The sequence below is a fragment of the Sciurus vulgaris genome (genome assembly GCF_902686455.1).
Source record: "Sciurus vulgaris genome assembly, chromosome: X".
Taxonomy (NCBI): Eukaryota; Metazoa; Chordata; class Mammalia; order Rodentia; family Sciuridae; genus Sciurus; species Sciurus vulgaris.
Genome location: NC_136471.1, coordinates 15,143,386 through 15,431,743, shown reverse-complemented (window position 1 = coordinate 15,431,743; position 288,358 = coordinate 15,143,386). Strand labels below are relative to the sequence as shown.

General features: G+C 36.1%; 2 protein-coding genes across 2 annotated transcripts; both read left to right on the top strand.

The window, feature by feature from the left end:
• Nucleotides 1-54,543: 54,543 nt before the first annotated feature.
• LOC306651864 (vexin-like) lies at nucleotides 54,544-240,414 on the top strand (the record flags this gene model as incomplete). The annotated part of the gene is made up of 2 exons (XM_079124750.1): nucleotides 54,544-54,604; nucleotides 239,721-240,414. The coding sequence occupies exon 2, from the start codon at nucleotides 239,800-239,802 to the stop codon at nucleotides 240,412-240,414; it is 615 nt and encodes a 204-aa protein (XP_078980876.1). The 5' UTR covers nucleotides 54,544-54,604; nucleotides 239,721-239,799.
• Nucleotides 173,958-174,986, top strand: LOC306651181 (putative MAGE domain-containing protein MAGEA13P; the record flags this gene model as incomplete). Its single annotated transcript, XM_079123662.1, has 1 exon — nucleotides 173,958-174,986. The coding sequence occupies one exon, from the start codon at nucleotides 173,958-173,960 to the stop codon at nucleotides 174,984-174,986; it is 1,029 nt and encodes a 342-aa protein (XP_078979788.1).
• Nucleotides 240,415-288,358: the final 47,944 nt, after the last annotated feature.

Genomic DNA, 288,358 nt, shown 5'->3' with positions numbered 1-288,358 from the left:
GAAGATCTACAAGCAATCAACAAACATATGGAAAAATGCTCAACATCTCTAGTAATAAGAGAAATGCAAATCAAAACCAACCTAAGATTCAATCTCACCCCAATTAGAATGGCGAATATCAAGAATGAAAGCAACAACAGGTGTTGGAGAGGATGTGGGGAGAAAGGTACACTCATATGTTGCTGGTGGGCCTGCAAATTAGTGCAGCCACTCTGGAAAGCAGTGTGGAGATCCCTTAGAAAACTTGGAATGGAACCACCATTTGACCCAGCTGTCCCAGTCCTTGGCCTATACCCAAAGGACTTAAAATCAGCATACTACAGAGATACAGCCACATCAATGTTCATAGCTGCTCAATTCACCATAGCCAGATTGTGGAACCAACCTAGATGCCCTTCAATCGATGAATGGTATGTATATAAAATGGAATATTACTCAGGCATAAAGAATGATAAAATTATGGCATTTGCAGGCAAATGGATGAAATTGGAGAATATCATGCTAAGTGAGATAAGCCAATCTCAAAAAACCAAATGACGAATGTTATCGCTAAAAAGTGGATGATGACGCATAATGGGGAGCGGGAGGGGTTAGTATTAGGGTTAGAGTTAGGGTTAGGGAGGGGGCAAGAATGGAGGAAGGAAGGAGTGTATAGAGGGAAAAGAGGGGTGGGAGGGGTGCTGGGAAGGGAAAAATAACAGAATGAATCAAATAACATTACCCTATGTAAATTTATGATTACACAAATGGTATGCCTTTTTGCCATGTACAGAGAAACAACTTGTATCCCATTTGTTTACAATAAAAAAAAAAGAATTTCCATGAGAAAAAATAAGTAAAACTGAGCCCTTGTTTTTGGTGTAGGTATTGATGGAAAACAATGTGCTACATTTTAAAGGCAAAAACAAAGGATATTGTTCACTTAAAATTCATTGGCCTGTTTTTCTCCTTTCCCTCTCTTCCTCCCTGATATGTGCATGTATGAATATGTCACAATGTATTCCAATTTTATATATAACTATGCACCCATGAGGAAAATGTAGAAGTACTGGGATTGAAATAGAGAAAGCTATGCTATGTGCATTTATAAATATTTCAAAATGAACCCCACTATTACGTATAAGGATAATGCACTAATAAAAAAGGAATGTGAAAAGTCAATGGACTTTAGTGATTTGGAGTATTTGACCTCTTTTTCCAGTTTCTTGCTTTAAAGTAAATATAAAGAACAAGGTGAATATTTCCTTCTTTTAATTATGTATGAGTAAATGTGTCTTATACACCAGTGAGTTATCTTTCCTTCTTTAAACCTAAATATACCTAAAATACTGTTACTGCCAAATTGTCAATTCTGCAAGATTAAGGTGAATTTAAGAAAATAAGCTCTTGTCCCAGATGAATCAATCTTTTGTTATTTTGCATGTTCTCTTCCATACTTAATCCTTACATATAATTCAATTTCTATAGCTGTCATTATAGCCATTTATATAATTGCCATTAAAATAGGTGCATTAAATGGATGTCTTAATAGAAAACAAAACCACATAAATATAAACAAAGATATAAAATAGTTAAAAATAAAAATGCTGTTTTGACCCAATTATTTTCTGAATTGCCAAACTTTCCCTAAATTACAACTAAAGTAGTGCAAACTGTTAGAAGGCCATCTTACATATTACAAGCCTGAGATTTGATGTACTAAGAACATAAACTATTGATATTTTTAGGATCATTATACTCCTCATGAATAGATAAAATGGGCTTTAAGATTTGTTCCCTAATAGTTGTGATATTTATTTCTTCCAACAATAATAGTAGTTGCCTTTATTGTATGCTCACTGAATACTAGGCACCATGCAAATCAATTTACATGTATTAATTATTTCAAGAACTCCTTAAAATATCCAAATGGTATGGAGTTATTCTCATTTTAATTAATTGGTCAATTGATTGATATATTACTTTTGTACATGCTAGGCAAGTGCTCTACCACTGAGCTATACCCCCGGTGCTTTTTAATTTTATTTTGAGATAGGGTCTCTCTAAATTTTCCAGGCTGGCCTTGAACTTGTGGTCCTCCTGCCTCAGCTTCTCAGTAGCTGGGATTTCAGTCCTGCATCACCATTCCCACTATTTCCATTTTTATATGGAAGAAATACAATACAAGAAAAATCAGTGACTTCCTCAAGACCATCCAGTTAGTTGAGTAGCAGAGAGAATTTCAAATTTAGATCAACCTCATTCTTGTGTATGATACTCAAAATACTATTTAATTTTGAAGGGGAGTGGAGCTATTTTTGTTTCACTTATTTAGTGTCTCTTCCCCAATTTCCATATTATTTTTGTAGTAGTAGCAATAGCAACACTACAGAATCCTTGATGACAGTAATCAGTGGGGTATGAACAACCCTACAGTTAACATTAAATATGTGACTGCTGGTGGAAGTAAGCACATTGGGAAACTTCTGGCCAAAACTTTGGAGAATTCTACCTAGTAGAGAATTACTTCTTCCAATGATATGGACCCCAAGTTCTCAGTGGCTAGGAATCACTTATCTACCATTATTCATGTCTTCTACTACTTATGTGTTATAATATCTGATGGGGGTTAGGAGATGGGGTGTGTGGCTAATGACAGTCCTTTATTTTTTAATTTGCTGTAATTAGTTATACACGACAGTAGAATGCACTTAGACACATCATACATAAATGGAGTATAACTTCTCATTTTTCTGATTGTGTAACCATATATGTACATAGGTTAATAATGTCTGATTCATTTTATTATCCCCCATACCCCTTCCTCTCCATTCACGCCCCTCTGCCTAATTCAAAGTGCCACTATTCTTCATTAGCCCCCCCTTATTTTGAATTAGCACCCCATTTCCCTTCAACAGATGAATGAATAAAGAAAATGCATTATATATACACAATGGAATACTACTCAGCCTTAAAGAAGAATTTGAAATTATGGCATTTGAAGATAAATGGATGAAACTGGAGAGTATCATGATAAGCACAGTACTTTGACAAATAGTCATTGATGTATAGCATTACATATATGGAACCATATTTGATCAAGTTTTGTCACTTGTATTTATACAAATGTCTCTGTTTCTTTCATTGAACATTAATTTTTGTTATCTTAGTTGCTTTTTTCCTCTACTGTTTACTTAGGGAAATGAAAACTTGTCAGAATTTCTCTTTTGGGCACTCTAGGCTAGCCATATCAAACAAGGTCTAGTCGCTCTTCTAACAAAGTAGTCCTGAGAAGAAGTCTTTTGAGCTGGTACAATCAGTGCACTTGGTGAGTCAGAGATAGCTTTCCGGCATACAACCTGTGTAGTCATACAAAGCCTGGACTTAGAAGAGCCCTACACTTTGTTGAATACTCTACTGTCACTGTCTTGAAATTCTTAAAGATTTTGAACAAGGTGTCTCACATTTTCCTTTTGTACTTGGCCTCACAAATTATAAGACTGAACTTGGATGGGCCACAGCTCACTGCAGCCAGGGAATGCTGTGTTCACACAAATAATTCTTCCCATCCTCTTCTAGACCACTCCACCCATACTGAACTGAAGGGTAGTGAGAACAATTCACCTTGTTTAATGGAAGTCTTCCCTCCAATGACTAGTGTTAAACCACTTTGAGTTATCTTATATTTTGCAAATTTTTCTGCTGACAGATATATTTTAGGTATAAAATGTTAGGGTCAGAAGACATAGATTATATTGAGCTCTACCACTTACTCACAAGGTGATCTTAGTAACTCAATGTCTTTGAGCCTATTTTCTATTTATAAAAAGTATATAGTAGTGTCTGCTTTACATCCCTGAAAGGGTGTTTGTAAGACTCAAATGCGAAAATACGTGTGAAAACTGTCAAATGTGATTCAAACTTTTGGGATCACTATAAATTTGTACCCCCAAGGTCTTTGTACAATAGTTTTAAAATTTTCTAATTAACAGAATAAACAGTTGTGATTATAAGAGGCAACAAATAACTAAGAGTCAGGAAATGCACAAAGAAGTGGATTCAAAGAAGAAACACAAAACCTTTTGTAGCGAATGCATGACATTTCTTGTGTTGGAAGCTATCAAAGTGATAAACCAGTTGCCGTATTTTCAAAGTCTTGTTGCAGGTCTCACTATTTTAAATAACAATTAAGATCTGAGAAGCATTATTTCTCAGCTACAAATCTATTGTCTTTCTGTACACTAACACTTCAGTTAAACTGGAGATATTTGGGAGGAATTTGTGACTACTTGTCTAACTTCCAAATTCCTTTTACTCATATTTATCCTGTCCTATTTGTTGACAAGATATTAAATTCTTGTTGTTGTTTTTAGGAAAGAAAGAAATGTACGAAATGGTATTTCTCCTGTAAGTCAGAAGCCGCTATCAGTCTGCCACTCTCCCCTCCCTTTCCAGTCAGCAATGGGCAGTTACCCAGGCATAACTTTTATTGAAGGGTTTCTTTTTAAAAGCAGAGGAGCCTGAACTTGCCCAAACTGCCAGTCTCTTGTCCTGTTAGCTGGTATGAAGTGAGAAGCCCAGCCAGTTTTGAAGATTTTACTCTTAATTAAACTTCCTCTTCTCCTCCATGGCTGTGCTGACAGTTTTCTGGAAAGTTATCCCAACCACTGATTTGTAGAGTAGGTTCAATTTTAGGCTTATATGTCACATTTCCAGAGTAAAATATATAATGTTCACTCTTGATTTACAAGCCGGACTTTGTATCTATTTATTTCAAGTCTCGAATTTGCTTCTTGGTTAAAAACATATTTCCAAGTTATTAGACAACTAGAGGAGTCCTGTGGTATTTCAAAATTCAAGGAGGGGGGTTATGTCTCACAATTCCTACTAGAGTTATTTCATTCCTAGGTTGCTGTTTTTGGAGGTGGATAACCTTGCCTAATTTGTGCATAAAGGATTCCAGCATCTAAGCATCCCATACAATTTGACCATTAGGATGGTCAAAAACATTGATCAATCATTTGTGGTCTTATTTTCCTTATCATATACACATGGTTACACAGTGTAAAATTTTAAGTTAAAAAGCAATTTTACAGTTCCTCGTATTTCATTTCATTTTGTCATATCACCAAAAGCCATTCATAAATGAATCTTCATATTCCTATGGCTTAGCCTCTGGTCTTATCACAGATCCTGCCTTAGCTACTTTTTTTAAAAAAGGCAAAAACCTTTCTGGATTAGTGTCCTCTGAGGTGTTTCACTAGATTTGTCAAACTTGCTTTCCCCCAGATTCTCCAAGGCTGGCTGATTGAAGCACTTCAAAAGGTACATATGTGCACAGTCTTGAGCAAAATATGCCCCCATTCACAACATTAACAACAAAAGGAAAACAAAATGGAATGATTCCATTTACCTTCAAATTAGCAAAGGGACTCTATTTCTGACCTGCTGTTCTTAAGACCCTGAAGTAAAGGCTGGTAACAGCAGCTGAGCCAGAAGCACACATAAGCTCATGGAGAAGATGCCTCATCTCAGGAAGGTGGCTGCCCAAGATCAATGAAAGAGCACGGTACATGTGAACATTGGGCTCTACCAATGACTACTTGGGCCCAAGCAAGCTACTTCTGCTCTCTTGGATACCATTTCCTCATCTGTAAAGAGAAAGAGTTGGGGTCCTCTTAAAAAGTAGACTTTGATAGGGAGGTAATGGATAAGAGTCTGTATAGAATAGCAGGAAAAAATGTGTTTTATGCAGCTAGGTAGCCTGAATTAAAATTCTGGTTTGCCATATACTAGTTGGGTGGCCTTGGGGAAGTTACATTCTATGTTTCCGGTTCTACATTCACAGAAATGGGGCAATAATGGTACCAATTCCACAACATTGTAAGAGTAAAATGAACTTGCACATACAAAGACTTTTAAAGCACAGTATTGCCAGGTACAATGGCACATACCTGTTATCCCAGCAACTTGGGAGTCTGAGGCAGGAGGAGGATCACAAGTTCAAAGCCAGACTCAGAAACTTAACAAGGCCCTAAGTAACTTTGTGAGACCCTGTCTCAAAATAAAAATGGCTGAGGATGTAACTCAGTAGTAAAGTGCCTCTGGGTTCAATCCCTAGTACCAAAACAACAACAAGCATAGGACCCAGTACATTGTAAATGCTTCACTAAGTTCTAATTATTGTTATTATCAGTAATCTTTAAGCTAAGAAAGGTCCAGAATTGCTGATTCGGATGCTGTCTGCTCATGAAGTCCCAGAAAGCCCAAAATATCAGGCCCCTCTATGCCCCTCAATCATCCAACTACTGAACACTGAGACACTATTCTCTTCACCTAGCTGAGCCGCTGATGAACGAAATGTCCCTCTTCTTGCCCCCTTGCCATGGACACTACAATTACCCTACAGCTTTCATTCTTTTCAAAATGTTTTATGCAACCCCCAAAGCACATTCACAGGCACACAAACAAGCCCTCCACGTGTAACACTTTGATACATCATTCAAAGCACATCCTCCATCCCTCACAGATAAGCACATGGCCTCTGTTTTTCTCTTGCTTGTTCTAAGAGCTTTTAATGCAATAATGGCATTGACAACATATAAGTATAGAACAGCAGTCCAGGCCCACATTCTGCCCCAACAGGCCACCTCTTTGCAGCCTGGAATGACATCTTTGTGTTCCTTGTTGCTCATAATGGAAGCAATGTGCTCTGGCTGGCCTTGCATGGCCCCTGTCCAGCTGGCTGCCAAGCAAATGAGAATGCCTGGCATTAACTGACTGAGACCTTCATTACCTGAAGTTCAAAGCTCTTCACTTTCCAACACTATGTGGATGCCAAATTACAGAAAGAGTCCCTTCCTGCATCACAATCACTACAATAATTGCTGCCTCAGAGGTCAATGCCATATTATAGCATGAAACAGGAGTGATCTGTACTGCCTTGCCCGAGTCTCTCTGTTGCTTCTGTGGCTTATGTAAACTGTGAGTTGTTCTATGAAACATATCACTTTCTTCCAAAGTTTGGTCCAGGTACTAATTATTGGGTCAGAACAATATAGTGTGTTTGAAGGGCAAACTTATTTGGATACCCTGAATTCTCTGCAATACTGGCTCGGGTCTCAGACCAGTGTCTGAAAACAATGGAAAGCAGTAAAGGCTACTACTTGATAGTAATTCAATTCAAGAAAATGAATACCCCTCCCCTTTTCCAGTTGCCAGCTTATACAGTGAACACCCTTCCATATTTTTGAGACTTTATGAGGCACTCTAGTCTCAAATGTTCCCTCACTTTAAAAAAAACTCTTCCTCCTGGATGCCCTCTGAGTTGATACAAGGAACAATAACACAGATGTCAAGGAGCTGTAGGGAAAGCTCTAGCCTCCACTTGGCCATGATCCTGCTTATGAAACCTCGTGCAAGACACTTCACAGTCCTCTCTGAACTCATGTTCTCCATATTTTTTGAGGGGGTGGTACTAGGGATTGAACCCAGGAGCCACATCCCTACCCCTTTTTAATATTTTATTTAGAGACAGGGCCTTTCTGAGTTGATTAGGGCCTCACTAAGTTGCTAAGGTTGGCTTTGAACTGACAATCCTCTTGCCTCAGTCTCCCAAGCTGCTAATAATACAAGCACGTGCCACCATGCCTGGTTTCTCCATATTTTTGAACTTTCTCTTCGGTGGAATGCTCTAGATAGCAGTTATACCTGCATACTTGTAAAATAAGAAGAGTTTATGTCCTGGGTCCCAAAAATTACTGTTAACATAGGAGGAGTTGCTCTAAATGCAACAATATTGCATGGATCAGAACACTGAGTAAGAGACAGGAAGAACGAGATTTCGATTTCTTCTTCAATTGAAGACAGGACTAAAGATCCCACAGACAGCATGGTTGTGGGTGTGGAGACTGGGCTTGCAGTTGGAGGATGTAGTTTCTCAACCTGCTATGCTACCCACTTACTCTCTTGCGAGGTGACCAATTTACATATATTCTCAGGACCTTTCTTTTTCCACCTTTAAAAAAAAAGTTTGCCAGGCACAGTGGTGTACACCTGTAATCCCAGTGACTTGGAATTTTGAAGCAAGGAGTAGTGGAGGAAAGCTGTCCAGCTTATGCCAGAGAAGGGGGGGAGGGGAAGGGGGAGGGTTAGATAGAGATAGACATTGATTCATTGACTAGATGTTCTCTAAGTTTTTCTAGTTTAGATATTTTATTGTTCTCCTTTAGGGTTTCATGTAAAATATAATCCATTCTAGAATCACATACTATTTTCAGTCCTGGTCCAGTGTTTGGTTGCCAGAAGAAACAGGCAAGCAGATGTCTATGGCAATCCTTATTGCCAGTCACCAAATGCCTATCTGTCCTGCTAACAGTGTCAGCAGTGTCAATTTTGTGTCTGGAGAACAGCATATTCACATCATTGCTCTATGTGAAGAAGAGCATCATGACTATCTGACAGACAAAAAGGACGTGGGGTCCCTCATGACTGCATTATATACTCTCACTGTCAAGGAAATTGACTCTCTGATCATGTGAACTGACAGATGTGGAGGGGCTGTGTAAAATATAAAGTATGGTAGAAATGAGAACTGTTGTTAAAATAGTAAAACATTTGTCCAGTGTACTGATGAAACACTATGGTCAGGTTCTTGCCAAGGTTGTTGAAATAGATAAGTGATCATAGCATCCATGTAACTACAGGAAGATTACCCTGCATTTTTTTTTTAATTTATGACCTCCTCCCTAACTGAGTGAAAGAAAAAAAAACTAGTTATCTAGCCTTTTCATCCTGGGGCACTTAATTTGGTTTCCAAGTTTTTGACTTTCCTTAATAAGAAAATGCCAGCTTTTCTAACCTTTAATCTAGTTATCTAATACCTTGCTAAAGTGATTAAAATTGATTAAAATGAGAAGAGAATGCTCTTTTTAAAACACAAAGAAAAAGGAAAATGATTGGATTTCTATGCTTTAGGTTATTCTTCAATGGAAATTGAATTAACTTGATTTTGATTTGATAAAGGACACTCTAAACAATTCTAAACTTATTCCAAGCCTAAATGTTGTTTTCTAGAATGCCTCAGCACAAAGTGTCACTGTTACTTTTGTTTTATAAGCACAGATATCTTTTAATGCATAGATAATGTACTTTATAGGGACTTTTAAAGTATAGACACTTGCATAGATATTTATTTACAACTGTTTTTGCTAAACAAAAATAGAAAAGGGATAGTTGACTTTTAAGCACTTGCATTTTCCAATTTGAATACAGAGAATTATGACCCTGAAGTTCCTCATTTACATAACCAAGAGGTGGCAGTATTACATCCATTATGTATTCACTGTACCATGTATCATTTAACAATAAAAAAGTAAAATGTGCATATAGAAATGTGTAACAAATACTTCTGTCCTTTCTAAATGGTTGCATTAGTGATAGCCACTAAAAAGCAGTCATAAAAGTGTGATGTTTCCTTGTAAACAACAATCACAGCCCCAGAAATTCAAACCTAGGAACCACAATTTATCTCCACTAGTGAGTTTATTGCAGCTCTGGGAATTCATACACTTCTACTTTAGAAATCACTTGTTTTCTGGTAAAGTATTTATATCATTCCCAAATATATGTAAATCATTTTTAAACAGTCACATGATGCCCCAAGATATGAACCCCTGTGTCTCTATAAAAACAATTTACAAGTAAAAGTCAAAGAATTATAGAGAAACAACATCTTATTAATTGGTTGTTACCATTAAAATCTGCTTGAAATTAAGCCCTTTTGGTTACCTCCCAAGATTTTTTTTGAGCATCTGCTAAGGTATGACATATGATTTTTGACTTGGGCGATGATCCAATTAAATTTTACCTAAGCTACTTGAATCTGTTCTATTTTTGATATTCTATTTCTAACCAGTCCTGGAGATCAAAAACCAATAATAGCAGGAGCAAAACCACTTAAAAAGTTGAATCTGTTGGATCACCCACTTCCTATAAAACTACTCTTAGCAAAAATCAATACCATAAATGCATTTGAGCAGTCAGGAACTGGTATTTGGAATGGAAATTTAAAAAATAGTTAAAGTAGAATTAATCAGTCTACATTTGACCTTATGGAAAGTTAGGTACATCAAACTTTCTGTCACTAATAGGGAAAGGATGTTATTTTAAACCATGAACTGCATTATGCAAGATTTCTAAAGACCAACCATCACCAGAACTGCTACTGATTAGAATCAGTGCACAATTTAACTCTATAGAGTGTTTGTTGTACAGTTTGAGTGCTTTCAAAACATGTATAAAGCATGTGAATTTTCAGTATCTGACCAAATCAAAATATTTCCATCTCCCAATTTCCAAAAAATATTATATAGATTAATCATGAGATTGGCAGTCCCAAGTGATCGTGAGCACTGGACTATTTTAGACTTGACCTTTTTATTTCTTGTTCCATATTTCATTTTGAGTCATTTTGATTATGATAGAGAATACTGAATATTTCTTTCACATATGGCATAAACAGCAAACACTTTCACAATGTGTTTAGACCGAGTACTTAATTTGGGAGAATTTGATTTATAGACAGATTTCAAAGAGTGAATGTGAAGATTATGTAGTAGGACAATACAGAAGAGGGGTATGCTGGTAGCCACATGAGTAGATCAAATATTCCCTTCCAATAACTTCAAAGTGGGCAAAGAATTTAATTCCTGAAAAGAGCAGGAGGATTAATTTAATTATTGTAATCCCCCTTAAGAAATGTTCCAGTTTTATCACTTTGTGGAATAATTTTAAGTCTAGAATTCATTCTTAATCAAATTTGATATATTTTGGTATCATCTTCTACAATGTGAAAATAAAATTGTATCTTAATATTTCAATTGAATTTATAGTCTTACTACATATGAATTTTGTGGTTAATGTCATGACGTTTTATGCCTCATTTAACTCACATTCCTCCACATACAAACATTCCTATCACACTCTCAGATTCTCCCCCATTCCTCTATTTTCCCACAGTGATAAGAGATTTATTCCAGGAAAAAATGTGAGTTAGTCAGGAAGAGGAGGAAATAAGAAAAAAAAAAAACAGCAGTTTATTTGCTGTTTGCAACATACACAGTACTTTGCTAGGAGCATTATACTGATTATCCCATGTAATCCTCACAATTTCAGGTAGGAATTGTTATTATCCTTATGTGATGAATGAGGAAACCAAGATTCCAAGACTTGCCCAAAGTCACACTGCTGGTAAGTGCCAAAGATACAACATGATTCACACAGAGGCAGTAACACCACCAACAATAGCTCCCATTTATTGATTTGCATTATGTGTTAAGTACCAGATAAGCACTGTGCAAGCATCAGTTCATTCAATCCAACAACAAGCCTATGAAGTAGGGGCAAACCTAATCTCCATTTTGTAGGTACACAAATGGAGATGCAGAAGTTATGTAACCTATATAAGGACATATAGCTGGTAACCTGAGATTCAAATCCAGGTCTGTTATATTTTGAATCTGGAATGTTCCACAAAGGCCCATTAAAGGCTTGATTCCCAGCTTGGCATTATAGGGTGGTGGTAAGAACTTTAAAATGTGGGCTCAATGGAAGGAAATTAGGTCAATAGGGGCATGTCCTTGAAGGTGATATTGGGACCCCAATTCTTTCTTCTTCCTCTCCTTGCTTCCCCATCACCATGAGATGAGCATCAAGGAACCATGAATAGAACTGATCCATTTGAATCTTACAGATTCTTTAAAGAGCGGTGTTGGCAGGAAACCCTGGCTCTGGGTATTTGTACTCAAAGGGACAAATCATTAAAGGCCAAGATCTCAGATCCAAAGAAATGAGTCAGAAACAGTAGAATTTCATGCAGTTGGAGGGAGAGAGAAATTATTTGCAAATGTTTTTCATTTTGTTGACTATAGTACAGATGAAGGACTACATAGTATTTTTTTTTTCTCAGCAATAAAAGCTTTTTGGCACTAATGCACTGTGAAGCAGAGTTATCTACAAAAGACCCCAATTAAAACAAACTTCCTTTTACATTGTCCCAAAGATATGATTTATATCCTAGTCTCCAAAGATTAAAAAACTCATGCAAAGATAGAGACATCTATGACTTGAATTATTAAAGTTGTCAGTCCCTATTTTTAAAAAGTCAACTTAACGTGCAGTCCTGGATGTCTGAGCCTGATTTCCATTTGCAGAAGGCAGCAGCAAGGATGCCGACTTCATTTCTCTATTTCTTTAAGTAATGAACAATCTGAAGAGATGAGTTATTTGTGATCATTAGAAAAGAAAAGATGTGTCTAAGGGGAAATGCAATCATCAGTTGAAGTTTGGGTTTAGTAGCAGGCTTGTCTTTGGAAAACTAAGTATTAAATCTCATCTATTGGCATATGCATTAGAAATTGATTACTAGTTAGTCTGCTGGGCTTTGCAGTGTGTTTCTAGTATATATAATGAAAGAACTTGGTGATTTTACCTCAGAGGTTTTCTGTTCAAGCATTATGCAAGAGTATGAGTAATTTCAGCCTGAGTAAATGCCGTGGAGATACCACTTCAGTCGTAACTGTCTCTGTGATCTTGTACAAGTTACTTAACCTTTCATGCCTCAGTTTTCACTTGTGTAAAATAGGATGTTTGATTCATTCGTCCCGCAGATATTTGTGGGGTACCTATTATATGCTAAGCACTCAAATGGTCACAGTTAATGAGAAAAAAGCACTTGCCTTCATAGGGTTATAGCCTATATGGAGTGAGTCATTAAGTATGTAAATAAATAATAGAATGTATAATTTCACAGTTGCATGTTTTATGGAAAAAAACAGTGAAAGGGAATAGAAGGGATGGAGAGGATAAATGGAGTAACTTTTTAATAGAATGTTTCAGAAAGACTTCTTTGAGGAGGGGACTTTTGAATATAGACCCTAATGCAATATGGAACCCAGCCCTACATTGATTTTGAGGATGATTGCTCCAGGCAGAGGGAGATAGAAAGTACAAAGACTCTAAAGTGAATGTTAGTATGTTGGAGGTTCAGAGAGTAGAGCAGACTGAGGAAAATTAAGAGCAGTAAGAGAGATGTGGCAAGATCATGGAAAGCCTTCTAGGCCTTGGTAAGAAGTTTGGGTTTTATTCTAAATATAATAAGAAACTATTAGGGTTTAAACAAGATAGTGATTGATCTACATATTTAAAAAGGTAAATTTGTCTTCTATGCATAGAGTTTACTGTCAGGGGCTAATGGTGGAAACAGCAATTACAATCATGTTAGCGTGGCCCCAGATTGCCTTCACAGCCGTGGTAGGAAGTGATCAAATTGGCACAATCTAGTATAGCCAGACAATTGGAGGTGAAACCAACACAATTTCTTCATAGGCTGGATATGGTATGTGAGGGGACAATGAGATTCCAGGGATGATTTTGAGTTCTTAGGCTGAGCAAGCGAAAGATTTGAGTTGGCATCAATTGAGATAGGGAAGACTACTAGAGAATAGTTTGGGAGAAGGATCCTAAGTTCTCATAGACACATATTTAAGTGGAAGCAGCAGTTGACCACATGCATCTAGAAATTAAAGAAACTGTGCTTAGATATGGATAGATGGATTTGGGAATTTTTCATGTATAAGTGGCTTTTGAAGCCATGAAGATTAAAATATCAACTTTTAAAGGAAGTATAGATAGAGAAAAATTGTCCAAGATTAAACCTGGGTCCATTATATATTAAGAGGCTAAACAGATTAGGAAGAAAACTGAGAAGGATAAGCTAGTGAGATAGGAGGAAGAAGGAGAGGCAAAACAGAAATGTGTTTCAGGAGGAAGTGTTTTAAGTGTGGTGTGGAAAGTCACAAAACATACCAAACATGAGAATTGGCTAGCAGACCTAGCTCCATAGTGGTTCTTGAGAAACCTGATAAAGAGTGATTGCTGAAAAAGGCATGTTGAAACCTGTTTGAGAAGGAAATGGAAGATGAAAGAAGAGACAATGAGTATAGACAAGTATTTTTAGGAGTTTTACTGTGAATAGGAGCAGAGAAATTACAAAATAACAAGGATGATTTTACTAGATTATAATGAAAGTGGTTTGCAAATTGTTAGGTGAGGATAAAACTATTCACTTTCTAATGTCTATAACTGGAAAGCTCACTTTATGTGTTTCTACATATTTATACAACATTAAAGGTTTATTGATAATTTTGTTGACCACGTTTATCTGCATTTTAAGTTCATGACAGTCTTGAAACTCAGGGACCCCTTCATATGAAACACAAACATTTTGCCACATGCCTTTGTTTACCAATAACAGAATCAAAGAGATTATATTTTCAGATTAGCCTATATTCCCTGATACATATACTACTCAGAGGGATAATACTTTCTCTTCAGTGTTGGATAGAAGCATAAGATCTATGGGGAATATAAAATAGAATGAGTCAAAGTTCTAGAGAGTGACTTGAGGTCAGTTTCGTAGTTATGGAAAGAGGTACAGTATATTAGAGAACAAATAAATCTTGATTTCTTTTCTAATGAGACAATCAAGGAAAGGTGAAGGAAATCAAACTTGCATTAGAATGCAACTTTCAAAGAGACATTGACAGGTACACATGTATTTATTTTCATTTTAAGGTGTCTAAGGAGTTCTTTGAAACCTGACCCCATTCATTTAAAAAAAATGAGAGTGGTAGAAGAGTTTATGCCAACAAGTGACTGACAGCATTAACTACTTCTAGAGGTTGTAGTCATCACCAATATTCCATGTATTCCCCAATGACACTTAGAGTAAAAGAGAAACAGAACTTGACCTAAGTCAAAGTAAGTATTGACTATCATCTCAAGGGTTTACCTGGTAGGCTTGGTGAAAACAAAGAACCTTCTGTGTGCCAGAAAGAGGGAGAGAGAAAGGGAGGGAGAGATGAGGGATGGGGAGGAAGGGAGGGAGGGAGGGAGGGAGAGAGAGAGAGAGAAGCTCTCAACTTAGAAAACTGTGAAAGCTTACTATATGGATTTCAGCCATACATGTGTGCATACACACATACAGACACATACACACTCTCTCACACACTTTGTGCTACCTAATACCTAAGGATCAACTCTAATGTTTTCCATGGGGAAAAGTAGTTAACAGATGTATAAACTCCATTGACATATTTTCTCAGAGCTGATTGTGCCAGTGTCCCACAACTCTTGCCTTGATGGGAACTGGTGAGGGGAAGAAGAAAAAAGAAACAAACTCTATGGCGTTGTATAATTATACTCATGTTTAAAATTCCTTTTTGTTTCTCATCAAGATGTAACACTTATCATATATCACTGGGCTCTGACAGCTCTAATAGAAGAAAAATAAAGCAAACAATTAGCCTTGGGGAAAAGATATAAACTAATGCACAATTCATGAATTTGCTACTCATTCACACTTGCTGTGATTCTAACTGAGTTGATGAGATACAACAGTGAGTGGTTTTGAACAATTTTGATTTGATCTTCTGAAAAAATACTTAATGTCAAGATTATTTAAAATATGGCTTTTTCTTATGGTATATATTCAAGACAGGCTTTCTTTGTCAAATTAAATTCAATGATAGACTTTGGCACAACCTTCCTAGATAGGATTGGAATGAGAATCAGGGGATCTTCGTTATAGCCACAAAAACATGCTGCCTTGACTGAATGTTTGTATCTTCCCCCCAAATTCGTTTGTTCAAGCCTACATCTCCAATGTGACAGTATTTCAAGGTGGGACTTTTGTGTGGTGTTTAGGTCATGAGGGCATAGCCCTTATGATTGGGAATATACTGAATAGATGATCATCTCTAAACCAGGAAGCGAGCCCTTCCCAGACACCAAACTATAAGAAAGAAATTTCTGTTGTTTGAGTCACCCAGTCTCCAGCATCCTGTTAGAGCCATCTGCATGGATTAAGACACAGCCCTGATGTGTCTGTCTTGATGGGATACAGTTTCACAGATGCAAGTGTGGTCTGCAATAGTCAGAACTCTGAATAAACTCCATCTCAAGTCAGTTTGTGGAAAAAGGCAAATGTATTGATTTAGGTTACCAAATATAAAAGAAAGAGGGTTATACCAGGTGGTCTTATCTTCTGGATATACTCTCTTTTTCTCCATTGCCAGTCTACCTCCCAATATGTATAGTTTCATTCTCCCAGATTAGTTTTTTAAATACTAGGGAGATGATTTCTTTGGACCAATTGGAGTCAGGCTTCCGCTTTTATACCAATGAATGGTCCCTTGAGCACTACTTCTGACAAATATGAGGCTACCTATGGTCCCATGAAACTTTCAAATGCCCCGGAAAAGTCATTTCTAGGCATAGGTTGGCCACATAGCATTACTGGGACGAAGGTCAGGAGAAGTAGTTACTATCAGTCTATGTAGAGCTGTTCACATATCAAATAAGATTAATAGAAAGCCAAATGAAAGAAAAGGAGAAAATTCATATATCCTCAATAAAATCAATATCTAATTTTGTTGAATTCCCTTGTAGACCCACAGACACCTGTGTTGGATTTGGCAGAAGGTCATTATTTAGTCTTTTGTCATTTTTCTGAACACAGTTAAGAAAGAGACATAGGAGCCATATGGAATTCATTTGTTTATAGTCAGTGACACTGGATTGGAAAGAGTGATTTGGACTGGTTTTCAAAGTGAGGGTTTCATATTACTTCCTCAAAAGTCTTTATCAGGTGACCTATGTATGGAAAGTGTCAGTTCTATTGATCAGGCATTTACTCTTCTTGTCACATGGAATGCCCTTAATAAGCAGGAATCAGAGGAACATAAAGAAGAGAGACTTCTAGTCTTGCCTGTAGAAGGTAGACCCTGGTCCAGCTGTGCTTGCCATATATAGAAGCAAGTGGAGAGAGAAGAACAAGTGCCCTTGAACAGAGAACAAGCAAGAAACAGATGTATGCATGTACCCAGTGACACTTTTCCCTATCTTGTCAATTATATACATCATTCTCCTTCCCTAGGAGAAGAAAAAGCAAGAAATAAAAAGAAGGGCTTAAAATGTCTTTCTGATACTATTTCCTCCTGGGAATGAAGCAAAAACTCTCTCATGGAAACATGAGGATAGAAGAGTAGGCTCTATTCCCCTACAAAATATTGTTTTTTTCATGACCATGATTATACTATAGTGTTTTTCACTTTTTGTGTCATGAATACTTTGTGTCATTTACATTGTCTTCCAAATCATAATCATAATGACCATATTATATCTCATTTAGGTGATTGCTACTTTGCTAGATAATTCACCTTCATTAAATATTTAAATGATTTACTTGTTTAACCTAAATAATAATTCATTGGACATTTTATGACTATCATTTATTTTCATTCTCCTTTGGGGGATTCTGAGATTGAATTCTCCAAAGTAGAATTACTATACCAAAGGCTACATATACCTAAATCCAAAATGTTCATTACAAACTACTCTGCCACCAGTGATAGGGGCATGTGCCAATTTTGCTACAGTTTTGTGATCATCATGGCTGGTGAATAACATTTTGGTTTTGACTAATTTAATGGCTATAAAAGGAACCTCATTATTGTCCTCTTTTTTATTTCTTTGTTTGCTAGAGGGTTTAAATATTTTCCTTTATCCTTTTCTACTTTGATCATTTCAATTACCCATTTATCTATTGAATGTCATATTTTTTCTCATCAATTTGTATGAGTTTTTAGATTATATACACATTAATCCTTTGTCATTTTTCCTGTTAACTATTTTTCTTGTCTGTTGTTTGCCTTAATATTTTCAACCTTTTTTGTGTATGTAGAGATTTAATTTTTATGGAATCTACATCATTTTTTCCCTTATACATTCTTAAACAGTTTCAAAGCTAAGAATGTTATCAAATCCTTTTTCTGATGTCTTTTGGTGGATAGTTATATAAAAAATAGTCATGTCACACATCCAAAAAAGTTTCATGATAATCAAAGCAACCTTGAGCTAAAACACAATTTGTAAATGAATTAGTTAAGCTTCGGGTTGATTTTTTTCCCTTATTCATGCTGAAAAAGATTTTTCTCTTTAAGCAAGCAAATATGGATCACAGCGGGAAGTATTAACTTCTAACACTTTCCAAAGAGCACAAACCTTCTGTTATTCCATTCACATAAAATATCAGTTGACAGATGGTACTTGCCAGAAAATAGGGGAGAAAAGCATTTGAACAGAAATTTATAAATTGAAAATTCTCTCAAGAGATGTACCTGCCTATTTGGTTGGACATTTAAGAGATAATAAGCTAGGGCCAGTGTAGGAAAATGGAAAGAAAGCAGGGAGAAAAGGAATTTTGTTCCTAAGCCAGGTTCAATTTTTAACTAGCTTCGTGATTTTCATCAGCTATCTACTCTCTTAGGTCCCAAGTTTTCTCATAGTTTTAACAAGGGAATTGAGCAGGATAATTTATTAAATCCTTTTTTGTGCTAGCATTCTGATTTCCCATTCATTTATTTAATAAACATGTCTTCTGCCTATAATATGTGGCAGATATTCTGCTAGTTGCTGGGAATATAATGGCAAATAAGAAACAGTCCCTGGCTGGGGCTCTACTATAGTAATTCTGCTCACAAACTGGTCTACAACTGTTTCAGATAATATTCCAATGAAAATGGTGAGGGCTGGGGGTGGCTCAGTGGTAGAGCACTTGGCTAGCATGTGTGAGGCACCGGGTTCAATCCTCATCTTTGCATATCAATAAATCAATAAAATAAAGCACAAGCTCTTCTAAAAAGAAATGGTCCCCATCTTCACTGCCCTTTAGTAGGGCAAGGAAAGACACATGCAGAACACTGAAATTTGATGAAATCAGTTGTATGATGACAGTAAAGAGATAGGGCTGTGTACTGGGGGCTAAGCACAGCAGAGGAGCATCTTCCCTTCCACCCTTCCCCATGCTCATTTTCATGCCTTTCCACCATACAGGCTGGGTTGTCAAGGGGAAGATTTCTGGAGGAGGTGACACCAAACTGAACCTTAAAGATGAATAAGATTCAGCTAAGGGTAGAAGAGCTGTGGGTAGATAAGGAAATCTATGCAGAGAAATCAGTAGGAGCAAAGGCTGAGAAGCATAAAACAGCAGGAAGCATGTGGAAAACTACAAGTTTGAATGATACTGGAGCTTGGAGTGTGAAGCCACATAATCCAGAAACAAGGCTAGAAAATAGGGCTTAGTTCATGGGGAACCCTTGATTTAGGCTAAAGAACCTGACACTTTATAGAAAATCGAGAGCCACCACAGGGTTTTAGGCATAAGCATACCATGGCCAGATGTGCATTCTGGCGGGAGAATTCAAGGAGGATTGGAGGAGCGAAGTGCAGGCAGGATCATGTAATATGCTGAGAAGCTATTGTCATCAACTCCCTGTGATCACCAAGGCTTAAATGGGGATGGCAAGGATGATTGCATATGGTTGTTCAGGTCATTCACTGCAGAAAGATACCTGACTGAGGGGGCAAAAATAGAAGCTGAAATCCAGTTTGCACCCCAGTTGCCATATCTATGCCCTTGTGAGAGGCTTTACCCTTCTAGAGAAAGAGACACTTAGTTATAACCCACGCAAAGAAGTCACAAGGACTAGCACTGGTCCTGAGGGTGGTGCATAGATATGGACACAGATTTGAGGCAAGATGAAGGTCGAACTTTCAATGAAGTTACTTTTGGTATTGAAAATGTATTCGATATTTTCACGATCTCTATACTAAGTGACATTGATCTTTCCCTTTATTGAATTTGCACACATACTTCTAACTTTCTCAAAATTGTTAATTTATTTCAAGAAAACCCACTGGAGTTAACAGCAATTGTTATTTTAAAGATTTCCAACACTGTGTTTGGTACACCTCCTGTGATCATGGTGCTTCACAGTCTAGGCATGTTCACTTTTTGTTGCTTTTCATTTTCACACAAACCTTCTGAGGAAGGGAAAGCAAGTGGCCTCATTTCTCTTCTGTAAATGAAGAAACATAGGAAAAGAAAGATGAAGGAATTTGGCAAGGTCACTAACATAGATACAAGATGAAAACTCCATCAACTAGCTTCCATGACAACCTTGCCTATTGTAATCTCATGACATAAACTAGTCTGAGAGACATCATAACTGAAAATTCCTATATTAATTTTCAGTATTCATGGCAGCAATCACGGCATAGAAAGCATATTGATACTTAGAGTTCATTAGTAAAAACAGTTTATTCAACTAGAAAAAAATTCTGTCAGTCCCAGTAGACTAATGAAGCCATCTGAATTGGAAGAGGCTCCACTTCTCTGGCATTCATTCCAGCATCTGTGCCTTAGGTTCCAATATTAGTTGTCAAGTACTGCATAACAAATTACCCCAAACCTTAATGAAATCAATGAGGAGATTGTACAAAAAGTCCTAAATATATATATACCAAGTGCCAAACTCTATACTAGGTGGTAGGGATATTATAAGATATAATCCCTGCCCTCACAGAGCTTAGGGTTTTGTGGGAAAGCAAACATGCAAGAGCAATGGACTCTAATGCAGACTTTGTTAAGGATAAGCCCAGGGTGGCCTGTAAGTACAAAGAAAGTAAGCTCCTGCCTCAAATACTGTGACAAGAGGAGAATGAAGAAACTTATCACAGTAGACGTCACATGTGATTGAGTACAAGTGAGTATACCAATGGAAACAGGGGCAAGAAGTAACATTTCTGGTAGGCAGAAAAAAAAGAGCAATGGCCTACAACAAAGAATGTTTGGTTTGCTCTATTATGTTAGGGTTTTCCAGAGAAACATACCTAATAAGAGATTAAGATGTGCGTATATGTAGTCAGCTCTCTATATCTGCAGTTTCCACCTTGGAGGATTCAACCGACTACTGATGGAAAATATATGTTTTTTTAATTCTAGAAAGTTCCTAAAAGCAAAAGTTGAATTTGCTACGCACCAAATACTATACTGAATTGAGGCAAATGAAGTGATGTGAGGCATATCCTGCTGTAGACTCCAATCATTGTATGGATCCTGTCTCTCTCCAGCACTTACTGTTTGAGTTTTGTTCACCTTGCATCTCATTCATATACTGTGTAGTTAGGTCTACAATGGTTGTGTCTATACTGAAAGGTACAGACTTTTTCTTGTCATTCTTCCCTGAATAATACAGTATAACAACTATTTACATAGAATCTACATTGTATTAGGTATTTTAAGTGGCCTAGAGATGATTTAAAGTATATGAGAGGATGTGACAGGTTCTACGCAAACATTACATCATTTTATATGAGGGACATGAGCATTTGTGGATTTTAGTTTCTGGGGGGAGTCACCTATGAATACCAAAGAAGGACTATATAGGTAGTTTGTATTTATGTGTATGTAGAAAGAAAGAGAGAGAGAGAGAGAGAGAGAGAGAGAGAGAGAGAGAGAGAAAGAGAGAAAGAGAAAGAGGGAGAAAGTTTAAGAAATGGACACAGGAAATTACAGACTGAGAAGTCCAAATCTGCATGGTGGGCCACCAGACCGGAGACTCAGAAAAGAGTTGGTGCCTCAGTTTGAGTCTGAAGACAGTGTGCTGGCAGAATTCCTTCTTTCTCAGGAAGGGTCATTCCTTTCTATTGAAGTCTTAGATGAGGCCCATTTACCTTAGGAAGGATGATTTGCTTTATTCAAAGTCCACTGACCTAAATATTTATCCCTAAAAATTACCTTCACAGAAAAATCTATAATAATGTTTGACCACATATCTGAGTACTGTGGCCTAGTGAGGTTGACACACAAAATTAGCCATCACACTTGCTAAACATGTCGATATACGCCTAGAGAGAACACGTGTGAGAGTGGTTTTTCAAGAGATGAAACTACAGAGGTAAATGAGAGTCCCAGTCCCTAAAGATCCTGCATTTTGAACAAAGAACTGGACAGGGTCTTGAGTACAATGAAGAACTATGTAAGACCTAAATTTTCATTTTAGAGTAACTCTTGTAACTGCAAGGAGGAAACGTAATTGGGGAGGGGAAGGCATGAAACTTAATTGAAACTTAATTTGGGAGGGTCTTCACCAGAAGACCACAGAACAAAAAAATTGCTGTGGCTCAAGGAAGAAATTATTGTAACCTGGACTAGGGAGATGGAGATAAATGGTTGGAATCCAGAGAGCATTTGGTGGTAAAAGTTCCAAGAATTGGTCATGGATTTGATGTGTTAGGGAGGGAGAAATTGCATGTGAGGATACCCAGGTTGCTGGTTGGAACACTGGGTAGACAGAGATTGCATTTACTGATATAAAGAAAGAAGAGGAAGGGGAGGAATGAAGGAAAATATGAAGAGCTGTTTTTGTACATTTTGAGTTTGAAATGCTGTGAGATTCTTGCTAGAGTAGTGATGGAATACAGAGAAATATATAGCCATATCCTATCTAAAGCAGTGAAAAGTGACTTTATCCTGCTGTGATTCATCTGCTTTATCTCTTCATGAAACAAATACATTTATTGTGAAGTCCTCCTAATATTTCTATAACCTAATGACTATCTGCCCTCCTCTCTGGATTCACTGTGAATACAACATAGAATGAATGATACAATAAAGCTGCACACAGTAGTAACAAAAATTTCCTGGACCTCTTTGAGAATTATATATCAAGATAATAGAATATGGATATTTTCCCACCAGATTCTAATCCATCTTCATACTCTCTGGAATTCTAGTAAACTATCTAACTTAGGTGATATCAGATGGACTCCTAGAACACACTCCTAATTTGTCATCCTACATTTTCATCCATACAGAAGCCAGTGAGATCCCTCCCTTGCCTCCTCATTGGGTTCTGTGTATAAGCCAAAGCCTTGAGAATGACTTTCATTCTACAAGATCAATTCCCTGGCTGGATCTTTGATCTTCCACTTTCCCCTTACTCCTATCACTCCAGTCATTGTGGTCTCCTTGCTGTTTCACAAAATGAGATGCACCAGGTACCTCTCATTCTTAGAATATTTGTATTTGTTTCCCTTTTGCCTGGAATATTCTTTTGCCAAATATCAACATAAACACAAGCAGCCTTCATTCCAGTGTCACCTCTTCTAATAGGTCTTCCCTGTTCCCTCTAAATAAACCTTGGATAACTATACCAAATTCAATGTCTGTCCCTTTGCTCATGCAAGCAGATTTAGTGATTTCTCTCTGAAAAAAAATTTGGCAGAAACAAATGTTGTTTAACAAAAGATCTCCTTGGCTAAGACTGTGGTATAATCCTCCTTGGTCAGCCTCTATCTCAGGAGCCTATGTTTCATTTCCCATTTGAACCTCTGTAGCAAATGTTCTCTCATCTTGTAGAGAATATGGTAATATTTTATTATGTTTATTGTCAACAACTCATGACTTATGCTGAAGAAAGAAAAAGGGGTTTGGGTGAAGATGGGGGAGTTGAGGAGAGTAGGCCAAGGGGACAAAATATCCTGGAACATATCATTTACTGTAGGCTCTTATGACAAGAATTTATCATGTTTCCTTATGCACTGTAACCCCAACCCTTTGACTATCCCTGCAACATCAGTCTAACACACCATTATAATTAAGAAGCTTTTTAACATTGTTTGAAGGTATTAGGCGTTAGTTTAATAACTTGGCTATTATATTCAACAGAGACTATTCAAATTATAAATGAAGCTTCATCATTAGCTCTTCCATTTTAATTTCTCACACAGGTACAGTATCTCTGCTTCACAGAATGACAGCTCACTATCAGTGAGAAAACACAGGTAGAAGAAGAAAAATATCCAGCAGAGAAATTGAAACTAGCTAAGAAGTTCAGCATACATCCCTTTATGCTGAATCTGACCTTGGAAAGAAGCAGCCCATTGTCAGGGTTAGAAATTCAGGACAATGTGTCTGACATACAGAAATCCCAAATCCTATAGATAGTTTGTTGCTGCACGCTATTTAGCTACTTTGTATCTCTGAAGCTTTTCCAAGGAACTCACTGTACCTAGAAGGTCCTCTCTGGAGGGACCTCCCTCTCTTTGTCTACTTTGTCAACATTGGCATTCTTTCTAGACTCAATTCAAGCCCCACCTCCTTTGAAATTCCTCCAGTAATATTCAATGACATCTAGTAGAGTACAGGAAGGAGAACAGGGGATGGCAGGGAGGACAGGAGGGAAATGGGGGGAACATGAACTGAAATTGAATTCCATGCATGTATGAGTTTGTTGGGATGAACCCAACTACTATGTATAACTTAATAATAGATGCATGCAGTGATGCACATCTGTAATCCTGGAAGTTTGGGAGGCTGAGGCAGGAGGATCAGAAGTTCAAAGTCAGCCTCAGCAATTTAGTAAGATTCTAAGCAACTCAGTGAGAACCTGTCTCAAAATAAAAGAAAAAAAATACTAGGAATGTGACTCAGTGGTTAAGCACCCCTGAGTTCAATCCCCAGTACCAAAAATAAAATAATAAACTTTAACTAAAAAAATAATAAGAATGTTTTGAACTTTGGGAGCAATAATAAAATGAGTTTGTAACCTCAAGAAATTTAATAAAAAAGTCAATGACAGTTTTTATTTTTCATGCACCTCTAATATTTTAAAAACATTTTATTTTGAAATACTTTCACATTTATAGAAGAGTCTCAAATTGTAGAGTTTTTATAAATCTGTCACTCTGATTCCTTGAATGTTGACATCTTAACAAAATCATAGTAAGTTTATCAAAACTAAGAAATTAACATAACTAAGCTATATCCTTTATCTAGATTTCACCAGTTTTCCTACCAATATCCTTTTTCTATTCCAGGATCTAATCCAGGATCCTACATTGCATTCAGCTGTCATATCTCCTTAGTCTCTTCCAATCTGTAACAGTTTTTTGGTCTTTCCTTGTTTTTCATAACCTTGACACTTTTGTAGAGTCCTGGTCAGGTACTTTTCAGAACGTCATATTTCTTCAGTGCAAAGTTATTATTTTTTCCCTTTTTCTACTCTATTTGTTAGAAGTGAGTCACTAAATCCAGCCCACACGGAAGACGAGAGGAATGAAGTTCCACTTCCTAGATGGAGGAGTCCGAAAGAATTTGCAGATGTTTTTTAAAACCACCAGAGTAATATTTGTGTGAATACTTTGAAACTGTGTAAATATCCCATTCCTTTTTAATATCTTGCCTGTATCATTTATCACTATTTGTCACCATTTATCACTCATTGCTTCTACATATTTTAATGAGAATTCTGTAAGGAAAATTTGTCCCTTCTCCCCATATATTCACTCAACCATTTATTTATATCAATATGAGATCACAACTGTTTTTTTATATACTTGGAATTATAATCTAATATTGCTACAATTTATTTTCTTGCTCATGTTTTCAAGTATAAGATATAGGGAGCTATTTTACTTGGGTTACTGTACAACTAGACATCACCCATAATGTTTTATCATACTTTCCTGGCTATGTGTTCATATTTTCCAATTAGATTGTGAGTCCATGAAGACAGAAATATTCTTATTTATCTTTGTGTCCCCAGTCCTGGAAATAGTGCCAGACACATAGTAGGTTCTTGATAAATGCCTGAGGAACTATGGGAGTGGAAGCATTATCTCACTAATAAAAGAAGAAAGAATATACCACTTTAGACCCACACAAGCCTATGTGAGGCCACAGGAAACTTAGATCCAGAGTTTTTGGTAAGGAATTCACCATTTAAATTTTTAGTTGTAGATGAACACGATACCTTTATTTATTTATATGTGGTGCTGAGGATGGAACCCAGGGCCTCACACATGCTAGGCAAGTGCTCTACCACTGAGCCACCCCCAGCCCTCACCATTTTCATTGGAATATTATCTGAAACAGTTGTAGACCAGTTTGTGAGCAGAATTACTATAGTCACAAAGTAAGGGCTGTAGTTGAATGGGCGAGAAGAAATAGGTATATGTTAGTTAGCTTTGCATCACTGTGACCAAAATACCTGATAGGAACAATGTAGGGGAGGAGCAGTTTATTTTTGGCTCATGGATTCAGAGGTTCAGTCCATGGTGGGCTGAGTTCATTGCTCTAGGCCGAAGGTGAGGCAGAACATCATGGCAGAAGGGTATGGTAGAAGACCACTGCTCCATTCATTGCTTGCCAAGAAGCAGGGGTGGGAGTGCTGGAAAGATGTACCCTTCTAGAGTATGCCCCCCAGTGAATTACCTCCTCCTGCCATGCCCCATCTACTTACAGTTACTACCTACATAGTCTGTTTCAACTGGATGCATTGATTAGGTTACAACTGAATCCAATTGTGTCACCTCAGAATATTCCTGCCTTAACACAGGAGTTTTGGAGGAATACTTCATATCCAAACAAGGTATGTACAATACCAAGAGTATCCCCAGAATCATGATCTTGCAGGTTGGAAATGTGCTTTGTAAAGCACACTAGTAAGCAGTTGAGATAACTTTCCTGAACACAGAATCCTCACGAGGCTCCTTCTAAGTGGCAAGTTCTCACTGATAGCCCAAAAGGCCATACCCCATCCAGGATCACAAGAGTGGTATAAACTTTAGAGTAAGGCTACTTAGCCATTCTTAGTGTTTGGATAAGCAGTCTGATGCTTTAAGTTAATATATTGCATATCTCAGTGTTTCTGACATTTGTTTTCATTTTTGATTTGCATTTTTCAAAGAGTAAAAGCCAGCAAGTGACATAATTTTATAATATCTCATATTCTCATCCATTGTTATCTTTGGTAAGAATCTTCTATCCCAGTTTCTTGATATAAAGCTTATGGCTCCCAAAGGCAAAACTGACTGAAAGTTGGCCGGGATATGTTTTGTCTCTTTCCAAGTGTTGGGGGCTGTGCCATGTAGACCACATCGGCAGCGAGAAGGTTAATTGACATAAGCACACTCAGGTGATTTATCGTCCATGCACACAATGTATGCGCATGTGTTCTCGAGCACTCCTAATTGTGCTTGCTCAGACAACTAGCGTCTGGCCTGATCTTTGCGTAAGAGACGTGGCCCTGCTCTCCGCCTCCTGGAGGTGATATAAGCGTAGGTGGAGCAAGACAGCGCGACATGCAGCAGCAGCTAGCAGGAATAGGGCAAGAAGAAAGAAAGGAACACAGCGGCAGCTAGTAGAAAGAAACAGTGGAAGGCAGATCACAGAGTGGAGAACTGAGACGCATCACTAAAGCACCTTAGGTAGACATACCCTTAGTTCACAGGATGCAGGACGCACCAGTAAGAAGCAGCAGACTTTAAGGCGTAGCAGGTCTCTCTTCCTCTAAGCTCTTAACCAAAGTCTGTCCTTCTCTCAAAGCCCCTCTCTCTCTCTTAAGCAAAGTCTCCCTTTCTCTCCGATAAGCAAAGTCTCTCTCTCTCTCTCTTCTCTCAAAGCAAGTAAGCCTCATTTCCTCTATCCTCTATGAACAAACAAGAAAGCAGCGCACTAAAGAGAAAGATAGAAGTAGCTCAGTTTCCACTCCACCACCCATAAGACCCGTGCAAGTTGTTGCTGCAAGCGGTGACAAATATCCACGGATTTTGTACCGCAAAGAGCCAGCAACACCAAGTATTGAAGAGTTAGAAAAATCTAGTCTTAGGCTAACCTAAAGCTCCCATGGTTTCACTCTCAAAATGTTCAGAAGAGGAAAATAATCACTTATCTTTGAAGTAGTCTGAAACTTTTCTAGAAACACTGTAGAGTAGGCTGTGGAGTCCATCAGACTTGAGTTAGAATCTTGTCTACTTCTTGTTACATGACCTTGAACAAGTTATTTACCTCTTCAGGCCTGTTTTGACCTCTGTAAAATGGTGATTAAAGTGCCGACTTGATAGGTAGTTTTCATTTAATTACAGATGTAAAACCCCTTTAACAGAGACCTTGGCACATAGTAGGTACTCAAGAAGGGCAACCTGTTATAAAGGCTCCTAACCCTTACATTCCTCAGGCTCTTCCTCCTAGGATTTCAAATTCTAGTCTATTTTTTAGTAAATACCTGTGCTGCACTACTCCATCCCAAATGTGGAAGCAATGCACTAACTTTCTTGCATATGGTCCCCCGACCTGTAATGGTTCCTTGTGGTTTTTAATCATGTTTATAACTCTCCTCAAAATGGTTCCAAAAAAGTTTCAAAGTGTTACCAACTTCAGAAGCCTCCAAAATGAACCTCCTTCTTCTATTTTTTCCCTTTCTTCAAGCCATCCTGTGGTTTTCTTGACAATACATTGTGTTCCCACAGCATGTTCTAGTGAAATGGGATGAACTCTCTTGTGTTTGTCCCTAGGTAGTCATGTTGCTTTCTGATTAAGTGTTACAAGCTTTTTTCTTCCAATAAAAGGAGAAGAGAAATTCACTCCTTATCACCCAGAATTCCAAGAAGAAAAAAACCCCACACATGGAAATTTATCATCATTGGAAGAAACTGATTAAAATGCAATGATTTGTTCACATTGTTTCTTGACTTCTTAGTAGCTTGAATCTAAAAACACAGAGTTCTTTCAGGCATTTTGGCTTCTGATGCCTCCCATCTTCTGTCCAATCAGGCTAATAGAGATGAATCCATGAGTATAAGCCTTTAGACTCTGGCTAGCACAGCACTGAATATCCCATAAACTGACAATAAATTTAAAAAAAACATAAGCACCTATAAAAGTTACATGGCCTGACCTCATGCAGTACAAGATAAAAGTTCTATAATCAGGGCCTAATTGGCCACTTTTAGGATTCTGGCTCGTTGTCATAAATGTGCCTCCAGGGCTACAATTTGATCTGTGCATGTGAGAAGAAAGTTGGTAAATGGGCAGGATATTTGTTTCTGAATATCTGAGGAAAAACCATAAAAGGAAGAGCTGAAAATTGTGCAGTACAGTCAGTGGAGCTAGAAAGAGGTTACAGAGCTTCAGTTGTTTTTCCAGGCATCAGGCAAGCTGCATTGTTAAGAAAAACAGTATGTAACAAAAGGTGAACAGAGGGCACTCTCAAGATTCATCATTAAAATAATTTCACTACTTTATATTTGTAGGTGAGTTAGTTAGGGATAGAAGGCTACAAGGTTCCTTACAGTATGAGACTCCAGAATGGGGGGACAAGGTCAGACAGTGTCACTCTGATTGGGATAATAAGAATTGAAAATGAAATAGATGGGGTTAGCCATCTGTGGAAATCTTTTCAGAAGCAACCAACCCTGAGAGATGACTTGAAAATGTGTTGCTAATGAAATGAAGGCAAGTCCCTAAAATTTCCTTAAGAAGATGTCAATCAAAATGTCATGTATTTAGGATCTACTGTAATCTGAGAATTGTTAATTAGATTGGGAGTTATAAGAACTGAGATCCTATACTTATTTGCTGGGTGACCTTAGGGAAATTCTTTGACCTCCATGAGACTCAGTTTTTCTATCCTCTATGTAGTAAAATCTTATAGCTACCTGATAGAATTGCTGCATTATATGAAAACATTTCATAGAAATATCTTTGTAAAAAAGAGCCTGAAAATATTAGTTTGACGATCATGATGAAGTGACAAAAATGCAAATAAACTGTAGGAAATGGAGAATCATCGTGTATGTTCCTCTTTACAATAATCGTGACTAAGTCTCCCCGCCTGGTTTAGGGATATCTTGGGGTGCTTCTGACCCCTATTTACCTCCTTTAACCCTCCAAGACATAATTACCAATGATTTATCATCCAAAGTCCCTATTCATCTCAGAGTCATTCCTTTTGCCTGAAGACAAGTATCTCCACTCCTTGAGCAGCCCCACCCCTTCCTACTTTACAGCACCCCCCCCACTTCTCCTGCAATCAGTTATGTAATATAAGGGGGAGAGATTTTTCTCTTTTTTGCTACCACTTTTATTTTGCCTATTGCTCACATGCACGTAAAGTGTATCATGTCAAAAGTATGTGCCTTTGACGAGTCAGTTACCTCAGCCTTTGAGCTAAGCCCCCTTGGGGTAGGGGCCATGTTGGTTCATTTGTTTTGTTTTAGATCACCCTAAACCCATGCTGAGCATTCCTACATATTTTGGGACTATAGACCTAAGAGACTGCCAAATCTCTATCTAATGTGATATTTCATTGTGAGATTCAGCAATTGATTGCAAGCAATGCAACAGCTCTCCTCATGCTTCCAAGTCCCACCAACTCTTTTGTAATTCCTGCTCTAGAACTACTGACTGGTCAAGATTGTGTTCCTCACTGGCAATGAATTGTTGAGACAGATGATTCATTTGGATTGTTTGGAAAACAGTTGAGACAGTGTTCTGCATTGGAAAAAAGCATTACACCAAACAGTCAGGGGTACTGAGTTCAAGTTCTCAGGCTACCATTAACCAGCTATGGAATTTGGAAAATTATTTCATTGGTTGAATTTCAATTTCCTCATCTATGCAATTGGGATAATCACTGTGTCTCTACCGGTCTCACAGCCTCCGCAAGGATTTCACAGCATCCTACCCTTTTGTCTTTCATAGCATATATTACATTGTGCTTTAATTGTTTGCTTTCTTATCCATCTCCTCCACAAGAGTAGCAGTTTTCGATGACAGGATCTTCTGTATCCCCAAACCTAGCAGAAATCCAGGCATATCTTAGGTTGTTGAAAGAATATGCACATGAATGAATAAGGTAATGATTATAAAAATGCTCTGCAAATAAAAACTTATTCAAAACTATTTTGAAATGCCCTAATGAGGCAAGTATTGTATGCCTTTGCATATCCATTTTACTAATGGAGTTACAGACTAAGAGGGGTAAGGTGCATTGTAGAAAAGGGAGGTACCCAAAATCTTTTGATTTTGAATGCATCTCATTCTCCACTGTTGTATACTGCTGTCTAGTTTTGCTATCAGTACTATTAATTTTACTGGTTGCAGTTTTCAGATATCTTATCCTGGACCATGTGGAAGGAAGTTGCAATAATGCTCAATTTGGCCTGGGTCTGGACCTTTTAGAAACATTGCACATTATAAAAAATGGCTGGTAGCAAATAAATCCCATTATTTAGCCTTTTTATCAGTTTGATTCTAAAGTAGTCTAATAGACTAGTAAAAAGAGTGCAAAAGGACACAATATTTTTCACCAATGAAAATTTTCTTATTTTATTTAGCAGCGTCTAATAAGGAAATGTCCAAATGAAGAGCTATTACATTTTTCAGTCTATTATATTAGACGCTTTACCACTATTTAACTGGTTTTAAAACAAAACAACTAGTATAAAAGTTATCAACTTGAAATAATACATATTTATTTAAGAAACCTCACATAGGAATTTTTCTAAAACAAAAAGTATGATGGATACTTTTCCCTTCTTGATTCTGGGTCAGCTGTCCCAGACAGGAATTTTCTTTTTAATTTTTTTTTTAACTGGTGCATTGTGATTATACGTAATAGCAGGATTCATTATGCCATATTCATACATGCACATTACATAATTTGATCAATCTCATTCCCCAATTCTTTCCCTTTCCTTCTCCTCCTCCTCCTTCCCCTAATCCACTTGCTCTAATCTACTAATCTCCCCTTCATCATCATCATTATTTTATTAGTGTATTATAATTATATATATATATATATAAGAGTATGGAACGAATGGAGGGGAAGGGGTATGGAGGTAGGAAGGATAGTAGAGTGAAACAGACATTATTACCTCATGTACATGTACGACTGCATGACCGATGTGATCCTGCATATGTACAATCAGAAAAATGAGAGATTGCACTCCATTTATGTAGGCTCTATCAAAATGTATAATGCATTCTACTGTCATGTACAACTAATTAGAACAAATTTAAAAATTAAGAAAAAAACTAAAAATGAAATTACCATATGTGATCCAGCAGTCCCACTTCTGGGTATATATACAAAGGAGAAGAAATCAGTATGTTAAAGAGGTATCTGCAAAAAAAAAGAAAAAAAGAGTATGTATATATATTGTAGTATGTTGCCACATGGACCTAGCATAATTTGGCAGATTTTGCACCCCTGTACTTCTCAATGCCCTCCTTTCCCTCCTTCTCAGTCCACTTCTTCTACTCTATTGGTCTTCCTTCTATTTTCATGAGATTCCTTTTTTATTCAAAAAGACAATTTCTGAGAAAGGTACATCTCAGTAAGAAAATGATACCAAAGAACTGAAGTTAAAATATTTCCAGAGTTACTATAATTTGCAGATAATCAGAAAATTAACAGCAAGCCAGGCTCCTCTAAAGCACTCTAAACTACTTTCTTCTCAGGAATCTAAGTAACTTGCCTTTATTTTATTAGGAAATGGTTACCCTTAATCTTTACAGCTAGAACAAATACTAAAGGAACAATAATCACCTTTATGAAACAAGTATAGGACAGATTTCAAGAACCCTGCAATTGTAATGTGTTGTCTCAATCAATTATTTCAAAATAGCAGCAGCTGCAGAGGCGTTGTTACCATAGAAACACAATAAGTCCGATAAGCATAGTTCATAGAAGTGGACAACGGAACCCAAGCACCCCACGCACTTCTATGTGAAGATAGTTCAGAGCATAATTATGCCAACTCATGCCACACCAAATACCCATTTTTAGAGTACTATATTATACACAAGTATACCAAATAACCAAACCTAGATGGGCTCCAAGAAAACCCTGTGTTGCACTCAGTTCCATGCTGAGTTAGCCAATCCTTTCTGTCCATCATTCTACACCTACCCTAAGCAGGACCTCATCATTCCACATCTAGGGTACTACAGTATCCTGTGCCCTATTTTTGAACCACCAATAATTTTTCCTTTACTCTGCTCCCAGGAGTATTCTTTCTAAAATTCAAATATTTGTTAATGTTACTACACTACTGTCTAAAAACTCTTTCCAGTGGTTCCCCATGATCTCAGTTGTGTTTCCCAACATGTATTATAGGGTTCCGTTGTCAAATAAATTTGAAAAGGCTCTTATAACATTCATTTGCCTGTTCATTTCCCTGCATACTAAAAATTAAATTAAAGCTCTGAGAAGGGTACCATAGGAAATCTGATTTGTTTAAGCCCAGTACCTTCATACTTATTTGACTACAGAACACATTTCCCATACTTCTTCTATCAACATGTGCAAGCCATTTTTATATCAATTTATCACTCTCTCCAGTGTCTGAGCCATGTACACATGTACAACTCTCTTTTTTGTTGTTGTTGTTGTTGTTTTTTTGTTTGTTTGTTTGTTTTTTGATACCAGGAATTGAACCCAGGGGCACTTACTGAGCCACATTCCCAACACTTTTTGTTTTTTATTTTGAGACAGGATCTGGCTAAATTGCTTAGAGTCTCCCTAAGTTGCTGAGACTAGCCTTGAACTTATGATCCTCTTGCCTCAGTCTCCCAAGTCACTGGGATTACAGGCATGTGCCACCATGTCTGGCCCATACACCATTTTCTAAAAAATGGATGGATAATATAGCAGTAGCTTTGCCATTTCTTAGACCCATGTTCATTTTCAGTTCCAAGTTGCCTTAGATAACCTTAAGTTTTCTTCATTTTGTTTTCTTTTTTAGCTCATTGCCTGAGCCTTTTAAAAATTAACTAACAAACTTTATTTTAAAGAATAGTTCTAGAACTGAGTGGAAATTGAGTGGAAAATACCAGTTTCTATGTAACTCTGTCCCTAGAGGATGCACACCCACAATCTTCCCCACTATCTACATCCGTCACCACAGTGGTATATTTGTCACAATCGATGTACCTACATTGACACATAATTATCACCCTAAATCCATAGTTTATATTAGAATTCACTCTTGAGAAAACCTTAGGTTTGCAGTACAAACTAAGTTCCCTGCCAATTTCTAACCTCTTAGGATGACATTTTTGTTTAAAATAGGGGCATCAAGCAATTTACTTTTAAGGATTAGCTTTTTCCCATTCAATAAAGGTCCTTGATAATGAACTTTGCCATACAATGAACTTATTAACACATCAACACCTTAGGGAGTTGGTTGTTCTCATTAGCAACATTTCCCACAAAAGCTGTAGGCCAATCCTTTCCTACCATCAAGGGCATGATGACAGGGTTCAGTACATAAAGAGAAAAGATATGTACCGAGTTTTCAAGAGGGGACAGAAATTTGCCAAATTAAGGAATGGAGGAATGGTATCTTCAAGGACTGAATTGTATCCTCCCCCCAAATTCATATGTTGAATCCCTAACCCCCTTGTGACTATATTTAGAGAAAGGACCTTTAAGGAAATGATTAAGTTAACTGAAGTCCTAAGGATGGAACTCTGATCCAACAGGACTGGTGATATGATAAGAAGAGGAAAGCAGGTATGGTAGTACACTTCTGTAATTTCAGCTACTTGGGAGGCTGTGGGGGAGGATTGCAAATTCAAGTCCAGCCTTGGCAACTTAGCAAGACCCTGTCTCAAAAATAAAATTTTAAAAAGGATGGAGGTTGTAATTCAACGGTAAAGCACTTGCCTAGCATGTTCAAGGACACCTGGATTCAGTTGCCAGTACCCACCCCCCAAAATGGAAAAGAATGAAATATCAGAGCTCTCTCTCCATTTGTGAAGACACAGTGAGAAGCTAACCATCTATAAGACAGGAACCTAGCCATGATAGTTCTTTGACCTGGGACTCACAGCCTCCAGAACGGTTACAAAATAAACACTTGTTGTTAAACCACCTAGTTTATGGTACTTTGTTATGGCAACCTGAGCTGATTAATATGGTATCCAAGCAGAGAGAATAGCCTATGTAAGGGGAAAGTATCCTAAGAAGAGTGCTTGCAAAGAGTAGTAGGTGATGAAGCCAGATTTCAAATGCCCTTTATGTCATCCTAATGGGTTTCAAAAACAGTAGGCCAAAAGCATGAAGTCCAATGTTTGTTCTTTTCTGCAGTAGTTATAGTATTTTATGAAAAATTTATAAGAAAAGAGAAACTAGTCAGAAAGTAAGGTTGGAGCCAGTGAATGTTCCAGGAACTGAAAATAAAATTAGATGATTGATAAAGAAATATCTGATTTTCAGCAGTAGAATCTTCAGAGCCCACATCATCTCTCAACTGAATTATCACAATAGCTTCTTGACTGTTCTCCTCAAGTCTTGTTTAGTCCACTTCCAACCTCACCAACCCATTTTTTTTCTATTGTATCCAGACTCCTAGATCAATGATTCTCAAAATTATAGTACATCAGAATTGTCTAGAAGGCTCAATAAAACAGGTTGCTAGGCCTGCTCTCAGAGGTTCTGAGTTAACAGGTCTGGGGTGGGGCCTGTGAATTTGCACTTCTAGGAGCCCACAGATGAAATATTTACTCCAGCTGTTGGATCAGACTTTGATGGCCAGTGATACAAAGACAAATCTGATCAGTCTCCTGCTAAAAACTGTTCAATATTTCCTTAGTCCCTCAGGATAAAATCTTTAATCTGGAATACATGGTTCTACATTATCTGACTCTTATTCTGGTCTTTGGCCCCATATCTCACCCCTTCACTTGTTGAACTTCACAATACTACCTACATTCGTTTTCTGTTTAATGCCTTCATGACTTCATATGTATTTCTCCATCCATCTGGAACTTTCAATAGATCTCTTATTCCATCAAATATATTTCTACTAATCTTTAAAAGTTAAACATAGCTATAATTTACACAAACCCTCCTCTTAACTAATCTGAAAGAGATGCCCCTTATCTAGGTTGCTGAAGCATCTTTTACAAACACCTATTGTCTTATTTACCATGTAGTATTGCAAATATTTATTTGTATTTTGATGTTCATTTCTAAAATATGAGCATGTTGGAGAACAGAATCTTGTATTACATTTTAGTCATGTATTTGTTTTCTTGGAGCCTTTAATAACACCTGTAGGTAGGGTAACATCAATTAGAGTTGAATAAATAAAGAAATAAATGAATGCATGGGCTCCAGCTTTGAAAGTAAGTACTATTAGAACACCCATTGTACAGATGGTGAAACCGAGGCTCAGAATTTAAGCAGCCTGCCTAAATTCACACATTTAGTGAATAGTAAACCAAGAGCGGAATACATGTATTCTTACTTTGCTATTGAATTTTGGCCACCAAAGACATGAATGATCATGGACCAGTGTGGTTCAGTTGAAACAGATGCAGAAGGAACTGTTAGCTGAAAGTAGTCTGATCTCTGCACTCCCCATGCCTGGGCAAGTCCTTCCTTGAAAGGAGATTTAGGCTGAACATCTTTATGTCCACCACAGTCCACAGTTTCTGTTACTGGGACACACTATGAATTGCGAGCTGGTACCCCAAACTTTTGGTGAGTTTCTGTAACTGAGGGGAAACTGAGGCAAGTTAGTGGAGTCAACTAGAGCACTGGCCACTGCATTTAGTATTGGAGCTGCAATTGTTCATATCTGCTGGTCTTGGTGGCTTTCCCAGTGGTATGACCTTAACTCTCATCCATGAATGATACAAGCCCCTGGTCTACACCTTTTCAGGCTCGACTGTTGTACCTTGTGTATTCAGAGTTATGATGGTTCAAGGAAGGTACCAAGAGAAGCTTAAGTAGATCACCTTGTTTCTAAAAATATCTGTGTAACATCCCTACCTTCCTGATGTAAGGACACTGTCTCTAGTTTTCTATTGGCAATTGTAGTTTGTAATTCAATGTTATCCGTGATGTATCCCCTGGTAAAAGTATGCTTCCTTTGGTGACAAGGACCACTACTCTAACTCTGTTAAGACCACAGATCCAGGGACAGAAAGTATGAAGTTTCTCATTGGGTAATAGAGAGTGATGGTAAGTGGGACCACTCCTACTTTTATCTACTCATTATTGTTTATCCTTGAGAACTGTTGTTGATCTTCTTTAATTGGCATGAAAAAATTTAAAAAATTGCCGTGTCATGGTCACATACCATGTGACTCTATTAGTGTTCTTTAACATGCATATTATATCTTATTCCATAGCTGGGTGTAAGCTAGACACAATTCAGTATCTTTTCCAGTTCTGTAGGGGCCATAATGGTGGATTAAATGGAGATGTTATGGGAACTATCACCTCTGCATCCTTCAGATCTTTAATGCTAGTGACAATTTGTGCTACCCTCAGGATGTAATCCTGGTTTGAATTTATTACCATTATCTGAGTCTGGGAGTGAGGGTAGCTCTTATAGGCCAAAGATCCAGAACATGGGTTTTCCTAGGAAAGAAGTCTAACAGTTTAAAGTACATGCATCCCTGTCACTTGAGCCATGTGACAGCAGAGCATATGATTTTGGAAAAGATGCTATATGGAGTTTGCAGAAAGCCTTAGAGGGAGAATCATAACATGAAAAATAGATAAACATACTCAAGTAGGCTTTCCAAGTATTCCAATCCAATTACACATTTGAGAGAAGAGAAATGACCTCTGAGTAGGTGCATGGATCCAATAGACCACAGCAACCAAAGTTTTGGCCAGGTGTTTGTTTAACTGGCCTCCAGTATGCCTCCATCCTAACAGAGGAAGCATGACTTTTGCTTATGCTATGTTTTCCAGAGTGGATTCACAAAGCCACTCCTAGCTGCACATGAGGCTAGGAAGATGAGTGTGTTAACATTAAGGAAAGTCTGGCAAATTGCCAACTAAAACAGCCTGAGTTCTATAGGGAAGGAGTAGAAAATAGATGGTGAACAGGTGATCAGTTGTGTCTTCAACAGAAATACCCATTGAATGCGAGATGTTTATTTTCTGTTTGATGCCACCTTCTTTTATACTTGAGGTTTATATAACAAGTTGAGAAAAATTACAGCAATGTTCATTATTATTCCATTTGAGGTGCTATTTACAAAATACTATGGTATCTTGGCATCAGTGAGTCTAAATCCTCAGAATCAGTTACCATTTAATGCTGAACAATATCCGTTTCCAGTTTTCTATATTTCCAAAATCACATTTCCCCAAATTAACATGAATTGTTAAGAACATTTTGTGTTTTGTGCTGTCTATAAGGGAGAGAGAAAGCCAAATATTCATTCGTTTAGTATTATGTCTTTTTTACTTTTTTGGTGATAAAATTATCCCTTTTATCAAGTGGGAATGATAGTGCCCTACATCATAATTAATTATCTTAATACCTTTATTTGGAAAAACATTTTTTGAGACATATGTGACACTAGACCTTAATCCTTAAGAATAAAGGGATGTGGGTGCAGGCTTTGCCAAAATTGTCTTACTGTCAAGAAATATGCAAACTTCCAACTCCAGAAGAATGTGTAGTAAAGTGTTCTTTACTTTCAAAGTATTTATATGCTTTAAAAAATTTGCAGTATATGGAAATGGAGAATATCTCTTCATATCATTTAACTCATGCTATTTTTCCTAATGGACATATTGCCTTCATTCAATTCTTGCAACTTAGTCCATTTAACCAAATTTTTTCAATCAGAGAGAAATCTCTTCACCCTGTTTCATTTTCCTCTCATGTAGCCATTTAGATCCACTGATTCATCCTCTTGACTTGTGAAAAGGGCTAGCAAACGTTTTAATCTGTGGACACCAGGTGGGTTGCTTGGTATATTCATATAAGGGGAGTTTAGATTCTGAGGGATAAACAGGGAAAGTCCAAAAGAATATGTTACCTTTGTCTGCCTTCAGGGAGGAGTATCTAAAAAGTGTCAGATATTTTTCACCACCCAGATCAAACTGCCTTTAACAATGTCACTATACATTATTAAGCTAAAAGAATCTCCAATTCTTCTTCAGCATGGGGTTGTGGGTCCAGAGAACAGTATTCTGGTCTAGGTGTGCTTTTTACCTCAAAACAAAAGCAGGAGTAAAGAAAAAAATATGCATCCCATTGAACTTACATCACCCCAAATTCAAATTGATATATGACATATGATAGTTAGATTATAGCAGACTTGTACGATGTAGTTAAATTAATCTTTACATCTGAATTCCACTTTAAACCTGCTGTTGTTATCAACTACCTCATTTGATTTTTCCATAGTGTCCTGTGAAAGTACTTGAACGTGGTAATCATTAATCATGATGACAAATATTTAAACTCTGTCACCTATTGGCACATGAGAAGATTACACTTCCCTGCCCACTTAAAGTTAGGTTTTGTCATATGACTTTCTTTGACCAATAAAACATGAGCATATGTGTCATTTCCCAATGGGAGCATTAGAGCCATCCCTTTACTAACCACTCTTTTCCTTATGTGAGAGTAACCAGCAATGTCCATTTCTTAGTATTGGAGCAAAAATGATAGTTCAGAGCAAAGTCCTCTAGATTACTCAGAATGAACATGCAATATGAGTGAAAATAAACATTTGTTGTTTTATGTCACTAAGATTTTGAAGTTGTTTATTACAACCACATAACCTAGCTTATCATGGCTAATATAAAGAGGCATGGCAGAATTGAATCTTAGCAAGAGATCAAAGAAATCCATTCAAACTATATTGAGAAAAGTAGGCTATGAAGATAACAAAATCCTAAGTGTATGGGCTGGGGTTGAGGCTCAGTGGTAGAGTGCTTGCCTAGCACATGTGAGGCACTGGGTTCAATTCTCAGTATCACATCAAAATAAATAAATAAAATAAAGGTATTGTGCTCATATATAACTACAAAAAATATTTAAAAACCCAAGTGTAAGGCATGTACCTCAGTGGTAGAGTACTTGTCTAGCATGTGTGAGGTTCTGGGTTCCATCCCCAACACTGCAAAAGTAAGCAAACAAATTTTTAAAAGTGCAGGGAGATATAGTCAAGACTTCTACATCCAGACATGTATTAGACATTCTATTCTCCTTATTTATCCTCTATCCTTTCTTTCTCTCCCTGTTCCCTCTCTTTCTATCTTTGCTTGCACACACACGTTATACATGTTTCTTTCAACACCTCTGCTTAATTCTTTTCTGCTAATTTATCTATTTACATATGGCTCGGCATGCCTTCCTCCAGCAAATGACAACCTTGGGCCCCAAGTCTACATGATCAAATTTCTAAAAAGAGAAGTTGATTGTCCAAGCTAGAGATCATTCAGTCATGACCAAGGGTACAGCATCCTGTGGGAAGTAGGTTGTGCAATTTGTATTATAGGCAAGATATATATTCTCTAAGAAGAGAGAATGCACAGAGCCATTTTTATTCAATAGTCAAAACTAGTAGTCTTCAGAGACAAAAGCAAAACTCAGGTTCTTACTTCTAGTTCAGGACTTTTTGTACCATACCACCTGCTATAGCTTCAAGCTCTTGTGTTTGGAGGAAATGATGGCATCTAAACTCTATCCAAACCAACATAATGATAACACATTTTGTAACAAGACACCCTTATAAGGATTATATACAGTAACACAAAAGGAAAATGGTTGTTTCAAAAGACATTAATTTTTCATTAGACAAGTCAAAATCTCCTTGTATTTATAGCTGTAGATTATTTCTTATAAGTGCCTCATTCTCTTGCCTTTTCCCAATACTTCTGTATTAAATAATCTTTGTCCCAAATCCACCTAAAAAATTCAAAACAAAACAAAACAAAAAAAAAAACCCTGTTTTGTATTCTCTTCTCCAAATTTCAGAGTCAAGTGTATTTTTTCCATCCAGATATTTTGGTTCCATTTGTTTTAACTAAGATAATATTCTTTAACTCTTAATGTTCCTTAAAGTACTAACAGCAACTTGAAGATCAACTTAGTAACTTGTATTTCTCCCAAGTAAACAAATATATTATGTGTCCTATAATGTTACTTCACTACATGTGTAGAATTTCTAAGGTCAACAGGCAAAACTCAATATCCTCTGAAGAATTTTTGCACATACATTTTTGTACTTTCCATATATTAAATGAGTGGTGACAACTTACTCTTGGTTCTGTGACTAGAATAGTTATCTCCTAGGACCATTTCCACCATAAGAGAGATGATAATTATTTTATCCTCTGTAAAAAATCTTCTTTATCTTCTTTCATTATTTCCTACCTTATCTATCATAAGCATTTCTGTACTTGATTATGGAGTAAAATATTTTTATGTTCTAAGCAATGAGTATGTGTGCTATGTTTCTAGAGGTCAAAGCTATCCACACAACTCCTTGCCCTAAAGTTTCTTTTGGAGGCAGGATGGTGTAATAGAAAGAGCTCAATCTGGAGTTGATTCACTTGGCTTCTATTCCTAATTCTATTTTTTTTTTATTGTAAACAAATGGGATACATGTTGTTTCTCTGTTTGTACATGGAGTAGAGGCATACCATTTGTGTAATAATAAATTTATATACGGTAATGTTGTTTGATTCATTCTGTTATTTTTTCCCTTCCCCCCACCCCTCCCACCCCTCTTTACCCTCTATACAGTACTTCCTTCCTCCATACTTGCCCCCCTCCCTAACCCTAACTCTAACCCTAACACCCTTCCCTCCCCCCCATTATGTGTCATCCTCCAATTATTAACGATATCATTCGTCCGTTGGCTTTTTGAGATTGGCTTATCTCACTTAGCATGATATTCTCCAATTTCATCCATTTGCCTGCAAATGCCATAATTTTATCATTCTTTATGGCTGAGTAATATTCCATTGTATATATATATATATATATATATATATATATATATATATATATATATATATACCACAGTTTCTTTATCCACTCATCAATTGAAAGGCATCTAGGTTGGTTCCACAGTCTGGCTATATTGAGCAGCTATGAACATTGATGTAGGTGTATCTCTGTAGTATGCTGATTTTAAGTCCTTTGGGTATAGGCCAAGGAGTGGGATAGCTGGGTCAAATGGAGGGTCCATTCCAAGTTTTCTAAGGAATCTCCACACTGCTTTCCAGAGTGGCTGCACTAATTTGCAGCCCCACCAGCAATGTATGAGTGTACCTTTCTCCCCACATCCTCGCCAACACCTGTTGTTGCTCGTATTCTTGATAATCGCCATTCTAATTGGGGTGAGATGGAATCTTAGGGTGGTATTGATTTGCATTTCTCTTATTACTAGAGATGTTGAACATTTTCCATATGTTTGTTGATTGCTTGTAGATCTTCTTCTGTGAAGTGTCTATTCATTTCCTTAGCCCATTTATCGACTGGATTATTTGAATTCTTGGAGTAGAGTTTTTTGAGTTCTTTATAGATTCTGGAGATTAGTGCTCTATCTGAAGTATGATTGGCAAAGATATTCTCCCACTCTGTAGGCTCTTTCTTCGCATTGCTGATAGTTTCCTTTGCTGAGAGAAAGCCTTTTAGTTTGAATCTATCCCAGTGGTTGATTCTAGCTTTTATTTCTTGTGCTATGGGAGTCCTGTTAAGGAAGTCTGATCCTAGACCAACAAGGTGAAGATTTGGACCTCCTTTTTCTTCTATAATGTGCAGGGTCTCTGGTCTGATTCCAAGGTCCTTAATCCATTTTGAGTTTAGTTTCGTGCATGGTGAGAGATATGGGTTTAGTTTCATTCTGTTGCATATGGATTTCCATTTCTCCCAGCACCATTTGTTGAAGAGGCTATCTTTTCTCCATTGCATATTTTTGGCCCCTTTGTCTAGTATGAGAAAATTGTATTCATTTGGGTTTGTGTCCGTGTCCTCTATTCTGTACCATTGAACTACCTTTCTATTTTGATACCAATACCATGCCGTTTTTGCTACTATTGCTTTGTAGTAGAGTTGAAGATCTGGTATTGCAATACCCCCTGTTTCACTCTTCCTGCTAAGGATTGCTTTAGCTATTCTGGGTTTCTTATTCTTCCAGATGAATTTCATAATTGCTTGCTCTATTTCTGTAAGGTACGTCATTGGGATTTTAATTGGAATTGCATTGAATTTGTATAGCACTTTAGGTAGTATGGCCATTTTGACAATATTAATTCTTCCTGTCCAAGAACATGGAAGATCTTTCCATCTTCTAAGGTGTTCTTTAATTTCTTTCTTTAGTGTTGTACAGTTCTCATTGTAGAGGTCTTTCACCTCTTTTGTGAGATTGATTCCCAAGTATTTTATTTTTTTCGAGGCTATTGTGAATGGGGTAGTTTTCCTAATTTCTCTTTCTGAAGATTCATCACTTATGTATAAAAATGCGTTGGATTTATGAGCATTGATCTCATAACCTGCTACTTTACTGAATTCACTTATGAGTTCTAAGAGTTTTCTGGTGGAATTTCCAGGTTCCTCTAAATATATAATCATGTCATCAGCGAACAGGGATAGTTTGAGTTCTTCTTTTCCAATTCGTATCCCTTTAATTTCTTTGGTTTGTCTAATTGCTCTGGCTAGAGTCTCAAGAACGATGTTGAATAGAAGTGGTGAAAGAGGGCATCCCTGCCTTGTTCCCGTTTTTAGGGGGAATGCTTTCAGTTTTTCACCATTTAGAATGATATTAGCCATGGGCTTAGCATAAATGGCCTTTACAATGTTAAGGATTGTTCCCACTATCCCTATTTTTTCTAGTGTTTTGAGCATGAAGGGGTGCTGTATTTTATCAAATGCTTTTTCTGCATCTATTGAAATAATCATGTGATTCTTGACGTTAAGTCTATTAATATGGTGAATTACGTTTATTGATTTCCTGATGTTGAACCAACCTTGCATCTCTGGGATGAAACCCACTTGATCATGGTGCACTATCTTTTTGATATGTTTCTGTATGCGTTTTGCTAAAATTTTGTTGAGAATTATTGCGTCGATGTTCATTAAGGATATTGGTCTGAAATTTTCTTTCCTCGATGTGTCTCTGTCTGGTTTAGGTATCAGGGTGATATTGGCTTCATAGAATGAGATTGGGAGGGTTCCCTCCTCTTCTATTTTATGGAATACTTTGAGAAGTATTGGAATGAGCTCTTCTTTAAAGGTTTTGTAGAACTCGGCTGAGAACCCATCTGGTCCCGGACTTTTCTTTGTTGGTAGGCTTTTGATGACTTCTTCTATTTCATTACTTGAAATTGGTCTATTTAAATTGTGTATGTCCTCCTCGTTCAGTTTAGGCAATTCATATATCTCTAGAAACCTGTTGATGTCTTCGAAATTTTCTATTTTGTTGGAGTATAGATTTTCAAAATAGCTTCTAATTATGTTTTGTATTTCAATCCTGTCTGTTGTAATATTTCCTTGTTCATTCTGAATTTTAGTGATTTGGGTTTTCTCTCGTCTTCTCTTTGTTAGTGTGGCTAAAGGTTTATCAATTTTGTTTATTTTTTCGAAGAACCAACTATTTATTTTGTCAATTTTTTGTATTGTTTCTTTTGTTTCAATTTCATTGATTTCAGCTCTGAGTTTAACTATTTCCTGTCTTCTACTATTTTTGGTGCTGGTCTGTTCTTCTTTTTCTAAGGCTTTGAGCTGTAGTGTTAGGTCGTTTATTTGTTGAGTTTTACTTCTTTTATTAAATGCGCTCCATGAAATAAATTTCCCTCTAAGTACTGCTTTCATAGTGTCCCAGAGATTTTGATATGATGTTTCTTTGTTCTCATTTACCTCTAAGAATTTTTTAATTTCCTTCCTCATATCTTCTGTTATCCATTCATCATATAATAGCATATTGTTTAATCTCCAGTTGTTGGAATAGTTTCTGTGTTTTACTCTTTCATTTATTTCTAACTTCAATCCATTATGATCTGATAGAATACATGGTAGTGTCTCTATCTTCTTGTATTTGCTAACATTAGCTTTGTGGCATAATATATGGTCTATTTTAGAGAAGGATCCATGTGCTGCTGAGAAGAAAGTGTATTCGCTCTTGGTTGGATGGTATATTCTATAAATGTCCGTTAAGTCTAAATTATTGATTGTGTTTTTGAGATCCATGGTTTCTTTGTTCAATTTTTGTCTGGAAGATCTGTCCAGTGGTGAGAGAGGCGTGTTAAAATCACCTAGTATTATTGTGTTATGGTCTACTTGGTTTCTGAAATTGAGAAGGATTTGTTTGACATACATGGATGAGCCACTGTTTGGGGCATAGATGTTTATGATTGTTATATCTTGCTGATTTATGCTTCCCTTAAGAAGTATGAAATGTCCTTCTTTATCCCTTCTGACTAACTTTGGCTTGAAGTCCACATTATCGGAAATGAGGATGGATACTCCAGCTTTTTTGCTGAGTCCATGTGCATGGTATTTTTTTCCCCATCCTTTCACCTTTAGTCTATGGATATCTTTTTCTATGAGGTGAGTCTCTTGCAAACAACATATTGTTGGATCTTTCTTTTTAATCCAGTCTGCCAGTCTATGTCTTTTGATTGATGAATTCAGGCCATTAACATTCAGGGTTATTATAGAGAAATGATTTGGTTTCCTAGTCATTTGGTTCATTTTTAAAATTTTGTTTATTTATTTGTTTGACACAACTTGGTTCCTCCTTTATTTGACAATTCCTTTAGGATAATTCCTCCCTTTGATGATTTGCTTCTTTGTTTTTCATCTCTTCCTCATGGAATATTTTGCTGAGAATGTTCTGTAATGCTGGCTTTCTTTTTGTAAATTCTTTTAGCTTTTGTTTATCATGGAAGGATTTTATTTCATCGTCAAATTTGAAGGTAAGTTTTGCTGGGTATAAGATTCTTGGTTGGCATCTATTTTCTTTCAGGGCTTGAAAAATGCTGTTCCAGGCCCTTCTAGCTTTTAGGGTCTGGATTGAAAAATCTGCTGATATGCGTATTGGTTTCCCCCTGAATGTAATTTGGTTCTTTTCTCTCACAGCCTTTAAAATTCTGTCTTTATTTTGTATGTTAGGTATTTTCATTATAATGTGCCTTGGTGTGGGTCTGTTGTAATTTTGTGTATTTGGAGTCCTATAAGCCTCTTGAACTTGATTTTCCATTTCATTCTTCAGATTTGGGAAATTTTCTGATATTATTTCATTAAATAAATTGTTCATTCCTTTGGCTTGTTTCTCTAGACCTTCCTCAATCCCGATAATTCTTAAATTTGGCCTTTTCATGATATCCCATAGTTCTTGTAGATTCTGTTCATGATTTCTTACCATCTTCTCTGTTTGTTCAACTTTGTTTTCAAGGTTAAATATTTTGTCTTCAATCTGAGCTTCTGTCTTCCAGGTGTTCTATCCTATTGGATATGCTTTCTATGGAGTTCTTAATTTGGTTTATCGTTTCCTTCATGTCAAGGATTTCTGTTTGGTTTTTTTTCAATATCTCTAACTCTTTATTGAAATGATCTTTTGCTTCCTGTATTTGCTCTTTTAACTGTCGATTGGTGCAATCATTCAATGCTTGCATTTGCTCTTTCATCGCATCGTTTGCTTCTCTGATCATTTTAATTATGTACATTCTGAACTCCTTTTCTGTCATTTCTTCTGCCATGCTGTCATTGGGTTTTATTGATGTAACATCTAGATTTGTTTGTAGCATTTTCTTTCCTTGTTTTCTCATATTGTTCAGGTATCAGTGGACCGCTGAGATATTGTAGATTTCCTCTATTGACTTACAATGTCCCTGAAGATTTCTATATATATCCCCCCTTAGCCTTCAGTAGCCTCAAGTCTTGGCGGAAGTTGATAATGCAGTGCTCCACAAGGAAGCTGCCTCTCTAGGAGTGGTGTCCTTCAGGTGGGGTATAATCCCTGCTAGTGGGCAGAGGTGCCTCCACTTGTTGATCAGTGGTCATCCAAAGGGGACCTAGGCTGCGGGCTCAGGCAAGGCCTGTTTGGGCCTGAGTCTCTGGTTTTACCGTCCTTGTGGGGAAACCTCACCCAGCAGGGAAGACTCACCTGGTGGGGAGGTCTCGCTGGTCAGTTCCCTCCTAGAGGTTCCCCTCAATTTACAGCTACCGCCTGGGCTGGGCTGCCTTCCTCTGCAAAGTTCCCAGGGGCCCGACCCTGCCTCCTGGGCCTGGGAGCCTCACCCTTCGCAGATGAATCTCCTTAGGCTGCCCCTCCTCAGAGAATCTGCCCGCAGGCCTGGAACCTTCGCTCCGCCCTAAGCCTGTCTCTGTGCGGCTCTTCCACCCAGAAGCCTCCTAGATCCTGGGACCCTGCTCTGCACCTAATCACCTGGCTCTGCGGCCCCTCCTCTGAGCAGCCACCTGGGGCCCCGAACAATCGCTCCGATTCCCAGAGACCCGGCATATGCCTCTTCCTCCAGACAGCCGCCCAGTATTCTGGTGTGGTCACTAGGAGTCCAAGAAACTCACTTCGTGCCTCCTCCTCCCACCAACCACCCGTAGCCCAGGGCAATCAATCACTCCGAGTCGAAGTGACCCTCCCCATTCCTCCTCCTTCTCCAGATCACCCTCCGGGTGTTCAGGAGCGGTCGCTCTGAGTGGCTCTGAATCCACGTGACCCGCTGCACGGGTCCTCTGGGCAACCGCCCGGAGCTCTGGTGCGACCACTCAAGACCAAGCGACCCACCACGCTTCTCCTCCAGGCAGCCCCCCTGTGTTCAGGCGCTGTCACTTTAAGTCCAAACAACTCACCACTCGCCTTCTCCTCTGAGCAGCCGCCAGGAGCGCTAATGCAGTCACTGCGAGTCCAAACGACCCGCCGCGCTCCTCCTCCTCCTCCTCCTACTCCTCCGGGCAGGTCCCGGGGTTCAGAAGTGGTCTGAGTCCAAACAGCTCGCCTCGCAGCCCCTTCTCTGGCAACCGCCTGTAGCTCTGGTGTAGTCACCCCGAATCCAAGCGGCCGCGCTCCTCTTCCTCCTCCTCGTCCTCAGGGCAGGCCCTGGTGTTCAGAAGCGGTCGCTTAGAGTCCAAACAGCTCGCCGCGCAGCTTCTCCTCTGGCAACCGCCTGTAGCTCTGGTGCAGTCACTCCGAATCCAAGTGGCCACGTTCCTCCTCCTCCTCCTCAGGGCAGGCCCCGGTGTTCTGAGTCCACACCTCCCCTGGGCTCTCCTCGCCACTCCTCCCCTGGGCAGCCGCCAGAGCCCCAGTGGTTGCTCCGAGTCCCAGCGCTGTGCCAAGCGGCCTCCTTTACGGCGCTCCCAGTTGTCCGCGTTCACTGCTCCAGCGGGGGGAGGGGTGTCTCGCCGGCAGCTCTACTTCACAAAGTTCCCTGCGTTCCGGGACCACCGTCCCATCCGGGACGCCTTCCCAACGGGTGAGAGTCACCCGGCTGCTTTGAGTTGGTCCCAAGTGTCTCACTACCTCCTCTTTTGAATCCTGAGTCCTGGAGCAACATGAAATGCAGCCACCCTCTAGGCCGCCATCTTGAAACCTCTCTAATTCTATTTTTTTATTAAGAGTGACCAAGAGCTGTGCATGGTATCACATACCTGTAATCCCAGTGACTTGGGAGGCTGAGGCAGGAGGATTACAAGTTCAAAGCTAGCCTCACTAGTGAGACATGGTCTCTAAATGAAATATAAAAAAGGGCTGGGGATATGGCTCAGTGGTTAAGCACCCCCAGGTTCAATCGCCAGTATCAAGAGAAGGGGAGGGAGATGAACTTTCTGAAAGTCATGGAAACTATGAGCTTCCATTTCCTCATCTGGGAAAGACATGTTATAGTGCTGTTTTATCTACCTCTCAGGCTCACTGGAGGCTCATATGACATACTCAGAATATTTTTTTAAAACTGAGAAACAACACACAAATATAATACACCATTAAAAATTTCTATAAGAGTATTTCTCTTAAACTTCAAAATCAACACTCAAAAAGAAAAATTGAGAATAATCTTCAGGCTGGAGGTGCAGCTCAGTTGTAGAGTATCTAGCATGTGTGAGGCCCTGGGTCAATACTCAGTACAGAGAGAAAAAGAGAAGGAAAGAAAAAAAGAGAAGAGAGCAAATAATCTTAAATAGAGAATGAGCAATCCCTGACTTTGCAGCATCTAAATCATAAATGATTTATATATGCAATTTGCCATAGTTAGTCCAACTGTTGCTTGTCAATGTAAAAACAACTGGAACTTTCAGAGAAGCTGTAGGTTCACAAATGGAAGGAAAGAAGAAACTAATAAATAAATCACTTTGAGGACATATCCAAGGACAGATCCATAGTCACACCCTGTCGTGGATACCCACATCCCAAATTTCACATGCCCCTTTGAATTTTTCACTGCATGAAATCCTACCAACTACAGACTCCATAGATTTATATACATCTTCATTGAAGATGTAAAAACCTCCTCTTAATCTGTGCTCTGTAAGGATCGTGGTTTTAGGTTGAGACAAGGAGTTATTTATTTTTATAGGAATAAAACTTACAGCATGAAAGAGCAGAAAATACATTTCCTGAGGGCAAATTGCCTTCCAAAAAGAGAAATAAGGAACTTAAGGACATGAGTTGTCAGATGTCCTATAATGAATAATGACAATGACAACAAATTCATCTGTACATGATAATAAAATATGAGAACAAAAACTTAGAAGATGCCAGAAGTTTCAAAATAAAAAAAAACAACAACAAAGTACTATTGAAAAAGAGCAAGAATCAAATTGGTATGAGACTGCTCACTAATAATTTGTGGCTTTCTGCATCTCTGCCTCAACTTTCATTCTTGAGTGTCCTATTACATGAAAAACAAAAATCTTTGCCAGCTACTCCCCTGACAGGGGATTAATATCCAGAACACTCAAACATCAAAAAAATATAACCCAATTGATAAATGAGTAAAAGAACTAAGCATAAACTTCTCCAAAGAAGAAAAAGAAATGGCCAACACATATAGGAAAAAATGTTCAACATCTCTACCAATCAGGGAAATGCAAATCAAATTTCCAGTAAGATTTTATCTTACTGCAGTTAGAATGGTAATGACTATGAATACAAACAACAAATGCTGATGAGGATGTTGGGAAAAGTTGCACTTGTACATTGTTGGTGGGACTACAATTAGTACAACCCCTCTGGAAAGCAGTATGAAGATTGCTCAAAAAACTAGGAAAGGAACCACCATATGACCCAGCTATCCCATTCCCTGGTATTTTCCCAAAAGAACTAAAATCAGCATCCTATAGTGATACATCCACTTAAATGTTTATAGCAGCACAATTCACAAGAGTTAAATTAGAGAATCAACCCAAATGTACACCAACAGATGAATGGATTAAGAAATTGTGGTAAGGGCTGGGATATAGCTCAGTTGGTAGAGTGCTTGCCTTAAGGCCCTGGGTTTAATCCCCAGCACCGCAAAAAAAAAAAAAAAAAAAAAAAAAAAAAAGAAAGAAAGAAAGAAAGAAATTGTAAGAAATTGTAGTGTACACACACACACACAATGGAGTTATACCCAACCATAAAGAAGAATGAAGTTAAAGCATTTATTGGTAAATGTATGGAAATGGATTACATCATGCTAAATGAAATAAACCAGACTCAGAAAATTAAAGGTCGCTCTTATGTGGAAGCTAGAGTTAAATAAAGGAAAGGAGGAGTGAAAGATAGGATTATAAAGATATAGGGACCATCAGTAGTGTAGAAAAAGGAGATCAAGAGGCAGAGTAGATAGATGGGAAAGGGAGGCAATGTAGAAAGAATTCTTTAAAAAATCATGTTATGAGCATATATAAATAATATCACAGGGAATAAGTACAGAGTAAAAAGAACCTTATGCATAAGTAAAAAGAAACAATCGAATATAAGTAGATGAGCAAAAGGAAGTCTAAAAGAGTGGAGGAAGGATAACGGGGAAGAAGAGGGAGGATGGGTGCAAAATGGGGGATAATGGGGGTGGAATCATGAATTGAAACCGAATTCCATGCATTTTGTCAGGATGAACCCAAATATTATGTACAACTCTAATGCTCTAATTAAAATGGTTAAAAAATGAGGTTGAGGACATTTGGGTCTTGGTTAGGTATGCTTTTCCTTTTCAAAAAAAATTATTTTTAATTGAAAAACAATTATAAATTTTATAAGGTACAATGTGGTGCTTTGAAATATGTTTACAATGTGGAATGATTAAATCAGACTAACAAATTCATCATAAGTCAGTCACAGAAAGACAAGTACCACATGATCTCACTTATGTGTGAAATCTAAAAACACTGAACTCAGAAGCAGAGAGTAGAATGATAATTATCAGACGGGAGGGTGGGGGAAGGGACATTAATCAAAGAATACAAAGTTTCATGTGGTTTGACTTTTGATATATTTTGATCATTTTATTGGATGTTTGATAGGTACTTTTTATTTTTTTATAGAACTCCTTCTGATAATACATACAATATATATTTAATGGGTACCAGATAAGCAACACAGTTATATTGTTATCAAGCAGTGAAAAAGAATCCCTTTGTTGTGTTTGAATACATATTAGTGGTTATACAAAAACAACAAAGAATATACCTAGGAATATCTAATAAGAATGTGCATTACCTGTAAGTAGAAAATCACAAAACTTTGTATTAGAGAACATTAAATATTATCTAGAGAAATACAGAGATATATCTTATTTATGGGTATAAGAGTCAATATCACAAAAACATGAATCCTTTCAAACTCATCTACAGATTCTATCCAAAGTCAAGAAAAAGAGGTTTATTCTGCGTGATAGAGATATTTATTGTAAAACTACAGTTACACTGTGAAGTACTGGTGCAGGGATACACAAATGAGACCATGAAACAAAATAGAGGTGATTTCCAGATCTATATATATGAAAACTTGGTGTATGATGAAGATGGCACAGCATACTAGTGTGTTAAACACAAAGCATTTAACAAACAATGCAGTAAAATTGGTTTTCCAATGTCACACAAAATCAATTCCAGTTCATTTAAGGAGGTAAATGTAAAAGGCAAGGATTTAAAAAAAAACCTCAGAAGCTGGGCTCAGTGACACATGCCTATAATCCCAGAGACTCAGGAGGCTAAGACAGGAGAATCTCAAGTTTGAGTTCAGCCTGGGCAACTTATCAAGACCCCAAGCAACTTAGCAAGACCCTGTCTCTAGGTAAAAGACAAAAGAGGGCTGGAGATGTGGCTCAGTGGTTAAGCACCCTTGGGTTCGATACCTGGTACCAAAAAAAAAAAGAAAGAAAAGAAAATCCTTAGAAGATAACGTAAAAGAAACAACTTGACCTGGTAGTAGGTAAGGATTTCATAATCAAGACATAAAAATCCCAAACCACAAAGGTATTAGTCCATTTATATTAAGGTTAAAAAATACTCAAAACTATGTACTACACCATTATGATATTCTATAAGAAAAACAAGAGAGTGGCTTAAACAAAATTCAGAAAAGCAATTTTATAGGGAGATAAAGCATTAATCAAAGAGTACAAAGTTTCATTTAGACATGTGGTTTGCTTTTTGATATATTTTGATCATTTTTTTGGGTGTTTGATAGGTACTTTTATTTTTTTATAGAACTTCTGATAATACATACAATATATATTTAATATATATAATTTAATATATATTTAATTTTATATATATGTCATGGAGGAGAAGCACAATGGGGACATTTAAGATACTAGTGATGTCCTTTATTCATTTTATTAATAGTCTTTGTTTCTTTTATTTTTAGTTAACAAATAATAATTATATATACTATGGGGTAGGATGTGATGTTTTGATACATTTATACATTGGGGAATGATCAATAAACTTTTTATATAACCTTTTGTGTATATGATATATTTCATAATTTTAAAATGCAAAGGAACAAATTTATTTAGCAAATATGCAGCGAGTACCTCCTAGATGTTTGGTACAGAAGATACGGCAGTGGACAAAAAGACAAGACTCTCTGTTCTCATGGTACTTGCAATTTTGTGGAAGAAGAAAGACAATAAACAAGACTAATCAGTAATACAGGTTGTACTTTAGACAGTGATAAGTGCTAAGGAATAAAAATCAGAATGGGAGTTATGAAGTGTTGTGGAGGAAGGGTGGCAGGGAAGCCCTTAGCAAAATACTAGGGAGTAGAAAATGATGTCTCAGAACTGGTGAGATTGGATCTAAGTAACATGGGAAGCCATTGGAGGGTGTTGAGCACACAAGTGGATATGATCTGATCTACATCATAACAAGACCACTGATAATGAATGTCACATCACTTGAACAAAAAATAAAATGAGTGTCATAATTGTTCCCCTGTTAAGTTACCATGAGGTTCAGAAATGAAGTATTAAATATACCAAAGCCTAAACCCCCCAAAATATAACTTATTATTTTCAAAACTTTTTGAAGATAACAATAGTATAAGAGAATCAATTAAACATTTAAGAAAGACATACTGGTGAGAGGGCTAAAATCAAAGGTACCAGGTTGGCAGCTATTATAATGTAGTGCATTCTAGACCCTGTGATCCATGTCATAGCAAGAATTCAGGGCATTTGCATCTGAGACTGTCTTCATGTATGTCTAAGATTTTGTAGTCCCCCTTTCCTAAAAAGCTTTCCTTTCACCTTGAAATGATTCCAAAAAGAAACGATTGTTAGGAATCCAGGTAGGAGCTACATATTGTCATGTAGAGATCACAGTTTCTAAAGTGATGTTATCTGACAAACCACACAGCTACTCATTGCTCAGAGCCTGGAATCCATTCTGTAGCTGAGAAGCTAAAAAAAGGAATGTACCTGAAATGTATGCACCAACAAAGATGTCCTCGCAGAGAAGTTTGAAAAATAAGTGCAAAAATAATGGTACAGTTTTCTGCTTCATATTTCAGTCATTGTGTCTTGTCACTTTCACAGGCGCATTAAGGAAGCAAGTCCACCAGCAGATACTGAGATTTACATGCAGAACTACTTGGTAACTTCCTGTTTTAGAAAGTATGAGTATGTGAAATGTTCTATGTGAGAGGTTTTGGGAAAATTAAAATGTTAAAATTGTGAGTTCATAACATATAATAAATCATATTAATAAGTACACTTTGCTAGGCATAATACCAGTCACCCAATTTATTTTCCCTTGGAAAGTTTCATAAACTAGATCATTAGACATAGACAACAGTGAATTAGCATTTTTAAAGTCTAGTCTGATTCACATAAATGATAAGAGGTTAAAAAATGACACATGGGAAATGTCGGATATGTAGAGGGAAATTTAAAAAGAATCATTTTCATTGATTTATTTTCTTCATACCTAAAATCAGATAGTGAACATGGAAAACATGAAAAAAGATACTGATATTAATTTGACACTGAGATATTAGGACAAAACAAACACAAATGAAACATCTATTCTTGCTACAGGAATAGCTACTGACACAAAGGGATCTTTTGTCTCTGAACCATTGGTTAAAAACAAGTTTGTGCTGGTCAATGCTGTTACAGTAACCTCTAAAACACTGGCCACATTCTTTTGTACAAGAATTTGATTTTGGCAATCATCATTGCACAGAGGATTTTTAAAGGCATATGTTGGGGAGTAAAGAGTAAAATCTATTCTATGTCTAATTTGGTGTATAGATAAATTGGGTCGAATGTATGTATGCATATACAAGGAGAGGAGTGGGGGAGGGAGGGATGGGGAGGGAAACTGTTTTCAGTTTTCAAAAAAGGATAATTGACTCAGAAGTCAATCAGTGAGAAGAACCATCAATATATAAAAGAAACAAAAGGGACCAGAAGAAAACAATGGACTGGTGTTGGGACTACTCAAGAGCCAGTGTGGGACTACAACCAGTGACCTGAAGCCATAGTTCTCCTAATGATAAGAAAGTATCAAGCAAAAGAAATTCAGCAAAAAGAGCCTCTTTGTAAACGAATGAGTAACAAAATAAAGCAAGCCTGACACTGAACCCTGCTGAGATCTAGCGTGCTTAAGTTGACCCAGGAATCTGCTGAAGAGTGGAGTCAAAGCCACCGTCTGCCAAGTAAGTTAGAAAAGAAATCGCCATTCCTTTATTTTGTTTTTATGTTTGTTCTTGAATTGGCTACTTTATTATTGTCAACATACAGAACTGTGCTGAGAATTTAACTTGTTCATTCTATAAATATTTATTAAGCAATTCTAATGGGGAAAGATACTTTGCTTGGTGCAGGTATAAAATGATAAACGAAATCAATATGGTCTCTGTACTCATCAATGTAACAGTCTAGTAAGATAGGTAAATATTAAGCAAATTAATCTATATATGAATATATACATACAAATCAAGATAAGTGCTCTAAAAGAAAAAAAATATTGTACAATAAGGAAAAATAGCAGGGACACTTACAGTTGATTGTGTTAAAGAAGGCTTCCCAGAGAATATTGATTTTATTTAAAACTCAAAATAATTGGACTGGAGGTATATCTCAGTCATAGAGCACTTGCCTAGCATGCACAAGAAACCATGTTTGATCCCCAGCATTGCAGAAAATAAAAAAATGCAACTAAAAATAACTTAAGTGAAATGTGCTATTATTATCCCCATTTCACAAACAAGAAAAAGGAGATTTAAAGTAATTAAGTGCCAGCAGTTAACTCAGCTAGTAATGGGAAGAAAGTGGAATCAAACCAGGCCTGCCTGATTCTGTATGCCATGCTTTTAACTACTGGCCTCTCCTGAGCATCAGGTTGAGGAACAAGTATCTATGAATTTCCCTGAACTAACTTGTTCAGGTTCATCTGTGCTAAGCCAGGACACTGTCTATGCCTGCCTAACACCTAGCACTGCTTTACCTTTGGACAGTGAATAGGGGACATGATATGGTTCCAATAAATGAAGAGATAACAAAACCTAACCAGAAAATAATTTGATTGGTGTGACAAGAAATACTTCATATTTTGACTTAAGCTGCCTTTAAAAAAACTATAAATCTGTTTTTAAATTGAAATTCAGCTACAGTTGTTAAACTCTTTTCACTTTTTCCAGAAATGTTTAAAGTACAGTGTTAGGCTAGGCAATTGTTAGAACTGTACTCATTAATTAAGGTACCCATTTGTATACAGATCAAATATTTGACCCCAATAGTAAAAAGAAAAAGAAAATACAATTAGAAAAATATAATACAAGGATAAGAGCAAAAATTATTAAACTGGCACAAAGACCATAGATAATATTAACAAAGGCAAAAGCTGATTCTTTGGAGAAAATAGATAAATAACTAGCAAAAGGTAGTGTTAGATCCAGAAAACTTTTTTTATATTCTTTATGTCAAATGTACTGTCTTGGAATAATTTCATTTCGCCCTCACATACAAAAAAGTAGCACATCCAGCTAAATGCGGTAGGGCACATCTGTAATCCTGGTGGCCCAGGAGGCAGAAGCAGGAGGATCACAAGTACAAGATCAGCCTCAGCAACTTAGAGAGGCCCTAAGCAACTTAGCCAGACCCTGTCTCTAAATGAAAAAGGCGGGGGATGTGGCTCAGTGGTTAAGCATCACTAGGTTCAATCCCTGATACTAAAAAAAGGTAACACCATTATTTAACACAATGCCCTAGCACATACACATACATACATATGCCTACTCTCCCAGAGGGGGGAAATATATGTGTGTGTGTGTGTGTGCGCGCGTGCACGTACATACACACACACCCTCTCTATTTTCCTAATAGAATTTACTTTGTGCTGGTTGCATCATTACTCTGGACCCTGACCTATGGTTGAGAACTCTTTGTGGCCAGATGGAGTGGTGGGACTTGATAGATAAGTTGAGGCTCCAAGTCTCTGGCACACGTCCCATTGTCTTATGTGTCTTCACTTGCAAGACACAGTTTCAAGAACATATTATTAAGAGTTTCAAGATTGAGAATGCAGTGCCTTGACTCCCATGCATAGAGCCCTTTTGGGTACAGGGCCCTGTGTGATTATACTGACAACATGCCCACAAAACCAGCCATGTGGTAGATCAAGTAGTTGTTCATCACATAGAGACTTTTGCCAATTAAGTTCTTACTGTTTTCATAGGCAAATACAGCAAACTACTATGGCCACAATACTGAACCAATATTCCACCAGATGGCCTATTTTTGAGACTATATCAGTAGAATAGTTCTTCCAAATAAAGGTTACTTGTTTCACTTTAAAAATTGGAGTCCTGAGCAATTAAATCAACAAATATTTGCATACCCATTGTGCTGTGGGAGAAATCAACAGAGAGACCAGATTCCTCTTCTCCAAGGGTTCACAATCTTATTGGAGAAGGAGTAACAAGGGATAATCATTAGATGTATATCTAGCTTCTTATTGGTCATAGCTATATGATTTCCCATAATGTGATACTATTTATTCAAATATTCTACTGATGGGCAATCACATTGTCGGTTACATCATTTAACTTAAGAAAGTCAGTTAGCTTTTACTGTGTAACTAACCACCCCTAAATTTAATGACTTAAACAATAATTGTTTATTAACTTTCATCATTCTATGGGCTGGCTGAAAAGCTATTCTCATCTAGGTCAACACAGCTAATTTCTGCTGGGATCACTCTTTTGTCTATGATATTCTGGCAAATGGACAGAGGATGAATGTTCAGGATAGCCTCACTCATATTTCTGATGGTCAGCAAGCCAGAGTGAGAGGACTAACAGGTATAAATGTCTCTGGTCATCCAGCACTCTGGCTAAGTTCATTCATGTGGTGGTCTTTCACATTTGATACCTCTATTTGGATCACATTTTCTAATGTCCTATTGACCAAACAGATCACACAGCCAACCCAGATTAAAGGGATAGAAAAATAAAATTCATATTTTCTTTTCTTTCTTTTGGTACAAAAGATTGAACCCAGTGGCACTTAACTACTGAACTACAAACCCTAAGCAACAGCCTCAACCCTTTATATATTTTTATTTTGAGACAGTGTCTGGCCAAGTTTCTTAGGGTCTTGCTAAATTGCTGAAGCTGACTTTGAACTTGTGATCTTCCTGCCTCAGTCTCCCAAGCCATAGAATTCACATCTTAATGGGATAAAATTTGGAGTATTTTTACAATCTATCACACCAGTTTTTCTGACACTATATAATTTGCTACAATAAATATATTAATACAAGTTTGGGAACTTTATTTACATAAGATAGATTTCCTAGCTGCACCCAGTGGCAAGCACCTATAATTCCAGTCACTTAGGAGGCTGAAGCAGGAGGACTGTTTGTGTCCAAGGGTCTGAGGCCAGCCTGAGTACCATAGCGAGACCAATCTCAAGAACAAACAAACAACAGCAAAAAAAAAAAAAAAAAGATTTCCTGAAATGGTATTGTTAGGCTAAAGGGTATGTGAATTTATTTTAATAACTATTCCAAAACTGTTTCCAAAACTGCTATAATAACATATTTTAACAGAAACATATTGGTCTTTTTTCCTTGCATTTGTACCATAAAATGATGTTATAATTATCTTCTTATGATAATCCAATGAGCAAAAATGGTATCTCTGCTATTTCAACTTGTTATCTTGACTGCTAATGTGTAACAAACTTCATAGTACATTTGTACTGATTAATTTGTTGGAAGGTCATTTATAAGGGGACAAGTAAGAAAGAATACACAAGTGATTTAGATAATCTGCTTATAATAAGTTTTCATGTAAGATATGTATATGTCCAATGGTTGAACTTTTAGTAAAATGTCAAAACTGAGGTATACATAAAGTGCATATAATAGAAGTACAGAGAGTTTTGCCTGACTAGGGAAATCAGGAACTGTTCCTGAATGATGTATGAAGTGACATTTCTTCAACAATGGGCATGTTTTAGGACATGTTTTACGTAGCAGTATTACCTTCATAGCTCTATTTTGAATAGGTAAATAGAGCTTGGAATGAGAGAATTCAATATATGCCTGACAGAGTAGACAAAACTAGATGTGATGTCAATTTCATCAGCAAAAATAACCCAAATTATGGAGATGATGAGATGTGAGGTGAGGACCAATCAGAATTGGTCCTTTTGAATGGGTCTCAGAAAAGAAAACAATTCCATCACTTCTTATTTTACACAAAACACTGAGTTCTTTCTGGTGGAGGTGGTGAAGTGATTAATTGATCATGAGTTTCTTATTCTTAAATTTGTGATTGAGATTTTAGTATTAAGTTTTGTCATAGTCTCAGGGCACCAAATTATGAATGACTAGCATCATTAAATTCATAATCCTAGATACTGAAATATTGGACAAACCAAAGTCTAAAAATTTAAAAAAGTTGAAGTTGTCCATGTCTGAGTATAAGCGCATATATTACCAAAGCTTATAATGAATGAGTTGACATTTGACATTTCTTCCTGTAAAACTTAGTTGCAGTTAAATTCTTTGACTAGCCAAAATCATGATTCATTAATGTGCCAAAAATCACTTACTGTTTAATTTATACTCTTAATGTTTTAAAACTACAAAAGTCTCTTTATTATAGAATCAACTAAAAAGCATTCAATTTATCCAGAAATAATTTTCACATGATGAAAGAAATGAAAAATGGCAATAGCTTTATCTCCCTTCCTCCAGTAAATTGAATATAACATTTTAATCTTTAAAAAGACATATATGTTAATCACCTGATTTAACCAAATACTCCATCGTGTACATGTACTTCAAAACAGTCACACTGTGCACAATAAATACATGCAATTTAATATGTCAAATTAAAAATAAAGATTAAAAGTTTACTTTTAAAACACACATAGATTAAAAACTTTGAAAGAAGTCAATGATAGCCTTGGATAGAGGTGGACTCTAGCCCAAATCAACCACTAGAAATTCACAAGAATTCTCTCTTCCTCCATCTTTATTATTTGATCATACTATAAAATCTTAGGATCACCAAAATTTTTTGAGTTCTGAGGAACAAGGTGGATGCTGTCAATGTTAGAAATGTTTGGCTTAAGAAATTAACCAGAGAAAAATCCAATTCACAAATATATTCTGAGCAATTATATGCAATAAAGGAAGGAGGTACAGAGAACCGATACATAGCTATTTTCTTAAGTTGGTAACAATCTAGTTTTGCAGATGAGATATGAATGCACATGGGGGATGTCATGATTAATGATATCCCATAGGATGTAAGTGGTGAATGTGTAGAATGGACAATATATAGTGAAATGGAAAAACCAAGACTCCTAGAATATAATCCTATAATTCCTCAAAAAACTACTTGATATTGAGAAAGTCACTTCAACTTTCTAGTTGGCAATGTTCTTCTGTAAAAAAAAAAAAAAAAAAGAGAGTTCCATTCCAACTCTGGTTGCTCATTATAATTATCTTGAAATATTTTCATAACCCCAATGCCTCTGTCCCAGAGATTCTGTTTAATTGTTCAGAAGTGAATCCTGGTATTGGTATTTTGAAATTGGTCTTCTAATCTTGAGAACTGTGAGACCAAATGGTCTTTGAGGTTCTTTCTTCTTGAATAATCTAATCATTGAACCTGAATGATTATCCAAAAAATGTAGAGGTCACTTTCATGTAGGGGTGATGAGAATGTCTAAATTTGTGTAGATTTAATAGATAACTGTAATCTTAATAACTAAACTTAAGAAGAAAATGGACATCAGAATACATACAAGAAGAAAAATGCAACATGGGTTCAGGTAATAGTGTATAGATAATATTTGTCTTGAATAGTGTAATAATGTTTGGAAAAGTGAGTTTAAGATCAATCTAAGGATTTTTGCCCCTTACGGTAAAAGTAATGGGGAACTGTAGAAGGTCCTTGACCAGGGGAGACACATGATCTGTTTATTTTGTTTTTTAAAGAAAAGTATGGCAGGCCAAGCCAAGTATATAATTTGTGGGTCCCCTTGTTCAAAATGAAAGAAAATGCATAATTAAAGTTACATGTAAAAACTTTCCTTTCTTCTGCAGTCTGTCTTTTAACTTGTCATGGTGTTTTATATTTTCTACATAGTACCACTCTAAGTAAAGACAAATTAAAAATTTGAATTATTAGCAGGAATTTTATCATTCACATTTATATTGTGCAGTGCCAGTTTTGAATGTGAATATCAAACCCTTTAACTTGTATGCAAAATCACTAAAGTAACACAATTGGTACTTTGTGGCTTATCTCTGGAGGCTGCTGAGAGCTGGCCAAAAGAGAAAAACACAAGCCAGTCTCAGGAAGATTGGAAGGAATAAGAGAGAATAACCCAGGCCTGGAATTTGCAGGGGAATACTCCTGGGCAGTGGGATACTAGCAAGGTAATTGTGTACTCAAAAGCCTTGTGCCATTGCCCTCTCAAGCCTGACTACTGCTGTCATTCCTCCTCCAACCACTGGGCCTTTGCACTGCAAAGAAGGAGGGATCTGAGGATGTTCACTTAGGCATCTTAGAAACTCAGGGCAAACAAACAACTCCTAAATATGTTTAAGTTTCTTCATTGAGATGTGCTTGACAATTGGATTGGGAGTGGGTGGGCAAAAGATTTGCCTTCACCAAGATATAGACCCAGGGCTGGCCACCTACTGTTCTGTGGTGCTATTAACCTTGGGTAGAGATGGCTGCCACCATGTCCCACCCTGAGTTGTGCACGCACATCCAACTTCAACCCACTTTACCCTTGAACTTTTCTTGGGAAGGTGGCAGAAGGTGAGACTGCATGTGAGCCAAGATTCCAAACTTCTAGTGCAGGCACAATTGTCCTGATGGCTTAATTTAAAAAGTAAAACTAATGATCAAATTATTTTTAAAATTTAAGACAGCAACTGCAGAGCATCAATCCTCAAATGCATCATATCTGATCTTCTGTGACTGCATTGATCACATGACTGGGAAACTGGTCCTCATGGCAGGATAGGGGAAAGTAGATGCAAAGGGTAGGTGAGATTAAGAAATGAATCCAGTTATGAGACTATTGAGATTGCTGGAACTTGAGTAGTGTTGATGTAGATAGAGAGGGAGAGAGCCATTGGTGAGCTGTCTATGGAAATAAGTTTGGAGATGCAAAGATAAATATGCGTTAGTATGTATGATGGACAAAAGGAAATAAATTGGAAGGTAAATGTCTCAGAAAAGTCAAAGGCAGTGTTTTCTTAGAGCAAGAAATGTGACCTGGGAGTTTGTTCTGGATAACACAGTGACACAGCTCAGCAATGTCATGTCAAAAGGCCAAAATGAAGTGGAAATGAGAGTAGAAAACAGAAGCACAAAGGGAATCTTTCCCCATGACATTCAGTCTCTCACCTCCTAGCTTATCTTAGAAGCTTCCTTTTCTCTATATCATTATAGCTACAATCCCTGTGTGCACATTGCCAGGAGTTTTTAGGTGGTGCCATGATTTGGTCTGTCATTTTGTATTGAGCCAGGGAAGATAGCCAAGCTACCTACTTCTTCTTGCACGTCATCCTTGGACTTTTTTGCACACATGTTCAAACAACTATTATCTATATAGCGAACCTTTCAAGGACTCACTTTATAGGAGAGTCTTTCCTTCCACTTTTGTTTTTCCTTTCTTTTATCCATGTGTCCAAGTTTCTGTTTTATATTCCCTTTCTGTGACCCTAAATGTAGTGAAAAAAGAAATCACAGTAGAATTACCAAGGTTCTTTCCCTTTTACATATTCCCTTTCCTTCCCTATAATCAATCACTGCTGTTCAGAAACTTTTCTGTGAAAGTTGTTGATGAATAGTTTATATGTAATTATAAATGTATAGTTTGATAAGTTTTGACAAATGTGTGCACCATGTAATATCACAAAAAAACTAGATACAGAGCATTTCCATTAAACAGAAACTTCCATCATGTACTTTGTTGTCAAGCCCCCACCCCTCCTTTTTATGCAACTGTGAACCTCTATTACCTATATGTTGCCAGTTATGAATTTCATAAAATAGAATCACATAGTACATACCATTGCATCTGACTTTTTTCACTTAAGTATTTTGAGAGTTATTCATGTTGCTTCTTATCACCAAATAGTATTCCATTGTAAGAATATACAACTAATTTATTCATTCAATCACTGATGGGCATTTGGGTTGTTTCCAAGTTTTTGACTATGAGGCATAAAGTTGCCATGAACATTCATTTAAAATATTTATGTGAACATATATATATTTTATTTTGGATAAATATCTAGGAGTGAAGTAGCTAAATCATAGTAACTGTATATTTAAAGTCATATGAAAATGTCAAACTTTTCTAAGTTGATTGTACTAGTTCACACTCTAATCAGCATATACGAATGATCCAGTTGTTTCGCATCCTTAGCTAGTAAAATTTGGTGGTGTCAGTGCTTTCCATTTTAGCCAATTTACTGGGTGTGTCTTTTAAAATTTGTTTCTTCTGGATAATCGATAGTGTTGAGAATATTTTCATGTGCTAATTGGTCCTTAATATGCTCAAATACTTTGTCCATTGCCAATTGAATTATTCATCTTACTTTAGAGTACAAAAGTGTGTGTTACAGATAGAAGTCTATTACCAGACATATATATATATATATATATATATAGAGAGAGAGAGAGAGAGAGAGAGAGAGAGAGAGAGAATTTTTTCTCCTTATATGTGACTTGCCTGTTCATTTCCTTAATTGTGTCTTTTGAGAAGCAGAAATTTTACATTTTGATGAAAACAGACTTATTATTTTTTCATGATTGCTCTAGGAATAATAAAATGTATCCTTAACTTATGAAAGTTTATTTGTAGTTGATAATGTACCTCTTTATATCTTCATCGTCCTACTTCTCATTGAACATGTGACATTTCTCATTTCCCTCTTCACATATCACAGATATAATATTCTTCCAATGTTTAATTACATTTACTAATATCTTATCATTTGTGTTATTAGCATATTTGTTACTTCTACACACATTGTAAAACCCATCTCACAATGCTATTATTTTAATTAGTTGTCTTTTAATCACATTTGGATAAATAAAACCTAGTTTTGTATATTTACCTACTTACTTATTTTTTATGAAATCCCTCTTTCCTTTTTGTAGATCCTATTGTCTGTTTGGTATCATTTCTGTCTAGCTTGATGAAATTCTTTTAGCATGTATTTTATTACATGTCTGCTTATGACAAATTGTATCAATTTTATTTATTTGAAAATGTATTTTGCCTTCCTTCGTGAAAAATATCTTTTGTTGGGTATGGACAGGTTGACGGGTTTCCTTTTTTCCTTCAAGGTACATTAAAGATGCTGTTTCATGGTCTTCTGGTCTACACTGTAATGGAAAGCCAGCATCCACTCTTAACAACTGTTCCCTGTGTATAATGGTGTTTTATACTATAGGTCCCTTCAAGATTTTCTCTTTATTTTTAGTTCAGTAATTTGATTGTGATGTGACCCATTATGATTTATTTCTAGTCGTTTGCTTGGTTTTTTTTTTAATAAATGGAACCATAAGTCAATATTTTCTATTATTTTGGGGAACTTTTTGATCATAACTTTACAAATTTATTCTACCCTTCCTGTTGGCCTCTTCTGTTTCTGGGACTCCAATTACAAATATAGGTGTATCTTTCAATATTACCCCACAGTTCTCTAAGGCTCTGCTCCCTTTTATCAAACCTTTATCTCCATCTTTCAGATTAGGTAACATTGGGCTGGGAGTGTGGCTCCAAAGTAGAGCACCTGCCCAGTGTGCACAAGACCATGGGTGGGATCCCCAGCACTGCCAAAATTTAAACACTCCCCTAAAAAACACATATGGATAGCATCTATTGTTCTTTCAGATCACTGGCTCATTATTCTGTCATCTTCAATTCACATTCTTATGTTAAACCCATGTAGTGAATTATTTATTTCAGTTATTGTACTCTTCAGTTTGAGAAATTTCGTTTTTATATTGTCGCTTTCTCTGCTAAGATTCGTTATCTGTTCACTCACTAAAATCATTTTTCGTTTAATTAACACATTTTCTTTTAGTTCTTTATACATTTTTTTAAGAGCTGCTTTAAAGTCTTTATTTGCTAAATCCAAAATCTGGATCATCAGATGAGCAGTTTCTATTGCCTTTCTTTTACGCTTGGCTAATTGTCACATTTTTTCTTTTTCCTTGTATGTTTATTAACTTTTTAATCTTGTACTTGATATTGTTGATGACACATTTTAAACACTTAAGATTTTGTTACATCTGAAAAGTGCTTACTTTTAATTACCCAGATAATCATCTTGTGTTTGCTTAAGTTTGCTTAAGTTTACACTTTCATATGTAAGTTCCATGGAACTTCCACAGTATTTCCAAAGCTTCTACTTAGTGAAAGTCTATATCCAAACTTTTTCTGCTGAACATTTTGTCAGAGACTGGTTTCCTTCATTAAGGTAGATCTAGAGTCAGCCATGGTATAGTTCTTAGTCTTGAAGCACAGTATTTCTGGTGTCTCAGCTGGATATTCAGGATGTTATCCAAGTGTTAAAGAGGACTTTATATTCTGGTTAGGCCGGACTTCCAAAGGTTTCCAGTGCTGATTGACTTCTAGTGTCTCTGTTCCTTCTCAACCACATAGCAGCTACTCTCTAGTGAGCCTCATGCAGGGGCCACTCAAGAAATCATGCAGCACCCTTCCTCAGATTCCTGGGTGTCCACTCTCTCTGCAGCTCCTTTTTCTTCAGTAATGTACTCTGCGGATTCTAGCCATTTCAGCTTTGCTGAACTTTCATTTCAGTTCCGTAAGATTTTTATCTTCTACTTAGATTCCTGTCCTCTGCATTGAACTGAGGACATTGTCCTCAAGTAGAAATCTTTCCATTGTCTGAGAACTCTTGCTTTATGTGTTTTGTCTGGTTTTATGGTTACTTATGATGTGGAGGCAAATCTGGTACCATTTACTCTATCATGAGCAGAAACTACTAATTTTTTCAAGTCCTTTCTTACTGGTGGTCGCTTGTACTCACCATTCCCCTGACTAGAGGTGTGGGGTGTAATTCTGTACCTTTAATTCATCATCTTTTAAGATACTCATTGCCATTTCAAAAAATTGCCTTTATAAGTCCAGAATGAGTAAGTTGATAGAAAGAGACAATGTTAGTTATACTAAATATAGCACTATGAATGGGTTCATCATTTGCATTGGTGTCTAATACTTCATTTAACAGTCATTTTGAAGATTGGTTGTTATTCAGTATGCCTCCCATTTCTCTTCATATTAATGAGCTTTCTAGTTTTTCATAGAATTGATATTCATTAAGCTTTTGGTATAATACACACAAAAACTCTGTAGTGTATATCCTGGATACAGAGATCAAATATACTCCCTCATTACCAGTGAGGGAAGCAAATAAATAAATTATTAGCACAATGCCCAAGTTGTTGAACTATTTAGTCCAATATATGGGAAACTTACAAATAGGAAAATATCATTACCATTTTTTTTACTAATCTGTTGTAAATTATGTTTTAACTTGATTATTCCTTGGCGTTTTATTTAACCATCAACCCATGCTCACACTTTGGCCTAATTCAATAACTATCCCTGCTATTTGTTTACCGTCTACAAATTTACTTTCTTTAATTTTTACTACATTGAGTAACAACCTATAAACTTTTTTAGATGCAGTGGTTTAGGCACAAATATAAGTCAACTGAATATTCAATAAATGCTTTGATCACACATTATCAATATGCAATTACATTAGTGGGGAAAATAAAATACAATTTTATTGTTCCTTTGCCTAGGTAGGAAAATGAGTCATTCAATGACTCAATAGGCAGTATTTAGATGATTGATCCACAATTGAGTAAGTTAAGTTGGCTTCTTGAAACTATTGTGAGACAGAAAGGATGGGGGAGAAGCACATAACACACCTAGCCCCTCTTCCTTGAAAGGCTAAGGGTTGGAATAATTCTATTTGATGGGTTAAGTATTGACCTATAAAAGTAGAGAAAATAGGCCAGGGAAGAACGGGTAAGCCTGGTAGAAAGAAGTTGAAGTGTGGTTGCTTCAGAGTTATAAAACTCCTAGACCTGCTCAAAGAGAGGAAGGCCAAAGGGGTCCTTTCATGTGCCAGAAAAGGAAGTTTCAGAGCATTCTCATGAAATATAAGCAATGATCTTGCTTAACTGCTAACTGGGTTTCCTGGAGGCTTTTTCTGTCTTTTTATTCCAACATCAGCAGTTTAATCAGTTTTATGAAGAGAAAGAAGAGCTTGTTAAAACTCCTGCTTCGAATTTTCTCTTTTTTCCTCTTTCTTGCACACTGTTCAAATTAACCAATAAATGAAAAACCTACACGATAATGTGTCAGCTCATTAATGTGAAGGGAAATGGGAGGCATACTGAATAACAAATAAGTAACCAATCTTTAATATAACTGCTAATTGATGAAGTATTAAACAGCAGTACAAATGATGGACCTTTCATGGTGCTATATTTGGTATGATTGAGATTCATCCATAAAAACTTTATATTAGAGGAGATGGAAAAATTGGGCTTTAGATGAATGAAAACCAGGTTTTTAAAAATGAAGAGAAAATGTGTGCAAATGCATAGGATAATGATAGGGCTAAAATCTCAGCTCTGATCTATTTGTTTTCCTTGTTTCTCTGAATTTTCAGTTCAACATGCTGAACAGAATAATTGCATTAGATTAGTAGCAAATATTTAGCATCAGTGAAAGACAAAAAATGATTGATTATTTCTTGGTCTTTATGGCATGGGGTAATAGAAGGAAGAAAATGAATGTCCTCTCTATTTTCATTGCTAAATTTCACTGTAAACAAGACCAGTAAGTGTGTTTAAGGGCAGTATTTTTAGAAATCCTCTGAATGACTGTTTTTCAAAAGACCAAACACTATTTTAGGTATAAATCTCTGTATTGCCTTTTGTTTTAAGGTTGATTCTATGTGAAAAAAAATGTGATCTGTGGAAACAAACTTCTTGGGTTCATATCACAACTCTGATTTATCAACTTCATCTCTTGCTGCCTCAGTTTATTTATTTTTTGAAGTGGGAAGGGAATCATATCTTCTTTTCACTGTCATAAGGATTTAAAGAGCGGTTAGGTTATTCACCAAAATGGAAACTCCATGAGGACATAAACTGTGCAGTATTTATAATTGCATGCCCACTTGTACCTGGTGCCAGACCCATGATAAATACGTGATAAATAAATGTTGAATGAACGAGCCCCAGTCTACCTCATTTAAAATTATATGAAATAATGCACGTCAAAGATAGTACAGGCTGTTGGTGAATTCTTATAGAAAGCAACCAATATAATCAAAGTCCCACGTAGATTCTGGCTCTGCATCTATGTAATACAAACAATTGAATGACAACACATAACCACTAGAGGGCAGAGAGACAGCAACCTGGCTCTGACAGCATACCAGTTGGAATCAATGGAGGACATATGGTTTTAGTTTTAATCTTTTGATGTTCCTTCTTTAAATTATTCCATCATATCAGTGATACATAGTAACATCTCCAAAAGGTAACATGTCTCTAGAAAGATTATTTCAGGATACTGTGAGTTAATCTGTTTCTTCAAGACTACTGGATAGAGAATTCTTCACTGAAGGTATTAAATTTACTCTTTTATTTTTTAAATAATGCAATAGCAGGTAACTTTGATCCTCACTAATTTAATTAAAACATTCCCATAAATATATTTATACCAGCCGAGACCCTTATAGTTTTGGATCTCTTTCTTAGTTGAAATAAATCCTCTGGAGGGATACAAATATAAATAAAAGATTCATAGTTCACCAGTACTCAAAGAAACAACTAAATAAAGGGAGAAAGAGTGAGTGTGAGATGGTAGTAAATTCTCATTGTATAAAATTATTTAGCAAAGTCCTTATCTGAAAGGGAGCTGAGATATTCAGCATCTTCCAGTTTCTGCACATTGGATAGGCAAGAGAACTCTCCTGTATATAGTAAGGAGAGTCAGTCAGCTCTTAGCCTTTGAAGATTACTATGGTGATAACATGTGAATTTTCTCTCTTCTAAGCAGAGTTATTGGAGGGTTTCCTTTTAGTATGCTTTTAATCTCTGTGACAAAATAGTTCAGTCTTTCTATTATATTCCTCTATCTGTAATTTATTAACAAAGGGTGGTTCATTTTCTTATTATGAAATTAACCTCATTTAATTGAGAAGCTAAATATCACAGTGGATAAAAAGACAGGTGTTAGAGTCAGGAAAATCTAGAAACAGAATCTATGTTGGTCACAGGACCTTTGACAAATTCCTGTGTCATTGTGTACCTCAGTTTCTACATCTGAAAACTAAGAAAGGATAATACCTAGATATTACAACTTTAAAGTGTTAAGTATCAATTCCTCCTCCTTATTTATTTTAAACTTATTAAGGTAAGAGTCAGAGATGAAGATTTCAGATAGATTTGAGCTTTGGAAATGTGGATTTTTAGATCCTTTTATTAGTTGCTAGTCAATACAATTAATCATATTTCACTACATTCTTGAGACTTTTACAAAATAGTAAAGAAAGCACTGAGCATTATTATTGGATTTCAAAAAAGACCAATGCTCTTACTATAAAAAGACATTTGCCAAGATGATGAAATGTTCTTTTTGAGTGCAATATAAGTAATATGCTCAAGTAGCTTTCAGTGAGTAGAAAATCAAGCTGCGTCACTTGGTTTAAAGAATTACAGCCATTTTATTTAAGATTAGAAGTGTGATGGCTAGAACTTTTTTCCTATCTTTCAAAGCTATGAAGTCTAATAGGAATAGGAATGACTAAGCTCATTTAGATAGGCACACAGATGCCTGCCTATCAGTGACCCAAGCCTTCCTGTAGAACCAATACAAATGGAGAAACTGACCTCTTTCACTTTTGGCTGCCTCAAGTACCAGAGGCAAATATGAAAGTATTAAATGTACAAGTCAGATTAGGCCCAAATGGGAAAAAGACAAAAGCTAAAGTTTAAAAAGCATGACTAGAAAAATCACTATCCCCATATCAAAGCAGGGCTAATGTAAATAAATTAATTTTAATGGTTTCATTGAGACATAATTCTCATACCAAAAATTCACCAATATAAAGCGGAGAATTCAATAGACTTAGTATAATCACAGTATTATGTAACCATCACCATTATCCAATTTTAGAAATTTTTGCCATCCCAAAGAGAAAACCTGTACTCATTAAGCAGTCAAATATTCTCCCATTTCCCCAGTCCTTAGATATCACATATCTGCTTTCTGTCTCTATGGATTGGTCAATTCTGGACATTCCATATACATAGAATCATGCAATATGTGGTCTTTTATATATGGCTTCATTTACTTAGTGATGTATTTTCAGGGTTCATTCAGGTCAAAGCATGTATCAGTATATTATTCCATTTTATGTCCAAGTAATATTCAATTGAACTGACATATCAAGTTTTATTTATTCATTTGTGTTTTATAGACATTTAGATTGTTTCTACTTTTAAGATGTTATGAATAATGCTGTCATAAGCATTTGTGTACAGATTTTTGCATGGCTATATTTTTTCATTTCCTTCTGATATTTACCCAGAAGTGAAATTCCTGGGTTATAAAATAATTATTGAATTGTGAGAGTTCTTAATATATTCTGAAAAGAAGCATCATAAAATTGTGTGATTTGCAACTATTTTGACCTTTTCTGTGAGTTATTTTTTCACTTTCTAGGTAATATCTTTTGAAATATAATTTAAAACATTTTGATGAAGTCCAGTTATCTTTTTTTTTTTTTAATGACCTGAGCTTTGGTGTCACATCCAAAGTGATTGCATATGATGTACTCCTATGGTCGGTCTTTCTTTCTTTCTTTCTTTCTTTCTTTCTTTCTTTCTTTCTTTCTTTCTTTCTTTCTTTCTTTCTTTCTTTCTCTCTCTCTCTCTCTCTCTCTCTCTTTCTTTCTTTCTTTCTTTCTTTCTTTCTTTCTTTCTTTCTTTCTTTCTTTCTTTCTTTCTTTCTTTTTTTTCTGGTACCAGGGATCACTTAACCACTGAGCCACATCCACAGCCCTTTTTAAAAACATTTTACTTAGTGTCAAGGTCTTGCTAAGTTGCTTAGGGCCTCACTGATTTGCTGAGTCTGGTTTTGAACTCTTAATTCTCCTGCCTCAGCCTCCCAAGCCGCTGGGATTACAGGTGTGCACCACCACGCCTGGCCTATGTTTTTTTTTTTTTTTTCCTAATAACTATGCAGTTTTAGCTGTTATAGTTTGGATATATGAAGTGTCCCCCAAGGAGTCATGTGTTGAAGGCTTGATCCCTAACACAATGATGTTCAAAAGTGAGACTTTTGTTAAATATTTGTATGAAAGCTGTGACTTCATCAGTGGATTAATTTATTTATAGCTTAACAATTTGAATGGACTACTGGGAGGTGGTGGAAACCACAGTCAGGTGTGACATGTTTAGAGGAAGTAGATCACTGGGGGACATGCCCCCAGGGATTATATCTTGTCCTCAGCCCCTTTTTCTCTTTCTCTCTCCTTGCTTCTTGGCTGACATGAGCTGAGAAACTTTCCTCCATTACACCCTTTCATCATAATATTGTACCTTGTCTCAGGCCCCAAGCAATGGAATCCACTAACCATGAACTGAATCCTCTAAAATCATGAGCTAAAATATCGCCTCCTTTAAGTCGTTTATGTCTGGTATTTAGGTCACAGTGATGAGAAGCTGACTAACACAGTATTATGTTTAGGTACTTGATCTATTTTGAATTAATTTTTGTATATGGTGTAATGTAGGTGTCGAACTTCATTCTTCTACATGTGGGTATTCAGTTGTCCCAGTACAAATTGTTGAAAAGACTATTTTTTCCCATTGACTGGTCTTGATACCTTTATCAAATCCAACTTTTCATAAATATGTGGATTTATTTCTAGAGTATCAATTCTGTTCTGTTGATGTATATGTGTACAATTAGGCAAGCACAGCACTATCTTGATTACTATGCCTCTGTGGTTTTTCAAGATTACTTTGCCTATTCTGGGTATCTTGAATTTCCACAGGAATTTTAGGTTCTCTTATGATTTGGATGTGAGGTATCTCCCAAAAGCTCACGTGTAAGACAACACAGGAAGGTTTAGAGGAAAAATGATTGGGTTGCAAGAGCTTTAATCTAATCAGTGATTTAATCCCCCAATAGGGATTAACTGAGTAGTAACTGAGGTGGTAGGGTGTAGCTGGACAAGATGGGAATTGGGACATGGCATTGGGTATATATTTGTATCTAGAGAGTACAGTCTCTGCTTTCTGATCACCATGTGAGCTGCTTCCCTCTGCCACACTCTCCTGCCATGACGTTCAGCCTTACCTGGAGCCCCAAGGAATGGAGTTGGCCTTTTATGGACTAAGACCTCTGAAATTGTGAGCCCTCAAATAAACTTTCCTCCTCTACAGATGTTCTGGTTGGGTCCTTTTAGTCACAGCAGCGAGAAAGCTGCCTAAAACAGGTTCAGTATGTTCATCTTTGCAAAAAATAAAAATAAAAACAAAAACAAAACCCCAGCTTGGATTGCATTGAATCTGAAGATAAATTTGTGAAGTATTTCTACCTTAATAATATTAAAATTTCTAATATTTGCTTATCCCTCTTTAATTTCTTTTGACAAGTAACTTTGTCGAAGAAAAATTTTGTGGGATTTTTTTTGGCAGTCATCCATCTCCTTTCACACTGTGACACCTCTTCCCGGCATTCGTAATATCTCATTCCTTGAACTATACATGGATAATATAATAGACTTGGTGTTCAAACAGATCTGGGTTTAATACCAGCTGTGTTGTTTAAGGTCTGTGGGATCATTTGAAAATCAATTCATTTTTCTGTACCCCAATGCCCTCTTCTTTAAAATGGACAAAATGTCTGCTTCAGGATTACGGTAAGGAATCAATAAGTACTGGAAAGTGTCTGCCTGGTTTCTGGTATATGGTGGTCATTCAATAATAGCTACTCACCTTCTCACCCTTTGTTCATATCAAAATAAATCTTTCCTTAAGATGAGTGTCAATAGCTCATGGAAAAACCAATACTAGTACTGTATATTACCTTTCTTAAAATAATAGTCATTTCAAGAATAATTTAGGGGAGATTTTTAGGACATGTACCTTTATACACTCTAGGCCACCCACAATTGTATTAAACATTTACTACATGTATGATCATGTGAGGATCTATAGACTATGTAAGGTATAAATAACTTTTTGCCTAAAGATATTGATATTATAGGTAGGGAAACAAAAATAGAAAGCAAATAATGAATAATTGTCATAAAGGTAATACCTGTCATTATTTTCTCAAAAGGATTATATGAAATAACTGGCATGAAGTTACCGAGGTAGAAAAGTTCAAATGTGGATCAGTGTCATACAAGTGGCTTTAGTCAGCTTTTTCATCATTGTGACCAAAATACTTGACAAGAGCAATGTAGAGGAGTAAAAGTTTATTTGTTGCTCATGGTTTCAGAGGACTCGGTTCATTGATGACTGACTGCCTTGCTCTGGGCCCAAGGTGAGGCAGAACATCAGGGCAGAAAGGGCTGATGGAGGAAAGCAGCTCAGCACATGGCACACAGAAAGCATAGAGAATTCTACTCACCAGGAACAAAACATAAACACAAAGGCACACCCCAGTGACCTAGCTCCTTTATCCCCAATACAATGTTTGTATATTCTTACTACAAATTGAATATTTAACTTAAATTTTTAAATGTTCTTTAGACTCAAAACCTTCTTGGTAGACTTATTTCCATAAAAAATATAAGAACTTCACCAGGCCCAGTGGTGCATGCCTGTAATTCCAGCAGCTCGGGAGGTTGAGGCCAGATGATGGCAAGTTCAAAGCTAGTTCAGCAACTTAGGGAGGCCCTGAACAACTCAGTGAGACCCTGTCTCTATAGAATACAAAAAGGGCTGGGGACGTGGCTCAGTAGTTGAGTACCCCTAAATTCAATCCCTGGTACCCACCCCTAAAAATATATAAGAATTTCATGTTTTCCTTTATCTTTTTTGTTGTTGTTGTTGAGATTCACTGTGGTATATTCATCTAGATACATAGGAAAGTTATGTTGGATTCATTCTTCTGTCTTTTCTTAGATTTTGGCTTGAGCCAAAAGCTACTCCAATACAGTTCAGCAATCGCTCCAACCTCAGTTGAGCTTCTGACGGTTTGCACAAATGAACAACTTGTTCTGGCTAAATATGCAAAAGAGAAACTTTCTTGGAAAGATATGATAAAGCACAGAGAATTGATGGAAAAGTGGAAGAACGAAATATCAGAAAGGACAGAGCACAGAGAATTCTAGGGAGTCAGATCTAGTTAATATTTTACAGATCATTTTCTGGATGAATCAGGTCCAACTCCTATGTTTAGTACTTATTTACCTTGATTCTGAATTAAAATTCTAGACAAAGGGAATTCAGCTCAATTAAAACCATATATTAATTTTGGGTACTTTATTCAATGACCCACAAAGATGTATGCAATGGGAGTTGGGTAGGTTCTCCCAAACAATATTTGCTACTAGAAGAGTATGAATGAATTCTGGTGGGGAAAAAGGACAGGGGTACCGTAGAGAACCATAAGTTGTATTTCAGAAACAGTGCCAATTCCAGTTTCCTAGGAATATGAAGTTCATGTAAACCATTAGGGAGTAGAAGGGAAATATCAGAGACTGACTCCATGTGCATTTTAAAATTCAGACTAAGGAGTTTGTTCTTTATCCTGTAACCACAGGAATCCATGAAAATATCTTGTCAGTGACGTAACTTCATAAAGGTGTAATTTTAGGAAGATTGTCCTGATAACATAGGGAGGAGTTGGAAAGAAAACGGGAGCAAGGTAGGAGGTTACTATAAGAGTATAAGCAAGAGATTAGCTACCTGACAGAGATCAAGTGGAGAGATATTGCTAGATTGCAAAGTTAGATTTGCATAGCTGAATAGTTAGATAAGTGATGGGGGAGTCAAAGATGAAGCCTGATCAAGGACAGATTGGAAAGTGAAGAAGAACATGCTGCCCTTGGGGAGAAGAGGAAATCAATTTCTCTATCTATAAAATGAAGAGGTTAGATTAGATTTTTAAGGTGACTTCTAGCTCTCATTTCTTCTGATTATGGGAGGGGGTTTTGCCATTCTTTTTAAAATATTTTAAATGTTGATTGACACATAACTTTTGTACATTTGTAAGTAAAAATGTGATCTTTTGATTCATGTATACATTGAGTAGTGATCATCTTAGGGTAACTAACATTTAGCTTTATTAGGAATAATTGACATACATAAAATAACACATACTTAACAGACAAAATTGGGTTGTATAGACTTATGCACACACCCATGAATCCATCAGTATAATTAAGCTAAATAAAACCTATCACTCCCCTAAATCCTCATTTTACAAATTTAATTTTTTAATTTAATTTTTCTTATTAAAATTTTGTCATACAAACATGTACTAATGAGCTCTACAACTCTCTTAAAAATTTTTAGATACATACAACAGTATTGCTAACTACAGGCATTATGTTGTAGAGCAGATCTGTAGAATTTACTCATCTTGCATACTGAAATTCCATACTCATTGTGCAAAAACTCCCCATTTCCCCAGGCCCTGGAAACCATCTGTGCTCTCTGATTCTGAATTCAACTGTTAAGGTACCTCATACATGGGAAATCATGTAGTATTTGTCCTTTTATGACTGTTTCAGTTTACTTAAAAATGTTCCCAAGGTTCAGCCATGTTGTTATGTAAGGCAAGATTAGTTTTTAAGACTGAATAATATTGTTCCATGGTGAGTACACGCCATTGTTTCTGTATGCATCCATTTGTCAATGGACATTTGGATTCTTTCCATATCTTAGTATTGTAAATAGTACTACAATGAATATGGAGTGAAGATATCCCTTCAAGAACCTGATTTCATTCTTTTTGATATGTGCTTAGATATGGAATTTCTAGATCACAAAATAATATATTTTTGAGAAGCCTTCATTCTGTTTTCCATAGAGGCCACACTATTTTCAATTCCCACAAATAGTGCACATGGGTTGCAATTTCTCCACATCCTTGCCAACACTTTTTGTTATTTTGATAGTAGTTATTGTAATAGATGTAAGGTGATATCTCATTGTGGTTTTGATTTGCATTTTGGATGATGAGTGAGGTTAACCACGTTTTGACATCACTGTTGGTCCTTTTGGTTTTTCTCCTATAAATGTCTATGCATGCTCTTTGCTCATTTTGAGTTGAGTTATTTGCTTTTGCTATTGAGTTGTATCTTCTACCTTATAGTTGTACCTTACATATTTTAGATGTTAATACCTTATCTGATCTAGACAGTTTGCAAGTATTTTCTACTGTTCTGTAAGTGGCCTTGTCAAATTGTTGATTATTTCCTTTGTGTGGCAGAAGTTATTTAGTTGAATTCATTCTCACTCATCTGTTTTTCTTTTGGCTGCCTGTGCTTTCGATATTATATCTAAGAAATCTGGTTTACTGTTGTTGCCACAGCTCTAAGAAATTTGGAGAAGTTGCATAACCCTGAGACTTCTCTCAAGAGGGAGGAATAGTAGTGGAGCATGGATTCGCCATTCGGGTCTTTTGGTATACTGTTCTGAATAAAAGGTCTGGATGGCTTGCTGCAGCCAGAATGACTCTCAAGATTGGGAGAATGAGCATAACTCTCTCAAAGGGGAAAGAAAAAAGAGTAGAATGTGCACTCTACAGGAAAGATGCAAAAGTCTCCCAGAATATGTAGCAGGCTGAATGGTGAAAGTCTTTCCCTATCAAAGTCAGTATATAAAGACTGGGAAAGGTGGCTATTTCCTTAAATATGCAGATACTAACTCTAGGCTACAAGGGAAAAAAGAGTCAGAAAAATATAATACAACCAAAGAAACAAAATAATTTTTAAAATTATTTTATTTATTTTTTCATGTGGTGCTGAGGATTGAACTGAGTGCCTCACACATGCTAAGTAAGTGCTCCACCACTGAGCTACAGCCCCAGCCCAACAAAATAAATTTTTAATGACTGAACCTAAAGATATGGAGGTCTATGAAATTTCTGGCAAAGATTCAAAATAATGGTCTTAAGCTCAGTGAGCTACAAGAGAACCCAGATAGATGACTAAATGAAATCAGGAAAATGATTCATAAACAAAATCAGACTATCTACAAAGAGATAATAAAAAATCAAACAAATTCTGGAACTGAAGAATAAAATAACTAAACAGAAAATTTACTAGAGGGGTTTAACAGCAGTCTAGTCACAGAGAGGAATTAGCGAATTTGAAGACAGGTCATTTAAAAGTATTCAGTCAAAGGAAGAGAATGGAAAAAGAACAAGAGTGAAGAAAACCTAAGGGATTATGGGACACCTATAAGTAAACCAAGAAAGAAATATGGAAGTTCCAGAAGAAGAAAAAAGGAAGGCAGAGGAAAACTTTTCAAAAGAAATATTGGCCCAAATCCCCAAATATGGAGAGAGAAATAGGGGTCCATATTCATAAATTCCTAAGAACTCCAAACAGGATGGACCTAAAGAGGTCTCAAGACATATCATGTGCATCAAGACACATCATGATCAAATTGTCAAAAGTCAAAAACAAAAATAATGTTGTAAAAGAGCAAAAGTGTTCACCACATGCAAAGGATCTTCCATAAAACTGTCAGTAGATTTCTAAGCAGAAACAATTCAGGCCAGAAGGAAGTGGGATGATGTGTCAAAGAGCTGAAAGGAAAAAATTGCAGCCAATACTATACCCATTAAAAATTGTCCTTCAAAAATGAAAAGAGATAAAAAGACTTTCTGAGAAAAAGTTCAGGAATTTCATCTTGTAAAACAGGACTGCCTTACAGGAAATATTAAATGGAATTCTTCACAGTGAAACGAAAAAAGTGGTAAATAGCATCATGAAAACCTGTAGAAGAATAAAACTCTCTGGTAAAAGTAAATGCACAAATCCAGAATGCTGTAATACTGTGATGCTTAATTTTAGTGTAAAAGTTACAAACAAAAGTATTTAGAGGGCTAGAGTTGTGGCTCAGTGGTAGAGCGCTTGCCTAGCACATGTGAAGCACTGGGTTCGATTCTCAGCACCACATAAAATAACTAACTAACTAAATAAAATAAAGGTCCACTGACAACTAAAAGATGTTTTAAAAAAGTATCGAGAATAACTATATCTATGAAAATTTGCTATCATTAACAATATAAATGCAATATAACAGCACATAGATCACATAAACTATGGCATCAATAACATGAAGTATGGGAGGGAGTGAAGTTAAAGTGTAGCATTTTGAATGTGATTGAAACTAAGTTGTTGTCAGCTTCAAAGAGACTGTTATAACTATAAAATATGTTATAAGCTTCAATGTAACCATAAAGAAAGTACCTCTGAAAACACAGGAAAGAAAAAGAGAAAGGAATCCTAATATTGCTACAAAAAATCTGCAAAACATAAAGGAAGCCTGCCTGAGTGAAAAAGAAAATCAAACAAACAAACAAACAAAAACCTACAATGTGGACTGGAAACAACGAATAAAATGGCAATAGGTAGTCCTTTCCTATCAGTAATTAAGTTAAACATAAATAAATTAATCCTTCCCCAATCAAAAGACAGAATGGCTGAAGTTAATAAAGCAATACACAAGTCTGTGCTATGAGAATCTCACTTTAGATTTATGACTTTTAGTTTACTATCAGTATTGGTATGTATGCTAGGTTTGTACGTGCATTGTTTAAATGTGTAAGTCCATACTTTGAGTCTAGTGCTGAAGCTGTTATGAAACCACTCATTTTGCTTTGAGTTCCTATACCTTTCTTAGTCAGGAGATGGTTGTTGCTGTTCCCTACCATCCTATAAGTATAGACACAGAATTCTTTATATTTGCATAGCTCTTTATGAAGTGTTCTTCATATTCATTATTTACTATGCATTTAACCCTGTGAAGTAGGCAGTGAAAATAATATATCCCTTTTGTTAATGAGGGAACCTGTTATGGTTTGGATGTAAGGTGTCCCCCAAAAGCTCACATGTGAGACAATGAAGGAAGGTTCAGAGGAGATATGATTGGGTTATAAGAATCTTAACCCAATCAGTAATTACTCTCTGATGAGATTAACTGAAGTGGTAGGATGTGGCTGGAGGAGGTGGGAACTGCCATCTCTTCCACCATGAGGTTCAGCCTCAGCTCAAGCCCCAAGGAATGGAGCCAGCCTTCTATGGACTAAGAACTCTAAAACGTGAGCCCTCAAACAAATGTTTCCTCCTCTATAATTGTGCAGGTCAGATCATTTAGCCACAGCAGCAAAAAAGCTGACTGAAACAGAATAAGACTAACAAGATGAAGTGATTTGCCCAAGGCCACATAGATAAATAGTGGAGCTAAGACTAAGACTCGGTTGTTCTGATTTTTAGTCCAGGACAATTATTTTAGACTAGATTGTGAAAAGGATTCATGGCCTATGAAGATATTTGAAATTGCATGTGAATGACCTATGTAAGTGAATGCTATAGCAGATGAGTGTACTATAAGCATTTGGGTCCTTGAAAATCAGATATTCTAGGTTTCTTTCAAAAAGACACACTATGAATTAATATGAATTAAGTGGAAGAAGAAGAAAAGGAGGAGGAGACAAAGGAGGAAGAGGAGAAAGAAGAGGAGAAAGAATATGTGTACATTGTAGAATGATTTGGGGGAGCTACTTTCAATAATTTACTCTTTCACTTCTTCCTAAGACAATCACATGGCTGAAAACTGAGCATTTTTTAAAAAGGAGCTTATTGGTTGAAGAATTGATTTAATAATGTAAAGATAGAAATGGGACCAATCACACATTATTTCTACTTTTCCTTCCCATTACTTGGGAACACTTTCATGGGTTGGGCATGAAGGTTGCTTATGGTGGACACTGTTAATACCTCAACTAGGCCACTGGATTATATTCAATGAGTACCACTATAGCCCCCCTCCTTTTTTCCCTGGGAGAACTATGGGAGAGAGTTGGGTTTCAGGACATCCTTCACCCATCAGCATTGAACCAACTTCCTATGGGTCCTTCTCTGCCAAGACTGGAACATCAGAAGCAGAGAGAGGGAATTATGATTCATTGCTACCTATAATAGAAACAAAAGAGAGGGAAGTCAACTACATCATCTTTAAGGAGAAAAAACTAAAATCTTAAAAACATCCCTCTGACTTGGTCATGCTGACAGGTGTAAAGTTATCTGTTGAGCCTTGATATATTTTGAAAGGAAACAAAAGAATTAAAAAATACTAGTGAAAATATGAATACCAATTTGGCTTTTGGGTTTATTTGTTACAAAAAAATGAGAACTCACAGAGTCTAAAAACTGTTCCACTCTTCTTTAGACCAACCCCTAAGATCAGATAATCACAAATAGCACTTTCAGAAACATTCTCTACTATCCATCATTCCACCTATCACATAGAAGCAGAGGCATAGCAATCATCCTTTTAGACCACTGCTTTAATCTTCGAAACTGCATCAATTCTGGCTAAGAAAAGGGCCATCATAACAAAACATTTTTCATGGTTATTGATCACACATGTGCTTAACACTGAATCGTAGAATGTTTGTTTTGTGGGTAGAGTGGTATTAAGTCAATAGATATTATTTTTTTAATTTTAATTATTTCCTCATAAATATATTCTTAAATAACATTAGTTGCAACATGTCTACTAGTGAGTACTCTTAGATAGCAAAAAGAATCAGCAAAAGGAGAATAGATAAAGAAAAAAGCTGGGTACCAGAAAGAAACTAGTAAAAATCATATCCATCCCCATCAATTTAGAGTAGCTTTACAGTATTTGGGGAAAATATTTAAGTTCATTTTTCAGGCATGATTTTCCCCAAAATATGCATTTATAATCACTTTATGTGAACTCTTTTAGAGAATCTTTTCACTTAAATCAGTGTATATCTTCTGCTGAAGCTCTTCCTGAAAAGTAGTATTTGTCCCAAATATTAGCGGTTTGAATCCAATGAACAATTTGAAGAGTACAAAGGAAACTTTAGTGATATTAGGATTCAGCATTTCTTTTTACATTACATACCCAGAATTCAAATTCAAATTAACCCATACAAAGTTTGAGTCACTTTGGTGGAGGGTAAAAACCCAGATAAAGGCCCTCATAAGCTGGGTACAGGGGCACATGCTTATGAGCTCAATGACTCAGGGAACTGAGGAAGAAGGATCACAAGTTTGAGGCCAGCCTCTACAATTTGGTGAGATCCTGTCTCAAAATAAAAATAGTAAAGGACTGGGATGTAGGTCAGTGGAAGAGCGCTTAGTTAGCATGTGTGAGATACTGGGTTCACTCCCCAATATTGAAAAAAAATTTAAAAAAGGAAAGGTTCTTACATTTAAGACCCTTGGAGTCTAATGGGAGATACAGAAATAGAAGCAAATAATTCTACCACCATGTGGTATGATAGCTACTACAATCAAGATAGGTTCTAAGTACTGTGTGTACCAGAGGGAGGTATAAATCTCCTTAGGTAAGGGCAAGGAGAGCTTTCCTGAGGTGGAGATATTTACTCTGGGTCTTGAAATATGATTAGGAGTGCTTCAGACAAAGGAAGATGGGAAGGGAAATATGAGAAGAGTAAAAATTGATATAAAGCTAAGATGATGGCTATATCCAAATATATGGAACAAAGTAAAAAATTCAGAAAAGCCCAATGGCTTTTTCTATTGATTTACAGCTTAATCATATGAGCACAATGAATATTTAGAGACTGTATGATATAAAAAGAACAATCAGAATAAGCTATTATGTCTTCCTGAATCTCATTTAAAACCTAATTAGGTCTGGTTGGAAGCTGGCAGAGTCCTGTCTGGGTGGAAGGAGATAGATCTGTCACTGAAAAAAAAAAAATACCAAAAAGTCAGCTTATTTCTTCACAAGCCTAGCATTTATCTTTTAACTCCACTTTGCAATGCTGGAAGAGTAGATACTTGCATTAAAAAAAGACATTTTGGTTTATAAAGTGTTTTTCAGATTTTTTTTTCATTTGATCATTGAATCACCCTTTGAGATATGGGCAAATAGGACATGTATTACTGTCTTTACCCATATATAAAAAAGCTCAGGGAAGTAAAGTAACTTATCCAAAGACTCAAAGCTTGTCCATTTGCAGGGCTAAGATGCAAACTATACCTTCTGAAAACTAAATTCCTTATTCTCTACTATACCACACACTATTTACCAAAATCTGCAACATGTTTACAAAGCAAAGTATGCCATGAAAATATAATTGTTCTTATGGTAATCTTCACTGCAATTGAATTGAATTAATTCACTTCTTCAAAATAAACCTACTTACATAATTATATCCACTTGGAGATGTAGGCATGTGATCACTTTCTCCAGAAAAGCTTACAGTAGAAAATTCTGCATTCTTCACCTTTCTCATTGCCCCAGGAGGCTGACTCCTGTAGGCTTACACCATCGAGCACCCTAGTCTTCAGTTTCCTGTCCATAGGGAGGTGCTGTCAGGTTGGAGAACAAGAATGAAACAAGGCTCTATATGTATTTCCTGAAATCCTCTCTGTTGCCCTATGGTGGGATAGCAATGTTCCTCTATTGAAGGTTATGGTTCCTGTCACATGTCCCTTCCCATATACTTGGCCTGTCTGGGTTCTAACAATCATTTCCTCTTTTGTCCCTTCAAGTTAAGAGGTAGTAACAGAACTCTATGTTGTAAGCCATAAGATACTTCAGCATTCTCCATGATTTTTTTCCTAAATCCTATCAACACTTTTCCATGTGTTAAATTTTCTTCAAATTATCCAAGATGAGTGTGACATCTGTTTCTTGCTTGGACCTACTAATAAAGCCCCTGGTCTTCCTCTGTTTCCCTGCATCCATTTCCTGATAATAATTTCATATAAACATCTTATTTTCCAATGGCCATTATATATTGACTGGAACATTCTCATTCTCACTGTCCCTATTATCCTCATGCTCTAGTACTATTTTTTGTTTTTATTTTGTTTTGTTTGTGTGTATTCCTTTTTCTCTTCTTTTTTTCCTTTTTAGTACTGGGACTTGAACTCAGGGGGGTGCTCTGATACTGAACTGCATCCCCAGAATTTTTTTTATTTTTCACAGTGAAACAGGGTCTTACTAAGTTGCCCAAGCTGGTCTCAAATTGTGATCCTCCTGTCTCAGCCTCCCAAGTTGCTGGGATTACATGTGTACATCACTGTGCCTGGCAGCAGTGCTAGTTCTTGGTCATGAAATCATTCATTTGACTGTCTGTGTTACATATGTTTAGTGTTTAGGGATGTTACCCTGTAGACATTGAGGAGCTATGGAGATTTTGGTGATGAACATGTAATGTATTAATTTGATGGCAGAGCTTATCACAAATATGGAATATATACACACATACACAGCACAACTTGATGATATGGGCCTCCATTTGTTTAAAAATTTCAAGTCTGTGCAGTCATTGTTGCATTAGTAAATCCAAACTATCCTCTTAAATTATGATGACCAAGAGTCTTAGAAACTGATTTTGTCATTTTGATGCAGTGCCTTTCTCAACATTGCTTATTTTGCTGAAAGCAGAAAGAAAAACCAGCCCAGAATTCTTACACAAAGAGTATTTTTAATATCCTAAGACCTGTTATTTCATGTACTAACATTGCTGTGGATCGTCAACATGTATCAACTTCTCCATGACTGTGATTTTGTACATTGAAAATGGGAACCCTTTGAGAATGAGTCACTGTATGGCAGGTTAGCTCCTGCAGCTCAGGCAAAAAGGTCTCTACAAATACCAGACAGCTACTGGAAGCAGCAATCTATATGTTAGAGCAAAGCCTGTATATGTACACGCCCATCAAAGAACTCAAACAAACATAACCATTTAAAGAGCAAGATTTTGTCACCTTATACTAAGAAGTATTTCTGATATCTTACCTCAGAATCCTATAACACAGAGAAAGCATGAATAAATAAGTAAAGACCGAACATGCTTATTTGGTATGAGAAAACAGTATTCAGCTCTCTTTGATAGATTTGCCAATCAGTTCAAAGAAGCACATTCTCAGCTGACTCAAATGACTTGTGTACTTTGCTGTTATTGCCCATTAAATGTATGCATTTGTCCAAATTCCTTATTGCGGTGGTTTCCTGTATCAGAGGCTAACTTCTGACAAACCCTAGCAAATTGATGAAAGCAAGGTAGTTAACTTTCTCAACTGATCATCAGGGGGAAAAAATCTAGTATGTGATGTCAAAAATATTCTTAAGTCATCACCACAAACTTATATTTTGAAATTTGCACAACAATGCAAGCAATTTGGTGGTAACATCTAAAATTATATGAGAACTGGGACAACTTCCACAAACAGCAACAAGAAGAATTTATTGCCAGGATGTTTTTAGTGTCTGTGGGTTTTAAAATAAGTCCCAGTTTTACTCTTGATCTGGAACACCTCATTATCATCATCAAAAGGAATTTTTCATTCTGATGTCTTACATATTTACTATCTTTAAAATATAGCCAGGGGATTGCAGTCCTTGACATTTACATTTATCTAATTTATTGTCCACAGGCTTTGAATTGCTTATTTAATTTAAATTAATGGGCCATGTTCAAATCAAAGAAAGCTAAACTAATTAAGGCAGAAAAGTCTAATCTGGCACTTTAAACTCTAAGATTTATTGCAGACATTCAAGATTTGAATTTGATTGTATTTATTGAATTAAGCCAGGAAGCTTTTTTACTCTTAATATTTGGACTAGGTTAATCTATTATAAATTCCAACCTAAGATTAAAGGTAGAGATTCAATTCAGTTCAACATTTCAGTGTCATGTGTTATATAAATAGATGCTAGATACTGGGGAAAGAGTAATGACTAGGCTTCTGATCCTACCTTTAAGAGGCCCCAGTCTTCTGAAAGTGAAGGAAAAGAAGATGTTAACTCAACAGATGTATCATCCTATTTTCTGTCGGTATGGAGTCTACTCTGAACAGGGTCTAACCTCCAAAGATCCACATGGTTCAAAAATCTTTGACTGAGCACCTACTACTATGTACTGAGAACTGGTACTCATTTCAGGGACTGGGAATGCATAGGCTTATCTGTCATTGAGTTTTACCTGGAGGAGACAGGAAAAAGAAAGAAATGTTCACAACAGAGTGGGAAGAGCAAGATGTATGAGCACTGTAAAGAGAAATACAACTTGTTCTGGAGGAGTGAGAGATATGAGCTGTTGTCAACTGATGCATTAAGTAAACATTTAATAAGAGCCCACTGTGCATCATGCCATGGGGTTAAAAAGATGAACAGGACATGGTACCTCACAATTCAGTGAAGCTATGTTTTTCAAAGTGCTAAAAGTATTATTAGCATCAGATGGGTGTTTTATAGCAAAAAGTAAAAAAAAAATATTTTAAGTACTCAACTTTCTGAAAGATATATCTCTGGCTTAAAGGTAAAAACCAAACAGAAAATTCCAAGGACAGAAATAACAAATGTTGTACATTTAAAGACTCAGACTGTCAGCTAGATAAAGGTGAATAAATTATTTATTTTACTTAATTGTGTTGTGTTTAAAAATAATTTAAATTCTAAATGCTAAAATTCAATGCAATTATGATTTCTATAAATCAAATTATGCTAAGTTGTCTCAAATATTTTCCTCAGATTAAATTCTAATCGATGACATTAGACTCTGTTTATACAGTATCAAAATTGCTGATGGAACAGTTCAAGATTTGGTCAGTTTAGTAGTTTTGATCTACTTTATGTTAAATCATTTGCATATAGCAATAATGATTTCTATAAATATAACAATGTTCAAACATGACTCACAAAATTGTTGCCATAATACATTTGTGTACAACTGGGAGTTGTTGAATTGGTTAGGAACAAAAATTCTTACATTTTCATAGGACAGTTTGCATTTAAACCAGACATAATCTTTTCAAATTCTGAAACTCAAAAAATATTAATGTATATAATTATCTCCCTATGACTCTGGTCTATAGTTAAGAACCATTCCTTTTTTGAATTTTCTACCTGCGTCACCACAGTTGACTTCATTATGGGGACTCTTCTTCCCCACAAAATTTTTTTATCACTTAGAATTATGTGAGGTTGACTGGAGAACAATCATGCCACTTACGGAGAAAAATGAATTCCAGTCCTCTGGCCTCACCTACTGGCTTCATCCAAACAGTACTGATGGTTGCTATTGGTATGAGAAAGAAACAAACCATAACATCATCACCCAAAGGACCATGTGAAAGTAATTTAAACTTTCAATATGAAATCCAAGTTTTCGTTCTGTACTATAATCATTGTTCTATAATATTTTTAACTTATATGCCTGGCAACATCTTGAATCCCGTGCCAATCAATATGAGAATCTTAGAAATAATTCCGATCACCCCTACTGTCTTCCATGTTATTTTTGCCTACTATTATAGTCCCAGTATCTTTCTGAACATGTCATGCCCAAATTGATCATTAATATGATTGTTTATGCCAGAGGTTAGCAAACTTGTTCTGTTAAGATTAAATAGTAGATATTTTTGGTTTTGCAGGTCATATGATATTCATCACAACTAAACTCTGCCAAGGGAGTGTGAACATGGTCGTAGACAATAGATAAATGAATGGAAGTGGCTGTGTCCTAATAAATTTGTACTTACAAAAACAGGTCATAGGCTGCATTTGATCTGCAGGCCATAGTTTGACAGCTCCTGGTTTGTATAGTCAGAGCTTTGTTCTGTTTTACTTTCATAAACCCGCTCCTGCCTTTTTCTTAAATTTTTGTATCCTATTCTTTGTATTCAGTTTCCTTCTTCCCAAAATTCATCCTTTTGTGGAACTTTCAAACATAGCCTCTAAAGCACAAATATTTTTTTGGCAGCAAAGAATTCCTGAAGCCTATAGCTTCTAATCTAATTTGGTAATAATTCCAAGCTTTACTTAAAAATGGTAAGTTCTGATTATACATACTTGCATCTACCCTCTATTTAAATCTACTTAATCAGGGTATAAATATGAACAAGGACTGGGAAATAATCTGGAGGAATAAAAATATTTAATTTGTTCAAATGGTAGGATTGAAGGTGATTCTGTTTTTCCACTTACGTTTGTTCAACAAATAAAACTTTAAAGGGTCTTTTAAAAACTGATCCAACTTTCTTTTCCATAGAGAAAAAGGTATCTCCATCTTTCAAGTAAATTGGTATACTATCAATATCTAGATAAAATGACATTGTTTCCCCTTTGTAAAATCCCAGTTTATCAAAGAATATCATAGGGACAGTTCTTGACAATGCTCTGTAGTTATGCTGTCTGGTTAGCACAAATGAGTCAAACAATGATTCCCAGCAGTATACTCTGGTTCCTTCCCAAGAGGCCTATGTGCCTATCTCATATGCTGAAAATTGGTGGCCTCTTGGCATGGGAGCTCTACTGCATAGTCTCTGCTCATGTTCCATAAGTATAATTTGTGCTACTGATTTAATCTCAGATGTACATCAATCTTAATGTCCTTGGCAATAACTGTTTGAAAAAAAATGTGTTAGTAGACAATCACTAGAAAGACCTTAATCTTACACTTGACATGACTTTCAGTGACTGCCATAATGGAATATTCTTTTATAAAATGTAATATTCTTCATTAGTTATCTATTGTGTATAACTGTCTCAAAACTTAATGGCTTAAATAAGCAACTGTATCTTATCTCTCCAAATTTTATGAATCCCTTAGTATGCATTTCTGGTGTAGGCTGGTTTTATTGATGTCTTCTCTGCTCACTGATGTCTCTGTTCAGGTAGTGGGTTGGATGGTACCTGGATAGCCTCATTCAGGTGTCTGGCACTTGCCACACTAATTGAGTGGGACCTTAGTTCTCGGTAGTAGATGCTGTTGAATGCAATTTATATGCTCCTCTTCAGGGCCAAGATATTTTTTTTTCTCACAATACCTTGAATTATTTCCTGCTGACAACATACTGCTGAATCCCCACCCTGAAAATTACTAAATGTAGCAGCTTAGCCCAAGATCATACTTCCTCATCGTGGACATCTCTCCTCCAATGATTGACTGGTTAATGGGGAAATAAAAATGCCTAGTCCCTTTGCCTCACTTTGGAGCCACTTTGAGGAACCATGTGAGCTCCACAGTTTTCCAAGGAATCAGCTGAGATTTGTTTTAACTGTGTTGTAGCCTATGACAAATTCTATATTTATTACTATCTCAGAGTACTCCTCAAAACTTCCTGATTGGAAATTTCCATCCCAGAAGCTGTCAACCAAGGAATGTGGCCTCTCATCCTCCAGTGGGCTTTCTTGGGTTCATTCACCCAATGGTAGTTACAGGTTTCCCAAGTACGTAAAAGTAAGTTATGTCTTCTTCTGAGACCTGGTCTCAGAATTTAGCCAATTTTTGGTCTGTCACATTATTTTGCTTAAATGTATCAATTATTACTTTGTGCCAGTTCTAAGCACTATATGTATGATAACTTCTTTACTACCACAGCTTTGTGAGGTAGATACTTCTTGTTATTCTTTTCTACCAATGAAGAAACCACTGAGTTTCATCATATATTTTGCCCAATAAGCTAAATCTATCACATGAAAGACCTCGAGTACTAATAAGGAGATGAGTGACACAGTTCTGTGAAGTACAGAGAAATCGATTGACTGATTTTTGTTTTGGGGATCTCAGTTGTCAAAAGCTGCTAAACCTAGTAAGAAATTTCATTGATTTGAGAATTTTGTCAGGTGATTGAGACTTAGGTAAAGCACACATAGTGAGAGGCCTCACTTATTGTGGTCTTTGCTTAGAGTCCACCAATATTGTACTCTCCAGTATGCTTGTGTTCATGGACCTTTACCATATTCTATTCACTAAAATGCTGAAAGAATTTCACTTGAAAGATTAGTCTGGTGTAGACAAACCTCCTGTTGTGTGTCAGAACAGACATTTGAAACATTAAGCCTGCTCATATTTGAATAGAGGTAGATTTATTTCTGATCCCATGCATTTATGCTGTCTTTTATTTTAATGATTGCTTTTACCCAACCTCCCTTGATAATCAGAAACTATTTTTATGTCTATTCAAATACTACATAGGGAGCATGGATTTAGCATAAAACTTTGTACAGCTAAGAATTAACCATTCCTTCACTCCTATAACATAAAAGTACATTTTTAAGGGAATGTGAGAGCAATATTGCAACACTTTTACCCACTGAGTGAGAGGTTGGATGTTTGGTCTGTCTGGCTGGGTAAATTTCCTTTCTTCCTCACTGTTGGACATGTACTTCACAAAGAGGCTGATATTCCCATGTGGTAAAGATTACTACTTGGTCCTGGGAATGCAAGATGTTATCCCCTCATGCTATAGTTTTCAAACAAGCTTCTAGAATACATAAACGGCAGCTTAAATACTCTACAATTATAGAATATGCATTTTTTTATGATTAGGACAGCTTAAGTGTCTTTGCAGATTCTGAACCTGGAGCTATAACACTTCCCTGTCACTTGTATTGGAGGTAGAACACTAAATATATGATTTTAATGTAAATCTTTTTTTCCTTCATAAGATCAAATAAAAAGTCATCTTCCAAAATAGAGCACTCTTCAGATGTATTCTTGAAAAATTGGTATACAAGACATAAACAGAAAACTTTGGCTGAGAAAAGATGATGTATTCTAAACACTTCCTCTAAAATGTTGCCATTGACTTAAAAATAATCATAATGGTACTCCTGGGAGAGTTAGTAAAATTGTTAATGAAAGGTGATTGAACACTAATAAAATTAGAAAGCTTCTACAGTGAATAACAGCTAGTCCAATCAGAATATTCATTTTTATTTTTTCATATTTATCAGTTACTGAGTTCATTAAATTAACAGAGTTCATGTTAGTCTTCCTGATCTTAGTGTTATTATTGATGTTTCTCATAAAGTATGATTTTCACCAAGGGAAATCACTTTGTTTAATTTCTCAGTGGACTAAGGAAAGATTCTATCTCATTTCCAACTCCCTAGAGTTGATACTTCATTCACTCCATTCACTGTTTGGCGTTTATACTGGAGTTTGTCTATTTAAGTAGGACAGGAACAAAACGATGACAGAGTTCCTAGGGTGTCTGGCTACTTCTCTTTACAGCCTACTTTGTGTTTTGTCTGCCTAACTCAAAGAAAGTTCTCCCTCACTTAATAGGGGCGCAAATTTCCAAACTGAGAGAACATCACCATTTTCATCAGTGGAGCAATATGCTAAAAATTCCTTCAGCAAATGATTCATTATAACTGAGCTAAAATTCTACAGAACTCCCCATTATTTTGAATTGGACCCCTATTTGTTTTTACCTTATGCAACTAAGATGTCAAATTAGAGATAGAGAAATTGAAATGATTTCTAATTCCCCAAAATAAAAGCAAATAAAAGCCTTTAAGTAGTTTGTTTTCTCTAAAATCTCCAACTCCACAGATAATATCCTGTTCCAAGAGAATTAAAATCAAGTCATCAGATAATTATACCTATAGAAAAAGTTATTTTCTCCACTGTTCAGATCCCTTTGAAATTGTCTTCCCTTTAGCTCTTAATTTCTGATTAAGTGTATTTTAGTACAAGCTTGAAATCATTAAATTACCACTGATGGTTCGGCCTTGATCACATTTTTCCTCAGTCAGTGTTTCCCTTGATGTAGCTAGGAGCTAGTTTTCCACTTTGATTTGACTTAGATTTTGAAAACTAGAAATGCAAATATCATTTTACATCATAAACTGCACTAAATATTTTTCCTTCTCATCCTTAGAGAATCTTTGTTAATATTGATTTAAGATATATGGCTATTCCTAGTCATGAGGCATATGGATTATTTTTCTGAAATGTGTTTGAATTGATTTGGTTTTTATAATCAAATAAAGGCATTTATTGAAATCATTAAAATAAACACATTTTTCACTTCAGAGCACTAATCTGCCAGGATTTACAAAGAATTCAAAAAACTTACCACCAAATAAAAAAGGAAAAAAAAATCCTAATCAATAAACGGGGAAAGGAACTAAATAGACACTTCTCAAAAGAAAAAGTACCATGGACAACAAATATATGAAAAAAGGTTCAACATCTCTGGCAACTAGAGAAATGCAAATTAAAACTACACTGAGATTTCATCTCACTCCAGTCAGAATGGCGATTATCAAGAACACAAGCAACAATAGGTGTTGGAGAGGATGTGGGGAAAAAGGTACACTCATACATTGCTGGTGGGTGTGAAAATTGGTGCACCACTCTGGAAAGCAGTGTGGAGATTCCTTAGAAAACTTGGAATGGAACCACCATTTGACCCAGCTATCCCACTCCTTGGCCTATACCCAAAGGACTTAAAATCAGCATACTACAGTGATGCAGCCACATCAATGTTCATAGCTGCTCACTTCACAAGAGCTAAATTATGGAACCAACCTAGGTGCCCTTCAAAAGATGAATGGATAAAGAAAATGTGGCATATATACACAATGAAATACTACTCATATATAAAGAAGAATGACTTTATGATATTTGCCGTAAATGGAAGGATCTGGAGACTATCATGCTAAGTGAAATAAACCAGTTTCTCAAAACCAAAGGGTGAATGTTTTCTCTGACATGAGAATGCTAACTCACAATAAGGAGATGGGGGAAGAAGAGAAGTTCAGTGGATTCAACATAGGGAAAATGAAGGGAAGGGAGGGAGTTTAGGAGTAGGAAAGATAGTGTGCAATGATTCTGACAACTTTCCTATGTACACGGATGAATATAGCACAGTGAATCTCACCATTGTGTACATCCACAAGACTGGAATGCTTGTATCATTTTATAAAAAGTGGACTCTACTGTTGTGTATCACTAAAAAGAACCAATAAAAGATTTAAAAAAAAATTTTAAATCCATTTTTTATCCATTCATCCATCTAGATTTTCCAGATTGATGTGTTTTAGGATTGACCTTTCAAGTCACTTTCCCCAGTTTTTCATTCTGCCGTGCTGCTATAAACCTGAGTGCCAACAGTGTCTACTAATCACCATAGGTGTGCACACACACACCAGAAAAAGAATTTTCAAATGCCAAAGCTAAAGTTTGTGACTATTTTTTTTCAATCCATGTTCAAAACTTTTTATGCTGGATGCCTAGTGGAATTTCCTCCCAGATGTCTGTAGACGGAGAGCTACCTCTTGATTTAAGCTGTGAATTTTAAAGATGGAAACCTCATTAACCTTGATTATGGACTCTTGAGATCCAGCTGAGTGCTATGGGCTTTTAGTATATTCTTGGTGAATTACAGACTGAAAAACACACTGTGAAGAGACTGTTAATTAGGAATTAAATTATGTAATTGATTAAAATTTAATAAGTTTTATAAAATTATATTCAGTCAAATATACAGTAGTGTCATTTAAAAATGACCAACATGATATTCTCCAACTCCATCCATTTACCTGGAAATGTCATAGTTTTATTCTTCTTTATTGCTGAATAATAATATTCCATGCTAAGTGAGATAATCCAACCCCCCCAAAAACAAACACCAAATGTTTTCCTGATAAGTGGATGACGATATATAATGGGGATGGAGGAGGGGGTAAGGGAAGAATGGAGGAACTTTGGATTGTGTAGAGGGAAGTGAGGGGTGTGGAGGGGGTTGGGGAGAGAATAATAATGTAATGAGACAAACATCATTACCCTATGTACATGTAGGATTACACAAACGATGTGACTCTACTTTGTGTACAACCAGAGAAATAAAAAGTTGTATCCCATTTGTGTATGATGAATGACAAAATAAATAAATTTTAAAAAGTGACCAACACTGTAGAAACTATATCGGGGGTGCATAAGAATACAATTTAGAAAAACTGTGGCATAATATTGTGGCCAATGAAAAATTTGGGTTTCCAATACCTATCATGTTTCCTTACTTCTTTCTTGTTTCTCTGAGAAATTAGAATTCAGTTAAAGAAAAGAAACCACATAGGAAGTTATGCTGTGCTTACTATTCTTCTTCACTTATTGTCTTCATTATTCTTGTTTACTTCTGTTTTTACCTTGTTTGTTGTAAGTACCTGCATTTGTGTATATGAGAAGTAAACACTAGGCAACAGCATTGAACTTACAACTTGAAAAACTTGACTCAGTTTCTGCTCATCACTGTGACTCCAAAGAACTGCAGAAAAGGAATGGGACTGATTAGTGTTCAAGTTAAATCTCCTCCTGAATATCCAACGTGGATGATATAAAGAAGATATGTTATGCACATTAACTTTATTTTTTATTTTTACAGAATGCATTTTGATTAATTGTATACAAATGGGATACAACTTTTCATTTCTGTGGTTGTACATGCTATAGATAAGTGGATGCTGGCACATTAACTTTATCTCATCTCTTTAGCAATTCATGTGAGTCAAGAAATAATATCCAATGACAATGCATATTTTTGTACCATCCTTCCTTACAAGCCACATCTGGGCTAGGATTGCAAAAAACTGCCTTTTGAGCCTTAACCACAGTCTGTGCTCCAGATGTATGTGCTCCTTTGCACCCCCCATTTACTAAATCTTTCATGAAATATTTAATCCATTTTGGAGAAATGGTATGGAACATTAGCAACAGACTTCATTCTGCAAATGAGGAAACCAAAGGAGATAAAATGAGTTGCCCAGCTGGGCACACTGGTGCACACCTGTAATCCCAATGGCTTGGGAGATCGAAGCAGGAGGATCGCGAGTTTAAAGCCAGCCTCAGCAACTTAGCAAGGACCTAAGCAACTCAGTGAGACCCCGTCTCTAAATAAAAGACAAAATAGGGCTGGGAATGTGGCTCAGTGTTCAAGTGCCCCCGGGTTCATTCCCTGGCACCCACCCCCTCAAAAAAGAATAGGAAGTTCAGCCCCAAGAATGGGAACTTATACTCAATGCATGTATAATATGTCAAAATACATTCTACTGGGGCTGGGGTTGTGGCTCTGTGGTAGAGAGCTTGCCTGGCATGTGTGAGGCACTGGGTTCAATCCTCAGCACCACATAAAAATAGATAAATAAACAAAAAAATTAAAATAAAAGTCCATCAAAAACTAAAAAATATTTTAAAAATGCATTCTACTGTTAAAGAATAAATAAAAAATTATCTGAGCATGGTGGCACACACCTATAATCCCAGCAGCTCAGGAGGCTTAGGTAGGAGGATCACAAGTTCAAAGCCAACCTCAGCAATTTAGTGAGGCCCTAAGCAACTCAGCCAGACCCTGTCTCTAAATAAAATACAAAATATGACTGGGGACTAGGGATGTGACTCAATAAAAAAGTGCCCTGAATTCAATCCCTGCTACCAAAAAAAAAAAATGATTTTCTCAATAATACCCAGCTAGTTTGTTACACTAAATGCAAATTGAATAGGCCATGATTTAGAACCTCAAAAAATGTTGTACACTACTTTTAACTGCATCGATTGATAAGAAGCAGACATGAGCAGTAGGAACCTGTAAAGAGATAGTGTACTGACCTCCACCAACAATGCTGCCTCTCACCACATACACTTTCTTTGAAAAAACAAAAAAGACTTAAGGCCTCTCCGGCCTACCCTGGCTTAAGCAAATAGGACATACTACATTCCTCACCAAACAACCTGTTTTCTGCAGAGCTATTGTCATCAGCCTCCCTGCTGATGAGAAAAATACAAGTCACCCTGAAGGGGGTACTTTTATGACCTTTACACAGATCAAAGATTCCAGAACTCAAGAAGACAGGATAATTGAAAGCAAAGACCATGGACCATAAAATAACAGTAGGAATCTCCACACTGCTTTCCAGAGTGGCTGCACTAATTTGCAGCCCCACCAGCAATGTATGAGTGTACCTTTCTCCCCACATCCTCGCCAACACCTGTTGTTGCTCGTATTCTTGATAATCGCCATTCTAATTGGGGTGAGATGGAATCTTAGGGTGGTTTTGATTTGCATTTCTCTTATTACTAGAGATGTTGAACATTTTTCCATATGTTTGTTGATTGCTTGTAGATCTTCTTCTGTGAAGTGTCTATTCATTTCCTTAGCCCATTTATCGACTGGATTATTTGAATTCTTGGAGTAGAGTTTTTTGAGTTCTTTATAGATTCTGGAGATTAGTGCTCTATCTGAAGTATGATTGGCAAAGATATTCTCCCACTCTGTAGGCTCTTTCTTCACATTGCTGATAGTTTCCTTTGCTGAGAGAAAGCTTTTTAGTTTGAATCTATCCCAGTGGTTGATTCTAGCTTTTATTTCTTGTGCTATGGGAGTCCTGTTAAGGAAGTCTGATCCTAGACCAACAAGGTGAAGATGTGGACCTACTTTTTCTTCTATAATCTGCAGGGTCTCTGGTCTGATTCCAAGGTCCTTAATCCATTTTGAGTTTAGTTTCGTGCATGGTGAGAGATATGGGTTTAGTTTCATTCTGTTGCATATGAATTTCCAATTCTCCCAGCACCATTTGTTGAAGAGGCTATCTTTTCTCCATTGCATATTTTGGGCACCTTTGTCTAGTATGAGAAAATTGTATTTATTTGGGTTTGTGTCCGTGTCCTCTATTCTGTACCTTTGATCTACCTTTCTATTTTGGTACCAATACCATGCCGTTTTTGTTACTATTGCTTTGTAGTAGAGTTGAAGATCTGGTATTGCAATACCCCCTGTTTTACTCTTCCTGCTAAGGATTGCTTTAGCTATTCTGGGTTTCTTATTCTTCCAGATGAATTTCATAATTGCTTGCTCTATTTCTGTAAGGTACGTCATTGGGATTTTAATTGGAATTGCATTGAATTTGTATAGCACTTTAGGTAGTATGGCCATTTTGACAATATTAATTCTTCCTATCCAAGAACATGGAAGATCTTTCCATCTTCTAAGGTGTTCTTTAATTTCTTTCTTTAGTGTTGTATAGTTCTCAGTGTAGAGGTCTGTCACCTCTTTTGTGAGATTGATTCCCAAGTATTTTATTTTTTTCGAGGCTATTGTGAATGGGGTAGTTTTCCTAATTTCTCTTTCTGAAGATTCATCACTTATGTATAAAAATGTGTTGGATTTATGAGCATTGATCTTGTAACCTGCTACTTTACTGAATTCACTTATGAGTTCTAAGAGTTTTCTGGGATAGTTTGAGTTCTTCTTTTCCAATTCGTATCCCTTTAATTTCTTTGGTTTGTCTAATTGCTCTGCCCAGAGTCTCAAGAACGATGTTGAATAGAAGTGGTGAAAGAGGGCATCCCTGCCTTGTTCCAGTTTTTAGGGGGAATGCTTTCAGTTTTTCCCCATTTAGAATGATATTAGCCATGGGCTTAGCATAAATGGCCTTTACAATGTTAAGGAATGTTCCCACTATCCCTATTTTTTCTAGTGTTTTGAGCATGAAGGGGTGCTGTATTTTATCAAATGCTTTTTCTGCATCTATTGAAATAATCATGTGATTCTTGACTTTAAGTCTATTAATATGGTGAATTACGTTTATTGATTTCCTGATGTTGAACCAACCTTGCATCCCTGGGATGAAACCCACTTGATCATGGTGCACTATCTTTTTAATACGTTTTTGTATGCGATTTGCGAAAACTTGGAATGGACCCTCCATTTGACCCAGCTATCCCACTCCTTGGCCTATACCCAAAGGACTTAAAATCAGCATACTACAGAGATACAGCCACATCAATGTTCATAGCTGCTGAATTCACCATAGCCAGACTGTGGAACCAACCTAGATGCCCTTCAATTGATGAGTGGATAAAGAAACTGTGGTATATATATACAATGGAATATTACTCAGCCATAAAGAATGATTAAAATTATGGCATTTGCAGGCAAATGGATGAAATTGGAGAATATCATGCTAAGTGAGATAAGCCAATCTCAAAAAGCCAAAGGACAAATGATATCGCTAATAAGTGGATGATGACACATAATGGGGGGAGGGAAGGGTTAGTGTTAGGGTTAGGAAGGGGGGCAAGTATGGAGGAAGGAAGTACTGTATAGAGGGTAAAGAGGGGTGGGAGGGGTGGGGGGAAGGGAAAAAATAACAGAATGAATCAAACAACATTACTCTATGTAAATTTATGATTACACAAATGGTATGCCTTTACGCCATGTACAAACAGAGAAACAACATGTATCCCATTTGTTTACAATTAAAAAAAAAAGAAAAAAAATAAATAACAGTAGGGCTACTGCAATCCTATTGTCAGTCAAAAGTTGAGAAGGGGTTCCTGGGCAAGAATCTCTAAAAACTTCTCTAAGACCCCCAACAAAATTGGAAAACAAAGAGTGCACATTCTCAAACTCTTCTCTGAAAGGACCCACTTCCTCCCTTGAGAGTGTCTGTTTTTTTCTCTTTTTTCCCTTCTAATAAATTTTGCTAGACTTTTACCAAGTCTTGTGTCTTGCCCTAAATTTTCTCATGCAAGATCACAAAAGCTGAGAACACAACACAATCTCCTATAACATTAATACTCTTCCAGAAGAACCATTTGTAATACGGGCTTTGATGTAATGAGTTTTGTTAGAATGGAGGATGGAGGTAAACAGTACATGGAGTGAATAACTCTGTTCCCTTTTTTAATGTCATAAATGTGTAGAATGACATAGTATCATAAATAGAGAAAGTATTTAGGTTATGATTTTAGCAACTGGGAGACAATAATTATTATACCACCAATAAAAATATTTTCTACTATTTATTTTTACTTTTATTTTTCATCAGAAAGAGAGAGAAAGGAATTGGCTCACATGTTATTGAGGCTGAGAAGTCCCACAATCTGTTGAATTCAAGCTGGGATAGAGGGAAGTCCGTGGTATAAATTCCACTCTAAATCTGAAGATCTGAGTATCAGGAGTCTCATAAAGTAACTCCCAGTCCAAGGGCAGAAGATCAATGTCTCAGATTACACAAAAAGGAAGAAAGAGAAAGAATACTACCCTCCTCCATCTTTTTTGTTCTATTTAGGCAATCAATTGTTTACATAATGGCTCACATTGGGGAAGTCATTTTGTTTTACTCAATCCATCAATTCTATGCTAATATCTTCTGGAAACACCCTCACAAACACAACAGAAATATTTAACCAGCTATCTGGACATCACATTGCCCAATCAATTTGACACATATAATTAACCATCACATAGATAGTGGTTTTAATGTCTGGTCTAATGAATCTTCTTCACTTACCATTAAGACTGCAAGTATATTATCCTATCTGTTCTAGAAACTATACAGTTTTAGCTTTTCATTTCTATGATCAATAGTAAGTTAATTTTGTAAAACATGCATTAGGGATCAGGTTTCAGTTTTTTTATTTTACATTTATCAAATTCTTGTACCACTGTAAGTTGGAAATGTAATTTTCTCATTCGATTCTTTGTTGTTTGCCTGAGATTTCTTGTGTCTTTTAAAATTTATTTCTGAACCCTCTGCTGCATTCCGTAAGTGTACGTTCATGTCGATAGTATACTCTTCTTTGATTATCATACCTTAAGATTAAGAATTAAAATCAGATACTATGAGTTCTCCATAATCCTTAATAATGATCAAGTGGGTGTGAGAAATAGAATGTTCAGTGGTCAGTTTCCAGAATATAGTACTTTTACTTAATTGGGATGTAAGATCCAATTGTAGCCATTTTAAGTATAGCCCTTGGCTCTCCCCAAGTTTAATTAGCTCATGGTATAGATTGTAACACTGAGCTCCTCCTATCAGAGCAAGGGGCAGTGCTGTGTTAGGAATAAAAGCAGGCAGACTGCCCATGTACTTGCTTGCTGACTGTTCCTTGGTAGTACACCATTCTGTAGAAGTAATTTGCCTTGCAGAGCGACTTTCAAGCTTGTGTTTGATTCCTTGTGACACCTGGTATTTCTAACATGAGTATCATTCCCAGGGATGCAAGATTAGTTCAACATATGCAACTTAGTAAATGAAATTCACATAAACAGAGTTAATGACAAGAAGCACATGATCACCTCTATAGACACAGAAAAAGCATTTAAAAAATCCAGCACCCATTCCCGTTAAAAACGCTGGAGAAACTAGAGATAGAAGGAACTTTCCTCAACATTGTGAAGAATATATATGAGTTTTCCAAATTAATTCTTCTTTTTCAAAATTGTTTTTAATCTGTCATATTCTCCATTTCCATAATAATTTTACAATTAACTTATAAATTATTCAAAAAGTTTCTTAAAATAGGGTTTTAATTAGGATTGTATTAAATCTCAAAATGAATTTAGAGAGGATGAATATCTTGAATTAGGTCTTTTGTACCATTTATTTAGGCCTTCTTTATTGTATCTGAGCTATATTTTATAGTTTCCAGTATAGAAATCTTGTGTATCTTTTAAAATATTTCAATCTTAAGTATTTTTGATGCTACCACAAGTGGCATTATTTTTTTTTTTTTGTACAAAAGGAAAAGTTTATTTGAGGGCTAACAGTTTCAGAGGTTTTAGTCCATAGAATCCTGGCTCCATTCCTCGGGGCTTGAGGTGAGGCAAAAAATCATGGCGGAAGAGTTGTTATGGGGTGCAACTTAAGAATAGACCGATCACCACTGAGAAGTCCAAATTTGAGAGTCTTTCTTAAGCCAGCTGGTTGACTGTCTCACACAATACCCCCAAAAATGGCTATTGAGAGAACCGCCCCAACCACAGAGTTGTGGGGGTTCTTATACCAAAAATCACATCAATCATAAGTGTCTGTTGCTATGATTCCAAATTACAAACTAAAATCATGAGATCATCAACAGTGGGGGAAGTGGGTCAAAATGACCCTTACCTAGGTACAAACTAAAGAATGGTTACTAACATCCCCACAATCACTGTTAACATGGTACATTGTTTAAGAGCAATAGGAATCAAAAGAGAGAAATTCTTTACTACATAGGAGTTGCCATTGTATATTATTAAACATGTCACACTGATGATGGGTACAGAGGTGGGGTGTTCCCATGGGAGAAGCTTATTTCCTACAAAACATGGAGTCTCAGAGCAAAATGGAGTCTGTTTAGTCATTTCCCTTAGAGTCTGGCCTATAACATTCTCATGGAGTCAGATTTGTCAGCCCATCACAGAGTGTGGCAGAGGGAAACAGTTCACAAGAAGATCAGAAAGCAGAGAGACTCCACTTGTTAGATACAATGTAACCCAAAGCCACACCCTAATTCCCACCTCCTCCAGTCACACCCTACCACTTCAGTTACCACTCAGTTAATCCTTATCAGGGTATAATTCACCAATTGGGTTAAGGCTCTCATGACCCAATCATTCTCCTCTGAACCTTCTTGAATTGTCTCACATGTGAGCTTTTGGGGGATACCTCACATCCAAACCATAACAGACTAGAACTAAACCATCAACTCTCTTGTGTTTCCACTTTGCTGACTCACTGTGCAGATCTTTGGATCTCACCAGGCTTCAGAGTTGTATGAGCCAATTTCCCATAATAAGTCATATATTTCTTTTTTTCTTTTTTTTTTAATTGTAAACAAATGGGATACATGTTGTTTCTCTGTTTGTACATGGCGTAAAGGCATACCATTTGTGTAATCATAAATTTACATAGAGTAATGTTGTTTGATTCATTCTGTTATTTTTTCCCTTCCCCCCACCCCTCCCACCCCTCTTTACCCTCTATACAGTACTTCCTTCCTCCATACTTGCCCCCCTCCCTAACCCTAACTCTAACCCTAACACTAACCCTTCCCTCCCCCCCCCATTATGTGTCATCCTCCACTTATTAGTGATATCATTCGTCCTTTGGCTTTTTGAGATTGGCTTATCTCACTTAGCATGATATTCTCCAATTTCATCCATTTGCCTGCAAATGCCATAATTTTATCATTCTTTATGGCTGAGTAATATTCCATTGTGTATATATATACCACAGTTTCTTTATCCACTCATCAATTGAAGGGCATCTAGGTTGGTTCCACAGTCTGGCTATGGTGAATTCAGCAGCTATGAACATTGATGTGGCTGTATCTCTGTAGTATGCTGATTTTAAGTCCTTTGGGTATAGGCCAAGGAGTGGGATAGCTGGGTCAAATGGAGGGTCCATTCCAAGTTTTCTAAGGAATCTCCACACTGCTTTCCAGAGTGGCTGCACTAATTTGCAGCCCCACCAGCAGTGTATGAGTGTACCTTTCTCCCCACATCCTCGCCAACACCTGTTGTTGCTCGTATTCTTGATAATCACCGTTCTAATTGGGGTGAGATGGAATCTTAGGGTGGTTTTGATTTGCATTTCTCTTATTACTAGAGATGTTGAACATTTTTCCATATGTTTGTTGATTGCTTGTAGATCTTCTTCTGTGAAGTGTCTATTCATTTCCTTAGCCCATTTGTCGACTGGATTATTTGAATTCTTGGAGTAGAGTTTTTTGAGTTCTTTATAGATTCTGGAGATTAGTGCTCTATCTGAAGTATGATTGGCAAAGATATTCTCCCACTCTGTAGGCTCTCTCTTCACATTGCTGATAGTTTCCTTTGCTGAGAGAAAGCTTTTTAGTTTGAATCTATCCCAGTGGTTGATTCTAGCTTTTATTTCTTGTGCTATGGGAGTCCTGTTAAGGAAGTCTGGTCCTAGACCAACAAGGTGAAGATTTGGACCTACTTTTTCTTCTATAATCTGCAGGGTCTCTGGTCTGATTCCGAGGTCCTTAATCCATTTTGAGTTTAGTTTCGTGCATGGTGAGAGATATGGGTTTAGTTTCATTCTGTTGCATATGAATTTCCAATTCTCCCAGCACCATTTGTTGAAGAGGCTATCTTTTCTCCATTGCATATTTTTGGCCCCTTTGTCTAGTATGAGAAAATTGTATTTATTTGGGTTTGTGTCCGTGTCCTCTATTCTGTACCATTGATCTACCTTTCTAGAGGTGAAAGACCTCTACAATGAGAACTATACAACAGTAAAGAAAGAAATTAAAGAACACCTTAGAAGATGGAAAGATCTTCCATGTTCTTGGATAGGAAGAATTAATATTGTCAAAATGGCCATACTACCTAAAGTGCTATACAAATTCAATGCAATTCCAATTAAAATCCCAATGACATACCTTACAGAAATAGAGCAAGCAATTATGAAATTCATCTGGAAGAATAAGAAACCCAGAATAGCTAAAGCAATCCTTAGCAGGAAGAGTGAAACAGGGGGTATCGCAATACCAGGTCTTCAACTCTATTATTTTTAAATTTTATTTTCTAAGTGTTTGGGATAGTATATAAAACATAATTGATTTTTATAAATTGAGCCGTGTATTCTTTAAATTTACTTGCTAGTTGCAATACATTTTTGAAGATTCAGATTTTCACATAAATAATCAAGTGGTCTAGTCTATGAATAAAGTAATTTAACTTATTTGAGGAGAAAACAACACCTTTTTTTTTCTTCTTCACCTCACTGCATGGCTTAACTCCTCTAGAGCACTGGCAAATAGCACCACTCAGAGTGAATATCCTTGCCTGGTTCTTGATCTTAAGGGGAAATCATTCTATATTTCATTGTTAAGTATAGTGTTACTAATACTACTTTTTAAAAATGCATAATTGAGTGGCTAAAATCACACTGATAAATTATTTTTCAGAAATCTGTGGTTGAGTTTTGGGCTTCCTTAGCTACTTTTTGCTAGAATAACTCATGGCTGCAGAATCTTAGAGCCTTTCTCTCCTTGTGGTCTCTCATTTCTCAATGGTCTAGGCGAGGTTATCTTACATGGCTACGTAAGCCTTTCAAGAAAACAAAAATGGACATTTTTTTCATATATCTATTGTAGTCTTGTATATCTTCTTCTGTGAAGTGTCTACTCAGTTCCTTAGTCCATTTATTGACAGGGTTCTTTGTATTTTGGGTGTAAAATTTTTTGAATTCTTTATAAATTCAGGAGATTAGCTATCTGACATGCATGTGGTAAAGAATTTCTCCCACTCTGTAGGCTTTCTCTTCACATTTTTGATTTTTTCTTTTGCTGAGAAAAAGTTTTTTAGTTTGAATCCTTCCTATTTATTGATTCTTGCTTTGATTTCTTGTGCCTTGGGAGTCATGTTAAGGAAGTCTGGTCCTAAGCTGACATGATGAAGATTCAGGCCTATTTTTTCTTCTCTTTGGTGCAGGGTCTCTGGTCTAATTCCCAGGTCCTTGATCCATTTCGAATTGAGTTTTGTGCAGAGCGAGAGATAGGGGTTTAATTTCATTTTGCTACATATGGATTTCAAGTTTTCCCAGCACCATTTGTTGAAGAAGCTATCTTTTCTCCATTGTATGTTTTTGGCCCCTTTGTCTAGTATGAGATAACTGTATTTATGTGGGTTTGTCCCTGTGTCTTCTATTCTGTACCATTGGTCTACCTGTCTATTCAACATCTCTAGTAATCAGAGAAATGCAAATCAAAAGTACCCTAAGATTTCATCTCACTCCAATTAGAAAGGCTGTTATCAAGAATATAAGCAACAATGGGTGTTGGCAAGGATGTGGGGGAGAAGGTACACTCATACATTGCTGGTGGAGTTGCAAATTGGTGCAGCACTCTGGAAAGCAGTATGGAAATTTCTCAGAAAATCTGGAATGGAACCGCCATTTGATCCAGTTATCCCACTCCTTGGCATATACCCAAAGAACTTAAAATCAGCCTTCTACAGTGATGTAGCCACATCAATGTTTATAGCAGCTCATTTCACAATAGATAAGCTGTGGAACCAACCTAGGTGACTTTCAACAGATGAATGGATAAAGAAAATGTGGTACATATACACAATGGAATATTATTTGACCTTAAAGAAGGATGAAATTATGGCACTTGCAGGTAAATGACTGGAACTGGAGAATATCATGCTAAGCAAAATAAGCCAAACTCAAAAAACCGAAGGCTGAATGTTTTCTCTGATAAGTGGATGCTAATCCATAATGGGGGTGGGGTGTGGGGAGAGAATGAAGGTACTTTGGATTGTGCAGAGGGGAGTGATGAGAGGGAGGGGGTGTGGGGATGTGAGGGACAGTGGAATGAGACAGATATTATTATCTTATATACATGTATGATTACACTACCTATATGACTCTACCCATGTTTAGCCAGAGAAAGAAGTTGTGCTCCATTTGTGTACAATATGTCAAAAATGCATTCTACTATTTTGGATAACTAATTAGAACACATTTTAAAAATTAAAAATAAAATTAAAAATTTTAAAACCAGAATTTATCCATGCTAAAAGATATAAAACGTTTTGATAAGTCATGATATTAAAAAAATTGGGTCTCTATTTCCATGTTCACCTATGTTTGTAAATAACAGACCCATAAATGTAAGCATTTATCATAAATCATACTTAGAAACATTATTCATATACCTGAAACTGGTGTCCAATATCCTTTTAACGCACTAGAACTGTGTTTTTTGGTTCTTTTGAGTTATGCATAACAGAATCCACTTTGATGCAATTATATAAGCATGGACTGTATCATACTCTAGTTAGGATCCCATTCTTATGGATGTACATGGTGGTGGGATTCACTGTGCTATTTTCATATATATACATGGGAAAATTATATCAGAGTCATTCCAGTGTCTTTCCTTTTCTTACTCCCCTCCATTCCCATTTTCTAATCTACTGTACTTTAATTCTCCTCACCCAACCCTTATTGTGGGTTAGCTTCCACATATTGGAGAAAATATTCTATCTTTAGCTTTTGGGGACTGTCTTATTTTACTTAGTATGATAAACTCCAGATCCATTCATTTGCTTGGAAATATCATAGAGTCGTTCTTCATAGCTGAGTAATATTCCATTGTGTATATCTACCACAACTTCTTTATCCATTCATCTGTTGATGGGCATTTAGGTTGTTTCTATAGTTTAGCTATTGTGAATTGAGCTGCTACAATCATTGATGTGGCTATGTCACTATAGTATACTGATTTTAACTCCTTTGGATATAAACCAGGGAGTGGGATACATGAGTCAAATTGTGGTTCCATTCCTAGTTTTCTGAGGAATCTCCAGAATGGTTGTACCAATTTGCAGTCCGTCCAGCAACATATAAGTGAACCTTTTCCCCCACATCCTTGCCAACATTTATTGTTACTTCTTTTCTTGATAACAGCCATTTTGACTGGAGTGAGATGGAATACCAGTGTAGTTTTAATTGCATTTCTGTAATTGCTAGAGATGTTGAACATCTTTTCATATATTTGTTGATCATTTGTATTTCTTCTGTGAAGTGTTTGTTCAGTTCTTTGCTTATTTATTGATTGGGTTATTTGTTTATTGGTGTTAATTTTTTTTTTACTTCTTTATACATCCTGGAGATTAATGTTCTACCTAAGGTGCAGGTGGCAAAGGTTTTCTCCCATTCTGTGGGCTCTCTCTTCATGGTCTTGTTTTTTTGCTGTGAAGATTTTTTAGGTTTATGCCATCCCGCTTACTGATTATTGATTTTACTTCTTGTGCTTTAGGTGTCTTATTAAGGAAGTCATTTCCTGAGCCCATATGTTAGAGTATTGGGGATATTTTTTCTTCTAGTATGTGTAGGGTCTCTGGTCGAATGCCAAGGTCTTTGATCCACTTTGAGTTGAGTTTTGTGCAGGGTGAGATAGGGGTTTAGTTTCATTTTGCTGCATATGGATTTCCAGTTTTCCCAGCACCATCTGTTGAAGAGGCTATCTTTTCTCCAATGCATATTTTTGGCACCTTTGTCTAATATTAGACAACTATACTTACATGGGCTTTTTGCTCTGTCTTCTATTCTGTTCCATTGATCTTTATGCCTGTTTTGGTGCCAATATCATGCTGTTTATCTTACCATAGCTCTGTGGTATAATCTAAGGACTAGTATTGCTGCACAAGAACTGTTAAAATATTTACAAAAGTATTTCTAAAATGCTGTGAAAATATTTGCATAGATTGTATCTTATAGTGTTCTGAATTTTTAGTTCCAAGGAAAGAAATTGGGCCAATAGCAAGAAGTAGCTTTGTATAACATAGACATCCATGTTGTTATGATGTATGGAATCCAAGACATGTTCTTCTGCCAGAACCATTTTTGCTACACATTTCCTCACTGCCTTTTATCTACTTGGATTAGCAATTTAAAAAATGTAAACAACCTAAGGAGCAACAAATTAATTCAATGATAAACCAAAATAATGATATCTAAAACATGCACATCATACTATATTTTTTTAATTATAATTATTCTTTGGGAAATTATTTTAACCTTCCTTAACTTACTTGAGCTTTATCAGAACCATATGACTTAGGTGGTTATAGTAGTAGTACCAGTAATAATAGAACCCTTATATAGCCTACACTATGTACCAGACACAGTACAGATGCTTAGTGCTTCCTTAGCATGTGTGAGGCCCTGGGGTTCAATCCCCAGCAACCCGCCACACACACAAAAGACAAATCATCAAGTTGTATACCTTAATGGTACACAATTTTTAATTGTCAGTATACTTCAAAATAACTGAGGAAAAACAAATAACTAGCTCTTCCCTAATCGCTGTCTTTCCCACAGTATTTTTTACTTTAGCTAACATTATGAACTGAAATTTCCTATATGTGTTTATGTATACTTAAATATATCCACACACACATACAAATAGTGCTGTATGTGTTTTGACCACTATAGTATATTAACTCATTTGATCATAACAGCAACACTATGAACTAGGTCTTATTTATAGTACCACTTTTAAACCTATTAAAATCAAGTCATAGCATAGTTGCACACATTGCCCCAGGGTACAGGACAGGCAAATTAGTGAGTCGGGATTCAAATCCTGGGAGTCTTATTCTTAGGGGCTATACTCTTAAATGCTTGACCAAGATTTTTTATTTGGTTATTTACTCAGGAATTACTTATTGAGTCCACATGCCAGATGATCCTCAAGACTTTGGAGACTGAACAATGATCAAAAAGTTTTGGTCTATCCTTACAAGGATCTTCCATTACCAAAAGGGGAGACATTGTGAATGGAAAGGAAAATCTAGAGTTAATGTTACATAAGGAAAGTAAAAGAAAGAAATCAGGGAAGAGTTACTTTTTATTTTTCCCCAGCTGTATTAAGGTATAATTTACAATTGAAAATTGTGTATAGTTAAGTTATACAACTTGCTGGTTTGTGTTATGTATGTGTGCACGTGTGTGTGTGTACACACGCACGTGCATGTGCATGCACATGTGCGAATGGAACCAAGGACTTTGTGCATGCTAAGTAAGCACTCTATCACTCAGCTACAGCCTCAGCCCTTGATGATTTTATATATGTATACACTGCAGACTAATCATCACAATGAAACTAATTAACATATCCATCACATCAGATCACATAGATCCCCTCACCTTTGTGTGGTAAGAACACATAAGATCTACCCTTTTAGACAATTTGAAATATATAATAAAGGATGCTTAACTATAGTAACATTGCTGTGCATTCTTTCTCCAGAATTTATTCATCTTGTATAACTGCAATTTTATACCCCTTGAGCAAAATCTCTTCATTTTCTCTCATTGCTCCCACCATTATTCACAATATCCAAGACATTAAAACAACCCAAAATGTCCTTCGCTAGAGGAACAGATAAAGAAAATGTAGTATTCTATTGTATTTGACTATATAAAGAAGGAAACCCTGCCATTTGTGACAGCATGAATGAAACTAAAGGACATCATGCTAATTGAAACAAATCAGGCCCAGAAAAGACAAATACTGCATGATCTCACTTATATAGGATGGAGCTACTTTTGATTGGGATCTAGGAAGGGAAATTTGTGGTGAAAACATTGGCGCTGAGAAAAGAGTAAGAGGGAAAAAATAACCATGTTGAAGATTTTAGAACAGTGTTCATTGTGAAAGGACAGCAAAGTTCTAAGTTGGAATGAATGAAACAATAGAGGAAAAGGGAGGAAGTGAGTGTGGATAAAATGTGGAGAATGAGGGCACAGGTAGCAGACCCTGATGGCAGAGGTGTCAGAGGGGCTTGATTTGGTGGAAGAATTCTGCATTTTGCTCTGAGAGGAAAGGGAAGTCATGGGAGGCCTTTGAGGAAGAGAGTAATCATAGTCTGATGTAAATTTTATATAACTATTTTGGGCTGTTTTGTGGAGAAAGAACTTTATGGGGTTAAAAGTGAAAGCAGAAAGACCCATTAGAGAGAAGTAAATGGATTGGGAACATATTTTGGACATGCAGCAGGAAAGGAGAAAGAGAACCTGTATGAGAATTCAGGCTGTCTCAAAAACTAGTTTCAATTCTAACACCAAGGAAATGGATATTTCATTTGCCAGGCAGAGAGAGGCAAGGAATGTGCAGGAGAGCCTAGGGGACAGGGAGAGGTGGGGAACAGGAAAGGAGAAGAAAGAAATTGTGGACTATGGATATCTTAAGATATCATTTAAGTGAATTGCCACAGATGGACGTTTTTAGGCAGGTATTTAGTGTTGCAGAATAGCAGGAGGCCAATTTAGCCTAGAGAACTTGCCCATTTCAGACAAAGGAAAGACAGACTCTAGGTGGCTTCCAAGACGAGAAGCAGAATATCAGGGTTCATGCTCATAAAGTGGCTTACCCTTTATCCCTACAACTAACACCTCTCCCCCAAATTGACAAGCTTAACAGAATTTAGTGAACTGAACATATTTTTTCTTAGCTTATTTAATAGTTATTTAGCAAACTTCTGCCATTTTCCTTTCAAATAGGGATATATATAAGCACAGTATATAGCTGATGAATGTTCAATCACTAATGACCTAAAACTTCTTCCTGGATGACCTTAGGCTTTTCTCTGGGGTATAAAGTCTACATAATTCTTGGAAATAGTTACAGTAATGGTTCAGTCAATTAGTGTAAGTATTAGCTGTGACTAGGTTCAAATGATGAAATTATACTTTAAGCACTCTGCATATAAAACACAATACATCTAAAACCTCTCTCATAGATTAAATCAAGTGACAGCCAATATTTCATCAAACCCCATTTAACAAAGCTTCCTAAAACTTAAAGGATCACTCCCTATCAATATTCTTTCTCCTTCACTTCCCTTCTCTTGTCAAAATCTACTCTAAGGCAAAGATTTAAAAGTCATTTGCAGAAGTATAAATGTCTAATAACTCTTTAGGTATTTATTTACTCCTATAGGAAGATTTTCATTCTAATAGGAAAATAAGAAATACCAAGCAGAACAGTGAAATTACAATTGTAAAAATACTATAAGGACTTTGATCATGCTATTACAGAGGATGGCAATTCCAGATTTACAGTGTGGACCATTAGGCTGGAGACCAAGGAAAGTCAGTAGTAGAGTTCTAAGTCCAAAGGCAGTTTGCTGAAGAACTCCTTCTTGCTCAGGGATGCCGTCCTTCTTGTTTTGTTCAAGTCTTCAACTGATGTGATGAAAACTACCCATATCATGGAGTGCAATCTGCTTTCAGCAAAGTTCACCAACTTAAATATTAATCTCATTCAACCACATTCTTCAAGTTGACACACAAAATTAAACCATCACAGCCACCTTTGACAACAATAATCAATAATATAGTTCCATTTATTCACTAATTATATGATTTGTGTTCTCCTATTATATTTATTCTTATTTATTTATTTGTTTCTTTTGAGACAGGGTCTCACCGTGTTGCTCTGACTGGAGTCAAACTCCTGGGCTCAAGTGGTTCTCCCACCTCAGCTTCCCAAGTAGCTAAGTCTACAGGCATGTGCCACCATGCTCAGTTTCCCTATTTTATTTCATTCTCTTTTGTTTGTAGTTTTGTACAAACTAAAGTTAACTATATACATATCCCATATTTGAAATGTTTTGTTATCTTCTATCTGCGTATTAATATGATGAAGAATTTGCTGTGGATGATCGACCATGTCCAATTTGACAAATGTATATATCCAACCTTTATTACAAAAATTATTGCATTAGAAATTAAGAAAAAAAGACGTAGACCTTACTCTCATATACTTTTTATGTGAGGAACAATGAAAGCTTACAAATGACCATAAAATAAGGGAGAATAATAACACTATCAAAAAAGAAGTATTAGCTTGATGTTTGGGGGTTCAGAAAAAGGAGATACTATATTCCATCCAAACAATTCATCCATTTTCTTCCTTCTTTCCTTCAACAAATATTTATGAAGTTCTACTAAAACCAAGTATCATTTTAGATTTTATAAATACAACAGGAATAAAAAGGTCCATGCTCTAATGGAACTTATCTCCTCGTGGGAAAGACAAACAACAAACATTAAAATAAATAAGTGGAGTGGTTTTAGGTTCTGATAATATTTCAAATAGTGTAAATGAAATTAAAAAATAAAGTAGGATAAATGAAGTTCTAAAGTAAGTGAGGTTACTATTGAAGTTGGAAAGGTCAAGCATTTCTAAAGAGTGGCATTTGAGCAGACACCTGAACAAAGGGAGTTATCCATACCAGTGTCTAAGGGAAGAAAATGGCAGTAAGCGGGAGTAGCAAAGTAAGACCTCGAAGGGAGAAATTAGTTTGGGATGTTTAGGAAAATCTTCCTTTTGTGTGGCATTTGTAATGGAGCTTAAAAAGGAATTAATATTTTTGTAAGTAAAAACTGGGGAGACAGAAAAAGCACTGAATTAGAATCATAGAATCTTCTATGGAGAGTATTAGTTACAGTTGGCTCCTGACTTGCTGTGGTTCAACTTAGGATTTTTCAGCTATGATGGTGCAAATGTGATACACGTCCAGTTGAAATCACATTTCAAAATTTGAATTTTGATTTTTTTCCTGAGTAGCAACATTTAGTCCAATCCTCTCTCATACTGGGCCTTGGCAGGGAGCCACAGCTCCCAGTCCAACAGGTGATCACTGGGGGAAACAACTGGCATTCTACAGTGTGCTCTGTGGCTAAGTGAGGGTGATTGGTAGGTTAGGTGAATAAAAAATACTTTTTGACTTAGAATATATTCAATTCAATTTGTGACATGTCCATCAGTTGCAACCCCATTATGTTTGAGGAACAATTGTATATGTATTTCCCTGGCCTTTTGAGATTAATTTGAGGGGCTGGAGCCCCTCAGTGGTAGAGCACTTTCCTGGTACATGTAAGGTACTGGGCTTGATCCTCAGCACCACATAAAGAATAAATAAATTAAATAAAGGTGTTGTGTCCATCTACAACTAAAAAATATTTTACAAAAAGATTAATTTGAGTCCAAATATAGTGCAATATTTTATTTTACTTCTAAGTATTTTTATTTCTCCTCTGCTTTGCACGATGAGTAATTTGAGACATTAATACATATTTGAGGATTAGCCTTGTCCATATGAAACAGTGAAGAAAGGGAGGAAGTGGGCAGGGGGACTATCCAGAGTATGTACAAGGTAATGGAAAGTGCTCTTCTTTCCTCAATCACCTTTATCTCTAATTTCACAATGAAATTCATATAAAGTGCATAGCTGTTTTATATGCCACAAGTGAGGGTTAAGCCAATTCATCATTCACACTGAAGTGAGAATAATTCTGATCACATAATTGAATACTTTCTTTGTATACTTCATCCACCTTCAGGTGATCAGAAAATTTTATAGCTATCTCATCCAAACAATTCCTAATGCTTTCTTCTAATGGTTTTGTCCTATTGAGTGATTAATTATCTTATAGAACACAACTAATGATTTTTACAAGCCATCCCATTCCATCATCAGTCATGTTTGTTTGAATCAACTTCTCCTTGTAGTTCCTAGTCATTTTTTGTCCAAGATTATACCTGGATAAATCAGAGTTTCTAGTCATAGATTACAGAATCTAGATACCTAACCATAAAGGGACTCATCACAGGTTTCTAGGTTACTTAAAGAATATCCAGGAATGTGAGGACCTCAGTTTGGGTGTTATGCTGCCAGTAATATGAAGCTCCTAACCAAACTATGGGGCCACTCTAAAAGGTATTCCACTCAACACCTATGATTTTGGACAACAAAGAAAGAAACCTCTGTCATAGTTTCTCTAGAAGATTCTCTTTATTCATAGCAATACTTCCCTCTCAAATTTAATAGGAAAATGTACCTGCTTTGGTGAAGCCTAGATCATGTGCAGAAGTATAGATGCAAGGAAACCTGGGAAATATGATTTATGATTACAAGACTGTTAGTACAGGACAGTATGGCAGAAAAGTATTAAAAGGAGTATTAAATGAGCCAATCTGCCATATTTGTGATATTTCCTCTCTGAGCTTTCTTGAGGCTAAACATCTCTAGTTCCTGCAAATATTGGAGGATGTTGAGGTTTCAAGTTCATTCATCATCCTCCTACTCCTCTGATTGCATCCCAGTGTGTATAGGTCCTCCAAATGTCACAGCAAGAACAGAATAAATTTTTAAATTATCTTTTGACCTGTGTGAAATGGAGCAGGCCTATCACCTCTTCTAGATATTGAACATTTGTCACTATAGCTTCATAATGCTGTTGACTCATAGGATCTGTTGTGTAAGACAGCAAATCTTTTTCACATGCTTCACAATTTTTTTAAGACAAATCATTCCAAAACTGTGCTGCTGCAATTGTAAGCTGGTTTTCAAACAAAGTAGGAGGGTGAAATATATTACTTTTAAATTTTATCCTGTTAAAATCAGATCCCAAAACACAATATCAAGAGGCTAGAGAGATATCTTTAGGTATACCTCAGAAATATTGCAAGTTTGGTTCCATACCATTAAAATAAAGCACTGGTTTCCCAGTGTATAAAAAGGTATAGTCATACTCTACATGTAGTCTATTAAGTGTGCAATAGCATTTTGTCTAAAAGTATATACCTTAATTAAGCAATATTTTATTGCTAAAAATGCTAACAATAATCTGAGTCATCTGAGAATTGCAATGTTTTGCTAGTGGAGGGTCTTGCCTCCATGCCAATGGTTGCAGACTGATCATGGCTCTGGCAGTATCTCAAAATAAGACAACAGGTGAAGTCTGCCACATTGATTGACTCTTCTTTCATGAAAGATTTCTCTGTAGCATGTTATCATTTTACCCATACAAAATTTCTTTCAGGATTGGTGTCAGTTCTCTCAGATTCTGCTGTTGCTTTATCAACAAAGTTTATGGCATATTCTACATCCTTTGTTGCCATTTCAACAATATCCAATGCATCTCCACCAATAGTATATTCCTTCTCAAGAAATTACTTTCCTTGCCTACCCATAGGAAACAACTCTTCTTTTTTTCATTATAATAATTTATCATTTTTGAGCATTAAACATTTTCATATGCCTTCCTTTTTTAAATACAAAAATCACCTGGAATCCCAAGTGGACTACTCTAATAAAATTAGAGTCTATCAACTTTCAATTTTTAGTAAATAATAATTGAATTTTATCCATATAATTTTTTTTGCATTTTTTATTAAAAATCATAAATTTATATAGGGTAATGTTGCTTGATTCATTCTGTTATTTTTCCCTCCCCCCACCCCTCCCACCCCTCTTTTCCCTCTGTACAGTCCTTCCTTCTTCCATTTTTACCACCCTCCTTATCCCTAACCCTAAACCTAACCCTAACCCTAACGCTAAACCCTCCTACCCCCATTATATGTCCTTATCCGCTTATCAGCGAGATCATTCGTCCTTTAGTTTTTTGAGATTGGCTTATCTCACTTAGCACGATATTCTCCAATTTCATCCATTTGATGCAAATGCAATAATTTTATCATTCTTCATGGCGGAGTAATATTCCATTGAATATATATGCCACAGTTTCTTTATCCATTCATCAACTGAAGGGCATCTAGGTTGGTTCCACAATCTGGCTATGGTGAATTGAGCAGCTATGAACATTGATGTGGCTGTATCTCTGTAGTATGCTGATTTTAAGTCCTTTGGGTATAGGCCGAGGAGTGGGATAGCTGGGTCAAATGGTGGTTCCATTCCAAGTTTTCTGAGGAATCTCCATACTGCTTTCCAGAGTGGCTGCACTAATTTGCAACCCCACCAGCAATGTATGAGTGTACCTTTTTCCCCACATCCTCGCCAACACCTATTGTTGCTTGTGTTCTTGATAATCGCCATTCTAATTGAGGTGAGATGAAATCTTAGGGTAGTTTTGATTTGAATTTCTCTTATTACTAGAGATATTGAACATTTTTTCATCTATCTGTTGATTGCTTGTACATCTTCTTCTGTGAAGTGTCTGTTCATTTCCTTAGCCCATTTGTTGATTGGATTATTTGTATTCTTGGTGTAGAGTTTTTTGAGTTCCTTATATATTCTAGAAATTAGCGCTCTATCTGAAGTATGAGTGGCAAAGATATTCACCCACTCTGTAGGCTCTCTCTTCACATTACTGATAGTTTCCTTTGCTGAGAGAAAGCTTTTGAGTTTGAATCTATCCCAGTTGTTGATTCTTGCTTTTGTTTCTTGGGCTATGGGAATCCTGTTAAGGTAGTCTGATCCTAAGCTAATAAGTTGAAGGTTTGGACCTACCTTTTCTTCTATAAGATGCAGGGTCTCTGGTCTGATTCCGAGGTCCTTGATCCATTTTGAGTTCAGTTTTGTGCAGGGTGAGAGATAGGGTTTTAATTTCATTCTGTTGCATATGGTTTTCCAGTTTTCCCAGCACCATTTGTTGAAGAGGCTATCTTTTCTCCATTGCATATTTTTGGCACCTTTGTCTAGTATGAGAAAATTGTATTTATTTGGTTTGTGTCTGTGTCCTCTATTCTGTACCATTGATCTACCTGTCTATTTTGGTACCAATACCAAGGAAACAACTCTTAATCCATTGAAGTTTTAGTATGAGATTGCAACAATTCAGTCACATCCAGACACCACTTCTGATTCTAATTCTTTCTTTTTTAATTTCCATTACATTTGCAGTTACTTTCTCCATTAATGTCTCAAACCCCTCAAAGTCATCCACAAGGGTTAGAATCAACCTCTTCCAAATTCCTGTAAATGACTCATGAATGCTCTTAATGGCATCTTGTATGCCATTCCAGGTTTTCAATTGACTTTGCCCAGCTCCATCAGAGAAATCACTGTCTATGATCTTATAAAATGTATTTCTAAGGCTATAGCTTTTTGAAATGCATTTCCTAAATAATAAGACTTGAAAGTTGAACTTAACTCCTTGATCCCTGGGCTGCAGAATGGATGTTGTGTTAAAAGGCATTAATCTCATTGCACATCTTTATCAGAACTCTTGGGTGACCAGGTACATTGAGCAGTAATTCTGGAAAGAATCCTTTTTTCTGAGCAGTAGGTGCTAACAGAGGGCTTAAAATATTCAGTAAACGTGCCGTCAACAGAGGTGCTGTCAGTCACCCAGGCTTGTTGTTCTATTTAAACGCGGCAGAGTAGATGTCCTACGATCCTGAAGGGCCCTAGGATTTTGAAAATGAAAATGAACATTGTCTTCAACTCAGTCGCCAGCCGCATTAGCCCTGCAGGCAGGAGAGTCGGCCTGTCCTTTGAAGCGCTGGAGTCAGGCGTGGACTTCTGCTCTCCAGCTATGAAAGTCCCACGCGGCATCTTCTTGCAGCAGAGGCTGAGTCATCTCAATGGAAGACGTGCCTTTTCATTTGTCGCCTTCCCTTCACCGATGATCCCAACTGGGTCTTCTGGGGAACCTGCTGCCGCCCCTCCATCAGCACTTGCTGCTGCCCCTGCCTCTCTGACTCCAGAGATGACCTCTTTCCTTAAACCTCACGAACCAACCTCCACTAGCTTCCAACTTTGCTTCTGCAGCTTCCTCCCCTCTCTCGGCCTCCAGAGAAGTGAAGAGAGTTAGGACTTGCTCTGGATCAGGGTTTAGGTGAAGGGGATGTTGTGTCTGGTTTGCTTCTCTGTCCTGGTCACTAAAAGCTTCTGGATCAGCAGTTTGGCTGTTGTACTTTCTTATCTTTCGTGTGTTCACTGGAATAATACTTTTACTTTCCTACAAGAACTTTTTCCTTGCCTTTACAATTTGGCTGTTTGGTGTCAGATGCATAAATTTCATCTTATCTCAGTTTTTGAAATGCCTTCCTTACTAAGCTTAATCATTTGTAACTTTTGATTTAAAGTAAGAGGTACGTGGCACCTCATTTCACTTGAACACTTAAAGACACTGTAAGGGTATTAATTTTAATTGATTTAATTTCTTTTTTTCTAAATATTTTTTAATTTTAGTTGGCAATTGGCCTTTATTTTACTTACTTTTTTATATGTGGTGCTGAGAATTGAAACTAATGCCTCACGCATGCTAGGCAAGCTCTCTACCACTGAGATACAACCCCATCCCAATTGATCTAATTTCAATGTGGTTGTTTATAGGGAATAGGGAGGCCTAAGGGGAGAGGGGGATGGGAATTACCACAGAAATTTTGTGGCACAGTCAGAACACACATAATGTTTATCAATTTTTGCCATCTTACATGGGTTTGGTTTATGGTGCTCAAAAACAATCACAATAGTAACATCAAAGATCACTGAACTCTTCTTGGGACTGGCTTATTTCACTTAGCATAATAGTCTCCAGTTACATCCATTTACCAGGAAATGCCATAAAGTCATTCTTCATTATGGCTGAGTAACACTCCAGTAGGTATCTATACCACAGTTTCTTTATCCATTCATCTGTTAAAGGGCATCTAGTTTAGCTCCATAGTTTTACTAGTGTGAATTGTGCTGCTATAAATGTTGATGTGGCTGTGTCACTGTAGTATGCTGATTTTAAATCTTTTGGACATATATTGAAGAGTGGGATAACTGGGTCAAAGGAATATTTTCTCTGATATGTGGATGCTAATCCAAAATAAGGGGAGGGAAGGATTTAAAAAAGAGAATATCGAGGAGTAGATGAAGGGGGATGAAGTGAAGGGAGGAGGGAGGATGGGAAAAACAGTGGAATGAATCTGACCTAACTTCCCTATGTAGATATATGAATATATCACAGTGAATCTGTGATGTACATTACAAGACATTAATTATAAAAAAAACTATATGTCAATAGAAGAAAGATCTATAGAGTAGAGGGAAGGGAACAGGGGAAGGGAGGAGATGAGAGAAAGGGGAACTGTTGGGGACTGAATTAGAACAAATTATATTCCATGATTTTATAATTATGTCAAATGAATCCTAATGTTATATATAACTAAAAAGAATCAATAAAAAGATCATTGATCACAGATCATCATAACAGATATAACAAAAACCTTAAAATATTGTGATAATTGCCAAAATGTGACTCAGAAACATGAACTGAGCACGTGCTTTTGGACACATGGCACTGATAGACCTACCTGCTTGAAATAGGGTTGCCACATTCTTTAATTTATAAAAATGGCAATATCTGTGAAGTTCAATAAAACAAGGTGTGCCTATACTAATGGATAAGCATATCAATTATGTTCTCTCTCCATTCATTCATATAAATGATTAAAATGACATGGTAGATGATAGAGAGCTAGAAGAGATGGGTTAACATTGATGTATTAATTAGGACAAAAATTATTTAGCTAGATACATATCAGCACAATTATCTGGTTCTAATTTATTCATATTATTAGTAGGTTACTAGAAAAATTTTATAAAATGCCACATAGAAATTCAGTTTCAAAATGTTTGCAGAGTACCATTATCTATCAGTATCTGATATAATTTAACACGATTAATCTCATCAGCTTTCTCTTATAATAGAGCTATCTCCTGATTTCCCTGTGTCTGACAAGGAGGCCCTTTCTCCTCAGGTTGCCCAGGATAGAATGTTAAATCATCTTTGATACCACCAAATTCCTCTTCCCATGATCAAGCAATCACTAAGATGATTGATTATTCTTCAATTACAATATTGTGGCACTCTTATATCTCCAATTTTCTACTTTCACTACCATAAGCCAGGCCCTTATCACTTCAGATATGGACCACTGCAAAATCTATTCTTCCCATTTTTTTATACAATGGCAGTGTAAACAACGGCTTTCCTTTGTTCCTATCACTCCCATCGAAAATGGACTCATCCATCTCCTCAGTGCACATTTATTAGACATTGATGAGAATTGTTTCTTGTCTCTTTCAACCTGTTTGTAAACAACATTAAGGCAAATACTATAGTATCAAGCCCCTAAATCAGTGTAGACACAAATTCTGTATGCTTTCTAGTAGCTTAACTAGAGTTTGAATCCATTGAATCAATTCATTTATTTAGGTAAGTTCATAATCTCATGGTAGACCTGTAGTAAAGATGAATATATATACTTTTTGAAGCTAGAACACTAAAGCACATTGAATTGTCTAGGTGGTCATGTGGTGAAGCATTAAGAATGTTATCTGATACTCTTCCAAGGGTATAGGGTGCTACTCCAAAACGAAAGCTATTGGCAGACAAAATGCCCTGAGTTCAGTGCTTCACTTGCAGTGTTGGACTAAACCATATTTGTCAGTAAAATGCATCTAGAGACATCCAGAGATTCATTAAAACCAGATAATGCAGAAGCATAGCAAAATACTTTTCATTTGGACAATGGTGCCAACTTAATGGATATATGAAAAATAAAATGATTAAGTAGTTTTTGCTAAGGACATACATCTAACCAGGCAGTTCCTAAAACAGGCAATATGTGTACATTTATTAGGCCAGTATATTTGACCTAACTTCTTTGAACCATATGACCTAAAACAAAAGGGCCAAGAGGAAAATGGCCCTAATACTGCAGCATATATGTACCATAATAGTGAAAATAATTACATAATTTTAAAGTCAATGTATATGTTCCATTTGTATGACATAACAAATGAGAATAGTTACTCTATGAGAGAACAAATTACTGATGGGGGCATGGTTCATTGATTCCCAATCCTGTATGTGAAACATGTTTATTTCAAGTCTCAAAGCAATTAAAAATGTTTTGCTTGTCACTAGAATAATTAATTGTCATTATAGAGCACTTGGAAAATGCAAAAAGAAAATGAAATTCACCTGAAATCCTATCACTCAGATATTAATCATTCCTGTTACCATTTGGAAACCTATATATGTAATTTTAATCATATATATGCTATATGATTCATATACATATAGTGTGTGTATGTGTGTATATTATATATACATATATATATATATAAACCATGCATATATTTGAAAGAAATATTTTCTACAGTAAAAATTTGTTCTTCATTTTATTGCATTATTGATGCTTCCTAATTAATATCCAATGTCTGTTCTTATCAATTTTAATATTTTGTTGATCTGCTCTCAGAGCGAAAGTCACAAACATATGCATTGCCAAAATCCCTGTCTGAGACTTATTTTAGCAATTTTCCTAGCTCTATTGAAGCTGTTTTCTGAAAGGCCTCATTGGAGACATGATAATGTCCAGTGAAATGTGAAGCACTTTGATTGATGTCAACAAGTGTCAAATAGGCTCCTTGCAGGGAAAACTGAGTGTCTTACTTACTTCTTAGGAGTCTTTCTGGTAGGAAACATTGGCCATTGTGAAGACCAGGAATTGAAGGTCTAAGTTCTTATTCTGACATTGCCACTAAATTGCCATTAACTTCCATTTCTTATCTATTTATGGAATTGGGGGGAGGGTAGGAGAAGCAAAATATTTTAAATGATCTTAAAACTCACCAGGGACCTATTCCAGTCTAAACAGAAGGTACAAGTGATCAATGTATGATACATTGGATGTTGAATGATTGAACAGGCTCTCTAGCTCAGAAAGGTTAGACAGTTATAGCTATAGCACTAAATTAACTAGAAACCTGGGAAAAGGTGAAGGAAAAAATGTTGCATCAACTCTCCTAAAAGTGCTTTTCAGTGAAAAGCACAATAAATAGGTCTCCTTTACAACCATAAGTAATTGAAAATAGTCATTAAATAATGCTAAGTCACTCATTTGCTGAGGTCGAAATCTTGATCCCCTGCTGGCTCCTTCCTACCACAACATTCTTTTTTCTTTGCCCATTTTTTATTCATTCCATTCTTCTAGCAGTGGAATGACATAGGTTCAAGGTAAACACTAACAGAAGTCTCAAGCTGGGTAATTCATTATACTAAGGTCTTGAAATATATTATCATGTGCCCTATTTAAATCCTTATTAAAGTCGTTAGGGTTAATCATTCCTGAACTTCATCTGCTGTTAATTCCTCCTAAAATTGACTAGGAGAACAATTGTATGTGCGTATTCACAAGTTTTACTAATGAGTTTTTATGTTTTGGCTCAATTTTAGTGACTTGGGGTTGGTGATTCACATTAACTATGTGGCTTTTCAAGACCTTACAGCTGACAGAGTAGATTATGAATGATACAGAGGAGCAGAGCTCTGACAAGGTCTCACAGTGATGAAGTGCTATGTCCCAAGACAGACAAAAAGCAATGAATCTCAAGACAGACAAAAAGCAACGAATCTCAAATCTGTCATGAAATCTCTATGTTTTCAACACTGATAACAGCCATACACAGGAATAAGGGGAAGAAATCGCACTTTCCTAGCCACCTACTGCTTTCTTTTGCATTACCCCCATGTTTGCCTTCGTTAGATCTGGTTTCTTGTCTGCATTCAAATTGTTCCTCTGTTTGCTTCAACCATTTTGAGGACAAAGTCAGCCAGAAAACTTTCAGGGGAGAGACAAGAAAAGTCTGGGAAAGCTAGAGATTTTGCCTGTACATCCATTGCGCTGTCATTTCCTATTGGTAGCTTGGAAACGAAACCTTCCAAGTCTTTCAGAGGAAGGGAGGAATGAAGTATAAGAAGCATCACGTGTCCTTTTCTTTTCTTCTCAAGGATCTATGGGGGCCTATTTTTGAAAGACATGGGAAAATTTAGGAGAAATAGCAAAGCACTGTGACATGCACTTTGAAATTTGAAAGCAGTACTGCCTGGCAACAAAAGAACAAACTTGATGATAGATAAACCTTCCTCAATGATAGTTGGATCAACATGCCACTAGTTGCCAGTAGCATAGCCATAATCACCAGCTGAGGACTTTATAGAAAGAAGGGAGCAACAAGAACTTTGCATCTATGCAGTGTCCAGTTTATATCATCTCTAGAGAATAAGAAAGTGCCCAGCACTAAAAATCAAAGGAAGTTGGGTGCCATGGCTATCATGTTGATTATTAAGTTGCATTAAAAGATCAAATGGATCAGGGCTGGGGTTGTGACTTAGTGGTGGAGTGCATGCCTAGCATGTGTGAGGCACTGGGTTTAATCCTCAGCACCACATATAAATAAATAAATATGATAAAGGTCTATCAACATATAAAATATTTTTTAAAGAAAAGATCAAATGAATATCCAGGCACAGTGGCACATGCCTATAATCCCAGTAACTTGGGAGGCTGAGGTAGGAAGATTGAGAGTTCAAAGCCAGCCTTGGTAAGCCCCTAGCAACTTAGTGAGACCCTGTCTCTAAATAGAAAAAGGGCTAGGGATGTAGCTCAGTGGTTAGATGCCCCTCGGTTAATGCCAAAAGAGGGGGGGGGACAAGGAAGAAAGGCACTTATAGAAATAACCATAAAAATTCCATCTTTTTTGTGAAGATTTCTACTCACAGCCATGAAGGATTCTCAAAAAAAATCTCTTGGCAAAGGCTTGAGGAAAATGAAAGTTTAAATTTCCACCTAATAGTAGAAAGCAAAGGGTTCACTAGACAACTCCTAAATCATGTCTCCAATCTTCCTTATTAACACATCCCTGTGGGTAGCATAATAATAATAACTACCAACATGGCTGACATTCATCTATAGTGCTCCTGTACTACCTACCTTCTGTTTGTAGGCATTCTAATTGGGCAGTGCCTGATTAACTTATAGTACTTCAAAAGGGAATTTTGGAAACATATAATTTTCTTCCTGATTTTGCCTGGTGTATTTCATGGTTATGAAGGCCTCTGTCAGAGAATTACTAGGGAGGTCAGGAAGTTTTACATGAAGCTGACTTCCTCATTCTTACATTTGACAGCCTAATGCTGCCAGCTATTTAAGGGCCAACAAAGTCAATAATCCAGGGAAGATTTGGTTAAAGGATACACAGAAGTTAAAGAACTAATAGCATATGGTGTGGGAGTCCCAGGAGGAGCCTATTAAGTGTCCCCTCATCATCTCTGTCTTCTCCTATTTCTGCTTGCAGGGAATTCTCATGGCTGCTCATATCCACCCAAACTGGGAGACCTAAGGAGCTCTAGCTACTCCAAAAGCCTACAGCCCAAAATAGTCTAGTAAACATCAAGTAGCAGTAGGGACACTCTGGGTGTGGATTCCCAAAACAGATCTAAAAGAGGTGGAGAAGCCAAAATAACAGTAGTAGAAAGTGATTAAAATGGTGTCTCTAAGTTTGACAATTTCCAGGGTAAACCCAGACCTTAACTGGTCCTAGAGATTTGGAAGTATTTACAATTTTTGGTCACATGTTATAGCTAGTTTCCTGCTACCTTTTCAGTCCAGCTCATGGATATTGGGTGAGGAGGAGTACCACAGATTACTGACATCATTTCATTCTTAAGGGGGAATGTGGGAGAGGCTGAGAGTGTGCAAAAAGTAACATTGGTATGTAAACATTCTGATTTTAATATAAGATAATAAATCCATTAATATAAGCAGGTATAGGATAATCTTGGAATTGGATTAATGTTTATGACTCCTACATGTCATCTCATAGTGTAGCTACAGCTCTACCAAAAGGCCAAAGAATGGAATATAATAGCTGAACATTTTTTATGATTTGATATAGTATCATGGGCATTGTCCAGCCATAAAATCTAGGGCAAATGAACAGGAAACTCAGAGAGATGTGTGCTTTACAAAGTGGGAGGTATCATAGTATGATAAAAGTATATAGATTTGGGGGCAGATAAATCAAAGTTCAGATACAAGATGTGCCAATGAATATATATTTTGTGAATTTAATCAACTTGGCTTCATTCTTCCCATTTGTTAAATGCAACTAATAATACCTATTTAGTAAGGTTTAATAAGGATTTACTAAAATACTATCTTAAAAGCCCAGAGCATAACCATTGGCACACAATAGGCACTCAGTAAATGGTTATTCAATTTCTCTTCACTTTTCCCTTCTTTTTACTTAGCCTCTTGGAGTACAAGAACTTAAGACATGGACACAGTTATGGGTCCAGGAAAGCCAGAAAGTGAAGGGTAACTAGGCACAACACTTCTTTTCTCCAGACTATAGCTAAAGATGAACCAGTCTTTTTTGAGATTGTAGGGAGACCACAAAAGAAATATTTTTGCTAGGAAGGAAGAATGCAAGCGATGATGCAAGTAAGCTGCCCTACTTACCTTGCCTAGGATCAGTCATAAAAGTTTCTCCTTATCAGACCTTATGGAGTAGTGGCTAAAAGCCCAGAATTATAAAGAATCCAATTCAGAAAATAGCTGAAAAATACAAAAGCTTATTAGTGTCAAATTGTCTCCCTAACCATACTCTGCAGGTGCTCTAATTATGGCTAAGAAAAATCAAACATGTTACAGATATACCATATAAAATTACTTCATATAAAATGTGGTGTATCTGTGACATGTTTGAATTTCCTATGTTAATTTTGCTTGAAGATAAGTTAGAAGTCATTTCTTTATAAATAGGTCCACTCCACACCAGGATTTCTTTCAATAGCACATATGTAACTATTCATGAATGTGCCTACTGGGAAAAGGTAGAGTTCTGTATACGAAAGGAAAGAGGTGATGATTTACAGAGAAGTAAGGAAGGCAAGCATGAACTGGACACACATCTTGCCATTTGTTCAACTGCCTTCTTATTGGTCATAGTGTACTACCAACTAATCAGCAGAAACAGCCAAAAAACAGTTAACCACATGGCTGAAAATGTAAGTGTGGCTTCTGAAGTGTTAATTTGGAATCAAATGTTGCTGAAAAGTTGCTATATGCACAAGCATCTCTTTTAATACATATTATATCCTGTACTATATATTATTGTTAAAACCTATTATCACTAATTTGAGGCACCCAGGGAGCTCATGTGTGTCAGCTATAGCTCTTTTGGTGATGAAGGAGATATCATAATTTAGAAAGGCAAGAAGGAAATAAAATTAGTTTCTATTAAAATTAAAGGAAAGCATTAGCTAACTTCATTAAGACAAGTCAGAGCCATTAGGAAATGAAATTACATATCCAAAATCATGAAGCCTGAAGATAGAGAAATAAGTATGGAATCTATTTCCCTTCTAAATTTATCTAATGTTACTTCAAACCCTGCCAGAAACATAATTCATTTTCTCATGCCCCTTTCCTAGAGTTATAGAACTTTACGTAAGAGGTTAAAATTACCCTGTTATTGTAAGACACAGGTTGTTATATTCATGTTTTTAGTACTGGAGTTGCATTCGGTCCTAAGCAGTCTATGATATCAAGTGGAATTTCCAAAGAAGCCAAGTCTTAATTTACATTTCTTAAACACTGCTGTAACACATCAGAGTCCTTGTAGGACAAAGATGGCATGCTCAAGGGGTATTATTGAAGATATTTTAATACAGGGGGCATTTTTACAAAGGTGTAAGCAGAGTAGAGGAAACAAATCAAGACGGCAAAGTACCTGGGGACAAGCAACTGAGGGAAGCTGCTACCATGCTTAGTGTTAGAAGAACCTGGGGACGAAGTGATGTTTTCAGAACTCAGCAGGAATTTTAACCTTTGGGAAAGGATGACAACCACTGGAAAAAGCATAGTGTGGGTAGTTGTGGGGTGGGGACTCAATGCGCTAACTAATATCTCTCTCTTCTCATACTTTGATATGATGTTAGTTCTTCTTATGGATTGAATCTGACCAGAAATTACAGCTAGGGACCCAAGAGATGCAGTAACTAGACCCTGTAGGTAAACAAAACAGAGCAGAAAATCATGGAGAATTATTATGGTTTGGATTTAAGAATGTCCCCTGAAAAGTTCATGTGTTAAGCAACACAGCAATATTCAGAGGTGAAAAGATGGGATTGTGAGATTGTAACCTCATCAGTGCATTAAATTACCCATCAAATAGATTAATGATTTGAATGGACTATTGGATGATAACCACAGGCAGGTGAATATGGCTGGAGGAGGTAGGTCACGGGGGGCATATCCTTGGGGACTATATCTTGTCTCTAGCTCCTCTCCTATTGAGGAAGAGCCCATGATTTAATGACTTCACACTTAAGTTCTACCACACTTTTGAAGAAGAACTAATATGAGGCCTTTTCAAACAGTTCCAAAATTAAAGTGGAGAAAATATTTCCAAACACAGTCAGCATTGCCCTTTAACAAAGCCAGATAAAGACATTATGAGGAAAGAAAATTACAGGGAAATATCCATGATGAACATAGATGTAAAAATCTTCAACAAAATACTAGCAAACAGAATGCAACTACACATTAAAAGGTTTAGCCATGATCAAATGGGATTTATCTCAGGGATATAAGAATAATTCAACACATGGAAAACAATAAATGTGATATAGCACATAACTAGAATGAATGATAAAAGATATATGATCATCTCAATAGATGCATAAAATAATTTGAAAAAATTCATCATTCTTTTATGATAAATTCTTTCAATAGATTAGGAATAAAAGGAATGTACATGAACACAACAAACATCAAATGTGACAAGTCCACCACTAACATCTTACTTAATGATGAAAAGTTGAAAGGTTTTTCTGTAAAATCAACTATGAAACAAAGGTACCTACTTTCCCCACTTCTTTTCAACATACTACTGGAAGACCTAGTTAGAGCAATTAGGCAAAGAAATAAATAAAAGGATTTCTAATAGGAAAGGAATAAGTAAAATGGTCTCTGCTTGTTGATGATTATGTAGAAAACCCTAAAGCCAAACAAAAAACTACTATAATTGATAAATTCAGTAAAGTTGCTGTATACAAAATCAACACATAAAAATTAGTAGCATTTCTATACACTAATAATGAACTATCCAAAAATAGAAATAAGGAAAATAATCGTATTTAGAATAGTAACAAAAATAAAAATAAATGGGTATAAACTTACCAAGAAAGTAAAAAACTATACAAAAAGCATAAAACATTAATGAAAGGAATTAAGCATAAATAAATGAAAAGATATCACATGTTCTTGGATTGTAAATATTAATAATAATAAAATATCCATGCTGCCCCAAGTGACATACAGAATCAATTGCAATCCTTTTTCAAATTTCAATGTCATTTTTTACATAAATCTCGCTGATAAGTGGATGATGATACATAATGGGGGGTGGGAGGGAGGCAAGAGTGGAGGAAGGAGGGACTGTATAGAGGGAAAAGAGGATGGGAGGGGTGGGGGGAAGGAAAGAATAACAGAATGAATCAAACCCCATTACCCTATGTAAATGTATGATTACACAAATGGTACGCCTTTACTTCATGTACAAACAGAGAAACAACATGTATCCCATTTGTTTACAATAAAAATAAATAAATAAAAGAAAAAAAGAAAAGTACTTCTAAAATTCATTTGGAACTGCATAAGTCTCTGAATGGTCAAAGATTCATGAACACAAAGAACAAAACTGGCGGTGTCACAATACCTGACTTCAAAATATAGCACAAAGTTACTGTAATCCAAACAGCATGATATGTCATTAAAAAAGGGGGCACATTGACTAATGGAACACAATATAAACCCACATATTTGTGAACAATTGATTTTCAGTAACAGTGCCAAAGAACGTGCACTGGGAAAGAATAGTCTCTTCAACAAATGTGTCTGGGAAAACTGGATATCTACATTCAGAAGGATGAAATTGGATCCTAATCTCACATAATATACAATAAACAAATCAAAATAGATTAAAGATTTAACAGTAAGACCTGAAGATGTAAAACTTCTACAAGAAAACATAGGGTAAGAGGTCCACATCATTGGTCTGAGCATGGATTATTTTTTGGATATGAACCCAAAAGCACAGATAAAACATGAAAAAATGGCCAAATGAGATTACATCAAAGTTTCTTCACAGCAAAGGAAGCTATTAATAGAGTAAAGAAACAGCCCACAGAGTGGAAAAAATTATTTATAAACCATTCATACATCTGATAAGGGTTTAATATTTGAAATATATAAGGAACTCAATTCAATAGCAAGAAAGCAAATAATTATATTCAAATATGGGCAAAAAGATCTAAATGGACATTTCTCTAAAAAAGACATAAAAATGATGACAGTTTCATGAAAAATAAATGCTCAAAATCAGTGTGTTAGTCAGTTTTTTGTCACTGTGGCTAAAACACCTGACAAGAACAACTTAGAGGTGGAAAAATTTATTTGGGACTCATGATTTCAGCACTCTCAGTTCATGGTCTCAGTCACTCCTACTACTCTGGGCCTGAGGTGAGGCAGAACATCATGGTAGAAGGGAATAGTGAAGGAAATCTACTCACCTCCAGGTAGCAGGGAAACAGAGAGCAAAGCAAAACAGACCAAACATAAACCCCAAAGACATGCTCCCCAGTGACCTACTTCCTCCAGGCACACCCAACTTGCCTTCAATTATCACCCATTTTGTCCACTCAAATTATTATTATTACTGTTGTTGTTGTTGTTATTTTGGTGCTGGGGATTAAACCCAGGGTCACTTAACCACTGAGCCATAGCCCCAGTCCTTTTTTCTATTTTATTTAGAGACAGGGTCTCACTGAGTTGCTTAGGGCCTTGCTAAGTTGCTGAGGCTGGTTTTGAACTCATGGTTATCCTGCCTCAACTTCCCACCATTCAAATTATTAATCCATCAAATGAATTAATCCACTGATAAGGTTACAATTCTCAATTCTCTAATCATTTCATGTTTCAACATTCCTGCATTATCTCATGAACTTTTGGGAGGCATCTCATATTTAAACTATAACAATCAGTAATCACTAGGGGAATATAAGTTAAAAATGAGATATCACCTCATGCTTGTTATAATAGATATTCTGATTTATTTTCATTTGGTATTGGGAATTGAACCCAGAGACTTTTAACACCAAGCCACATTCACAGTCCTTTTTAGTTTTTTTTTTTTTTTTTTTTTTTTTTTACAGAGTCTCACTTAGTTTCTGAGGCTGGCCTTGATCTTGCAATCCTCCTGCCTCAGCCTCCCAAGTCAATGGGATTATATGCATGCACCAGCTTGATCATAACAGTTATCTTTAAAAAAGATGAAAGATAACAAGGCTGGCAAAGAGGCGAAGTAAAGGGAAGTCTTATATATTGCTGGTGGGAATTAGTGAAATAACCATTGTGGAAAACATTATGGAGTTTCCTACAAAAAACAAAAATAGCACTTTGTGTTATCCTACAGTCTCCTTACTTGATACATATCCAAAAAAATAAATGAATTCAGTTTGTGGAAGAAACATCTGCACTTTCATGTTCATTGCAGCATTATTGTGGTAATTAAGATATTAAATTAACCCATATCCATCAGTGGATGAATTGATAAAATAAGGTATATGTGCACACTGTAATACCATTCATCCTCTAAAAAGAAGGAAATTATGTCATTTGAAACAAAATGAACAAACTGGAAGACATTATACTAGGTGAAATAAGCCAGGAACAGAAAAACAAGTACTATATAATCTTATTTATATGTGGAATCTAAAAAAAATCAAACTCATAGAGGTGGAGAGTAGAATCATCAATATCAGAGGCTATGGTGGTGGGGTGAATTTGGGAAATGTGGGTCAAAGGGTGCAAATTTTCAGTCAGGAGGAATAAGTTTTGAAATCTTGCACAGCATGGTAAATACCATTAATAATAATATGTGTTTCAAATTTGATTAGATAGTAAATTTCAAATATCTCAACACAAAAAAGCAACTCAGGATATGATGATCAGGAAAGAGAGAGAGAGAGAGAGAGAGAGAGAGAGAGAGAGAGAGAGCGCTCTGCTCAATAAGACAAAATATATACCTCAAAGGCCCATCCCCAGTGACCCACCTCTTCCAGCCACACCATATTGTTTCAGTGACCACTCAGTTAATCCCTATCAGGGGATTAGTTCACTGATTGGGTTAAGGCTCTCATAACATAATCATGATTTTCACCTCTAAACTTTCTTGTATTGTCTCATGCATGAGCTTTGCAGGGACAGCTCACATCCAAACCATAACAGATCCTATGTCCAAAATAAAAATAATTAAAAGGGGCTGGGGACATAACTCAATAGTACAACATTCCTCGATTCAATCCCCAGTACCACAAATAAAATAAAACAAATTAGTAAATTAAAAAGCTCCAATTGGAAATTCTAGAGGTGAAAATCTCTAACTGAAATGAAGAAATCAATATGGGAGATAACAGTATATTCAAAGTGGCAGAAGAAAGAATTTGTGTACTTGAAGGTAGATCAGAACAGACAGAAGAAATAAGGGAATTGAACAGAGCCTTAGGGAATTGTGAGATAGCTTTAAGTGCATATGCATAATGTTGAAGACAGAAGGAAAGAAAGATGGAAGAAGAAAAAACATTTGAAAAAATAATGACTCAAAACTTCCCAATATCTTGAAAACCATTGATCTATAACCAAGAGTCCAACAAACTCCACATAGAATTAGAGATCCAAAACCAGTCACATCATAGTAAAAATCCTGACAGGCAAAGAAATGGGGAAAAAAAATTAAAAGCAAGAGAAAATGATGCATCATTTAAAAGGGAGCTTCAACAAGATTAATAACTGACTTCCCATAAGAAATATTAGAGGACAGAAAGCCGTTTGATAACATATTCAAAGTGCTCAAAGGAAAAAAAAATGTCAACCAAGGATTCAACATTCAGCAAAACTATATCATAAAATGAAGAAAAGTAAAGACATTCCCAAATAAACAAAAGATGAGAGAATTCATTGCTAGCAGAGCTTCCTCACAAAAAATATTTATGGAAATTCTCCAGGCTGAAAGAATCTCAGATGGTAATTCAAGTCCACACAAAAGAAAATGAAAGAACACTGGCTAAGGTCATTATGTAATTATGAAAGATAATATAACTGAGTCACATCAAGATAAATGGTGGAGTAGGCAGTTCCAAAACATCCTACCACCACCACCCCATTCCAAAGAAACATCATAAAACAAGCAGAAGCTGTCAGAATCAACTTTATCAGAACTCTGAAAGATATTCAAAAGTTTACAGCAGGCAAAGGAAGAGTTAATAAAGAAAAAGGCAACTTAAAAATGGTAGGAAAGTTTTGTGGTGCTTTTATCTGCCCTTCCTCCAACCAACCCTCTCTTGTGAGAATGGTCTTGGTCTCTTAGCAGTGGCAACCTATCTATTCCCAGTATGGGACCATCCTTATTGTGTGTGTGTGCTAGCCTGTCTAGAGTCTACCTGAAAAACAAATACAGGGCACTCAAATCTATTTTGCCTAACTTGGAACTCAGGCTGAAAAATGTAAATTTTGCTTAAAAACACTGTAAGCTGAACTAACAAACCTCAAATGCCAGGGGTAAAAATTTATAATTGAAACATTCAGTTTACTACTGCTATGGTTTAGATGTAGTTTCTTCCCTCCCAAACTCATGTTGAAATTTGATCCTCAATGTAATGGTGTTGACAAGCAGTGAGACTTTTAAAGTGTTCGGTTCATGGGGGCTCTGCCTTCATGAAAAGATTAATGTGGATCTTGCAGGACTGGATTAGGTACCCTGAGAATGGGTTATTATCAAAACAAGTTGGTCTTCCTCAGTTTTCTTCCTAAGGCATGAGAAGGAAATCTGCAGAAAACTTCTTTGTGAAGGTAAGACTATTCAGAAGCAACAGTATATACATGGTCATTTAGAAAGCATATGCACATCTGTGCATATTATATGCTAAGAAAAGACCCAAGAAGAACAAAAGCTTTCACCTTGTGCAGAATCCTAGGCTCAGTGCAAAGCTACATGCTGAAGGAATGCACTGGCACAGAGCTAATCTGCAAAGACTGGGAGAGGTGTTGTTTGTTTCCTTGGTTGTTTCCGGAAATGAAAAAAATTCTCTGTCAAAACACTAACAACACAATCTACTTTAGAGACAACAGATATTTGCTATACATAATGAGTATATTCTTTGCAAAAATAATTTGGGATAGTCACTAAACAATGGTTTACTGAAACCTTCAACAATTTAAAAAGTCTAGCAAACCCTGGGGAAGGGAAAGAATTTCATAGAGAAGATAGTGTTTGAGGTAGATTGTAAAGAATAGGGATTCAGGACAGGAAAGCTTTCAACATGGAGGAAAGCAGGGACTATAGAAAACAACAATATTTAGCATGATTTAGAAAAAAATCAGCCTGCAAGGGGAAGAAGGGCAAAGGGAAAAATGTACCACTCAGTATTTCCTGATGAAGCTTCAGGAAAATAAGTTACTTTCTCCATTAAGAAGGTTATTATTTCTATTAGATTGTCAAAAGTTGAAATCAAGCCAATAGCTCTTATTGAAATGAATTAGAAAGTACTGGACTTTGAGAGCTAGTTACTATTCAGTGGTAGAAATAAGAGGATCCACCAGGTGCAGTGGTGCATGCCCATAATCCCAGCAGCTCAGGAGACTGAGACAGGAGGATCAAATTGGAAGTTCAAAGCCAGCCTCAGCAACTTTAGAGGCCCTAAGCAACTTAGGGAGCCCCTGTCTCTAAATAAAGTTAAAAAAGGGCTAGGGATTGTTGTGGGGTCCGGTTATCGACATGTAGTGAGACCACCAGAGACTAAAGTAGGAAAAAACTTTATTCTGGGAAGAGAGAAAGAAAAAACAGACTGACACGTCAGGACCACTGCTCCAAGTGGGACAGTCGTAGGGAGTGACTTTAGCAAGCTGGTTTTTAAAGTGAAAACCATAAAAACATCCTGGCAGGCTTACAATAGGGGCCTTTTTCCTTTTTTTCCCAAGGAATGCAAGCAGCCAGCTACAGCTTATCTATTTCAGGCTGCACCTGGCGGGCTAGCAGGGGGGGCTAGGTAGGGGAGCTAAACTATCCATATCTGAAACCAGCAGCTTCTGGGGCCTCCAAAGGGATGGGTTGCTTCACAGAAATGGTCACAATGTCCTTAACTCATGGCCACATTATTTTATCTCGGGTACTGTCCTTGTATTTACCACAGTCAGCACAACTCAAAGATTTTATTCACACTCCTTTTGGTTTGGTCAATCTTAACTAGATACATTTGTTTTATTCAGAGGGTCTCTACCTTTTTCTTTTTATAAGGGGGTCTCTTTCTCAAGGATGTGGCTCAGTAATTAAGCATCCCTGGGTTAAATCCTTAGTACACATAATTCCAATATTCTAGTTTTACAGATGAGGAAAAAAAGGCCAATGGATAAGATGTGACTTCATGACCAACATATTTAGGAACTATAATTTGAAATATGTCTTAAGGAATGGTTTGCAGTCTAGCTTTTTCCCCCATTTCCCCATACTCTTCTACCATCTTTCTTGGCAGTAAAGGAAACAAGTTTTATAATACTGAAAATACTTTATCAATATCTCCTCTTAATGTTTTATCAATGTTTCATTGCTCCACACATAGCAAGGAAAAGTGATAAAAGATATCATTAGTTAGGTTTTTTTTTTTTTTTAACATGGATCTAGAAACATCTGTGAGTATCCCTGGAGATATAGCATTTTTAAATTTTACTTTTAAAAGGTAAATCATGTAACTTACCTTATGTGGTAGATATTATCTGCAATTTTGAAAAAGGCAAAACAAATCCAAAGGCCATTTAAATAAATTTCCAGGTGCCCTAAATCATATAATTATAAAGTGAATAAAATTCAAACTTAAGATTCATGATTTGAAGTTTAACTCTAGGAATTATCCTTGACATTATATTCTAATGCTGCTACATTCTACCAATCAAACCCTATGTATTTTGCTTCCTATACAGGTCTTAAATCTGTCCTCTCTTCTCTGTGCCCATGACCACTGACCTAATAAAGTTTTTTTTTTTTTTTTTTTTTTTGGAGTCTCCTCTAGTAGTATTATCTCAATTTTTCTCATGCATGTCCATTATAGTTTCCTTTAAAATTTTTCTCTTTTTAAAAGACAGCACAAGCAATAGCCAATGTGCTATATAAATGCAAATTTGAACATGTGATTTTGAATGCTGCAAATGAAAATAGAAGAAAAAGTTAAAATCAGCAATATTTTAGTCCAAATGAATTAGCATATTGTTATGGGGAACGTCAACCACACAGTGCTATATAGTGTCTCTCTGCTCATATGCCCTTGGTAGTTTCATAACTTTGCTGTGGAAAAAGGAATCACATTTTCAACACCAATACTCCAAAAGAAAACAGGTATATAATAAAGCACTAGACTGCATATAATTAAGACTCATATTGCATGATAAAAAGTACCATAGGGTTATTCTCTTGGTTTCAGAAAATACTTTGAAAATTTTTTTTTTCTCAAAATTAAATATTTAGTATACCTTTAAAGTATCCATATTCCTTTGTTTTAACTTTAATCCTTAAAGCACATGCATACATTCAAGCACATATAGTGCTGTACAATTTCATTAAGATCTCAAGTTCATTAATGAGGATACCTCTAATGGAAACCACGATTACTTTCCACCAACACTTTCACACTGATTGGCACCATCTCTATTCTTCTTAGCTCAAATGGCTTTTCAAGTTGCTATAGGGAGTTTTTTTTCATCATCACAGTGTAATGCCAGGCTTATAATAACCACTGCCTGGAGACAGGAGCTAACAATCTATTACACCAAACTCTGAGAATCAATTAAACTACTTTATTGAATCAATGAGTCAAACTTTCATCAAGCATCCTCTCTAAGGCTCTAAAGCATAGCCATCCTTTCCTTAGATATCCATCATCTCAGTGTTTTCCCTTCTTTTCAATTCTCCTATACACCTGTCCATTTTCTATTTTGGCAAAAGATTCATGCTGTATTGGGGGGGGCAGGCAGGGAAGTGGACTTTATTATGACATCACTAAATAAAAATGATAGAGAAGAAAATGGTTAAGAGTAGGAAGGGAAATAAATAAAGTACTAGGTTATGTAGTCTCTTAATAATAAGTTAGTTTTACAAAATTTAAAACACCATCAAATTTTACTTAAAGAAACAAAACTACGTGAGAATAAGAAACCATGCCATGTTACTGAATATGAAGATTTCATACTTTAAAAATGTTCATTATTTCTAAATTATTCTTTGAAAACACACACACACACAATGAAATTAATTGTGGACTTTAAGTTTAATGTTCTTTCATCAGAAAAATAAATGTATATGACCCATCAAGAAAATTGTATAAAAGAAAAACGAGGGTTTGTTGTATTATGAAATAATTTTTACAGTATAATATGATCATAGAATAAGTCAGCACAATGAAACAGAATAGAAAATCCTGCTGGATATTGCATATATATTAGATACAGATATATTATTAAAATGTCACTTCTATTTAGTGTGAAAAGGAAAGGTGCCATACATGATGTAACAAAACCCAGCAAACCAACAAAACTTTATATGAGCAAAAATTACTATGAAGAAAACTGAACTCAAATGACAAAGCAGAAAAAAACTCTTCTACCTGAAGCTCTATTATACATGCTAAAAAATGAGTCACATTCCCCCCTAGTTTTCAATTATTGTGTGAATTCAAGAAAGAAAAATGCCAAACACAAAAATGAGATAAAACATGAAAAAATTCAATCTCACAAATAATAAAAGTGGTATTATACACAACATTTCACCTACTAAACTGGCAAACCACGCAAAATTATAGTAACTCATGTTGCCAATGGAATGTGGGAATGTTGACAGGCTGATATTGAGAGAGTAATCCAAGGAGTTTCTGGAAGCAATCTGGGAGCATGAACCAAAACCTCTAAATACATATGTCAGCTGGGTCCCAGCTATTCTACTTCTAGGAATTTATCTGAAGGATATGGTAATGGAAACTGATATAGATTTAGATGCAAGAATGCTGACTCTCATGTTATATTTGATACCCAAAAATATTTCTTTTATCTTCTTTGTGATCACCTTTTCCCCTAAATTTCTACACTGAGCAATACTTTTATAATAGGAGAACAAAAATTGTATGCTTATGAGCAGAGTTAAATAAACAAGAAGGTAGCCATTTGATTTAATGAAAAAATATTGGAAATTGGATTGCAAATGCAGATGCATCTCAGAATCACTGGAGTAATTCTTTTCCAAGACTGATCTTTACTGGAGAATATGTCAGCTCTGACTTGTGTCTCTATTGCTTTATTATCCACTACCCTATGACTATTAACAAGCCAAGCTGTATGAAGAACTTTGCTGCTATTATCCCTGGCTTGCAAAAGAAAATCACCAATGTACTTCTTACTAATGGTAGTATCACTCTCATTAGCACATTCTTGAAGGCCTTGGTGAATGATGAGTCTTTTGAGTTCCCCTATGGAACATAATTCTTATTGGATTTTACAGTCTCATATATACCCATTCGGGAATTCCCACTTCCTTGGGCTTATTTTCCACTTCCTATACCATCTGCCGGGGCAACTTTAGTATTTCCACTTCCCACAGCTTGAGACATCACTTTCTCCAGACATCTAAGAGACACATTAGCAGTAAGCTTGTCCCATCCAGGGGATCCTTGCTAGGTATTAAATCCTGTGCCCTAAGGATGTGCCCTAAGTCAAGATGTTCTTTATAATCAAGTATTAGATTCCAGTTGCCTTGTAGAATCATGCTCAGAATTCAATCCCAAGGAGTACTAAGGCTTCTACAGTACATTCTAGAAAAATATTGAAATTCCTTTAGTATGTAATGTCTCTCTTCCTTGTCAGACCCATCACATCCTAAAACAGGTTATGCTGAGATTTAACCCTAGTTAATTACAGGCCTGGTAACCAGAAAAGGTGATAGGACATCTCTGTGGGGTGGGCCGTACAAGTTGGCTTGCATGGGGAAGTCCTCTGCAGTTTCTTTCCTCATAGGAGAACTGCTGACTCCTAACTCTAGAACAGTGGGCCACTTATTCAATCTCTGAAGGGTTTAGTAAAAATATACAGAATCAAAATCCTCAAGACTCTGATTCTCTCAGAGGTTCCCTTCTCATGTTTCATCATCTCTCCCAACAACAGACTTGATTATATATCACAGTTGACCTTCTTTGTCTGATAATTTAAACATCTCTAGGACCCTAACTAGCAGATTCTGCATTTACTCCTCTGCTGTGTCCGTTCTACTACTGGATGCTTTCTGTTACATTACCAAGATAACACTCTGACTTTCATGTTTGGCCATTCTCAATATCTCTCTGCAGCTCACAGTGCATCTTAGTAACCACCAGCAAGATTTTAGATTTTTTCTTTTCCAAAGATCCTGTGCAGCCAGGTGCAGTGGTACACACCTGTAATCCCATCAACACTGGAGCCTGAAGCAGGAAGAGCACAAGGTCCAGGCCAGCCACAGCAACTCAGTGAGATCCCCTCTCAAAATAAAAATAAAAAACAATAGGGATGTATCTCAATAGTAAAATACCCCTGGATTCAATTCCCAGTACCACACACACACACACACACACACACACACACACACACACACACACAAAGACATCCTACAGGAAAGTACACAGCTGACACAAAAATCAAACATATTCTGGATCACAAAATAAATCTTAATATTTAAAATAGTTAAAACTACACCAGTTATGTTTTCTGACTGTAGTAGAATTGAACTAGCAAAAAAGAATTAGCTGGGTGGTGGTGCACACTTATAATCCCTATGGCTCTGGAGGCTGAGGCAGCAGGATCACAAGTTCAAGGTCAGCCTCAGCAACTTAGTGAGGCACAAAGGAACTTATTGAGACCATGTCTCAAAATAAAAAATAAAAAGGGCTGAGGATGTTGCTCAGTAGTTAAGTGCCCCTGGGTTCAATGCCCAATGCCAAAATAGTAAATTAAAGTAGAAAAGGATCAAAGTGGAAATCACAAGGGAAATAAAATAATTCTGGTAGAATTATAACAGAGACATAAGTTCCCAGAATGTGTGGGATGCAACTAAAGAAGTGCTGAGAGAAAAAAGACAACATTTAATGCTTATACTATAAAACTAGAAAGATCTCATATTAGTGGTACAAGATTTTGCCAAAAGATGGGTCTGTATGTTAGTGTAGCCACTCTGGAAAGCTTTATGGGTATTCATTCAAAAGCTAAGAATGGAACCACCATTTGACCCAACTATCCTACTCCTTGGTTTATTAAAAATCAACATAGTACAGTGCATTAAAAGAATTTAAATTCAACATCCTTTTATGTTATAGCCACATCAATGTTTATAGCAGCTCAATTCACAATAAATAAGCTCTGGAACCAAACTAGATGGCCTTCAATATGAATGGATAAAGAAAATGTGGTAAATATACACAATGGAATATTACTCAGCCATAAAGAAGAATGAAATTATGGCTTTCACAAGTAAATGGATGGATCTGGAGACTGTCATGCTAACTGAAATAAGCCACACCTCAACAAAATCAAAAGTAGAATGTTTTTGCTATGTGGACACTCAGTCACAATAAGAGAGGAGAGGGGAGGAATAGATATTCAGTAGATTAGACAAAGGGGAATGAAGGGAAGAGACGGGGAATCGGAAAGGAAAGACAGTGAAATGAATCTGAAATAATTTTCCTGTGTCCTTATATGAATACATCATAGTGAATCCTATCATCATGTACACCCAGAAGAATGGAATCCTAAATAGAATAAGATATATTCCATGTTTGTATAATTATATTAACATGAATTCTGTCATATTTAACTAAAAAGAACCAATTTAAAAATCCTTAAAAAAGATTTCACCTAAAGAAACTAGGTAAAGAAGAACAGCTTGAATCAAAAACAAATAGAAAGAAAAATATAAAGATAATAGTAGTGAAATTGAGAAACAATCAACAAAAACAGTAGAAAGAGTCAAGAAAATAAAGAGTATTTTCCTTGAATAAGGCAGTAAATTTTATCAACTTCTAACCAGACTGACCAAGAAAATAAAAGAATACATCTATTATAAGTAAGTATCAATAATAAAAGAGGGGAAATTACTATAGAAAATACTGATACTAAAAGGATAATAAGGAGATATTTAAAATGGCAGTTTGGCAATAAATTCTATAAGTTAGATAAAAGAGATGAATTCTTTAAGTGGTACAAGCTTCCAGAACTCACTGATGGAGACACAGATAACCCGAATAGTTCTATGTAAGTAAGTAGGTGTATTTGTAGTTTAACAAACTTACAAGGAAAAAAATCCTGTTCCAGGTGGCTTCCCTGGAATATTTTATCTAATGCTTATGGAAGAAATAATGACAATTACCCAGAAACTCCTCTAGAATAAATAACAAGAAGGAACCTTTCCTAACTCAATTTATGAGGCCATCATCATGCTGATAAGCAAAACAAAGATGTTACATGAAAGAAAATTGCACAATATTCATCATAAATGTCAATGCAAAATTCCTCAACAACATATAACCAAATAGAATCCAACAATATATAAAAAGAATGGCCAGGTAGGGCTTATCTTGGAAATACAAGGTTATTTCAGCATTCAAATAGCAATCAAAGAAGTTCACTTTATCAGCAGACAAAAGAAGAAATACATATGACCATTTCAATATATATGGAAGAAGCCTTTGACAAAATTTAACATTGATTCATGATAGAATTTTGTTAAAAAACAAACTTCTTAGCTGGGTGTAGTGGCACACTCCAGCAATTCCAGTGACTCCAAAGACTGAGGCAGGAAATGGCAAGTTCAAGGTCAGCCCCAGCAACTTAGTGAAACCCTGTCTCAAAATAAAAAATAAATAAGTGCTGGGTATGTGGGTCAGTGGGAGAGTACCCCTAGGTTCAGTCTCCAGTACCCCCCTCAAAAATCTCCTAGAAGTCAAGTAGTGAAATGAACTTGCTCAGCCTGTTAAAGCCTTCCTCCAAATATTTTACATTGTCCGCTGATGATCTATTTTCACGATTTCTTTAGTAACTGAAAATGTTTACTTTTCAGTTAATACTGAATAGTGGCTTTTATTCACATCTGAACAATTCGCCGCTTGTAAGACATTGGATTAGTTGGGGAATATTCTAAGTTTACCATTGAGTAAAAAATCCACCAGGCAGGCAAGAACCTTTCAACTATTGTTTCTCCAGAAAATAAACCTCACATTTCTTTTTTGAGAGTTAGAAAATGTGGCTACAAGAGTTCCTGTTGAGGACCAGGATGTCTAATAGCATTTTAAATAGATTTTTAAACTATTCTTATCCTTTCATATGACCTCAGTTTCACCCATGCTTTCTGTGGGCATGTGTGAATTGGGCCTCTAATTCCAGACCTTGCTCAGTTTTCTTGATGAAAAATTTGGTCCCTACTTATTATTCCTTCCTGTAACTACTTAGGCTTCAGCTCTCTGTTCTGAGAAGTCATTTACTATTCTTCTAGTCACTATTTATCTTTCAAAATTTGTACATATTTTTCTCTTGTGCTGTAGCCTTGTCTCCTGTGCTCTTCGTAGTTATGGTCTTATATGTGTCTTAGTTCTTTGTGCTCTTTTAATGGGATTTATGGTAGCAGCACAGATAAGGACATTTTCATGTGTCGCTTTATAGTGTATTTACTACTCTAATCATACATATCAATGACTTTTAATAATTTTTTGGGGTTGTTTAACTGCCCCACAGTCAAGTTTTAGAATATTTCCATCACCCCCCAAATTTCTCTCATGCCCATGTCTTGTCAATACCCATTCCCAGACCCATACTCAAGCAACCAGTGATCTGTTTTTTCTGTGGATTTATTTTTCTGGATATTGCATATAAACAGAATAAATTCAGTCATTTTCTGCTCACTTTTTTCACTTATCATTACCAAATTTCACTGCATAATAGTTATCAGCACATTAACAGATATTGACAAGTATTCCATTCATCCCAATCTTGCACGAAAGACAGTTTAGAAAGAAATTATTTTTAAGTAATAGAGGCATAATTTTTAAAATAGTGGCTTCACATATGGTTGTACCCCACCACTGTTTTTGCAAAACAATTTGATCTAAATCTGTGATGATTATGTGGTAAAATACCACGTTTTTGAAGTTTGTTCATGTGTAGAATATATCAGTAGTCTTTGTCTGTAATGATGAATGATATTCCACTATGTGTACAAATTACTTTGTGTTCATCTTTTTAACAGTTGATGGACATTTGACTTGATTCCAACTTGTAGCTGTTACTTAAAAAAAAACACTTCTAAGGATTTTCCATCACAAGTTTATTTGGGAACATGTTTGTATATCTCTTGGATTGATATCTAAGAGAATTTTCTTGTGTGGTATGTTTGTGATTACATACTTAAGAAATTGTCCAACTATTTTTTAAAGTACCTATAGCATTTTACATTCCCACCCATGATGTTTATGAGTCCTAATTTTTAGACATTCTTGTCAACATTTCTTATTGTTTGCCTTCTGGCTATAGCCTTTCTAGTCATTGTATGCTGTTATATCCTTGTGTTTTAATTAGCATTTTATAATGCCTAGTCATGTTAAGCATTTTTGCATGTGTTTCTTTACTATCCCTCCAACTTTTCTACTGAAATTTCTATTCAAATCTCATGTCAATTTATTTTTTGTGTGTGTGTTTTTTATTTGTTCTTTTTAGATATACATGACAGTAGAGTATACTTTGACATATTATGCATACATGGAGTATAAGTATGTCTTATTCTAATTTGGATTCCATTCTTGTGGTTGTTCATGATGTGGTTTCACTGGTGGTAAATTCATATATGAACATAGGAAAGTTATGTACAATTTATTCAAGTGTCTTTCCTATTCCTATTCCACTCCCTTCCATTCATTCCCCTTTGTCTAATCCGATGAACTTCTATTCATCCCCCTTTCTTGTGTGATAGCATCTACATATCAGAGAGCATACCACCTTTGGTTTTAGGGGATTGGCTTATTTCACTTAGCATCATAGTTTCCAGATCCATACATTTACTGGCAAAAGTCATAAAGTCATTTTTTATGGCTAATATTCCATTGTGTATATAAACCACATTTTTTAATCCATTCATCTGATGTAGGGCACCTAGATTCCATAGCTTAGCTATTTTGAATTGAGCTGCTATAAACATTGATGTGGCTGCATCCCTGTAGGATACTGACTTTAAGTCCTTTAGATATATACTGAGGAGCAGGATAACTAGGTCAAATGATGGTTACTTTCCAAGTTTTCTGAGGAATCTCCATACTGCTTTCCAAAGTGGTTGCATCAATTTGTAGTACCACCAGCAATGTATGAGTGTACCATTTCCCCCACATCCTCACCAACATTTATTGTTATTTGTATTCTGGATAATTGCCATTCTGACTGGAGTGAGATAGATGCTCAGTATAGTTTTAATTTGCATTTCTCTAATTGCTAGAGATGTTGAACATTTCTATTTGTTGACTTTCATGTATTTGTTGACATTTGTATATGTATTCATATTTCTTCTGTAAAGTGTTTGTTCAGTTCCTTAGCCCATTTATTGATTGGGTTATTTGGTTTTTTGGTGATAAGTTTTTTTGAATTCTTTATATATCCTGGAGATTAATGCTCTATCTGAGGTGCACGTGGCAAAGATTTTCTCCCATTCTGTAGGCTCTCTATTCATGCTCTTGATTGTTTCCTTTGCTGTGAAGAAGTTTTTTAGTATGATACCATCTCATTTATTGATTCCAGATTTTACTTCTTGCTCTTTAGGAATCTCATTGATGAAGACAGTTTCTAAGCCAAAATTGTGAAGATTTGGGCCTACCTTTTCTTCTAGTAGGCACAGGGTCTCTGGTCTAATGCCTAGGTCCTTGATCTACTTTGAGTTGAATTTTGTGCAGGGCGAGAGATAGGGGTTACATTTCATTCTGCTACATATGGATTTCCAGTTTTCCCAGAACCATTTGTTGAAGAGGCTATCTTTTCTCCAGTGAATGTTTATAGCACTTTTGTCTAATATGAGATAACTGTATTTATGTGGGTTTCTTCTATATTCTTTTCTGTTCCATTGGTCTTCATGTCTGTTTTGGTGCCAATACCATGCTCTTTTTCTTACTATAGCTCTGTAGTATAATCTAAGGTCAGGTATTGTAATGCCTCCTGCTTCACTTTTCTCACTAAGGATTGCTTTGTCAATTCTGGTCCTTTTATTTTTCCAAAAGAATTTCGTGATTGCTTTTTCTATGAAGAACATCATTAAAATTTTAATAGGATTTGTATGAAATCTATATAGAGCTTCTGGTTTTATAGCCATGTGACAATATTTATTCTGCCTAGAACATTTGAGATCTTTCTATCTTCTAAGGCCTTCTTCAATTGCTTTCTTTAGTGTTCTGTACTTTTCATTGTTAGATTGATTCCCACAAATTGTTTTTGAGGCTATTGTGAGTGGAATAGTTTTCCCAATTTCTTTTTCAGCTGATCTATCATTAATGTACAGGAATATAATTGATTTATGGATGTTAATTTTATATCTAGATGCTTTGCTGATGCTGTTTATGAGTTATTAGTTTTATCATGGAGTTGATTGGGTCTTCCTAATATACAATCATGTCATCAGAAAATAGGGAGAATTTGAGCTCTTTTCTTATTCATATCCCTTAATTTCTTTCTTTTGCCTAATCACTCTGGCAAGTGTCAAGAACTTTGTTGAATAGAAGTGGTGAATGAGGGCATCTGTTGTCTTGTTCTAGTTTTTAGAGAGAATGCATTCGATTTCAACAATTTGAGGAGGATTAGTGTTAGTTCTTCTTTGAGGGTCTGGTAGAACTCAGTTAACAGTCATTCTGGTCCAGGGCTTTTCTTTGTTGGTAGGTTTTGATGGTGTCTTCAATTTCATTGCTTGAAATTGATCTGTTTAAATTTTCTGTGGGGTAGCTCATATGTCTCTAGAAATTCGTCAATATTTTCAAGATTTTCTATTTTGTTAGAGTATCAATTTTCAAAATAATTTCTGATTATCATCTGTATTTCATTAGCGTCCATTGTGATAACTGCTTTTCATCACAAGTTTTAGTAATTTGAGGTTTTTTCCTCTTTCTCTTGATTAGTATGGCTAAGGGTTTATCTGATGCAGCAGAGTTTCTACCCTGTGAACTTATAGTGTCCCTGAAGATTTCCAGTACCTTACAGTTTGGGGAAGACAAATAATAACAACAACCAATAAAAACAATATACAGCATTCCTGTATAGTTTCTTCTATGACATCTACATTATTAATTGAGACATTAAACAGAAAGGATTGACTTAAAAACAGTAAGTTTGCAAAAGTGTTTACAATTTCAAATGGTGGACAGGAAGAGAACAGTAGTGATGTAGGATGTGATGATTATGAGGGAGAAGGAGAGAAAATAGATGTTGTTGTGGGGTCCGGTTATCGACACGTAGTGAGACCACCAGAGACTAGAGTAGAAAAAGAAATTTATTTAAGGGAAAGAGAAGAAGCTGGCTAGTGCACTAGGACTACAGTTCCAAAAGTAAGGGGAAGCGGTAGTAGCGAGTGACTCCAGCAGGCTGGTTTTAAAAGTAGTGAAAAACCATAAAAATTTTGGCAGGTTTACAATAGGGGTCATTATGCCTCTTCCAAGAAATGCAAACAGCAAGCTTCAGTTTATCTATTTCAGGCTGCATCTGGCGGGTTAGCAGGGCAGTTAGCAGGGCAGGCTAGGTGGGGGAGCTAAACTATCCATATCTGAAACCAGCAGCTTCTGGGGCCTCCAAAGGGATGGGTTGCTTCACAGAAATGGTCACAATGTCCTTAACTCATGGCCACATTATTTTATCTCGGGTACTGTCCTTGTATTTACCACAGTCAGCACAACTCAAAGATTTTATTCACACTCCTTTTGGTTTGGTCAATCTTAACTAGATACATTTGTTTTATTCAGAGGGTCTCTACCTTTTTCTTTTAATAAGGGGGTCTCTACTCTTTCACAACGTACAGAATTAAAGAGTAAAAGGAAGAACAATAGAGTTTGGCTGTTAGCAGAAGTAAACTGAGAAAGAGAATCAAGGTAAATAGACGAGAGAAAAATGTATAAAGAAATTTTTTTAAATTAAAAATAAAATAATTAAAAACAAAACCAAAATATACTAATCAAATGTCATAGCCCTCAAAGGACTGAGCCATGAAAAATAACTGCATTCAAAATTGCTAGAAATGAGAAAAAAGAGACAAATATTTATAAGTGTCCATGAACCACTCAGCTCACAATTAATCAGAAAAAATAAAAATGTGTTCTTGATGAAAAGTTAAAAATTGTTTCCACTGGAATTCAAGAACGTTTCACCTTCCCTTCTCAGCAGTCCTAGGTGGGGCTGGCTGGAGTGTGATGTCTTCTCCCCCCTCAAGGTGGGGTCACTGGAGTGTGAGAGGAGACCCCATAGGTGGGGCTCCTGCAGGCAGGGTTTAGGCCTACATAGGCTCCAGGTTCTTTGATGAATGATGATTGGTCTGAAGACTTTAAATCAGCACACCTTCAGGGCCCAGTGTTGGTCCCTGCTGGAGACTGCACCCCAGGAATCTCCCTTGGGTTCCATTCATGTGGCAGTGGACTCAATCCTTTGTCCCCTCCATCACTAGCAGACCCCATATTTTCTGGACTGTCCCGCTCGGTCTCCAAACTCATTCACTTTTGCCCCTCTCCCCTTTGAATTCCTGGCTGGGTGCATCTTCCCCACCTGGTCATGCAAGTGACCAGACTCAAGAAGGAGGGAGGAGCTAGGTGGTTTCTATGATCTATTATATTCCCCTGTGTAAATCCTTCTCCACATATGATTTTATCCTGGTCACTTAGGCACTCTCTATGTTGTACAGTATGGGTTTGCAAGGCCAATATTTTGGGCACAGCTCAGGATTGTCAGGTTTGCTTCCCCAGCAGCCTCTGAGGGTCTGGGTGGCTGAGCACGTTGAGAAAACTTCCTAGGCCCCCTGGTCTTTTCTTGAGATAATTTTCACCTTACTCCCTGGAGCTTGAGATGGGTGTGGTCTTGCCAGCTCCTGAGATGCCCTCAAGGCATCTTTCTTATTGTCTCTTGGCAAAGTCTTTAGCATTTCTTTAGCGTCAGGAATGTCACTAAAAACTGCAACTTCCCTAGCCCTAGTTTTACTATAGTTTTTCAAATTCATGTTTTTCAAATCTTTCTGCTCTGCTTTCTCCTCCTGATTATCACAATAAATTTGGCTAAATGCCACCAGCAGTATCCATGCCACTGCTAAATGCTATGCTGCTTAGAAATTTCTTCCACCAGATTAAGAAATCCATAGCTTTTAAAATCAGCCTCACAGAAAATCTCAGGACACAGACAAAAATGCAGACAACCTCTCAGCCAGAACATGACATGAATGGTCAAAACGAAGAGTGTCTTCCTTTTCCTCTAAACCCTCTGTAGCCCTGTCTTCACTTTCCATGGTCCAAATGGCATTCTGGTAGTCTGGGTTCCCACCAGAATTGGCCAATAAGCTTCATTTACAACAACTTAAAGCATTTCCAGGCATTTTTACTGCTAAACATCTCAAAATTCCTCCCACCATTCCAAAAAGCTCAGAAAGCTTCAGAACCACATGATCAGGTTAATTATAGCAATGACCCTGCTTCTTGGTACCAATTTCTGTACCAATTTTTTCAATGCTGTGACTAAAAGATCTGACCAGAACAATTTTAGGGGAGGTAAAGTTTATTTGAGGGCTCATGGTTTCAGAGGTCTTAGTCCATAGAAGGCTGACGCTATTCCTTAAGACTAGAGGTGAGACTGAACCTCATGGCAGGAGAGGGTGGCAGAGAAAAGAAGCTCACATGACGATCAGAAAGGAGAAAGAGAGACTGCGCTTGCCGGATAAAAATATATACCCTAAAGCCACACCCCAATTCCAAACTCCTCCAGGCACCCCTACCACTTTAGTTACCACTCAGTTAATCCCTATCAGGGAATCAAACCACTGATTGTGTTAAGACTGTCACAACCCAATCATTTCTCCTCTAAACCTTCTTGCATTGTCTCATACATGAGCTTTTGAGGGACACCTCACATCCAAACTATAACAGTATTATGAACAAAATTGTTTATTTTCAGATTATTTATTGACTTAGAAGAAATTCCCTATGATGGTCGTTCTCAGCCTTTCAATGTAAAATACTAATTTCATAATACTGTATGAAAAGCTAACTAAATATGGTTTCCAGAGACATTCGTGGTAACTCCGTACACCCTCTTGTTTAGAAATTCAATATCTGATGTTTAAGAATTACTTCCATGTAAATAGAAACATTTGGGTACCTAAAAGTGTGATTTAAAAATAATACAGCAAACCTTGCTTTGTAAATTTAAAAGGAAGGACTTAAGATAAAATTTCAGACGGACAATTATACTAATTCAAAGATTATCTTAGTTGGTTTAATTCCTGACAATTAGCTTTTATTAGAGAGTATAGTTAGATTTTTAGACTTGTAATAAGTAGAGAGGGTGTGAGATTCTTCTTATAGCATAATATTACCTTTATACATGTTGTATACACAATTTACCAGGTAACTGTAGTCACAATAACACTATGTGATGACCACAAAATCTCAGTGGCATAAATGGTGAGCATTTGTATAGCTCACAAGTCAGTGGGTGAACTAATCTAGATATACTCTGCTGAATGGCTCTGCTAATTTCACATTTGCTTGCTCACACATCTAGTGTGGTTGGCTGATCTAAGCTGGGCACTGCTGTGATATCAGCTGGACTCCTTATTCTCTCATTCTTCTTTGGAGTTCCAGTAGGCTAACCTGAGTCATGTTCTTTTTCTATTGATAGCAGAGGCCAAGAGCAAATGGAAACATACAAGCCTCTTGAGACCTAAGGTTAAAACTGGTTCACTGTTATTTCCATCTCACTCTACTCTAAAAAGCAAACCACATAGTCATATCCAAATTTGAATTAGGGAGGACACTGCTGCAATATGGCTTTAGGAAGGGATAGGGAATATGAAGCAGCACAATATATAACAAAACCTTTAAAACAACTGATTTCTAAAATCATAAAATCAGCATGAGTTCACTTATGATTATTCAAACTCATATTTGAGAGTCTCACCCTTAGACTCTCTCAAAATGATCTTTGAGAATGTCTATTCAGTGCCAGAATCAGGGACTACTGAAAATGTGTTATCTGGGCCTTTGTTCTGCTTTCTGCAATTTAAGTAAATCACTTCTAATACAGGGCTCTATTGATGTATTGACCTACACAGTATGCCCCAAATTATAAACATTTATCTAATAATGCTTTGCAATGTCACAATATATTTAATTTGATAAGAAAAACAGATGGCTTTGTGCTTTTGACTGTGCTCTGAGCATTTGCTTGCCCTTTGTGCATTGCTCCCTCTGATTGTTATCCAGCTCTAATGACTCTATGTTTCAACACTCCCCCAGCCCCTTGTGCTAAGGAGACTCTGAGTGGGATGTTCAGCAATTGGTCCATGATTCCTAGTTGGCCAGATTCCACATAATCACTAAATGCTAGAAATACCTCAGTGTATTACAAAAAGAAGAGAAATATTTGACATGTAATTAGACTGTACTTATTTAGTAAATTATATTGGGACCAGAGGAAAATTGCATTTTGAACAAATATATCAAGACGCTACTATTTTATCCTAATTTGTAGTTTCACTATGGGTTTCCATTCAACTGTGACTAGGAAATTATTTTACTTGCTGAATTTTAAATATAGAAAAAAGTTAAAAGGAGAACAAATTTATTTAATGTCTAAGTTTTCTACAAATCTTCCAGTAATAAAAGTCCTAACAATGTATCATAGTCTAATCCCACAAAAATTCAATGACACCCAGATAATACCATATCTAAAGAACACTATGAAACCTACATGAATAATGTTTGAATTTAGTTAGGTATGTATTTGGATCAAATCATTGGTTCAGTACAAATCCTCATCTATTCACAAGTCTATTGATCTAAAAGGAAACTAGCCATAGCTCCTTTGGAATCAGTTCAAGAGGAATTACTGGGTCCTCATTATTTACAAGGCCCATGAAAGTACAGTATGCATCCAGACATGGTTCTGGAAGCCACAAGTCTAAGAAAGGAGAGAGATACCCAGAATAATACTAATTATACTTATTATGAGATCTAATATTTTTTGAGTGCTTGCTATGTGCCACACAGTATGTTAAGTGTGTTATAGTCAGTATGTAATTTAATACTCACAAAATTCTAAGACATAGTAGTTATCATTATTCTCATTTTATAGATGAGGAAACAAAGGCTTAGAATGGTTAAGTAACTGGTGCAGCTAATAAAAGGGCACAGTTTGAATATGAACACCATTGTATTGGATTCAATATTGATCACCATTGTTCAATAGAAGCTCTCCAATTAGAACTAAAGGTGAAATAGGATCAAGAGAAGGAACTCAGTAGATATTAAGGAAGAAAGTCATAAATTGGTAGGGTGCAGTGAGAAATGGAATAGTCAGGCAGAGGGATATATGAGAAAAGGTAAAGCTCTACAGAGCATATGCAGGCAAAGGCAAGCAATTGGAATGACTAATGTATTTGCAGTGGGAAAGGAAGGGCAAATGTAGGAATGTGAACCTGGAATTATAGTTTGACATGAGTTTGTCCTATGATTTGAATGTTTTTCATAGAAAATTGTGTTTTAGCTTTGAAGGCTGCAATCTATCAGAGAAGGCATTTTGCAATGGGGGGGTGATGAATTTAAAATTATGAGATTGATAGACCTACCTAACGGGCACTGCCATTTGGTATTATTCAAAAAGTTGCAAGCTTCCATTATTATGGCATGCTGCAGTTCATCTTGGAAATACAAGGCTAATTCATCATTCAAATATTAATAAGATAAACTTACTATATCCACAGACAGACAAAAGGAAAAACACATGATCATTTTAATAGATGTAGAGTAAACCTTTGACAAAATTCAACATGTATCCATGATACAACAATACAAAACAAAAAACCTTCCCCAAAGTATAATTATAGAAAGAATTCTGTGTGGGTGGATCAGAGAGTCAGTTTGAAAAACTCAGGTTTGAGCCAATGTCATTACTAAATGTCTAGGGAAGCTACCACATGAACACTATATGAAATAATATTCATATGCAGACATTTGCAAAACCTGAACTATTTGAAATTTAATTCTCAAATGGGTAAAATTGATGGCAAGCATCTAGGAGCTTCAAGATTCTTTGGGAAAATGTATGATTTATAAACTGAATGAAACAACATCCATGTAACGGTGACTTCAAAAATGAATTGTTTAGTGAGGTAATATGGTATAACTTAAGATTGTCATTGAATTTTCCTATCCTATCAAAGTTCTTATTTGTTTTGTTTCTTTCAGAATTCCCATCCTCTCTTAGTCTTACCTCAATGACTTTGTAGCAAGCAGTTCCTCTACCTGGAATGTCCTTCCCTGTCACTGCTTGATTTATTCCTAGTGGCCATTTCAGACTTGGCATGGGCATCACCACCTTCTCCAGTAATCTACCTTAGCACATTTTCCCACCCACATATTAATTATGTGCACATTTTGTGTGTAATCTGTCTCTGATTCTTGCCTCTAGCTACTCTTATACTTCATCTTATACTAGATTGAATTATTCTAATTACTTTTCCATATAATGGTGACTGTGAGGTCTGTGAGTTCAGGGACAGTCATATTCACTTTTAGGTCCACAATTATCATTTATCTATATAATTACATGTGCAATAAAACATTTGCTAAATGTATGAATGCATATGTAACTGTTCAGCTAATAATTCTGGACAAGCAATTTGACTCCTTAAGAGCCATGATTTTAATTGTAAATGCTATAAAATGAGATGAGATAGCCTTTCTTTATAATGAATGTTTACTTTTACTTAATGGTTATATATTTACAAGGGACAACAAATGTTGGAGCTAAAAATTGGATGGAACCAATCTAATAACCCTTACTCTGAGATTGAATATGATGTTACTCAGTATACTGGAAATAATTAACTCCATGACCAAATTGAAGCATTATACTCTCATTACATCAAACTCAAGGCAAAGTTGACTCTATTTCTGGGTCTTTTGCAGTTTTTCCTGCAAAAGTTGATTCCAATTTTATTTATTAATAAATTGTGGACATAGGATTCATTTTCTACTTTCATCTTATTGACAGAAATGTTTTGATAAACATTTGAGCTACTGGCTTCATATTTATATCAAAATATTATAACATCAGGAATGGCATAAGTATGGTGAGTTGGTAACCAGCCATTTCTCTAGTTTGATCACTTAGATCTGCTGAATTTGAGTATTATGAAATTCAAATAGATCTCAACTCTTTCTCCTCTTATAGTATTCACAAGGATAAAAGCAGTTTCAAGTTGTTTTCCTGAATTTCATATAAATATCCAGAAACTGACTAGTTTTACCATTGGCATTTGGGCCTACTCTGCTAAATCACACCTTCAGTATAGAACTTTAGAATGTGGCATGTATTTATTTTCTGTAACATAGTATTTCTTATTACATAATATTTCACAAGAATTTTCTTCCTCATGGAGGAATTTAGGACTTAACACTCTTGTCCTGGAAAGGGTGATGCTCTTATCTGCAACGATGAGCTTAGGTCATGTTTGGAATGTATAGACCCTAGATGCCATTCTCTGCTGCTAGTCATACCATGAGTTTGCCAGGCTAGTGGGTGAGCTGAGATTAATCAACCTTAAGCATAGCACCTTGCAGTGTAGAAACTGTGGAGCAGGCCCAGCATGGTCTCTTCCTCTTAAAATATAGTAAGGATATATATATATATATATATATATATATATATATACATATTATATTATTACATATAATATAATATTATATATTACATATGTGTATATATATATTCGAAGGTGCTTCTGCCATACAATTATTTTTAAAGATTCATTTGGTTCTTTCATATCCAGTGGTACCATCTTTAAATGATTAGTTTGATACTCCTACTTAGATTGCATTTTATTTTCCAACTATATTTTTATAACATTCCTTCACTTGGAAACCAGACTTTAGATGGTCACTCATATTTTATTGCAATCATTTGCTCCCATCAAATCAGCTCTCAGTTACAACAGTCTGGAAATGTCATTAATGAACATGATTTTGGAATCTGCACTTACATATTTATCCCCTATCCACACATCTGGATTTGATTATACATTCCTTAAGGGAGAAAATTCTAACTGGAATAACTATAGGTATTCCCTGTGCTGTTAAACTCATCACTCCAAAATTGTACCAAGATGCAACAGGGGACTTTTCAATGTTTCAAAAAACTGAACTCCTACTCATCACAGGATAGAAGAACTCAGTTATCTGAAAGTTAAATTATTAATATGTAACAACAAATTCCATAATTATATATGACTATAATGCACCAACAAAAATATGGAAAGAGACAAAATGTAAGAGTTTATATGTAAAAGTTTAAAAAGAAAGTTAAATTATTTTTAAAATTCATGGTTTAAAACCTCATACACTAACCAAAATACACCTTTGTTATATAAGACAACATGATGAATAAAGAAAAACTGAACACTCTTTCCTACCAACAGGAAAACTAAGAAATGAGAAACTAAATTTTCATATAGTATACTGAATTGATTTAATTTATTAAGTTTCTTGCATTAGAATTCTCTTCAGGATTGCACTATCACCACAGCTTCATTTCTCATTATATTAGTGATTTCTTAAAAGCCAAGCATTTCCTTTTAAGACATCCTCAAGGAAGAACATGGTTTAATGACAAGGAGAGAAGCCAACAGAAATACTTTTGGCACAGAAAGTTCGCACTCTGCCAAAGTCGAATTTATCCCTGCACGTACATACATAAGAATAGAGAAAGAAGGAAGAGTGCATATCCTTTCAGAACACATCACTACTACGTCCTCATCAAGGTGAAGGAGGAACAGGTTGCATGACACATAAAGCCCATGATTTTCCCACTCAGCAGCAAAAATAAGATGAACATTCTTTCGTTCATTCAACTAAACTTTATCTAAATACCATAATTGTGGGTTTGATTCCCAAGAAGCCAGTTCTGAGATGGACTTTGCTATGCAGCATATTTACTAAGGAGTCAACTGGAGATAGAAACCTATGGAAGGAAGCAGGAGGGAAGCAAAAGTGAAGAGCTGAACTAGCCAATCTGTGATGCAGTTCAATAACCAACATATCCAACCCCATAAGAATCTCTTAAAATATTAATTCCCTTCAGAGTTTCCAGATCTACTCCTAAATTAATTACTCGTTATGTCTAGGCTATCATGAGAAGCCATCTGACCATGAATCAGGCACCTCTCTCAGAAGCTGAAATGATCCCTAAACTAATTACTCTAGGGTGTCTACTGTCAGTGTTCTCAACATTCCTGGAGCAATAAGTCGTTCACTGAAGGGGATTTTGAATAGCCTATCACTATATTCTCCACAATGCCAGGACCTAGATTGGCATAAGCCCACTTATGCCAATCTTTGCTATAACTTACAAATGCAGAAGTGGCCATAATGTTTGCCCTTGGGAATTTCAAAGTCTTATAAGGCACATTGTCTCATAAACACTCAAACAAACATAATATTGACATTTCTCTTGTGTTACTTGTGCTATTTGTTTTATATATTAAGGACACTGTCACAAGTATTTTACATACATTATCTCTTTTAACCATCACAAAGACCTAATGTGTATGATGCTATTCATATTTCTTTTAACAGAAAGGGCAAAAATCAATTGTAAAGTGACTTGCCCAAGGTCCAATAAGTGACTGATTGATCCAGGATTCAAACCCTTTCTTTCTGACTCCAGTAGAATAAGTGATAAAATAGTAGTTACTATAGAAGCACACAAAAAGCATGGTCAACTATGATTGTAGAACTATTTGCGGATTTCAAAGAGCAGGATCTTTTCTAAAACACAACATAGATCATGTCACTTTCCTGTTCTAAATCTTTTAATGACTACTCATTGCCTTCTAGGACAAGGCCAAACTCATCAGCATGAAGTTTTCTAAAGTACTTTATGATCTAGTCATTCTTTATTAACTGTTTAAGGTCTCTCTCATCTCTCCCCTCCTCACTCATACATAGTCAAGTTGAACAGTTTGAAGCTTCATTACCAAAATAAGGTTATTTTGTTTTAAATTTATCTGTCTTTGCATACCAAACCCCCTCTTCCAAGAATGATTTTACCAGAATGATCCATTACCATCCAAACAAATCTTATATATTTTAAAGCCATCCTCAAATTTCCCAGGTAGGATAAATCACCTCCTCCTCTTAACTCTTCACTATAATTTGTACATAATTTTACTTTAGTTCTATCATACTATCTTATAAATATTTTTCTGCATTTCTAATTCTTTTACCTAAAGACAAGGATTGTGTTCTATTTATCTTGAGATTTGTAGGCTCTAGTGATTTGTGACACAAAGCAGGGAATTAATGTATTTTTAAAGGAATGAATGAATAAATCATTCTGGACTCCTATCTCTACTTCATCTCCCACACCCAATCAATCACCAACCTTTGCAGCTTCTGCCTCTTCAAAAAGATTCTGAATCGCTGTTGCCCTCCATATACCTGCAAGGAGTAACTAATTTAATTTGTCATTTTATACCTAGACTATATCAGTAGCGTCCTAAATTGGTTTCTTGCCTTCAATTGTGCTCCTTCCTCTCCCTGATAAGGTTATCTTATGCATGGATAGCAAAGTGATTTGCCTAAAATGTAAATGGAATTATGCCAATCGCATACCTAAATCCTTCCCATGGATGCTAATAATACACAAGATAAATTTCATATTTTACATTGCATATAAGATCTACTAGTTATTTGCCCCTGATGATCTCTGTTGCCTTATCTCTCATTACTCCCCCATATTCAGAGCCAGAGTAGTAAAATGTACTCTCAGGATGGCTATAGTTTGGCACCAAATCTAGTAAAAAAAAATTTAAATACTTCTTCAGCCACTTTCAAGTGAGGGTAGGAAGAAACCTATTTCCTAATGTTAAAGTCTTATTCCTTTTTATATTTAAGGTAAAGGATTTATGACATTAATTTATTCTATACGATTTTCAAATTCTGACAACTTCTTGAGAAGCAGAGTGAACCACTTAAAATATAACTACTAGATAAATTTCTAATTCCAAATGCCCTATACTTTGCTGCTGAATTTGGTTGACTGTTCTCTGCCTGATGTTGGGTTTAGTTGTGCCAACTGCATTTAGAACATGCAACTTGCATGTATATGTTACAAAAAAACACTCACAAGGAGAGGATAGCACACTAGGAATATTTTTTAAATTTCTCTTTGGAGATACTAAGAATTTTAGTCAAAGAAGGTCTGATTACTATTTCCCCAATTGTATGAATGACTTATAGATAGAAATGTGAAAATTGGTGTCATTTACTATTTAACATTTTAATGTTAATAAAATAATAGGTTGACATCCTGTGCCACTACCTGCCTGGCATCCACTGAATCTGGGTCTGCCCCTAACTACCTTGTCTGAGTATACCATATATCTGCAAGCCTTCTACATGCCACAGTTTCCTAAACACATGCTTTTTGGATATACTGTCATCTCTTCCTTCAACACTCTTCACTTTATTTTTTCCCAGTAGGATTTTTCTTTTTTCTTTTCAAAACTATTTTAACTTATCGAAAAATTATACTCATATATAATTATGAGCTACACAATGATGCTATGTGTGTATAGTGTAGAATGATTGAATTGAGATAATTAACATATTCATCAACTTAAATACTTAACATTTATGCTAAATGTAACTTTCTACACTTTGACCAACATCTTTCCATTCCCTGACCCCTTGCCTCTGATAACCATCATTTTCTACTCTCTGAATCTATGACTTTGTTTTAGATCCTACATGAAAGTGTGAACATGTTGTGCTTGTCTTTCTGTGTCTGGATTATTTTTTTAGCACTAATGTCTTCCAGGTTCATCCATGTTGTTGGAAATGATGGAATTTCCTTTGTTTTAAGGTTTAATAGTATTCCATTTGTGTGTGTGTGTGTGTGTGTGTGTGTGTGTTACATTCTTTGTCCATCCATTGATGAATGCTTAGGTTGCTTCTATAACTTGGTCCCCCCAACTAAAGTGGGAGTAGATATATATCTCTTTGACAAACTGATTCCAAGTTTTTTTAGAGTCATCTCCTCCATGAATCTTTCTGTAGAGCTTTCTCTAATGCTCACCTTCAAGCCACCAGATGCAGAGTTAGGATATTCCCTCTTCTTCATTTGTATAGGGCTATCGACATGACTCCTAGGTTTGTCTGCATACATTGTATAGGAGATATCCATTACCAGGAAAGATTATGGAGATGTTAGTGAGGAAAATAGAGTTCAATTTTGAATATATCTAATTTGGAATTACTTTTAGGACACCTAAGTAAAAGTGTCCAGTATTCTGTTGAACATGCATTAGTTTACACTTCAGATAAGAAGTACTTAGAAACGACTCTTCATGGTCTCTCACATTTTTATATGACTTGAGAGCAGAGAATTCTAAGTTCTAGATAGAGAGGAATTTATTTACCATGAAATGAGCATTCACAAAGGTACAATGGAATAGGCCATTACAGAAGTCTGCAGTGAAAGGATGATTTAATGCAGATTGGTAAGAGATGAGAGCAATGATACCCTTGACTTAATAAATAATCTGCACTGAATGATGCTTGTATGCCTAGTAAACTCCTGTTCATCCTTTTATTTTCAACTTAAGAAGTCTAAATTCTATATTTTCCAAACTTTCCAGAAGTCCTAATTTTCCCTTTCCTATCCTTATACCATTATCTGTTTTAGTCTGTTACTTTTGCATAGTATTATTTTTGCTGTTCTACAAGTTTTTCCCTTTTCTAGAGCAAGAAAAATATGAACAAAATACAAATTATGCAGTCATTTTCTTAGTGTTTATTTGAGTTAATGTTATGTTTTGGATATGAGGTGTCCTCCAAAAACTCCTGTGTTAATGCAGAAATATTTGGAGGTGAAATGATTGAATTGTGAGAACTGTAACATAATTAGTTCTTCCTCTTTAGAATGGGCCCTCTAGGTGGTAGTTATAGGCAGTTGAGGCATTGGTGGAGGAGTTGGGTCACTGGGGGTCATATATTTGGGAATTGTATTTTGTACTGTACCTCCTCCAGTACTCTCACTGCCATGAGGAAAGCAGCATTCCTCCACCAAGACCCCTTCCTTCGTGATGTTCTGCTTCACCTCAGGTCCAGATGGAGTCACCCAACTATGGACTGAACCTCTGAAACTGTGAGCCCCAAATCAACTTTTCCTCCACTAAGTTGTTCTTTCTGGGCATTTTGGTCACAGCAAAGAAAACCTCACTAACACATTTAATATTTATTCTGAGTGATAATCATGAAAAAGGAGAAGAGAGGTGTCTAAGAGTGCTGAGAAAGGACAGCTGTAAGAAGACCTATACCTAGAATAATCTTATACAGGGAAGAAATATGATCAGGCTGTGGGATGGCAAAAGACACAAAGGACGGTTGTTATATAGTCAGTGATCCAACATCTGGATCTGACCATGAGAAAAGAATATTTGATTGTGAAAGAGATACACAGGTGATGATAAAAAGCAGGACACAATGATAATGAGAAAAGTAATGATAGGTAAGGGCTACATTGTCTGAGCATCTGTACTAGACATTTTTTGTACATTGTTTCATTTAATGTTCAAAACACCACTGTAAGGTAGTGATTATGGTAATTTGGAGACTTAGAGATATTACCTAACAGACTCAAATTTGCAAAGGTGATAGAAAGGAAAGGATATAATACTAACCAAGGCTTGTCTAGTTTTAAATGTTTTTTCTAGTATACCAGTTTTTCCCAATCTATGTTTAACATAACATTAATATGTGCATAACTAACCAGAAGATGTTAAATTAATATGCCACAATAGAGTGTTCTGAGGTCAAATAAGTTGAAAATAGTGAAACAAGCAAGTTGATTAGATACATTAACTACAGAATTCCTTTTTTCTTTACAAGTACACCTTTTTATTCTTTGAATATAATTTTTTTATTTATTCATTTTAGATACACATGACAGGAGATGGAATTTTGGCAAAAATACAGAGTATGATTTATCCTAATTAGGATTCCATTCTTGTGGTTGTAATGTGGAGTTTCACTGGTTGTGTATTCATACATATGAACCTAAGAAAGTCATGTACAATTAATTTTGCTGTCTTTCCTATACCCACCCCCCACCCTTCCCTTGATTCCCCTTTGCTCCAAAGAACTTCTATTCTCCCCACCCCTTGTTGTGTATTAGCATCCACATATCAGAGACAACATTCAGCTTTGCTTATGAAGTCTGGCTTATTTCACTTAGCATGATAGTCACCACTTCCATTCATTTACCAGCAAATGCTATAATTTCATCCTTCTTTAATGCTGAGTAATATTCCATTGTGTATATATACCACTATTCTTTATCCATTTACCTGTTATTGAACCCCTATGTTGGTTCCAAAGCTTGGTTATTATGAATTGAGCTGCTGTAAACATTAATGTGACTGCATCACTGTAGTATGCTGATTTTAAGTCCTTTGGGTATATGCTGAGGAGTGGAATAACTAGGCCAAATGGTGGTTCCACTCCAAGTTTTCTGAGGAATCTCCATACTGCTTTCCAGAGTGGTTCTTCCAGTTTTCAGTCCTACCAGCAATATATGAATGAACCTTTTTCCTCACATCCTCACCAACATTTGTTATTATTGTATTCTTGAAAATTTCCATTCTCACTGGAGTGAGATGGAATCTCAGTATAGTTTTAATTTGCATTTCTCTAATTACTAGAGATGTTGAACATTTTTTGATATATTTATTGAGTATTCATATTTCTTCTGTAAAGTGTTTGTTCAGTTCCTTAGCCCATTTATTGATTGGGTTATTTGGTTTATTAGTGATAAGTTTTTTTAGCATTCTTTGGATATTCTGGAGATTAGTACTCTACCTGAGGTTCAGGTGGCAAAGATTCTCTCTCATTCAGTATTCTCTCTGTTCATGTTCTTGGCTGTCTCCCTTGCTGTGAAGAAACTTATTAGTTTGATGCCATCCCATTTATTCATTCTTGATGTTACTTCTTATGCTTTAGGAGTCTTGTTGAGGAGGGCTGTTCCTGAGGTAATATGATGGAGAGTTGGTCCTACATTTTCTTCTAGTATGTGCAGCATCTCAGATCCAATTCCTAGGCCCTTGATCCACTTTGATTTGGCTTTTGTGCAGGGTGAAAGATAGGGGTTCAATTTCAATCTACTACATATAGATTTCCAGTTTTCCCAGCACCATTTGTTGAAGAGGCTATCTTTTCTCTAATGTATATTTATGGTGCCTTTGTCTAGTATGAAATAGCTATATTTATGTGGATTTGTTTCTGCATCTTCTCTTCTGTTACATTGGTCTTCAATTCTATTTTTGTGCCAATACCATGCCATTTTTGTTACTATAGCTCTATAATATAATTTAAGTTCTGGTATTATGTTGTCTCCTGCTTTACTTTTCTCACTCAAGAGTTCTTTGACTATTCTTGTCCTCATATTTTCCCAAATAATTTCATGACCACTTTTTCCATTTCCATGAAGAATGTCATTAGAACTGTAATGGGAATTGCATTAAATCTGCATAGTGCTTTTGGTAGCATGATAATTTAACAATATTAATTCTGCCTATCCAAGAACATGGGAGATCTTTCCATTTTCTAAGGTCTTCTTCAATTTCTTTCCTTAGTGTTCTACAGTTTTCATTGTAGCGTTCCTTAGTGTTCCAGTTATAGAAGGAATGCTTTCAAATTTTCTCCATTTAGAATGATGTTGGCCTTGGGTTTAGCATATATAGCATTTACAATGTTCAGTTAGGTTCCTACTATCCCTAGTTTTTCTAGTGTTTTGAACATGAATGGATGCTGTATTTTGTCAAATGCTTTTACTACATCTATTGAGATAATCATGTGGTTCTTGTCTTTAAGTCTGTTGATGTGATGAATTATGTTAATTGATTTCTGTATGTTGAAACAACCTTGCATCCCTGGGATGAACCCCATTCGATCATGGTAAACTATCAATTTCATGTTTTTGTATGCTATTTTCTAGGATTTTATTAAGAATAGTTGCATCTATGTTCATGAGGGATATTTGTCTGAAATTTTCTTTCCTTGATGTGTCTTTGTCTCGTTTTGGTATCAGGGTGAAACTAGCTTCACAGGATGAATTTGGATGGGTTCCCTCCTTTTCTATGGAATAATAATAATTGATGTAAGTTTTTCTTTGAAGGTCTGGTAGAAGTTGGCTGAGAATCATATGTCTCTAGAAATTTGTCAATGTCATCTTGACTATACTTTAATGGAGTACAGATTTTCAAAATAGTTTATGATTGTTGTGTGTATTACAAAAGTGCTGTAGGGATATTTCCTTTTTCATTGTGACTTTTAGTGATTTGGGTTTTCTCGCTTTTTCTTTGTTTGCTTGGGTAAGGTCTACTGATTTTATTTATTTATTCAAAGAACCAACTTTTTGTTTCATGTATTTTTTGAATTTTTTGTTTGAATTTGATTGATTTCTGCTGAGACTTTGTTTCTGTCTTCTGCTTTTAGTGTTGATTTGTTGTTCTTTTTCTAGAACTTTGTGATGCAATGTTAGGTTATTTATTTGGTGACTTTTGAATCTTTTATAGAATGCACTCAATGCAATGAACTTGCCTCTTAGAATCACCTTCATAGTTTCCCAGAGATTTTAATAAGTTGGGTCACAATTCTCATTTACCTCTAAGTATTTTTTATTTCATCCCTGATTTCTACTATCCATTGGTCATTCAATAGCATATTGTTTAGTGTCCAAGTGTAAGAGTTGCTTCTATTTTTTTTATTGTTGATTTCTAGTTTCATTCCATCATCATCTGGTAGAATGCAAGGTATTATCCCTATTTTTTCATAGTTGCTAAGAGTTGCTTTGTGGCCTAAGACATGGTCTATTTTAGAGAAGGATCTGTGTGCTGCCAATAAGAAAGTGTATTCAGACCTTGGTGGATGAAACCTTCTATATGTGTCTATTAAGTCTAAATTAATAATTGTATTCATTAGTTCTATAGCTTCTTTATTTAGTTTTTATTTGGAAGATCTATCTAGTGATGATAGTGGTATGATAAAGTCACCCAGTATTATTAATATCATGCTGTGGTCTATTTGATTCTTGAAATTGAGAAGGGTTTGTTTGATGTATATAGGTACTCCACTGTTTGGGGCATAAATATTTACAACTGTTATGTATTGATATATAATTCTCTTAAGTAGTATGAAATGACTGTCATTGTCCCTTCTGATTAACTTTGGCTTTAAGTACATTTTATCTGATATGAGGAAGGAAACCCCTGCTTGTTTATGTGAATGATATGGTTTTCCCCATCCTTTCACCTTCAGTCTATGGATGTCTTTGCCTATGAGGTGAGTATCTTGGAGACAACAGATTGTGAGACTTGTTTTTTAATCTAATCTGCCAGTCTATGTCTTTTGATTGATGAGTTTAGGCCATTGATATTCAATGTTATTATTGAGATATGATTTTTATTCCCTATCATTTTGATTTATTTCTTATTTTTAATTTGAATTAGTTTCTCCTTTGATTGATCATTCTTCCAGTGTTGCTGCTCCCTTTGCTTATTTTCACTTTTGTTTCTCATTTCTTCTTCATTAAATATTTTATAAAGTATGTTTTGCACAGACTTCCTAGTTGTGAATTCTTTTAACTTTTGTTTCATCATGGAAGGTTTTTATTTCATTGTCAATTCTGAAGCTTAATTTTGTTGGGTATAGTATTCTTGGCTGGCATCCATTTTATTTCAGAGCTTGGTATATATAATTCCAGGATCTCCTAGCTTTGAGGGTCTGGGTCAAGAAATTAGCTGAGATCCAGAATAGTTTCCCTCAAAATGTCACCTGTCCCTCTTCTCTGAAAGTCTTTAAATTCTATTCTTATTCTGTATGTTAGGCATTTTCATAATAATATGACTTATTGTGGGCCTGCTGTAATTTTGTATATTTTGGGTCCTGTAATCCTCCTGTATTTGGTTTTCCATTTTGTTTTTAAGGTTTGGGAATTTTTCAGATATTATTTCATTGAAAAGATTGTATATTCCTAAGACAAAATAGCCTACATATCAAAATTAGTGCACCATTTCAATAATTTATAATGCTTCCTTTGTATAAAATATCTTATGAGCATTAGAAACCACATGAAAATAGTTAAGATGCAGCTAAAATTTTGAAAACATTAAGAGTGAACTCAATTGTACTTGTCCACTGATCTGCCTATTTTATGTAATTTTCTCCTTATTTTAATTAGAGTACTGTGTAAGTTTTAATACTTGGCTATGTAAATAAGTATCCTTTCATTAATCTTTTCTTCAGAATTTTAGTGGCTACCATCATAGGTTTATTCTTTTTTTGTGTGTGTGTGCTGGGGATCAAACCCAGGGCCTTGCACTTACAAGGCAAGCACTCTACCGACTGAGCTATCTCCTCAGCCCCCACAGGTTTATTCTTGAAAATGAACTTTCAAATTGTTTTGTCAAGTTTGGTATAAAGCAAATTTTGAAAATGTATGGTAATTAATTATTGATTAATTTTGGGAGACTTTACATTGATTCAGTTTTAAACCTGTCACAATATCTTCTTTAGCCTGCTGTAGTATTCTTCTCTGGTCCACAGAAATTTCTTACTGAAGTTTAAATTCAGAGAGACACCTGTTCTTACTTTATCTGTCTACAGCATTTGCCAATGTTAAGCAACTCCTGAAACTTGAGAACACACAAAAAAAATGGGTTTTAAAAACTGCCTATTAAAAAGAGATTTTTTCATTCCTTTGGTTTGTATTTCCAAGCCTTCATCTCTCCTGATAAATCTTAAGTTTGGTCTTTTCATGTTATCCCTTATTTCTTCTGTTCATGGTCTCTTTACATCTTTTCCCCATGGTCAACTTTGTTTTCTAGATCATATATTTTGTCTTAATTGCCTGAAATTCTGTCTTTGAGTGGTCTGGTCTATTGGTGATGCTATCAATTGAATTTTTAATTTGGTTTATAGATTCCTTCATTTCAAGAATTTCTGACTGATTCTTCTTCAGGATCTTTATCTCCTGGTTGAAATGATTTTTTCACTTTTTTGTATTTTGTCTCTGATTTCATTTCTTATGTCTTCTTTTACCTTGTATCTCTGTCTAACGATGAAATTTCTTAATTCTATCTCTGACATTTCCTCCACTATAGTGTCAATGGAGTCTACTGTTGAGGTAGTATGGGTTATTTGGGATGGTTTGTCCCCTTTCTTTTTTATATTGTTTCTGTGTCTGTCTACCCATCTATCTGGATGGATCTGATGCTGTAGATTTTCTACCTTATGAGTTTATAGTGTCCCTCTATGTTACTAGTACCTCACAAGTTGGGGTGGGGAGCTCAATGATAGCAACATTGTATGCAAAAAAATATATAGCAATAGACTAGGTCCTTCGTTCCTATTTCGATATCTAGTGTTAATCGGTACCATATGTAGGGATAGTGGGAGCAGTAATTTCCATCAGTAAAAACAGTACATAATCATGTATTATGTCTGGTTTAAAATCAAACAATAGGTGTTGTCTACGCCTTCTGCTGTACTAATGATTGATGTGACATTGGTGGTAGGGGTAGACATTATATACCTCAATTAGTATTAAGAATTGTTAAGGATAAAGTTTAGTATGTGTAAAGAATGAGAGCTAGAAGGGTAGAAGAGTGTTTGCAATTTCAAAGGGTAAATAAGGCACATGCAGTGGTAACTTAGGATAAGTTGTTAGTTTGAAAATGAATGAAAAAATTAGAATATAAAGCAGAAGAGACAGAATGGAATTTGTGTGTTGGGAATAGAGAAATGAGAGAGGGAGACAAGGGAGATAGAGTAGTGATAAAAGTGATACAAAACAAAATCAAAATAAGCTAATCATAAGCCCTAACCCTCAAAATACAGAGCAAGGGAAAATAACACTTTCAGAGAAAAAGACCAAACAACCAAAAAAACCACAACAACAACAAAAGAGAAAGAAAGAAAAAAGAAAAGAAAGAAGAAAAAAGAAAAACAAGGATAGAAAGGACAAGAGAGAAACAAATGTGAATATGTGTAGGGAACCTTGATTCAATCAGTATACATTCAAATAAAACAAGAATCCAATATGGAAACCCCAAATCAAAAAGCAAAACAGAACTACTGCCACAACAACAACAACAAAAAAAAGTTTTGATGAAATGTTAAGAAATTAGGAGTTGTATCCAAATTGGTGGACAAAATAGTGAGTGCATGTGTTCATTGACGGCCCACCTGGTTTTCTTTTCATTTCTTCTTGAGGTATGATCTAAACTTGTGTGCATGGGCCATGGGTTGTGTGTCCTTCCTTTTTATTGTGATGCTCACATGTTGAAGGTTGGGGTTTAAAATTTCCTAATTTCCCTTCTTGGGAGATTAGTGTGGGTAGGCTGGCCTGCCAACCTGGAGGCAAAGTGACATGCCTGGGAAGCTGGGTTTTGGGCAGTGGCAAAGCAGCTGGCCATGTCCAAGTGGCAGGTGGATTGGGCCTGATGCTGGATCCTGGGAGCTGATGGGGAGACTGTGTACTAAACCCAGCAGTTCTGGCAGCAAAGCAGCAATCTGGGCAGCCAGATTGTGGGCCCAGCTGGTCTGCACTGGATAGATCATGGCCAGGTGCTGGGACCTGCAGGCCAGTTGTGAAGTTGTGTGCTGGACTTGGCAGGTCTGGCAGCTAAGTGGCACATGGGGCAAGTTGGGGCCCTGCCACATAAGGGACCCATTTGTTCTGCACCCAGTGGATCAAGGCCACATGCTAGGACTTACAGGCTGGCCATGAAGCTGTGAGTGATAGGCCAGATCTGGGGCCAGGTCAGGGACCAGGGAGGAGACTGAGGAGCCAGAGGGCCCTGTTTTATAGTGTAGGCTTTCCAATTGTGAATTCTTTAACTTTTGTTTATCATGGGAGGTTTTCATTTAATCATTAATTCTGAAGCTTAATTTTTCTGGGTATAGTATTCTTGGCTGGCATCCATTTTCTTTCAGAACATGGTATATATTACTCTAAGACCTCCTATCTTTTATGGTATGAGTTGAGAAATCAGCTGATATCCATATTGATTTCCCTCTAAATGTGACCAATTGTTTTTCTCTGGCAGCCTTTAAAATTCTATCCTTATTCTGTATGTTAGGCATTTTCATAATAATGTGCCTTGGTGTGCGGCTGTTGTAATTTTGTATATTCCAGGTCCTATAAGCCTCCTGTATTTGGTTTTCCATTTCATTTTTAAGGTTTGGAAAATTTTCAGATACTACTAATTTGAAAAGATTGTTCATTCCTTTGGTTTATATCTCCGAGCCTTCATCTATCCCTATAAGTGTTAAGTTTGGTCTTTTCATTCATTTGGTTCATTGTCTCCTAACATATTTTATCTGTGGTCAACTTTATTTTCAAGGTTATATATTGCCTTCATTGCCTGAAACTCTTTCAAGTGGTCTAATCTGCTGGTGATGCTTTCCAATGAGTTTCTAATTTAGTTTACTGATTCCTTTATTTTAGGGATTTCTGACTGATTGTTCTTCTAGATCTCTATCTCCTTATTGAAGTGGTCTTTATTTCTTGTATTTTCTCACTGATTTCAATTCTTACACCATCTTTTACCTTGTAGATCAGTTTAACTATGAACTTTCTGAATTCCATCATTGAAATTTCCTCCATTGTGGTGTCAATGGAATCTTTTGTTCAGGTATTCTGTGTTGTTTGGGATGGTTTGTTTCCCTTGCTTTTTCATTCATTTGTGTTTCTACCCATCTATCTGGATTGATCTGAAGCTGTAGAGTCTCTACCTTACGAATTTCTAGTGTCCCTTATGTTATTAGTACCACAGATTAGGGTGGGGAGCCCAATGATAGATACACTCAATGAAAACACTGTACAGCAGTAGAATAGGTACTTAGTTCCTACTTTGATATCTACAGTGTTAATTAGTACAATATTCAGAAATAGTAGGATCAGTAATTTCCATCAGTAAAAATGGTAAATAATCATGAATTATGTCTGGCTTAAAATCAAACAATAGGTGTTGTCCATGACTTCCACCATATAGGAACAGTTGTTATTTACATCATTAGTATTAAGAGAAGTTAAGGATAGATTTGATTCTGAGGAAAGTAGAGAGAGAGGATGGTAGAAAGGTGTTTGAAATTTCAAAGGGTGAATAGGGCAGATGTAGTGGTAACTTATGATTGGTTAATGAGAAAGAGGAAGAAAAAATAAAAGAATATAAAGCAGGAAAGAGAGAATGGAATTTGGCTGCCAGAAATAGAAAAAAAGAGAGAGGGAAACAAGGAGATAGAGTAGAGGCAAAGTCTATACAAAACAAAATCAAAATATTCTTTTTTCAAGCCACAGATATTTTTATTTCATTTTATTTTTGCATTTGAATTTTTTAATTTAATTTTTTTCATTCCATTATCTTTCCTTCCCCCACCCTTCAATTCCTTCTACACAATCCAACATTCCTCCATTTTTCCCTTACCCCACTATAAAGAAGAATAAAATATTCTAATCACAAGCCCTAATCCTCAAAATACAAAGCATAGGAAAATAACTCCTTCAAGATACAAAGGCAAGAAATGAGGAGAGAGAAACAAATATGTACAGTAGTCCTTGAATCAATCACTACACATGCAAATAAGACAAAAACCCAACCTAGAAAACCAAACCAAACCAAAACAAGAGCAAAAAAAAAATCTTGTTGAAATGTTTAGAAATTAAGAAGTCATTTCTACTATGGTGGACTAAATTTGTCAGTGAGGATATGAGTTTGCTGTGCCCAGCTGACTTTCATTTCTTTTTGAGGTATGAACTAATCTTGGGAGCATGGGCTGTTCCCAACTTCCCTTGGAATATTAGTGTGGGTGGGCCAGGCTGCAGGTCAGGTGATGAAGCCGTTGGCTGGGGCAGGTGGGCCTGGCAGTGAATTGGCATATTGGGCAAACTGGGCTGCAGCCAGGCAATGAAGAGGCAGGCTGAGCTATGAGCTTGGGGCAAGGTTGCAGGCCTAGTATGTAGAGTGGTGAACTGGGTTAGGACAATGGGGACTGGAGGGCCCAGGGGCCCTAGCAAGTGCCACAGTGGTGCTGGATATGATGGGCACCAGGGAACCGGGTGGATGCTGGAATGGACAGGCAGTGAGGGACTGGGCTGGTGCCGAGACCTGGAAGTTCTGGCCTAGGTAAATGCAGGTGCCAGACCTGCTGGCTAAGAAAGCTGAGTGCCAAGTGCCCTCACACTCACCCTTCCAACCTCCCAAACTGTTGCAGTCGGCCCCATCAATCCTGCGAACCCAAGGACTCACAGGTCTGGAGGACTGGAGAGAGTCAGGCTCTCTCCAACCTTTCCACGGGTTTGCTATGCCCAGCCAAGTACTTGCTAGGCTCAGACAGGCCCATATGAACTTGCATATCTGGGATTCTAGTTCCTGTTGGTGCTGGGGTGCTGCAGTCCCAAGATGGTCCCTGATCTGCTTTCTGCAGATCATGGATAAACACAGGGGAAAAAAGTTTTTAGATCCATTTAGGTAGACTGCCCCTCCAGTTTCAGGATTTTTTACTCTAAGCAGTAATTCTGCTGCTTGAGTTCTGGGTAACTGAGCTAGGAGAGATACTGCCTCATGCTAATCTGCCATCTTGCCCCCTCCATCTACAGAATTCTTGAGATCTCCTGATAGGTTAAAGTTTACCATGAATCAATAAGAATGAGAACATAGGATCAGCATTTTCACAACTAATTTTATTACTTTATTCATAGATCACTCTTTGCCATCTCTAATAACACTAGCATCAGGTCAGAGTTTAGGAAATACTACACACTACTGTGATAACAAATATCATATATATGATATATATACACACATACAAAATTTTCTTTACAGATTAAATGTAACCACCAAAACAAAATATGCACAACTTGCACCCATTCACTTAAAAGTTTTTTTAAAAAATGAATTATATTGCTCAAAGGTTCTATGAGCTAGTTCACATTGCTCATTGTCAACCTGTCATTCCACTATCAAAGTATCAAAAAGGATTTATTCCAGTGTTTGGCTTTCTTTGGCTCTAGATGGCAAATGTTCCCCTCTGCTTTAGAAACACTACACAATTATAGAAAACCAAAATGGTCTGCCAGTGATCTTATGTCAATTTTGGAAACACCACTGTGGGTATTCTTAAACTAAAAAGACTGTGTATGTAAAAGTACTGATTAAAAACTCTTTAGGGAAAAATACACTTTAGTATTATAGACAGTTAAGCAATACATTGTTCCTCATTGATGATTGCTCAACATTATATGGTCATTTGTTTTTTTGTGTGTTTTGGGGGGGGGGGTTTGAGAGAAATGAAGTTTTATTGCTTTTCTAGCAAGGGGGAAACACAGGTGACTTCTGTCCCAGAGGCTGTGATTCTGGCTATCAAGAGGAGCAGGGGGCTTTTTTTTTTTTTTCTTTTGTGGTATTGGGGATTGAACTCAGGAATACTTAACAACTGAGATGCATCCCCAGCCCTCTTTTATCTTGCTAAGTTGCTTAGGGCCTTGCCACTTTGCCTAGGCTGGCTTTGATCCTCCTGCTTAGGCTTCCTGAGCCACTGGGATTACAGGTGTGTGTCACCACACCCTGCCAAACTTTCCTTTTTCTGACTTGAGAATGCCTCCCCTAAACCAAGGCCTCCAAATCTCAGAGATGCCAGATAAGGAAGTAAAGGGAGTAGAGGGGGAAACCTTTCTCTGCCTTACAACCACACCTCAGGCTCTTAGAAGAGTGCCTTTCTATGGCTCTCTCCCAATCTGTGCTGGTAAGCGCTCTCAGCTATATTCTACCAAAGGGTATTTGTCTTCACACCTGGGAGAGCTTGCATCTCCCCTGATGAGCAGAGGCTCAGCCCTTCAGATCAAAGCACTCATCACCCCGGAAACCCCTATCTGGATAGGATGCAAGGGAAGGAGGAGGCTCAGCTGGCCAGCATTTCCTGGGGTCCCCAATGCTGACAGCAGGGATTGGAGTGAATTTCTTATTTTATTATTTTGGTACTGGGGATTGAAACCAGGGGCACTTAACCACTGAGCCACCTCCCCAGCCCTTTTTATTTCTTATGTAGATACAGGGTCTCGATGAGTGGCTTGGGGCCTCATTCAGTTTCTGAGGCTGGCTTTGAACTCATAATCCTCCTGCCTCAACCTCCCCAGCTGCTGGGATTACAGGCAGGCACCACTGCACCCAGCAGCAGGGGGCTTTTAAAGAGGTGACTCAAAGGCTAAATTCTGTGTGTTCTCTTGTAATTCACTTGTTAATTTGGGAGATAGTCATTTCTGAGATCTTCTGGTGCCATCCCCAAAGTCTGGATGACTTCATTTCTATGATGGGTGTGTGCTCTAGGACTGTCTCGGATGGGGAAAGGCAATCCTGTTTTCCCTGAGATTGGAGAGGGGGAGAGGTTAGGGAGGAGCAAGGAGAGAGATAGAGAAAGAAACATGTCTGTTTTATAAATAAGTCACAGTGGCAGAGCAGCAAGGGCAATATTCTAAGTATAAAGTGGACCACTGTTACATTTCCCCACTGTCAATTTCTACATTCAGTTTCTATGGGAAAATGGGCAACAACATCTGCAAACTGTTTCCTGATGAAAGAGGGCGACGTTGGGGCAAGAAACCAACAGTCCTTGTTATCAGGTGGGACATGAACGGTTAAGGTTTTTCAGCATAAGAGAAATTCAGAGGTTCACAGTGGCAGACTGGGGCGTGACTGGACAAGGCACACATAGGGCAGGGATCATGCTAAGATAATGATAAACAAGACAGCAAAGCATTACTGTTTTGTAAACAATTAGCACAAAAGCAATTCATAATTGAGGCAGTCTCTGAAAACCATGAAGACAGTAATTCATAATACTTATCAGTTAAAAACAGGAGTTTACCTATGTAGGAAGTTAGGAATATTTGTGGATTTACAAGATTAGGTTTAAATTGACTCATTTGGTTTTTAATTGCTTGCCTAATTGGAAAACCAGCCCATGTTGTCTGTAGGTGATTCTGTAGGCAAATGAAGAGAGAGACATTAACAAGCTAGTGGTGTCCTTTGTATGTGGGGGGGGGTAGACAGAAAGAGAGAGATTGGGTATTGAACCCAGGAGCACTGTACAACTGAACTGCATTCCAAGTTCTTTTATTTCCAAACAGGGTCTCACTAAATCACTTGAGCTGGCCTTGAACTTGCAATCCCAGTAGAGGCTTCTTAGGTTTCCACGTAAGTTTGATTTCAGATGGATTGCATTTCCCTCAAAGCCTCAAAACAAATGTAAACTATGATAATCGATACTGGTGTTTTATTGTAATCAAATGACATTAAAGTTCCGTCTGTTATTTAAGGTAAAGACATTAGAATGAAATTGTAATTCAATTCGACATAGTAGTTAGAAGTATAGACTTTTGAAATGCACTGTGTGGACTCTGCCCCTTACTTGCCAAGTGATACAGAAAAAGTAACTCTCTGGGCCTGAGTGTCCTCTACTGTAAAGGTAATACTAATCCCCGCTTCACAGAATTTTGGGTGAATCTAATGAACAAATAAAGCCCTCAGGGGAAAAAAAAGAAATGCAGACTGTAAAGTCACATTAAAATAGCAACTCAATTTCCTAGTATATTTGCCTTATATTATTTATAAAATAGGGTCAATAGTGATACCTACTTCATTAAAAATCATTGATAGTAATTGCTCAAAAACACTTGTATTGCTAGTATTAAAAAATAAATCCCTTAGACTATTACCTGTAACATTGATGCTTTATAATTGGTAGCAGATTTATTAACTTCAGAGCTTATCAAACCTTTAATGTTTACGTTCATGAATCTATATGAGCTTAAGCTTAACTGTCAAGAAATGAGTTAGCCTCCTACCTATTTGGTACTGTACTAGAATTTCTAGCTAACTAGTACTCTAAGACAAGAAAAAGAAAACATTTTAGGTTTGGAAAGAAAGAAAAACAGGACTGAAGAAAAAATGGCAGATCAGAGGAACCCACAATATCATTGCAGCTCCCAAGCGTGAATTAGAACAGCAGTTCTGCAGCGGCAAACTGAGGTAGGAAGACTGGGGAAACACCTGTAAGGCAATCCAGAGAGCTAGCAACCAGGTGAAAACCAAAATCATCACTTTCTGTAATAAAGAAAATTAATGAAATCAACAGACGGTGGCAGTATCTTGTGGCTCAATGGGATTTGTGGGGGAAGCACCCCTCCAATCAGATTGAAATTCTCTGGTAGGGTGTAAGAAAAAGAGACACTGCCATCCAGCTGCTGGTTCAACAAATTTGCGATTTGAGTAGAAAATAAGCTCAGAAACAGCAAGCGGAACCACGTGTGAAAGCCCTGGAACGCTCCAGAATCACCTTGACACTAACACTAGATAGAGACAAATCAAGGGAAAAAAACTGGAGGCCAATAACTCTAATAAACAGATGCAAATCCTTAATTAATATTAACAATATTAGACTGTGGCTCCGTGGTAGAGTGCTTGCCTGGCCATGTGTGCGGCCCTGGGTTTGATTCTCAGCACTGCATATAAAAAAATAAAATTATAAAAAGATCCTTGACAACTAAAAAAATGTATTTTAAAAATATTAACAATGTTTGTTGTTAGCCTTCGGGAAGTGGGGAACAGTTACCACCAACAAATACCTTCTACAGTTCTGTGGAGGATTGTCTCAGAGAACTAGAGCACCTTGTGAAGGCAGGCAGTACAGGACCTGTTAGGAGAAAGTGCAAAAACTTTGAGGTGGACTGAAGGCAACCTCCAACACAGAACACAAGAAATCCCATAGAAACCTCCCGGCTCTTGTAAGTTCATAAAAGTTTGTCAGGTAAGGCCGCACCTCACGCCCATAGTGGTGGTCTCAGTGTTGTAAGGCCATTGGAGTATGGCCTCACACTGACCAACTGACAGAGGAGACCCAGCGGGTATCAGAAATCAGAGCGGGACACAGCGGCGACTGAGGGGTTTTTCCATCTCAACCAGAAGAGAACCTGTGCAATCCGCCCCTGCTATCAGCCCTGATAAATCCCAGGTGGAGTAGCCGGATGTGGCGTATACTGACTTCCGTTTTCCGCTTTGAAAATCTGAAGAAGGTGAGGCATCCTTTGAGGGGGCTGGAGTCCGGTTGGCAGATTGACGTAGTTCTACACACTGTCAGACTTCAAGGCACCGTCGTTGGACTTCAAGGTGAGAACCCAGAAAGAAGAGTAAGGTCTTTCTCACCCCTCTCTCCCCACAAGTAGTAGCTACCCCCCACTTTCATCTAAGCCATTGTTGCGTCATCCCCTGACGACTCGAGGCAGGGTCCCCGGATGTGGTGTATCCAACTTCCATCTTGGACGTTAGGTAACGGTTGTTGTGAGCTGGCCAGACTCCGGTCCGCAGAGGGAAACTTCTCAGGCAGTGGTAGGCATCAAGGTGAGGATTATTATGGTGGGCTGAGGGAACCTTTACCAAAGAATTTAGCTCATAGAAATGTACCCCTGTGCTCAGCTGTGCGAGTTCGGACAGGGCAGTCAAACAGAGACACCTCCCCCAATCTTCGGCACTTCTATGTTGGCATTCCTATGTCTTGGCTCAGTTCAGCAAAGGGAGGGCGGTGCATAAATATGACCTTGGAGGTTACCCCACCCCAGAACCCAGAGGAAATTCACCTTGGACCAGAGGAGTAGCACACACCTGTAATCCCAGCGGCTCGGGAAGCTGAGGCGGGAGGATCATGAGTTCGAGGCAAGGCTCAAACTAACTGAGGCCCCAAGCCACTCGAGACCCTGTATCTAAATAAGAAATAAAAAGGGCTGGGGAGGTGGCTCAGTGGTTAAGTGCCCCTGGTTTCAATCCCCAGTACCAAAATAATAAAATAAGAAATTCACTCCAATCCCTGCTGTCAGCATTGGGGACCCCAGGAAATGCTGGCCAGCTGAGCCTCCTCCTTCCCTTGCATCCTATCCAGATAGGGGTTTCCGGGGTGATGAGTGCTTTGATCTGAAGGGCTGAGCCTCTGCTCATCAGGGGAGATGCAAGCTCTCCCAGGTGTGAAGACAAATACCCTTTGGTAGAATATAGCTGAGAGCGCTTACCAGCACAGATTGGGAGAGAGCCATAGAAAGGCACTCTTCTAAGAGCCTGAGGTGTGGTTGTAAGGCAGAGAAAGGTTTCCCCCTCTACTCCCTTTACTTCCTTATCTGGCATCTCTGAGATTTGGAGGCCTTGGTTTAGGGGAGGCATTCTCAAGTCAGAAAAAGGAAAGTTTGGCAGGGTGTGGTGACACACACCTGTAATCCCAGTGGCTCAGGAAGCCTAAGCAGGAGGATCAAAGCCAGCCTAGGCAAAGTAGCAAGGCCCTCCGCAAGGTAGTGAGGCCCTGTCTCAAAATTTAAAATAAAGGGGATTGGAGATGTGACTGAGTGGTTGAGCACCCCTGAGTACTGAAAAAAAAAACATGAAAGGTTGTAGACCTTGTTAAGAACAAATATGCCCCCAACCCAGCACTCAGAGGGATCCACACAGACACTGCCCTGCTTTTTGTGAGCCCTGGTAGACCTTGTCGATCTCGGGCTCAACCTCGCTTCCTTTCTGATAACCTTAGTCAATGAGGGCCTCTGTCCAAAGGATGTGGCCTCAGATCAACAGAGAGGAACCTCACCTATACCAGGAATCAAAATGACTCTGAAAATGGCCTGAGAGGCCCTCCAACTGCAAATAGAGGAGATCCAGCTCTGTTTTCCTGCTGTCGGTTCTGGAAGACCCTGGGTAGGGCTGTTTGGCACAGGCAGCACCCTACAACCCCTTCCATCTCTCTGTTCCCTTTTTGGCATCTGGAAGATGGAGGCCTTGGCCTGAGGGATATATCCTCAGGATATCAAAAGGAAAGGAATGCAGGTCCTGTCAAGAGTAAATATGAATACCTTCAGGAGGACTAAGAGTAACTCTTATTCCAAGGGGGTCCTCGGAGAAACCTGCTTCATCCCTGTTAACCATGGTAGGCCCCAGGCAGGTCTATCTGAATCACCCCTCATTTACAGATGACCTGGTTGTGTAAGGGTGGTGACGATTGGTTGTTGTTTTTGTTTGTCCGAGAAGACTAGGTCACCAGAGGGAGAAGTCCCAGGTTCTGCCTGGCATAGAGGTGTGGCCCCTAAGGAAGTACTGCCTTTTGCCACCAGTAAAGGACATACTGGGTTAAGCCCCTGCTGTCTGCCCTAGGAGATCCTGGCAAGAAGTGACTGTGTGACACCTCACTTTTTTTCATTGGTCTGAGGGAGGTGAAGGCCTTGGCCTAAAGGAGCAACTTCACATCAACAGGGAGCTACATGTGGTCAGCCCATTGAGATGACCCAAGCCCTGCTAGGAGTCGGGATGAAGAATCTGAATATGGATTGAGAAGACCACCCCCATGCCCTTGAACAGTTGGGGGATCCTATTCTGAAAGACTCAGGGCATTAGGTTTCCAGATGTGTTGTGCCCTTACTCCTACCTGATAGTCTCAGTGGGCTGAACTCAGTTCAGCTGAGGGAGGAGTCGTAGGCCTTTCAATAAGTCAGTATGAGGGTAGAGGGCCTCTGTGCACAAGAGCAGATGGAGCCTAGCTCTATATCCCTTTTAGTCTATTGTTGAGAGGACCCATCCACTTTATAACTATAGGGACCTTACAGAATCCAATCAGTTCTGTCTACCTGAAGTTCGCAACCTGAGGTACTCCCTCAGTTTCTCTTGCAGAGGAGGCCTTGAAATGAGTCTCATGTCCCCAGATCAGAGTGGAAAAGTCAGGCCATGTTCAGAGCCATGGTGAGGTGCACACTCAATGTATATCTGGAACCTTACCTCTAAAACAGAGGAAACCCCATAGCTCCTGACCCTACCTCCCCTACTGTCAACCTCTCACTGTGCTGGCTGAGTGTACCATGAAGAGCATTCTCACATCCTCCTACAGGTTCCTAGGAGATAGGCTGACGAGAAGGACAGAAGACTTGTGAGGCCCTAGAGCAGTATCTGAGGGAAGACCTATGAAGACAGCTTCTGTCAATGTTGACAAGGTTAAGTTTCTCACACTCTTCCTCTCTCCCTCAGGCCAGTTGTCTTCACCACCCTTCTGCCCACACTTGTGACAGTCCTTGTTACAAGTTATGATTCCTTACAAGCAGAAGAATCAGCACCACCCTGACCCCCAAGCTCAAGGAGAGCCACAGAACCCACTTGTTCCTCAGTTTTCTGCAGCTGAGGAGGTGGATGCCATAGTAGATGTCCCTACTTCAACCCTGGACACCCCAGAAGAATGGCCTTCTATTGGAACTCCATTTCTTTGCCAGAGTCTTCAGGAAGCTGCCTTCTCCACTAACATTGAAGCCAATCCAATAGGCCAGTATGAAGGTTCCAGTGGCCAAGATGATGATACAAGTATCTCAGAGGCCAGCCCAGACCCTGAGCTGTCACTAATTAACACACTAGAGAAGATGGTGGCTGAATTGGTGAAGTTCCTGATTGCCAAGTATAAAACAAAGGAGCCCATCACAGAGGCAGAAATGCTGGAGAGTATCATTAAAGAGCACAAGGACTACTTCCCTGTGGTCTTCAGGAATGCCTGTGAGTGCATGGAGGTAATCTTCGGCATAGAAGTGAAGGAAGTGGATCCCATTAGCCACTCCTACATGCTTGTCGAAATGCTAAACCTCACCTATTATGGGAAGCTGAGTGAAGACCAGGGCATACCCAAGACCGGTCTCCTGATACTAATCCTGGGTGTGATCTTTATGGAGGGCAACCATGCATCTGAGGAGAAGATTTGGGAGATGTTGAGTATGATCGAGGTGTTTGGAAAGAAGAAATTCATCTCTGGGGATCCCAAGAAGCTCATAACCAGAGAATTGGTGCAGGAGCAATACCTAGTATACCAGCAGGTGCCCAGTAGCAATCCTCCTCGTTACGAGTTTCTCTGGGGCCCAAAATCATACGCAGAAACCAGCAAGATGAAAGTCCTAGAGTTTTTCTCTAAAGTCAGTGGGAATTACCCCACTTCTTTCTCATCCTTGTATAGGGAAGCTTTGAGAGATGAGGAAGAGAGAGCCCAGTCTTTGATTACCAGCGTGGGTGGTAGTACTGGTGTGGCCAGTGCACATTCCAAAGCCAAGTCCAGGAGCTTCTCCTTCCCTGAATAAAGTTCCTTAAAGATTCCTCACACTGCTCAGAGCAATCAAAGTTCTAAGTAGTAAAGAGATTTTTGGAAACATCTTCTTGGTATTTTTCAAGTTTTGTTTCTTAATAGGTTTATTAACTTCAGAATTTAGATCTACTAATTACATTGGTCACACATTCATTAGGTTTAACAATGAGTTTTGCTATTTTGAAAAATAAATTTAGAAACTTTGTTTTGTCATCTGCAACAATATAGCATGGTGTTGGAACAAAAATTTCCTTAGAAATGTGAAAACAGTAAATGCAGGGGGAAAAAAAGATGATTAATCTTAGTATTCCTTTTTGTTTGGTCATTGTGTGCAATTAAAGGAAAATACCTCATTTGCTTGGTTTACTTAGGAATGTACAAGAAATTAAATGTTAATAAATGTAGCCCTTGCTCGCTGGCTCATGTATTCTTTGAGCATTAATTGAGCATCTTTTTATTGGAGAAAACAATGTTAGCAGTACAGATTATAAGATAAGGAAGATGGTAAGATGTCCTCTAAAATAAAATAAAGAACAAGTTAAAGATGTGAGGATGTGGATTTTGAGATGCCAGCAGTCAAGTGTAAATGCCCTAAGCCAAGGGATTTTGGGGATTGGAAAGCTGTCAATTCTTCCATAGGGGTTTAGGTTAAGCTGAGTGGTGACAGGGGCCAGACTCTAGTGTGTGTTACTGGTGAGAGGAAAGCCTGTAATGGAAAACTGATCTGAGAAATCTTTCTGGATTATGGCTAAACCAAAATGGAATCTCCACCTGGGCCAGGTGTTGAAAGTGTCCTATACACTTGTCCAGGTATAGATGAACACAGTGCATGAACTAAGTGTCATATACACAACACCTGCAAGGGTTTCCTGGAAAATGATATTCCCTTGATGCAGTGTCCAGAAGCCTCTGGGTTGGCATTCTTTTTCCTGGTCTGGGACAACTAGAGTCTACTTCATTGAAAATATATAATTGAGTTATCTTGATTGTAATTAGGAGTTAGATTTTTGGTTGGAGTGAAATGGATGAGAATGGTTTGGATGAAAAGGAAACTGGGAAGGATGATGAATTAGTCTAAATTTCTAGGAGCTTTGAGCTATATACAGTTGGGGAAAATTCAGCCACATCCAAATTAAATGTCTTCTAATAGAGAAAAATTGCTGAGTTTTATTTACAAAGTAGCATTTCTGGCCCATTTAGTGAGTCATGTCCTGTGTATTATCCAAGATGCCCTTAATCTTGCACAAACACACACTCCCAGAGAAGATGGTAGGTAGGTAGAATCTTCTCTGGGGTCAAACTCATTAGAAAATACTGCCTTTAAAAAAAAAAAAACTCCAGTATACATCCAGTAGTATGTAAAGTGCTTTACATCTATAATATATAGAAGTTCTATAAAACAGGACTTAATGAACTCATTTAAGAGATGAGGAACCGTAGACTCAGCACTTGGCAAATTTTCCAAAATCACATGGCTAGTAAAGGACAGGGCTAGGACTTGACTCCTGGTCTAAATTCATCTAGGCCTATATTGTCCCCACTCCTATCAGTTTAAGGCAGACTTGTCTCTCTTGCTTAGTCTTTCAGGCAACAAAAAAGAGAACCTTGAGGCAACAATACTAAAAACAGACCTAAAGAGGGAAAGTGATACGAGAAACAATCTGGGATTGTCTTATGGGGTTTACTAACCTGGGGTCCTCCAACCTGAGTCCCAGGATTCTGGAGTGCTACCTTTGCCCAGGTGATGGCAATTTTGCCCTACCCCAACACTTTCCCAATTTTCAGCACCCTTTCCCTAGTGACTCCCTGTGCCCCCCTGTCCAACTCTAGAACCCAGCCCGATGACCTTGATGACCTGTCAGTGCAGCTTCCTATGAAGGCTGTGTTCCTCTCCCATTGGGATAACACAGAACCATCTATTTTCTCCCTGATGTGCCATCCCTCATTCTGAAACCTCTTCCATAGCAATAGCCTGTTCAATTTAACAGTGCATTTTGGAGAATGTTTTGATGCCTGGTCATCCCCACTAATCCTCTCCAACACACAAATTATTTTTCAATTGAGTTGTGAGTGGAGTCTGATTTGCAAATAATGTACTGATCCTTGGAATATAACCCTAAAGTTAGAGGAGAGGTTTTGAAATCACCGATATTTGCAGTAGGACTTTTTAAGTTGTATTATTTGAAACAGGCCACTGAACACATACACAGCTGAATGGACTTAGATGCTTGAGAACTAAAGCCTGTCACATAAGTGGTAGATGAAGAAAGACCATAGAACATTCACAAGAGGTTAAATTCCTAAAACCCTGGAATTCCTTTAGGAGGTGAGCAGTGGTTCCTAGATCACCTCCTAGTGCTGATGAAAATAAAACAATGTTTAATAGTCCCACTGCCTCTTTTCTGTGTTTCTGTCTCCACAGGAAAATATTTGTTTGCAGTTTACCTGATGGCACCTGTACAGGTGTTCAGGAATGTTTGTTCACATGGAAGGTAGCAGAGACTTGTAAGTTGAGATTTTTACCATGCCTTAAATCGAAGGAGAAAAATCTCAACTAAGATTGTATAGCTTATTGCAAAGAGCAGAGCAGAACTCCCTGTTAACGTTTACAGGATCCGTTTGAAACTAGATGCAATCCTTTATTAGAAAATATTTGAAAAAGTTTGTGAATATCAAGACAGACTTTGTTTTCTCAGAAATTCCTCTAATAAATGAAGATGGCTTTTGTCAAAATATAATAGTTGCTAGTAATTGGGCACCTACTATATAAAAGTTTATGGAAAAAACTGTAAGTAGTCATCCACATCCTATCTTCCTCTCCTTCCTGGGCCATTCTCTTGTAGTTAGGCAGGAACCAGTGTGACATTTCCATGCTTCCACTTCCATTCAACAACAAAAATGGCAGCCCTGGGTCAAGAAGATGAAGCTAAATATGGAAGCAGCCTGGATCCCTGGGTGTACAAAGAGGAGAAGTCCCTGCCAACCCATATCAGAATTAATGTTCTCATTAATTCTGTGTTAAGCTGGTCAAATTTCAGGTTTTTTTCTGTTGTATAAGCTAATAGTGACTTAGCTGATTAATAGAGTTCCTATTTTATTTACATTTATAGTAAATTATATTTTTGTAAATATTAAATTTACATTAGTAAATATATTTTATATTTATACTAATTTATATACTTATTTAAATAAACAAATATGTAAATGACTCTAGGAGCTCCTTGACTACACATAGTTCACTAAATATTTACATTACAAAGGTAATTGTGTGGGACTGGGGTTGTGGCTCAGTGGTAGAGCTTGCCTACCACATGTGAGCACTATATTTAATGGTCAGCACCACATAAATTTAAATGAATAAAATAAAGGCATTGTGTACACCTACAACTAAAAATATTTTTTAAAAAGGTAATTGTGCAAATATACCTATTGCAAAAAATGTGACCGTACACATTTATCACAATTCTTATATTTACAAAGTTCCTCAAAAATTCATCTCCCTCCTTAGAATTAACCAATGTTAATAATATGATATGCAGTATTTTAAAGCCAAATTCAGGCTTTTCATGGATGCATAGATTATAATATTTTTTAGCATGCATGGTGATGAAATACATATTCATCTGATACTTGCATTTGCCACTAAAATGTATGAAGATCTTTCCATGACAGCACATAAAGACCTACTTCACTTTGTGTAGACTACTCCAAGAATTCTAAAAAATATATATGCTATAATTAGTTAGCATGCTTCCCCCTGATGGACACATAAGTTCTCATCTTTTTATATGATCAATAGAACTTACATCAGCATCTTTGAACATATGTTCTTGGGCAAACATGCATATTTTCTCATAAGCAATACATTTTAATGTGGAAATTTTTATTAAAGTGAGAAAGGTGTGAATATTTTCAATTTTTATAAATATTGCTGAAGTTTTTTTGCCAAAATTCCCTCACCATTTTTTCGTGAATTAGTGTAGGTTAACACCCTACATGCTCAGAACCATTTTACATTATTGAGCTTTTAAATTATGGCAAGATTATGGAGTGAAAAATATCTTGCTATTGCTTTAATTTGCATTTTCTCATTACCTAATTAGGTTAAGCAAAAAATATATATAAAACAATCCATCTATACAAAGGTAGATTTATGCAATGATGTCCAGTCTCCTCTGGGCATGATTTAAAATTCTGTAATATCAACCAAACATTTCCCCTTTATAAGAGGAAAAGGAAGGATTTGATCAGAAGGTTCAAGAACAAGGGTATATGACCAGAATAAACATCCTCACCTAGTGTGAGACTTCGGAAGGATCCGGAGGAGAGCAATTGTCATAGTATGTAAGTTAAACCCCACACAATGCCAGTGCAGAGAGCCCAAGTCCAGCTGTCACTCAAGCTCTGAATCCAGTGGTTAGTATAGGATGGAGAAGGGTTCAGGAGAGGTGGGGAATCTAGGTGGGGAGGGTGGTGGCACAGGACAACTTACACAGTTGGTTTGGGGACTCCCTCAGTCATCAATACCAGCTGAAGCTTCAGTGTGGTCTGAGTAGGCAGGTCACCTGAAGGTGCGGACCAGTAGCATGCCAGACACTGCACCCTGCCTTAGAGTCACCCCATGTCCTGTCAGAGCATGGCGGGGTCTCCCACACCATTGTGTGAGCCACCTCTCTTGACCATGCGAGTAGTCCAGGGCACAGTGATCAGTGTCCCAGGACTGGAGCTGTCTTGATGCCTGCTGGAGGCTCTATGTTCTCCTCTCCTCCATGGTGAACCTCCACCCTAGAGGCTGGGGCTGTGTGAGTAAGTGGCGTGAGTGACTCGACGGCTGGCGGTGGAGACAGGCAGGAGCACCAGTGAGCGGTGGGAGGGAGCGTGCAGCTCAAGGAAAGGGATTGGTGTGGGAATGGACTGGGGCTAATCACCTCTAATTATGCAGTAAAGGACTGAGGGTGCACATGCCTTGAAAAATGATCCGGAGAGTGTCCCCAGCCCAGACCATCTCCCTTGGATTCTGGGCCATGGGCACTCTAGAGTGCATTTGTCCTGTGGCTGTGACTGCTGGCCTATGTTGCCACCAGATACTATCTGGGATAGAGGATTGAACCAAGGTTCAGACATTTGCAGTGTGGGTGGAATACTCGTGAAGATGGCACTCTTCCTAGTTAAATTAACAGGGATGTTTGGGGCGCAAAAGAGGAAGCATTGTGTATCATGCTGTGGAAGCATACCCACAACCAAGAGGGCATTTGGGCCCGGAACAGAGTCCATGTTGAAAATTTCAGAGGTAGTTTTCCATGGGAATTCTGAAGTTACATGAGCAGTTGCAGCACTTTATGTTTTATCTATAGAGGCAGAAGGCCCAGGCATGGAGCAGGCTCCTTGTTTTTGTCTGTGAATGTGATCCTTTGTTACTTTGATTCATTCATTTATTCACTCATTTATTTATTTATCCAGCAAACATTTATTGAGCACGTGTTGAGGAAAAATGGAAAAAAAAAGAACATTAATTCAGCCTGGAGATTAGGTTGGGTTACATAGATAGAGGGTGTCCTCAGATACAGGCTTAGGAAAAATTGTAGTTTGTATATATAACATCCATCCCCTCTCCTGAAAACACAGTCAGTAACTGAAATCACACAAAACAATAAATCTAGGGAACCATTTAGAAAGAGAAAGTACTCGCCAAGAAAAATCTACCAATCAGAGAAAATTTTCCTATTTTCACACACACACACAACACACGTGCCTATGCCTTTTAAATCTCTAGTCTTATACCTAAGCATCCCTCCAAAATAATGTGGCTGCTTTAGGCAGCTAGTAGCTCTGCAACAACCAAAGTTTCTTGTAGCAAACAGACCAAGTGGCTAGAGGCAATTTGGGGCATAGGTAGCTGGTGGCCAAAATTCCATTATCTATCTTAACTGTTCAACAGTAGTTGTCAAAATTTTACATGAGAGTTGCTTGGAAGGCTAAGGCAGGAGGATCTCAAGTTCAAAGCCAGCTTTGAAAACTTAACAAGACCCTGAGTTACTTAGAGAGACCCTGTCTCAAAATAAAACATAAGAAAGGACTGGGTATGTAACTCTGGTTAAGCACCAAGGGGTTCAATCCCTTGTACCAAAACAAAACAAAACAAAAACGAAAACATTACTTGAGAGATCCGTCATCCAAAATGAAACCTTCCACAGAAATCCAGCCCATGAACATGAGGAAACTGGAGCAATATGATTATTGTGAGGACTAGAAGACCCAAGTCCTGCCCATTCAATACCTTTTCTTAAACCATAGAACTCCAGGCTTCCCCAGAACACAGCTAGGAAAGCTCTGCATTAGAAGACCCCCTCCTCAGAGATGGAGCTCATCATATACTTGCACAGGCATCTATGTGGACTCCATTCTGCCCAGTACACTGAATCACTATTTTGCTTCCTTAATTTGTGGTACTATCAACAACTTTTGACCCACCAACTTCTGGATCTCCAGCATACCTTGCCATTCTACTTCTTGTTTCTCCAACACCACATTGCCCTCAAAGTTAGACACCCATAGGCACACACAGCTCTCCTAGCTAATCATCAAGACTCCATTATCAGGCTGGGGATATAGCTCAGTTGGTAAAGTGCTTGCTTTGCAAGCACAAGGCTGTGGGTTTGATTCCCAGCACCAAAAAACAAAAAAGATTCCATTCTCAGTACAAGACTGACTGAGAATACTCTAATTCCCTGTAATGCACCACATGCCTTCAGATTTTGCATAATTTCATTTTTCCTGCTGACTCCATTCCTAGTCTCTACCTTCCTTTATAACTCTACTTTAAATTATCCTCTAGGATTAAGGCCCTTGCTACTGCCTTCACTTAGTAGTCTGTTGGCACCAAATAACACAGAGAGCCTTCTTTGACTTTTCAAGATTTTTTCTTCAAACCTATTAATCAGGTCATATTCCAGCTACCTCAAAAAGAGCAGAAAACTTATATTATTTTACTTTCATTTGTAAACATGACTCACAATTCCCTTGACTGATTTGCAAATTGCCTAATCTTTGCCATACATACTCTGTGAAAGATATGTAGCTTCATTCCTGTTAAGAACACAAGGGGAAATTATTCTTCTAAAATTCCTTACATAGGACAGAGAAGAGTAATTTGGGGTTCACAGCACACATTCTAATAACCTCGTGTTCACCATTTAAATGACAAGTGTTTTTAAAATCCCAGTTATATGTGAGCTCACCTGGTCACTGTGCCAGGGTCTTAGGTATAACAGGCTAATAGCTGGTTCTACCCACTGGACCTCAGAATAGTCAACAACATAAAAACCAACAATTTTCATCCACTTCTCCCTTCTTGACCTTTGGTGAATTGTTAGCATACATTTTACACCTACACATGTTTAAACACCTTTGTATATTGTTATTCTTTTTATTTTAAATTGTTGGTTATTATTTTTTAGATTAAACAACACAAATTTACTTTCTCACAGGCCAGAGGTTCAAAACTGAAGGTATCATCTGCCTATGGGTGAGATCATTCGTCCTTTAGTTTTTTGAGATTTGGGGGGTGGGAGGGGGGGCAAGAATGGAGGAAGGAGGAACTGTATAGAGGGAAAAAAGAGGTGGGGGGGGAAGGAAAAAATAACAGAATGAATCAAACACCATTACCCTATGTAAATGTACGATTACACGAATGGTATACCTCTACTTCATGTACAGAGAAACAAGATGTATCCCATTAGTTTACAATAAAAATAAATTAAAAAAATAAATTTTAAAAAACTGAAGGTATCAGCAAGTTTGGTTCTCCTGAGTTTTTTTTAATTTTTTTTTATTCTTTTTAGTTATACACAGCAGTAGAATGTATTTTGACATATCATACACACATGGAGTATAACTTCCCATTTTTGTGGTTGTACGTGATGTGGAGTTCAATGGTCATATATTCATATATGAACACGGGAAAGTGATGTCCCATTCATTCTACTCTCTTTCCTATTCCCATTCCCCTCCCTTCCCCGCAACTCCACCCTGTCCAGTCTGGTGAACCTCCCCTTCTTCTCCCCACCTTTGTTGATTATCTTTTAAAAGCATATACATAATAAGGAAAACACATTTTATATTTACCCATGTAGTTGCAATTTCTAGTGCTCTCCATTATTTTTTTTTTTTTGTAGGATCCAGATTTCTATCTCTCATTGTTTTCCATTGACAGAAGGACTTCAACATTTCTTATAGTTCACAACCATAGTTGACAAATTATGTTAGATTTTGTATTTCTGAAAAAGGCTTTGTTTCACTTTTGTAAAACATATTTTTCCTTATGTAGAAAATTAGATTGACTTTCCCTCTTTTCAGTGTTTTGCTCTGGCTTTCATTGCTTTGATCGGAAATCTTCTGCCATCCTTTATCATTGTTCTTTTGTAGGTAGTGTCTTTATTTTTCTTCTAGCTTCTCTAAAGATTTTCTTTTTATCACTAAGTTTAAACCATTTGTAATGTTATGATGTCCCTTGTTATGTTTTTCTTCACGTTTATTCTTGTTGTATCTATTATTTGCAGTTTATATCAAATTTGGGAGCTTTAATTCATTATTTCTTTAAATACATTGTTTTTTAATCTATCTTTGAGCCTCTTTCTCGAGGCCTCGTGTAAGTTGGGCTACACAAAGTTGTCCCGTAGATTAATGATGCTCTACTTAGTTTTGGTCCTTTTTTCTTTTCTGTTTTAATTTGGAAAGCATCTGTTGCTATAACTTCAAGTACACTAATCTTTTCTTTTGCCATGTTTAATCTGCCATTAATCCAGACTAGTGTAATTTTTTACTTAGATATTGAAATTTTCTACTCTCAAAGTTCGTTTGGGACTTTCCTTATATCTTTAATATCTGTTTTTTAACATGTTTACTGTTCCTTCTTATTTCTTGAACATATTAAATACAGTTATAATAACTGTTTTCATATCCTTGCCTACTAACTCATTATCTGTGTCAGTTTCAATTAACTGATTTTCTTCCTCAGTATCAATCCAAATTTCATGCTGCTTGGTATGCCTGATAATTTTGATTGGATGTTAGACATAGTGAATTTTACCTTGTTGCATGCTGGATATTTTTAAAAATTCTATAAATAAATATCCTTGAGCTTTCTTCTGTGACATAGTTAAGCTACTTGAAAACAGTATGATCCTCTCAGGTCTTGATTTTAAATTTTGTTGTGTAAGATTACAGCAGGGTTTAGTCTATAGCTAATATTGCCTCATTACTAAGGCAAAACATTTCAGAGTACTCTACCTATTGTCCCAGGAATTATAAGGATTTTCACTCTGGCTCATAGGAAAAGGAACTATTCTCAGCACTGTGTGAGCTCTAGAGTTTCTCCCTGTATATCTATCTCCTCTCAGATATTCTGTACTGCAAATTCTAGCTACATTGGTCTCCCTAGATTCCAGCTCTAAATCCTCAATTGAAGGAGAATGTCAGTTCCTCCTCTGTACCCTGTGGCCTGCATTTATTATCTCCCCAGGTAGTAGGCTGAGGCAATCATAGGGTTCACTTCATTTGTTTCACCTTTCTGAGAAATCACTCTTCATCATTGCCTGATGACCAATAAATTGAAAATTGTCGTTTTGTAGGTTTCATCTGGATCTTTAAGTATATCAGGTAGAACTGAAAATTCAGTGCTTGTTGCAACATTGTAGTCAGAAGTAGAAGTCCTGTAGTTCAAATGTAAAACTTAAATTACCTAGGAAAGACAAATGTCTCCAAATTTCAATGTTATTCAAATTAACATCAGGATTAAAGGACTTTGTAGCACACATTTATATTCATATGGGCATATTTACATATAACTGGCAGAACATAGACCAAAATACCAACAATGTTTTTCTTTACGTGTTGAAATTTAAGTAGTTTCTTCATTTATTTATTTATGTTTTTAAAATTCTCTAACACTTACAAAACACATGAAATTATCTTTATAAGTATAAAATAACATAATATTTAAAAATATGATTTAGACTACCAAAAATAAACACATGTTCTCTAGGTTGTTTGTTTGCAATATTGATCAACCTCTTGCTGGATTCTAGTCAGCCTTTGGCATGCTTACCACTTGTTTAACTAGAAAGAAAAAAAAATGCAATCCAATTAGTAGGCTGTGGTTAGTCATCCAGCTTCCCCCACATCTTCAAATAAAATGCTGCAGAGTTAAGAAACTATCTTCATTTTAATGTCCTCACTTTAGAAAAAGTATTTAACTTATATTTTAAAAGGGAATTATACGTATACCTAAACTATATTCTCTATGACATGATTGCAGTCAATATTTAGATGAAGGACAATCTACAGGCAATATTGGGAGAAGAGATTATAATGATCACTCTATTATTAGAGTTGTTTTATATGTCTTTTGTGAATACTAACAAAAATTATGTTATAAAAATATGTTCTTTAGTCATTACTGCCATTATTTCCAAATTGTGCTTGAAAATGCCCTTGTACTTAAATATTCCTTGATTTTCCTGTGAATGATGCAACATTTTCAGAAGAGCAATTAGCATTTTCTTTCATCGACTTTTACTCAATACATGGTTTCTAAACATGTGTGTTATGGTTTGGATGTGAGGTGTCCACCAAAGGCTCACATGTGAGACAGTGCAAGAAGGTCAGAAGAGAAATGATTGGGTGGTAAGAATCTTAACCCAATCAGTGATTTAATCCCCTGATAGAGACTGAGTGGTAACTAAAGTGGCAGGGTGTGGCTGGAGGAGGTGGGAATTGGGGTGTGGCTTTGCATATATATTTATATTTGGCAAGTGAACTCTCTCCGCTTCCTAATCAACATGTGAGCTGTTTCCCTTTGCCACACTCTCTACCATGATGTTTTGCCTCACCTAGAGCCCCAAGGATTGGAGCCAGCCTTCTATGGACTAAGACCATTGAAACCACGAGCCCCTAATAAACTTTTTCTCCTCTACAGTTGTTCTGGTTGGGTCTTTTAGTTGCAGCAGTGAAAAAGCTTACTAAAACAATGTGATTATTTTTAACAAAGTAAATATCATGTTAAAAGTGCTGTGATTCCTGATTTTAATGTTTCTCTACTGTATGTATTATGTACTTTGTTGTTAGCTATATGTCACACATTCATTTTTTTGCACTTATCAACTTCACCATTTTAACATTTTCATTCACACACTGTCCTAACAATGTCAATAATGGTTCCTGGAAAATTCCATATTGTTTTTATGGTTTAAGCTTTTCTCATCACTGTATTATTTTTTATTTTTATTTTTTCAGTAGATGGACACAATATCTTTATTTTATGTTTATTTTTATGTGGTGCTGAGGATCAAATGCTGTGCCCCACATGTGCCAGGCAAGCACTCCACCACTGAGCCACAACCCCAGCTCTCATCACTATATTATTTATTCTTCTTTTCTTTCCTTTTCATAAGATAACACTGTCTCCTTCCCCATGTGAACTTTTTTCTTTATTTGTCGGATTATGGACCTCTTTCTGAATCCACCAATTTCTAAGTTCTACCAAATGATTTGATCCAAATCTGTCTCTATAGGTATTAAATTGTAAATCATGTATATATTACTTGCAAAGGAATTAACTTATAATACTTTTTTCATTTTTGAAATATAGGTTCATATTCTCCAAAAGAAAGATATAAATGAATTAATGAGTACCAATATATTTGACAATATCATTATTACCAACACCATAAATACATATTATATATATATATTTTAAAAATATATATTTATATATATTTTTTTGCAATGCTGGGGATTGAACCCAGTGCCTTGTGTTTGCAAGGCAAGTACTCTACCAATTGAGCTATATCCCCAGCCCACCACTCAATATTTAATCAGCATTTTCCCCTTGCAAAAATAAATCTCTTAGTTTTCCATGTTATTACCATTCTTTATATTGATTCCCTATCGAGTTAAATAATTTGATGACTCTCCCACACTGGGAATATAGCTCAGTGGTAGAGCACTTGCCCAGCATGCTTAAGAACCTGGGCTCAATCCTCACCACTGCATTAAAAAAAAAAAAAAAAAAACCAAGTAAACAATTACCAACTAATTATGTGACATTTATTCATTTATGTGATTACAACAAATGTCTTGTCATTTTGCCCTTTAGCCAACTCCTGTATTATATATCCTTTCTATATGTAAATGTAGTTCCCTTTACTTTATGCTGTGTTCAAAGCCATTGCTTTTCAATTTCTTTTTAAAATTTTTCTTGAATACTTCAGTTTTACTGACTTTTTCAGAGTTTTTGTTGCATTGATATTATTTATTGTATTTCTAATTACCATTACATTAGTTTCTACTCATCTATATTATTACTATCTTTCTACTTATCTTGTGTTTAATTTACTTATTTTTATAATTTCTTAAGGGGGAAACTGATAAAATTGAATTGAGATTTGTTTCTTTCCTAAAATGATCATTTAATGACATAAATTTCCCATTATACCTTGCTTTAACTGAATCCCATAAATTCTGATATGTGAAGGTTAGAATTTCATTCAATTCAAAATATTTTATAATTTCCCTCAGATGTTGCTTTGAAGTATGGGTTAGTAAAACAGTATCATTACACTTCCAAATATCTGTGGACCTTGAAGATATAACAAAAAATAATATTGGGCCTTTAAAATGCCAGAGCAAAGTGTTTACACCTAATATGTTGAATAGTGGGAGTCATTAATGATTTCTGAGAAATATACTGATTAGAGCTATGTTTGAGAAAAATTAGTTTTGATGGGTAGAACAAATTGGAGGTAAGAAGCAGGTAGGTAGGTAGGAGTCACTTACACATTCTAGCCAACTGTGTCATACCCTGCATTTACATGCATTAAATTTCTAAGAAAGAAGATATTTCTCTAGATATTCAGGTCACTTTAAATTTAAATCCCAATTTGAATATGCTAGCAAATTCCCTAATTATAGTATCATCTGCAATCTTAATTAACACATTTTAACTACCTATATTCTAAATGACTGTTACACTGGCTAAATCAGTTAAATCATTCAAATTGGGATAAAACTGTTGTTAGTGGAAAAAGATATTTGCATTTAATATATATTTTCAAACTATGAGTAATTGCTATTTAGTTACATATAACCTAAAATGTAATTGGCATGAGACATAATTAGTATGAAATTAGAATCTTATATATCTCTGCCTAATTATTTTGATTCATAATCCTAGAAGTCTAATTGCTATGTACATTTAAAAGGTTTTATGATTTTTAAAATGAAACATTTATTTAAACAAATCTCTTGGAACTTACAAATGCTATGGAAGTAAGTCAATTGTCACCTAATGTGACATAAAATGTAAGAAAGTTACATTGTGCTGGGTTCACAAAATAACATTACATTCTGTTCTGTAAGGATTCTTCAATTTTAAAGATTTTTGGCACTTTTTCAAAAGAGCAAAGTATCACAACAGCATATTATGTAGTCAGGGAGTTAGAATATTCTCTTGATTTGGTACTTAAGGACATAGAGATAATTTCTTCCTGTGAATGGGAGAAGGGACAAGCAATAGCCCCTACAGTTAAAACAATCTGGTTCTTTTCATTGAAGAGATTCTTGAATCATGGCTTGGTATATGACACTCTCATCTCAAACTTAGAGGCAGTTTTCAAAGAACACTTGAGGACTTTATCAGTGGCTCCTGTCTTAATAATTTTCAAAGGGGATTCCTTTCAGAATCTGATGAAAGTTAAGGAAATGGCAACTTTTGCCAATAAAATTCTCTTGTATGTTCAGAGAATACATAATTTTGTTCATAATTCCAAGGAGGTGATAAATTTCTTCCTATTATGGATTGAATTACATCCCTCAAAAAAGAGATATTAAAGTCCTAACCCTTAGTACCTCTAGCTGTGATCTTTACCAATATAATAAAGACATTTGGGTGAACCCTAATTCAATATAAGTGGTGTCCTTACAATAAGAGGGAAAACAATGTGAGACAGAAATAGGAATAGAATGTCACATAAAGATGGAGGCAGATTGGAGTAATGCACTCAAGCCATGGAACACTAAAGACACCTAATGATGTGGATTCCCTTGAAACCCACAGAAGACCAAAAGGGTCTTCTAGGACAAAATTCTTCTCCATTTATAGGACTGTGAAATCTACAAAAGAAATTATTTGCTTCTAAGTACAATGGTGAAACAGACCTAAGATAGATATTCTATTCCAAAAGGAAGAAATCATAAGGAAAAACAAGAGCCATTGGTTCAAAACAAGTTTGCCACACAACAGGGAAAATTCTATGAGTTTCCAAGACCTGTGAAAGTGACCTTATTTGGAAATAGGTTCTTTGCAGATATAATAACATCTTTAGGGTAGGCTCTAATCCAATATGACTGGTGTCCTTGTAAAAATAGGAAGTATGGTAAGATGTGAAGATGCAGACACAAGGGAAATGTCATGTGCAGATGGAGTCAGAGGTTGGAGTGATTTACAAAGGTGAGGAATTTATAAGCTAAGGAATTTACAAATTTTCAAGCTAAGGAATGCCAAAGATTTCTGCCCATCACCAGGAGAGAGAGAGAGAAATTCTCCCTCAGAAACCTTGTATGAGACCAACACTGATGACACCATGATTTTGATCTGCTAGCACCCAGAATTGTAGGACAATAAATTTAAATTGTTTTATGCCACCCAATTTGTGGTACTTTGTTTCAGTAGTCCTAGCAAACTAATAAACTTAACCTCAAATCTCATCCATGACTTTTTTTAGCAGTCTATGAATTCCAGAATTCTTCCATTGGCAGGTATTTGTTAAGCAGCCAAAGCTAATGGCGAAGTGCCTTAAATACAATATAAAGCACATTTTGCTCCAACTTCTGTGACTAGGACTAGGTAATATTATACCTTTTAAGATCTTTGCATAATTTAATGAGCAACTGAAGAGTGTGCATTGAAAATGGGAAAGACTAGACACAGAAATTTCTTTCCAGGATTCTGATTCTCCCTCTGACTAAACTTTTCTTGCTTATTGATTAATGTGTTTACTGTTCTCCATGAGTACAAGGTTGAATATCAGATTTGCAGTGACTCACTATTAAATAGACATTCAAATAAGCTCTTTTTCAAGTGTTAGGTAAAACCTTTTTTCTTGGTAAAATAAAATGTAGTCAATGGGCAAATAACTTTTACCTACTGAACTATTAGGGCTAGTAACTTCTTAGGTTGTTAACTGCTGTTTATATCAGTCTCCCATTCCCATAAATCTTTGAAATATGGAAAATACAAGAGTTTAAAGATATACTGGTACAAAAGTCAAAAATCAAACTATGTGGGTCAGTACATCATGTTGCTTTGAGGCTGAAGCAGTTGCTGAAAATTCATGAAATAGAGCAGGTTTCACAGTGTTTAAAAAAAAAACAGAAAAAGAAACAATTGCTTCCATTAAATTTACTTTTAAGTTTTTGCCATCTAGGGTAAAATACACTATTCTATCTATTGAGTTTGGGGATCTATTTTAGGAATGATTTTCTTATAACTTTCCTTTGTACAATAGTAAAATTTTTCTATAAAAAGAAAATATTAATATTATACATATAAATATAAATTTTAGTATCAGGAAATCATTCACTCATCAGTGCCTATAATGAGTAGGGCACCATGCTGAACAATGAGAATACAGAGACAAATTAGATATGGTTTCTACCCTTAGGGAATTTTGCTGATAGGGAAAAACAACATATTTACAAATATGTCAGAACAAACTCCATTATCATGTATAACTAACTATAAGGCACTAATAAAAAAAAGTTGACACGTGAAGTCCAGGGAGATGTGACAGCATTAACTAAAACTAAGACAAGAAACAGTATGCTATATGCAACATGCATATACTAAAAATGTATTCATTATTTATATGAAATAAAAATGTAAGTTAAACCTCCTAAATTTATATTTTCCAAATATGGAAACTCCATACGTAATTAAATGAGAGCATTTCTGTGTCATTGGAGTATCAAGTATGAGGCAGGAATTGTGAGATTATGCTGGAAATGTAGATAGATGTCAGATAATGAAAAACTAGGTTTCCCAAGTCAGATACTTGCACTTACTTTTGAGGAAAGTAGTGGACCATTGACAAATTTTTAGTAGAGTACTACTTCAGTCATATTTCTTTTTAATATGTTATTTCAATAACATATGGAGACTACATTGATGTTAATAAAACTAGGAACAGGGAAGTTATTAAATAACTAAAGCTTTGGTTAATCCAGGGGAAATCATTGTAGCTTGAGTAGTGCAGTGTGTGGTAGAGGTGAAGATAAGGGATTTGCAGAAAACTTACAAGTAAAACCTGAAAATTCAAGTGATTGACTAAATGGGGAAATAAGAAAGAGTAAGTCTGGGATGACCCTAAAGATCCTATTACAGTGACTAGAAGGATGGCATGTGTTATGGTTTAGATATGAGGTGTCTCCCCCAAGGGCTCATGTGTGAGATGATGAAAGAAGGTTTAGAGGTGAAATTATTGGGTTATGAGAGTAATAACATAATCTGTGCATTCATCCTCTGATAGGGATTAACTGGGTGGTGACTATAGTCAGGTAGGGTGTGTTTGGAGGAGATGGGTCCTGGGTGTGTGCCTTTGGAACCCATATTTTGTTCTTGTTGACCAGAGCTGCTCGTTGGCGCTCTCTCTCTCTCTCTCTCTCTCTCTCTCTCTCTCTCTCTCTCTCTCTCTCTCTCTCTCTCTCTCTCTCTCTCTCTCTCTCCTTCCTGGTGCAATGTTCTGAGCCACTTTCCTCTGCCACACCCTTCCACCATGATGTTCTGCCTCACCTTGAGCCCCAAAGAATGTAGTTGGACATCTATGAAATAAGAACTCTGAAACTGTGAGTCCCTCCAAAAAAATTTTCTCCACTAAAATTGTTCTTCTCAGTTCTTCTTTTGGTCACAGCAATAAACAAAAACTGACTGAAAAACATGGAAAATGTAGGAAAAAGGGGAAGGAGTATTTTTAGGGAAAATTATAAGTTATGTTTTGGAATGTTGACCTGGTGGTACTTGTGGGCCAGCCAAATGGAATCGACCAGCAGGCATGAAGGGATATATATTGACTATACTATGTTGACTACACATATTGAGGAGTCACTAGGATAGAGTTAAAATTATAAAAGCCAGAGAACCAATTAGGAGCACTCATACTTACAGTCAGAATTGAAATATTCTTGAAGAAAAATTTCCATTCAGTGTAATTCTAGACTTAGAAATAATACACTATAAAAAGATTCAATACAATGGATGTACAATTATGGCTAAAGATTGTGCTTGTTGCAAGCCATGTGGTAAAGTTCCTGTTTATGTTATTTGTGGAATTACTTCATATTTAATAGACCTGAACATATTATGGGAATCAAATATAGGAATAGACCCACTTGCAGAAAAGCTAACAATCAATATTTATTATGGCAGGAATACATTATTCTCATCACAAGCCATGACCTAACATAACAACAAAATGATTGATGTGTTCCAATGTGGACATTTGTAAAAGGGAATTCTAGCTTTTAATCCAGTTTTAAACTTCTATTCTTTAATATTGAATGTACATTTAGACAGGAAAGGAGCTTGTTCAATTAAATCTCAATGAATAGAGTGATGTGGGTGAGAAGGTGACATTCAGATGAAGAGCATTTTAACTTTCAGAGGTAAGACATTTACACATTTTAGAAAAACTGAGTCTTTCATGGCCTATCAAGGCTTTAATGCATGTACATCAATAATAAGTATATTGGTGGATTACTGAAAGGCTAGTGTGCCAGGCATGCAAGTAAACATTTATACGTTATCTCATATACCTTTCAAAGAAATCCCATGAACTAGGTTAATAGAAATTCCCATTTTATCCTTGAGAAAATTGAGACACAGAGAAGTTAGTTAACATTTATAGGGAGATGGCAATTTCTTGAGTATATGTTCAGAAATATTATAGTATGTATATTATAATATTTTATTAATGAATGTTAGGTATATATGGAAATAATAAAAAATAGATGTTTCTGTAAATATCTCTGTAAGGATACATATATGAAAACGCATAGTCTAATGTATAGTCTAATAACATTTTACCATTGTCAGAGTAACCATTCCTAATTTTATTGCTTGTTTCATGATGAATATCATAAAATCTTCATCAAAGGAAATAATATAACATAATTTCTCCCTCTCTGAATAGCTATGCTATTAAATAGCCAACATTTTGTTTTGACATGTCAATTTACCTTCTTAAATTTGAACCATAGAATCTCAGAGTTAAAAACTTTTTTCTTATTAGAGTATTATTGTTAGACATAATATTGGGGTCCATTTTGACATAATCATATAAGCCTGGAATATAATTAGCTCCAATTAACTCCCAAGTACTTCATCTTTCCCTCACCTAAGCCCTCCCCCTTTTCCCTTCCTCTACTCTACTGGTCTTCCTTCTATTTACTTATATGGTATTTCTATTTATTTATAGGCTAGCTATCTGCTTTATAGATATACATAAAGGTGAAATTCACTGTGGTATATTAATATATACACATAGCAGAGTTTTGTCAACTTCATTCTGCCATTCCTTACTTTTCCCATCCCTCCTTCTCCCCATCTCCTTTCTATTTTCACAGAATCTCCCCCTTTCCCCTTATTTTGGTCTAGTTTCCATGTATGTGAGAAAACTTTCATATCTAAAAGATAATCACAAATTTATAGACACATATGACCTACCCAAATTGAACCATGAGGATGAAGAAAAATTAAATAGATCAACACCACCTAATGAAATTGAAGCAGCAATTAAAATCTATACAACAAAGAAAAGCCCAGAACCAGATAGATTCTCAGCCCAGTCTACAGGTCCCTTAAAGAAGAATTAATGTCATTAATGTCACTCCTCCTCAAATTATTTTACGAAATATAAAAGAAGGAGGCACTGCCAAATTCATACTATGAAGCCAATATCACATTTGTATCAAAACCAAAGACATAACAGGGAAGGAAAATTTCAGACCAATATCCCTGATAAATACAGATGCAAAAATCCTTAATAAAATATTGGCAAACCACATACAAAAACACATTAAGAATAAAGTACACCATGATTAAATGCATTTCATCCCAGGTTATGCAAGGTGAGTTCAACATATACAAGTCAATAAATGTAATTCAACACACATACAGAGTTAAGAACAAGAATCACATGGTCATTTCTTTCCTTTTTACCAACTTTTTATTGCTTCTTCTTAGTTATACATGACAGCAGAATCCATTTTGATATAATTATCTAAGCATGAAATATATCTTATTTGAGTTAGAGTCCCATTCTTATGGATGCACATGATGATGGATTCACTGTGTTGTTTTCATATGTGTATATGGGAAAATTATATCAGATTCATTCCATGGCCTTTCCTTTTCCTATCCCTCTCCCTTCTCACCATTCCCCATTGTTTAATCTACTGCACTTCTATTCTTCCCCTCACCCCCACCCCACTATTGTGGCTTAGTTTTCACATATCAGAGAAAACATTTGACTTTTGTTTTGGGGGGACCCAAAACATGCTTTACTTAGCATGATTGTCTCCAGATCCATCCATTTGCTGGCATATGTCATAAAGTCATTCTTTATGGCAGAGTGATACTCCATTTTTATTTATACCACAGTTTCTTTATCCATTCATCTATTTAAAGGCACCTAAGTTAGTTCCATAGTTTACCTATTGTGAATTGAGTTGCTATAAACATTGATGTGGCTGCATTACTGTAGTATGCCAATTTTAAGTCCATTGGGTATAAACCGAGGAGTGGGCTAGCTGGGTCAAATGGTGGTTCCATTCCAAGTTTTCTAAGAAATCTCCATACTGCTTTCCAGAGTGGCTGCACCAGTTTGCAGTCCCATCAGCAATGTATGAGTGTGCCTTTTCCCCACATCCTTGCCAGTGTTTATTGTTGCTTGTATTCTCGATAATTGCCATTCTGACTAGAGTAAGATGAAATCTCAGAGTAGTTTTAATTTTCATTTTTCTAATAGTTGGAGTTGTTGAACTTGTTTTCATATATTTGTTGACCATTTGTATTTCTTCTTCTGTGAAGTGTCTATTCAGTTCCTTTCCCCATTTATTGATTGGGATATTTGTGGGCTTTTTGTTTGTTTGGTGTTAAGTTTTTGCATTCTTTGTATATTCTGGAGATTAATGCTCTGAGGTGTGGGTGGAAAAGATTTTCTTCCATTCTGTAGGCTCTCTCTTCATGCCCTTGAGTTTCCTTTGCTGTGAAGAAGGTTTTTGGTTTGATGCCATCCCATTTATTGATTATTGATTTTACTTCTTGCCCTTTAAGGGTCTTTTTAAGGAAGTTGGTTGAGTGTTGGGCCTACATTTTCTTCTAGAAGACTCAGGGTTTCTCATCTAATATGTAGGTCCTTGGTCCACTTTGAGCTGAGTTTTGCACAAGGCGAGAGATAGGGCTTAAATTTCATTCTACTACATATGGATTTTCAGTTTTCTCAGCACCATTTGTTGAAGAGGTTATCTTTTCTCCAGTGCATGTTATTGGCATGTTTGACATGATCATTTGTATTAGATGCCAGTGAAGCATTTGACAAACTCCAGCACCTGTTCATGGAACTTTGGAGAAACTAGGGATACAAGGAACTTATCTCAACCTTGTAAAGTCTATATACACAAACCCAAGGCCAACATCATTCTGAACACAAAACTTTAAAGTTAATCAAGTCCAACTTCCCTTTCTATGTAACAATCCCTCTCTGACATCCCTGATATATGTTTTTGTTAGTCTCTGATGAAATATATGTAGTGACTAGGAGGACAAAGGACATCTACCCTATTCTTGGGCAGCTAGAGTAGGTATATACTGAACCACATTCTAAGTAACACTCTACTTTTTAAAGAAATTTTGTAGGTTTTTTCTAATTCTTCAGGCATCTCCTACTCATGAAATTTCTTTCAGAAATTTGTGTCGTGGCTTTAAAATTATCTACATACCTTTGATACTAGTCCTTACAAAAATAGTGCATAATTGCCCCCCTTTTGATTATAAGCTGGATTAATAAATAGAGAATGGCAAAAATTATCATGGCATAATTTCAGAACACTAAAGTTTATTCTTTGTTTTCCTTCTTAGATCACTTGCCCTAGGGAAAGCCAGATGCCATGCTTTAAAGACATTCAGTCAGCCCCATGGAAAGATCTACATGGTGAGGCACTAGAGTCTTATACCAAAATCCATCAAGGAACTGAAGCTTTATGCCAAAATCCATGTGAGTGAGCCATGTTGGAAATGGGTTCTCCCTGCCCCTGTTGATCCTTTATATGATTGCCACCCTGGTTGGCATCTTAACTGCAACTTTATAAGAGACACTAAGGCAAAATTGATAAGCTAAGCTTCTCACAAGTTATTGACCCATAGAAACTGAGATGAAAATGTTTATTTATCCTGGTAAATCTGGAGTTCATCTGTTATACAACAAGAAATAACTAATATGACTAGGTCTTTTCACATACAGATCTATTCTGGAAACACTGAAGTTTGTTGGTGTCTGTCATAATATGTAACACAATAATTGATCAAAATTGTTCTGATTCTTGCCACTCTACTTAGTGTGAGATACACTGAACTATTTTAAAACTTGAAAAATAATAGATTGTGAACTTGCAGTGAACTGAATCCTTAGATTTTTTTTTTAGATGAGCTTTGGCAAGCCTTACTTCTATTCTGTGGTTATACAACTGAATTTGAAAAACTTAAATCACAAATTTGACATTTATGCATATTAAATATTATTTTAGTGGAGATCAAATGCTTCCACCATGCTGAATATTTTGTTTTACTCTGTCTTAAATGAACTGTAGATTCACATTAAATCACAATTAATAATACTGTGAGGTCTTATATATCTCACCTGCAGTTTCTTCCAATGGTAACATTCTGTATAAGTGTAGTACATCGCAACAAGAAAATTGATAAGTATACTATCAATCAACCTTGTTAAGACTTCCTGAGTTTTAGATATACGTGTGTGTATGTGTAAGTTTTTACAATTTTATCAAATGTGTATTTTGTACATCTACCATGACATTCATGTACTGAATGATATAAAGCCAGAAGAATTCCTTGCATTGCTCCTTTTTAACCACACCATCTTAGATTCCTCCTCCCCTCCTAATCCTGACCCCTTGGTAACCACTGATCCACTCCCCAGTGAAAATGGCGGAGTAGGTAACCAAAAGAGGTCATGCTTGTACAGAAATATTTTTAAAAATTGAAGAACTGTCAGAATCAACTATGTCTCAACTCTAAAAACAGTCAAATGTTTACAGAAATCAAATGAACCAAGAAATCAGGGGAAAAGCAACTTTAAATTGATTCGGTTTCTGGTGTTTTTACTTGCTCTTATTCTTGACAACTATCTTGAAAATGGAAGCTCACATTCTCAGTGTGGGAGCCTACCTGGTCTCTCATTCTGAAGGGAGCAAAGCATATCTAATTTTCAAAGCATTTGTTTTTGTCTGTTTTTACTTCTCAGGGGGTTATCCGAAGGACTGATGCAAGGTCTTTGCCTTTGTTTTATTTAATGCGGAACTCTTTATTATTGATGCAATATAATTACACATAATATTGGGATTCGTTATGCCATAGTTGTTCATGCACATAACAACATAATCAATTTCATTTCCCAGTACCTTCCTATTCTCTCCCATCCTCCCTTTTCCATCCTGCTTGCTCTACTCTACTAATACCCCTTCTATTTTTATTATTATTTTGATTAGTACATTATAATTATATATAAAGGCAGGATTCATTGTTGTGTATTTATATATGGACATAGCAAGATTCCGTAGATTTTGTTCCCCAGTATTTCCCTATTCCTCCTCTCCCCTCTTCCCTCCCTCTTGCATTCCTTCCTCTGCTCTGTTGGTTTCCCTTCTATTTTCATGAAATACCTTTCTATTCCCTTTTTGTGTGTGTGGTGTTGGGGATTGAACCCAGGGTCTTGTGCATGTTAGGGAAGCAGTCTACCAACTGAGCTATATCTCCAGCCCTCTATTCCCTTTTTTAAAAAACATTCTAAGACAAGTGAACCACCTATCTCCATTGTGGCAAGAAAGCATAGATGAGGCAAACAATGGCTATATTGCTGGAAGAGAGCTTCATGGGGAATTAGGGTATTGAAAATCACCAGCATATACAAGGGAATTATAAAAGCCATGGACATGGCCAGGACATGCTCAGAAAAGGCCTGAGAACACCGAATGTTCACCTCTGGCTTATCTCTAGTCTCATTCTAATCAGTAAATAAAAATTAAATCCAAGATAACCTGGCTAAGACTCAACACTGAAGCAATATGCAAAGATAGCATACAGATTCTTCAACTCCTTCATCAAAATTATTCCTAAACCTTTTGTTCTTTTCAAGGTTACTATAAATGGGATTTTATTCTTTCTTCATTTCTTTCTTCTTTCTCTTGGCTAATTTCTTGTTAGTGTATAAAAACTTAACTGCTTAAGCACTACAGTGCGAGCAAAAAATGCACACACACAAAGACCAATAGAAAGAGAATAATGAGCCCAGAAATAAACCCAGACATATATGGTTAACTCATCTTTAACAAGGGTGTCAATAGGACACAATAAGGAAAGGATAGTCTCCTCAATAAATGGTAAAACTGAGTAACCACAGGAAAACATATAAAATTGGAAAATTATCTTACAACATATACAAAATTAAAATCAAAGTAGATTAAAGACTTAAATGTAGGATCTGAAACTATAAAACTCCTAGAAGAAAACCTAAGGAAAAACCCATGAACATTGATCATGGTGCAAAAAGCACTGGGAACAAAAGAAAAATAAACAAGTGTGACCACATTAAACTTCTTTACAGCAAGGGAAATGATCAACAGAGTGAATAGACAACCCATGGAAAAATATTTTCAAACCATAAAACTAAGGGGGTAATATCTAAAATATATAAGGAACTCATAACTCAGTAGCAAAAATATAAATAAGTTAATTAAATAACCTGATTTAAAAATGGGCATAGGACTTGGTATTTTTCCAAAGAATATTTGTTAATGGCCAATGATATAAAAAAGGCGCTCAGATTATTGATCATTAAGGAAATGCAAATTAACACTATAATGAGCTATTACTTCATACCTGTTGGAATGGTTATTTTTAAAAAGACAAGAAATAATGGTGCTCAACATCAATCATCAGAGAAATGCAAATTAACACTACAGTGAGATATTACCTCACACCTGCTGTGGTAGTTGTTACACAAAATACAAGAGATAACAAGAACTCATGAGGATATTGAGAAAAGGGAACCCTTGCACACTGTGGGAATGTAAATTGGTATAGTCATTATGGAAAACAGTACGGAAGTTCCTGAAAAAAGTAAAAATAAAACTACCATATGCTATAGCAATCCCAATACTGAGTATCAAAAGGAAATAAAATTGGTATCTTGAAGAGATAACTGCTCTCACATGTTCACTGCAGCATTAGTCACAATAACCGTCATATGAAAATGGCCTGTGTCCATTGACAGATGGTTGGAAAAAGGAAATGTGTCATATATATACATGTACTCAAATGTATATGTGCATATAATTGAATATTAATTAGCTATAGAAAAGGAAATCCTTCCATTTGTGGCAGCATGGATGAACCCAGAAGAAATTATTCTAGGTTAAATAAGCCAGAAATAGAGAGAATACTGTACGATCTCATTTAAATGTGGAACATAAAAAAGTTGAGCACATAGGGGCTGGGAATGTAGCCCAGTGTTGGAGCGTTTGCATAGCACATGTGAGGCACTGGTTTTGGTCCTAAGCACCACATAAAAATGTGCAAATCAAATAAAGGTATTGTGTCCATCTACAACTAAAAAATATTTTTTTAAAAGTTGAGCACATAGAAGTGGAGAGTACAATAGTGGTGGCCAGAGGCCCAGAGGTAAATGAAAAGATGTTAGTTAAATGATACAAACCTTCAGTTATAAAATAAATAGGTTATGGGTATCTAATGTATAGCATTGTGACTATAATTAATAATTCTGTATGTTTTCTTGCAATTTGATAAGTGAGCAGATTTTAAGAGGCCTAACCACATACACACAAATACAAAATTGGTAAGTTTAGGTTGTGATGGATGTGTTAATTTGTAATAATCAGCACATGATATATATATATATACATATATGTGTATAGATATATAAAATCATGTTGTACACTTGAATATGTATATATAAATATAATTCTAACTTGCTGATTAATTTTTAAACAACAAAGCAGATATTTGCAGAATGAAATTTAAAAATATATGATGCAACTATATGTTCTCAATTTAAATCCAGAAAAAACTAGGTGGAAAATTAAAGGATGGAAAAAAGACGTGTCAAGAAATTACAGAGAGCTGGAGTGGTTATACTAATATCAGACAAATATATACTTTAGGTACATGTTATTACAAGAGAAAAAGGTACATCATATATGAATTAAGAGGTCAATTTATCAAGAATATATAATGATTATATTATATATGTATATAATGTATACATATAATGCATGTATATATGTGTGTGTACATATATATACATATATATGTAAAGTCTGAAATATAATTAGCAAAATCCACAGAATTGGAAGAAGTAGTTCAACAATAATTGGAAATTTTATATCCAACTTTTAATAATGGACAGAACAATTTGAAGATCAGTAAGGAAACAGAATGCTAGACCAGAACATTAAATCAAGTAGCTCTAATAGCATATGTAGAACACATGTTTTAGAGACAAACTCTTTTAGTCCACTAAACAAGCCTCAAAAACTTTAATGATATTTCCATCATCCCATTTATCTTATACAACAATGATGAAATGAAACTAGACCAAACAATGAGGACAATTGGAAAAAATCATAAATATGAAGAAAGTAAACAATGTACAAAATTCTTAAGCAATCAATGGGTCAACAAAATTACAAGGGAAAATAAATATTTTGAAACAAACAAAAATACAACACACTATGACACACATTTATGACAGTGGATAACTGTGTCAAAATGTGGGTTCATTCCAAGTTTTCTGAGGAATCTCCACATTGCTTTCCAGAGTGGCTGCACCAATTTGCAATTCCACCAGCAATGTATGAGTGTACCTTTTTCCCCACGTCTTCGCCAACACCTATTATTGTTTGTGTTCCTGATAATCACCATTCTAATTGGAGTGAGATGAAATCTTAGGGTAGTTTTAATTTTCATTTCTCTAATTACTAGAGATGTTGAACACTTTTTCTTATATTTGTTGATGACCTATATATCTTCTTCTGTGAAGTGTTTGCCCAGTTCCTTAGCCCATTTATTGATTGGGTTCTTTGTATTTTTGGTATAAAGTTTTGTAAGTTCTTTATAGATTTTGGAGATTAGTGCTGTATCTGAAGTGCGTGTGGAAAAGATTTTCTCCCTCTCAGTAGGCTCTCTTTTCACATTATTGATTGTATCCTTTGCTGAGAAAAAGCTTTTTGGTTTGAGTCCATCCCATTTATTGATTCTTGCTTTAATTTCTTGTGCTTTGGGAGTCTTATTAAGGATGTCTGATCCTAAGCCAACATGTTGAAGATTCAGGCCTACTTTGTCTTCTGTTTGGTGCATGGTCTCTGGTCTAATTTCTAAGTCCTTGATCCATTTTGAGTTGAGTTTTGTGCAGGGTTATCCCACTCCTGGGCTTATACCCAAAGGACTTAAAATTAGCATACTACAGTAATGCAGCTACATCAGTGTTTATAGCAGCTCAATTCACAGTAGCTGGATTGTGGAACCAAACTAGATGACCTTCAACAGATGAATGAATAAAGAAACTGTGGTATATATACACAATGGAGTATTATTCAGCCATAAAGAATAATAAATTATGGCATTTGCAGGTAAATGGATGGAGTTGGAGAATATCATGCTAAGTGAAATAAGCCGGTCTCAAAAAACCAAAGACCGAATGTTTTCCCTGATAAGTGGGTGATGATATGTAATGGAGGTGGGGGGCTGGGGAGTGAGAGAAGAATGGAGGAACTTTAGATTATGTAGAAGGAAATGAGAGGGAGTGGGGTATGAAAGATGGTGGAATGAGACAGACATTAATACCCATGTACATGTATGATTACACAAATGGTATGAGTCTACCACGTGTACAACCATAGAAACAAAAAGATGTACCTGATTTGTGTACAATGAATCAAAATGTGGTCTGTAAAAAGTTTAAAAATTAAAAAAAAAAAGATTTATGGCATGCAGTCAAAACCAAACTGAGAAGGAAATATATAGCTGCAAATATCTAATATTAAACAGAAAAACAATTTCAGACATTAATAATCTAAGTTTACACCTTGTGGAAATAGAAAAAGATGAGCCAACTCAACCCAAAGCCAAGAGAACTAAGAAAACAATAAAGACTAGAGGGTATGTACATTAAATAAGAGAAGAGAAAGATAATAGGGAACTTCAATCAAATCAAAAGTTGGTTGTTTAAAAAAATCAACAAAATTGACAAACCTTTTTCTAGATTGATTAAGAAAAAAAGACTCAAATTACTAAAATCAGAAATGAAAGTGGCGACCTTACCACAGACCTTACAGAAATAAAAATGATTACAAGTACATGAGCATATTAGAAAACCATGATGAAATGAGCAAATTCTTAGAAAGGTACAACCAACCAAAACATACTCAAGAAAAAATAATGAGTAGCAAATAACGAAATTGAATTAGTAATCCAAAACCTTTCATTCAGAAAAAAACCAGACTATATAGCTTCCCTGTTAAATTCTTCTTTCTCCTTCTCCTCCTCCCTCCTCCTCTTCCTCCTTTATCTTCCCCCTCCCCTTCTCCCTCTTTACTTTCTCCTTCCTCTTCCAATTTTTCCCTTCTCCTTAACCTTCTCCCTTCTGTTTTTTTTTTTTTAATTTGGATTGAACCTAGAGGTGCTTAACCATTGAGTCACATTCCCATACTTTTTATTTTCTATTTTGAGACAGGTCTCACTAAATTGCTTAGGGCCTTGTTAAATTGCTGAGGCTGGCTTCAAACTTATGATCCTCCTGCCTCAGCCTCCCAGGTTGCTGGGATTACAGGAGTGAGTCACCACCACTCAGCTTCACTGTTAAATTCTATTCTACCTCATCTTGTATGAAAATTTTTATGCAAAATGGATCAATAATCCAAACAAAGGAGCTAAAAGTGTAAAAATCTTAGAAGAAAACAGGTGTAACTTTTCATAACCTTGGGTTTGATGTTATACAAAAAGCATAGCCAAACAACAAGAATATGAGATAACACTTGATCAAAATATGTCATAGCTTTTGTTCATCAAAGGATATTATCACAACAGGGAAATGACAATCTCCACAATAGGAAAAATATTTGCAAACTGTATCAGATAAGGTTCTAGTGTCCAGCATATATGAAAAACTCTACAATTAAAAACAACTAAACATGGTCAGAGATCTTGAAAATTCATTTCTCCACAGAAGATAACTAAATGACAATATATGAAAAGTTGCACAATATCATTAGTAACTATGAAAAGTTGAATCAAAACCTCAATGAGATATCATTTCATGTCCACTAGGATGGCCATAATTTAAAACACAAAATAACAAGCATTAGAAAGGATGTTGAGAAATTGTTTAGAATATAAAATTGTGTAGCTGCCCTGGAAAATGAATTGGTGATTCCTTAAGTTAAGCATATAATTACCATATGATAGAGTTATTCTACTTCTGGGTGTACCCAAGAGACTTGAAAACAGACATCTGAACAAAATTTTGTGTACAAATATTCATAATGACCCTATTCACAATAGGTAAAAAGTGGGGGAAAACTCTAATGTTCATCAATGGCCAAATGGAAAACCAAAATATGGTCTATCCATACAATGGATATTCAGTCATAATATGAAATGAAGTAACTGATACATGCTACAATGTGAATGAACCCAGAAAATAGTATGCCATATTGTTGTCTGATTTCATTTATATAGAATATCCAGAATTGGTAAATCCATAGAGGTATAACACATACTGGTGATTTCCAGGAAATGGAGGAAGGTTTTAATGGGGAATGAGTACTTATCGAATGTCATGTTTTCTTTTGGGGTCATGAAAATGATTTGGAACTTGATATATACAGTGTTTTCACAATATTGTGAATGTCCTAAGTGCCACTGAAATATACACTTTATAATGATTAGTTTTATGTGTATTTCACCTCAATAAAATAAAAATGGTATATAAATGTAATCTACAGCATATAACCTTTTCTGTTGTAACAGTACTGGGGATTGAACACAGGGGTGCTCTACCGCTCAGCCAGATCCCCAGCCCTTTTTATTTTTTATTTTATGACAGGGTCTCTCTAAGTTGCTTAGGGTCTCACTAAACTGCTGAGGCTGGCCTCAAACTTGCAATCCTCTTGCCTCAGCCTCTCGAGCTGCTAGGATTATAGGCGTGAGCCACTGTGCCTGGCCAATATGTAACCTTTTCATATTAACTGTTTTATTCATCATATTTCACTTGAGATTCATCTAAGCTCTGTGTTTTCTATGTTTTCAGAGAAACTGAAAAAAGGGTCGAGGCCAAGCTAGAGTGATAGTGGCATTCTCTACCCACATTAAATTGCCCCATTCATATTTTGTGTACATTTCTACTGGATGTAATGCCACTTACCTGTCTTATCATCTGGTCTACTTTTCTTCCTCTTGCTCCTAATGTTGTAGCGAAATTCTTTGCTGAATTTAATGAATATCATCATTAGTTACTATTGTTTAATAAATTAACTACCCATTTTGAAGCTTAAAACAATAGGGATTTATTCTGCATTTCTGGGGGTGGGAGAACAGTGAAGTGGGCTTCATTTGCCTCAAATGATATGTCAATAGGACTGAATTCTTCTTGTATACTCCAGGGAAGAATATATTTTCTTACCTTTTCCAGCTCTTAGAGACTGCCAGCAAGCTTGCCTGGTGTTACCTCCATCTTCAAATCCTATCACTCCAACCACCTTCCATTATGACAGTCCCTCTCTCTGCCACTCATTTCCCTACCAGAAGACTTATTACCTTGGAATCACCTGGAAATTTCAAGATACTATCCCCATCTCAAGGTCCTTAATTTAATCACATCTGCAAAGTCCCTTTTGCCATGTAAATTAACACTGAAATATTATGGGTATTAGGACTCGAATGTATTTGATGAACCATTATTCAACTTACCAAGGTACTTTTTCCCTGAAATCCAGACATATTGGTTCAACAGTATCCCTTGACTTTCCAGCCTAGTCAGCCTTTCAAGGATTATCAACCAAATCCATTGATTTAGCTGCAATACACTGAATGAAGTAAGTGAAAAGAACCACAGAAAATTGTATATGCCAATTATGCTGCACAAATTGACTTTCTCTAGTGCTACCACTTTTATTAAAGCATAATGCTTACTTATGGTTATTCATATCCTCTGTTTGAAGGAAATGCTTGGGATATTTGCAGATTCAATATGCATTGTTAATGAATCTTCCCTACATCACTTCGTTGAGATTTTGTTTTGGTGGTTGTAGTATTGATTTGCATTTTCTCACAGTAGAAGTAATGGTATATATTGGTAGGAAGAATAAGTTAATACTTAAGTATTCATTTGACCAACATTGCTATCATCTTTTGAAGAAGCAGAAGAAAATAGACACAATATAATTTCAGAAAAGCTAGGCAGTCCTTCTAAATATACTTAAAATACAAAATATAACAATGCATTTATGTATCTAGTGCATATTTATGACATGTAAAATACAAAGGAAAGCAATGTATATTTATACACATATTTCATATATAAAATATTAAAATATACAACATAGTATATATAATATGTCCCTCCTTAAAAAATGTGAAAGCATATCCAAATAAGAGCATTTTTAACTGGGTCTTCAAAAGAAGTTTTGCATTACAAAAGTAAAATTGGTTCTCATTATATAAAAGGAAACCCCCCTTTCAGGAGTTGAGACCCAATATTCCATTAGTACTTGTGGTAATTACCAGCTGAAAATGTAAAAAATATAGAAAATGCCATCATAGCTTTCAAGTCGGTTGGTGATAATGAGAATACTGGGACATTTATTCCATTAGTCTGTGACTCCAAAGGGCCTTTAGGAGTCTTCTGGCTTAACTGTTATCTATTAAGTTTGTGGCATCTGCTCGTTTAGTAAACCTACCTTCTGGTGTATTCACTGAGTGGGGTAAAATATGGGGACCAAAACAGGAAGGACCCTTTAGGGCATTCTTGGCAATGATTTTTTGGACACTTCCTAAGACTGGTGAGGGGTTTCCAAGTTAACTGGAGCCCTCCCCCTCTCTCTCAGCCCTTGCAGCCTGTTTTGATATTCATGTTCTTTGCTTGAATTTGCACATATATCTCACTGGACTGTTTGGAAATAAGGAAGTTTCTAAGGATCTCCTGTTAAGCTTCAGTTTTATTCTATGTCACTAAGTCCAAAGGACAGAAATCTGTTTTCATAGACTGTGGACTCTGCTAATATTTCTATAATATCTTTACTCCAGCGGTAGTCTGTAACAACTGGGAATTTGCCTTACTTTACCTTTTCCCTATTCAGCAGGTCACATTTATTTTTTAATCAAATGGTATATATTGATATGTCATTGTTTCCATGTTTTTCTTTGTTTCCATTTGTCTCTCTAAGCTGTGAGCATAGAAGGTTCAGAGCCAGACTTTGAAATGAGTCAGCTGTGTAGAGCCCAGATACCAAAAGAGGTTTCCGTAGCAACGGGAGCTGTGTGGGAAAGCCTCATGCACACTATAGCTTAGGAAGCAGGATTTACTGGCTGAGGCACAAAGCTTCCCCTTGGTACTGGAGTTCTTTTCTAAGTATTGGAATAGTTTGTATTCGTTTTAACTAACAAACATGGTAAAATTTCTTCTCAAGGCAAACTTTGCATTATGTGCAAATAAATCAGATACTGGTATTGAACACATATTGCTTCAAAAATAACCATAAAATCAAATAGAGCATTATTAACCAAAGGAGCCAAGCTTTAGTCGTCAGTGATAAATAACAAAGGTATCTGGCTGATTTCAAAACAAACACATTCTCTATAATAGTGAATTCAATCTGGCAAATGTCTTGCCTCCATCCTTATCTATAAAGTAGTATGTATATGTGTGTGTGTGTATATACACATCTGACACCTCACAGGTTTCCTAGAAGGGACTTCCTCTCTCAGAACAATCTGTAGTTGATCTGTGGTCAGTTGACTTAACTAGTTAAAAATGATATGAAGTAAGCCAAGGTTTCTCGTCTGAATCCTACATAGATGCATTGTGATGCAGGCATTGGGCAAAAGAATTAGTACATTTCCACATCCACTACTAGAGAGGCAACTCCTGAGCATTCTGGGAAATGCATTCTTCTAAAATAAAGAGATTATATATTTCTTGAGATTTTGAAAACCAATAACAGATATCCATGTGATCTAAGAAATACCACCATTAGACCATAAGGGTACTTATAAGCAAATTCTGCAATATAAACATTTTGTGAAGTATTCTATCTCAATTTAGAGCTAAACTTAGAGCTAATGGTAATTTTTGAGGTTAGAATTATCTGCCCATAATCTTAGGGTCCATGGTGAGAACCTGGTTTATAAAGAACCATTCCTTTCTCTTTATTTCTCTCTTCTGTACCAGTCTGTCCTCTACACTCTTGTTGCCATTCTGCTGCAAACCCACAATGAGCTTTATCTCCCTTAGAGAATTGTTTTGTTGACATCTAAAGGGACCCCATCATTTTTAAACTAAAACCTGCATCAAATTTGTGGTCATGATAAATAAAATATTAGATGGTCTTTATGCAGGGGTGCATACAACCTACCAGCAGTGTTTTGTAACTTCAACATATGGAGCTGATTTTAGACTGATTTTAGCTCTGTATTTATAGAATGTCAGAACAAGCATTGCTTTAATTAAGTAGTCTAATCTCATTTTATAGATGGTAAAACTAGGCCTTTTATTGGCAGCAGGTTATTCCTGCTTTAGTTTAATAAAGGGAAGTTTAGTGATGCTTTTAATTTTAAATATATTTTTCAATTCCATGCTAATATGTATTTCAAAGCAAAATTACATGTGGTTAACATGACTATTTTTCTTTGATGATCTTACAGGACATGAGGGCACTGCCCTCATGAACAGGATTCAGGCCCCTATAAAGGAAGCACTTCCTAGCCTACAGAACTGTGAACAATTAATTTCTGTTATTTACAAATTGCACAGAATAAGACAATCAGTAAGGTATTTAATGACATTGAAAATAAAATGTAATTTTCTGTGCCTAGGTTCTACAAATGCAGTGGTCTTCCCTCTTTGTTTATGATAAGGACAAAAATGTTGAAAATGCCTACTATCATTCAGAGGAATATTTATAAACACTAAGTATCTAAGTGACATGCTTTTATTTCTGCATTAATATAAAAATATTAAAGACATAGCTAAAGCCTCAGCAAGTGATTTCATTAATGACAAATACTGTCTTATAGCTATAATGAGAGAATTTCTCTATTGGTTTATCTTTTATTAGATAGTCTGTACATAGAAAAAAAATGCCTATTAAAATCTCTCTCAAATAAACATGCCAAACATATTATTTTGCCTGCTTTACATCTTGGTATTACTGAGGTAGTAAAAATTAGACCAAAAGTCAATTATTTGTCTGTTGAATAATAGGTTTTTTTTAAAAAAATTATAGTTGTAGATGAACAGAATGCCTTTATTTTGTTTATTTTTATGTGGTGCTAAGGCTCAAACCCAGTCCCTCACACATACTAGGCAAACGCTATGCTACTGAGCTACAGCCACATCCCAATTAATAGGTTTTAACAAGTATATGGCACATAGTTTACAAAAATGCTTATTGAATGAAGGGGTGAATGAATGAAGGAATGAATAACTAGCATTCCTAATTTGTTTTTGTCAAGCTCTCTTAGAGACTCCTTATCTTCCATCTAATCCCCACAATTGGTATTAACCAATACACTATTTCAAATGTCACATTCCAAATTTGACCCTTTGATTTCAATCCTGGTTCTAATAGCTCTGCCTGGATATTAGACATGTCTTCTTGAATTGTATATTCTTTCCCCCAAATCAATTAGGTCCATGAGCAAACTCGCTTCCCACAGCTACCATCCCCAAATTCATTTCTATTCCAAATAACTTTGTCCCTGCTAATAACACTTTTAATTTCTTAATCTATTTGAGCTTGAAACTTTGGATTGTCTCTGGCAATTTCTACTCCCATAGCTCTCATTCCAATTAGTATTCATTTCCTTTCAAAAATGATTGCCATTTCCACCCATAATATTTCCCTTTTCTCCATGCCCATTCTCAAGTATTTACCTTTTCATCCTTAGATTACTATGGGAGCCTCCTTGCCAAGACCCCAGGTTGCAAGTTATCCCTTACCTCAAATTACCTCCATTGCTTTCCCACTCTGCTCTCTACTACAGCATTATAATGTGTCCATCAGGTCAGTCTTGAACTATGTAGTTTCACACCTGTCCTTACTGCTACATGTAAAACTTATTTTCCCCCAAATATTATAAATTCCTCAAAGACCTGGATACTATCTTATACTCCTCTGTATTACTTACAGCACTAAGCAGAGTAGCCACTAAAAATATTAATAAAGCATGTGAATAAAAGTAAATAGAAAGTATGATAAATAAAACAGAAGAGGAGAAAATAATCCTTAGAATTCTGTGGAGCATATTAGTAGTTTATTGGAGAAATGTAGTACCAACCACCCAAAGAGGATATGGTGACTCTGCAAAGGCCATAAATTTGACTATTGCAGAGGTGGAATTAGAAATCAGGATTTTTTTTAATATCAGAAGAAATGAAAGGCATTTTCTATGAAAAATACCCTTAGAGGAACGATATCTCCCAATTCTGTCCCACCATGCCCCTGACCCACTCACCCTAGCGGAACAGTAAAGAGGCCTCTGTTTCTTACCTTTTCTGTCATCCATTTGGTTGGTCTGAATATCCTGAAAGTCAGGTAGCTATGGAAGAGATGAGCTCTTAGCTTTAACATCAAAACATGGTTCATGGTAGAGCTGATGTCTTCGCCAGAGTATTGAATTTTGACTTGATGTGGAGAGACATTAGGGAATAAAGAACTTTGCTCAAGAAATAAAGTCTGTAATTACTCTTGTAGGGATCACCACCAAAATTTAGAGTTCCACATTTCTAGTTTTCTGCTAACTTCCACAAAATATTTCAAATACTAATAATGGCTTATGTTTCTGCTATGGTCTGAATGTTCGTGTTCCCTCCAAATTGTTATATTATCCCTAATTACGTATAATTATTATAAGCCATCTGCTATTGTGTGAATATCTGTGTATCTCCAAAATTTATATGTTGAAATTTGAAATAGTAATGCAAGGTGATGATATTAGGATGTGGGGTTTTAGGGAGATGATTGGGTCATGAAGGCAGAGCACTAATGGATTAGTGCTCTTACAGAAAAGGTTCTAGGGACCTTGTTTCCCTTTCTGTCATGTGAGGGCACACAGAAGGCACCATTTATGAGGAAAGGCTCTCACCAGACACCACATCTTACTGGCACATTGTTTTGGGACTTACCAACCTCCAGAGCAATAAATTACTGTTGTTCATAAATTATCATGTCTAAAATATTTTGTTATAGCAGCCAAGACAGCCTAAGACAGTTTGTAGCAATGAATTAGAAGAGGTTTTGGTATGTTTCAGTAACATACAACCTCAAAATCAGAGAGGCTTAAGACACAAAAATGTGTTTCTCACTGTCACAGTTTGAATGTGAGGTGTTCCCCAAAAGCTCATGTGTGAGACAATGCAAAGTTTGGAGGTGAACTTGTTGGGTTATGAGAGTCTTAATCAGTGCATTAATCTACTGATAGAGATAAACTGGTTGGTAACTATAGGCAAGTAGGGTGTGACTAGAGGAGGTGGGGTGAGCTTTTGGGGCTTATATTTTGTCTTTGTTGAGTAGAGTTCTCTCTCTGCATTCTGATGTGATGTCCTGAGTCACTTCCCTACACCACACTCTTCTGCCATGATGTTTTGCCTCACCTTGAGTCCCTAGGAGTTAGCTGTCTATGGACTGAAGCTTCTGAAAGTGAGTACCCAAGCAAAGTTTTCCTTCTCTCAATTGTTCTTATCAGGTCTTTTAGTCACAGCAGCAGAAAAGCTGACTAAAACACTACACTCACACAGTCAATTGAGAATCATTTGAGGATGGGGATTTTCTCCATTTAATAGCTCAGTGATTGTTGCTGCTTCTCTTATGATACTACCATTTCAGTATATCATCTCATTGGTTACTAAAGAGAAATACAGAGCTTGGAGAGAGCACACTAACTCTTCATGCTTTGACTTAGTTGTTAACACATGCCATACTTACTCATAGGCTACTCACATGGTCTCAAGATAACTAAAAACATTTTAGGCTACATGTGGCAATGCATGGAAAATAGGAAAAGAACTACTGTGTTCCACAAGCACCTTTATATTATCCAACTAATTTTACATCTATTTCTCACTTGATTCAAACAACAATCCTATGAAGTCTCTAGAGCATATAGCAGCACCTTTGTAGAAATGTACCACCCACCACACAGAGGGTATGACTCTTCTAAGTTCATAAATTTGACTGTTGCAGAAGTGGAATTGGACCCAAGGATATCTGTTTTCATTCTAGAGTTCTTTGTGCTTTAAAATATTTCCTCCTAGAAGAAAAAAATAATCAGAGAAATTGGCCCAGAGAAATCCAAGAAGATATAGTCAACTTAGTGCATGCTTAGCTATTTTCACCCACTTCCAGATTTCAAATAAATTCTCCCTCTTTAGAATATACTACTAAAAATTAAATGCATTTTTTTCAGAATCTTTTAAAAATAAATTATCAGATGTTTGTACATTTTTAGATAGATCAATGAGTTCTTTTTGCAAAAAAAAATCTCTATTGACCCAACAGCAGTTAGCACCACAAAGCAGCCTAAAAAACATAGTAGAGAAAAAAATCTTAATACACAGAATGGATACTTTAAAAAAAGTCAATCAGAGGAAACTTAATATTACATATATGGTCTTATGTCATGGTCATTTGTACACATATACACCTAAATATTACATATATGGTCTTATATCATGATCATTTGATTATACTACACCAGAGAGATAATTTGTCCACTAGTCTTCAAAATAATAAATGTTCCCAATTTGTTACTATGCCTTTCCTTTATGCTTTTCTCCCACACTTTCAGACCCCAGGAATAACATGTGCCACATTGTACTATAATCACTAATGTTGGTATCTCTCTCTCCTCCCCACAATTTTTAAGACAAGGACCATGTCTTATTGATCATTACAGTCACAACACATAGTGAAGTGCTCCTATCTCTCTTATTCCTTCTTTGAAAGTGGTTCAACTCTTGTCCTAGGTCCTCTTCTCCACCTATACTCTCCTCTTGGGAGATTTCATCTATTCCCATGGGTTTAATTATCAACATTGTGATGATCCCTGGTCTATCTCTGATTGAGCTTTAGACTTATAACTCTGTCTCCAAGACCACTCCACTGGTCCTAAAATTCAACACAGTTCTAGATAACTCAATTATCTCCTTCCCCATACCTGAACTGCTACTGCTCCTATATTTCCTAGATTTTTGAATGACACCCTCTTCCAACCAGTCATCCAGTTCAGATATTTGAGAGTCATCTTTCCTCCTCCTTATCACCTTCCATGATGAATCAGCCACCAAATTCTGCTCATTCTACATCATTAACTTCTCTCAAATCCATAAAATATCTCATTTCTATTTCTATCACTATATTAATCATGACACTACTACCACTCAATTGAAATACTCCAATCTTTTTTTTTTTTTTTTTTTTTTTTTTTGGTGCTGGGGATTGAACCCAGGGTCTTGTGCATGCGAGGCAAGTACTCTATCAACTGAACTATATCCCCAGCCCTCCAACCTTTTTTTTATCTACCCTTTTTTATAATTTAGAGAGTAACCTATCTAAAATATCAATATGATCTTACAATGGTCATAGTAAAAAATAAATCAACATGCAAATTATATGGAGGAAAAGTACATGATTTATACTTTTAAGGAGCTTGAGTACAGAAAGAAAAATAGCATTTAATTACTTAAGATTTTTGAACCACAAACAACACAACTAACTCTGAATATTTAAGCAAAAATAAAAACTATATTGAAAGATTAGTGAATAGTTCACAAAACCAACATGAAACCTGGAAAAGTAGGTTCAGAAAACTGTCAAGAACCAAAGATAACTAGGAAGCAAAAAATACAGTTAATGTCACTTCACAAGAAGAGCTGATGCTGGCAGAACTGTTTCTGGTTACTTAACTATCTTGTCAATGAATAATCTCTAACTGTTCATGTTTCTTTGTATCACTTCCTCAAAATTCAAATCCCAGTGATTGGGAGTGTAATCTAGTGGTAGAGTGTTTACCTAGAAAGTAGAAGACCATGGGTTCCATTGGCAGCACAGCAAAAAATTCAAATTCTAGAATGTACCATTCAATTGGTGAAGTCTAGTTCATATATTCATGATCAGGTGCCAGAAAGAAGAAGTAAGGGTACCTAGCTACTTCAAAATCTATGACAGAATCCGACTAGAACTCACATGATGGCAGATTCTCAGAATAGAATGGTTATTTAGATATTAGGCAACCCAAAATAATGACAACTCTATATAAATATAATCAATTCCTTATTCCCCAAACCTTATAAATAGCTTATTTCTGATTTCATAAATTTTCAAAGTTAGAAGAGTAATAAAATCTATATACCATATATTAAATAATACACTGAGTAGGACTGGAGGCAGTATACTTTAATCAATCACATTTATGTTTCTGAGCTGAAATATATGATTATTAACATTAAATTGGGATAAATAATGGCTAGAGGGAGCCTCACATCACTTTTGGTTAAGTATTACCACCAAAAATTTCAGGTCAGATGAGGTGTTTTGATGAATTATGAGAAGTTTTCTATTTTCATAGCTTTGAGGATTTCAGAACTACAAGGAAGACATGGTTAGCCAATTTGTGCTAAGCACCATATATACTAATCAAGTTTCTCTGATAAAGGAGAGGTGATTATTCTGAAGGAATCAGGGAAAACTTACTGAAGAAGGTAACATTTGAATCCACCCTACATTAAAAGATGGCTAGGATTTGAATGGTGCTGAGTGTGAAGGGCATATATACTAGAAGGCACAGCATGAGGAAAATATCCTGGATACAATACCAAGGAAACATGTGAAGAGTAGCTTGGGTTAAATTTTAGAGTCTGAGAACAGGAAGAGCAGAATATAATCTTTTTTTTTTATTGTAAACAAATGGGATGTATGTTGTTTCTCTGTTTGTACATGGCGTTGGAGAGCCAGATCAGGAGATAAATTTTACTCTCCAGCCAATGGGGAGCTATTGAAGGTTTTTGAGCATGGTATTATAATATCAGCAGTACGCTTTGGGAAGATTAATCTTGCTGGACTGTGTCACTTTCAAACAATCTATATAGAAAAATTATATCTGATGTCACAGGAGGTGTTTAATTTATACAATTGAAATCCATTTTCTCTTGTCCTTGTCTCAGTGAAGATAAACTGCTGCTCGACACAAACAAGTCAATATTCCTATACTTGCAGAACATTCCTACTCAATTGGCTACTAGAAATTATTGAAGAATTGTCAGAAGAGTTGTGAAGAACTAGGTTATTTGTGTAAGATAAACCACAAACACACAATGTAATGCAGAATACTGGAATTAAATGTTAATATTTAGCCATGTTTTCAGTTGTTGCTTGTTTAATTATCTAGTATCAGTATGCCAGATGTTGGTCAGAATGAGTTATTTACAATTATTCCATAGTGAGGGAAATAGTTAAAGGGAAGATCAGCTCCAAAAATATTTATTGAGCATTCAGTCAGTGGAGCCAGACATTATCCTAGGCAATTTCTGTATGTGATATTCATGTCAGGAGAGAACTACTTCTTGGCCATACACCAGGAAACAAATTTCTCTCCCTTTTCTCCTCACCCCAGATTACACTCTCCTTTCTTGGATGCAAAACAAAACTTCCATATTTGGCACTTCTTTGTCTTCAGGAATAGGAACTGATAGTTTTCTTCATTTCAAAGTATCTCTAGGCTCAACTACTACAGGGAAGAGTAGCTGTATATCAATGATCATTGGCTGCCCCAGCTGATTAGCAGCCAAATGTATCAAAGAAATGCAGTCTCAGCATACTTGATAATAGAAGACCATTAGTGGCCACTAAGTATGAACTGTGAAAATATTCTTCTTTGCTACCACCCTCACTACTGCATTTGGCTAGGTAGTACTACCCTTCCTGTTAGCTCTTATCTGCAGACTCTACCGTGGCATAGACTGGCCAGTTATGTTTGATATCAAACTGCATAATATTTTTGCTCTGTGGAATAAAACATTTATAGGAATTAAGGGTCTTCAGAATGAATTGTTTTAAAATCAATTATTTTTCATGCATTTCACCAATATCATTAAAAACAATATATAGTCCAGTTCTTCAAATCTCATAGTTGCTCCCTGCAAAAATTAATCGTGAAAAATGACTTTTATTTAATTTGGAAAAACATTTTACATCAATATTTTAAAAGTCAGATGACTATGTTAAAATATTTTTAAGGACTTTATATTTAGTTGGCTATTGTAACTGGAAAGATAGCATGTCCTAATGGCAGCAATTCTCAGCTCAACTTTCCCATGGCACACGGAATGGAAAATTTGAATATTTTCCCCACTCCTCTGAGAAAATCCTAATGCACTATTAATAACTACATCCTTCTCCCTTTCATTCAAGAAAGCAAATCAGGAAGTATGAGAGTAAGAATAATCACATATTCTCTTGTTTTTTCTTTTATGCCACTAAGCGTTCTTCGTTAGACCTTCTTCCTCATCTTGACTTCAAAATAGAGAAGTTCTTTGGTATTCAATCCTGGGGACATCTCTTTTTATTCTATACTCTTTTGTTAGAGAAATCCATGGATATCTATAGATTGATTTGATATCTAGATTACAATGATTCTAAAAATGTATATTTCCAATAAAAATCTCTTTCTCAGTCTCTGGAAACACTTCTGTTCCTCTGTTGACTTGATAGCTCATCTTTGATATTTAAAGGCATTTCTAACTCAACTTTTCTGCGTAATCTTTCCCCAGGTCATTTTCCAATATGTAAGTCAGAATTCCAGGATTTAAATATACGACATCCTTATCCCTCGACATCTATAGCTAATCTATCCTCAAGTTTTATCAGTATCCCCAGCTAAATATGCCTATTTTTGTCTGCATGTCTCCCTTTCTACAGCTATCACCCTAGTCTAAGCCATCTTCCTATTTTTTTTAATTTTAAAATTTGTTCTAATTAGTTATACACAATAGTAGAATGCATTTCTGCATTTTGATAAATCATACATAAATGGAGTGTAATCTCTCATTTTTCTGATTGTACATATTGTAGGATCACTTCGGTCATGCAGTCATATATGTACATGAGGTAATAATGTCTGTTTCACTCTACCATCCTTCCTACCCCGACACCTGTAAGTTCATGGCCCACAAATGACGGAAGCAGGTGATGGGAAACAAACCTCAGATCAGTAAGCTTTTCTTTGTTCTAGAGCAAAGTCCATCATTCAGGCATGGGAGGGCCCATTTTCTGGATATGGAACTGGCCCCTGAGTTACAGGAGTCTGGGTTTTATAGTCTCATTGGAAATTATGAATGTGCAGTTTATATAGTAAGGGACTTGTTGTACAGGTTAAAACTTTAACTTAGGAAAGTAGTTGTAAAAAGGTTGAAACTCATTATCTGGGGAGAGAAGAGTCCAGATCCTGAGGGATGAATACTAAAATCTTGCCCATTGCTTTTCTTTCTCTGGGATCCATTGTTTCCCAGAGTTTCAATATTTGCTGTGCCTCCATTTAGGACTGATTTGTGATGGGGTAAAGTCAAAGTTTAGGGTCCAGCATTCAGTAATTGCCCCTTTCCTTTAGGGTCCATTGTTATTAGGAAAGGGTGCACTGGGAGAGGTTTAATGTTTGACCAATTTCCCCTACCTCCTCCAGAGTCACACTGTCCCTTAGCTTTTCATGGGGAGCTGTCTTGTAGGAATATTATTTTCCATAATCCTTCAATATCTCCTCCCCTCCCTTCATGCCCCTCTACCATATCTAAAATAACTCTATTCTTCCCTAGTATTCTCCTGGCACTTATTGTGAATTAGCATCCACATATCAGAGAAAACATTTGGCCTTTGGTTTTTTGGGTTTGGCTTATTTTGCTTCAATCAGAAAGGCAATTATCAAGAGTAGAAGCAACAATAGGTGTTGGAGAGGATGTGGGGAAAAAGGTACACTCATACATTGCTGGTGGGGTTGCAAATTAGTGCAACTACTCTGGAAAGCAGTATGGAGATTCTGCAGAAAACTGGGAATGGAGACAGCATTTGACCCAGCTAGCCCACTCCTAGGTTTATACCCAAAGGACTTAAAATCAGCATACTACAGTGAAACAGCCACATCCTCCTATTTTACCTGGATTATTATATTACTTCCACAAAACAGACAGAATAGAAGGTGAATAGTACCTTAGAAGTTAGGAGTTGCTCAACTCAGCAGTTATTGTGGCACTGGAGAATAGTAAAAATATGTGATCACGACCAGAAACCAGTTTGTACAATTGTAGATTCTCAACTGTTAGTAGACTAATGTTAAAGGCATACATTTTTCTGTGGACCAATCTAGGGTCACAGGTAATAAGAAAATATTAATAGAGACTAAGAATTAGGATCCAGGAATTGAAAACTCTAGATTCATTTTTGTGGAGAAGTTAGCTTGTCCTTATGACTCTTCTGATGATCCAGAAATTTCCACTGATGATGAAACTTGACTATCATAAAAGCTCAGTACACTGAGATGGCCCCTATCATATAATTTGCTTTCCATAAAGGTCTACTCTAGCTCCCAGACAGATTCAGCTCTGTCTGCTAAATCCAATTCTCTGGGAGAAGAAAGAAAAGGATGAACAGGGAGATATAGATGGAGACAGAGATAAAGGGAACAGAGATGCTACATTAGAAAAGAAAAATAACAAGTAAGATGGTCTTAAACAATGAGGAGGGACTGAGGCTGTTGCTCAGTGGGAGAGTGCTTGCCTAGCATGTGTGAGGCACTGCGTTTGATCCTCAGCACCACATAAAAATAAATAAAATAAAATAAAGTATAAAAATACAATAACATAATAAAAATGAATAAGTTATTTTAAAACAATAAGGAAATGTTTCACCTACAGCTACCTCTGTCCTCTTGCAAAATCACAAAATTAATTTCATCATCCATTTCTAATTAGACATGAGCCCATAGCAATGAGAGTATGCCTCATCTTTTGCCACTCTCTCCTCTATATTACCTTCTAATCAGGAATTCTCCTTGCTATTATAGGAACCTACCACAGCTTGCCTTAGGGATTTATACTTGCTGTTGTCTTTGCTTGGGCCCTTCTTCTCCCAGAATATTCTCATGGCCTTCTCTCTCACTTCCTTCAGGTCACGTCTCAGATAGTATTTCATCATAAATCTTCCTTGGGTTCTTCCACCCAGGCCTACCCACCCATTATTGTATATATTCCCACAATAAAATGTTAGCTCCACCAGAATATGTTCTATTTTTGATTCCCTGTGGCATCCAAAGCATTTCAGAGCAATGCCAGATTTATAGTAAGTGCTCAATAAATACTGGTTATATAAAAAAATGAACAAATAATCTGATGCAATCTAATGATGAAAAACTCTAGTGAAAATTCTTCCTATTAATTACTAGCAAATGCTAACAAAGAAAGCCCTATTTACCTAAGCAGCATCAATCTGGTTGGAGAGACTCCAGGAACTATGACAATCTCTGCTAACACCCACTCAGAACCCCCTTTGCCCCATCCATCTGCTTAGTGTTTCTATTCATGTATTTGCCTTGTGGCTTTGTTTTCAGTTCCATTTAAACCTTTTCTTGCCCAAAGGAAGAAGGATAATCTCAGTGTCTAGTACATATTTAGCCTTTTCCTGTTCAAGAATTGATGTTATTTCTTTTCCCAGGCTTCTGAGCTACAGCCCCAACTCCTCAGTGGTTATCCTCCAGCCAGGCTACCCACCCTGCTTACCACATTGCTGATCTACAACAGATTCATATTTTCTAGACTGAGTTAAGTACCTGCCTCATACTGGGAAAGCATGGACAAGCTGACTAAGTTGTGTGTGGGAAGTATAACTGTGAAAACTAGTTTTCAAGCTGCTTTTAGGAGTTGCCTGAGTACTTATGCTTATGACAATAAGCAGCACAAGAATGTATTCATGCTCACAGAACTGTAGGAAATGCTAAGAACTGAGTTTTTCAGAAATTAAAATTATTAGTATATGCTTATTTATACAAAACCAAAATAAAACTAATTATTCTACTGAATTTATATTGAACCTTTTTCCTATGAAGGTTTTGTATGGAGCATTTTATAAATGTAACTAAATCAATCTTGCAGGGAGAATAACAGTAAATGCAACTCTCATGCAATAGTTAGGTGGCTGTGGAAGGTCCATAAAATTTATAGTACAGTCATACTCAAAACTCACACCTCTTAACTTTTTCATGGTGATTTGTTTCCAACAGATGATATTAACTTAGGAAACAAAAATAAAAATATCTTCTAGTTTAATTTACATTTGAGTTATAGTTGGATCATTTTCATAACCAGAGAATGGAAACAAGAACTGGGGTTTAGTTATAGGTCTGTAAAAGGAAATTGTTGTTCGCCTTATGTAAATTACCTACACTATCTGAACCTCAGTTCTTCCATCTGGTCAATAAGGGGATTGAGTAACAATGGTTCTCAACTAATGGCTATAAAATAACCTGGGTGGGGGAAGGATTTTGTAAACCTTTGGTGGCATTTTTGGCAGTTAACAGGCAAGCAACAGTGATATTATGAGTCCTACAATGTACATGCCAGTTCTATATAATCATACATGCCAGTTCTACACAATTCATACATTTATTCAAAATGCTAATAGTGTTCCTCTGTGGAAATCTGGGCTGGATGATTTTAAAGATCTCTCCAGCTCTGACATTCTTCAATCTTATCATACTGCCTCTCTTAGAATCACTACACTAATGTGTAAATACTAACATTTGGAATCAATATGAACATTTTTTGAAAGATTTCTTTTGAATGTAATGTGTAATATCAGGGCTAGGGAGATAGCTCAGTTGGTAGAGTGCTTGCCTTGCAAGCCCAAGGCCCTGTGTTCGATCCCCAGCACTGCACACACACACAAAAAAAAGTGTGTGTGATATCAACTTTTCTTATGGCCAATAAATTGTATGGTGTGGAAATATACACTGAATATGACCAAGAACACATGAAGGATGAGGAAAAGAAAATGTACTTGTATAATTACAAGGTTTGTATGTTTTTTGAAATGGCAAAATATTAAATCAACAAAGAAAATTGAAATTTAAAGAAGTATAATATCTAGAATACATTCTAAAATAAAAGCAGGAAAGATAAATAGTTACAGAGTCAAAAGGAAAACAAAAATGAATTTTCAGAAACATTTGATTAATTCAGCAGGGGTATATAAAAAAGCATTAATAGAATAAACAACAGGATGATGAACAGAAAATAAATAGTAAATTTTAGACCTAAATCTAACTATTATCAGCCATTATAGTAAATGGTGACTTCAAGTAAGTTCTTTAACTAAAATGTAAAATATTAGAATGGATAAAATTCAAGACCCATGGGTATACTATCTACTAGATATACACCTTAAAAATAAAGACACAAACTGGAAGCAAAAATATGAATGGCCAAAAAGATGAATAATGCAAACTGTACACATGGGAAAGCAAGGGTCACTATATTAATATCATATAAAAACAGATTTCAGTAAGAGTATAGCAAATGCAGTAGGGAATTTCACAACAAAAAGGGTGGGTAAATTCATCAGGAAGACAACCATGTTTATGTTTCTAGTAAAGAGCTTCAAAATAATAAAACAAATCTGACAATGTCAAAATTAAAAATAAACACTTCTACAATCAGAAATATGAACATCCCTCTCTCAGAAATTAAAGAAAAAGACAAAAAGTCAGCAAAGATATAGAAAATCTGAACAACTTTTATCAATCCCTTTGAGCTAGTTATTTATAGAGCCCTGCACCTTACAAGTGCAAAGTGCGCATCCCTCTCAAGTGTAGCTAGACCACTGTCTGGACTCAAAGCAAAAGACATCCAGTACATTTAATAGGACTAAAATCACAAGGGAGTTAAAAAATAACATGACATATGTAGAAAATAAACAAATATTTGGAATTAAACTTCTAAATGACCAAGAGAAGAAAGAATAAATCAAAAGGAGAATTAGAACTTTTTTAAAAATGTTATCAGGGATTGAACCCAGAGGCTCTTAACCACTGATCAACATCCACAGTCCTTTTAAAAAATTTGTTTATTTTGAAACAAAGTCTCACTAAGTTGCTTAGGGCCTCACTAAATTGCTGAGAATGACCTCGAACTTGTAATTCTCCTGCCTCAGCCTCCTGAGCTGAGGATTATAGGCAAGCACCAATGTGCCAAGTGAATTAGATTATTTTTAAGTTGAATTATAATCATGATGACAATGAAACTATATGACATGCATAAATTGTGAAATGTAGATAAAGCAGTACTTATAGGAAAATTGATAGTTATAAGTGCTTACATTAGGAAAAAACAAACTGCCCCAAAGGCCACAGGAAAAAAGTGCAAAAATAACTTTTAAATTTATTACACAATTTTTATGTTTTTAGGTGTCAGTAAAAATTAAATATAATAAAAAATTATGGTAATTTATTATAGCAGCAAAAGGACAAAAGATAAAATCAGGGGACCTTCATTCAATCCCCAACATCAGAGAAAAAAGAGGAGAAGGAGAAAGAATAATTAGAGAACACGAAGAAAGACAAAATTTGTTTCTTTGAGGAGTTGATAAACCTCTAAGTAGACTGATGAAGGAATTATGGAGTATGGAAATTAGCAATATCAATAATTAAGGAGGGCTTATCAATAGAAAAAGATTAAAAGTATTACAAGGGAATATTATGAATAACTTTCTAACAAAGTAGACAGTTTAGACGCACTAATTCACTGAGAAATACAATCAATCAAAACTGATCAAAATTAGAAAATCAAACTTATATAATAAATCATTTTATTTTAGAGTAGAAAGTAAGCTTTATTAAAGAAAAGTAAAAGCAGACTTCTCCTGGGTGGAAGAAGGGGACCCAAAAGTGGAATCCCTATAATAAATCTTAAGAAAATTGAATTTAGTATTTTTAAAATACTGTCCAAAAAGACAGCTTTGGGTCCCTTATAATCTCAGTGGTGACGTTTGCCAAATATTTAAGGAGAAAATAAAATGAATCCTAAAGAAAGTCATTAGGAAAACAGAGAGGAAGGATCAATTCACAATACATTTTGTAATGCAAAGCATAAACCTAATTATAATACTTCAGGAATTTATTAGAGAAACTAAGAGATCAATATTCCTCATAAGTAAAACCACAAAACCCTTAACAATTTGAGCAAATAAAATTCAGAAACATAAAAACATATCATAATTATGTATCATTTATCTCAGGAGCATAGGATTGGATTAATTAAAAAATAATTGGGGGGTAGGGCTAAGAGTGCAACTCAATGGAGTAGTGATTGCCTAGCATGCATGTAACCCTGGATTCAATCCCCAGCAACACAATAGTAACAATAATAAATAAATAATGTAATTTATTTATTGAATAAAGAGAAACATAACTTTGCAGAATTAAAAATCCATTTATGATAGGAACCTTTTGCAAATTGGTTATATAAGGTAACTTTTTAAGTCAGATGAAAGGCATTAACAAAAAAATACCTAGACCCAACATGACATTTAATGGTGAAACATTGGATGTTTCTCACATTCCCCTTCAAACAAGGGAAGAATGGTCACTTCCACCGTCTTTGCTGGAGGTAAATAAGGAAAGAAAAAGAATTGAAAGGTGTAAAGATCAGCTAGGAAGAAGCAACAGTCTTTTATTTCTAGATCTCATGGAAGTATATATAGAAAATCACAAGGAATTTTTAAGTAAAATTTAGCAATGTAACAGAATACAAAATTAATATATAAGATCAACTGTATTTTCATATAAAACAGCCTCAACTGGAAAATGAAATTAAAGCAATACAATTTACAATAGCAACAAAAACAGTATATTCCTAGAAATAAATCTAGCAACAGATGTGCAAGACCTCTACACTGAAAATTACAAACCATTGCTGAGAGCAATTAAGACCTAAATTAAATAGAAACATATGCCATGTTTATGAATTGGAAAACTTAATATTTTAAGATGTCAGTTATACTCAAATTTATCTATCAATTCAATGCAATCTTAAATATAATCTTACCATGTTTTTTGTAAAAATTGACATTCTGATTCTCTAAATGCATGCGAAATTCAAAGGACCTGGAAAAGTGAAAGCAGAAAAATAACAAATTTGGAGAAATGAACAACCTTATATCAAGGATTACCATAAAATTACATTAGTAAAGATAGTATGGTACTGGCATGAGAATTAATAGAACAGAGTCCACAATAAGACCTGCATGCTTACAACATTTATTCAATTTTTGAAAATGTGACTAAAGCAATCCAATGTTCAATGAAACAATTTTCAACAAATGACAATAGAACAATTGGTTATCCACAAGAAAAATAATAAATCTCAATTCCTACTTTACATTATAAACAAAAATAAAGATGAATCATTAACTAAATGTACAATAAGGCACATTATGTATGTTTAATTAAATATAACTTAGTAATAGAAAGGTACTACTGTTGTAGGAAACAATTTGGAAAATCTCAAAAATGCTGAATGAAGAAATCTTCCACAAGTGAGCATATATGGAATGATTCCACTTAAATTAAGTTCTATAAGGCAAAACTAATCTACTCTGGAAAACATCAGAACATTGCATCTGGTGAGAATGTGGGCAGGATGTGACTAGGCATGATGCATTAGGGAACTTTCTGGAGTCATGGAAATGTTCCATATTTTTTATATACATTTGAGTTACATGGTATATTCATTAGTCAACACTCATTGAAAGTTACATTAAATTTTTTACATTTCATGTTACATAAATTTCACCTAAGAAAATAACTGTAAACAAACATTGAATTCTAGTTAATAATGTGCATGCCCATGTCTTTCCTGAAAAAGTCTTTCATTTATTTTGAAGTACATTAAAGAAAAATTGGATGAAAGTATAGATATTGTGATAATGCAGGAATTATAACAGGTAATTCTAAAATCTGCATAGTATGTATATTGATGCTCTTTGTACTATCTTTGAGCTTTTTTTCTGTGCATCAAAGATTTTATTACAGAATGTTAGCCAAATAAACAGACAGAAGGAGTAAATGGATACATTTATAATGGTAAGGAATTGTCTTCAAGATAATATTAAGTGAAAAAAAATCAAGGCACAAATCAGTATGTATATTGTGCTTCGGTAATGCAAAGATGTATGTATCTATAATATAGACACATGTTATATTGTATTATGATATGATATATAACATTATATATCATGTATAGAATATTACACACTCATGTATAATGTGTATACACATACACACCTATGCATATAAAATATGCATGTATATGTTTTATATATAGTTTCTTATATCTTTGCATAAAATATTTTTGGAAGAGTAGGCAAAAGATTGCTAATGGTGGTTGCTTTGTGGGTGCCTCAGCAGGTAGTGATTAGAGGAAGACATACTATTCATTCTATACCATTCTATATTGTATGAAATTTTATCATATTAATGCATTGCTTTATCAAAAAGATGACATGTAAAAAAACTAAAAATAAGCATAATAATAAAATAGAAATTAATCTAGGCATCTCCTTCTCCTCTTTATTTAATAAACTTGCAATATATAAGTCTAGATTTTACAATCCAACTGGGTAAGCAAGATTAGTATACAGATATCCTTACACTTGTATCGACTTCAGACAAGTTACTAAAAGTCTCTGAAACTTTGTTGCTCATTTTAGGATAGATAATAATATGAGACTGCAACTTTTAATTATATTTCAAGTGCAAACATATATATAAAACAAGGTCTCCTCAGAAGTCATAACCCCCATGACAATAACCCCCCCAAAAAAGTGGAAAAAGAAATAGATTGAAGATCATTTGACTTGCTGAATTTGGATAAAACAAGATACCTTTCTTCAAAAGAGCCACCACAGGAGCCCAAATGCTCAGGAAACCATTGATAAACTACCAGAATAAATTAATGAGGATGAAGGGCTACTGAATCTTAAACATGTTGATAAATGGGTTCAGTTACTCCTTAGTGAGCCCCTGATGTCTGAATACCTGGAATCTTTGCTCAGGTGAACCCAAGTCTTAATATACTTATCTAAGAAGTACCTAATAAATAATAAAGATAATTCCATTAGATTATTAATATTAACTTAAGGGCTAGGGTTTAGGAAAAATTGTTTATCCAAACAATTGCTTTTCTATCTATTTCGGTTTTATGAAGATTATTCAAGTGTTAGACAGTTGTAGGGAAATGGCACCACTAAGGGGCACATTCAAAGTGCACTTATATATCTGGTTCAGATTGAGCTTTATATGTTTCCACATTTAGCTTTGTACAAAAGGGAAAGGAAGGTCATTAATAGGAGAAAGCCAACAGTGTCTCTATGTTTTCATTGACCTAATACACGGAGGTGGTTCTAGAAATCTGGGTGTTGCCATTAGATAAATGTTTGATTAATCCAGCAAATATTTATTGAGAACATAGCTATTGAATGCCAAGCACTTGTGCAGTGACAGTAAAGGCAATGCTGTAAAAGAAAGATCAGGCTCTAACTTTTGTGGGGTTTTCATTCTCATTGAGAAAGACAGCCAATAGAAAAGTAAACATATGCACAATAACATTACTTCCAGATGGTGTTAACTGTGAAGAATTAAGAGAGGATGATGCAATAATGACTGTATGGTTTGGATGTGAGGTGTCCCCCCAAAACACATATATGAGACAATGCAAAAAGGTTCAGAGGACGAATGATTGGGTTGTGAGAGCCTTAACCCAATCAGTGAATTAATCCTCTGACAGGGATTAACTGGGTGGTAACTTTAGGAAGGTAGGGTGTAGCTGGAAGAGGTGGGTCCCTGGGGGAATGCCTTTGGGGTTTATATTTTGTCCCTGATGAGTGAAGCTATCTTCCTGCTTTCTGGCTATCATGTCCTGAGTTGCTCTTCTCCTACATACCCTTCCACCATAATGTTCTGACCCATCTCTAGCCGAGAGCCAATGGAGTAGGACATCTATGAACTACAAGCCTCTGAGACCGTGAGTCCCCAAATAAACTTTTCCTTCTCTAATTATTCTTGTCAAGTCTTTTAGTCACAATGATGGAAAAGCTGATTAAAGCAGTGACTTAAAGTGGGCCGGGGGCTGGGGTTGTGACTCAATGGTAGAGTGCTTGCCTGGCATGTGTGAGGTACAGGGTTTGATTCTCAGCACCACATACAAATAAATAAATAAAATAAAGGTTTATTGAGACCTAAAGAAATAATTTTTAAAAAGTGGAGGCAGCATATCTTCTAGATTGGCTGGGAAATCCTCCCCAATGTGGAAGGAGACACAAGTCAAGTAATAAAAAGGGGTTATGACTTGGATGTGAGGTGTCCCCAAAAAGCTCATGTGTGAGACAATGCAAGAAGGATCAGAGAAGAAATGATTAGGTTATGAGAACCTTAACCTAGTCAGTGAATTAAGCCCTGATGGGATTAGCTGAGTGGTAACTGGAGGCAGGTGGGGTGTGGCTGGAAGAAGTGGTTCATTAGGGGCGTGGCTATGGGGTATATATTTATACCTGGAGAGTGGAGACTCTCTCTCTGCTTCCTTCCTGATCACCATATGAGTCGTTTCCCTCTGCCACACTCTTCTGCCATGATGTTCAGCCTCACCTCCAGCCCCAAGGAATGCAGCTGACCTTTTATGGACAAAGACCTCTGAAACTGTGAGCCCTCAAAAAACTTTCCTTCTCTGAAATTTTTCTGGTCAGATCCTTTAGTCACTGCAGCAAAAAAACAATCTAAAACACACGGACATGCAACAACAAAGAGTGATTCTTAAATATTCATGTACTGATTTAAATGACAATTTCTGGCCTCCAATTCAACTATTCTTATTCAGTAGGTTGTAGTAGAGCTCCCACATCTGCATTTGAGCCAGTTTCATGACCACCCCAAGATATTTCTGATTCTGATAATTTATTAACCATATTGTGAGAAGCACAGATCTAGGTCCTTAGTCTTCTCTAAGTGAGATGTATTTTTATACACTGAGGCCCAATATTGATTCGGAAATCTGGAGTTTTTGACCTCAAGAAAGGACCCCCTAGAATTTTGTAAGCCTAGAGGCATGGATGACATTGAAATAGGCAGGCCAATTGGAACCATGCAGACTTATCAATCAAGGCTGGAAAGAAGGTGGAAATAAGAAGATCAGCTGAGTTAAGGTGGTATAGGCCCCATATCTAGTCAGATGATTTTCCAATTAGCAGAAATCAGTGAGATCTGTAAGAACTGATGGCTGTTCCAAAACAGGCTGCTATCTGCCTTGTTCATATTTCCTGCTGTGCGTGGGTAGACCTGAGCTCATGGGTGTTGATTGGCAAAGAAGGACTTCAAAATCCTGCAGACATACTGTCTCTAAGGGGAAAAAAAGGTTGAGATATTAAGTTTTGCCTTTCTCATTGATTCATCTCACCAGTAGAAGTATTTCACTCAAGGTTGTTGACTGAGAGAAATGGGGAAGGAAGAGCTACATTCCACTTTTTATTTCCAACCCAGATGATAATGAGCTTCACCACATTCTAATTACTGATTTCTGCCTGGAGGAACATCTTGGCTTTTCCAATTAACAATAATTTAATATGTTATTACTTATCCTTTGTTCTTTTTCTTTGAGTTCATCCAATTATTGCATACTGCTTTTGTTTTCGTGGGCCGAAACCCTAGTTTTATTATTTTTTTCTTGCAAGATTTTTTTCTTAGATCTTGTCCTAATTATGAAGTATTGCCAGTTGTATTTAAAACCCTATTTAAATGCTTTGTATTTTTGGCAAGTATTAAAAGAGTGGATAAAGTATCGTACATTTGTCATTTAGGCAATAATGGAAGTTACAAAATATTATTTTGAATTTTTAAAACAAATCATTTTCATCTCTTTAAACTATTATCAGTACAAGGTATATGAAATTTAAACTAAATTGCATCTTCTTTGCAAACCAATAGTTTCAGAAATAATCTCCTTTGTCAATTGAATAATCAATCCAGGAGCCATTCTGTATGTTTTGCAAAAGTATGCAAATAAAACCATCCAAAAACACAGTGGTTTAACTGTCTTTGAAATATTTTAGAAAGAAAACAATCATTGGCATAAAATTTCCCAAGATATCACTGTTTTTTATTATGTAATAACTATCTGGTAGGTATTGTAATTAGTTTCTTCCAAACAGCACTTGCAGTCTATACTTCATAATTTACTGCATTACAAAGTCTTATGTTTCCCAAAAGTAATATCACCTTATATATGGCAGAAAACTTTTATTGTGCCTTTGTATGCCCCTATAATGTCAAGCCAAAAGCTAGGACCAGAGTGGGATTCCAAAGTAAACTGGCTGGCTCCCCAGCACAAAAAGAAAGAAAGAAACTGCTGGCATATTTTAGTGTCATTTTTCCCTTAATGCACTACCTACGTTTGTGCTATATGAGTGTCCCTGAGTATAGAATTCAATGAAATTAATGCTTCTAACTCAATTGTTCATCTACAACTTCGCTGAGATCATGCTTTTACCCCTCTGTAGGCTGTCAGACAGGCAGACTGACTGATCTGCCATTGGGAAGAAAAAAGTGTAGAATAGACACATTTCTAACAGTTTTTCTGGTCTTCATTAGAAAATTCTATAGCCTGAAGGCCAAAGCACAATTTTCAAGACTACTCTACTAACAGAACTCATCAACTTTATTTCATTGATTTCATTTATAGAAATTCCAATCTAATAGAAGAAACGTAACCTCTGACTCATTTATTACAAAAGAACAACAGTTTTAATCAGGTTGTATACTTTGCAAAAGGTTATATTTGTTGGAATATCTCAATTACTTACCAACCCACCCTCCTGAAGAGATTGGACAGTTTAATCCACTATAATAAATCATTGCCTTGTACAAATTATTATCAATGTGTTGTAAGCACCCTCATTCATTGCAAATTTTCTAAAAAGCTCTTCAGTTGATTTGTGCTTATGTAAGAGATATATTCTTAATGCTGACCTAACTTCAGCTGTAAAAATGTGGAATAGCCTGCTGGGTAATAGAATGAATTCTGAACATAAAATTGGAAAAACTGGCTCTAGGCTTGATCATATCGCTTATCAGCCAGGTAATGTTGAACAGTCAGGGTCCTTCTCTAAAACATTGACTGTTCCTTGTAATGATGCCTACTCTCCCTCTTTTCAGATTTACATGCTTTGTAAGTGGTCAAGTACAGTGCAAATTTAAGAGGTGATGACTGCATGTTGACCAAACAAATTCTTACCTTGGACTGTACTTTTATGGATTAAGCATAAATTTTTCCAGGGACAGGGAGATTCTAGTATCTAAATGAAAAAAATTTCAAGCCCTATTGGCTACAGATTGCTTTTTGCATGCAAGTATTTCCCAGGTCTCTCTAGAAAGGTATGTCTGCCCCTTCTCTCCAACTTAGCTACCTTGTTTCCAACTACAGTTTTCCTTACACAATTCCTAATTCTTGCATGCTGTTTAAACTCTAGTTCCTCAGCAAATGTATCCACACTACATTGTTTTCCTTCCCTGAATTCCCAGAAATTTTACGATGGTCTAAACAGTTTGGTAAAAGCCAGCTCTTCAAGCAATTCTTCCTTGAAACCCCTGCCACGTCTGACATATGGACCCCTTATCTGTGTTCCCAGAGGCCCCTGGGCAGGGCATACCTCTCTTAAAGCACCTGTCACACTTCATATTTTAAAGAGTATTATGAACTCTGATATAAAACTGAATGAAATAATAATTTATTCACAATGCAACTTAAGAAATAATGACCTTGTCAAAATATTGAAGCCATCTAATTCCCCTGCTTTAGCTCCATCCTTTTTTGCTCTAAGAGGTAGTTCTTCTGCATTGATATGCATTATTCCATGAAATTCCATATCACTTGACTATACATCATGTAGAACTCTACAACATATAGCATTATTTGGAATAGTTTAAAAACAGCATATGGAATTACACTGGAAGTATTTTCCTGTGATGTATGCTTCTGCTCAATGCTTTTTTGTGAAATTCCTTCATGTTGTGTTCTTGCATGTTCTGCAGTTCTTAGCCTTGAGTGTACTACAGGCTGAGCATCCCTAATCCAAAAATCTGAAATCTAAAATGCTTTGAAATCTGGAACTTCTTGAGTGCCCATGTGTTTCTCAAAAAGCTTTTGATTTTAGAACACTTTAGATTTCATATTTGTATATTAGGGATGCTCAACTGATAAAGTCCATGCAAATATTCCAAAGTCACGAACTTCCAAAAGCTGGAACAGTTCTGGTCCCAAGCATTTTGGATGAGGGATACTCAACCTGTACAATGTACTAATTGATTGTTTCATTGATGTTTTATTTTTTTCAACAAATATTTTAAGATAACTAGGCTATGAACATTCTTATACTTGTCTTTTGCTGTACTTGTATTTTTCTGCAAAGTATATACATAGAAGTGGAATTGTTGAGTCATAATGTATGTGTTAAGATTTAGTAGATATTGCCAAATAGCTCTCTAAAGTGAAAAATTTACACTCCCATCAGCATTGTATGGGATTTTCCTTTGCACTACGTTCTCTCCAACACTTGGTATGGTTAGAGTTTTAAAATTAGATGGATCTTCTGCCATTCCAGATCTACTCTTCATTCCTTTCTACCCTTGTAGGTGACCTAGGAGATTGAACTATATGGATGAGAACAAAGGGTTCCCTTGTCTTTGGCTTCCATTTGAGTTCACAGGAAGAACCAAAGAAGAAAACTTAAAGGAAGGAAGAGTACTTTTATTCCTTCTGTTCCCTCTGTGAAGTAATCATAACATGGTCTAGAGTTCTTTTTTTCATTATTTCTTTTGGAGTAATCTTTTCTGATTTATTGAAATTCTTTATATATTTTGGCTACTAATGCTTTGGTGGTGGGGGTGGGGTATATAAATTGTAATTGTTTTCTCCCAGTGTGTGGCATGGCATTTTATTTAGTTGACACTATTTTTGTATCAAGAGTTTTAAAAAATTTTAGAGTGGTTCTATGTATCAAGTCATTCCTTTTTATAGTGTATGCTTTCTTTGTCTTCTTAAAGAAATATTTCTTTAAAGTCAAAGTTTTTTCCTAAATTTTATTCTAGAACATTAATGAAAGAATTGTTTTTCATGTTAGACTTTTAATTCACCTGGACCTGATTTTTGTATGTAGTGTAAAATGAAAATTCACCTTTAATTAATTTTCAATGCCACACTTCCTCTGAAGGGTCTGGGAGAGAATGCTCTCTTTCTCTTTTATGGCTTATAGAGGCCACCTATATTCCTTGCATTTCCTGACTCGTGACTCCTTCCACCATGCTCAAAGTCCACAGCATAGTAACTTCAAATCTCTAAGGTTGTCACATCTTCAATCTTCTGTAGTAAAATATCCTTCTTTTACATGAGTATTTGTAATTACTCTCAGGGAGATTTTCCTGGATTATCCAGGTAGAACCTATTTCTTAATGCTTAACTTAATCATATCTGTAAAACCCCTATTACCATATAGGTAACATTTATAGGTTCTAAAAATTAGGGCCTGGATATATTTGGGGGCTATTTTTCAGTCTATTGCATGCTCCATGTGACTGGTAAGCTTCTTGAAGGTCTATAATCTTGTTAGCCTTTATATCTCTAGTGTATCATACATAGCACATGTTCCCTGAATGAATGCAATTTTTCTTCATTTACATGCTATTATTGTAAACTCCTTCAAAGATGATTTTGTGCTATACCTTCCAATTAATCTAAAATAGCATAGTAAATCCAGTACACTTAAGGCAATATGGCAGAGTAGAAAAAGAACCTAGAATCCAGTCCTGGTTTATTGCTTTATGGACAATGAATTTTAAGGCAAACACATTTTTGTTTCTCTGGAATTCTCTTTCTTCACTGACAAAATGGAGAGGAGAGAATAAGCCTAGCTAGTAAGATCCTAAATTCCCTACTCCTGATCATCCAGGGCATTTCTGCTTTTATTTTTTTAATGTAACTAATGAACATTTTTGTACAAAATTTCATTTGTAAAAAAGGATTCTGCTTCTTGATCATGTTATGTGCATGTACAAATATACCACAATAGAAATCACTATTCTATATAACTATTATGCACCAATAAAAAAAAACCTTTATTAATGTTTTTATTGCAGTCCACCACAGGTGATGCTGAAACTCAGCAAGTAGCACTACTTTAAACCACTGTCTTGAAGCCATCATGTTGAAAGGGCCACTAAGCCCATTTCTGTCCTTATCCTGTGGATGGTTAACATTCTCTCTTGCTTCACTGAAAGGTCAATTGTGTAAGATCTAAGATACCATATAGCTATATCATCATGGCATATTTCCTATCAGCAGACCAAGATCCCAGTCTGCAGCACAGTTTCATAAATGCAAAACCATAGCAATCAACGGAAAGAAAGGAGGAGTAGCACTAACCCATCAGTAAGCCAGGCAACTGATTGTATTTCATGTGGCGGGGTGCACAAAATGCTCATTGAAAGCAGGAATGGTATCTTATTCATATTCATACACACACTTATGTTGTATACATGGAACGATATCTTCCCAAAAGGGACTTATATCTTAGTATGTTACATCATATATATGACTTCCATTTATCTTCATCAGTAAGGCTGCCACGCTGATTAGATTGACTCTGGGTCAATACTTGCAGTCACTCAGATATGACTTGCATTTTCTCTAAGCTCTATGATACAACTGCTAGAGCTCACTGTCGTACATCCAGAAATGGTCAATAAAATGACTGATGAGTAATATCTTAGCTTTTCTTTTATATATTTCCATAGCTTTCCTGAAGATTTAAGTAAAATCACGAGCTCATTTTATAATGAGAATCACATTTATATATTCTGATCACTTAACATCTGTGTGACTTTAAGCAACCCCCTCCTAATTCACTGTGTCATTTTTCATATATGTAAAATGAGAAGACTCAGGCTAAATGATCCCCGAGTTCCTCTTCAAGTCGAGGGTTTATGATCTTTTATGTGCATAAATATATCACTTTAACCCAGTGAATCAGTTTTTTTAAATGTTTTCACTTTTCAATAACTATTTTTTAATACTTACTAGGTTCAAAAATTTTACTCAGAAAGATAAAAAAAAGAAGCAGGAAGAGAGCATTGATTCTGTTAGTGATAGATAATATTATTCATTGGCAAAAATTGTGACATCTGGGTATTTTTTCAAGCCAACCAAGAGTAACCATGGTAACATAGGTTAAATTGACTATTGCCCTATGGTAAAGTGTCAAAGTTTTAACAAATTCCTCCTCCGCAACAATGATAGCAAAGCAAGAAACCAGACACTCATTTCAGAAGCTCAATTAGTTGAAATAAATGCAGTAAGCTGAGTAATTTGAAAGGACTTCTCAAAAATTCTGTGACAGATATTTGAAGGGTTGAAGAGGAATTTAACTGCCACTGATAAAATAAGATTACCATTTTTCTAATGTCCCATTCTGTTCATACAATGTGAACTCAGTAGTCTGAGTTCTTGAGAAATGCAATAATTAGGAATGGATTCATATTGTAAGTATGTTAGTGAAATCTGGTCAATTTTCTCAGTGATTAAAATCAAGAAATAATTTTAAAAATTGCATCATTAATATTATAAGAAATGATGGATGAAGAACCTACAGTGTGTGGAAAAAGATGAGAAATAGCCAGTACATCTTGAAAAAGAATTTTTAAAGGGTAGAATAATTCAGAATCGCCACTTTTAGAAATCATTTGGGATACAAATGAAATGAATTACATTTGCACTGGTTATTTAACTGATTATTTTGTCTTAAATTATGGTTGTGTTATAGCAACTTGTTTTTTTACTGGGAGATATAGCAACAATATTTGTTAAAACATTGGATTGCTTCTCAAAGGTAGGGTTGAATATTTCTGATTAATTCTTTAGTATGACATGTTAGGAGTGATGCCCAAACATGTCAAGTCCCTAATCTTTCCTAATCTATTCTCACTTTCAACTCCAATTTTACTAAGAAGACACAAGAAAATGAAAACTATCTTTGTTGAGTTCTTTCAAAGTTTTTCCATTCCACTTATGTTCACTCATTCCCTCATTTTCTTTTATTATTTTAGAGAAAATAAATTCTCTCCATGATTTTAAATCTAATTCACCCCATTGCTCTCCTGTGATTCTTTCCCCCAAACTTACTCGTCTCAATTTTTTTATTCACTTCCTGTATTTATATCTCAAGTACTCACCTTTCATGTAGGATCCAAATTAATCCTTACCAACTACCAGGCAGATATTTTTAGGTAAATGTTCCATGGACTCAAACTCAATTTTTAAATGATATTCACTTTTGACTTGTAAACTCCTATCCAAAATGTTGCAGCTCCTGATTTCCTCATTTTGTTTAATATTACTACCCAGTTACTCTGTATTATCTTGAACCAGGTTTTGAACCATTCCTCCCACTATACTTTGAATTGTTCCCTCACTACATCCAGATAATCATCAAGTCCTATTGATTTTTTAAGACGGTTATATTGGTGACATGAGCCCTCTGTTTTATGGTCAAGTTAACCTAATTCAAACCTTCATTCTTTCCTAATATACTGTGAAAACCTCCTAATTAATCTTTTTCTCTTCTCATGCTCTTCATTTCATCATTCATATTACACTAAAGCAATCTCTTAATATTCAGCTGTAATCATGCCATGCGCCAGCTTAAACACCTTTGCTGAATCCAGACAGTAAAACAAACTAGTTAGTAGCTAATTATATTTCCTCAAGTAACATGGGCTGATCTTTCCATAAATCTCGCTTCTTAGATCTACTTAACAAACCTTTGTTCCAAAGATCACCCTAGTGCATTTCATCTTTGCAGACATGGCCCCCTGTATCTGCAGCCTTGCTCTCATGTCTACCAAAATTCAAGTCCAGCTGACCTTTCAAATCCTCTATGAAGGCTTTTTATCACTTCGTTTGATATCACTCTTTCCTTACCTGTGTTCCCTTCATTCTCTACTTGTTCTCAACAGGTTTTAATTATAGATGCTATGTTCTCAAAGATTCTGACACAGTACAGGTACTTGTAGTTTTTAAAAAATTTTTAATTGTAGATGGACACAATACCTTTATTTTGTTTATTGATGTGGTGCTGAGAATCAAACCCAGTACCCTCCACATGTGAGGCAAGTGCTCTACCATGAGCCACAACCCCAGCCCTAGACACTTATATGTGGAAGTGAATTGAATCAGTACATAATTGGGACAATAAATTGATCTGTGGTTTTGGTGATATTTTTATGTTGTAGTACATGAAATCACTGTTTCTATTGGTAAAAGAAATGGTTGAATATAGGCAATTTTACATAGTTTAACCTAACATAGACTTATAATTGGATGTTCAATTTTTTTTCTGGAAATGAATTTTCACAGTATAGCTGGGCCATAATTTAGCTTGTTTCAGTGCCGTGGTTCTCCTTGTTAAAATAGAAAGTGTTAGGTTGACATTTTTATATTTGCATTCCCACCTTTTTAGCAGTCACATTTTATTCCCTAGATCACATCACCTAAATCGCAGCACTAAGGTCATATATGATCAGAGCTAATAGACAAGCATAAGTGCATTCCTGAGGAAGTGTGGCATACATACTTCATGGAAAATAGTCATTTGAACCCAAAATAGTATGAGTGGACATCATGATTCAATGGAAGGATTTCATTTTGGTTTAGTTGACCTGGCTCTACTGAAAGAATATTGCCACATTCCTAGAGTACTTTACATATCAACTGAATCTAATTTTCTTCTTTAAATTCATGATGGCCTGTCCATGGGAATTACCAAAGAATTTTCACATATGTAAATGTAATGCATTCATAATCTCTCTATAATGCATTTTACTTCACTGAGCCCTCTCAGGGGTAAATGATTTCCTAGAAATGACTGGGATATCAGGATGATAGTCAGTACATTTGAGTTATGCCTTGCATTTTCTCAACTATCCAATCTGTTCTTTGGAAGCAAAAAATACTCTGCAAAGTATATGTGGATGCTGATTCACAAAAAGTGGGGGTGCTAGGGAAGAACATAGGTACTTTGGATTAGGCAGAGTGTAGTGAAGGGAGCAGGGCATGGGGATAGGAAGGATAATAGAAATGAATTGGACATTAACACCCTATTTGTTTATATCACTATATGACCAGTATGATCCTATATCATGTACAACCAAAAGAATGAGGAGTTATGCTCCATTTATGTATGATGTATCAGAATGCACTCTATTCTCATGTATCACTAATTAAAACAGATTTTAAAAATGGGCAAAAGATCTGACAAAAGGAAAAAAAGAGCTTCTTAGGAATATCAGTTTTGATATTTTGGAGGAACAACTAGTTAAAATATTTTTTAAGCAGAAAGAAGTTGTTCGGCCAAGTTACTGGAATTTATTTTCACCTATTAATCCAAGAAACATCCTCAAACTATAATTACATAACTTGGTATAATTATTCTGGTTGTTTTATGAATTTGAGTTCAAAACTGTTAGTCAAATAAAATAATATGCAGAGCCCAAATACATACCTGAATCCCATTGAATATGAACTTATACATTTGAACAAAAATATTTACAAAACTGCCTTTAAAACAGCTGCGATTTAAGGTTCTGTGTTCAATTCTCATCACCTTAAAAGAAAAATAAAATAAATGTATCCCCCCAATAAAAGTTAGGAATCAGGACAAATGCATTTTGATAGATGGTGTTTAAAAAGAAGCAGAGGGGTGCAGAGAAAGAAGCAATTCAACTAAGTAATTTAGAGTCAAGGGGTATACAGTTTGAGGCCCTGCTTAGCCACATACTAGCTAATGACACTGAGTCAGTTACCTAATTCCTATGGATGTTTACTCATGGATAGCACTTTTTCTGAAAATTTATTAGGGCTGTTTTAAGAACTAGAGACAATAGAAATTAGAGGACTTTTAAGGCAAAAAAAATCATTTATGGAAACTACAAAGATAAATAAGTAAATTTTAAAAGAAATGAAATATTTCATACTTTATGAAACTGCTAACAAATCCTATTTTCCTGCAGCTCCCAGAATCTCCTAAATAGAGTTAATTGTTCATGCTAACTGGCTATTGCCATTTTTACTTACAATTTTGTCCATTAAACCATCACTCCAATTTCTTATATGCAGAGATTGCTGCCTTAATATTTCATGTCTTCCTTCCAATATCAAGAAGAATACTGTGCAATGACATGAATAATAGCCAATCTGTCATAGCATGTGCTATATCTCCTAACATGATGCATTGAGGCAGTTTTGGTAATGCAGTGTTCCTTGATTTGAAGTTCTGGAGGTCTATGGTTTCTCTATATTAACTTTGACCATATTCTGTCTGAGGCTTTGGACTGAAGAATGTTCCATTTTGAGGGACAAGTACTCTACTGTTGAATATAGAACTATGGTTTGCAGATAGGTTTGATCCTTTTCTTAGTTCTCATTGCCTTATTTATATAAGAAATAACTGTCACACTATAATTTACATGATTTATTTCACAACATATTTCATTGCTTTTCCCTCATTCCATTTTTGTAAAGAGCCCTTCTGAGTCAGTAAAGCCACCACCAAAAACCTTTTAATTGAAAGAGGAGTCTATAAGGTAATCAATGGCTATGTTGAGGGCAATCCCATCCATGGCTTATTTGCCTGCTTGTGATTTAAAAAAAAAAGTCCCCCAGTACTTTCTAGTAGATTCTTTCTTCAAAACTGTGAGATACTCTTTGTTCTGGGATATCAGCTCTTTTCATATCCCTATACCTATAAAGTCATGTATCTGTACAAGAGTCAATTCTCTATTTTTAGCTGTGCTAATGGCCAATTTTCACACAATAGAGCGACCTGACCAAACACTGACCTGAAACAGCATGTTAAGACAGATGACACATAGACCTGCCGCTACAATTCAAAATGCTGGTTGTTAAAAGCTATATGTGGTAACAGCTAAATCCAGGGCTGCTTAAAGATGGTACCCATAGCCCAACTTTGGAAAGTTATTTTCAACTCCATTTCAGATAGATGCTGAGTTCATGTTCTGGGACAATGGAGTAAGCCCTTTTATGGGCTGAGGTTGACATTTCAACTGATTGATACATGTTTCTTGAATCCTTGTCACGTGTCTAAGGCTGGCAAAGTGACTGAATTGATTGTGTTGAAAGGCAGGAATCAAATTTATGAAGTGAGATACTAAAAACTAAATTGAAAATGCCTGTACCAGGGCCTGGGCTATGAAACCTTAAAAATCATTCAAATAAGACATCTGAAGAGCAGGCTGGGGCACAGCCACAGCAAAGGACAGCAAGAACCATGGCACATAGGGTCACAGAATGGATCTTGGAAAATGAATGGAGACCGCCAGTATCCTGTCTGTTTTCTCCAATGGCCTCAAGCTCCCTTTGGAGGTAACACTGGATCCCTGTGTTCTTTTTGATATGTAAGTCAATTAGTCAGTTGGTAAATAATTACTTCCTGTGTGTACATTCTTCTCTTGACAATACAGAGATGAAATATGAATGGGCTCCAGACTCTAGTTGTTCATAGTTTACTTAGGGAGTGACCAATCCTACATTAGAACTTTGATCTTTGTTCCACGTACAAACAAGAGACATGGCTTATAAAGGTTATGAGAATTCGTAGTTTTTCATTACTTTGTACCAGTTTCCACCTTTCTTCCCCAACTTCACAAACAGCAACATGTTCTTTCATTATAGGTTTTCCTGGAACTTCCACTTTTCTTTATAGTCTTTTTTTAGGGTTCTGGGACTGATTATTTTATTTCTAGTCCCCTTTCCATATAACCCACAATCAACATGAAAGACCAAGGTCATTTTTCTGTTTACCATTATAGCTCCAGTGCCCTAGCCCAGTGCTTAGCTTTATTTGTATGTATTCATTTTAATATATTTTCCAACACTTATTTTTAATTAGCTTTAATTAGATTTGATTTACATGCAATTAACTGTAGTCATTTAAAATGTTCTAGTATCCAGGAAACCTTACGACTAGGAGTCCAGAGACAGACTGTCGGTTCCCAGACACTAGGGGGAGAGAAGGCTGAAAAGATGCATCAGATTTACAGCTGCAGCGATGAAAATATACAAGTTTTCACCACGGTGATTCCTTCCAAGGCATCCAGTCCAGCCAGGATAAGAGTCAAAAGCTCTCAACACCTCTTGACCAAGAATATGGTGATTGAGTCAGACCTCTACACACCCCGGCCCCTGGAGCTGCTGCCACACCATATAGACCATTTGGATGCAAGCGAAGGCCACAGGTTTGTCCGGCTGCAGAATGCTCGGCCTCCCAGGGCGCATCCCGCCAAAACCCCTGCCAGACCTGTGGGGATTTCTGAACCCAAAGCATCAAATCTGTGTGGGAATCAAGCATATGGAAAATCACTGATTCCTCCAGTGGCCCGGATCTCAGTGAAATCTCCAGCTGCAGCAGAGGTGGTAGCCACAGGCTCAGAGAATGAAGCTGTTCTGGGGAGAGGATCCAGACATCTCAAGAAGATGACGGAGGAGTATCCAACTCTCCCCCCGAGTGCAGAGGCTTCCCTGCCACTGACAGGCAGTGCTTCCAGCGGTGTCCGTGGCATCCTCCGAAAAATGTTTACCAGGAACAAGAAAAAGTCTGAATACATGGGAGCCACCAACAGCGCCTTTGAGGCTGACTAAAGGTGACCTTTCCCAGGTGCCTTGCATTGGCTGAGGTTCACAGGACAAGGGAAGAAAACTTGAGGATTGGGACTGAGCCACACTCACTCACTAGCTGATCACCCGCTTTCAGCATGGAAAAGGAATGTCCCTTCAAGGCAAAATAGAACTGTTGATCTGAAAGTTACTTTGAGTGGTCATAACGTTTATTTTCTATCTTTAGGCATAGCTATACCAAAATCAAACTTTGGCAATCCACTTTAAAGACCTACAAGGGAGAATAATGTATCTTCCTTGTGGGTTTTTCCAAATGTATGATTTCTGACATGAATATAAAAGCTTGACAGTTGAGGGGTTTGTAAACCCCACGGTTCTCACTATTCCCATTTCATGTTTATTTCACTTTAATGAGGTACAGATTTTAAGGACAAAGCACTATGTATTTACTTAATAGTTCTAATATCAACTTGACAGTGTCATCAAGATCAGTTCTGATGGTCATTTGGCATGATTGCATGAATTCTGTTCTTTTATGTACAGTTTTTCTATAGAAAAAGATTAAAATTAAATGTTAATGTTTTCTTAAGTGGCATAATCTGGTAGAATTAACAATACCTTGGTTTGGTACAATGATTTTAACTTTTGAAAGTGCTTTCCCGTCCATTACTCTTTTTATTACAAAGCACCAGTTGGAAAAAAAAAAAAAAGCACACTTATTCCTTATATACATATGGGAAAATCAAGGCCTCCAGAGGTCATGTGAATAGACACAACGTAGTAGGACTAGTCACCATGTCCTCAACTTCCCTCAGCAATTCCTTGCTGTGCTTACTCTAGCAACTGATTTGGGGAACATTTTATATGGTGGGCATTTGTCTCTGGGACAACCATGAAGCAGAAAGTTTGATAAAGTTAGAACATGTAAGTGGTTTGAATGAATTAGGCCGTGGCATTTTGGACTGAACTGCCATTTCTACAGGTCAAAAACAATTGAATATCCATTGCATATGGTTCAACCTAATATATAATATTATGTTGTCTTCCATCAATGGAAATGTCATCAATTCCGTTTTCAACATCAGTAGCCTTAAAATGATCACATAATAATGTTAATAATTATCATTTATTAAATGCCTACTATGTTCCAGGCATGATACTAAGCACTTTACATAAATTATTCTTATCTTTCTAATGACTGAGTTAAGTGGCTTTATCCATTTCATATATGGACACCAGTTCAAAAAGGCTAAATGATCAGTCTAAAGGCACCTAACATACATGGGTACCCAGCTTCAATGCCTGTGTTATAAATACTCCTTCACATGAAAGAGTTCAGAACATGGAGAAGGACTAGGGTTAGTAATGAAATTTTGTCTCAAGCGTTAAAACTAATGAATTGGTAGAGGCTGCCTGGAGTGCTGTGTGGAGAAGGGATCTGAGCTAAAAGAGTACAGTGATCGATGAGTAATGCCTTGCTTGTGGAGGGGATTAGTGACCGGCTTTGAATAGTCCTCATCTGTGACCGGAACTCTGCCTCCAGAAGGCTTGTTTTCTAATTAAGAGGTTTAAATTAATTCAACCTATTTAATGAAATCAGAAATTCTGTGGTAAAATTTAGCCTATGACCATGTTGGAAATTGCCATTTCTTGGTACAAAGTAGAGTTTGACCATTGTACATCTTAGACTCAACTGATCTTTTTGACTACTTCATTGTGGTAATGTCTTGCTTTGTGCTCTTTGAATTTCCTGTTTCTGTATCTCTGGGTAAATTCCAAGAAGGTATGATGTTGGGTAAGAGACCTCGGCTTCTGGGTTTTCACCTTGCTGATCTCTGCTTTCAACCACTGTGCTAGACTCTGAGCACCTGATCCCAGCATCCAAACATGATTTGGAAACTTGTGCTCAAAGGCTTTTTCACTGAGGGGCTAATCCCAATGAACTGTCCAATGTCGTTCACAGTGTAGAAATTGGGATCCAGAACAAAGGGAACAGACAGGTGATCTTGCTGGACCACACAGTCTCCTGCAACTATTTTAACTTAATTTATAACATGTCTTTTATTTGTATTGGCAGCTGAAGAGCTATGTAGGATAGATTGAACTTGTTTTTAATTTAAGTATTTCATGAAGTGTTTGCCTTGTATAGAACATTTGGCGAGTTCAAATAAAAATAAAGTGTGCTTTGTGACATTAATAAACCCAAAATAAATAAATAAATAAAAATAAAATGTTCAAGTTTTGATATGTTGCATAAGTTGTGGAATCACTGCCACAATCAAGTTACAGAACATTTCCGTCACCCCTAAAGTTCTCTTGAACCCCTTTACAATCCTTTCCTACAGTCCAGGCAACTGCTGATGATTTGGTTACTATAACTTTATCTCAGTTTTATAGAATTTTACATATATGGAAATATACAGCGTATATCCTTGTGTCTAACTTCTTCCACTAAACATAATGATTCTGAGATTCCTTCATGTTATTGTGGTGCCACAATAAGTTTTTTGCACACCAACAGTATTTTCTGACAGCCATTTCCATTATATATTTCAGGCATTTTTCCCATGACAAATGGACAAGTGTGTTACAAGTGGCGTGATATTTTATAAATCTGCTAGTAAGAATATTCAGAAGAGACTTCAAAACTTGTGTCATTGTTAAGTGAACTTGCATCAGGTATTGGAATGAGTAATACATGATTTTAATCACTTAAAACTCTGGAGTTCATTTTCTTTTTCTTTTTGCGAACTCCTTTTAAGAAACATGTCAAACCTTTATTTACCAGTCATTAATTTGTGCTCTCATCATTTGCATTAGCCTCAAAACTAAATGTCTTTGAAGGAACATTTTTAAGTTGCCTGTCACTTTTGTAAAGGTTTATTTCAATCTATATTTTTCAGAACCCACAAATCAACCTAACTGGTTTCATAAAAACCATAATTCATCATAATCAGTGGAAAGTGAAGGGATAAGCAAGGGCTCTCCTGTGTGTGGAACCCTCCTCTGTGTGGTGGAACCCTGACTCTTAGAACACCTTACCTAACTTATGCTATATGTGGTCCTATAAACACCAGGTGAGGCATCGGCATATATCTGCATGTTCACTATTAGTAGAGCCTACTTCTCTTACTTGCTTTCAAGTTCAACTATATAAATAGAACATACCTCACTTTGGAAATCATTGTAGGCAGTGGAGAGTTAATGAGTGTCAGTGAGAAGAGAAGTGACCTGATAAAAAAGGCGCTTTAATTATATTACCCTTTTAATATCATACTGAATGCTTTGCAGAGAGTGGAAAATGGAGACAGAAAGAGCAGTTAGAGGTTGTTTGGTTTTATTTCCATTTGATTTTAATTAGTATATTTAATTAGAGAATCTTTGTAAACAACCCTCCACAAAGAATGTGTGCATTTCTGACGGATCTTTCCAACTATAAGAATATTGTAATATTTGGGATACTATAGAGCAATAATATAAAAATGATGTAAGATATATTGTAAAAGAAGAGCCAAGAAAACTTGTTAACTGATTAGCTATGAAATGATAGGCAAGAATTTTAAAAATTTCAATGTTCAAAATTGGGTCTCATTGCCCAAGTTTGGAATTTTGTACTAGAGGAAACTATTCTTTTCTTACCCCTTATAATGCTCAGATGCTCTCTGCAAACATATTCCTAAGATCCTTAATCACCTCTAATAATAACATCATCTTTCCCTACTGTAGTCCTTTCCATTTTGGGGGGAGTTCAGCTACATGAGTCTCCTTAATCAAAAACTGCTTCCTAGAAATTTTAATTCCTTAGTCCTCTCTACAACATAAAATACAAAGAATCATTCCGTTCTTCCTTTGCCATAAAGTATTCAACAACTGAAAGCCAATTACCATGTTCTTCCTCAGTCCTTTCTTCTCTAGATTTAACATCCCCAGGTCCTTCATCTGTTCCCCATTTCATATCTCTTTCAGAATATTTATATTCTCTATGGAAAGCTGTATATGGATATTTCCTGCTTTCCAACATTTCTTTCTCTCAAAAAATATGGAGTCTCACAAAATATAATGGAATACAGTATATAATGATGAGGATGGTCTGACTAGTATAGAGCAAAGCTGAACCATTAACTCTTTTCCTTGGTAATTTGATTTTTATTAACATAAACCAAGACTACGCTAGCTTTGTCTGGAAGCTGCATTTTGTATTTTACCTATTTCTATTTTTGAATAAATGAACAATCAAAATAATAATTGAACAACCTATTTTTTTTAAATATGCTCATTTTGACACTGTGCCAGGAGAGCCTTGAAAAGTCCTGAACTTCCAAGCCAAGAACTTTTTGGGAATCGACATGTGACAATCCTTCATCTATTCAAAAATTGGGCTTAATAAACTTTTTCATCTTACTAGAAAGTAGTATCACAAACACTGGGCCATTCTATTCCCAAATGATAATTTATGCATTACATGTTTTACAAAGAAAGAGAATGAAACATGAGATGCTCTGGAAAAATGTATTTTGCTTATGTCCTGACACAATATGGATGTTGGTTACCTTGTGATTATTTATTTATTTATTCTATTTTTGTGGTTCTGGAGATTGAACCCAGGGTCTTGTGTGTTCTACCACTCAGTTACATCCCCAGCCCCATTTTCTTTTAAGTACAGAAAAAGTCCACTTTTTATTGTACCAGATGAGAAGGAAAAGTTGTAATTAGGCATTAAGATTGTCATATCAATAGAATAATATTAAAATGTGATAATAAAGAAGAGTAAGATGGGCTGGGTTGTGGCTCAGTGGTGGAGCACTTGCCTACCATGTGTGAGGCACAGGGTTCGATCCTCAGCACCACATAAAAATGAATAAATAAAATAAAGGTATTGTATCCAACTACAACTAAAAATATTTTTAGAAAAAGAAGAGGCAAGTATACTTTCACATAAGTAAGAAGTTTCACTCTCCTGAGAAGGTGGAAATAGATGGGATTTCTACTTTTTAGATATTTAAAACAAAAGAAAGAAATGTTATTGGCATAGAATTGAAAAACCATTACTTGTAAAAATAATTGTATCTTAATTCTGTCTTTAATAAAAACAGGTCTTTGTTTTGACTTTCTTTTTGAGTCCAAAATATATTAACAATCTGATCAATTAATTGACTAATAATCAATCAACTTATGATTTAAAAGGGAACTATGTCCCCTGATCTTTGGCTAAGAGTTCCCCTAACACAAGGCGGCATTTCTCTAAACTGTATCTGAACTGACTTTTTTCCCACAAAATTGCATTTTTTTAATATCAATCAAGATTCATCATCTAGATTCAAACCAAGAGTCTAACTTGGAGAAATCTCTAAGGCTCCTGATTATGTCTTAACAATAGTTTCACTGTGCCTACCAAGTTCTTATCAAAAGCAGATGTTATGTGCATGTTATGAATGCCATCACTCAAGTCATTAAAAAATTATTAAAGAGGACAAGCCCAAATTTCGAGCTCTGCAGTATGGCACTAGAAAATTCCCTCTGGTATTGCAGGGAACCATACTCAGCACCTTCTTGGCTATAGAGAAATGACAGGGGCTGAGTCCACCAAGGTCTACTCGGCATCTAGCCCATTCTTCTCTAATTCATCCAAAAGGACACCATGAGAAACACTAATATCTGCTTTCTAGATGCCTGCTGTTGTTTTCCTTCCTGAATTCCTAGTTTTTAACTCAACTAGTTTTAAGGTTTTTCCTTGTATTGGTGTTTGTTTAAGCTTCATAAGGAAAGGCATTTGTAATGCAAGTATATTTTTTAATGTCCGTAAACATTCTTTATTTTGAAAATGCCAAATTAATCCATACAACAAATAAAATGAAATAGCCCAAAGCACACTATTCTTAGCACAATCTGTCAGAGCAAATTTGCATAATATCACAATGTACTGATGTCAGCTGTTTGTAATATCAGTACCAGACGGAGCAAGGCCAGGAAACAGTGGAAGTGGCTATAGATGCTACAGTACTACTTTTCATTAATGAGGAGCTTAAAGAATGGCGTCCAAAAAATAATGCTTGTCAGAGGCTAAAATGGGTGCTGTCGAAGGAGTATTGATTGATCTCAACTAGCCAGGAAATTAGAAAGAGGACAGTCATGGTGCAACAATTCATCTTTGTCAATAAAAAGAATCTGTTTCTACTGGAAACCATCTCTCCTGGCCTTTAGGATGCTGTCTTTCAGAAATGTATGTTTCTTTAGCAATTTTCATGTGTTATCTTGGAAAGTTATCCAACTGCAGTATTTATTTGTGCTTACACTTGTCACCTTAAACCACTTTTAATCACACTCTCCTACAAAAGTAAAGTGCCACAGGAATGTAATGTACCCTACCGTTGCCAAGGAATTTCTCAGTATCATATCATTGAAAATGATCTCAAGTCAATGAAAATTCAAAGTTACAATCAATTTTGCTATCTGGATAGGAATGTTTTCATTCGAATATAAGCAGCATGAGAGTAGGAATGTTCATTTGCTATCCACCATGTCCCCAGCGGTGAGATGAGTGCCTGGCATATGGCAATACATAACATTTGTGAGATAGCTAAATTTATGGATAACTACTTAAATACATACCTATATAATTTCTATAATAGGCAAGGAATCAGATGCTGTTAAGAAGAGCCAGTTATTTATTTAACAACTATTGAGTCCCTTCTATGTCTCAGGCATTGAACAAGGTTCTAGGGGTACAACTTTGCAGAAGATGGTGTTTGCCCTCCTAACAGCGTATAGAACAGTAAGAAGGAGTCAGAAATAAAAGAGAAGATTCTCTACTCTTGAGAATTAGCTATTTGAAAATCAAGTTAGGAAGACAAGACATAAACACAAAAGAAGTTAAATAATGAGACTAACATATTCAATAAACCTGACATTTTTTTGTTATGTGTTGTTCATAAAGCATAGAGACTCCACCTGCAGTTAAGTTTATGTCCAGTTTTTAATTTTGTTTCATAAGGATTTAGTTGCCCTTACCTTAAACACAAACTTATCCTTTCCTTTCCCCGTATAGCTACTTTATTTTCACTTATGATTTTTTCTTTCCTGTATACTGTAAACCCCCAACCAAATAGGAAACAAAATACAGTGTGATACATCTTGTTTATTTTAAAACGTCTCAACCTTTCTGCCTACACCACCAAAGCAATCATACTTCAAAGTCTGTTGGCTGTATCATCTCAGCACTTTTAATTTAGATGTAGTTACATTTGCATAACAGTTTAGCTGTGAATTTGGCAGGAAATTTCTGAAGAGTTATTTTGGTTCCACAGAGAGTGTGCCCAATGTCTAATAAGCAGATCTCCTGTGCAGTGTTGCATTTTTATCTTTACGAAAAAAGGACCCTGGAGGCTCATACCTTGGCAAAAGCTTTTTTCCTAACAAATAATATGATTAGCAGCATTGCCCTTCCTAAGAGTGAGAAGTGGTAAAGCCTGTTGAATCTCTGAAACCATAGTAACAATACAGGAGAAACTCAATGAAAATGGTATTTAACATTTTTGTATGGTTTACTTTTTAATGTAAAAGAAATGAATATTCATGATTGTATATTTGGAAGAAGCAGAAAAATATAGACAGGGTAAAAAAAAATTACCCATAATCCTACTACCTGAAGCTAGCCACTTGTAATGTGTTAGAGTAAGTCATACTCTGTATGTGCGTGTGTGTGTGTGTGTGTGTGTGTGTGTGTGTGCGCACGCATACAAAGTCCAGAGTATACAAGGCCAGTATAGGAAGTAAGCATTATCTCATGTGTCCCTTTGATCGATTATTAGAGATTGTTAATGTATTAAAGGCAATTCTTGCTGGGCACAGTGGTGAATGCCTGTAATCAGTGACTTGGGAGACCGGGGAGGCAGGATGGTCACAAGTATAGGGCCACCCTCAGCAACTTAGAAAAGCCTTGCGCGATCCTGCCCCAAAATTAAAAATAAAAATGGCTGGGGATGTGGCTCAATGATTAAGTGCCCCTGGGTTCAATCCTCAGTACCAAAAAGAAAAAAGACAATTTTTACACAAAGACACTGTGAAGGAATAATAATGACTGCCCTCTTTTATTCTTTTTGCTTTTGATTACAGATAATTTCAAACATAAAATTAAAAAAAAAAATGGAAAGCCATTTACTCATTCACCCAGCTTCGATAACTATCAATGTTCTGTCATTCTTATTTCATCTATATCACCCCCACTCCCCAAGTTACTCAATTATTATATTTGTATATTTTTAAGGTAAAATGTGCACACTTAAAAATTCACACATTTTAACTACACAAATTTTTTTAAAAAGATAATATTCATATCCAGAAAATTTCCCTTTTATAGTCAATCCTGCTCTCTTTCACTTTGGAGGCAAACATAATTTTGCCTCTCCTAGGATTTAATGTACTTATACAAGTAAATGTAGATGTTTTGTGTATGGCCTCTTTGATCAGCCTATTACCTATGAAATTAATCCGTATTATTATGAATACCACACTTTATTCATTTTTTCCATTGATGGCCACTTGAGCTATTTCCAGTTTGGGCTATTATGAATAAATATGCTATAAAAATTCTGGTGCATATTTCTTACACGTATGGATTAAGATATTTTATTTTTATTCAGTAAATACCTAGAAGAAGAATGGTTGGATCACAGGATAGGTGTGTGTTTACTTTTATAAGAAATTGCCAGGAACCACCCACCATTTGACCCAGCTGTCCCACTCCTTGGCATATACTCAAAGGACTTAAAAGTAATACTACAGAGATACAGCCACATGAATGTTCATAGCTGCATACTACAGAGATACAGCCACATGAATGTTCATAGCTGCTCAATTCACAATAGCCAGATTGTGGAACCAACCTAGATGCCCTTCAATTGATGAATGGATAAAGAAACTGTGATACATATATACAATGGAATATTACTCAGCTATAAATAATAATAAAATTATGGCATTTGCAGGCAAATGGATGGAACTGTAGAATATCACGCTAAGTGAAATAAGCCAATCCCAAAAAACCAAAGGTTGAATGACTTCTCTGATAAGTGGATGATGATACATAATAGGAATGGGGAGGTAAGGAAAGAATGGAAGAAGAATGGATTATGTAGATGGAAATGAGGGGTGGGGAAGGGGTGGGGGGAAGGAAAGATAATAGAATGAGACAAACATCATTACCCTATGTACATGTATGATTATGCAAATGGTATGACTCTACTTCGTGTAAAACCAGAGAAATGATAGTTGTACCCCATTTGTGTACAATGAATCAAAATTTAAAAAAAAAGAAATTGCCAGAATTTTTCAAAGTGGTTAAACCATTTTCTGCTCCATCAACAATTTAAGAGATTTCTTGTTACTCTCTATCCTCATCCACATTAGTTATTCCTGGCCATTCTGGGGTTATATTGCTGTTACCTTTTGCTCCAGTCATTAGGAAAACCAACTTCCTAACCTGTACATTTCTAGGCCAAACTTGATCAGGGACCAAAAGACACCATTGGCACCCTAATGTCTGAGGTGTCACAAAAGCTGATTAATATGGAGCTAGAACACTAGGATATAGTGTGCAGGAATAAGCACTAGTGACTGGTGTTTCAGGATGCTCAGGACAGCAGAATAATCAAGTAGGACCAACCAGACCAAAACCCAGTAATCTCATTCTCACCATGTCCAGGAAAATAAAGTACAGGAGCTCCTGTAGGTGTAAGGTGACTTTCTCCTTCTTCCTAAGAACTGAGCAGCAGTTTCCAGGGAGTTGTGTGGATTGCCTTAGGCAGGAGAAATGCACTGTCTACTCTCTGGGATTGTTCACCTGATTTTCCTTACTGCCACTCTTCCATACTTGGTGACTGACATCCTGGAGCTGATGGTAATGAGGCCCACAACTGCAGAATGTGCATCACCACAGGATACAAGAAGAGGGTGGTGGATAACAACCTACCACTTTGAGAGTGACATCAACCCTAAAGATGATGAACTGTTTTGATCCAGAATGAACTGCTGATACTTGGGTCCTAGACTCTGAAGGGAGTCCACATAGCCTTGTCAAGATACCAAGCTATCTTTAGTCTCAGGAGCTCAGGTTATTGTCATCCAAACATGAAAGTAAAGACTTCACATCAATGGATGTACTTCCCACTACTATGTGTAATCATAAAGCACCAATAAAAATCTGAAAGTATGGTCTGTGTAGGGTGTTCAAATCATGATTTTGGATAGGGCAGTTTCTAATGGTGACAGTGCAGAACTCATTAGCTCTGATGAAAGCCTTATCAGATCAGGAAGTTGACTTGGGGCCTTCTAGGTATGTTGAATTCCTAAATGATGGTGACAGGGTGGAATTGAAGATCATGACTGTGGTACAGAAGGCTTCTTTTGTGATGGATCATGCCGGAAGACCAGAAGGTGATAATGAGGGTAGGGTAGTTGCAGTTGGCATGAGATTCATGGGGCTTTTAAATGAATGTTGAGGCACAAAAACACTAAAAATATATAAAAGGGAAATATACTCAAGTTGATTTAATTATTATTATACCCTACTTTGTGCAGGGATTATTACTGGATTATTAGCTACATAGTGCTGTGGTTCTCCCTATAGAATATGTTTTTTTCTCCTCTTTTATGGACACTGGTAAACAGTAATATTATGTTGTTAATATCTGTCCTAAAATATACAATTCAAGGAGTTCTTGATGGCTATTAAATATTAATGAATGGGTTTATTAATACATTTCATTGTAAACACAATTATCAATTGCATTATCAAATTAAGTAATGAATAATGATCATGTGTTTGATAGAGTATTATAGAGTTATGAGTGGTTGGATAAATGTTTTAAGAGGTGTAGTATATTCTATGTAAATTCCATCCCAATTGATGGACTCAAAGAAAATATAATTCTTATAAACACTTATTTGCACTGTATTAACTTAAAAAGAGGTGTCACAATGTGTGTTGTAAGATAAGAGATTAAGTTTAATGAATAGTAACTATACACCTGCTCTTGTGAATGTCAACATTTGATGTTTTCACTTGTTCATTGGATATTCAAGGATTACTTTTTGCTGCCTATTGACTTTTTCATAAAGAGCTGGTAAAAGCCTACACAGATGACTTGCACAATGGAATCAGAAGACCTGGGAGAGATCACAGTTCACCACTTCCCAGCCTTGTGATCCTCTATATATTCCAGATATTTTAGGCATGCCTCCTCAAGGTCAAATAGATGTGGCCCTCACATGATTGCTGGAAACTTAGGTCACTTGATATGGCTGAACCTTTTGGAGAGACAAAGGAGTACAATGAAGGAGACATCATAGTTACAACAGAGAACTAGATAAGCCATATGCTAGTTTCTTCTTGGTTGTCCAGTATGTGGTGACTCATTCTGTCTATGTTTCTTTCCACCATCTATCACAGCAGAAGGACCCAGTTTGGCCTTTGCCTGCCTCACAGGAGTCGCCTGAGAATGAAATTTATAGTATTGGAATTGGGTTTACAGCTTTGTGAGAACACATGTGTATATAGATTCCAAGAAACCTTTCTTGCCTCAAAATGCTTATCAAAGTTCATATTTGAAGTCAATTGTCAAAATGCTCATGTTACAAATTTGTGATTTGTCATAGAGAGGCATTAAGCTCTCTTATCATTAGCTAAGCTTAATTTTCACTCTTTTCAGGCCTCTCTCCAACAACTAACAGTGGAGATTCAGCCCCAAGTGATAACACTGCAACACACATATTGCCAACCCTAAAATGAAGTATGGTTGTCCAAAACATTGATTTCTCATATTACAGTGCTCTTCAGTCTGCAGTGAATGCCTCTCTGATGGATAATGCCAGAAAATTAATCATTACGCATTATGGTTTGAATATGAGGTGTACCCCAAAAGCTCCTGTGTTAATGCAGGTATGGTCAGATGTGAAATGGTTGGATTATAAGAGCTTTAAGCTAATCAGTCCATCCTAGCTTGCATAGACAGAGTAGGTGGTAAATGTAGGCAGGTGTGGGGTGGTGTGGCTAGAGGAGGTGGGTTGCTGGAAGCATGCCCTGGGAGAATTTGTCTTCCCTGCAGAATCCCCACATCCCCCAGACCCCGGTTTCCTAGCAGTTGTGAGCTGAGCACCTTTCCTCAGTCTCACACTTCCACCATGATGTTCTGCCTCACCTAGGGTCCAGAGCAATAGAAATCAGCCCATGGTGGACTAAGCTTCTGAAACCATGAGCAAAAATAAACTTTTCCTCCTCTAAGCTCTCCTCTATTTTGGTCACAGTGATGAAAAGCTGACTAACACATTATACTAAGATATGACATGTTGATAAAATAGTTATCTGATTTTTAAAAATTGCTTACTTGGTTTTAGAGTTGTTACTTATAGCACAAAACAAAGTCTCCCGGATACTTCACTCGCACAGCAGAGGAATTCATTATAGGAATCAAGAAGTCACAGTAGATAGGATAAACAATATCAAGGTTAGCATTTTTGTATAACTAGACACAGACCTTACAATCCATGCAGCAGTCAATAAAAAATGGCCACTTATGACTCTTGCAAGGAGGCAGGCTTCCAGGGCACTTCAGATACTCTGTTTAACATCTGAAGTAAAATCTGAGCATTTATGAGCCATGTTGTCAAGTCCTTTGCAGCATTAGGAGAATCAGGCAGAAGAATATTACTATGGCTTTAAAGAATTGCATTTCATCTATCCTTACAGTTGTTACAGGAAACACAGTGGCCACAACAAATATAACATGTAGTCTGCAGCTTGCCTGCCTATTCATTTCCATTTATTGGTGCCTTATGAGGATGAATTGCAAATTTTTATGAAGTATATTTGTTCAGGATTAAATTATTCTTTTTTATGATGAATTACATGGAATTATTTCACCAAACATTGCTAGAATAGTTCCACTCCATCATAATGTATTTTCTACTTTATGTATTACTACATACAGTTTGCTAATATTTGACAATAATTTTGGATTTGTGTTTTGAGGAACAAGTCTATGTTTTCTCTTCTTTGAATGACTTTTTGGAATGTTTTGGCATTAGGGTTACACTAGCCTCTGGTGTAACCATAATTTAGGAAATGTTTCTCCTTCTGTTTTCTAAGTTTGTATAAAATTGTTATTTCTTTCTGAAATGTCTTATAGAGCTCAGCAATAAAATTATCTGAGGTGCAAGTTTTGTTTGTTTAGGTGTTTTTAATAACAATTTCAATTACTTTGATAGATATAAAATTATTTAAATTTGTTTCATCTTTGAACATTTTGATGAGGTTTGTTTTTCAAACAAATTAATATTTTTTATCTTTTTGTTAATTTATCGGCATAATAAATTCCTTTGATATCTGTAAAATCTCTACAGACATCTGCTCATTCACTCCTGAGACTATTTATTTGGGTTTTTCCCACTCTTTTTTTCTTAGTCAGTCTTTCTAGGCTTTCATAAATTTTATTAACCTATGCAGAAAACAATATTTGCTTAGTTTTTTTCCTATGTTGTTTGTATGTTTTCTGATTCACTATTTGCTCTTTATCATTTCTTTTCACTCTACTTACTTTAAGTTCAAGTTGGTATTTTTCTAGTGCCATAGGGTAGAAAATGAATGATGATGTTTTTACTCTTTTCTGTAATAAAAACATTTTAGATGCTATAGCTGCACATCAAAAAGTTGCTATGTTGTATTTTCACTTTCTTTTATTTGAAATATTTTCTATCTTCATTTTTCCTTTTTTTTACCATGAGTTATATAGAAACACATTGATTTATTTTCAAATAATTTGAACTTTTAAAAGCTGTATTATTGTAGTTGATATCTGACATAAGTCCACTGTTAATCAGAAAGATTTTCTGTATTATTTTAAATTTTTGAAATTTATTGGTATTTGATTTATATCTCTACATGCATTCTGTCTTGGTGTACATCTCATATGAAGGTGAAAAAACACATATTATACAATATCTTGTAATGTGTAAATGCCAATTAGGTCAAGGTCGTTCATAGTGTTATTCAGATCTTCTATATGCTTTTTTTTATTGTAAGCTAATGGGTAACAACTTGTTTCTCTGTTTGTACATGAAGTAGAGGCATACCATTTGTGTAATCATACATTTATGTAGGGTAATGGTGTTTGATTCATTGTTATTTTTTCCTTCCCCCCACTCCTCCCACCCCTCTTTTCCCTCTATACAGTCCCTCCTTCCTCCATTCTTGCCACCCTCCAACTCCCCATTACGTATCATCATCCGCTTATCAGTGAGATCATTCGTCCTTTGGTTTTTTGAGATAGGCTCTTCTCACTTAGCATGATATTCTCCAATTTCATCCATATGCCTGCAAGTGCTGTAATTTTATTATTCTTTATGGCTGAGTAATATTCCTGTGTGTGTGTGTGTGTGTGTGTGTGTGTGTGTGTGTGTGTGTGTATCATAATTTCTTTATCCATTCATCAACTGAGGGGCATCTAGGTTGGTTCCACAGTCTGGTTATTGTGAATTGAGAAGCTATGAACATTGATGTGCCTGCATCACTGTAGTATGCTGATTTTAAGTCCTTTGGGTACAGGCCAAGGAGTGGGATAACTGAATCAAATGGTGGTTTCTGTATGCTTTTTTAATTTTCTGCTACTTGTTATATCAGTTACTGAGGCAGGGATATTAAAAACACCTCATTATATTTGTGAGTTTACCTTTTTCACTCTAATATATTTAAACTTTCTTCATTGCTTTTTTGGCTGTGTTCTAGGTATATACATAGTTAGAATTCTTATGTCCTCCAGATATACTGATGTTTATTATCATTAAGAAATGTCCCTATCTCTTTCCAACGATGATATTTGTCTTGGATTGCATTTTATCTATTTAATTTGTATAGTCACTCTAGTTTTTTTTATGCTTATTGTATTTATAATGTATTCCAATTTTTACATTCAAATCATATGTGAATGTTCCTATAAAGTTCATCTTTTGTGGAAAGCATGAAGGTACATTTATTATTTCATTATTTCATTTGTTTGTTTTTACCTTGTTTGGCAATCTCTGTCATTTATTTTGTGGTTTCATACATTTATATTTAACACTGATATAGGCATGATTGCATACAGAACTGACAAATTTCTCAGTCTTAGTTTTTGTTCCTTATTTTCTTTCTTGTCTTACCTTGATTTAATAAACTATTTTTAAAAATTAATTTGAAAACTGAGACAGGAAGATCACAAGTTCAAAGCCAGCCTCAGAAAAAGTGAGATGCTAAGCAAATCAATGAGACCCTGTCTCTAAATAAAATACAAAATAGGGCTGCGGATGTGGCTCAGTGGTCAAGTTCCCCTGAGTTCAATCCCTGGTACTCCACATAATAATAATACTTTGACTTTCTCAATTAACTATTTATTGTGCAATTATTTCTAATAGTTTGAAAGAACATCAAACATGTTTAAGCATAATTTTAAAACATTTTTTCATGATATAATTGAAAGAAGTTTGGTGACATGATGCTATATTACTCCCAAATATTTTAGTGTACATCTACCAGTAAGTACATTCCCCCAAAATAAGCACATTAAACCATTAAATTCAGAAATTTGACATTTAAATGATCCTCTGAACAAAATGCATTACATTTAATTACATCAAAGTCCTACCCAAATAGTAAAATATCCAATTCAAAATCTTGTGCTGAGATTAGCTGTCATGTTTTTTAGTGTAGTTCAGTCTATGAAATTTTCTCCAACTTGATGTTTATTTTGTGAATTGGCATCCTTTGAAAATGGTAGAGCAATTATTTTCAAATAGGAAATACCAGATATTTCTCTCTGTTTAGATCCATGGCACACATCTTTTACAGTTATGTCACAGAATTGATGACATGTTCTCATTGTGTTCTGTCTATAGCTCACAGTGTTGGTTTGTCCCATTACAAATTATTTCATCACTTTGATCACTTGATAAATTTGTCAGGCACACTTGAAATTCCTGATGTTCCAAATCTCATTTTGGCACCACACCTAATTCTTCCAACTCAAATCCAAGACAACAGAGTTCATCCATGTTTTCTTCCTTTCCATGTTGTAACTTCTTTCTATGAAATCAAGAAACTAATCCATATACTTAATCATAAGAAGGCTGGAATGGAGGTAAAAGCCAGTCATCTCAATATAGTCTTAAAGAGGTCCTATGATCAAATTCAGCAGATTCATATGATATAAAGAAAAAATAGAGACTATTAAAAGCAATGTGAATTGAAGATCACTATTTTCATCTAAAATATAAACAAAGGCCATATCTGATTAAAAACTGAAACAAAAGCAGCTTTCCAAAGTAAAAGACGAAATTAAGCAAAACAACTCTGAAGGACACTTATGTTTCAGGGAACAGAAAATAAATTTAAAGAAAATAAAATAGGTGTGGCGCTGGGTGGGTGGTAATGGCTCCTTCTGTGATTTCAGTGCTGCTTGAGTGGCTGCAGGGTTTCAGTGTTCAAGTGGACAGAGTGATTTTGTTGGGTTTCAGGGCAACAGGCCTGCTGTAGGGCAGCTGAACTTGCACCAAAGAGCTCTTCCTGGACAGGATTGAGAAGAACATAGCAAAGATGAACTTAATGAAATCAATCCATCTGTGAGACCCATGGAAAATTTCTTCACTGAAGAGAGTATGCATGGTTCTGTTTGCCATTGTCAATTCCCATTGTCTTTATTGGGAACAGAGGTCTGTAAAGTATATTTACTCTCTTACAAAGAATGAGGTTGCTGACTGACCACTTGGTGAAAGAAGAAAAATCACAGGATTGAAGATGCTGTGACTTTGAAGGAGTTATTTCAAGGAAACCTGACGATACATTTAGCATTCAACAGTCCAAATAACAGGAGAGACACTGCCCTGATCGAAAGCAGGGAGCTTTGAGCAGAAATCTTCCAGAGGGCCTTGAAATGGACAAACAACATCTAGGAGACTTGTTCACAAAAATAGATTTTACTTTCAAGGTTACTGGGTAGGGCATGGAAAGGAAGCAAGGAGAAGGTGTGCTTCTCACTCCCAGTTCCATAGCAAGAAACATACCAGGAATTTTATGTGAACTTGGGATCTTCCTGCATCAGCCTCCTCAGCCACTGGAATTTCAGGGCTTCTCGGATCCTGTTCTGAGAATAGAAACCAGTGGAATGTGACAAAAAGGAGGCATCTGACAAATGCCTGTTGAAGGAAAGAGTGTTCTTTCATTACTCCAAAGAACTCAGGCCAGAAAATGGACCAATAAAATGACTTGGTGAAGTATAATGATGCTCAGCAAAAGACAAGAGGAGAGAAAAAGAGAACTGACTTAAGATCATGAATGTTGTTAAAATGCCATGCACTGTATATTACTTCTGTATTAAGTGTTGAGAATGGACAATTGATTCAGACAAAGCTTCATGATTTCTGGAGCTAGAGAAGAGTTATAAATGGGAATGACCACAAATGTGTACATTGTTTTCTTTCAGAGTAAAGGAAAGTTTCTGATTGGCAGTGGTGTGGGTGCACAAACTGGAACTGGACACTTCACAAATGAATTTCATGGTGGGTAGATTACACCTCAATAAAGTTTTATTTTTTTAATACAAGAATACATGAAATGAACTGCTGTGAGGCAGCTATAATCCACTTCACTACACTACAAACCCTAAAGAGTGATGCCTTTTTATTGATCTTTAGAGCCTAAAACAGAGGTGAGACTTACAGACTGAATAAAGACTACTGGATACTAGGGACCATCTTTCAAGCAAATACTCAAGTCATTAGCCCTAGCTAGGCTTTGGTCACTCTGATTATAGCAAAGCATGAGCCTTCATGAGAAATGATTTAACAGGTATGAAATGTGGTAATTAAAAAAAAATACGGCTTCTTTCCAGTATGAATTCTCTAACGGCAAATAAGGTATGATTTTTTCATCAAAACTTTTGTCATATGCTATACTTTTGTAGGGCTTCTCTCCAGTATAAATTATCTGCTGGTGAATAAGGCCTGATTTTTGATAATATGATTTGTGATATTCACTCTCAACTTTTCCATATTGTCCTGTGTTGTAAATAGTCAAGGTCACAATTTCCATGTTTTCCATTAATCACTTTTTGAAATATATGACTTATGCCATGATCTGGTGAAAATTCTTAGGCATTATGAGAAGTCATTGCTGAAATGAATGAAAATAAAAAATATTACTTGGTACACTGGGATAAATATGTATTCCATGCATAGCATAGGAAATTATAGTAATGTTAACAATCTCAGGACCTCATCCATGTAGTAGATTAGTAAATCCAAGGCCATCATTACTACAGAAACTTATCTTATATAAAAATGTACAGACACAATTATATTGTAAAAATTACCCAAATTATTGTAGAGAGTACAGTATCCAAGATAAGTACATTACTAGGGAGAGCAATGTAGTAGAGGAAAATAATGTATCATACTTTTATCAACCACAGCCTTTCCTTCTCCCTAATGCAGCATTGTACAATTAGGAAAACTAAATCTACAGGCTACCTTCACTCTCAGTAGAATAAAGGAAATATTAAACATACATAAACATTTCTGGTTTTTGAAGATTGTGTGAAAACTGGTTTCTGTCTCCCAAGACACAGAGATCTGGAACTAACAGGTAGGTTTTGAATGCTAATACAATGGATATTCAAGAAGTTTAAAAAGGGTAGGGAATCTTAAGAACAAATATGAACAAAATTTTAGTGAGAAAAATATACACAAATTCAGAGCTGAAATCAATGAACTTGAAACAAAAGAAACTATTCAAAAATTGGCAAAACAAAAAGTTGGTTCTTTGAGAAAGTAAACAAAATAGACAAACCCTTAGCCACACTAACAAAGAGGAGAGAGAAGACTCTAATTACTAAAATACATGATGCAAAAGGAAATATCACGACAGACACCACTGAGATACAGAACATAATGAGAAGCTACTTTGAAAATCTGTATTCCAACAAAATAGAAACTACCGAAGACATTGACAAATTTCTAGAGACATATGCTCCTCCCAAACTGAACCAGGAGGACATACACAATTTAAACAGATCAATATCAAGCAATGAAATAGAAGAAGCCATTAAAAATCTACCATCCAAGAAAAGCCCAGGACCAGATGGATTCTCAGCCGAGTTCTACAAGACCTTCAAAGAAGAACTCATTCCAATACTTCTCAAAGTATTCCAGGAAATAGAAAAGGAGGGTACCGTACCAAACTCATTCTATGAAGCGAATATCACCCTCATACCCAAACCAGGAAAAGACACATAAAGGAAAGAAAAATTTAGTCTAATATCCTTGATAAATATAGATGCAAAGATCCTTAACAAAATATTGGCAAACCATATCCAAAAACATATTAAGAAAATTGTGCACCATGTTCAAGTGTGGTTCATCCCTGGAATGCAAGGATGGTTCAACATTCATAAATCAATAAACATAATCCATCATGTCAATAGACTTAAGGATAAGAATCATGTGGTTATTTCAATTGACGCAAAAAAAGCGTTCGACAAAATACAACACCCCTTCATGCTCAAAACACTAGAAAAAATAGGGATAGTAGGAATATACCTGAACATTGTAAAGGCTATTTATGCTAAGCCCATGGCCAACATCATTGTTAATGGAGAAAAACTGAAACCATTCCCTTTAAAAACAGGAACAAGACAGGGATGTCGTCTTTCACCACTTCTATTCAACATTGTCCTCGAAACTCTAGCCAGAGCAATTAGGCAGACTACAGAAATTAAAGGGATATGAATAGGAAAAGAGGAACTTAAGCTGTCACTATTTGCGGATGACATGATTCTATATTTAGAGGATCCAAAAACCTCCTCCAAAAAACTTCTAGACCTCATCAATGAATTCAGCAAAATAGCAGGCTATAAAATCAACATGCATAAATCTACAGCATTTTTATACGCAAGCGAGGAAATAGCTGAAAGGGAAATGAGGAAAACAACTCCATTTGCAATAGCCTCCAAAAAAATAAAATACATGGGCATCAATCTAACCAAAGAGGTAAAAGATCTCTACAATGAAAACTACAAACATTGAAGAAAGAAATTAAGGAAGACCTTAGAAGATGGAAAGATATCCTATGTTCTTGAATAGGCAGAATTAATATTGTCAAAATGGCCATACTACCAAAAGAGCTATACAGATTCAATGCAATTCCAATTAAAATCCCAATGACATACCTTACAGAAATAGAGCAAGCAATCAGGAAATTCATCTGGAAGAATAAGAAACCCAGAATAGCTAAAGCAATCCTTAGCAGGAAGAATGAAACAGGGGGTATCGCAATACCAGAACTTCAACTATACTACAAAGCAATAGTAACAAAAACAGCATGGTATTGGCACCAAAATAGACAGGTAGATCAATGGTATGGAATAGAGGACACGGACACAAACCCAAATAAATACAATTTTCTCATACTAGACAAAGGGGCCAAAAATATGCAATGGAGAAAAGATAGCCTCTTCAACAAATGGTGCTGGGAAAACTGGAAATCCATATGAGACAGAATGAAAATAACCCCTATCTCTCACCCTGCACAAAACTCAACTCACAATGGATCAAGGACCTCGGAATCAGACCAGAGACCCTGCATCTTATAGAAGAAAAAGTAGGTCCAAATCTTCACCTTGTTGGCTTAGGTTCAGACTTCCTTAACAGGACTCCCATAGCACAAGAAATAAAAGCAAGAATCAATAACTGGGATAGATTCAAACTAAATAGCTTTCTCTCAGCAAAGGAAACTATCAGCAATGTGAAGAGAGAGCCTACAGAGTGGGAGAATATCTTTGCCACTCATACTTCAGATAGAGCACTAATTTCCAGAATCTATAAAGAACTCAAAAAACTCTACACCAAGAATACAAATAAGCCAATCAACAAATGGGTTAAGGATATGAACAGACACTTCACAGAAGAAGATCCACAAGCAATCAACAAACATATGAAAAAATGTTCACAATCTTTAGTAATAAGAGAAATGCAAATCAAAACTACACTAAGATTCCATCTCACCCCAATTCGAATGGCGATTAGCAAGAATACAAGCAACAATAGGTGTTGGAGAGGATGTGGGGAAAAAGGTACACTCATACATTGCTGGTGGGGCTGTAAATTAGTGCAGCCACTTTGGAAAGCAGTGTGGAGATTCCTTAGAAAACTTGGAATGGACCTACCATTTGACCCAGCTATCCCACTCCTCGGCCTATACCCAAAGGACTTAAAATCAGCATACTACAGAGATACAGCCACATCAATGTTCATAGCTGCTCAATTCACCATTGCCAGACTGTGGAACCAACCTAGATGTCCTTCAATTGATGAATGGATAAAGAAACTGTGGTATGTATATACAATGGAATATTACTCAGCTACAAAGAATAATATAATTATGGCATTTGCAGGCAAATGGATGAAATTGGAGCATATCATGTTAAGTGAGATAAGCCAATCTTGAAAATCCAAAAGACAAATGATCTCACTGATAAGTGGATAATGACACGTAATGGGGGATGGGAGGGGGGCAAGAATGGAGGAAGGAGGGACTGTATAGAGGGAAAAGAGGGGTGGGAGGGGTGGGAGGGGTGGGGGGGAAGGAAGAAAATAACGGAATGAAACATCATTACTCTATGTAAATGTATGAATATGCAAATGGTATGGTGTTACTCTATGTACAAATAGAAACAACATATATCCCATTTGTTTACAATAAAAATAAATTTAAAAAAAAGAAAAATATACACATATGTATAGAATGCATCCAAACAAGTTTGAGAGGCAATAAAACCCTTGCAGAGCCTATGTCAGTATTACATGGATTAAGCCAATGCATGGAAATCGAAACTAATAAATTGCTTTAAAAAAAAGAGAAGAAAATATTTTAACATTAATATCCTTTAAAATTAATGAAATTAAATTAAAAGAAATATTTAATTTTAAATTTGAGAAAATTGTATCTTCAATTAAAATTATGAAAAATAATCAAGGAATAATTAATAGCTATTAGAATGTAAAAATAAGATTACTTAAAGAAAAGAAATGCAAAAGAAGAGATGGAAGAAAAAGTTGAGGAAATTTCCTAGAATATGGGGAAAAATTTGTAGCATAGAAGATTAATTGATGGGGGTCATCATCTGATTAAGAAGAGTTCCAAACAATAGATGAAGTTGAGGGCAATAAATTATCAAAGAAATGAAAAAGTAAAATTTCTTGTGGAAGCAGCAATACATGAATTGTCATATCAAAAGGATCTATAGAGAATGACTAAAATGAATTTAAAGTCTTATATTCAGATTTATCTTCAAAAATTTTAGGAAATGGAGTATGAAGAAAAGATTCTAAAAGCGTCAATGGAGAGGGAAGAGAGTTCATGTACAAATTAACTCATATCAGAGCAGCATCAGATTTCTTATGAGTAAAACTGGGTGCTAGAAATCAATGAAAGAATGACTTCAACCAGGCATGGTGGCACACCCTGTAATCCCAGCAATCTGGAAGGCTGAGGCAGGAGTATCACAAATTCAAGGCCAGCCTCAGCAATTTAGGAAGACTCTGCTCAAAACAAAAAAATTAAAAGGGCTGGGGATGTGCCTCAGTGGTAAAGCACCCCTGGGTTCAATTCACAGTACCAAGAGGAGGAGGAGGGCTTCAGAATTCTGAAGGAATGGGGTTTTGACACTAGAAGTCAGTTCTGATTGGTTTCATTGTGCTAGGTAGCTGATGTGATTTCTCTGTTGTGTAGATGAGGCCTTTACCCTGCTTGTTTTCTCCCTTGAAACAGAGGATGATGGAGATCTTCATAACACAGATTTTTAAAGCATAAAATGTTTCCTGTGTTTTTGGCATAGATAGATATTATGTTTTTATCAGTATTAAAAATTGATGCTACTCTTGGACAACTCTACCCTATGCCTTGTGTTATTAAGGTTTTCCACTCAGGATGGTAGGAACTCAAAATATTCTCAGCCTTGTGGGAACGCTGGGAATTTTTTAGAGTAGTGCTTTACAGTGATTCTATTTCCTGTGCCTGATAGTTTCCTCTCACACATGCACAGGAACAATAATCCAAACACTCAAGGGAACATCTCTGCAGATCTCTGGAGCATTTTTCTTTCTGGTGCTGTGTCCTACAATTGACCAGCTCTCTTGGCTTTCATAAACTTTGGTTATTGGTCCCTTAACTCAGCAACACCATCAGATTCTATTTACTTGCCACCTCCTTCCAAACTGAAGCTTGGAAAAACCTCCAGGGAATACATTGGGGTAATTGGAGAGGCCAACTCCTTACTCTTTGTGATAATAGTTCTGTGCTGCCTGTTGTCCAATCTGAAAACCATTCATTCATGTATTTTATCCAGCTTTCTGCTTGCTTCAGCAAGGAGAGTAAATCCAATCCCTATTATTCCTTTTAATCTTTTCAACCTTAGGGATGGATGATCAACAAATAAAAGTGTATATATTCATAGAATATGTGTACACATAGTGTACAATGTGATTTGTTGATATATATATACATCATGAAATCCCAATTACTCTAGCATGGATGAATACAGAAGCCTGTGACAAATTTCACAATTTATTATCGCCCAGTGACATTTTATAGCTTGTCTTTTATTTTCTGAAGCACAGTAAGCATGTCCATTCTGTAGTTGACTACAGATAGTTCCAATTTCTCTAGCCTTTATTGGTTTTTAATTTTTATGGTTGCATATCAAATTACCACAAATTTAGTCACTTAAATCAGCAACAGATTATTCACAGTTTTGCCTGTTGGAAGCTCATGTGGAATTCTCTGTTTGGTGTTTCATAAGGTTTTTGCCAAACTGCATTTCATCTGAAACAGAGTCCTCTTCCTAGTTCATGTTGTGGCAGAAGTAAATTTCTTGCAGTTATAGGACTGTGTTCCCTGCTTCCTCAACTGGCAGCTGCGGTGTAGTCCTAGTTGTCAGATGCCTGCATTCCTTTACACATGAACTACCATTTTCAAAGCCTGAGGGCCATCTCCCTATCTCAGTCAACTGATTTGGGACCTTAATTACATCTTCAAAACCTTTCTACAGCATCACCTTAAAATTTCACAAAATAACTGGAGAAGGGATTGTGAGGAAGGCTGTAAGGGACTGTGTCTGAGAGTTTTGTCTACCACATTTGGTTTGTTTCTGTTGATTGTTGTTTCTGTTGATTCCTGCTCATGGTGCCCTATTTCCTTATGCATCTAAATACAGTTACCTGTTTACTAAATATTGTATTTGAAAGTACCAATAAGAATTATATGAGACCTATAATGATAGTTCCCTTCTTCAGAGAGGATATTTTCTTTATTTATATCAGATGCTAATGTGCATTACAATTCCAGGAACACCTTAATAGAAATTTGAGGTTTGCATTGGTCTAGACCATCCAAGACTCTTTGTGCTTTGTTTACTTCTCATTACTTTCATGTTGAGGATTTATTCCTTTGGTGTTCTAGTATAGAGTGCTGGCCAATTTATTCAGTCTCTGCCCTGGGAAGAACCTCAGGTTTGACCATTGTTCTTATTACCCCAGGAAATTGCCCAAAATACAGGTCATTTTTGCCAGGTTTTTTATTTTCAGTTTAGAAAATTTCCTTCATAGCCAAAATGTCTTTGAGTGTTGAGTTTCCCTGTTTTGTCTTCATCTTCTGTCAGATTTCAGTTATTTCTTTGGTTCTTTCATGCTTTAGAATGTGAATATAATATTGCATCCAACTTGTGTTAGATGTGTTCTGCAGAAGATTATTCTAATTATTTAGCTGCCAATTTCAGAAATAGATGTCATCTTCATTGTCTTCTGGTTTAATGTTATTTTTAAGGAAACTGATGCCATTTTGAGTCCTGTTTCCTTGTATATGACCACTTTTCTTTTTAAAATAATGGTTAGTTGTAGATGTACACAATACCTTTATTTTATTTATTTATATTTATGTGGTGCTGAGGATTGAACCCAGTGCCTCACATGTGCTAGGCAAGCGCTCTACTACTGAGCCACAACCCCAGCCCAACCACTTTTCTTTTCTCCATACAATATTTTACAATTCATTCTTTATCTCTGACTTCCTGTCATTTCATGGTGATGTGTTTTGTATAATTTTTCCTACTTATTGTCCTGGGAACTTAGTATGTTTTTTCTTTGACATAGAAATATATATCCTTCAGTTTTAGGAAGTTAACTCATATACTTAATAATTTCCATCTCTATTATTTCACTGTTCTCTTTCTAGAATATCAGTAGGATCCTATAATCATCTTCTAAATTCTATCTTTGTTTCCATTATTTCTTCCCTTCTTTTTTCTTTTTTCCCTGTTTCACAGAGATTTACTCAAGTTATCTCCCAATACTTCATTAAATTTTCAAATCGGTAATTACATAATTTCTGTGGAGTGGCTTCATCTGAGAAGATTCTTCCTCTCTTAGATTTCTCTCTTCTATATCAATGACTTCCATGAGGATGTAGAAAATCATGGAATCAATTGTGGGCCAGCACATCCTATTATATTCTATTTCAAGTGCTTTCCCCAATAATGTGACACAATGTCTCAATGTTTCAAATTCAAATTCTTAAGAAAACAAATCAACCCAACACTGTTGATAAGTTTTTTTGTAAATTGTGTAACTTTTCTTGAAGTCTTGGTACTTGGGTGAATGAGGAAATGAGTGTGCTGTATTCTTAGGTAATAGGTGGAATTGGTCACAGGAAGTCAGGGGCACAGAAGCTCTTGAGGCTACAGAAGAAGTCAATGGTACTTTAGAAAATCTATAAACAATAAGCTAATTTGAGTGGAGTATGAGTAGAATCACAGAGTTAAAGGAAGACATGGAAGTTAAAAAGAAGCCAGGCATGATGGTGCACTCCTGTAATCTCAGCTGCTGAAAAGGCTGAGGCAGGAGGGACACAAGTTTGAGAAGGGGAGGAGGAGGAGAAGCAGGAGAGGGAGAGGGAAAGGGAGAGGGAACTTGAAAATTTAGAATTGGGATGGAGATAAAGCATGGTGGCAGATGACTGCTTAATGATACCTTATCAAATTGATTTTCATTATCCATCTCAAGAAGAAAAACAGTGTCAGAAGAAACAAAAGTTTCCAAGAAGAAACTGGCACCTTAGAATTCATAGCGGAATCATTTAAGCAGGTGTTAACAGATTTGAAGGTCAGTTACATGCAAAAATTAAAAACAACATAAAACTCGAAGCTTATAAAAGTTAGACATGCTATAATACTTACAATTTTGTTTAATAAGTTTGTATATTGTTTAAAATGAAGAATGAGTATTTGTTTTGATCTGACAATTCTACTTCTAAAAGCATTATCCTAAGAAAATAAACCTAAAGAGACTAGTTAAAATATGTATGGCACATGCATGCAATGAGGTAATGGAATATCTATATTTATATGTATAAAAACATGTGTATATATATATATACAAATATTCATGTTCTAAACATATTTGATGACATGAGTTTTGCCATTTTAATTTTTAAAATAAATTATGAATTTTTATATATAACTTCTATTTTCATAAAAATAGAATAATGCATAAAAAGAAAGGATGTATGTTCTCATTAATAGCGGGCATGACTTTATTTTTTCTTTGTAGTTTTCTAAACTTTCAAAATTTTTATAGTGAACATATATTTTTTTAAAAACAAAAATTACATAAATGTTATGTTACTTGTTAAATAAAAATATCTGGTATTTTTAGAGACACTGTGTCTTCTTGTCTTTTTGCACATTGATAGGGAACTGGTCAGTTTTTTTTTTTTCGGGTCTCAATTGCTAGAAATTATTCCCAAGAATCTGTCAGTAGGTTGTCTGTCTTTTCACTGCCTCTTTGAGATTTTACCTTTTTCCGTGCATTCATTGGTGTTTCAGGGAAGATATTACGTGAGGCTTAATTAAATATATTAGTGTGAAGTCCTTTTAAAACAGAACATAGAGGAAATTATTTCTGTTGCTCTACAATTCAGTTATCAACAATATATGTGCAATATATGAGGTGGTAGATTTTTGTTTGTTTGTTTGGCAGTGCTGGGGATTGACCCCAGGGCCTCAAGTGTACTAGGTAAGCAATCTACCACTGAGCCACATCCCCAGTCCAAGGCCATATCTTAAGTAGGCTTTTTTTTCCTTTTATATTTTTTTTCACAGAGACCAGTAATGCCTTCTACTTTGTGGCCACTATAGTAAGTTAGGCATGGCTTCCTGGCATATTAGGGAAATATGTTTTGTTTTGTTTGTATTTATCCCAGATCACTGAACCGGAGTGCATGTAACCTGTCCCCAGGTGCAAAAGGAAGGAATGTGACAGGCAATGATGATGCTCTGTGAGCAACGAGATTTGTTTCCAAAGATCATTCTGGAGACAGTGGCTTCTTTGATACAGTTTTCTGAAAGGGGAAATCGATTAGGAGCCCAAACAGGAGGTTCTGTAATCAGTGCTGTCACCCAGGTCTTCAGGAACTCCAAACACCTTGTAGTTAATATGCTTGGGGCAAAATCACCCTGAAAATTCAATTACACTAACATTGATATTAAGGTCATTAGAAGAAAGAAAATGTCATAGATCCCACTTCTAATATGTGTGGGTTTTCTGAGGGTTTGGTTTATTTTTATTTGCTTTTGTGACAAATTCCAATGATCAGAAATTGACCCTTATGTTTTTCCTTTGAGCCCCACAGAATTAACCAACATAGGATGAGTCCTAAACTTCTTGTTTCCAGATTTCCATGGGTTCCCAAGGCTTTTCTTCTCCAGGTTTCATGTGCTCAGTTCTGTTTCAATCTTGACACTTTATTCTTAGTTCCAGCTCCCTTTGGGCATAGTACAAATCTTCCAGGCCTTCTCTTTTCTGGTCCCCATTTTTGCAACTTATTCACCATGATATCTCAGGAGCCCATCAAGTTATTTGCTGCAGATACCTTATTTCAACAGCCTTTGTCTGACCAAGTCAAATGATCAAAAAAGATGCGTTTTGTCTGGAGTTTTCCCTTTGTGGAACAATGTTTGAGCAAATTTTATATGAAGTATTTCTGTCTCCTCCACCTGAAAGTATCATTGAGATGGGTTTTACATCTGAATGGGGAAGGCTTCCCAGACTTAGTATTGTGAAACCCAAAGTGTGTAAGTTTGCCCTTTGGTCATGTGTTTTTAAGACTGCTCTTTAAAGTTTTCTGCAAAGTGGTTTTGAAGTGAACAAATGGATACAAGATGCATGTAGCTTTTATGAAGAATGGGAAGTGAGCTATCTTTGAAGGTCACTGCAATTTTCTCCTAATAGAATTTTCTATGACTTCTCAAAATAAAACTTTTAAATTGCTACTTGTTTTTAATACCTTAAGTGAATTACCCTGCACACACATTATTTATTTTGTTTTATGTTCTACATAGAAAATATTTTAAAATATGAAACTTGTCATTCAAAAATAATGATGGAGCTGTAGAGATGGGTCATAATTCAGTTTTGTGTGATCCTTAAGATAGTTCGATTAGTAATAGTCTTTGAATTATTCTCACCAAAATTAGCAAACCTGAGAAATCCAGAAAACTAGAGTCATATATTTAAGCTTGAAGAAAACTTGGAAATCATCCAAACCTAATTCCTTATTTTAAAGAAGAAAAAATGATACTTTATCCCAAATGTAAGAGCAAGTATTGTACACCAACAGAAAAAATAATAAATATATAACTTGTGATCATACACCAGAGTTTTAAAACTACTCTTTCCTGTGCTTTTATGAGACAGTCAACTGCAAAATACACATGCTGTAGAGGATTCCAAAGCGGATGTCCTATATAAACAAAATCCTGAACTTGTTTGTTGAACACTTGTTTCCTTTTTATAAGAGAAGGGAATCAGAACATTTATTTCTCCTGCCATTTCTTTTGCTACTTATATTTAGTTCAGATTTTTTTCCAAAGGCTTAGTTGGCAATCACATAAAATCACAACCATTAAGGATGAGTCACTCTACGCTCAAGCAAATTTTTATTGAGATTAATTTATGCTAATCAGGGATAATGGGCTGACCATGAAAAATGATATTGGCTAAAGTAAATACACGAGCTAGTTATTAAAGTGGTGGTGCTCTGAGGAATAAGCCAATTTGTAATGAAACAGACCTCTTCCATGTCTAGGCTATAGCTAGAGACCTGTCAATCTGTCAAACTCCCTAAGGCCTATACTTCCTAAGCTTTGACAGTAGCTACCAGGAACTAAAAACGAATTCGTATTTCTTTCACAAAAATCCTCCTGGCATTTAGTGTCTTGTTAGGCACCTAAGCAGCAGATAAATCTGTGTTTCATGAAATCTGACTGTTTGGCTCTGCCTCTTAGGGAGACGAAACTAAGAAAAAAAAAAAAAACATCCATTTCTGACACCATCATGATTTCTTAAAAAAATTGTGTACATGTATAATTGCCATTTAGGTGTGGACCCCTCCAGCTGTTTCTTTGTGAGCATTTGGAAAATAGTTACTAATAACTTTCCCTGGGAATGTGATGGTTGCTTAATGATTCAGTTTCCTCTGCTTTTCAGAATGTGGTTAGTTCCCCCCAAATTTACAAGCACCACCAACCCCATCTCTTCCCCAATCTCTCCCATAGGAAGTGATCACGACCTAACAGTGCAATAGTAATTTCAGACCCACATGTAGTTCCATTTGATCTCTTCTTGAATTTAGGTGTGCATACTTTTTTAGTTAAGAGGCAAGTTTGGATTAATAAAAATTTGATATGTCTGAATGTTCTAGATAAAGAGTGATAAAACATTTTGGGTATTGAGAGTCTTTATGTGTACTAAAGGATTTCAAATTCACTGTTTCATTTGATCCTCAAAACAGCATTGTGACATTCATAGCATGGGTGTTAGCACCTTCATTTCCCCATTTACTCATGAAGTCAGTCTTGTTATAGGAGATCTATATGACTTGACTCCTCCCAAATGACTTTTCCTCAACACACAACTGAGATATTACACTTTTTTAGCTGTCATTATTGGTATTCTTTTTTAAAAATATTTTTAAATTGTAGATAAACAAAATACTTTTATTTCATTTATTTTTATGTGGTGCTGAGGATTGAACCCAGTCATACATGCTAGGCAACTGCTCTACCACGGAGCTACATCCCTAGTCCTGGTATTCTTATTAGGACGTTGCATTAATAGATTTAACAATATTATGCAAATTAATTTTATCATTACATAAGTAAATGAGCATTACTTAAGTATTTGAAAAGAGTTAATGAAAATGTGTTATTACAAAATTATTACTGAATACTATAGGGATGCAGCTACATCAATATTTATAGCAACACAATTCATGATAACCAAGCTATGGAACCAGCATAGGTGCCCATCAACAGATGAATGCATAAAGAAAATGTAGTTTATATATGGAGTTTCACTCAGACATAAAGAAGAATGACTTCGTGACTTTAGCCAGTAAACGGAGGGGACTGGAGATTTTCATGCTAAGAAAAATAAGTCAGATCCAGAAGACCAAAGGTCAAATGTTTTCTCTGATATGCAGAAGATAATCCAAAATAAGTGGGAAATGGAAAAGAAAAGCAGGGAGGATTCCACTAAAATAGAAGAAAGATTGATGGAGGACAGGAAGGGGATTGAGGGGAGTGAGGAGGGATGGACAAGGGAAGGACAGTGGAATGCATCTGACCTAACTTTCCTGTGTACAGATAAGAATATACCACAGTGACTCTTAATATTATATATATCCACAAGGCACTAATTAAAAATAAATTGTAAGTAAATAGCAGAAATATTAATAAAGAGGGATGGGAACGGGAGCAGGGAGACCAGGAGGAGGAAGGGAAATACTGGGGACTGAATTAAAGCAAATTATATTCCAAGCTTTTATGTCAAAATGAATTCTAAATGCTATATATAACTAAAAAGAACCAATTAAAAAGAAAAATATTGCTGGTACATTTGGAATTCTTCACAGAAGAAGCAAGAATTCAGAGAACTCTGGGTAGTATAATAAATGTTACAAATTAGTCCATCATTTACTGATCAGTTAACCCTTCAAAATTGACACAGTGACATTAACAAGGTGCTATTGTTTGAATATGGTTTGTCCTCCACAGATATGTGTGCTGAAAGCATGGTCCCCAGTTGGTGGTACTATGAGGTGGTAGAACTTTTAATAGGCGGGGCCTAGTGGAAGAACATTAGGTCTTTGGGATTAATTTGGAAGGGATTAATGCCCATCTCATGGTCTTGTGGGATTGGATGGTTTACAGCAAGAGAGAGTTTTATAAAGGAACTTCAGTTTTCTTGTCTTGCTTTCTTCTCACTTCCTCTCTTGTGATATCTTTCTTGCGTGCATTCTTGCCATGTGGTGCCATCAACCATGAGTACCTCACCAGAATCCAATGCAACTGTCATACTCTTGGACTTCTACAACTGTGATTGAAATAAATTTCTTTTCTCTATAAAGTACTAAGCTTCAGATATTTTGTCATGGCTACATGAAATATACTAAGACACAAGGTTACCATTCCAACTTAGTACATTCAAGCTGGTGTTTTAGTTGTGAGGACCAACTCAATGAAAGTTGAAGAATAAGGCTTTCTCATTCTTTTGCAAGCCATCATATGTCCTCTCTTTGCCTCTACTTCACTTAATTGAAAGTCTTGTACTAGTAAGTTGGCTTTTTCAGGAAGCTTTTCTTTCCTCATATTGAACTCCATGGAAACGCATCTGAACTTGTAACCTCCTATTGCCTTATGTATTAAGCAGGTCTCTCACTTTTCCCATTTATCACACTATCTTTCAATGTGAGAGCAATATAACATACTTGCTTAAAACATGGATTTAGAAGTCAAATTGAGTGAAGTCTGGTATTGTCATGTACTGTCCTGCCACCTCTTAGCCAAGTGACCTTGGACTGTTTATGCATTAATCTATAGGGGGTTGGATAGCAATTGTATATAGCAAGTATATAGCTGAGACAATGCAGGGACTGACAATCATTATAGCTCGACTGGTTTTTAAATCACATTATTTGGTTTAAGGAAGCCTTCTGTCACTTAACTTGGTTGTTACAGTTATTGAATTATGATGAGATAGATGGACAGGCTGACATAGTTATTGATAGATCGCATCCACATTTCTCCAGGGATATTTAATTATGTGATCACTCAAATATAGAAGTATCTCCTATATGGATGTATTTGCCACATAGTTTCTGCAATTCATTCAACCTGAGTTGTTCTTCTGGGATCCTGTTTGTTAGGATATTGAAGTACTCAGGAACAGAATAACCAACTAGAAAGTGATTCACAACAATAGAGATTTATTACCTGATTTTTTAAAAATGGAATATTATTATTATTATTTTATTGTAAACAAATGGGATACATTTTGATTCTCTGTACATGGAGTAAAGGCATACCATTCGTGTAATCATAAATTTACACAGAGCAATGTTGTTTGATTCATTCTGCCATTTTTTCCCCTTCCCCCATCCCACCCACCCCTCTTTTCCCTCTATACAGTCCTTCCTTCCTCCATTCTTTCCCCCCTCCCTAACCCTAACCCTAAACCTAACCCTAACCCTAATGCTAACCCCTCCCACCCCCCATTATATGTCCTCATCCGCTTATCAGTGAGATCATTCGTCCTTTAGTTTTTTGAGATTGGCTTATCTCACTTAGCATGATATTCTCCAATTTCATCCATTTGCCTGCAAATGCCATAATATTATTACCTGATTTGATAAAAATAGACCTACCATATGATCCAGCTATACCACTCTTTGGCATATACCCAAAGGAATTAGTCAGCACACTACAGAAATACCTGCATACCCATGTTTATCACAGCACAATTCACAATAGCCAAGCTATGAAATCAGACTTGGTGCCTGTTAACGGATGAATAGATAAAGGAAAATGGTATGAAATTCACAATGGAATATATTCAGTCATGAAGAAGAATGAAATCTTGTCATTTGCAGGAAAATGAATGAACTGGAGATTATCATCTTAAGCAGAATAAGCCAGATGCAGATTATCACAAGTTTTCCCTCATATGTGGAATCTAGAGAAGAAAGATGACTTGAAAGTAGAAGGGACACTATTAAAGGAAAGGAGTGAGGGAGGGGAGCGTAAGAATTGATCAAGTATGTCGTACACACAAATGAATATGCCACAATAAAAAAGAACACTATAACTAGACTTTCCTGGGATCTATCTCCGCAGGACTCTTGAGTTTGGTGTCTTCACAGTTATTTTGGCTTCCCCCTCATGATTGTCAGAGCACACTGTCAGAAAACCTGGCAAAGAGTTCTCCTACTATTCATCCTCTGCTATTCCTCAGGAAGGAAACCTTACTCAGAAGCTCACCCCTGCCCTCTTGGAAGAATTCCCTTCATGTCTTTTTTTTTTAATTATTATTTTGATACCAGTGATTGATTTCAGGGGCACTTACCACTGAACCACATCCCAAAACTTTTTATTTATTTTTTAAATTTGAGACAGCATCTTTCTAGGTTGCTTAGGGCCTTGCTAATTGCTTAGGGACTCACTAAGTTGCCTTGAGGTTGGCCTTGAACTTGCAATCCTTCTGCCTCAGCCTCCCAAATTCCTGGGATTACAGGCATGTTCCACAGCTCCCAGCCCCCTCTTATCTCTTTTTATACAAAACTGGATCACATAATCATCCCTAAATAGATCACTGTTATGTTAGTTAACTTTCTGTGGCTTTTACCAAAATACCTGACAAGAATAACTTAGATGAGGAAGTTTAGTTTGGCTTACAGTTTCAGAGGTTCGGTCCGTGGTTGCCTGACTCCATTGCTCTGGGCCAGAGTGAGGAGAAACATCATGGCAGAAGAGTACAGCGGAGGGGAATCTGCTTACATCATAGTCAGAAAGGAGAGACAGTGGGAGGAGCCAGGAATAAAATATATAATCCCAAGTCATGCCCCAAATGAACCACTTCCTCCAGCCATGCCCCACCTGCCTACAGTTATCACCCATTAATCCATTCAAATGCAATCCATCAAATGGATTAATCCAATTAGGTTAGTACTTTCATAGTCTATAATCATTTCACCTCTTGCATTAATGCAGGAGCATTTGGGGGACACCCCATATCCAAAACACAACAACTGTCAAGAGTTCAATGAGGTTAACATGTTTGGTTTAGACTGGAGAGATACATATCTTCTGTGAGCTTATAACTACGTCCTGAACAAAAGTAGGGTTCTGTTAGTAAGGTAATGGGGGAGTGGGGCGCTCACAACTTTTAAGTTAGGTAATACCAGCAGTGCTTGACATGGGGACACAAAGACTCTTGTCAGGTAATAAGTTTATATCTGATATAACCTGACACAAAGATCAAACCTCCCCTTGACCTAAAACTGAAGAAAGAAAATACAGCCCTAGAGACGATTTAGAAAGTGATAGTAATTTTCTTTTTTGGTATATTTGTTGTTGTTTGAACAGTACACATTTGTTTTCTTATGGTTCTGGAGACTAAGAGTCCAAGACCTGGCACCAGCATGGCCAGTTCTGGTAAAGCCTCCCTTCCTGCTTTATGGGCAATCCTCTCTCACTGTGTTCACATGAACTCATTTAACCTTAATGACTTCTGTATAGACAATATCTCCAAATACAATTGCTTTGGAGATTAGGATCTCAACACATGAATTTGCAGGATGTGGGGGCACAATTCAGTACATAGCAAAATGTGAGAAGGCAGCCAAAGCAGAGAGAATGTAAGACTGAAGGGGAATTCTGTGAGTCTCATCACAAAGGAAGTAATAACTTAGTAAGAGATTGTTCAAGAAAACCAATGCAAATGAAAGTTGCAGATGGCCCCAGTAGATTTAGAAGTGAAATCTGATACACCAAACCATATAAGGTATAATTTTAAAATTAGAGGATCATTTTCTGAGTCATCCAGAAATCGCAGTGTTGTGTTAATAAAAAGTAGTTCTCTCAGGTTCAGATGCCTTCTCAAGTATTTATATAGGTTGGATGCAAATTACAAATGACTTACATTTATTTATGTAAAGATATAATGCATTGTCCACCCTTACAAAACTGTTAACATATTTGTATGTTTTCTTTATAGTATCCCATGTCTTTCTCTTGCCCTTCCCCTTATGATTTTAATCATTTTCATATTAAACCATTTTGATATTAAGCTAAAACATTTCAGGTGAACATGAATATGTAATTTCTAATGAAGTAATGCAACATACTTCCTTCCCCCATCTCCCCCTCATTAGGCATTTAGGATGGTTGTTTTAAGTAATGCTGCACTGTACACTTTCAACCATATAACATTTACTATATCTTGAATAATTTCCTTAGCTTAAGTCCCAGAAGTGGAATTAATTAGTAAAAGGACATAAATATTTTATTGAATATTTTAAATTTCTTTCCAAGAGTTCTAGAAAATTTGCAATGAAATTTTTTACATATGAACATACTGGTTCTGTCATACTGTTACCAGATTTAGGGCATATCACTTATCTAATTTTTTGCAACTTAATAGACAAAATGACCTTATGTAGCTTTCTGTAAAATGCATTTCCTTGACTATCAGCAGGGTTAAAGGTGTTCCTACTTTCAAATATTTTCCCAATCTGCCATTTTTCATTTATTTATTTATTTAGAAGTAAGGATGTAGGATGGGGAGAATAATAATATTTTTTAAAGTGGCCATGAATAGTCTGATGATAACATGGTTCATCTGAAGATTCTTATCACACAGTTTTCTGTACATAAGACTTTATATCTGAAAAGTAAAAACAACGACAGCCTCTGAATACTTACCTGGGTCAAAGGAAACCAGATCTATGGCAGCAAAAAGACCTGGCTACCTTGGGGTAGGAGTGAGGAAGAGATGGGAGGAAAGGTAAGAGGAGCAGGGAATTATCTTTCATTCTGTTATTTTGAAAATATAGGCAATATTAAAAGAAATATGACAATCAGTTTTGCACAAGTTATACTTTACTGCACAGCAAAAGATACCTGGAAACAATATAAATTCTAGGAAGGTGCTTTGGTCTAGTTTTTGTGAATCTTTTCAATCTAACTTCCAGACATTTAAATATCCACCATAATATATAATTTGTGCTTTACACTTAGAAAAATAGTATTTGCTATAAATTTTGTTCTTTTAAATATCCCATCCTTTGCATATCCCTCACTTTATTTATACACTTCTCTATTTGCAAATATTTAGGTTGCTCTCAATACTTTACTAACACTGCTGTAATGAGCACACTCCTATATATCTTTGTGTGCCTGAGCAGGAATTTTTCTAGGCCCTATATTCAGAAGTAGATTCTCTGGGTCTTGAAAATTTGCACATTTCTGTTTTTGCTGAAATCTTGCAAATGACTTTTTGTAATGGCCACACCAGTTTACAGTCCTACAAACATACCTGAGGATTCCAAATTATGCACAATATTTATAGCACCAGTTATTATCCAGGTATTAAAGTTGTCTGACAAGTACAAAGCAACACTTTACTGCTGTTTCACCCTGTATATTTTTGTTTAAGTTTATTTTGATTCATTGTACACAAATGGGGTACAACTGTTGTTTCTCTGGTTGTACATGAAGTAGAGTCACACCATCTGTGTAATCATACATGTACATAAGGTAATAATATTTGTCTCATTCTATTATTTTTCTCCCCCCCCCCACCCCTCTTTTTCTTCTATACAATCCATCCTTCCTCCATTCTTGCCTTCCTCCCACCCCCTGTTATTTATCACCATCTGCTTATCAGAGAGATCATTCAGTCTTTGGTTTTTTGGGATTGGCTCATCTCACTTAGCATCCGATTACCTGCAAATGCCATAATTTTATTCTTCTTTATGACTGAGTAATATTCCATTGTGTATAAACACCACAGTTTCTTTATTCATTCATCAATTGAAAGACATCTAGGTTGGTTCCACAATCTAGCTATTGTGAATTGAGCATCTATGAACACCGATGTGGATGCATCACTGTAGTATGCTGATTTTAAGTCCTTGGGTATAGGCCAAGGAGTGGGATAACTGGGTCAAATGGTCGGTCCATTCCATATTTTCTAAGGAATCTCCACACTGCTTTCCAGAGTGGCTGCACTAATTTGCAACCCCACCAGCAATGTATGAGTGTACCTTTTTCCCCACATCCTCGCCAACACCTGTTGTTGCTCGTATTCTTGCTAATCGCCATTCGAATTGGGGTGAGATGGAATCTTAGGGTGGTTTTGATTTTCATTTCTCTTATTACTAGAGATGTTGAACATTTTTTCATATATCTGTTGATTGCTTGTAGATCTTCTTCTGTGAAGTGTCTGTTCATTTCCTTAGCCCATTTGTTGATTGGTTTATTTGTATTCTTGGTGTAGAGTTTTTTGAGTTCTTTTATAGATTCTGGAGATTAGTACTCTATCTGAAGTGTGTGTGGCAAGTATTTTCTCCCACTCTGTGGGCTCTCTCTTCACATTGTTGAGTTTCCTTTGCTGAGAAAAAGCTTAGGTTGATCATATCATTCTCCATTATTACCCATTCATGTTGTCCTTCTCTGAACTTTTTCCCATAATTTTTTCAATTTTTCCATTATGAACATCCTATTTTTATCATACTGATCTGCATGAGTTTTTTGTACACCTAAACTTTATTCTCAATGAGGGTAGCACTCCTCCCTAAGGGCATTTTGGAGTTTAGTTGTCTCAATGATCGAAGGGCATTATTAGGCTTTAGTAAGGGCCAGGAATGTTAAACATCCTACACATAAAAAAAATATTATTTTTTCCCTATCAACTTTCAAATGTCTTCTCTGATATTCATGTGGATGATGAACATTTCTACATAAAATATATTAGATTTAGAGTTCAGATAATTTAAGCACAAAGTAGTCCTAATATTTGTTCAAGAATCCATCTCATATCATCAAGCACTTCACCTCGGTTTGTTTAGAAAAGCAGATCATTGATGGCCACAAGGCTCAAGAATCTGTGACTTCAATAAAACATGCCTACATTAGATTACATTTATAGCTGTCCCATTCCTAGTGATTCTAAGTATAGATTCAAGCATCTCTCTACTCCCTATGTCTTGTGGTAGTCATCCTTGACATTTACATTTAGAGCACATGTATTATTATTATTATTATTATGACACTAGTTTCCTTTCACTCCTTCTGATGTAACAATTAAGGCATTATAATGAATACTCTAAATCATGCATATTGTTAGATTATAGTATCTGTAAATTTTATTTCAGAATGATATAGGATGGTTACAAAACAATAATGAGAGAACGTTGGCTGTAATAGAACATACATTAATCTGTTTTTGACATTGCAAATGATTGTTCCCTTTTTTTTTTTTTTTTTTTTTTTTGGGTGCTGGGAATCGAACCCAGGGCCTTGTGCTTGCAAGGCAAGCACTCACTCTACCAAGTGAGCTATCTCCCCAGCCCCGATTGTTCCCTAATAAGACCCTTTGTCTATGGTGGCTTCTGTAAAGTGAGCCTTGGATTTTAAAATGTAATGCAATTTTTGCATTATATTTTGTGTTTGTTGCAACTTTCTTTAAAAAAATCTTCTTGATATCCAACAATAAATAAAATCTTTTTATATTTCCTTATAATAAAATTATAGATTTACTTGGAGTTTATTTTTTGTACATGATGAAAGGTAAAGATCTTATTTCACTTTCTTAATATGGTAAATCAGTTTTTCCAACTTCATTTATTAAATATTTGATACAACTTTGTAGTATGTTTTTGTTTTTTTCAGTACTAGGGATTGACCAGGGCATTGCACATGCTAGAAAAGCATTTTACCACTGGTTTATATCTCCAGCCCTTTTTTGAATTTTATTTTTGAGATAGGGCCTAGCTAATTTCCCCATGCTGGCCTCGAACTTGCTATTCTTCTGCTTCAGCCCCCCAAGTAACTAGGATTAAAGGAATGTGCCACCTTTTAAAACCTAGTAGACTCAGCAGCTTGGTAGGCTGAAGCAGGAGGATTACAAGTTCAAAGCCAGGCTCAGCAACTTAGTGAGGCACTAACCAACTTAGCAAGACCCTGTCTCAAAATAAAAAACACAAAGGGCTTGGTTGAGTGCCTCTAGGTTCAATCCTTGGTGCCAAAAAAATAAGTAGTAGAATAAAATGCTTTATCCATCTTTTTTAGAATTGTCTTAACTATTTGTTAACATTCACTTTTTCCTATAAATATTTGAGTCTGTTTGCCTAATTACTCCTAAACTAATGCTGAATTCTTTGTTATAATTTCATTAAATCTGTAAATTATCTTGATGTTTTAATCAGCTTTTTCATCACTGTGACCAAAATACCTGAAAAAAAAAAAAAAACAATTAGAAGACAAAAAATTTATTTGGGAGCTCACAGTTTCAGGGATCTCAGTTCATAGACAGCCAGCTCCTCTGCCGTGGGCCCTAGATGAGTTAGAACACCATGGCAGAAAGTTGTGGAGGAGGAAAGCAGCTCAGGACATGAAACCAGGAAGCAGATAAAGACATGTCCACTCTCCAGGAACAAAATATACACCCCAAAGGCATGCCCCTAATGACCCACCTCCTCCAGCCACACCCTACCTACTTACAGTAACCACCCAGGTAATCCCTATCAGTGGATTAATGCATAGATTAAGTTAAAGCTCTCATAACTCAATCATTTGAACTTTGAGTTATCTTGCTTTGCTTAACAGGAGTTTTTTGTGGAACACCTCATATCTAAACCATAACATTTGGGTAGAAATGCATGCAAGAATAGGGTATATATTTCTATTTATTCAGCTATTCTTTAAGGTTGTTTATAAATATTTACATTTTCTTCATTAGGTTTTGTGCTTTTGAGTTAAATTAGGTTTTGGGTAATTTATAATGTTGTCTACTATTGTAAATTGTATCTTATTTTCTATTATATTTTCTAATTGGTTATTATTGAGCTAGAGAAATGCTATTGATTTTTTATGTTTACTTGTGTTAGGCAACTTTTTAAACTCTTCAGTTAGTTCTAATGGTCTGGGGATTCTTTTCTGCTTTCGATGTAAATTATTATATTGCAAAACTGCATTTTCAAAATTAACATTATATAAAAATCAATGTATTATAGTAAAAAGTAGTGGTGACAGTGAACATTACTGTCTGTTTTCCAACTTTATAGGAAATATGTGTAAGCTTTCTCCATTAGAAAGTGCTGGAGCTAGCAAGGTATCTCAGTGGTACAATGATTGCCTATCATGCACTGAGATCCTAGATTCCTTTCCCTGCACCACAAACAAACAACAGTGATTGCTATAGACTTTTTTGGCAGATAAACTTATGAAGGCAAATAAGTTTCATTCTATTCTTAGCTTTGTAAGCACTTTTGCCTTAAAGAGCTCCTCTCTTTGGTCCATTTATTTGGAAATTATATTAAAATATTTTTTCTGTCACTAAATTATTATATCCCTGAGATAGACCTTATTTGATCATGATATGTTATTTTCCCCTTGAGTTTCCCTTCACTGGAATTCAGCTAGCTAATATTGAGTGATAAATTTTATATCAATAGTGTTTGAAATTTTCATTGTTTTATCCTTGTAATATACTTAACTGGTCTTGGTATTAAGGCTTTGGAAGCCCTATAACATGAATATCTCTCCAAAATTTGTATAAGAGAATGAAATATTCTTTGAAAGTTGGTAAAACTCAGTTATAAAAACATTTGGGCCTCATACTCATTTGAAGGGAAACTGTTTATCATTTCATTTCTTTAATATGAATAGCTTAATCCAGTTTTCTAATATTCATGGCAGTTTATGTATTTTTATTTGTGTATGTTTAATTTTTTATTGGTGAAGATTTCTCCTTGTATATGTCCAATGGCTATATCCCATTTTTGTTTTGTGATGGGCTGACAGATCTGGCTCCATGAGAATGTTATAGGCCAAACTCTGAGGGAAATGACTAAACAGACTCCATTTTGCTCTGAGACTCCATGTTATGTAGGAAATAAGCTTCTCCCATGGGAACGCCCTGACTCTGTGCCCATCATCAGTTACTTAGCGTGACATGTTTAGCAATACAAAATGACAATTCTTATGTAATGAAAAAATTGCTCTCTTTTGACCTCTATTGCTCTTAACCAATGTACCATGTAAAAGGTAATTGTATGGATGTTAGTAACTATTCTTTAGTTTGTACCTAGGTAAGGGTCATTTTCACCCACTTCCCCCTCTGTTGATGATCTCATGATGTTAGTTTGTAATTTTGAATCACAGCAACAGACACTTATGATTGATGTCATTTTTGGTATAAGAACCCCTACAACCCTGTGGTCAGGGCTGTTCTCCCAACAGCCATTTTTTGGGGCATTGTGTGAGATAGTCAGCTGGCCAGCTTAATAAAGACTCTCAAATTTGGACTTCTCATTGGTGATCTGTCTGTTCTTAAGTTGCGCCCCATAACAATCACATCCAGCCAACATGTGGTAAGCATGTAATATGAATGAAAAATACATTTTTGTTGTTTTAACCCTCTCATATTTTGGGGTTGTTTGTTTCTGCAACATAAATAAACCTATTCTGACTAATATATTGTATAACCACAGCATGGAACATAGTAGATAAATTATCAACCACTAAAGGTCTTTCAGTTCTTAGGATTGCTTTCATTCTGTAAAGAGTCTTCCATCTCACTGGCATGGATTGATTGTTCTTGGTGTGGAAGCCTATATATGTCTATGTTTCTGAATTTACCATGAGGAATATGACTTTTGTATGAAGAGGATACTAAAGATCTTTCCTTATTTCAGCTTACCTTGCCACTAAGCAGTAATTGAAATCAACATGATTTTAAAAGCACCTGATCTTCATTGCTATAACCATGGAGTTCTATGACATCAAATTTGGAAGATATCACAGAGAGCATCAACAATTTTCTTTCACTATACAGATAGCCATGAGAATGGCCATTAAACAGAGAACTCGTGACTAGAGAAGGAAAAGCTTAAGGCTATGGTGAGTAGTAGGAAAAGGGTTAAATATTAGTGACTGAAGCATTTACAATCTGGTAGGGCAGAGAAGAGGATACAAGAACATAAACTATGAATAAACTTATAATAAATTTATTAAAGAAATGGGAACCTATAGAAGTGACATATCTGTGACAGATAACAACACATCAGTAACATCATATGAATTTGCTCCATGTGGCTTGTGTGAAATAAATGGTGCATTTCTTAATTTAAACAGAAATCTAATTGAAACTGGCTTAGCCCTTACCACTAAGAGGAGTGTGAAATTCAGTCTCAGTCATAATTTTCAGTTTCTGCTTTTTACTTTGTTTGCATAAAATTGCCATAACTCATATAATTAAAGAAACTTCAGGAAAGTTTGGTGGCTTTTAATTAATTATGTAGATATTAAACTTCAAATACCTCACACAATGTGTAAGCACAGAGATTTCTGTGTATACTGCATAAAAAGATTAAAATAAATGCAAGATGGGGTTAGAAGATCTCTGATTTAACTTGGAAGAAAGATCAAAGTTCAGGTTCATATATGTAATTCAGTTCAACTGCTGTTATTATGATTATTCTGGAGTTTCAATCAATTTCAAACTTTCTTCCAAATACACAAATCATATCTGAAATGTTCCCCAACACTGGCAAAGGGAAAGTGCATCTCATAGTAAAATTTTCAGGGATAGAAGTCAGACCTCTGGCATCAAAAGTGATTACACTTTGAAACTTCCCATTTGCAGTACAATGTTCATTGAATTTCTGTTCAATTCCTTTTAATCATGTTCTGAAAACTTCTTACTGGATTTGAATTAAGACATGTTTTATTTATTCTCTTATCAATGGTGTGGCTATTAGAATGTCAATTGCAAGCCTCATTATGTGTGGAACTTCTTGTATTGGTGTGCTTTTACTTGTGGATTGCTGCTTCTCTCATTATATTGTAACCCTTAATAATGCTCCATTGAGTGCTCATCTGTTCCTGTTCTTCAGTTTTGATTTCTTTCAGCTGATAATGCCTTAGTTTTTAATACCCTGACTGTACATGAAGGTACTCAGATTTCCATAGCTCATAAAATGCCAGTCCCAGTCCCAGTCCCAGTGTTTGCCTCAATAGTGTAAGCTCTAAATTTCAAGTTTCCTTGAATACACTCTCAAATGTATATTCTTCTTGATACTCTTTGTCTTTTGATATGGTCCTATAGATATATACTTCAAAGAAAACTTCCAGGAATTTCTGAAGTCCATCTATTTGGCTACAGCAAAGTTTATAGATTTCAGATCTTTATGTAACTTAGTCATAAAGACATCTAAAAGCTTAAATCAGTATTATTTAACTATAGTTGGCAAAAAACAGTTACTTTGTTCTTCAACAATTTTATTGTTCTCAAATTCTATGAACTGTCATTGTTAAGTTAATTTCTATCAAAAGTTACATATTGCCAGGTGCAGGAGTACATGCCTGTTATCCCAGTGACTCCGGAGGCTGAGGGAGGAGCAGCACAAGTTCAAGGTGAGCCTCAGAAACTTAGCAAGATCCTAAGCAACTTAGTAAGATCCTGTTTCAAAATAAAAAGTAAAAAGGGTTGTGGATGTGGCTTAGTGGTTAAGCAACCCAGTTCAATCCCTGGTATCCCCTCAAGAGTTACATATTACTACAACTAGAAGAGCATGAAGGTTTCCACCACATAGAAATGAGCAATATTTGAGGAGACAGAAATTCTGTTTACCCCTTTTTGATCATTACACATTGTACACATATATCAAGTTGTCATATATACCCCACAAATGTTTACAAATATTATGTGTCAAATTTTTAAAAAAACTTACATGTTACTAATGTACTTTTATTGTTTAATTTCATCTTTATGTGGTTTCATACATTCTTTTCTGAGAAAATGGAAGCAATCGAGAGAGAATTTCTACATTCTCCTGCCAGTAAATCTACTGACCCAACTATATGGTGTATAAAATTCTGCCTCATCATTGCTCTTAACAAAAACACTTCCAATTTTGTACAGGATCCCTACACAAGAAGTAAAACTATCACTCTTTTTTTTAAAAATAGAAAAACCCTTCCTAAACACAACTATCCTCCTCACTCCCCCACCTCCTTATTAGTTATCTATTGCTGGGTAACAAAAAAATCCCTAAAACTTAGCAGTTGAAAGCAATGTGCATTCTCTTATAGTTTGTGTCAAAAAGGGGGCACAGCTTAGATGACAGAGGTAGCACAGGTACTCTGATAAGGCTGTGACCAAGCTCTTAGCTGGGGCTGCAATACATACTCTATTTACTTCCATGTTTACTCACAAAGTCTTTGGCAAGACATCGTCCTTTGTGGGCTATTGGCAATTGTATGGAGGGCCTTAATTTCTTATCATAGCTTTTGAGCCTCTCCATACCAGTTGTTCTGCTACCTGACAGCTTGCTTGCCACCAGTATCTGTGCTCAGAGACAGAGAGACAGAGACAGAAAGAGAGAAGAAAGGCCATAGAAAATATTACTCTTTTTGTAAATTCAACTCAAAAGTAATACACTATCCCCTCTGCCACACTCCAATCTTAGAAGTGAGTCACTAAGTCCAGTCAGAACTTAAGGGGAGAGGTTTACATAGCAGGAGATAGGGAATCTTGGGAGAATAGTTTAGGAACGGAAAGCAGTAATACTACCTTAACCTCCCTTTCTAGCTGCTGTCATAGTGCTCTGCCTCCCTTTCTAGATAACTTAACACCCCCTTAGGATGATGTCTTAGTCAATTTTTGCTGCCACAATAAAATACCGATAGAATGGGCAATTTAAAATTACACTAATAGAAATTTATTTCTCATGGTTCTGGAGACTGGGAAGCCCAAGACCAAGGTGTGAACAGATTCAATATCTGGTGGGGGCTTCTTTTCAGCTTCTAAGTTGACACCTTGTTCCTTTCTCCAGAGGGAATAACAGGCAGAAGGGATGGAAGTGCAAAAGGAAACTCTGAGATAATTGTACAGGAGGGCAGAGCCTGAAGGCCCCACTTTTTAAAAAATATTTGTTTGTTGTTGATGGACCTTTATTTTATTCTTTTGTGTACATGTGGTGCTGAGAATCGAACCCAGTGCCTCCCACTTGCTAGGCAAGTGCTCTACCACTGAGCCACAATCTCAGCCCTAGGCCCCACTTCTTAATTGAAGTTGCACTGAAGATTAAATTTCAACATGGAGAAACTGGAACTCTTATCCAGTGTTATTAATATTTTATATTGATGCAGCCACTATAGAAAATAGTCAGGCAGTTCCTCAAAAAGGAAAATAAAACAGCAGTCAACAACTCTGATGAAAATAGATGTCAAAATTCTTAATAAAATACTGACAACACACCAAAAAGATTATCCATTATGACCAAGCATGATTTATCTAAGGGATGCAAGTCTGGTTTAACATTTGCCCTATTGCTTTGAGGTAAACTCCTAAATACTATAGCCTATACTTGTCATTTTCTCACCTCACACACCTGTTTTTACTCTTGCCACTTCATTGAAAAACCTTTCACCTTGCCAAATCTAATGAGTATTCTCAGTCCTTATGTTAAGGATTTATCAATAGTTCATGTTGTGGGAAGTCACATCTCCTTCTTGAAACAATTGCTACATATGGAGTTTAGAACTCCATAGTCATTTGGTTTTCCTGAGACCCTGATGGCTTTTCTGTATCAGTCTCTTTCATTGATTTTTCCACCAATTCTAGGAAATCTCTAAGTGTTGGAGTGAACAAGGATTTACTCTAAAACTGTTATGGTTTGGACATAAGGTTTCCCTCAAAAGCTCATATGTGAGATAATATAGGAATGTTCAAAGGTGTTATGATCAGATTATGAGGGCTGTAACCTAATCAGTGGATTGGCCCATCAAATAGATTAATAATTTGAATGGATTAATGGGTGGGAACTGTACACAGGTAGGGCATGTCTGGAGGAAGTAAGTCACTGAGGGATATATCCCTGGCTCCTTGCACCCAAGCACTCACGAGTGTTTCTTTCTCTCTCTCTCTCTCTCTCTCTCTCTCTCTCTCTCTCTCTCTCTCTCTCTCTCTCTCTCTCTCTCTCTCTCTCTCATCTTGCTTGTTGCCATGTCCTAAGCAGCTTTCCTCTACAATGCACTTCTGCTATGATGTCCTGCTCACCTCTGGCCCAGAGCTGTGGAGCCAGTTGTCATGGATTAAACCTCTGAAACTGTGATCTAAAATAAACTTTTCCTCAGAAACAACTGAACAACTTACAGTTGTTCTTGTCACACATTTTCATTACAGTGATGAAAGCTGACTAACATGTAAGCCATCTTCTTTTCCTTACATTATTTTATCCAGACTCACATCTAATAAGCATCTAAATTTTAGAATGTCCAAAATAAGACCCTTATATCTACCTACAAAATTGATTTCCTATCTTCCCCATTTCATCAAACAGCACACCATAAACCCAATAACTTTGATAATTTTTCAGGAAATCCAGTGTTTTCCAACTCCAAATATATGCCCTAAATTCAATCACTACTCATCATTTGCATTATTAGCATTTCAACCTATTCCACCATCACATTTTTCATCCACTACTAACTCTAAAGTGGGAGTTATGAATTTTAGGATCTGCACAAGATGATTCAGTGGAACATATAAAGAAAATATTAAAATTTCAATCAATATTTTGTCTCATCCTTCTACTATGTATGTTTTAAGAGATGCATGCCATATTAAAGCAATCATATGTATATATTATCTATAAATAATTAAAAACATGTATACTTAGAATATGTTCTTTATTGTTTACTGTTAGGGAATTTGATTAAAAAGTTTGGAGATGTTAAACGTTGGCTGCTCCCATTGTGTTAGAACTGAATTTTTCCTTCCATTCTTTAAATCCTACATGTTTCTGTGTGTTAAAAAAAAAATGACATGCTTACTATCATAACCTTTAAGTGTGTAGTTAAGTGGTTTTCAGTATACTCAAAATGTCGTGAAAGAGATCTCTAGGCCTTTTTTTTCTTGCAAAACTAAAACCCTGTTCCCATTAAACAACAATCTCACTTTTTCTCCTTTTCCACCATTCTACTTTCTATCAATTTGACAACTGTAGATACTGCATATGAGTGGTTTATAATGTCTTAATCCATTTTGTCTTACTATAATATAATAACACACTGGGTAATTTATAAAGAACAGAAAATTACTTGACATCATTCTGGAGGCTGAGAAATACAAGATTGAAATAATTTTGCTAATTTGTATAAGCATTATATATAGCCTATATTAATTAAAAAATGGAAAATACAGAAACATAGAGAGAAAATAATTACTACCCACAGATATTTTTGTGAACATTTTGTTATTATATCAATTTAATTTGTTTTATAGAATTGTAATTTTTGGCCTAAATATATTGCTGTATATGGATGAACTATACTTTATTTAACCCTTTCCTTATTGTTGAACATTTGTCTTTAATTTTCTGTTAATCTCTCATGAACATCTTTGCAGAAAATATCTTTTTTCACTTTTATGGATGTTTCTTAAGATGAAAATTTAACATTGAAAGATTCTGGATCATAGAACAAACAAAGTACTGAGTTATTTTTATACATATTACTAAGTTTCCTGCTGGAGCTAGTTCTTTTAACTTGTTCTCATATTAGTAGTATTGGAAATTTCCTATTCCCTTAAAATTTTCTAACCTTGAATAGTTTCATATTTATTTTATCAATTCATAGGCTAATTAATGATGAGACTTTGCCTTAATATCCATTTCTTTTCTTTTTTTTTGTGGTGCAAGAGAATGAATCCTAACACAAGGCAAGCAAGTGCTCTACCACTGAGTTACATCCCAGTCCCAGCATCCATTTTACTT